The sequence below is a fragment of the Vanellus vanellus genome (genome assembly GCF_965231255.1).
Source record: "Vanellus vanellus genome assembly, chromosome: 7".
NCBI classification, from domain to species: Eukaryota; Metazoa; Chordata; class Aves; order Charadriiformes; family Charadriidae; genus Vanellus; species Vanellus vanellus.
Window position 1 is genome coordinate 14272003 of NC_138912.1, and position 266346 is coordinate 14538348.

The following is a 266346-nucleotide window of genomic DNA, read 5'->3' on the forward strand; positions in this document are numbered from 1 at the left end:
TTGTAGACATGAGTGAGTAGTGTCCATCATCACTTCAGCAGAGCCACCAGTTACTGTTTTGTTTTAGAACAAATAACCATTCTACTGAGCACACCTCCTTCCCTGCCAAACTGCAGCATCAGCAAGCAGGATTTAAAAAATACTCTTCCTCCCTGTTATTAAGAAACAAATCAGGTCATTTAACTGAGACTAGAGAAAGCCTTATTAAGTAAAAATTTAGAGGTCTTTTCCTAAAGATGAAAGATGAATCTGGTTTTCATGGGAGTTTTCCATCTCTGGTTACTGTTGACAATAAAGTCACCTATAGAGGGCTGAGATTTCAATGTGGCAATGTTGGCAGGCACTGACCACGCTTATGTTGCAGACCAGGCTCACAGGTTAATACGCTCATGTGAGAGCTGACTTAAAGCTCTCTCCTGTTTTCCTTCTCATACAGTTAGTAACTTATATAAAGTTTGAAGTGTGCATAATTGTTGTGATATGGGGCATATATCAGTGTATTATTTGTGCAAATAAAATCACATGTCTAAGGACAGCTGCCTCAGAATTGTGAGGCAGGCAATTCACCAAGAATTGTGAATAGGTATGAAACTCTCACATTTTAATAAAAAGGTTGAAGCAAATTATTTAAAAGTCAAAAAAAAGATGTAAGGTACTCACAGACAAGGGGAACTCCATAAATACTCGCTTATCACCCCTCCTCAAAATACTTGGCTATAGGGAGGGCAACAAGAATGTCTTCTGTGCCATTTCAGTTAGCAAGTAAAATGTGCTGTGAAGCTTTTTGACTTCTCCTCATTTCTTGAGTAAAATATGCTGTTTATGCCAGTTATAGCTCATTTCAAAATGGATATTAAATGGATATTCAGTGTTTGTGAGCTGTATTGCTTTTGTTCCAGTCATTTCCAAAGTAATTTCAGTGCAAATATTCTATTCATATTCATATCTGAAATAACTGTATTTTGAGTCCCTTTCTTTACATAGGCATACGGAAAGAGCTTTACTGATGAGTGTGTAATACTTTCTTACAACCTCAATGGGTTGAAGTGATTATTGTTATGTTATTTTACTGTTGTCATGTTGCCTTACTGCAGAAGGGCAGCTTAGCCCTTGTGACATTTGAAGTCATTGAGAAAGTTCCTACTGAACTGAAGGGAAGCTGAACTATGCTATCTTGATGGAAGTTATTAGAAGTGTGGCATATGGAGTGGGCTAATTGTGTGATTTCATGTGGTGCAGAGATACTGGAATTGCAGCTGACTGCATTAGCATAAGTGTTTCACATTGTGCTTGATGTGTGAGAAGGCAACCATTCTCCCTCTCAACACATTAAGGAAACTATTTTGGGTGAAGAACATTCGTCTTAAATGGAGCCTAGGAATGCTGAACTGATGCTATGTGAAGAAAGAAAATCCTTTGATGAGCCAAGTTAGCAAACGCTACCCACATTAACTAGGGACATTTTCCCATTGGTAGCCCACGTAGCTTTCAGGTTGTGTCCTGGCATCAGTGACCTCCATCGCATGTATCGATAGTCACTAAACAAGCTCTCTTTGTCATCAACCTCTTCGATGAGGTTGATGGGCTGCATAGGGAAGAGTGTGGCCAGTAGGTCGCGGGAGGTCATTCTCCCCCTCTACTCTGCACTGGTGAGGCCACAACTGGAATACTGTGTCCAGTTTTGGGCTCCCCAGTTCAAGAGGGACAGGGAACTGCTGGAGCGAGTCCAGCGAAGGGCAACTAAGATGATTAAGGGCTTGGAGCATCTGCCTTATGAGGAAAGGCTGAGAGAGCTGGGACTCTTTAGCCTGGAGAAGAGAAGGCTGAGGGGAGACCTTATTATGGCGTACAAGTATCTAAAGGGTGGGTTGAAGGAGGATGGAGCCAGGCTCTTTTCAATGGTTCCCAGTGACAGGACGAGGGGCAATGGGCACAAGTTAGAACACAGGAAGTTCCGTTCAAATACACAGAAAAACTTCTTTAGAGTGAGGGTGCCAGAGCACTGGCACAGGCTGCCCAGGGAGGTTGTGGAATCCCCTTCTCTGGAGATTTTCAAGACCCGCCTGGATGCAGTCCTGAGTAATGTGCTCTGGGCAATCCTGCTTTAGCAGGGGAGTTGGACTAGATGATCTCTAGAGGTCCCTTCCAACTCTGAAAATTCTGTGATTCTGTGATTCTGTGATGACAGCCATGCCATACCGTTTCAAGTAACACTCCTGCAACTGGATCTCCCAGTACCCTCACAGCTAAAGAAGAGTTATTCTGTTTTTGATGTCTTAAAGTTTAGTGCATTTTTTCCTGGAGTTAATTACAAGCGTTTTATGGGTAGCATATGCCAGAATAAGCTATTTCATCATTGTTAAATGCTTGGTGGTAACTCAACACATGGGTATGCATTGGCAAGTTTTCTCTTGAAAGACTCCACAGGAGTTAGATCAGCAGATAGATTACCCTGGAATTTTAGCTAGCATATACCCTGTCTTTTCTTGAGTCTGTGAAAACAGGCATGACTAACCTTAAAACTGTCCACATTGTTGTTCTGGATAGGAAGTCCTATGTGGGATTCATTATTCTGGGATCAATAGTGCACGTATGGGTGCACCCTACATAATCATGTGTACAAAGAGTAATCAAGAATATCATCATCTACTCCATACAGTTTATTTTGTTTGGTGACATCTTTCTTTTCCGTTTCAGTGAGGAATTCTGGCTCAGAATTTTTATTCCATAAAGCAGGATTCTCACTTTCTAAAATCAACCCTAGAAGCTGTTAAACTACCTCTGGTCTAACAGTTCCTTGTCCTAAGCTTTTCTCTCAAACCTAAAGAGATCTGTTTTCTCACAAATATCACTATAATGCAGGAGCTACTACTACTCAGCATTACCAGTTAATGTGTCGAGCTGTATCTGCTGATTTTCTAAAGAGGAGGATCTCCAGACAGAATGTTTGTGCCAGTACCTGTTACTGGAAGGTCTTGGTGTTTTGCAGTTGCCTTCTCAAGGAGTTTCAGGTTCCACTTAGAACAAATAAATAGCTCTACTCACTGATCTCCAGCTTCTCAGGTACACCATGGGTACATCTTGCAGGTGAGAAGTCCAAATATGTCTCAAAAGCCAACACTGGTGAGATGCTGAAAGTTGATGCTGGCCTGCAACATCAGATAGCATAGCATAGCATAGCATAACATAACGTAGCATGGCATAGCATAGTATAGCATAGCACAGCATAGACATCTGCATAGCACTGCTGGGAAAACTGCAAATGAAGATGCTGCCCTTTCTGCTCAGTGCTACTGGCAATGTCCCTCAGTTCTGCCAGTCTCATTATTCCAGATGTAGTATGGATTTTTAACAGTCAAGCCTGCAGTCTAATTTTGACGCCAGACAACCAGCCTGAGGTACAGCACTCAGGAGACTCTACCAGGCAGTGGAGAAGTTGAGAGGACCTCAGGAAACTAAAGAATTCATATGTTTTCCTATTATCGTGAACCTGAGTCCCCCAAAGAGACATTGCCATGCATATTGCCACATTTCAGAAGCAGGCCAGAGTAGTGAAGTCATTCTGTGATGCTCTCTTAAGACTTGGATGTGTCAGCAGAAGCATAGGAGCAATACCATTGAGGAAGAACAACACAGTAAGGAAGTGGCTCGTGTATATGTCTTACACAATTATATTTACTTTTCCTTTTCTAAGTAAACCTGTTTACCATCCTCACAGATACGATGGAGAAGTTGCAATCACTTATCATCCAAAATGTGGAGGATCAAACCCCACAGCCCGAAGTCACCATGATAAATTCTATTGCTGCTATTAATTATTGCTGCACTTATTTTTGAAACAACAAAACCACACGGGCCAATTTCATCTTCAGCTGCAGTGATTTCATGGGAATTGATGATTTTATATCAACAACTGATTTCATTGAATTAATTTGTAAGAATTTTCTTCATCTGCATAGTTTGGGTAGAAGGAAGGTAGGAAAAATAGGATAAGATTAAATGCTCTTCAAGTGTTTTCTTTGTGGGAAGCAGCTAAGCAGGAGATGCAGCCATCTTCAGTGTTTTGGCCTATTAAACCCATTACTAGAATGAATGCAACTGCAGCCTAAGATTCCCTTTACAATTATGCCCTACAGATGCAGCCATGTTCGAACTGATGCTGTGATTAAACTGTGACTTAATGTTCATCGGAGGAATCACAAGAGGTGGTCACGAAATCAGGAAGCTCTTTCATGAAGAGATGGGTATGTGTTCAAATCAGAGCATCTTTAGAATATATTCCACAAATGAATGTTGACTGTGTTTTCCCACTGATGTTTTAAAAATGCAGATCCTAGGTAAAGTATTAAAAAATGCATTGAAGGGACACTTTTAGCATATGTTATCTAATTCTTTAAAATACTGTTCACAGTTTTCCCTAACGGTTCCTGAATACTTGACACAGAAATATTCTGTGAATATTTCACATGCACACAAGTACATAACAAACAATTCTCTTGTATTTGATCATATGCTTGTTTATTGCTAAGTTGTTTATATGTTAGGAACTGTACATCCTGATCTTTTATTGTACACTTACTTGTATTGCTTCTAGATACAGATCTTTTTTCACTAGTTTGTTATTGTTCAGTTGTGCAGACACTGTGCGTTTGTTTTAGGAAAAGCTGAAGGATTCCACTGACACTGCAAATAGCTACAGCAAAGTAAACAAAACAGAAATAGGAGCATGTAATCCTAATAGTCCCTGTAACACCAACCCAACCATAGTTCACTCCCCTCCCTCCTGTAAGCTCTTGACTCTGGCAATTGCTTAGTCTCTGTTTCCATTCCATCTTCTTCCCACTTGGTCTCTATCTTCCTAAGTTTTCATTATAATATTTTATGTGCGTGTATTGGCTTGTTGATTTCTTTATGTTTTGCTTGATTGCATATCCTTGGCATGCATTAGCTACCACAGATGCTAATCTGTCTGCCACATTTTCTGTACTCAAATGGAGGGGATCGAACCTCTTTATTGATGAGGATGGGGATATGTGTGTGCATCAGTGTCTCAGTAAGCATTAGGTATTGGACATAGCTTTTTATTGGCAAAATAATTTGCTTCTAGGCATATTAAGAGTACCAGTTTCCAATACACACTGTTCATGCCTGCACTGTTAATGAAATACTTTACGAAACTGTAATTTAAACACTGCCTGCTGGTTGGGTAGACGACATTCACAACAATTTGTTATTGGTTGTCCTTCACCAGCAAAATATGGTAGTTTTTACCTGCAGTTACAAGTTTAAAGACATTTGCAAAACTGGCAGATTGTTATTATCAAAGCAGTCATTAACTGAAGTGTCATGCAATTAAACTAGACCAGCATATATTTGACAGCCTTGGGCAACACTAGGAATGGAGTCCCTGGTTCAGCATAGTACTTAAATACACATGTAGCTTTAAGCATGTGGGTAGTCCCCACGAAGACTAGCGGTAGTTCTCAGTGATCAGAGGTCTAGGAAACTGCGTCAGAGGAAAGCAACAGGAAAAGCTTAGTCTGCTGTTGAAAACCATAATGGCATATATGACAACAGCATTCAAATACATAAAAGGTGGTGGCAAGAAAGAAAGTAAGTTACACTGGGAATGGAAGAGAGGAAGTGATCCTCAGCTGAAGCAGGAGGTACTTTGGGACATTTTCTAACAGAAAGTGTGGTGAGATATGGACCAGATCACCTCGGGAGGCTCTGAAACCTCATGGAAATTTTAAAAAGTCTTTCAAAGAAAAGTCTATCAAGAACACTTAAGATTGAATGAGTCTTGGGGCAGAGAGATGGACAAGATAGCTAATTGAAGGCCTTTTCAGCCTTATTTTCTACAGTTGTATAAATGTGCTTAATATCACACATCTACATCAAAATAAATGTATACTCACAGAGTTCGTCCTTATAGGCTTAGGCGAATGTTATCCTGTCAGAAGGGGGAGCAGTGGGTCAGTGTTACTGGGCTTCCTGTCGATACACACGCTTGCTAGTGAGAATTTTTCACTTCAGATCACCACCTATACAATGTTTTATCCAGTATTTTTATCTTGCCCTTGTACTTGACAGAATGATTTTCTTAGTATAGATTTCTAATATTTGGGGTGTGTGTGTGTGTGTGTGTTAAATATTTTGTTCTGAGCACTTTAATTTATGCTGGAATCTAAAAACTTTTTTAGTTATTGTGGTTACAAAGCCTTCAGCTGACAACTTTAGTCATGGATGTTATTAAAGCAGAGGACATTAAAGTAGAAGAGCAGTTGCTTTACAGGCACTGGGTAAGGAATGCAGCCACCATAACACGCATCTGGCAAACCTGTGATAACAATAAATATACCCAGAAAGATCCATCCCAGCAGGAACATCTGAATTACATAACATATGGAGTGAGGATGAGCCCAGGGTGCCTTGATTTTGATAAGAGAAGGCTGTGTGTTATCACAGGTCTCACAAGCTGAATTTCTGATGGAAGCAAATTAATAAGAATCTGAACTTCTCTGAAATGAAAAGTTTGAATAACAACTAAGTTTACAACCAGTCATCTTGCTGAGAAGAAGTGACACACTACAGAACTGGCTTTTTGGGAAAGGCAGTACTTTTGTGCTTTGGATAAGAAACAGGATTTTTCAAGCAGAGACATGAAAATAGAGATGGGCGCAGTCATAGGGATCAGAGCCAAGTCAGAAAAACTGCCAGAAACTGGAAGTAGAGACTACTTAAATAGCTTGGATCCAAGTTTTGAGTGTTCATTTACAAATGTCTTACTCAGAACTATTTAAAATATAACCTTCTAGTCTGAAGTCAGTATTTAAGCCCTGGTACAAGCAACCCACTGAAAATAAAAGCTTCCTTTTCCCCCAAGGTTCTGCCCTGCCAGCTGAGCAGCTGGAGTGCAGTGTACTTGCCATCATGCCACTATTTCTCCCTTTACTTTTGATTTTAAATACCTTCTTGGCACTGGAGAAAAGCTGGTTTGTAAAATGAGATCCGCTTGCAGGCAACATTATGTGAAGGAGTGATCAAATCACTGATGGCCATTACTGGGGAGAGCAAGGAGTAAAAGAGTCGCTCTGAGTCTGGGAGCCAGATTATGTAGAGGCTTTTCCAGTAAAGCCAGTTACTGCTCATTATCGTGGTCTGAATATGCCTTGTTTATGTTTTTGTTCCTTTGCTCATTGCAACCGAAATTGTAATACTCACCTTTTGCAAAAACGGTGAGCTATTCCAAGAGAAACCCCATTGTGCAAGTCAGTGTGACCCCAGCCATTTTAGCATCATCTTTTCATTGTAACCATCAGGAGAAATGTGTGAAAGAAGTCAGCAGTTAAAATGAAGAAGCATTCCTGCCTAGCTCCATAGAAATATGAGTCCTGCTGAAAATACAAACTTCCTAATCAGGTCTGACATATTGGAGAGCTGTCCCTACAGTTGTCACCTTAACATTGTCATTTTAATTGTAACAATGAGTTAACAACGAGTTAACAGGTGAATTGTGGTAGATGCAGCAACTTGGGTCATCAGCATTCTGATTGTGCATGAACTAACTGTAAGACTGTAATACATGCAAGAGCTGCATGATTTCTATAGAAATAATAATTGTTATTATTACTATTTTTACTACTACTACACCATGGACATGGGTAGATATTCCACAGATTGTACTTCTGTGTTCTTATGAAGCAGAAATAAATAATATCAAAGGACCACAGACCAGCACTGATCTATTCTCTTCTGAGTCACAAATCTCTTTGTTTGTCTTTCAACAAACAGTTTTTGGTTGTAATTAGCATATCACTTGTGGTTTTGTGTGGCAAAGGTGTGTCTGGCTAAAGATTTGCTTGCAGAAGCATAATCTCTAATGAAAAGCAAGAAATTTGGAGAGATGTGAGGGAATGGGAGCATAAGGAAAGTAATGAATGATGCTGAATATTGCTTCTAACCCGCAGAAGAAGAAAGCTACAAACTAAAAGATGTTCTAGATTAAAGAACAGTGAGGGCTTGAAAAACACCTGTTAATGAGCTGCCAGCTCAGACTTTTGACTTCTATAATATTGCGTAAATATTTACTCTCATTCTAACTATTGATAAATGGTGTGTCTCTTAAGTACTCTGTAACTCCAGCCACAGTTTCCAGCTTTTACACATGTCTGTTCATAATTAACTCAGAGACAAGGCGAAAAAGAGTGTGTGGGAACTGGCTTATTTTAACCCTTGCATCTGTTTTTTCTGAATGATTTCTGAAGAGAAGCATTGAGTCTATGTTGTGACTGTTCCTTGTGGGTCTGTTCTGTTGTTCTGTCTTGGTGGGAACATTTGTATGGTCAGGACAGCTGTGCTAGGGTGTCTGATGTAGATGTGAAACTTGATCAAGATTACTGAAGCGATGGCATATCAAAATAGAAGGAAGTCCACAAATGCTGTAATTAATTTCAACACAAGAAGATACAGATGAAAGGCACTGTGAAAGAGATAAATAATGAATATTTATAAAAATCCATATATAACAGCAGAATTTGAGAAAGATAGACCTTGTATCTTTTGGCCAAGATCTTAAAAAAAAATCAGTGTGGAACAAAGTTGGATCCCAGTTTCAGTCTGTGCCAGCTTCATCATGAACAGAGCAAAGATCTGTGTTACCTTCAGGATGAGCAAAGATCTGTTTTACCTCCAGGATAACCACCATGGAGTGGAGAGCATACTGTAGACATTTTACTCTCTCCAAACCTTTTCAATGACCAGGTTTAACAAAGAAAGACCACTATGCTTTCTGCAAAGCTGATAGAAAGGTGTGTTTTTCTAAACAACCAATTCACCTTGAAAGTCAGGATAAAAGTATGTTCTAGACAAAGACACAACTTCCCTATTGAAAGAGATCTTAGCAAGCTCTGACTCAGCTTCAGATCTGCTGAACGGTATGACTCCTTTAAAGCCTGTTTTTGATGTGTTCTTTTGGAGTCAAGCATTGCTTATCATGCCCAGCAATGGCATATGCAGGTCTTATTAGTCATGGCAGATAGTTTAAAACTTGTTGACTTTGGTTGTTCTATACAGTGCATCTGTCATTACCCTTGTTCAAGATTGAAGGTCTGACATGTAGTCATTCAGTCCATCTGCCTTATTCCATCTCCTAAGAAGTTGGTTGATGAATTTGAAATGGCTTAAGGTTCTCATCATATGGATTAAAGATGAGTAATTAGGAGGGGAAGGATACTGTACTGTACACAAGTGATTTAGAACCTGTGAAAATCTATCACATCCTAATCTGATGTTTTCCACCATGAGCCTCCCATGCCTGTGTTGAAGACAAAAGCCTTTTCCCTGCTTCAGATCTGCAGATCAAAGCTTCTATGGATGCAGTATTGCAATTGGGATATGAGCTTCTGAGTTTTATCACTTTAAAGAACTACAGTCAGAGATCTCTTTTCATTCAAGGTGCAATAAAAATGAAGTATTTGTCTTAACCTCTCACATATTCTCCCTGCATCCTTGCCATAGGCCCTGTGTGCAGTATAGAATATAGCAGCTTTGGCTTTTATAGCATCTTTGCTTACTGAAAACAGCAATAAAAAACACACACACACAAAAAAAAACTCACAACCAAAAACCTTTAGAGCTGTTGTATCAGTCTTTGATTCTGGGCCCAGGTTTTTATTGGTGCTATAAACTGCATACTTCTTATCTGCAATAATCCAGTTCTGAGTTTAAGAGATTTGGGTGGGGCCAGGGGGTTAGAAAAGGCATACATAATAGCCAACAAACCACATATTTAAATCGATACTGTAACCAGAGTCTCTCTGTGTAACACTGACATTTGTGGATAAATGAATATTACTTCTATCATGAATAAATGCTTATCAAAACAGGTATTATGCACAACTTACCCCCTCAGTATAGATCTTATGGTGCGTTTACTTGCCTCAGGGGAGTGAATGTCCTTCCAGAAGAGCTCAGTTTTTTTTTAAAAAAGCAGTCAGGAAAGCTAAAAATCAGCACTTGTAAATTAAAGCTTCAGGTATTAAATCAAGGAGTAGAGGTAATGCACTTTAAGTTAAATGAGCGGTTCCATTTTGTAAATAAAGAATAGTTCAAGATAAAGCTGAAGTGAATAGACCAGGGAAAGCTACTAAATTTGAAAACTTCAATACAACAGCTCACACAATTCTGCTGCCAGTCACGTGAATTGAAATAACACCTTCCCTCTATGACCACAAAACTTAGGAACTAAAAAACTTCCATAGCTCCTTGCTAAAAAGAGAAGCTGAGGAAAATTTGTGAAAGGAGTAGAGAGAGGACAGTTAATATCTATGTCTTGAAGCGGATACTTAGCAGTTCTTGAAGAAGAGAAGAGAGAAAAAAGTGATGGGGGCATAATTTCGGTAACATAGGAGAATGTTTCCAAAGAAGAGGCAACTCTAAAGGAGTGTTATTAGCTCTGCATAAGATTTAACTCATTCTTTACTTCAGTAATTTTTACAGTGTGAGAAAGAAGGGTCTCCAAAGCAGTCTCCAACCTCAGTACTGAGAACATGTACAAAGCTTCCAGCTGCCACATGAGGTGCATTCTGGGGAACAATTTTACGAAGAGTCTCATGTCCCATCTTGTACTTGCAGTCCTGCAGCAGATCAGCAGTCCTCTAACCATGTGTATCGGATAATAATATTCTATGCCTCTGGAATGTATCTTCTAATAAAGGCGTGCCATTTAAATTGGGGCTTTGCAAGCCTGCACATGACATGGGAGGCTGTGTGCCCCAGGAAAAGCAGGTGCAGCAAGACAGCAGGCAGGAAGAAGGATTCAAGCCTTTCTGAGGACGAGTTCAGCAAATAAATAGAAGTAGAAATAGGAATAAAACCAGTTTCACATGCCTTCTTGCCACAAGCCGTTATAGCGAGTGATACCATGTTGCCTTCAGAACCAAAATAAGATCCAGATTACTCCATTATAGTGCATGGTGTTAATCCAGATCTAAACAAATGCAACAGAAACAAACACAGTCCAGTTTTACACTAATGGAAACCAGTCTCTTGATTTAAAACTTTTTTTGCAATACTCAGCTAAGCATATGCTTGCAAATTGATTTATGATTGTGGAGCACCCAGAAGAACAAAAAGCTGATGTAAACTGAAATGCCCATCCCTGATTAATAACACCGATCTTTACCGTGATAAATGTCTATCCATGATAAATCCGTAATAATCAGTGGCAATAAACAGGGCTCACAGCAGAGCATGTTCCCTCAGAGGGAACGCCTTAGTAGCCCCAGCAGGGAATTTTATTCTGTTTACTTTGGCAGTGAAAAGTGAGCACCACCCTGAAATGCTTGAGAGCCTAATCACAGCAAGTACCTTCCTAATGGAGAAGGATCATGTGTACAGGGACCATCTCTGGAACAGAAATCTTGTAGAACTCTGTAGTCTTCCATTCGAAGTCTGACTCAGGAAATTTGCTGAATGGCCTCAGTCTTCATCGTGCATGGGCCCAGGGGATAGTCAAAACTTCCCAGGATATACAGAGTACAGCTGTTCTAACATGTTTGTACGAAACCTCGTTTTCCCCCCTCAGAAACATTGCAACCTAAACTTGACAGTTGCCCCAGAAATCTGATTTTAAAGGAGACATTTTCTCAAAGCCCCTTCAGCCCAGGACAGGATTAGAGAGAACAATGTAAAAATCACAGGTTTAAATGACTATACAGGTGTTTGCGTACTCCAAGAGAATATATTCGCCACTTGGCTAGCGTACTTTTGCTTCTCCACGAAAAATCAAAATGCCTTGATTTCAGTTTGACATGGGGGGACTCTTACCCCACCAGTACTAATGTAGTGCCAGACAGTATCTGCTACATAATTTGGTCTCAGGAAAGTTCAAATATGACAATAGAAACTCAGAGAGACGTGTTACTACTCTTGAATCTTAGCTATGTAAACCTGGTAGAACTGAGTGAAAAATCAAGCCTAACAAATGTACATGAAATGTGTGTTTTTAAAGTGTTTTTATTTGCCTGCTAAAGGAGTGGAAATATGGTTTTGTACTTTCACTCCCCCTTTACTATAGAGAGTGATCCCAGAAAAATGTTATGTGGGAACAATATCCAAGTGTTACACTCTATTCAGATCTGGAAAATCAGTTGTCTTATGCTTATCTTATAATTTCTGGGTTTAGATTGTACCAGCCTCATTGAGCAGTGACTTTCTTCAAGTTCTGCATAGAACCAGACTACAACTTGAAAAAGTTAGCAAAGAGGGTTCACAAATAGGATCTGTTTAACCAAACATTTTTGAAAGAAATGCATGGGCTTTTTTGTTTAATTCTTAGTGGGAGGGATTTTCATTTTAAATTATAAAAATAAAAAAGAAATGTTGAAAAATGTTCTAAAAAGCTTTGAATATTTTTTTTTATTTTACTTCTGTAAAACCTGTATTCCCGATTATTACTCTTACTGCCCTGGATAAAAAGAGGAAAGGAATAAAAAGGAATTTTCCACTTTTTGTCGTTTTCAAACTCTGTTGGAAATAAAAATAATTTTTTCTTATAAACTTTTCTGTAGAAGTGGTGTGAAAAACAAAATCATTGGAAAATTTTCAGCCACCTAATGATATTACTCCATCATTTATTTTGTCTAATGGAAACAATGGAGAGATTATCTTGGTTCTGGATATGTCTTTTCCCCTTCTCCTAACTGCTGTATACTCTTGAGGAAAAACCCATCCCTCTTCAAGCCACACAAAATCTGCAATAATGTTGCTGGTGTACAAAACCAGGTTTGGTCCATTGTGTTCTGTGTCCTTTTGTTTTCTAATTGAAACTTACAACACAGGCAGTTTCATGATCAACACACACATGTGCACAGACACGCCATCAAATGCAGACATACCATCCAGGGACTGCAAAAAGTTTATTGTGTGCAAACATAAAAACCGAAAAGCTCAAAAACTTGATTTGGCTATTTTTGGGTTTTTTTAATGCTTTTATGTTTCCTAAAGTGGCAGACTGGCATGCCATATAGATGGGGCACAGTAAAGATCTGTGTTAATAAAATAGACTCAGTTTGAATCATCGTTTGCTTTCTACCCTGAATCCAAAATCACTGGGTACTTTCCATGTGCTAGGAAAGATCCCTGCAGAAGGGATCAAACCATACATAGTATACTTGCTGTACTGCATGTTCTGTGCTTTTAACATGTTTTCTTCGATCTATACAATAGTTTCCAGCCTTTTTCAACTTGCAGACTTCTAAAGATTTTCAAAGGGAGAGGAAAATCCCTCCATTGTAGACTAGAATCATTTGACAATATGCTGTTTTTACTTACTGCAGGTTCCTCAGAAAATCTGTGGTTGAAAATGGTGGGTGAAATGTACTTTATCCACAACGGGCCCCAAATTATCAGGTTACAAAACAGAAAAATGAACATATTGAATACACATTTTAAAACTCCTTATACCTCAGTTCTTTTTTTTCCCTGGGTGATCATTTGCTTCCATGCTAAACAATCCCTGATGTTGAAGCATCTTCTCTTGATGGCTTGCAAAGCTATGTCATTGATAAATTTGTTAAAAAACATGCTCATTGTGCTTGCTTCTGTTGCTGGGGATCCCCCACCCAGAATCAGGGGATTTCTGGGATGGTGATGGGAGAAGCTGTGCATGGCACTCTACACTTTATTGATGTGAGTCTCTCAGGAAACTCGCTTTTTCTCTTGCACCTGGCAGTGCCATAGAGAGTCTATGTACACTGCAAGGACCACCTCAAGAGTGAGTATAAACCTTCCACTAAGTCATTGACTTCTGCTCCATGTACTTGATTTTGTCTTGGTGTAGAAAACTGGTAGTTTGAGTTCATTGTGTCAACACAGCATTTAGGACAAGCCAAGTTCTGGTGAAGATACCCTGCAAAATCAGTCCAGACTGCATCAGCAATGGAGTGTTGGCCCCTGATGATGCTCTGGACTTTCCCTCGAGCTACTCAGGAGCTCAGACTAATGCTCTCTCTTAGCACAAGTTTGTGAGTGAACAATGTGGATAATGAGGAAATCTATTCTTGAAAGCAAATTTCAATCTTGACAATACAGATATGGCTAGAGAGCTTGGGAGTGGGATACAGAAGATGTACCACGAACAGTATAGACTCAATTGCAGTTCAGCTGTCCCTGTAGCACCACTTTTGGTGCTTTCTTCACTTACCACCCCTGCGGTGATCCCCAGTGCCTGGCCAGGTTCCTTGGACTGCGTATGAATTATGGGCTTTATGCCCAGTCTTGAGTACGTCCTTTGCACAGTGTTTAATTTCATCCTCTGTGTCCTGGTAATTTCAAGAGATGTTCTTGCACTATTTACAAACTCATCTGAGTGACAGAGCATCAGCAGCACTTCTGTTCCTAGAGTTCCCTGAAAATCATCTCTGGGCTGTGAAATAATCCTTGATCCAAAAATGACCCCTTGAAACTTAGCAGGGAAAGGAATGTATAGAACTGGGGAGGGTAGAGCAAAAGAAAACTGCTCTGGGAGACCCTTCAGTCACCCTCCCATGCATTTCCCATCCTGCTAATGAGAATCCCTCTCTCTGTGTAGAGGGTGAGTTGCTGCAAGCTGTAGTTGAGGCCAGCAGAGATTTTCTGTCAGGATTTTTTTGCCAACATGTGTTTTGCATTTTCTGTCAAGATGGCAGACAGAAATTAGGCTTATTTGCCAGTACTCAACATTTTCTGAGGCAGATCTCTAACATAAGTGTTGCCTCCAGCTTTTTTCCCTGTATGTACTGTTGCACTGCAATTCTCCCTGTGTTGCTTTTTGTTGTGGTGCTTAAACTTTCAGGCTTTGGGCTGGCAGCAGGTAGAACTGGTTGAATTGTTTGTTTGAAATACTAATTGCTTGGAATTTTCACCATGGGTATGGCTGGTGAGCAATTCACAAATTAAATCGTGTTTTCTTTGGGGCTGCCAGAAAGGATCTTTTTCTGGATGCTGACAGTTCTTTGTGAACAGTTTGCTTTAACTTTTCTCTGTTATTTATATTGGCAGCACCACGGCCAGGTCATCTGGCCTTGGTTGTGTCCCTTTGCTGCCTGGCTGACTGAAACATTTGATGTGTGAGATTAGCAAATAATGCATTTTCTGGTGCATATTTTTTGTCTAAAAGGCACTGGTGCTAAAACTGCTATAAGGGTTCACAGGTTCAGTAGTTTTCTAAAAGCTAGGGGATAGGAAATTATTTGATCTGATGAATCAGACTTTGCATTCTCTTACATAAAATACGCAAGGACCGATTTCCTTTGTCTTTGTCCAAGCAGGTTGGGGAGTGGGCTGATTGTGAGTAACTAGTGGCATCAAACAAGAGACTCAGTCCAGCTCATAGCTGTGCTGCTGTACGCAGCGTGTGTTACGGGCAACTCTTACCTACAGGATGAAGTGAAAGGGATTATTCATCATGCCAGCACTGGGAAGGAGAGGAGTCTTATGAATGAAAGCTACTTAGCTTAAACTCACAGCAATACCCCTCAGAGCAGCAGTGATCAGGACCATCTGCTTCACAGCTGTGTTCCCTGGCAGATGCTGTGGTTTGTTGGACAGCTGGGGTAGCTCCCTAATTGCCGTGGGTGAGGGAGGAGGTGGGGGGAGAGAGGGAGGAAGAGGGAGAGATGACAGAAGGTCACCTTTGCAAGGTCACCTCAGACTGGGCTGCTTGCTTGTAACTATTAGGCAGCTGTATTGCAGAGCACCAAAACAGCATGTGGGCCCTAGTGTCTGTACAGGTTTCTGTCTGAGCAGAGGGAGACAGCTGTCTACAGCTGCTGAAGAGTCCCACTCCTCCTGTCTACATGGTAACAGCAGCAAGCTCAAGTCTTCAGCCACCTCATCCCAGTCTTTGTGCCTCACCAGAACAGCCCAGGCTGGTCCTCTCTGGACTAGTACAATTTAATTTGTCCTGCGCTGTTAAGGATTGGTGTTTTATAATGCTCCATATGCATATATAGCTTTATTATAATTACTGCTATTTATTATTTGCACTGTGATAAACCTTAGAAGCTGTAGCAAACCTCTCATTGTGTGGAATACTATATAAAGGCAGAAGGAGAGAGGAAAGGCAGTCCTTAGCTGTACAGCTTTTATATTAATGAGTACAAACATCTGAGACATCTTTGCTTCTTCTCACTGAAGTCTCCTGGGACCTGGGAGATTGAGTTAGCAATATTTTTCTGTATCCTGACATTACTCACCTCCAAGCACCCCAAAAGTAATGATCAGTTCCCCACAAAGCTTTTATTCATGCCCGAGGTTGCTCACAGTGAGTTTCTCAAGTGATGTGCAAACCATGGACTCAGGGCATTGAGTCAAGGGAGTGACTCAGGAGGCTCTGGTTGGTTCAGTAGCTGCCTGGCTCCGTTGTGTAAAACCAAGGGACAGAGAGGACTACAGTTGCTACCCAGAAATAGGTGTGGTTTCTTCTTCCCTGTGTGAACCTTTCTTGTGTGAGCCTGCACTATTCCAGTCAGCTTCTTGGCTGATTCACTAACCATGTAATTTATGTGTTAATTGAGACAGAATTATCAGACCAATGTACACTTTATCCTGTACTCCACAGCTCCCTTTGAAGTTGAAGATAACAAGTTATCATCGCTTGGCTGTTTCTAAACCATGAACACAACTTAAGCTGCTAGAGGATGGCCATGACAAAACCAGCTGGTTCAGCTTTGAGACTCTTTATCTTTGGGCTCCCCTTGCAGAGTGAGAAGTGATTCAGATGTGCTGTAGCATAGCCCCTTTGCAGGTGCAGTGAACGTGCAGTGTAGAGTTCTGTCTCATCTTCTCAACTTTTTCAGTGCCAGCATCAACTGCTGTAAACTTTTGGAGTGTCTTTCACCAGAGAAAACAGTGCTGTGTTCAACTATGATTTGATCTCTATAGCTGCCAGACTGAGGCATCAATTGAAAGCTCAAAGTCTGTGCAGCTTCTTCATGCGCTGGGAAGAGGGAAAGCAGCAAACTCTTCATCTGGTAGAACATTGCCAGGTACACCTAGCAGCAGTGTGACTCCATCTCTGCAGAATTCACCTTCTACAAGCAAAATTGAGCAGGACAGATGGGGTAATGGGAGGATGGTGATCGTTACCTCCAAGAGGAGTTCAAGCTGCCTCCCCTGCTCTAACCACCAGTCCACACACCACCACTGTTACTGTGGAAGTGGCAGCTGACAACCTGAAGCTGGGTCTGCTGCAGTTCGACTGATCAGTGTGTTTTATCAGGCAGCATCCTCAATTTCATCTTCACATAAATTTCTTCTTTTAAATGCAGAGTCAGTGGCTCTCAAGACGTGATTTATTTACAGTTACCTTTTAAGGCACCTCTATGTCATACCCTACCGCCACCTTCTTTTTCTTTCCAGTAAGAAATTCGCAAAATGACTCATGAAGAGACACACCATAAACACTTTGTTCTCAAGAAACATCAAACTAGTATCTTGGTTACTGACAACACTGCAGGGATTAAAATACTGTAACTTTCTTATTTTATCAAAATTGTGATGGCTACCTTTTGTTTATACATATATATTAAAAAAAACTGGTAGACAAAGGTAAAGGAGGGATAAAATTCCTCAAGTCCTGAGGACATTATCTTAAGATGTGAGGTCCCATCTCTTGCTCCAGTGAAGTCTGTGTGCAATTCCAGTGAGTCTCCCTCATGCTGGTGGGTCTTACAGAACTGGAATAGCCCAGTGCATTCAGTGCTGTCTTTTCTTGAACAACTTCTGTCTGTGAGTAGCCAGACTATGTCTGAAGCATACAGTTGTGGATTATGCTGGAAACAGACGTAAAATGAGATGACCAAAGTGCAGGTTTAAGGTGCAGTTGATGATAAGAGGAACAGTAACGTGTCATGTTCAAAGGGTGTGAAGTTCAAAAAGCTAAAGCCACTTTTCTCCTTTTGGTCAAGCCTTAAGCCAAATGCAGTTTGGCCAGGTCCCAGGCAGAGCTCTACAACTCTTAATGGTTTAATTACCACATGCAGCTTGTTTAGACAATTAAATGTCCTTTGATTAATGTTCAGAAGGTAGAGTCATGGATGCTTCCTCCATGCAGGGAAGAAATTATGCTTCATAAGTATCTGCCTGGCTAAAGATAAATATAAATACAAGTTCTGGGATTTAGGAGATGCATCGATGAATTCTGAAGAAGTCTTGTGCCCCATCAATAAACATGGGGCGTAGTCTTTGGAGTGGCAGTGTAGTCCTGTATAGCAGCCATGTCCCTACATACCTTTAGAAATTTCCAGTATGGAACTTAAAAGAACATAGTGTGGTCTTGGCAGTACGCAGTTACAGTCCCTTGAAATTTCTGTGCAAAAATACACATAAAGCATCAAGTTCTTTCCCATGCAGTGGTACAAAACTGTCAAAATCTGTGTAGGGTGAGAGAAGCCAAGGTGAGTTCTGATTCTTATAAAGAAGCACAGGGTACCAAATGACGCTGTCATGTTCAGTAGGAGGAAAAATCTTTACACAAGGTATAGTTAAGGTGTAGAAATATTTGCTGTAGGACACTGTACACACTAAAATGCTATACAGATTCAAAACCTAATTGGACAAATTAATGGAAAATATCCATCAAGGAATGATTGCTGTGCTGCTTAGGACTTAGGAAGTGTCCTGTGTACACTAGGAAAATATCTGCATATGCTTGTCTTGCCAGGGCTGTTAAAATGGGCCATGGTGGAAGACAGGGTCAGGAGCTAGATGGAGTTTTGCTTTGGCCCATCATGGCTGCTCTTCTGCTCCAGTTCCTATTCAGTGAGAAGTTTGTAGGTGGTATACATGGAAGAAATTTTGTTCTTTACTCATTTTGGTGTATTTTTATTTACTAATAGTGCTGCCTTCTGAATAGAGCATAAATATCTATGGGGTTGGCAAGATAGTTCAGACCACTGACTTCAGCGGTTTTCGGCCAGTTTGTACTAGCTGAGAGTTTAGCCCCTTGTATTGCAAGCAGCAGAATATGCTTAGCTTGCAGCCAACTTTGCAGAGCCATCAATAGGTGCTGTGTAACTTTCTGTAAGAAAATGCCAAAACAGATCTCAGATCATGTATCAGAAAGCACTTCCATAACAGTTAATTTTCCTGGATATAAGCCATCACACCTTTGTCTGTCTGGCATCTAAATAGTTAATATACCTGAGCAAACAGGTAGGAGCGTTTTTTCTTTCAATAAAGTTTGATTCCTGGAGGCAGATCTTTTTTTCCAGTGAGTGTCAGATAATTGGAAGGGTAGGGTGAGGCAGGAAACCGTGACACGCCTTTGTTGGGACTTGTTTAAGAGCACGGGAATAGAAAAGCAGAAGAAGGGCGAGAATGAAACAGGTTAAATAAAGAAGAGGTGAACATTTTTGGATGATCACTCAGATTCCACACACCTTTGGAAGGACATGATATAAAGTGTAGGTGGCAAATTTTGGTAGAAAGGAAACGGTTGAGGAGGAAAAACAGATTTTCAATTCAGTAACCAAAGCACTCCAGGTAAGTTACATTACTAAAAAAAAAAGAGAAGAAAAAAGTATCCTGTATTTTCTCTCTGTCAGATTTCTTGCAGAACAAGGCTGTATTGTTATGCAGAATAGAGGAGGTGTTACATTTTTCTGTGGGGAATACAAAGTAAAAATAGATTGTGTAAGAGCTGGGTCATTTTGGTTTTGTGTTTGTCAGTGAATATAGCTCTTTTAAAACGAATATCAAGTGAAAGGAGTGTACCTGCTGGGAGATAAGAAATGTAAAGCCAAGCTCTGGTTTTTTTTAATGCATTTTGTGAAACTACCGTGCAAATAGATAAAGTTTTGCTGAATATTCTCTGTTCCATAAGAATACCAGCATGGTGAAATGCAGATCATCTGTTGGCTGTTTTTAAAACTGAGCAGATATGAGATGTGCTGGAGGAATAATGATTGTAAATTGAAGCTTCAGATAGTGGGTGCAGGGAGTAACATTAAGGAATTGATCTCTAGACCTGAGAATACCTGGAACTGGAGTGAAAGTTTGTATTGCCATGGTCAAGCTTTGCTTTGTGCCTGACAGGTGGGTTTATTTATCAGCAGTGACTCATTGATTATGGACTTTGGGCCACATTTTTGTCATAGAAAATTAGGAGGCATTGTAAGGTGTTTTGCAAGCTTTGTCACAATAAGTCAGAAAAATCTGTTTTGAGAATCAGTTCGAATCCTTTCTGCAGCAAGTCTAACAATTTGATCATAGTGGCGGTAAGGTAAAAGACCTGTCTCCTTTTCCTGTCTTTGAACTGACTTGTAGAGTGACATTGGGGAAGTTACTTGTCTTTTTGTGACTAGTTTATTCATCTGTGAAATGGTGACAGCAGCACTTTCCTGTTCTGCAAACTTTTTTTGTATAAACCCAGATTGTTTGTCTCCCTTTCTGTACCAGAGGCAAGAAGCTTGTGCAGGTCAGAATGGCCTTGCTTTGGCACGTTTCTCTTTGGGTAGCACAATTAAGTAGGCATGGTGAGGACACATTTTTGAAAGGAAGGCACCTGGCAGTGCGGACTGAAGTCTGGGCAGTGGCCCTGCTTGTGCTCTGGGAACTGAACAGACATCGGTGTCAAGAAGCCAGGACAGGTTGTGAGCAGAGCTGAATTTTATTCCTACAGCACGCCCAAGCTTTGGTTGGGCATCTAACCTGCTTCCCTGACATTAGCATCATTTCAATGAGTCTACACAATGAGCAGATTTGGAAGCATGATCTTGTTGTTTTGATTCTGACAGTGTTGGTTTTGGTAGAATAATTGGAAATGAACAGCTTTTAAAGCAGAATGAGAAGGTCAGATTCCTAGACTGTGGGGTGAAAGAAAGATAACAGGCCATTTTTTAACCAGTTCTATTAGTCCCAGGACAGTGGCACCTGAAAGGATTCATTAAGAGGAAGGGGCACCCTAAGAGACTTTGATATGATGGGAGCGATGGCATTTGCTTTTAACATAGTGACATGGTTTGGAGGCATCTACTGAGTCTTAGATTGTTCATCATCAAAGGGTTCTACTGACATTAAAAATTATTAATCTCAGCACCTGCTGATACTTCTTTCTCCTAATGGAGTGTCTCACAGCAGGAGCCTTGTTAATGGAGGGAAGAGAGAACTGAAAGGATGTGCTGAGAGAGTGTAAAGGCATTCTGACGTGAAGACTGGAAGTACATTGTGGAGGAATAAAAGAATCTGAAACATGCCTCCTTTCATTTTTCCATTAAAATATATCTTTGTGGCTATTCCCCTCCTCTTTGAAAAATGTCTATAATAAAGTTTATTAGCATTGCACACAATACCTAACTTCTAAAATAAGAGGGGTTTGAATGTCCCATCTCAGACTGGCTTATATCCTTGCCAGTGTGCTGCACTGCAGTCAGGTGGAACAGGGGGTGCAGGAGGCACCCTGCAGTGTCATTTTTATGTGAAAAGCACAGATCTAAGCAAGCCTTGCAAAGCTGGGCAGCTTTTCAGTGCTATACAGAGAGGAAACAGTGTGCACCAGTATGGCAGTGCTAGACCTCTCCTGGTTCCTAGTGCCATTAAGGTTTGCAAGTTACCTGGTTTTGTGGGTGCCACAAGCTCAGTACAACCCCTGAGCTTATGTTAAAATCATAGGGTTGCCCTGTCTTATGCTGCCTGCACTGTTTGAGAATAATCCCACTTCACAAGTTCCTGCTTGTTGCTCAGAAATGATTGCAGGTTGCTTCTCTGATTCAACAGCGCTATTGCTTTGCCACAGACATAGCCCACAGCTATGTCTTTGTGAATCCAGATAGGAGCTGGTGAAATGAGTCAGTCCTGGCAGATAATGGAAATCCAGCTCAGTCAGCCTGCTGGAGCCTGGGGTGGCTTTTGCATTCACATGGCAAAAGCACATGCGACATCATAGATCAAAATGCACCATGTGCTGGGGCTGGGCTGCAGCATGTGTGGCACCAAAGATGTGGTTTAACCTCTTGTTATTTTTTCTCGAATTGGTATCAGAGGAATATATTCCCCTTTCTCAAGGGACGGCAAAGATGCAGAAGATGCATTCACTCGGTGGTGGTGCTGGCCTCTTCCAGCATCCATAATCAGCACCGCTTCCCAGTAGCAGAAAGGAAGTGGAGTTCTGGGGCTACAAAGCTGTAGGAAAGCCGTTTCCGCGTATAAAGCTGTGTTCCCTGCCAAAAACACTGGCAAAGCCAACAGTGTTGACATCTTGGCAACAGCTTCCAACATCTGTTTTCAAGGAAGAAGCTTGAAAGATGCTTCCACTGTTGATGCAATAAGGAAGAACAGCAGAGGTATTGCCTTTCCTTAGAGTGAATGACCAGGAACCCTTCCATTGCAGGGGACTGTCACTGTCTCTCTAGGAACTCTCCTAATGCGAATAGCTCTGGTCTTGCATATGCTTTGGAATCAACGCCCTGCATAATCCCTTGGAAATCCCCAGTGTTAGCAAGCACTGTAAAGGTTGGATAGTATCCTGCCGCTAAGGTTGTGTAGGGACTTGGATGTGGCCTCAGGAGCCCCATTTACAGGGCTGCTTAGCCAAGCTCAGGGTTTGAGGTGCAGAGAATTAGGGCTGCGGGCACTGTAAGTGTTCTCTGCAAAGTTCAGCTGAGTTTGTGATAGAAGGCTAAAGCGGCTTGACTAATAGCATGCCTTCTACACCTAAATTGTTCTTGTCCAGCTCTGGTAATAGAGGGAGCTGCTCAAAGACAGAACTGAATCTGATCTTCAGGTATTCCTGCAGATTCTCTGCTGCATACTGCCTTGTGTCATTATTTGTGTGCGGATACTACAAGTGTAACATCAGGGGGCTACTTGGTAGGCACTTTGCAGAAGAATAAGTGGAATCATGAGGATCAAACTCAAATGGTAGCTGAATTGGAGGGCACGGTCTTGGGTTCTGCCTCTAAAACTTGGATGTTCTAAAACTTGGAATTAATTTTGCCCAAAGCTTTTCTTTAGACTTGTCCTGTTAAGTGTGTAGGTTTTGGTACAGCTGGGCCTTCACTTTTAAGGAGGAGTCTTCCAGTGCAGTGGAGAGTTTTGGCCTATTATCACCTCATGTGTAAATTAAAACCTCTTCCTTCTAATTGTTTGCGGCTGCATAAGATGAAATGTTATCTTAAAGAGACTAGGAGTGAGCAACTGTATATTTCCTTCTGACAGAAGTGTTTTCTCTTCTAGCTGCAGTTTCTTTTTCACAGTCACAACATTTCTTTGGAGTATTCCTGCCTTGGCAGACAGTCATGCTTCTGCAAGAGATTGTAATTTTGACTAGAGAGGGATCCAAGCCATGAAGAACAGTATAAACAGCATTCACAGCAGTGATTCCAATACTGTGTAGACTGGCCTAAGCTGGCATTAAATTAAATCAGATTCCAAAGCTGTAGACAGGGCCTTCAAATGGTCTCTGCTCTGCCTGTAAAGCCAGATAAAGGATTTCCTACCTTAAGTTCCTTGCTGGTGAAAATAGCTAGTTTAAGGGTATCTCCAGTGTTTTTCTGCTTCACTAAAGTCAGTGCTATGGCTTTAGCATTAATGTACCCTGAGAATGCGCAGTATTACTGTCAACAGTGCAATAGTATCTCTGCTTAAGTTTTTCTGGCAGCACTGGCATGGTGTAGGTAACTTTGTCCCGCAACTGCCTGCATTTCTAATCCTGCACTGTTGAGTCCTGCCCAGAGCAGATGTGTGGGAGTGGCATTTGGATCCTGTGGTTTTGATCAAGCCTTTACAGGGATACAGCTGAAGACCATAGTCTAGTGCCACAAAGTCTAGATATAAATCCAGGTTTAAACTTCTCCAGCACTGGGTGGATTTGCTTCAGTTACCCCTTTCTCACCTGTTGTTGACTATACAACCTCTCCTGTGTTTCAGCTCTGCTGCATAGTGCAGCATCCAGTTTTGTAGGCAAGTGGTGCTAGTCTGTTAGTAACACTTGCATGACTCTGGAAAGGCACTGTAAACTCCCTGACGCGGATGTTTTCCAGGCAGTCTAGACCCCAACTGAAAGGAGAAAACTGGTGGGACTTGTGGAGAGCTGTTGTCATCTCCTACTATTCACAGAGCTCTGAGTGCAGTCTCTCTGCTTTCCCTGCAGGTGGCAATGATATGGATTCTGTAACAAAGAAAACACGGCAAGATGGATCAGAAGTTACTGAAAGACGTAAGGAGGACATTTTTTATTTTTACATCACCAGTTTAGGTGACACACCACAAATCCCAGAAGCAGATGCCCAGTTTTGTAAGGGATTGAATGCTAACCAGAGGTCCAGAACTAAATTATGCACCTGTCCCTGGTCTCTGTTGAAGTCAGAGTAAGGAATAGAATGGGCCAACATCAAACATTTAGAGACATGTAGCGTGACCTGATTGTTAAACCACAGATGATTGCCCTGTGGTAACATTTCTAGCCAGTAGTGCAGACATTTGGATTCTTCTCCTACCTCTGATATGAATGCCCTGCGTGGCCTAGAAAATGTTCATTAGATATCTGTTTTGGCTGTGTGTAAAACAGAGGATAAGTTTCCAGCTGGCATTATGGGAATTAGCAAGTAGGAAGCTAGTAAGTGGTCCGACTACTGGCTTTGCTGTTACCGCAATGGCTGTGGTTCAGAAGTGCCCAGAAATAATAATACTTCCAGGTTTTACAGGAATATTGTAAAGAAAAAAAGTCTTTCATGGAAGTGATGTTTTTAGTTGCTGTAGAGTTAGAAATGCCTGCAAACAAACACACAGCATTGTGTGCTAACGAGACTAGACTTCCATCCCAGAAAGTGTGGTCTTAAGGGACTTTTCTTTAAATAAGTCAATCTTCTTTGGATGAGTCATGCTCTGGAAATTAAGTAGAACATTGATCTTATTTGGCTATATTAACATGCCATTACTTCTGCATCCTTTTCTTTCCTCAGTTATTACAGAGACTGTAACCACAAGACTGACGTCCTTACCACCCAGTAAGTAATTGTCAGTCATTACATTACTTTTGCTCAGTGTCCTGTGCCCCTTCATGCTATTTGACTGTATTATTTCCATAAATCCCTGGGTGCACCAGGTCTTGGTGCAGAAAGACTTGCACCCAAAGAGAAGCTATTTTCAGAAATGCCTCTTGCAAAATACTGGTTAGTGAAGAGAAGGATCAGTATGTAGGGAGCCATCTGGGTATTGTCAGAAACAGTTGCACAGTCCACTAAGACTGGTAGACCAGACCCTCCAGGGGCTTAAGCTGAGATATAGGGTCTCCAGTGGCGACTGTCTCTTGGGGATAAAGGTCAAAAGTGATGGGTCTGCAGCCTCCACTGCTGAGGCTGCAGTGTATTCCCCTGTCACCTTATCCAGTTGACAATAGTGAGTGAATCTTTTTGGGTAATGTCAGATGACATAGGTGATTTCTACCTCTGTAGGGAAGTACAAGTACCAAGTAGGGAAGAATCCTCCATGCTCTTTATACCACCATATTCTTGATTAGGTTGCTGCAGCTGGGTTGGAAAGGAATTGCGCTATCACGTTATTTATGATGAGGGTTACCAGGAGTATCCTTCAGTCCATGTATGGAGCAAAACTTGAATACAAACCTGCTGGGTTTGCAGTGTGAATGCTTGTCTGCTTGGCCAAGGCACTTCTCTGCAGTTCTGATATCTTGCCAGACGTGAAGCTGTACTTGTAATTGAGTGTGAGGACAGTCTTGCAGTGTCGTTGCTCTTCTTATCTTTTACCCTGAGAGAATGTCTTCTTTTGTGCTCATCTCTTCCAGAAGGAGGCAGCAGCAGTGGGCTCAAAACATCATCCCACACTGGAGGGAGCGGAGTGGAAAAGAGGTCTTACACCCATGGCAGCAGCTATATGACTTCAAGTAAGGAATGAAGACATTGCACAGGGAGGAAACAGGGAGCAAAGGCAGCATGAATGGTCTGAGCAGAGATTCAGGGCAGGGAAGTAGAATGAGCCAGAGGTAAGGAAAACAGGGTTTATGAAAGTAGAAGTGGCAAATACTCAAAGCAGAGGTATTCCTTCCCTAAAGCTGGGTGTGAGGATGGGTGAGTAAATGGCAAAATTCCCATTTTCCACAGGGAAAAACTGATTTCAGGAGGAGAACAACATAAAATGCCATTCCCACTGTTGTTAAGAAGTCATTTGGAAACCAAATTTCCCTTCTTTCAGGATTTCCAAATCACAATTTTTCTGACCACTTTTGTTCAAAAGACAGTTTTGATTGATCTTTTTGTTGATCTTACCGAGGATAGAATACTATTAAACAATTTCCTAGAAAATATTTTTTTGTGTGTGCGTGTCCATGACTTTAGCACTTTGGACAGTCTGTCAGATTTTCTGGACATGCTAAATCAGTGTGTGCTGTCTAATCTGTAAAAACAGGGTTCTTCTCTAACAGTATTCTTTGCCCGGCTGTTAGATTGCCATAGCAAAGCTTTCTGAAGAATAAGCTTCCTAGCCAGGTTTCTGGCACACACCTCTCTCTGTCCCCAGTGGGACCAACTGTATAACTATCCCTGTAGAAAACATTCTCCATGCTCCAAAAGAGCTCACAAACCAAAGGGAGTGAAGTGCAGTTTTGAAGCTCAACAGGAGGATTAGACATGCCCAATAGACCTGACAGACACCACCATACCAATTAAAGGCCAGAGTGTGGAATCACTTTGCCTCAGGGCAGATGTGAAGTAACGCTAGTGAAGATGTCAGTCTAATTGTCTGGACTGGCACGAGTCTGAGAACTGAACCAAGCCCTGTAAACTCAGACAACTCTGCAGGATTGCCATCTTCCTTGTTATTTCTTTTCAGTGTGTGGAGGAAGAAAAGAGAATCTGAACTTCAGAGATAATGAGTTCTTGAAGTTTCACAGGGCATTTTCTAATCTCTGCTTTCCCACTCTGCTTGCAGAATGCCTCCAACAGAGGCCTACTTATCACAGTAGTTCTTTCTGCTGAATTAAGTGGAAAAATTATAGAACAAAACAGGTCCTTGTAGAGGTGAACATCAGCAAGAAAACACTCTTGAGATCACAAGGGCACGCTCTGTGCAGCAATGGGAAAACAATATCCAGTCTGATCCTGCTGATCAGCATGGATATGTTGCACTTAATCACAGGGCTCCCTTTTTGCTGCGCTTTGACCATACTCCAGCATTAGATTTCACACAAGAGTATGAACACATTAGTTATGGGTGTTCAGTTCTCCACAGCACTGATGTGGATTAGGAAGGGAAATTCTTTCCTCTGTCTAAATATAACAGCCACTAATAATCTCCAGGCTGCCTTGGGCCTAACGCACACCTCGATCACTTCTCCAGAAAATGGACTGACAGAGGCATGACTAAGTGAGATTGTAGATAACTGCTTTGGAAGGGAAATGGACTCATCTTTGCTTTCCCTTATCTCATGAACTCCATTCTTCAGCACTTTGAGTTTGGCTTAACAATGTCCCAGGTTTTGTGGCCTGTGTCATATAACACTTGAAATTACAGGTGGCTCTGTATCCAAAACAAAACCCAGCACCATCCGGAGCTGTATTTATTCCTGCTCAGGGGGGATGGCTCATTCATCCCCCTAGGCCAAAACCTGCTGTGATATATATCATTGACAAGATTCGTCTTGAAACCACAAAGATAACCAATACTCCTGTCTGCACTGAATGCTGAGGACAGTAAAAGTGAGACCCAAATGTTGTTCTTGCCCATTTCTAGTTGTGAGGTATCAATGCAAATTTGTCCAGCTTGGAAGACAGTAGCATAAATCACCCAGGGCATCCAGGGTATACATCCAGGACATATCTTTAATTTGTTGAGGGCGTTTTGTTTTACCTGTAGGCGGAAGCGGTAGATTGAATTCATCATCATCCTCCGGCTACAGACAAACCCAGTCTCCCAGCTCTACTCTCACCAAATCACCTGGCTCAACATTTGAAAGAAAAACCTATGTCAACCGCCATGCAACATACGAAGGTATCACAGAATATGCCATAAAAAGGAGGCAATGTGTAGTGTGCACTCTGAGATCACATTAATGCAGGATTGTCCCAAATAGCACAAAAATCCCATTGTTGTTTTGCTAGGAGATAAGCCATCAGGGACGCATTTTAATAATTAAGTTGTATTTATACTAATGCTTGTTCCTAGAAGGAGTTGTCGCATATTTTTGTTGGAAGACATTAGCCACTCTTCCATGTAATCCTGAATAGCTTTTTTTTTTTAATGGAAATGTTTGTTACCCAATGGGGTTAGACAGTTACCAGGAAGACATGTTTTGAAACCTTTTAATGATCTTGTGCAAAGTATTAATGAATACCTTTTTGTTCTTTTCAGGGAGCTCCAGTGCCAACTCTTCTCCTGAGTTCCCCAGAAAAGAGCTTGGTATGTTCTTTTTAGAGCCATTCCTCTGAACATTATGGCAAGGTCATGTGAGTTGGTGACTACGGTGGATTTTTGCACATTGCTGTGTCTTGCTCTATCTATGCTGCCCCTATATTGGGCAGCCAGTGCAGCTCCATGGCTGTGGAGGAGTTACTTGGGATTTACATTTACAGCTGACAGCAGGGTGTCTAGCTGATACATACTCAAACAGAGGGTGCATACTGTGTACCTGCTACCCTCAGCTGCTTTTGTGATGTTTCCCATATGGCATAGGACATGGACAGGAGAACATGGTCATGGGATGCTTCATAACATTTCCTCCCCCCACCCCAGCCATAGCTGGGAGAACAGTTTCAAGCAAGAAAGCCCAGGCTGTTAGGATCTTGACTGATTGCTGATAGCTCTTTTCTAGGCTTCAACATATTTATATGGAAGATGAACTGGCTATCAAGTGGTACATTTAAACTGAACATTGTCAGTAGGTATGAGGTTACCCTTTCCAAACTCTGAGCTGCTGATTTTACTCAGTGCAGATAGTGAAACAATATAATCAGGCTGTCTTTCTGGCTCAGAGAGAAGGCACGGTTTCACAGTGTCCAACTTTGGTCAGTGGGGTAAACAGGCCTATTAGCTTCCTTTTGGCCTGTTGAAACGGAAGATCACCATCTATGAACAACATTTATGTGTACAAAAAGAAACAGCAGTTAGTCCAGAGATGCTAAAGATGCTACTTATTCTTTAAAATACTTTATGGTCTAAAGAGGGCCTGGTAAAACCTCTAAGGGTTCAATTCCCCCAGCTTTGCCCCAAGTAAAGAAGGTTATTGTCTGAATCTGAGCACTCTGAGCAAGATCCATGTGTTCATTTTCAGAGATGTCACAGGCAGTAAAGCCTAATATTGCTTTTCTCTCATTGCTGTTCATAGCATCTACCTCCACGAGAGGGAGAAGCCAAAGTCGAGGTGAGTGATACTGTTCTTTTAGAAGCCTCCTTTGTTTTCTTCAGTGTGATTCAGTGTGTTAAATGGACCTATTCCTTAGCTGGAATCAACCGGTTTAAGTGTAGAGCAGTCAGATGAGGTACGTGGATTTACACCACTGCAGATGTGAATCATTTATCTATAAGCAATTGCTTAAACAAACTCAGTGTAAAAATTGACCTTAGTGAAGATCACCGTGGTTTGGACTGTGTCAGAAAGGAAGATCTGCTTGGGCATCTGGACATCTAGGGGCATAGGACATAGTCTTCCGTCTTATCTGTTCACTACCAGAAACTCAGTCCACCCATGCTCTGTGACCCACCTCTGACATGTTTACAGTAATCGTATTCATGTTCCTCCTACTGCTATGTATCTTACAAACCATAAGGCCATACCCTGAAATTATCTCATGCTGGTAGTAAGGAGATGGTGAGGAAATTATGGACTTGCTGTGGTCTGCTTAGCCAGATCACTGTAGAGCTCTGCATTGTTTAAATCATTCAGGTCTTCTAATAATTTATTAGCAGCATTGGAGAAAGCAGGATTATATTGCTCTGTAAGAGTGTAATATCTATTCGCAGTTGCTTGAAGAGGAAACTATAATGTCTCTTTATCCAAGTTAATTTTAGCAGTGGATATGAATCAAAGTGTGCTCTTGTACACTCCTCCTGGAGAGTGTCACAGTTACCAATTATTCTACCCCAGATCTTCAGTATCCTCTAGCACACTACATACCTGAGCTCCCAGCAGAACTAGGCCATACATAATAAAACAGACACCAGAGAATCAGCTCCAGCTTCTCATATTACTTCAGAAAATAATTCCAATCCATCAGCTTCTCCACATGAATGCCAAAGCTAATGTTTCTTTCATAGTGCATGCACTGTCAGATTTTATCTTGAGGAGCATGTATCACATGTCCTGGCTGGCCAGTTTGCTTTTAGGTAGCAAGCTTAAAGGCTTGCCTCAACCAAAATCATGTTAACCTACAGTCTCTTGACAGTAGAAGTCAGTAATAAAATCGGGTACCCGGTGAGAATGTTAGCTTAAAATTGGCCTATTTACATTCAGTGAGCCAAAAGAGAAGTCAGCAGGTTGTAAGAGACTAAATAGTACAGCCCATTGTAGAGATGACAGTGTGAATTTTACCAAAGAAATAGTACGGAATTTGTGTATTTTGTAAGCTTCTGTTTGGCTCTCTAGGTTTTTTGTCTAGAAGGACAATAATAATAGTAATTGTTATGAGGGGGAATATCAATGTGACTGAGGACTGCATAATTAGTCCTTCTGTATGTCTGCAGTAATAATGCTATTGACTACAACAGAGGCCCTCAATGAGTAAAATATAGCTCTCTGGAATTAAAAGTAGCAAGATGTGACCCCAAAACAAGAAGTCATGCAAACCAATTTACAACCAATTCACACAGGCCATGAGTGCTGCTCAGATCAAGCAGCAAGACAGCAAGATGGAACACTGACAACAAGAAGGAAGGAATTCACTGCAGCCTAAAGATTCATTCCCAGCCCAGGGCACAAACACATCTCACTCCATATTCATGATCTGCTTTTTCTCTTCCCAGAGAGTGAAATACGAGTCCGACTGCAGAGCGCATCTCCTTCTGGCAGATGTAAGTCCCATGGCTTTTATTCCAGGGGGATCAGGTGTAAGACAGAGGGTGTTGCTGCTCTGGGTATGTCTGCAGTATCTCTGGGACCCAATCTTCATTATGACAGATAGCAGTATGTCATTCTTTTTTTTCCTGTTAAGAACATTTTCTCCCCTTTCTAAACAAGGAAGCATACTGTGGGTTAGATGGTGGTCTTACAAGGATGTAGTTGTACTTAGTCCCAGAAATGAGGCCCTGAGCTTTGTTATTAAGTGGCACCCCCAGAAAGCACCTCGAGAAAGTACAACTTCATAGACAGTCACAGGTAAATTCCACTGAACGTTTTAGCCAGGGCAAGGTTACAGATCAATGAAACAATGGCTTTTGGGTGAGTCTGGACACTTGCTTTTCCTGCCAGGGACAGAGTTGGATGATGTGAAACGTTTGCTGAAAGGAAGTCGATCAGCCAGCTGCAGCCCTACTCGATCACCATCAAGTACACTCCCGATACCGAAAAAGGCTGTGGTGGAGACGAAGATGGTAACTGAGAGCTCTCAGTCAGGTACTTGGCAGAGGATGCTTAGTAATGCTGGAGCCGTTCCAAACATTATTTGTCATAAAAATACCCAGTTGATAAGAACATCTGAGTAAGAATACGTAGTCTTTGTCCCAGACAGTGGTGGCAACACAGAAAAAGGGTCAGAATGCTGGAGGGCTGTCCAGATGTTGCCCTAACAAGAGCCATCTTGGGTAGCTTTCTAGTGACTTGTCTAATTTCCATAAAAATATGCCAGTCCCTGCTGCACCAGCTTTAGTTCAGAGATGCTTCTGGCAGAGACAAGAGCTCTGAGCAAACATGTCTTAAAAGGGGTTTGATCTCTTATCTCCAAGCAAGATGGTGACAGCTCTGAAGACAACATTTGGGTCAGTGTTTGATTTATTGGCCACACCACATCGTTCAGAGATCACTAGAACTTGATAATAATAGAAGTGGTACTTAAAATACTATAACCAGCCTTTATTATTTATAAGCCTCACCACAGTGATTGAGGCAGTGGTAATCACATTCACTCCACTGTCCTCCACCAGTATCTAGGAACAAGCAATACCTTTTTCCTGTGCATGGCTCAAATCCTATCTAAAACTGGGAATTTTAGTCCAATCCAGTAGTGAACCGATCAGAGCCATATGTGGAAAGCAAAAGTCATACGTCCCATGGCCCAGGATGATTTATTAACAGAATGGCAGTCCAAAGTGTTTTATTCTGGTATCATAGCATCTACAACCAATGAGATCTCTTCAAGGTATTTTGTGAATAATCATGCTATCAGGACAATCTTTATTCCATTGGTTAAAATTCAGATGGGCTGTAATCAGCTGGCATTTGAGATCAGTTACACCATGTTGACCTGGAGCCATTGTGTTGACTCCACAAGGGTAATGGAAATTTAAGGCAGATGAAGTTGTTTGCCATGTAAACCTGCAATGCATGCTAAGACACAAGTCTGGTCTCATTGAAAACAACTTGTGTTTGTTTGGGTTTTTTTACAGTGTCAGGGACATATGATACAACTATACTGAATACCGCCCTTCCTTCATACATGTGGTCCTCCACTCTGCCTGCTGCGTCTTCCCTTGGTGGATACCATAACAGCTCTTCCTTGATCAATGCTATGTCTCACTCTACAGGATCAGGTATGCTTCCTGGACCATCCAGTCTTGAACGATGTAACTCCATACTGAAACTGGGTCAATGGCAGTGCTTTTTTTTGCATGGCAAGAAAAAATAAAATGATGGAAGAATCGAGATGGCAGGGGATATGCTTGAATTTTCTCTGGTTTTCTGTAACTGGGTACTCTCTGCTTCTACACACTGCCTGTATTTGAAAATCTGACTGCTTGATCTGTCACTAAATGTTGATGATAGCTTTATCAATGAGATCAGGCTCACATTCCCTATCAAAACTAGTTTTAGACTCTAGTTAACATTGGATTATCCTGGCCCATTGTAAGAGTGACTGGGCCTAACCCTTCAGTCCTCATACACTAAAGATGTAATCAATAAGAGTTGAGTGTGCTTATACCTTGTAAGGCACACTTCTAATTGCTGGGAATGCTGCATTTCCCAGCTGCAGAGAAAAATCACAGGAAGTTTTCTGATAGCATACTATTAAAAGCTTTGCTTTCTCACACTGTGTCATGATTGCAACTTGTCTGATGTAGGATTTTCTCCCCTTTGTCAGTTCAGTAAAAGAGTTGTTTGGTGTCACAATTTTCAAGATTTTTCCTCTGTACAATTATTGTGCATTTTCACTAACTGCATTTCCAAGTGACTCTGACTTTTGTTTTCTGTGACTGTGCCACTGAACTTTGGGTGCTGGATTTCCGATTCCATAGAAGTCACAACATTTCATTTCCTCTTTTTGCAGTTTTTGGTGTTCCAAATAACCTGGCTCCCAGCAATCATACTCTGAACGCAGGCCTGAGCACTTCTTCTACAGGTCAGATTTTTCTCTCTTCCCTTCGCACTTTCGCAACACCACAGTCCTGGCAGACATGTAAAATGAAATAATACATATATCACTGTTTGTCTTCTGTTCCTCACCTCAGTGTCAGCAGCTTGTGCGCACCCCAGTTATTCTTTGGTTACAGTGGATTTATTCTGAGTCAGCCCTGCATAGCTGGTGTTAGCTCCTGACTTTTTTGTCTGGGAGGCAGGGAAAACTACAGATTTTCCAAGGATAATAATTTGTCTTTTGAAAGATACATGTTAGGCCAGCCTGTTTCTTCCCTAGAACAACTCATAGTAATGCCTTAAAAAATAAACTCATGTGTCCTAATCCGTAAAGACCCACTGCTCCTCTGTCAGTTTTCCCTGTAATTTCCCTGGTTCATGACTTCTAGCAGACTGTCAATGTCACTAAACCACTTCTCTTCCTTTCTCAGTCACACACAATATGCCTACACAGCACAGTGCTGTCATGCAGTGTCTCTGACTGAGCCTGCAGCCAGAGCACAATGTATGAGAGCAGTCTGTACGCTGCCCTAATATTGCCACACTGATTCTTGCACCAAAGGTGCCACCTTCCAAGCTGTTTGCTTGTCTCTGGACAGTATTTTGACACATTCTGTGTGCAGTTATCTCCTTAAATTTCTCTTAGTCATACCAAGCCAGTTTTCTGAATTTACCTTTTATCCAAGTGCCTCACCTGCAGAAATGTCCATCCAGCCATGAGAGTGTCATCACAGTCTAGTTTGAGATAATGTTTTAAAATGGTCACCATTATTGTCCTGGGCCACCAGTAACTTATACAGCTTATACACTTTTCTAGGAAAAAAAAAACAAACACAACATTTTATAAGGAAGATCTTTGAACAGAAATGCTTGGGCCTGTGATGCCTCCAGCTAGCTGGAGAAATTTCTTGGGAGAGGTCATCATTATCATCACTGGTTTGGTTTTGTTTTTAGCTAGAATACCACCTGCACTGCAGGACTCCTATAACCCCCCATTGAAATCTTTTTCTTTGCAGTGTTTGGAGTTCAAAACAACCTGTCTCCAAGCTCTTCATCCCTGACTCAGAATGCTACTGCAGCCTCCGCAGGTCAGTAACAATTTAAGCCCAGAGAAAGTGTGAGGGTCACCAATGAGTGCTGCCTTCTGTCACCTTTTCTGTAGTGACTAGAAAGTTCATATTGCCAGAGGCTCCTTCGTTACCATCTTGGTGGAACAGTGTGGTATGAGGGAATATAGAGGAACATTTTCTCTGCTTTGCATGTGCAGGAACAGCTTCCAGTACCAATGTAAGCCCTAGAGATTTGCTCGCTGGGGAAGCCCTTGCTTGTTTGAGTTGTCCTAGGTACCCTGAATGAGAAAACATTTTTTAAATGGTGTGCAGCCCAAGGTTGGTGTGTGTAGGTACCTTTGTTATCCTTCATCTCTTTCATTCTCAAATTTCTTCATTGCAGCATATGGGATGAAGAACACTTCTCAGAGCAACACTACGGCAAGTACTGGTGTGTCTGCCTCCGCAGGTGAGTTTGTCATTCACAGTTGTTTAGGCATGGCCTTGTACAAGCTTATCATGGTAAAAATGAGTTAGAGATTCAGCGAACAGAGTGACATTAACACCTGGCTCCTCAGGAGCATGACTTGTCACTAGCCAAGTCTTCCACCAGTACTCTTCTGAAAAGAAAGCAAATGAGGCAGAAGCTAAGAATGAGCAAATGAGCTGGTTTGATTCAGATCTCCCCCACTTTGTGGTAACTCAGATGATTTAATTGCAGCTATTTCTGCTCAACAGGCAGGTAACTGATTAGAAGATCACACATGTGAAATTGTGCTTCATTTGAAGCCAAAACATTTGCAAGGTTGCTCTTAAACATCATTTTGCAGTAGTACCAGCCTCAACCCCTCAAAAATCCAGGAATTAATTTATACATGATCAGTTTTTTTTTTAAATGAGAGGTCTTTCTACTGGCCTTTCATCCTTGAATGGTTTGGATTCATCTTCTCCATCTTTTTTTTGCAACTCTGAGAGCTATAAATTAGTCCTTTATTTTTTTTGTGTAAGGGAAGCCAAGTTACTTTTGTAATCCAAGGACTACCAAAGATGAGACTTAAAAATAGACAACAGAAGTTGTAGGTAAATACCACAGAAGTTATGATAACATTTCTAATAAAGTTTTACTCCAGGTTTGTGCTAGAATAATGGAATAATACCATTATGTTTGTATTGATCTTCAATGTTGTGTCAATTCATATGCAAATTCAGGCTTGTACACCATTCCAAGCATACTTGATACTGCCTGATGGCAGAAGAGTGACCACACCAATGTTTTTGAGCCTTATTTGGCCTGTGCCAAACCTCAGTAAGCTACAGTTCAATGCCTCATAACCATGCCTGGCTCCCAAGGATATGGAGTGCGAACTATGCAAGCGGCTGCGTGGTCCTAGCTGCCAGCTGGGGTAAACCACGACAAGGTCATTAAGCAAGTAATTTCTATATGTGATTGAATTCCAGATGCTCTGCATTTTTGGTAGCAGTTGCTCCCCTCCTAGTGAAATGTGCATCTCTAAAGAAATCTAATGACATCCACAGCTGTCCTCTCAGCTTCAGTTACTGGCTGTTTATAGTACTGGCAGCCCCAGTCACAAAGGGACTACCTATTTTAATAAACAAAAGTGTTGTGGCTTGTAGTTATGACTTAGTGGCCCACACTCATCTCCTCCTCTTTCCCACACTTTACCAATATTCCAGGGGGAACGGTTTTGAGCTCCCAGGGAGATGACGTTCTGCGCAAAGACTGCAAGTTCTTGCTGCTGGAGAAGGAGAATGCCCCAGCAAAGAAGGAGATGGAACTCTTGATCATGACAAAGGACAGTGGCAAAGTCTTTAGTGCCTCCACGACTGGGCTTAATGGAGGTAACGTCTCTTCTTCGGGACATGGATATGCTGAGGACAGAGAAATGGAGACTGGTGTTAGGGGGAGTTCAGGACACTACACCTGACTCATACCCCTGCAAGCCAAACAAGAAGCTCTGGCAGGCAGTTAGCCTTTAACCATGCCAGCTGCAATCTAGGTCTAGCTTTTGCATTTGAAGCTCCAGAGTGTGCCATGGAATATTTCACAGAGCTCAGGAGCTTTGAAAGCAGAAACCTAGATCTGGTTTAAACAGGCAGAGCTATTGTGTCTTCCCAATAAAAAATATGCCTTTTGCCAATGAAAGAAGGTAGGCCTGGTTGAAATTCTGGTGTAATGTTTGTAATTATATTCGGTTCCTGTTCAGGGTCCTTTGTAGAAGATACCTTGAAGAAAGAGAAGCAGGGATTTTCCTCCTCTTATGCTACAGATACTGGCCTAAAATCAGATGCAAATGGTAAGAGTTTGTCCCCGTGGAAATGCAATAGAACTTTCTCCTTCAGTCTCCATTACTGCCTTCCCCTTTCAAGCCCATGCTCTAAGCTTAATCATGCATAGAAAGACTGTTGAAACCTCTTTTACTGCTGTTAAAACAGGAGCACTGAAATCTGTGCCAACAAGGGACAAAGCAACTTATGCAGGTAAGTGATGCAATTCAGACTTTCATTGGAAAAAGTACCACAGCACAATATACAAAAAAGTAATCATTCTTGAGTGACATGAGTGATCTCTGTGCAATGACTTCAGAGGCAGGGAATGTTCAGGATACTACTCTGTCTGTAATGAGCAGAGCATATGCCAGAGAAATTGGTACCAGTGATTTGATTATGGATGAGTGGGCAGTTTGGGGTTTTATTATTGCTGGAGAAAATCAGGTAGCTGACAGTACAGCCGCCTCCTGCTACCAGTAGAGATTTATGGGGAGAAGAGGGCTCAGACAGACCATGCTGGCTATTGCTGTCATTTGTGGCTCAAAACTGTACAAAAAATTGACCCCAAGGGGATCACGTTTTTCAGCTGTTATTTTAAAATGCACTGAGTGTTGTCCCCTGCTGGAATTCCCATTGGGAATGCTGTTCCCAGCTTCTGTAGGGACTAGAATTACACCTACTGTGTGCAGAGTGCGGTGTAAAGATTTTTCTCCATAGCACTTTTTATAATGGATCAGACTTTGGTGTCCTTATTCTAAGAGATTCTTGACTCTGAAGTTGAGGAACTCTTCATTAACCAGGAGATTGCCCCTTCCCTCTTCCAGAAATACGAAACGGTGATGCGGGGGGTGCAATTGGATCAACACCATCCTGGTGTCCCTGTGGTTCCTGCTGCAGCTGGTGGAAGTGGCTCTTGGGTTTGCTTCTGGCCTGGTTGCTTCTCCTTGGATTGCTTTTTGGACTCATTGCTCTGGGTAAGAAATAACTGAGGAACAACATGTTGAATGGGATAGAAAGACAAGCAGAGGGTGTCAGCTGGTGAAGAGGGCAAGTACCAGAGATATTAAGCCAGAGAACTGAGGAGGTGCACATTCAGCTTGGTGGTGACTGCCACTGAGATATTACAAATGGACAGAAAGAACAGATATGGAATATAAATTTTTGATGAGGGGTGATATAGTCTCGGGGTGCAGAGAACAGGAAAACTCCTGAGATCTGAGATCTTACTTCTCAGAGACTAACAGATTCCAAAGTCATCATTTAAATTCCAGATATCCCTGCTAGAAAAAAGATGCAAAGAATAATCGTGCAAAACCCAGTGGCCGTAGCTATCTGAAACAGTGTTGTCTTGTCCCTGCTATTAGAAGTAGGTATTTCAGGCATGTATCTGTGGCAGCATGTTCCCTAGCGTTTTACTTTAACCTTTCAGCGGAAGAAGTGAGAAAGCTGAAATCTCGTGTGGAAAACCTGGAAAAAATCAATGGTGGTCTCCTGGCAATGAACCAAGGGAATTCAAAAATAGAAAAGGATGTTTCAAGAGTAGACTTTCTTCATGGTATTTCACCCTCCTCAACCTTCCCTTATGAAAATGAAGAGTCAGTTTGGTTGATGGTGAAGAACAGACTGAACAAGGAAGTAGAACGAGGTGAGCAGAGTCATTGTCTGTTATGCTTTGTGAGACCAATTTTTTTTAAGGCGAGTGGGAGGATTTGATTGCCCAAGGACCTGAAGACCCAGACTTTTAGAGTGCAGTGAAGCCTGTCAAAAATAGTGCCCTCACCTGTCCTCACAGACAGGCTGTGCTGGAGCTGAGTGCTGCCACTAACACTGGTTGTGCATAACTTAAAGCCAGCAGAAAAGGGAGAAGAAAGGAGGTTGTGGACATGCCATCCTGTGCCAGGAGGTATTGTGTTTGCTGTAGCAAGTGAGTTTTCCATTTTGAAAGAACTACACAGAAAAATGAACCGACACCTTATTTCTCATGCTACTTTTGTTAGCAAGGGAAAGATGATTTGCTTCTGTTTAGCAGATGATGGAAATAGGTTAAGAACAGAGAAGACTACATTATCCCTGCTTCAGAAGTTTCATAGATTTGCAAAAGTAAATTTGCTGAGGAAACTCTACTTACAAAGCCATGCTGTGCTTGATAGCCTGTGCTGCCTGCAGCCGCAAAATCCAAATAGAAGGATCCTTGTATGTGAAGCTAGTAGCTATTCTGTTGTGTAATGCACTCTAACAGCCCCTTCACTTCCTGTTACAGGCTACTTCCGAGGGGAGAGAGGAGAACCTGGTGAGAAAGGTACAGCCATATAGTTCTTCTCTTCCTCTGTCCTATTCCTTGGCTCTGGCAATGCACAAGTTTGAGGTGGATGTTGCCACAAGGGGCAGTTGGCAGTGAGAAAGATGAAGCTGGTTTATACTTGAACAAAAGGAGTGTAAAGCTAGTTGGCCACTTAAACTGTAGAGGGCCTGATCCCATGCAGAACTAATACAGGAGACCCAATCTTGCATTGTGCCAGCGTGAAAGGCCAGATCCTGTTTGCCACTGGTGGGATGGGTCAAGTGTGACGTGTCCCTGTTCACACGTAACTCCTTCATATTTCATTGAAGGTGGGAAACCAACCAGAAAAACAAATGAATGAATAATCATTGGAAATATCTCCAGGATCTCTCCTGATTTTATTTGTTTTAATTTTTTTTTCTCAGGTGACATGGGAATGCAAGGTCCCAGAGGTGAGTCTGGAGTTACCTACTTCCTCAGGTAGATTGGCAGCCTACTATAGGGCCTTGGTAGCAAAAGGATTTTGGTTAACCCAAAAGTTAGAAAAGCTGATGCATTCTGTAGTTCAGAGATTGTTGTGATGGTTGGGTTTCTTTGCTGGGCAAAAACGATCTTAGAGTTCACAGTAGAAGAGAAAACAGATCTCACTTTGAATCTAGAAGCTTCTTTCACCTGGATGAAAGTCATTCCTGAAGCCAAGCTCTACCTGGTTTAATCACAGAGTGGTTCACAGGATTTTGTGTGGTGTGAATGATTCAATCCATTGCATAAGTACAAGGGGCTCAATGTGGCATTGCTGGAGATGGTAGAACTTGTAAACATGCCAGGAACATAAATTCCTTTTTATGGGGGGTGAAGGTCAGCCAAAGTGACAAACAGGGAAGACCTATTCCCCACTGACTGCGTATTTCTTTCTCCCTACAGGAGAGCGAGGACTTCCTGGTGTCCCAGGTGGGCAGTAGTACAATTCCCCTTTGAGGGAGGACATTTAGTGACATTACTGTAGGCAAGAGCAAATTTTGCACTGCAAACATAGCTCAGGGTGGTTTTCTAAAGAGATATTTAGCATAGACTAAGTCACTTGATTAAAACCTTGATGCTGAGCTACAGACACAGCTCAGGGACTTGGTTACAAGCAAGGCCTCAGCCTGACTTCCACTTAGTTGAACATCTCTAATTTGGGGGTGTGAAGATCCCAGTCTACCTCTGAAAGAGTCCCAGAGCTGCATGAGTACTTGACCTAACTACCTTGTGCTCTTATATGTACTGTGTTCTTCTAAAGAGATCCCTGTTCAAGTACCCACCTTCCAAGTAACATATTCTTTACCCCAGCTGATGAATCTTTCCAGGCTTCAGGTTCCCCTAATTTGCATGTTATTCTTTCATGGTACGCAGACAAGGACTCTGAACATTTGATGTGTTTTTCTTTCCAGGCATTCCTGGTCCAATTGGGCACCAAGGACCAGAAGGACCAAAAGGACAGAAAGGCAGCATGGGTAAGCATCTCTATCAATGCTGTGAGTCTCTCGCAACTGATTGACACATGGCATGGGAATACAGACACCAGGTTGGTGTGATTATTAACTTTCCTCATGGAGGTGGCCATGGATCCCCTTGCCCAAGGCCTCCTATAAAGCCAGCTTTTTCTACAAGGCATTTGTTTCCTATAGGTGATCCTGGCATGGAAGGTCCCATGGGACAAAGAGGTCGAGAAGGACTACCAGGGCCTCGAGGGGAGCCTGGACCCCCTGGATTTGGAGAAAAAGGAGACAGAGGTAGGAACTAGGTGTCCCGTTCTTGGATAAAGCAGAGATGGACAAAAGCTAGAGTTTGGTCCCAATTTATAAAACACCTCAGTGATAGAATTTGATTTCATTATTTAAATCCAGACTTCATTTTAGACATTTCCCAGCACAGACAAATCTGGCCTATTTTTTTTTGCCAAAATTACAAGGGTTGTTTTGTTTTGTCAGGTCTCACAGTCAAGTTTGAATTCGGCAGAACCAAAAGCATTTAGTATCAAGGTCATCTTTTTCCTTGTGAGATGGGATTATTTTCTTGGACAATGCATGCTTATTTTGGGTGTTTTGAACTGAGCAGCAGATTATTCGTGACACTTGGCAGAGAAAGAATAACAGAAGATGGGATAATGGAAAAATGGGATCACAACTGTATTCTACAGTATCTATTCATACTCTTATTTTACAGGTGTTGTTGGTGAGCCAGGTCCTCCAGGGCCACCCGGTCCCCCAGGTTCTGCTGGCCTTAAAGGTAAATAAGAAGAAGGACGGAGAGAGCCTAGCAGACTGGTTAGGAGTAAATGAGCACTCCAGCCTTCCTGTTTCACTTGTGTTGCACTGCAGTAATCAGAAAAGTGAACTAATGATCCTCATTTTAGATAAAATTTATTTTGGTGGGCACACATAACATTTAGAGCAATAAATTCTTGGAGATTTTTGGTGAGAGTGGGGATTGGCAGGGAGGTATCTCAAAACACCAATCTTTAAGATGTGTGATATTTCCAGCTGTTTTTTCTCTGCTTTCAGAAATAATAAAGTAAACTCCATATCCCTAACAGGCTTCTAAGAGAGTTACAGCTCTACAGTCCATGTAACTGGGATAAAAATGGCACTATAAAAAATGGGTCCCACCTAAAGCACAGATCCCAGTGTCTCAACCAAGATGGAAGGCTTGAGTCTCTTTACCTTACTTGAGGGAAAACCAATTCCTCTATGTCACAAGAACTAAGTTGTGTAGATTTGTTGTCCTGGTTTTCTGGATGCCAGTGATGCAAATTCTTCTAGTGGCTGGGGGAATTCCAATCTGCTAAACACCTATTGGGTTGTGGATGCTGTTGGACAAACCGAAAGATTTGTTCATTTTCTAATTGTGCTGTTAATGAAAGAAAATCTATGTTCGTTATTCACAGGTCTAATGGGTTCTCCAGGCCCACAAGGTCCTCCAGGTGAGTGCTACGTTCCTTTGCTATGGCATCTAGAGACTAGAGAAAACATAAACAGAGTGACAATTTCTCATAGTTTTTCTTCTTCAGTGATGCATAATGCCAAGTGGGATGAGTTAAACCCCCCATCTAATTTTTCTGCAGGTCTTCCCGGCCTACAAGGATTTAGAGGAGAAGCAGGTCTCCCAGGTGCTAAAGGTAGGCTTCTCTTCCCCTCGGCAATTACAGCAGCACTGGCTGATGTGCTTTTCTAGCACTGCTCTGAGTTGCAGACTTGGTCTGATCATGTAGCATTTTGATGCTAGGGGCAAAGAAAAGCATAAGAATGAGGAAAGGGGAGGAAGAACTAGACTTAGTTGGTAATTGCAAGCAAATATTGAGAAATACAAAAGACAAAGGTAATAGAGCAATCTAGGTAAGGAAACATGGTTGGATGGATGGAGCTGTATTGAAGGAAATTAATTTCTAGTTTGAGTTTGTCTGATATCAGAGTACCCTTATTTCCCCTATGATTTTTCATGAGGTATGAAGACTTGTTATTACTATTCTTCAATCATCCATATATTTTTCAGGTGAGAAAGGAGCTACTGGAGCCCCTGGACCCAAAGGTATGTTGATCAGTTAAATATCTTTTCTAGATATCTTCTTTAGATTCCTTTAGATATGGATACTCACCATGGGTATTAACCCTATCCTTCTTTGGCTTTTTCTTCTGTGCTCTTGTCAGAAAGCAGACTTTACTTTCCCTGATGGAAACATTTTACAATGAAACAATCTCACAGAGTCCTTCTCTTTTTTGTACACAGGTGATCAGGGTGAGAAGGGTTCTCGTGGAATGACAGGTCAGTGGATTGTTTTCCTGGAGTAACAGTTTATCTAATATACACGTGCATTATTTGAGTTTTCAAATAACAGTATAGCCTAGCCAATCCTAGTTAGCTTTCTGAAAAAAAATATAATGATGTTATTGGTTATAGGAGTTTTATTTTTGCACCCATGTTTAATCAAAAAGATCTCATTCTTGATTCCAGTAATCTTGGTAGCAATCTTTGTGTTTAGCTTTAGGGAAATTCTCCCTCACATACCCTGTATTTGTTTCACTTGGGCTTTTCTAATGCCCAGAGACAGTCACGAATCATGAGGCCTGAACAGTCACGAATCGTGAGGCCTGAACATCCCGTCAGTGCTCTTTTTCAATTGCAAATCAGGGGGCCTACTGGAGAGCTGGGGAAGGACTTTTTACTAGGGCATGTAGTGATAGAACGAGGGGGAAAGGCTTTAAAACAGAAGAGGGCGGGTTCAGATTAAACATTAGGAAGAAGTTTTTCACTTTGAGGGTTGTAAGGCACTGGAACAGGTTGCCCAGAGAGGTTGTTGAGGCCCCATCCCTGGAGGTGTTCAAGGCCTTGGGCAACTTGGTCTAGTGGGAGATATCCCTGCCTATGGCAGAGGGGTTGGAACTCTATGATCTTCAAGGTCCTTTCCAACCTAAACCATTCTATGATTCTATGAAATTTTGCTGACAGTCATAAATTATATCATCACCAAGTTTTTTTGATTCATTTTCATACCATTTCACTACAGGTGAACAAGGTTCAAGAGGAATGCCTGGTCCTCCAGGAGAGCCAGGGGCTAAAGGACCTGCAGGTGGGTAACAGAAAACAGCTGTGTTTGTATGTGGGGTAATGTCATTTCCACCCAGAGTGTGTTTCTATGAGCACAGACAAGGAAACAACATGGGAGTGGAATCATACTGGTTGTGGTCCTAGATCTTTTCTCTAGATAGCTAAGATTAGTTTGTATACTCAGAAAAGATGTCTTACAGTTAAGTTTCAAGCGAACTTTTTCTGGATCTTCAGTAACTGCAGCCAAGGTTTCTTTCAGATGCAATATGATCAAAAGACCCTCTCATGTTTAGGGATGTGCTCCACTTAGTAGGAGGACAGGGCAACTGTGCTGCTATTTCAGCAGTCCCTGACAATCTCTTTTCTTTGGACAGGACAAGCTGGCCGCGATGGACAGCCGGGTGATAAAGGTAAGGATTCATTTGAGGTAGAAGTGTAGGTACTTTCTGATTTGGCAGGAGGTTGATTTGTAAAAGGGGTGGGAAAAGATGGCAGCAGATTCATGGTGCTGTCTCGGAAGAACTGTAGAGTCAAACATGTAAGCGTGGAAACGAGACATATAATGGAGCTGCCTGTAAACTTGTAACAGAGTACTTCTCACTACAGAATTCTTTGGTCATTGATGTTTACCTCCCAGACACTGATGCTGAAAAAGGCCAGTTATCTATGAAGATGCAATAGGTAGAAAGTGCTGCAGGACAGCTGGTGGCCAAGCTTGAATGGATTGGTAGATTGCAAATCAGTGACTTCTGGCTTGTTAATGGTGATTATATCCGTAGGTGAACCAGGTCTTATGGGAATGCCAGGAGCCCGAGGCCCTCCGGGACCCTCTGGAGATGCAGGACAGCCAGGTAAAAGCATGCAGAGAACAAAAATACTTTTTGTTCAGTCAGAAACACAGGTGTCTTTGTCAACAGTTTCCAGTCTTAATTTGAAGTTAAGGATCTCTATACTGCAAGATGGTGATGAAAGAAGAACATACAGGAAATCTAGACCCTTTGTGATCTCAGGGTTGCACACACTGTAAACAAGAACATCAGCTGCTATGAGCCAACGTTCAGTTTACATACCAGTTGCTAGGCCAGTTTACACCACCTGTGGGCCATGTGGTATAATTTTAAGTAAATGTAATCTCTTTCTCCCTGTCTATCCTTTCCCCACCCAAAGTTTGTTTAGACATCTTAGAAATTTTGTCATTTTCTTCCAGGTCTCACTGGACCTCAAGGACCGCCAGGTAGGTTTTTACACTGTGTTCCAATTTATCAATGACAGACTTTGGTATGGGCTCAGAAACCCCACTGTAATTTTCCCTCTGTGGTGTTCCTGGCTTCCAAAGTGATATCCCAAGGTTTCTGCACCTCCCTTGGCTTTTGAGACAGGTTTTGTGGTCGGTATGTAATTTTGGAGGAATGGAGAGCCTTGGAGTGTCTGAAAATTTGCCTCTCCCAAAAACATAGTTTGCAACAAATAACATGTTTCAGTTCCCTGTGCATCACCAAAAAGTCCTAATAAGCAGCAGAAACAGAGGGGAGAGGATGTAGCAATAGAGGTGGAAACAGGGCATGTGACATCTGCAAGCAGAGGTGGTTTGGGGGGCAAGTCACCAGGGAATTTATGCAGGAGCCTCAGGACAGGGAGCAGTACCTGGAAGAGGCTACAGGTAAATCTAGGGATCAGTGCCATCATCCAGGGAGCAGCTGGAGAAGGGAAGCCCTTAACTATGCACAGGGACACAATCAGCTTAGTCTACAGACCATCATGAATTCCTCCGCTTGCTGTCAGGGACCTGCTTATAAGTGCTGCAAGCCAGGGCCTTGAGTAGGGAGTTCTTTCTATAAACCCACAAGTGAAACTCAACTGGGGTACCTGGAAAAAATAGAAGAAACAATATTTGCACTAACCATTTTAAATTGTTCATCTACCTCATTTCAGGACTTCCAGGCAACCCAGGCCGACCAGGGGCTAAAGGTGAGTTTTGTTTCTTCCCTAATACTCATTTTCTCTCTAAGCACATAATTTTAGGGAGGATTAGCTGCTTTGCTGACCAGTCCCTGAATCAACAGTGGCATCTAGTGGCTTTAGGAAGAGAAGTTTTGAGAAACAGACGGTAGGCAAAGCCTCCTTGAGCATGCACGGAAGGCTGGGCATCGGCTGAGGCACTCAGCATGACAGTTCACTGAGAAGATCTTAGCAAACCTGATTTTTTCCCTGAGCATATGAGTATGATGCCTGGTAACTGCAATGGATGCTGTGTGCCTGCCTCGAATAAATCAAGGCCTATTGCCTATTCAGGCAGACATAGTGCTTGGAAAGCTGATAAGAGGGTATCTCTGGGTTAACTGAGCTCTGTTGCTTCCCCCATGACCTTCTCAGACAAGAGATCAAGGGCAAAGAGAACAGAAATCACATGTTTAATAAGACAGTGTCATTGAGCTCGTCACAAATCTTCCCCGAAAAAGAAGTTCATCTTTTGTCTCTTTCTTTTCATAGGAGAACCTGGAGCTCCAGGAAAAGTCGTAAGTGCTGGTATGTAGTGCTATGAGAGTTCAAACACTTCTGCTTTTGGAGGATTTTCTCTGTTTTTGGTTATGCTTTCTAAATTCATCTCAGCTGTGTGTCAGACCTGTACTGGGACTCCCTGTGTTGGGAGAATATATATGCGATAGAAGTGGGATTCCTTAAGGATAGGTTGGTTACACGATCGCTGGATGTGTGTATATATGTGTATGTGTGCAAGTGTATGCGTTTGTGTTTCAGAGGGTTCGTCAACTATTGCTCTGCCAGGCCCACCAGGTCCCCCAGGCCCAGCCGGCCCCACTGGACCCCCAGGTGTTCCAGGTGAGGAAGCTGCTCCTCTGTTGTGTTTTTTGCAGGCAGCTTACATTGCTGTGCGTCCAGTTCATAATTTAATGTGTGATGTTTATTGTCTCTGCCAGGCTGCCCTGTCTGGGAAGCAAGATTGCTCAGGCAGTCTAGATACTCATGGTCCTCACCTTCCCCTGCAGAAAGACCAAGATGTCAGGCTGAGTTAGGGAGGCATCAGCCTCAAGGGAGAAGTGGGATATGATCACAGGAGGGCAGAACAGGACAGGAAGATGAAGAAACTGGAAATGCTGTTCTTTCCCTTTGGTCTGATGAGTACAAAGTAGCGATAGGTCAAATGCAGTGAGTAGAATCAAGCTCTTTGGTGTCTCGGGAAAGCCGGCTTGTGTCTAATCCCTCTTCTGGCACTGTTACTGAAATCAGGAAGTGCTTGTTTTCCAGTCTTAGCTTTGAACTCAAAACAGCAGAAATCTCTCACACAAACACACACACACACACAAACTCTGGCTATGCATGACCTTCGTCCTCAGACTTCTCTGTCCCCGGTCAGACACCACCCCCCAGCACGCTGGTGTCAGGCAGCAGAATTCCTGAGCCCTGGTTCTCATGGCACTTCTGTGCTTCTGCCAGCTGTACAGCTGGAGCTAATCCTGGAGCTGGTTTGGTAGAGCTAGCCTCAATTTGTGGCAGGGAATGCGAGAGGAAGGTTAGGCCTATTGCATTTCTGTTGTGGTCAGTGATATTCTGGTTGTTTCCCCAGTCTAAGAGGCACCAAGCACTTTAATTGCCACATGGTGGAAAATAAGCTTCTCCAGAGCTTCAAGTAATACGTGGGACATTGATGAATTCATACCCGATAGCAATTCCATTTACTTGTGTAGACAAATACATTATTTGATAATCTCAGTTCTTATAAAAGACCTATTGATTCTTTCCTGCTACTGTAAAATACAACCAGGAAAATCTAATGCAATCTTGTTTTTTTTCCTTTGAAACCAGGTCCTGTTGGACCAGCTGGTCTCCCTGGACAGCAAGGTACCGTTCTCCATCAGTTTTGATCCTGCTTCTTAAGAGAACTGAATTCATTAGTTTTCTTTTGTTTCTAATTTTCTCAGCCCTTGGCACAATCTCTCTCCCTTTTGTTTGCAGATTTCTTCCTTTCAGTTCATTTTGCGGCATTATTTGGCGTAATTAATCTTGTAAAGGATTTCTATTCTTTTATTCTTTCCCAGAGGAAGAAGGGAGTGATAAAAGCCAGTGTGATGTGGAGGCTGCAAATGTCTTTTCTTATGTTATTTTTTCAGGAGGCTGGTATTTCTAAGGCATCTCTCAAGTGCAGTTGCCTTTCTGTGGTAGGGAATATAGCCCAGCTGGATACCTCCTGCCATTTTGAAAGATGGGAGGACAAACTAGAGCCAAATTGGGAATAATGTCACTGTGAAACCACTGCCAATTGGACAGACATCTGTTTGGAAGGGCCTGAACAGAGCTGACTCCTAAGAACTTTCCATAGCCAGTTTTCTAGGATCCTGTTAGGGCAAATTGTGCATTAATTTCCACATATAAATACGGTGTGCCTCAGAGCCAGGAACTGAGTTCATGTTCCCAGTTCACATAAGGTCTGAACCTGTCATCAAGGAGTTGAGGACTGGGTACAAAATGTCGCCCTCTCTCAATTATAATAATTCACTTTCTCTTTTTTTTTTTTCCTGAAAAAGGTCCACGGGGTGAGAAGGGATCCCCAGGTGAAGCTGTGATAGAAACTATCAAAACAGAAGTCTCATCATTAGCGTCTCAAAGTAAGTGGGCTTGCCTTTCCACTCCTTTGCTTGAAGAGGTGCCAGACACCTCAAGGTCTGCTTACAGCTAACAGGACATGACTTTACCTCTTTCCCCTCAATGTGACATAGGGCAAGTGTGTGTGTGTGTTTGGTGGTGGGACAGCAATACCAGCTACTTCTTCTGCCCTCCTCACCCATGCATCCCGAAGTGCTTTCAAAAGGAGGTAGATGGCATGAGGCCCAAGTCACAGAGAGGAAAGCTAAGGAATGGTGACTGGTGAACAGTCCCTAACAGCAGAGATCGTCACAGAGCTGAGAGGTTTTGGCCTGGCCTTTTAGCCATTGTGTTCGCACAGGGAAGTCCCCTATGTAATGTAACACAGAGCCATCCATAAGAAGAGAACCAGTTTGAAAAGGCACATTAATCTGAGCAACAGAAATAAAAATCTCTCACAGGAGAGCAAATGCTATTTTAAGATGAAAATAAGCGAAGCAGAGCAGAATGGTTTAGCAGCATCCCAAGAAAAACGCCTGCTTGCTCTGTGCCACACTACATGTGTGGTGTGCTTACAGTTGGTATTCCTAGGGTCTGGGACCTCTGCAAGTGTGCAGGAGATGCAAGGTAGAGGAGGGCATAAAAATCATAAATGGTCCTTGCCTGATCACCAGCTGAATGGGGTCATGTAGATTCAGACCATGCTTCAGTACTGTCCCATCCCCTATTCAGGCATCTTGGATCTTGGCATCACTGAACTTTGAGTTTGTGCCTCAGCTTGGAGGTGAGAATACATCTCCAATCAAAATAACAGAGTGCAGCTACTTGTTAAATAAAGGCTGCGTAATGTTCTCCTACCAAAACTTGCCCATCTTTGAAAGAATCTTTCATCTCCTTGGAAGTTCGCTCCCTCCTTCTCTAGCCTTTGAGTCCTTTGCTCTTTCCCTCAGCAACCATTACTCTCCGGAGAGGTCTCCTCCCTGTTTCTAATATGCTGCCAGCCTGCTCAGCACTGTATTTTGCTTCATGTCCTAACCTGCATGCTGGCAACCAAGCACTTCTTTCCTCCCCTGCCTCTGCCTCAACTTTGGCTTAGGTCATCCAGGTCCTGCCTTAGTCCACCTTTGACTGTAAGAGCTTCTAACAGCAATGTAATAACAGTGTTTCCATAGCAGCCGTAACTCCATAGCAACAATTTTCCTTTTTTTTATATGTGTTTCATTTGCACAGTGATGGCAGATTTACAAGGGCGAGCAGGACCACCGGGTCCCCCTGGACCACCAGGTATGTAATACAGCAGATGTTGGTATGTAATACAGCAGATGTCAGTATGTAAGTAGGGGGACGTTAACACACATGGCATGTTTCTGGGTTGTACAGTTTGCTGAGTAAATATTCTACAATACCCTTTTCTTTTGTCATCAGGTGAATCTGTGCAGGGACCCCCTGGACCTCGTGGCCCTCCAGGTAAGAGCTTGTTTCTCTGAAACAAACCTGGAAAGTGGGAGCTTTTTCTGGTGCCTCTATTCTGTGCCTTGCGCAACCTTGGACCTGGTGGAAGTTAGTAGGGCTGACTTTATTGGAGAAGCAGAATTTCACATAGTGGGTTCCTACTAACACAATTTCACCGCAATATAGTTTTGCAGGAGCAAGACACTGCCCAAGAGAGGAAATCTGCTTTGGCAGAGGTTTGCTAGCCAGAGTAGTAATTCATAAAAGCCATACTTTTTGGAAAGACACTCAACGTTCTCAAGTCTCCAAAGGAAGTAACTGCAATCAATTCCATCTTTACTTCTTGTGCAGCCTTAACTTCCAGCTGGGGACAGATGGAGAAGTTCTTATCATGAGGAACATATCCCCACTCCACTTCCTGTAGCACAGATTTCTCATTCACAGCCAGAAGAGGAGAGGTGCAGGAGGACATGGGACAGGAGCATAACCCCATTCCTTGCTCTCTGCTCAGTAGCCAAGGGGCGTAGGTCAGGTGTGTGATGAAATGAACCTTCCCTCACAACGCAGTGAAGGCCAGCTGGGCCTGTACCACAAAGAAGGGAGTTTCTCTGTCCTCCGTCTGCTATGGTAGCAAATGATAATGAAAAATAAGAGGGATAGATGTGTGTGGAGAAAACAATGTTACTAGCCTACACTTGGAAATATTTGAGCTATGGCCGTGTCTGGAGATGTAACAGCTCTGACATGCATTTGCTTACATTGTTGAGGCTCATCCTTCCTGAAGCCTTTTTGTGTCCCTTTTGCCTAGGAGAAGGATTGCCAGGACCTCCAGGCCCACCAGGAAGACCAGCATCTTCCATGTCCACCTCAGGTATGTTCTTCCCACTCATTTCCTCACCTGTGCCCTGGGAATGTCCTGACTGTTGGGATTCCAGAGAGCACTTCCTTGGCTAGGACCAGGTGGAGCCAGAGGAAACCTATGTCATTTTCTGTTGGATGTCATGAAGAAACCTTTTTGTTTTAATTACAGAAGCATTCTTCACAGGCCCACCAGGTCCACCAGGCCCGCCAGGCCCAAAAGGAGACCAAGGTGGGTATATGCTACTGCCTCACCAAGACACTAGATGGATCTCAGCACCTCAGACTGAAAAGAAGGAAGGAAGGGCTTAGAAGCAGAAAGTGTCCTGCCTTTCTGTGGCTGTAAGAAAGCTAGCACAGTAGTCACTAAATAGGGCTCCTGTCTGCTGCCATAAACCAAGTCAGTCTTTGTCAGAGTAACTTATTAGCCTCTAGTACTGGTGTCAAGGCAATCGCTGTATTCAGATCCCAATTTTTCAAGCCCATTAGATTCAGGAGCATTCAGAGCTTCAGATTTGCCATTAACAGAGAACAATCTTTTTGCAAAACGCAGTGTGGACTTGGCTCAGTCAGTGCAAGGAGGTGGCCCTGTGAAGTGTAGCTCAGCTCTCAACTGGCAGGCAAAGATGGAACCTACTCCCTTTACCCATTTCTGCCCTGCAAACTGAAGGCCATGATAATATTCTGCAGTGGGGGCCAGGATGTTGCAGATCAGAACAAGAGAAATGCTAACACTGTTTCTCTGCTCCCCTGTTCACAGGCGAACGAGGTCCACGAGGATTGACAGGTAAGGAGGCTTTCAGAAGATATCAGTAGGGTGCAGGGTAGCTTGCCTGTGTATATGACTGCTCCTCCATTTCTGTGTCCCTTGCAGGAGAACCAGGTGATCCCGGCCTTTCAGCATTCTCCTCCCATGGTCAGTCTGTGCCCTCTTTCCTCCTTTGAATTCATTGTCCCTAGGCTGAAACTGGGGGGCAAAATCCTGCTCTGTTGATTCTATCTTAGTTTTAGTGGAGCCAGGATTTTGTCCACACAATTTATTCCTGTGAATCTCTGACTCTTCTTCTGCAATTGGCAGGTGACAGAGTCACCATTCAGGGACCTCCAGGAGTTCCAGGCCCACCAGGCCCACCTGGACCCAAAGGTAAAGTTAAAAATCTTATTTCTTTCTTTGCTGGTGGCCTCGCACATCCAGGAGTGGTTGAGACCAAAGGATGGAGCAATCTGGTCCTTTAAGAACTACAGCTGTGCCCACCCCTGCCTTTTCAGGCGGTGCAGGACCATGGCAATAGAATTGCTCTGAGCACAAGGCACCTGGGCAGATCAAAGAAGGCTCAGAAAAGTTGCTGCGGCCTTTCCTCTGCTCTTCCCCAACAAGCTGCTAATTCAAGACAGTCATTACAAGGGCTGCTGGGTAGTTGCTTCTCTGACAACATGTAGCTCAACTGTTTTATGCGACCAAGTATGCAATGTGCAATGACACCCATTACAATTGTCTGTCTCCCTCGTTCTATTTTCCAGGTGATGCAGGTGTCCCAGGCGCTCCTGGCATCCCAGGAGCATCTCGAGGTAAGAAGCCATCATTGCTCTGACATTGTCAAGAAATGCTGACATCCTGGTGGAGACTTTGAAAAAGCTCCTCTGGGTTTTACGAGTGTGGGTGCCAACCTAACGCTGATGGAATTTGTGTTCAAAGCCTCTTTTTTCACAGCATGCCTTAAATCAGACAATTTTAAAATTGCAAATTTTCTGTTTCTGGCTTATTGGGAATCCTTTGAGCTACAGCTTGTCCTCATGGGACATGAAAGAAAGGGCTTCCAGGTCAGGTAACCGTGTTCCACAAGGGATTAGGGAAGCTGCATTGAACCCTCTTGTGGAAACACTTCTGATCAGAACAAAAGTGCCATTTGTTCAGTTTTACTTACCCTCTGGTGGATTCATGTGAATGAATCTGCTTTCATTCTGAATAAGAGCATCTCTGTATGCAGGATATTAATGCAGTTTCACAAAAAAAATTGCATATGGATTAACTTACATGTCCCTCCATGTGAACAAGCCCTCTGCTTCTCTACATCGTGGCCTAGGAATACTACCTCAGGGTGCTGGGAAGATAGACACCTTAAGGAGTGTGAGGTGTCACTTGACACCATGGTGACAGGAGTCACACAGGGCCCACACGTAACCTGCAATGGAGACCAGTGAGGAGGTTCTTGAGCTGGTGCTGCCCAGGCTGGCTGGGATTGGGAGCATCAAGGCAGTGAGCTTAGCTTAATGAGCTTTATTGCTTTATGGATCTTCATCTATATGGTCTGTCAGTACGAAGCCAGGGTGGTCTCTGGACTCAGCTGTGCAGAGCTGCGTGGGCTGAACTAAAAGATGCCAATTTAATTGAAGACCTTATACTGCCTAATTGTCCATGCTCAGACAATGTTTAGAGATGAAGGGGGAACTCCTTCACAGTCCACTCCCAAAGCTCTTTCCAGATACGTGGGAAGGGCTCAATGCAAGCACACTTTAGCATTGCTTGGTCTAATGCAACCATGCCAAAAACATTCCTTTTCCTTACAATGCTTTCTGTAGGTGGATCCAGACAAATTCAGGGACCCCCAGGACCTCCTGGGCCACCCGGTCCTCCTGGCCCAGGTGGAAGTTCATCTCAAGAGATTCAGCAGTATGTCACTGACTACCTGAAGAGTGAGTATAATGAGATTTTGCCATGGGTCATCAGATGCATGCCTATCTCTCTTTTGCTCCCTGAGCTCTGTGTCACTCTCCCTTTAGAAGCAGCAGCCCTACTGCTCTGGCCTTATTTTTGTTGAATACTATGAAGTGCTGTTGCCCACTGTGGCCTCTGCAGAACCGTCCTTCTATCAGCCTGCTTTTTGCCAGGGAAAGAGAGTCCAGTAATTGTGTATATGGCTATTGTTTTCCCTCTAGTGATGTGGGCATATCTTGTGCTTCTTGCCTAGGTGACAACATAAGACATTATTTGACTGGTGCCCAAGGCCCACCAGGCCCTCCAGGCCCACCTGGAGTCATCACCACTGCGGATGGGATGAACTTGGACTATGCGGAGCTGGCTACCCGTGTTATGAGCTATATGACAAGTAAGCACCATGTTGGTAAGGTCTGTACAGAGTCATGCTCTCACCTGAGCTTGTGCAACACATAGTAGGTGAGAACCGGAGGAGAAACAACAGTCTTTAAATAGCAGCACCCCAACCCAGTTATTCATCTTCTGTGGTCTTAGCCCAGGACTGCACACAGCTAAGGTGGCCTCTGAGCTTTGTCCCATTTTGATGGTTAGATTAGCTAACAGTTGCTGCTGTTTAAAAAGTGTCATATTAAACATAGCTGTTAGACCCTGTAATGTCCCCAAGACCCAAACAGAGGTGGCTGTATTTGGTATACGTGGTCTCAGATATTCTGGGGCTGTGTTGTATACTTGGGCCTGTCCTGACGTAGATGAAACTTGCCAGAGCTTTTGGAGGCAGCCTGGAATCTCAGTCAGAAGAGCACAGACCACACTGCTGTGGAGACAACCAGGCTGTGTGAGACAGTATCTGATTCATGGCTGGTGGGATGGGAAGCCCATTCCACCAGTTAAACTGGATTAATTCAGCTTTTCTTTGTCCCTGTCTGACCCCTCTTCACCTTCTGTCTCCTCTTAACCTTGCCTGACATAAAACCTTTTCATTCTCACAGGCTCTTCAGATCGCTATCAGTCATTCGCCAGTTCAGTGTCAACTACATCCTTTTTGTACCAAGAACTTCTGGACTTGCTGCAGAGTAAGCAATCCTCAAGGGAAACATGGGGGTTAGGAGTAAAGCATCCCAGCAGCCTGGTGATCTGCCCTTCCCTTTCAGTCTCCTGTCTCCAACTGGAGTTACCAGTAGCTGCTTTGGAGGGCAAAGGCCTGCCAGAGGTGCTGCTGAGTGACCTGCAATGTCTCCATCCAAATCCTTTGGGGACAGATTTATGTGTCTTGTACTGGAGAGTTTGCATGCTTTCCAGAAGCTATACTTTCTTGCCTGTTTGGTTCTCATACCCACTGTTGTAACTCTGCAGTTTCGCACTCTCTTGCCTCCCTCTCCCTCTTTGGCTCTCTAGGGGGCATCTACCTATGTCCCTCCTTTTCAGGCATTCCCCACAATTTCCCGCAATCTCCCACTAAACCTTGGGTTTCTACTTTCCAGCTCCTTCCCTCTCTTAGGGTTCCCCATTCCTTCTTGCCCACTCCAAAGCCTTCCTATGTCTTAGTTCTTAAAGTTAGGAGGATACTCAGCTCTGTATTCTTTTTGACACACATTGTTACTGTGGGCTGATAGATAAATCACCAGGATGTCATTTTGCTGTGCCTGAAGGTATTGATGATGCTGGTGAACACTGCACTTCTGTGTGATACAGCCAATCAAGATTCCACGTTTCAAACAGACAGATGGCTACTGAAATGCCACAGAGCTCAGCATGGTCTTTTCCCTTTACCCGAGATGTTGTCCAGGCTGTCCTGAAGAAACAGCACAAGGAGGTCCCTTTAGCAATCCAAATTCTCATCCTCCTCAAACCCTGGGTTGTAGGAGGTTCTCAGCCCTGTCACAAGTGTTTCTGACACCATACACAGCGCAATTCACACTCAGAAAAGGAGGAGAGAGGGTAAAGGAGCTTTGCATCAATAGATTTTGATGGTCGTCCTAGTGTTGCAGGGGGATTCAGCTCAGAGGCTGGGAACTCCTCATGCCTGGCATCTTTGCAGCAGCTAGACAGTCTTAAAAGATACATTTTTCATTTGCAGGAGAAGAAATTCGTCAGTATCTGATTGGACCTCAGGGCCCACCGGGACCTCCTGGACCAGGGGGAGATGGCATGTCTCTGTCACTGGATTATGATGAGCTGACCAGACGGTTTATCAGCTACTTGACAAGTAATGGTCTTTCTTAGCGTGCATGTCCCTCTGTTCCTTTGGGAGCTGAGCAAAAAGCTCATGCTGTCAGTGAAAACTCTTCCAGTGTCAATTGTGTGAATCCCTATGTACAGAGACCTCCTCACAGGGATTGCGAGAAACTTGGAAGAGAACAAAGATACCCTGTAGCTAAGATACTATCCACAGACTCTAGTAATGATTTCTTGCTTTGCTTAAAACTGGGGTTAGGAACATCATTTCATCTTAGCCAACTTAGAATTCCCATCAACACCTTCAAGTGCATTTATAACACTTTTCTCACTGGCTCTGTGGCCAGGATACGTCTTTCCGTGGAAGAGTTGATCTATGCCCACTTTGTGTCGAGGCAGCCCAGGTAACAAACTCTTAGAAGTTTAAAATTAGTTGAAACAGATTCCACCACTCTGCTTCATTTTCCCATCTGTAAAGGGGTGATGTGGCATGCAAGAACTATCAGACAGAGAGGGTTCTGAAGCATCCCAAACAGCAGCACTAAAATGCCTAATCCTGGAAGCTGCAACGATCTGCTTAAAAGCAGTGTCGTCTGTGCTCACTCTCTTTGAACTGCCCTTGGAGACCAGATCTCACAAATGGGCTGCTCCAAAGATAGTGAGAATTTCTTCCTTGGCTCTAGAAGCAGGAAACTGCTGTTTAACAGTGACACCCCAACAGCTCAAGTAGGACAGCTGCATTTTGTCGGCAAGGACGTTTCATTGAAGAAAATCACAAAGGTGCAAAGTTTGGCACCGGAGCTGCTTGCAGATAGGCAGGCACAGGGAAAACAGCACGTGCACCAGCCAGTGCGTCACAGCTGAGCTGCATGTCCTGGGGTCCTCCTTCGCCCCCGTGTCAGGGGTTCATGAGACATGCAGAACTTTTGCCAAGAATAGTGTCCTGCCTGTCTGCAGGTGCCCTTGTGTTGGGATTAACAGGGCAAGTTTTAACTCCAGTCCAGAACAAGGCTTGAGCCCTGCTTCTCAGCACAATCTGCTGATGGGAACTCTTCACACTGCAGGAGTCCCTCCTGCATTGCCTGTGAACAAGCCTGCAGCCTGTCTGCTCACACTGTAACAGCCTGTTCTGATAATGTGCTAATCCGGTCTGTTTGATTTTGCAGGTTCTGGGATGAGCATTGGGCTCCCTGGACCACCTGGGCCTCCAGGGACACCTGGTATATCTTACAGTGACCTGACAGCATACCTGCGAAGTAAGCCAACTTCTTTACTCCCCTGCTATATGTCCCTATGCACACCCAGGATCTTTTTTTTCAGGCTGGGTGACAGAATTTCCCCTTTTACCCATCAACCACAAATAACCCTCTATGAGACTCTGATGGTCTGTCTACCTCAGTTAGCAGCACTGCAGGCCTCCTGGGCTCCGCCAGGACCTGCACAGACTGCAAGGGGCTGGGGACAGACCACCGTGCTCCTGTGGAGAGCAGCAGCAGCAGCAGCAAGGTGCTGTCTTGAGAAGCCCTTTGTCTTCTCCAAACTCTGTGGCATAAAGGAATTTCTTATGCCACTTTTTAGAAGTATGTTTAAAAATAGGGCCTTGTACCCTCTTTGGGATCTCCTGACTTCCTGATGTGGTGTCTACACGCAGAGAAGCGAGGTGCACCAGGAAGCCTGCGCCAGAAGGTGCTGGGGAGAAAAAAGTGCCTTATACTTGGTTGTAGTTGGCATTACCTGTATTGTCAGGGAAGGTTCATCAGGGTTACAGTGGTTTGGGTGACTCCTTTTCTTCCCTTGTGTCTTACAGACTCTGAATTCAGTGGTCTTGTTGGGCCCCCTGGTCCTGCAGGGCCCCCAGGACCTCCAGGAATCCCCGGGTCACCTGGCACCTCTCTGGAGGACGTCTCTGCTTACCTACAAAGTAAAGCACTTTTGTTTTTCTCACAGCTGGCAGGGAGATTCTGGGAGGACTGAGGCTGAGATTTAGCTTACCGGGGGCTGTGACTGTCCACTGAGAACGAGGTCACTTTAAAAAAAATCTCATCAAGATCAGCTGGAAAAGGATGGAAGTTGGGGTTGGAGCCTTTAAACTTTCAAGATCCGCAGACATGTGTGATTTCCTTGTCCTCCTATTGACAGAAAATAATTCTTCCTCTCTCTCAAGGTGTGGGATACTCCTCCTTCTCCGGAGCCCGGGGTCCACCTGGCCCTCCTGGCCCTCCAGGACCACCAGGCTTCTCAGGAACTGGCCTCCTGTCCTACGCCGACATCACCCACAGTGATGAGTTCAGGAGCGAGCTGATCCAGTACCTGAAAAGTAAGGGGATGCCATCCATCCTCCCTGCACACACCCTGAGCCATGCTTTGCCTTGTGTAGGCTGCTGGCTCTGCCACAGCTGAGGCTGTCCTGTAGAAGTCTTCTCTGAATTGGGGCTGCAGCAACACCTTATCTCTACAGTCAGATCTATGCAGGACTACACTGCTTGTCTCCTCACAGTCTGACTGCAAGGCAAAAGTCAAAGCCAAAAGGGACAGGCGCTGGACAGTTACAATTGGCCTGTACTGAACAGCGAGTCCTGAGTAAGGTCACCTGCAGAGTTTTGCTGTGGGAAAAGCATTTTCTTTGACAAACACCTGCGTACAGAACAATGCATGATGTAGGAACTGGAGAGCAGCACTGAGCCAGCTGTGAAGCAGCATTGGTCTGAGGCCTCGTGCTGGCAAGTCATCTAGGGCAGCCTTTCAAAAACACGGAGATCCCTTCACTTGTGGGAAACTGGTCACAGAACAGCCGTTTTGGCAGAGGTGCTGAAATTGGCTTGAGAGGAGTACAGCCTTCTGCAAAATCACTGGGCATGTTTCCAAGGTGGGACACCAAAAACTGGGAGAGGTGGGAAGGAGGAGGGTGTCACGCCATCTGTAGAGATCAAGGTTAACATACATGCCTGTTGCCTGAGAAATGGCACTGGATGAGGGTTTCTGTGATGATTGGTGGGACAGAATTTCATACTCCAGTCTTCGTTCAGGGGTTAGCACAGGACCTCTGCCCAACCCGGGGGCCTCAGGTACCCCAGGGTCCCTGAAGTGTCCCCCTCTTGTATTTTGCAGGTGATGAAGTTCGAAGCTATATCTCAGGGCCCCCTGGGCCCCCTGGGCCCCGGGGACCACCAGGACCCAAAGGAGATAGTGGCTTGGTGGCTGGGGCTATGTCTTCATCATACGAAGGGTTACGGACTTCTGAACGGATGCATGGAGGATCCCTTGGTGCCGAGGGATCCCATGGGGGATCACTGGGCACAGGGAGCTCATATGGTGGCTCCATGAGCAGCATGTCATCTTACAGTGCCTCAAGGGGCAGTGATGCCTCCATGGGCAGTGATGGGTCTTTCGATGGGTTGCTGACAGAGGAGGAATCACACAGGAGATCATCTGGTTCAAGTAGATCCTACAGTAACTCCTTCACTGGTTCCCTGGATTACAACGAGCTGGCACTCCGTGTGTCAGAGAGCCTACAGAGTGAGTGGAATGCTTTTCTATCCTGACCCTCTCTGTCCCAGCCCACAGCTCCTAAACACCTGTGCCTGGTGTCATGCTGTTCACTTCCCTCATCCTTCCTGCTCCCTTACACCCTCCTGCCTCAGCATCCAGCCAGTTTTCCTAGAGCTCCTTTCAAATGACATCTTTAATTCCTCAGGCCAAGGCATTCTCCAGGACCTGATGTCTTACACTGCACAGGGACCCGCAGGTCCCCCAGGCCCTCCTGGTCCCCCTGGCATCAGCAGGGTCTTTGCAGCCTATGGCAATGTCACTGCGGACCTCATGGACTTCTTTAGAAGTAAGTGACATATTGGTGTGGTGTTTCTGGCTCATGCATATGAGATATCTCTGATCTTTCACAGACATCTTTTCACCTTTGCGTGCTGCAAAAATACAGTCAAGATATACAAAAGCTGCAGCCAGATAGTCTTTCCATCCCCTTCCTTCTTGGCTGGAGAAGTGCAGTCTCATCATTAGGAAGGACATCAGTTTTTCCTACTTGTAGGAAATTCATCCCAAACCCTGAAGGACACTATGCTTGTGACCCCTGTGGCCCATTTTAACATGGCTGGGATGGCACGTGTAGAGCAACATGAGACAGCTGCTCACTCTGTTCTTAATTTCCCCTCCCTGAGCATGGGCCAGTGCAAGACCTGGTGAAGCCAGGACTCCCAGAGAGGGTGACAGAGTAGTGATGGTGAAATGAGATCACAGCCTGCCCCTGGGACTTGGCTGGGACCAAAACCATTTTTTAAAAACCTGCTCTCAGTCTAATCCCATCTAACCTAGAAAAATGTCCTTCCAGCATGACTCACTGCTTCTCTCAGTCAACACAGAGCCTTTTGCAAGCGCTTTGTCCCACTCATTCATCCTCTTCTTCATTTCCCTCTCCAGCATATGGTACCATCCAGGGGCCACCCGGTGAAAAGGGAGAGAGGGGTTATCCTGGACCCAAAGGTAGGACTTACTATTCTTTCTCTCTCAAGCCCTGTAATGCTCAGGAAGCAGCACTGTGTCCATAGGGACAGAGAGCACTGGGCTGCTCAAGGTCACAGCCTCTGCACAGTGGAGGTGGCACCTTCAAGATCTTAGCACACGCATCATCCTAAATTGGTCTTCTTTACTCTGGCTTGTCCCTGTTTGTGGGCCAGTCATGCTCAAAGGAAAACTTGGTCATCTCATTCCTTCAGGTGACCCTGGACCGATGGGCCCACCAGGACGCCATGGGCACAGGGGACCAAAAGGAGAGAAAGGAGAGAAAGGTAAGATCATCTGCCATCCCCAGGAGAGCAGGGTTTGCCTGTCAGGGAAAGCCTGTGAGGCTTCCTCAGGCACCAGCCCATCTGTGGGAACCCCTGGAAAACCCAAACAGCCCCCTTTTTTTGTTTGTTTTGGTTCTTTTATCTTTTTTTTTTTTTTTCCCCCACATGAACTTTTCAAATAACCCTCTTTCTGACTTTCTTGCCCCCAGGTGAACAAGTGTATGTTGGCAGAAGAAAAAGAAGAAGTGTTGGGGTTTAAGGAAAGAGCCAGCTCAGTTCTGCACTGGGCAGCATTCCCAGCAGCCCATAGACAATTAGCCTGAATCTTCACTGCCTTTATGCTAAAACAGCCCTGCTGATCAGCTAACCGTTTAGCCTTGATAGTTCAGTGTTGCTGCTGAGATTTGAATGGCTCTTTTACGTGTCCAGTTTGGCCCTAGCGTGAGTATTTGTTCCTGTTGCTGATATTTGGCTTAGCTTCTCCGAGTTCCCAGGCTTCTATGTCTTTGGGTTGACAAGGGCTTCCTGTCTCACCCCGTCCAGGCTTCTTGTCTTACTCCCAGCTATATAAAAACCTGTGGGTTTTTTTTTTAACAACTAGCCATCTATCAAGCAAAAAGAAAAAAAGAAACCAATCCCTCCCCCACCAAATGCATGATTTTTCAGAGATCAGATTCAGCCCACAAGACAAAAGGCCCTATAAGAAACCCTGGGACTAAGCTTGCTCACTGTGCTGGGATTTCCTTTCTGCATGGTCTCTGTGCCGGCTGCAGGCAGGAGGACCTGATGAAGCAGGTGCTGGTGGTACTGGGTGGGGCTGTGGCTCAGGGGTCTCTAAGAAGGGGCACGCTGCACTGAGGTACCCCAAACAGTGACCAGCATGAGACACTGAGCGCAGCCCTGCCAATGCCCAGCTGCTGCAGCGCAGGGGGGGGACAGGGAGAAATAGTTGGGCTCTGCCTTCCCCACCCAGCTGCGTGGCGGTGCTGCTGCCTGCCCCACAGTCCCCACTGTAGAGCTTTCAGACTCCTGGGGTCAGCACCCACTATGACCCTGGCCCATGACTTGCTTTGGAAAGTGATGCCCTCCCAGCTTGGCAGTTTTGCGATGCTCTAGCGCTCCGTGTGCATTAACCCCACTCCCGAGCCCAGCGCCCTGGACAGACTATTACTGGAGGGGCTTAGACTCACGCAAGTACTTTGCAGGTAGCCTGGGTTGGCAAGTGCTTTGCGCTGCCTGTTTATAGCTGCACAGTGAGACGTGACATGCACAGGGACTGAACTGAAGCACTTTTAAACATAATTTGTTGACCTTTTAAAAAAATATTTTTGTAATTTTTTCTGTTTTTTAAACATTGGGGAAAAATAATTTTTAATGTAAACAGCCCAATTAAAGTGTGTTTTTCACCCCAAGCTTGCCTGATCTGTGGTACATTAGGCAGCCAGTACCAGCTTCACTGTGACCATGGGCAGACACACCTTGTGGTTCTGGTGACTGGTTTGTTTCTCGTCACTTGTACGTGACCCAAGCAGACACCGAGCTGCTTCTCAGGTGTTGGTGGTTTCCAGTTGCATTAGCAGGACCCTCTGCATGTTGTCCTAAGGTGCCACAGCCATCAGCTTCTTCCTTGCAGTTGGGCAATAGTCATAGAGCTTAAGTATTTTAGTTTTGGGGGTGGGGGCAGCCTGGTGGCAGGGTGATGGCTGAGCTGCGATGAAGTACCGCCTGGCAGATGCCAGTGTTTCAGCGCAGGTGTGCAGCCAGGGTGGCTGGCAGCCCCTCGTACAGTGCCTGGTCACCACATGTGTGACAACACATCAGCTTTATGGTGTTCCTGGGGCCATGCACGCACATGTACACACACACACACTGAAGTGCTGCTTTACTTTCAGATATTAACCGAAGCAGATCAGTACCTCATTTTTATAGCAAAAAGAGCTTGCTTGAATTGCTTGTTTTCAGTCCAGGTTTAAACACCCGTTGTCTATTTTTATTTCCCGCATTAGTGTTGTCAAGTTTTGGTGTTCTTCCCACATTATTGCTTAGGAGAGTTTGGACCAAAGGCCTGTGTGACCCAGGTCAGCTTTCCCAGTACAGCACCTTGCAGCATTTGCCAATAAAACCTACATCCCTCTGGGTGATTCTTACCCCGCTGCCTGGCTCTGTGGAGACAAGACATTTCCTTTTCATTCTCCCTTAAAAACAACAACAACAAAATGCACGTGTTGTTACGTTTCAGTACAGCAGCTGCGTTTCCCTGTCTGAAGCCATCCCTGAACCACTCAGGACCGCCACACTGTGCTTGCAGATTGTGGTGTGGGGCCGGATTAGGCAGCTGAGAGCGGTCTGAGGCACTGCAGCCCTACAACCTCTCACTTGCTTCGTAATGCCAAACAGCAGCGCCTCATTCCTTCGCCTGTACCTGAGTGGGAAGGGTGGCTGTCACCGGGGGGAGGACCCAAGGACTCGGGGGCAGAAACTGGAGCTCCTACAACTCCAGTTGAATTCCCACAGACAGGGCAGAGCAGTCACTGAAAACAGCATCCTTTTAGGTTTGTGCTAAATCTGCACTCCCACCCTGGGCTATCCCAGTCAGGAGCCACACATTGCACAATGTTAAGTACTTTTTACACTCAAGTTATTTTAAAAATTCTAAATCGTTTCATTCACTCACAGTCCACTTGTACTTCATACAAGTTTTCCATGAACAAAACAGAGGCCATCTCAGCAAACTGTCATTTTATTGTATTTACAGCAGAATTATTACAATATTCTACAGAAAGCCATGAAATCAAATTACTTTTAAAAACAAGACAAAAAACCCCCAACTGTTGTATGGCTGCTACTGCAAGTTCACTTCCATGAACTGTACATACAGAGACCCTTTGCCAATTACTCATCCATCCCATTTTGGTTGCTTTCTGTAAGGCAAAAATAACTTGGTTTGCAGTTAACACAGAACATTCAACAAACTGCTGGGACAACGCGAGGCTGGAGATGCCTCAGATGCATGTGCTTGACCACTCTGCTTGGGCTCCTGACAGAAAACAGGGGTACGACAGTCCAATATTACAGTTCACTCAGTGTCCCTTTCTAGTTTCTGTTCTTTCCACCATTTTTGGATTGATCATCAGTAAGAAAGAGGCTTTGCCGCCAGGCTTGATAATTGTGGAATATTTTTGAAAATTAGAGCATCTATGGGCTCAGAGACTCCCTTCTGCTTTCTGCACAGTGGAAGCACACAAGCCCTTATTCATGGGCTGATTTTGAGCATGTTCTTATTTAAGAGGTTGTCTTTCTCTGGCACCACTGACTGCCCTAATCCCAGAATCCCAAAAGTAGCTACAGAAATGAAGTATGAGGACTGAGGCAAGAGAAAGGGAATGGAGAACAACTAAAAGCTCTGCAAGTAATACAGAGAAACACTATAAAGTTTATTTTGTCTTCTCCTTCCCTTTATCTGTTCTCATCTTTTGTAAGACTGAGAGACAACAGGGCATCCCAGCCTTGGCTTGCCTGTGAATGAGGAAGGTTCATTCTCTCTGACTATGTTTTGTATCATCTTGCTGTGAAGATGGCAGAAGTCATCAGGGAATGGGAAATGTGTGTGGAAGCATCAATATAAGTTTCCGAGATCCAGAAGCAGAGATTTTGAAGTAAAATGACCAGATTGTAAATGCGAATATAAAAGCAGAAAGTTATCTACATAGTGACCATCCTCAATACTCCTCCCTGCCCTTTCCTCCCATGACCACATAGTCAATGTCCTCAAGAACTTGCTTCACTTCCCTACAGCAGGTTAACCAAAAAGCAGTAGTTCAGTGGAAGCAACTAGCACTGAGCTTTTTTGCACATTTAAGTCTGTTCCCTGGTTTTCAGCAAAGGTGAGAGTTTCTGAGGCCCCAGGAGCTGCAGCTACCCAGCAGCTCTGAAAAACAGGCTACCTAAAAGTGGATTTAAGTGCCTGAGTTTAAAAAACCTTATTCAAGTCTTTCCTATACCAAAGCATCCTCAAAATACTTGCAAGACAGCTACTGTTTCAGGTGGAGAATCAACTTAAACTTCCTATGCGATACTGCCATCACAAAAGACATTGTGATGAAAGCAATTACACTACTGCTTGGCGCTGTCTTAGTTCAGGTGCTAAGTTTCCTATGTATTAAGAAAAAAAAAAAATCAGTAGCATGAAGTTATAACAGAGAAAGTCCTCTGGGACAGAAGTATAATTTGGTAAACAGTGTGATTAATTAGATGTTGAATACCCATGAATGTAATTTTAAAAGGACATTAGCTTAAAACATTGTCTGAAAAAAAAGGATGCAGCTCAGAGTGAAAATCAGTATTTTAAAAGCAATGTGAAAAATCACTTTGAGTGAATACCACTGGTCAGGAGAGTACAGTACTGCCACCTCTGAGTTTGAATTCAGGTGTCAATTCAATTAAAGGTTTTCCTTTAGAAGATGTTAATCAATCAGGATCTATCTAATCAATCATAAGAATAACAACTTCAATATCATATCTTTTCGTGCTGTACATGCTTCTCACGTATTCAGCAGAGACAGCAGAGTGCTTGGAAAAAGAAACAAATGTTTTATGGAAATTGGAGAGGAGCAAACACTGGACTATTTCCCTTTCCCCCTTTTCCACCAAAGGAAACAGCAAAGTCCCCCTGGCCTTCAGGAGACGAGGGGCTGAGACACAGCCCCTTTCCTCCACGGTTGGAAGCCCCTCCTCAGCCAGCCCCACTCGGGTGAGATGCAGAATCTCATACCAACAGGGGCAGCAAGACCACCTGAGCTTCAGCTAGCAAAGATCTCCCTGGGCTACTGGCAGCCTTGCATTAGCAGAGGACTACAAGACCCTGCAAATAGCCAAGTCCTAGTAACTGGATGCGAGTAGAGCCGCCAGCTCCTGCACTTACACACCCTGTCCCAAGACAGCTGACTTAGCAGCTGCCAAAATCTGCTTTCAGAGCTCAGCAAGAACAAGTTCCGAGGTCTCAATCCATCAGAGGCCATGGGCCTGCAGCAGGGTTTTTTTTTTTTTTGTGAGAATCAGTTGTAAATATGAGAGGACAACACAATATATTGCCCTGCAATTCATGCATGTTATTGCCTTTCTTCATTTTCCTATGGACAGTATTTATGATGTAGTAAAACACAAAGGTGAGGAAATAGTGATTTATGGTTGCCTTTTGAAGGGCACATGGGGAAAATGAGATCTACCAAACACTCAGTAAGAAAGAACATTGTTTTGGCTAAGGAGAATACACCCAACTACCTTGGAGATGGAGCTTCTAATGTTGATTAAAGGGAGGTGACATGATAGTAGAGATTGGATTTTGTGTCTCAGGAGATCTCTTCCAGGCCTACGTGTGACTGAATTTACTTGAACTGAATTTTCCAACAATGATATAATATTGTGCACCTCTTTCATGTTCTGCAATACTTAAACCCAATTTTATCAGTCCAAATGTGTAAGTACCCCTGCTAGTTCCTGTTACCCCCGAGAAACAAACATATTTTCACCCTTGATTGCAATTTTCAGCACCATTCACAAGGCTGCAACTGCTTAACACTGCTCCACACCTGCTAAGGCTTCAATCGCTACATTCCACCTCTCCCTCCATCACAGAACCCTGTTTCTTACTTGTACAATTTACAGTGAGATCAGATTGCAGGGGCTTGTGCAAAAAGGATCTTCAAATAAAAGATTTAGGCAGAGGTAACCAGCATGCCAGTATATTTTAGCAAGTTATCACTGAAACTGCCGAAAATGGAAGGCGAAGATTAACATTTCCCTCCGAGGACTTAAGGTGGATGAAGGCAGAGATAATCCAGAAGGAGAAATCTGCCGGGCCCGTCTACTCCCCGAGTAAAGCACTGACCCTACTTCATATGAAACTGCAAACAAATTCTGTTAAATACAGAGATGAAGATTATTTAATGTTATTGTAGTAACAGTGAATGTATGATGGTGGAGCTTAAAAAGTAAAAGGCCTTCAAAGACATTTTTCACCCTACTGAAAAAAACAGTTTAAAGAACTTTGCATTTAGCAACAGATAACATTCTAGAGATATGGTATGTGAATTTACAACAGTACACAATACACATTTATATAATAAAATGCCAGAAATTAAGGCTAGCTATTAAAGTAATTATGCTATCAAAAAGTTACAAAATTTAAATTAAAACATGCATTTTCCAATTATATTTTTACTGTGCTGTAAATTAAGTGTCTTCATTGAGAAGGTATCGGTTCAACGTCCAAGGATTTCAGCATCCAAGATTTCAACCGCATCTGATTAAAGTCCTGTGTTAATTTATGAGTTCGTTCACATGCATCAAGACTGTTCCCATGAAATGAACATCAGGTGATGTTCACCAGTCGCACATTTAACGCAAGCCAGCAAAACAAAACGTTTACAGTTGATACCCAGAGACTAGAAAGTCAGGCCTCAAATGAGAGAAAGCAAATTCTATTTTACAAATTGAACTCCAGCATACCAAAGTACAGCTTATAATACTGTCTTGATATGACTCAAATTCTAACCACCAAAAGGAGTGCAGTAAGTGACCTAATACGGCTGTATTTCCCTACCAGCTATATGAGAAACATTTCAGATTTTTTTCCACTGCAGATCAGTCAGGTAAATAACTTATTGTACATCTACAAACTTGAAAAATAAAAACCGCCTATGTTAGTACGTGGCAACACAAAAGCAAAAAACCCAGCTGCATTAAGTAGTTTGTCTATATATTTAACTTAAATCTTTCTATAAAATAAAATGCCTAAAATAAAAAAAAAAAAATCAGATCGAACACTTCTAATCAAATCAGACTTTAGCCATGGTTACTTATAAATATGACCATGCACCTCCACTCTTCTGATGGAGTTTAAGTGAACAGCTTTGGTAAGAACAGAAAAAATGGCTCTACCCATTCCAGGTACAGTTAGAGAAACCTCGTGCATTTTGCACACCGCTTTCTAAAAAATACATTCTACAGTTTTTCAATTTGTAGAACTAACCACCTGTAATAGCTAAGGAAAATAAGAAACTGTGCATTTTAAAGTTAGCATTTCTTTCACCTTTACATATTTTAGTGCAAAATATTTTAGGGTGAGGATTTACAACAAAAATGGCAGTAGCAGCAAGAAATCTTCTGTTTTGTACAGTAACAACAATGCTAAGGAGTGTTGTTTTTTTTTTAAATGACAAAACACTATCCTGTCGCCAGGATTAGCATATCTATGTGTTTCAGGCACTGTATTAATTAAACTAGCACCCCATTTCATTATGGAACTAATGGACAAAATATGTCATGGAGATCAGCTCAGTTTAATTTATGCCAGAGGCTTCTTTTTAAAGAACTTGCAAAGGCTTTTGCTTTTACCAATCGTGTTTCAACATAAGGGTTTATTTTTCTGATTATTGGCATGTTCTGAGTAATTAGTTTCCGTCTTTGCTGTGAAGACACTGCTCAACATTATAACATTTTAAACCTCTCATGGCAGTTTCAGTTCTGGAATTCTCTCATGGAGAAATCAGACACTTAAAACCACAGTAGCAGAACTAATATTACACCATTTAAATGTTCTTGTGGGAAACCGTGTTTTTGTGATCAGAAAGGAGTGTAATCAATATTTTAGGCTTAAAGTCAAAACCATAGCTAACATACTTTTTGAGGCTGAAATAAACCCCCCACTTATTCTTGAAACATCTGAAGGACATAACATTACCATTATACACCAACACCTTTTCTCTTTTCTTCCATTTGAGAAGTAAAGAAACTGATGGTGACACTGATTGTCTCCACTGAAAACAAAAGGCGCTGGGTCCCTTGACGTACGCCGCAGATTAAGTCAGGTTAGATGATGAGGATGGAGAATTCCAAATACTAAAAAACCTACAGCAGTTCCCAGAGTTACGACCCAGTGGAATGAAGGCTGGGGATTGGATAGAATTTGGAAATCCGGCTTTGTGTTGAAGGGTTAAGGCATTCAGATTCTCCAGTCATTTTAAAGAAAACTTCCTGTTCCTGCAGTTTTCTGGCAAATTCTTCTTCCAGCGTCTAAAACCCAAAGCAGATTGTCACAGGATTACAAAGCAAAGTACAAGAAACCTCTTATACCGGTGACAAATTGTCTGATACAACATTGGAACTTCACACACACCATCACAAAAAAAATAAAAATCACCTAGTGACTATGAAATTGCAAGACAACCAAGACACAGCAAGCTAAAAACATCATCTGCCTATAGGATACTCTCTGAACTGTGTGAAAATCTAGTACTTCCCATTTGAAAATAAAATACAAACAGCAAAACCAACCTCCACCACCCTCTATCTGTTATTCAGCACTCAATTTTTGCAGTAACCTACCGGCTTCTGAAATATTCCTAGAACCAGATTTACCTCCAGCCAAAAAATTTTATATGCGAATATGCCCACAAGCACAGCAAGAGGGAACGCAGCGAGAGGCTGGCAACACACAAGCCTTTTTTGCAGCACATGCCCTTTGCTCAGCTTTTGCACATTTTTTTAACACCTTTTATTATTCAGTGAACTATAGCAGTTTTGTAGAGTAGCTTGATTCTCCTCCTCTGTGGTACTTTTTGTGTTGTCTGTATTTGCTAGATCCAATGCTTGATTATTTTCTGATTCAAACTGCTCCGATTTACCTTTTTTCTTGGTCTCAATTTCTCTCTCCACTCCTTCAGTTCTTGGCTGTGCTCTTCATCTAGCTCTTTCAGCTTCTGAGTCTCATGCTCGACCAGTAGATGGCATTTTTCATTCTTGAAACAAGATAAAGATAATCCTTATGTAAAACTAATTCAGATTAGGCAACTCAACGTTTGTACAGTGACATATGTTGTCCTAATTCTTTTTAATTAGCTTATTTCGTGTAAATAGTGACGTGAATAATTACAAGATAAAAGTAAGTTACGAGGCTGCATTATCAAAGGCTGATCTTTCCATCAGAACCAATTGAGGTAAGAAATACTTGTAAATCCAAATATACTGATGAGTACCATTAAGGCAGCAGCTGACAGTGTTACTCAAAATTGGGTTTCACTGCCTAATAATGCTTTTCAAGGTCATAGAGCATTTCTGCTTTGCTTTCTAAAGACAGTTTGTATAATTTATTGAAATCAATTACATTAAAAAGGAGGTCATTTTTTGGAAATATTTCAACTCCTGGTGCCAAGGAGCTGAGACTAACAAATGGGGCTTAGAGAGAAATGTGTTTGCCGAAGCAGCCTCAGAATCGTCCTGTAAAAAGGAAAAGGATAATCAAACCACACATCAGCCTCATATTCCTCTCAGTAAGGTACACATGCATCTGCCCAACTTTCAGAGGACTTTTGAAGCACGGTAAGAAAAAAAATTAAGTATTTGGCTACATCAAATCCTGGATTTTTAAGAGCAGTTGGCAATGGCAATCTCTAACCCTCGTGTTCTTGTTTCTAAGGTTCCAGTCCCAGCTGGGTCTGATGCGGAGTACAAAAACGCAGGAACAAAAATGACAAGCGCTTGGCCAGACCCGAGTGCAGCTAGAGGCCAATTTTTCTCGGTGAAGCTCAGAGTAGCCCTAATCTGCTCAATTTTACTTGAGCGGAAACTCACACAAGACTCCCACGGTACTTGGGGATTTACTGAGGCGTATTAGTGGCACAGTCAGCGACTGTTTTCACAGGATGTAAGAATGCGAATAGAGCAGAACTAGCTTCACTGGTTGTTGGAAGATTTCTCTATGCAAAGGTTATCAGCAGGTGATCATTTAATGCTTTACAATTGCCTTGTGTCCCTGAAACAGGGAAAAGCTGATTTAACGGAAAAGAAGATCTGGCCTCTGGTATACAGCAGCAACTTTTACAAAATGTGTACCACAAAGACAAAATAGAGTTCCTTATCGCAAGAAGAGAATTCCTTCCAAGTACCTTCCAGAAGCTCAAGTACAAACAGCAGCCCGCACTTTGTAAAAACCATCTCATTCCATGTATTGCCACAAACATCTCCTGGGTAACACCCAGGGCTGCCTGTTCTGATTAATGACATTTCAGCAAAATCAGGTTAAAAGGAAACGTTGCCTACAGAAAACAGCACTGGGAACTCGACAGACATTCTAGAAGTGATGGTCCACTTCTGGTTCTTGCTCTTCTTGCATTTAACGTGATTTCTCCTCAACTGATGTGAGTATACGAATGTGGTTAAGCAGCGTGCTGCAGGACTTTGAAAGCAAAGTTGAAGAAAACCCTACACCAATCAGTAAAAATGAAGGAAAAGACGTTTCTGCTTTGCCTGCATCTGTCATTAACCTGAGCCTTCTCACTGAAGATTCATTTAATATCATCTATTTTTAACCTGTAACTGATGCAGTTCTCTGATGTTTGCTTCACACTGTAACTGAAGGTCCCGCATCTGGTTTTCATGTTTCTGGTGCTGAGCCAGTCTCTCATTCTTCTGTCTCTTTTCTTCTTGAATGGCAAACTAAAATTAAAAATAAAAAGACGGTTCATATTGTGCCTCTAGATGCAACAGTTTACATGAGTCAAACAACTGTATGTAACAGAACGAATACATACAGCATAACTGAAAAGAATGGTTTTAAAAGATTTAAAGAACTGCATTTTTTTTATTCTCTCTTTTAAAATTCTTACAAAGGGAACGCCCTCACAGTTTTGTCTATCACTCCATTTCTCTCTCTGCACTCTAATTTTTCCTTAAAATGCAGCACATTTCACTTCCAGACTCCTAAAACTATCTCCCTCTGAAGCTAAATGACACAGCAGTGTTCCTACAAGTGTTGGTTGAGACTTGGGGAGACTGCATTTTCCAGATTTTTTTCATCCTTCCAGCGCTCACCACATGAAACTATGACTTGGGACTTTTGTGCATCAGTAGAAAGCAAACCTCTCAACCTCTTCACAACATTACCTTTTAAAGAATGAGTAAACACCTACAGTTTTAATTCAAAAGCTCACAAAAATCCAGTACTTTTAAAAATATTTCACAGAATCACAGAACAGTTGAGGTTGGAAGGGACCTGTGAAGACCAACCCCTCTGCTCAAAGCAGGGTCAACTAGAGCAGGTTGCGCAGGACTGTGTCCAGTTGGTTCTGAGTACCTCCACCTCCAGGACTGCACCCAGCACCCCAGATGAGTCTCACCAGTACATCCACCCAGTTTTGTACCATCTGTGAACTTGCCAAGAGTGCACTCTGTCCCATCCTCACATTTACATTACATTAAGCATTTACACTATTAAACCTGTTTTTATTAATTACCTGCTTAATTTTTTCACGATCTTGGTCGGGGGAGGCTAATGAATTGATTCTTAAACTTTTCTTAAACATGGCCATTCGAGTCTTTGCTTCACTTCGTTGGATTTTAGGCAGTCTCGCTCTTTCCTGAGTATGCTTGTTCTTTAACTCCTCGATGAGGCGTTGATTATATCTTTGCATTTGTTCTGTTTCCTAAAATGTTAACCATATGGAAATGTTACAGAGTAACTATTATGGTAGCATATTTGCATCTCATGTCATCAATAAGCATGCTGTTTGAGTCAGCTTCTTTCAACAGAAACCAGACCCAGCCCTCGTGATATCAATGGGAAGGAGGGGGTCTTCAACTTATTCCAGAGAGCTCTGGATCACGCCCAACCCAGATGAAATTCTCTAATGCTCTAATGAATATGACCACACATATATTTTACCTGTGGTTGTTCAACTCCTGAACTGCATTTTAAAAAGTTTATGTTATTCAAAAGGAGAAACTTCAGTTGTGAAGTGTCACAGTTTGCTGCAAGAGCTGCTGCAAGCAACAGCCATTATGGGGATCAACCAAACCCTACCGAAACAAGCCTTCAGTGGAAGCTGGTCCTGATCCAGTCACTGCCGTGGTTTCGACTGGGATGCAGTTGACTTTCTTACTAGCAGCTGGTGTAGTGTTATGTTTTGGGTTCAGGACAGGCATACCGGTGACGGCACACTGGTGGTTTTGGTAGTTGCCAAGCCACCACGGCCTTTTCTGCTCCTCACCCCACTCCACCAGTGAGCAGGCTGGGAGGGCACAAAAAGTTGGGAGGGGACACAGCCGGGCCAGCTGACCCCAACTGACCAAAAGGACTGACCACACCATACGACGTCATGCTCAGCACATAAAGCTCGGGGAAGAAGGAGGAAGGGGAGAATGTTCAGAGTTATGGTGTTTGTCTTCCCAAGTAACCATTACGTGTGACGGAGCCCTGCGTTCCTGGGGATGGCTGAACACCTGCCTGCCCACGAAAACTGGTAAACTAATTTCTTGTTTTGCTTTGCTTGCATGCGTGGCTTTTGCTTTACCTATTAAACTGTCTTTATCTCAACCCATGAGTTCTCTCACTTTTACTCTTCCGATTTTCTTCCCCATCCCACCAGGGAGGAGTGAGCAAGCAGCTGCATGGTGCTTGGCTGCTGACTAGGATTAAACCATGACAATCACCAAGGAGATCCTATAACATCTGTCTATTGGGTTTACATTTTCAAAAATTGAACTACTCTGTTTAGTGTATTCTATAATATCAATTAAAACCCCAGCTATTATAATACACAAAAGAAAGTGTCAAAGTCAACACTAACTTTTTCATGCCTCTTAAGCAGTTGGTGTCTCTGCATGAAGTACTGATCTTTGAGTTGCTGTTTGAGGAGCTGGTGTTTCTCTTGTAGATGTCTCTCTTCCAGCTCCCAGATTGCAGCTTCGCGAGCTGGAAAAAAGAGGAAGGCTGGTTCAGAAAGTTCAATACAATACTTTCTGATCTACCCGCTAGTGTATGTTTAGGAGTGGCCTAGAAGTGCACTTTAAGAACAATGCTATTCCATAGCAAATGTTTTTATTACATGTTCTAGATTAGTCATGAAGGCCTATCATTTCATAAATTTAAGATGGACTATTGCTTTATTAAAATACAACTCAAATGTCTGTTTTTAAAGAGCGAGTCTGCTGCTGGATACCTCTCATGAGCTGCTGTTTGTTGTTGAGGCAATCTCGTTCAATAGTGGCTAGTTCTGTCTTCTGCTGCTGAATAATTTTCTTCAGAGATGCATCCAGTTCTTGTTGCTGCTTCTGCACAAATTCCTGCTCCTGGTAAAAACCAATAGAAGTAAATTAAATTGTGTTCTTCTAACCACATTACATTTTAATGAAACTCCCAGTTCTCTCAGCATTAGCTATATATGAAAACAAATACATCTATGAAAATGTGAGCTAACATGACTCAGCTATAAAATTATGCACCTCTTGTATCTTCTATGTAGAGAGTAGGTAGGAGTATATTTAGTGTTTAAACAATACCTTCCAAAATAAGACCAAAGGCAACAACCTAGCCAGCAATCTGCAGTTCATTCCGTCTCTTGTCTCTCCTCAAAACAAGCTGCAGGTTCAAAGCTAGCAAAGACCAGTACTCAATATAAAGTTGATCTCATCGTATCAAGGGTTAGTTATTCATGGATGTAAGAAAAGTATGTATGTTTATTTTTCTTTTATTTATTTATTATATATTATATTATTTATTATATATTTATTTACACAATTGAGTTTCAGATTTGTGTCTCAATCTTGAGTGGTTTATCTCGTAATGAATGCAAAGACATTGAGGTTGGGAGCTCTGCAAGACTCTATGTCTCTATATGTCTCTATGAAGACACCCCATGGCTTTTGCAGGAACCGCATTAAGCTTGTCACACCAGAGCCGAGCTGGCTCCTTGCAAAGCGATTTGCCATCTGCCTGATGCAGTCCCCGTATCACCTCCATCCCCACGATCTAGGGGGCACCAGTCTGTTGCACCACCCCGTGAAAAGGAGGCAGTAGTAAGAATCCCACGCCCCCAGACCATACTGTTGCCTTTCTTCTTTGCAACTATCAAACAAACAAACAAACAAAAGGCGCACATCTACAAGCATGCAAGCATGCACACACACACTTTTAAGAACAAGAAATTAATGCACACGTTTCTACCATGATATAAAGGTCAAAAGAAAAGATGATGGCAGTGTCCTACCAGAGCCGAGGTGGGCAGCTGAAGTGTTTGCCGTTATACATAACAAAGCACTGTTAACGATGGTCTATTGGAAGGGAGATGGGATGAGGCAGGAAAACAGTACCGGCCCACAGATGATCAGTGGAAGGGTCTCCTGAGCTATGTATTTTTATTTTATTACTGAACCTATACTACTGGCTAAAAGAGTTGTCAGCGACATATGGAATTAAATGTTTATTAAGAGCACAGGTTTTAATGCTTTTAAATGCTGGTCATTTTTATTATGACCAGGAGAATCTTGGTTTTCATCTTCACAGAAAGTTAGTAATAGATGAGGCTTCCATCTCTCCCAGTAGACAGCAGGGTTACACTTAGACAGATAACAGAAACCAGAGGTGGAGTAAGTTGGTGAAAAGTTCTAATGGTGGCAGACCAGAGGGTACAAACACAACTGGAAAGGCCGCGTCTGTAAATTAAGTCAGATATACCTAATCAAATATATGGACTGATGAAGAATACTGTTCTGTTTCCCTTTCTAAATGAAAAGGATAAGAAAACTAAAAGTTCATTGTTCTGAGGGTGCAGACAAATAATTAACACTGTGTTTAATTTGCCAGGAAATTTTTGATTTGGAGGGAGCGGGGGGGAAAGCTGTTCTAGCGTAGTCATGGTCAAAAAGCAATTATGCTTGAGCTTTACTCAAGCATTTAAATATTGTTGCTGCTCTCTCTACATGGCAAATCTTCAGAAGTTTTGGATTTTCTAGCACTGTAAGACAAACCAGGCAATCTCAGGAAACACTCTGGCCTTTCTGCTTCCACACATCTACTGAAGTATCACATAAAATAAAGGTCACAGACTTCACTAACGAACATGCTGGATGGTGAAAAAGGCAGTCCACCTTTTTAAAATTACCACTTGGTTTTGCCCAATAAGTATCTTAACGTAAACTCAGGTATTTTTAAAATACATGGTTCCACTGCACACACAGCATAGAAGTCACACATTGCTTCTCACATGTGCTGAACAAATAAAAACACCGGAGAACAGTATTATATTGTGTTTCTGTGAAACTTCAGTGTCTTGTCCAGAGTTAATAGCTATTGTAATTTTAATCTTTTTACTATGAATAGTGCATAATTACATAAATTTGTGCTAACTAGTTTAATTTGGATACAGCAGTGACGTTGATCAGCACGTATGAGCAGAAGAAGAAGAGAAAACACACATCTGAAAAATTAGGGAAATAAAACTTTTTTTGCTTTGCTTTTGTGCACTTACATCCTGCATTTGTGCGTTGAAAAGTGTACATGAAGACAACTGAAAAGACTGAATCATAACCTGAGCAACGCCCTGTGGGACACAATGTACTTCCTATGTCAGAATATAATGAAATATATTTCTGTTCTTAAAAAAAAGAAGAAACGAGATCTGCTGTATGTTAGTAATATACATTTAAAACGTCAAGGCTAATCACACAAAAGTAGGCGCTGACAGAAATTCTAGAGATTCTAAAACTAAACGTCTGCACCTTGTCTAGTACTACTTTATCGTTCCAAGTAAAGACATTTCACCTTGAAAATTGTCTCTTTCATCTCTCTTACTTCAACAAATTGAAACCACCAAAGGGAACAAACTAAGTCACTACAAACACTATGAAAATGTAGGTTTTTAATTGTTTCCTTAAAAAGTCCAGAGACACATATCCTCGGTGTGGGGAGAGCGCTGTAATTCAATCACATTCTATCCTGGGAAATCCCCTCTTGAATTAAACACGTAATCGAATAAAGTTGCTATTATTTTCTACTAGGTTGCTCACAAAACCCTTTAATCTTTAAGTTACTCAATCCAAACCTGCTCTGTTGTGCTGCAAGCACACCCTGTACAAGCTGTGACCATCATAAAGACAATATTTTTCAAAATACAGGCCCCCTTTCTAGCTGGGTCATATACAAGCAGCAAGTCTGAAGGCGTGAAATTACAGATGATGTCTTGTAAAGTTCCCATACACCTACACTTTGACATTTAAAGAACTTCGTTTTACCTGCTTCTGTGAACAAGATGCCTCATGCTTACACATTACATTGATTTTCCTCCCCTGCGCTTACATTGCTCAAAACTAACTTCTGACAGTAACCTTTATAATTTGGTGGACCTATGGGATACTTACCACTCATAAAAGCACTTTAAATAAACTTGCCGTAGAAAGCCACTGTTCTTTTTCAGTACAGCATACAACATATTACGCTTAACAGCACAAACCTGGAAATCACTGCTCCTACATTTCTACACGGTATACTCTATAGGGTATGATATGGGAGTACTTGAAGAGAGAGAGCAGAACGTAGGGTTAGTTTGAGTTAAGTTCCATATTCACTCAACAACAACAAGAAGTGAAATCATCAAGCTGTGTGAATACTGCTGCCTTTTGTATTTTAGTAGCTTGAAGCTGCCGTTGTTACCTGAGCATGCTGGCTTTGTGCAAGCTCCTCTTTCTTGCGTTTCATGAGCTCTTTTCTCAGCTCTTTTGGTGCTTTCTCCACTTCACATAAAACCTACAGTGTATATAAGCATGCAGAAGGTGGCGAAAAGAACACTTTTTCTCCACAGCAAGCATTACCGTGAACATAGGACATGCAGGTCAAGCACTAGAGGTATCGGGAAGCGTGCATTACTTCAGTAGCAGGGATGTTAGTTTAGTGAAAAGAGCTTAATGAAAAGAGAGTGAACAATACGTGCTTTATGTATGCCAGCGCAGCGTAGAAAGGAGGTATATGCCAGCCTTGTTTTGCATGCAAATGCTGCCCAGTGCTCTCAGAAACAGCAGTCTCTCGCTTGCGTTTCCATGCAGCGGCTAGAACAGTTGATAGTTAAGAAAACCACCACCTGCAAAAGTGGTATTTTCTTGAAGCACTATGGCAAAAGGACTACAGAAGATGTTTACCTCATGGTAAAGCTGTGAAAAATGGTCGGAAGTTTAGAATAACTTCCACTGAAAACCAGCTATATCTGACGCTGTCTCAAACTTGAATTTATAAGATGCCATTATTAGTGTCTCCAACCATAAATGACATCTACACAGGATATGTCTTTAAAATAATCATACAAGCAACTAAAATATTAATTGGTTCTAAGTGTTTGGTTCCGAAGAATTTAAAAGCAAAACCCACAAATAACTAAGTATGTTTTCAAGAAACTTTTCATGACACGTATGCTGGAATGGAACGTGTTTCAGTCCAAGGTGAATTAGATGAAATTAGAAGAAAGACTCTAAATATAACCTGGCTAAATCAACTGACTGTTAATCTGTTAATTTGCTCATGTGCTTTATTTATTTTTAAGAATCATAAAGATGTAACAATGCACACTCCAATATAGCATGGGTAGTTTTAGAGCACCAGCTGCATTTTCCTTTAAACTGTAAATCGCCTTCTTAAGCTTTAAATACAAAACCTATGCACTCAAAAACAAATGCCTGTTTGTTTACTAGTGGAAGCATCATCAGAAAACAGAGTCCAAATCACCACATGCTATTCCTGTTTCCATGAAAGAACTGCTTTTAGCTCAGAGCAATACATTAAAGTCTTCCCGCTTTCCCATGTAGGACCCAATCACCAGTAAATAGAGAGAGACTCAAAAATGCAAGAGGTACCGCAAAAGAAGAAAAAATGTTATTCACATATCAGCATATGGTTCAAACTGAATACAACTTACATTATTTTTTTTATGCACTTTCGTACTACAGGACCATTCTACGCAAAAGCATGGACAGTACAGATTTCTAAAGAAATCTCTGTGAGTCTAGAAACTATTACAGCAAAGACTAGAGCCATTTATATACAAACGAGCACTACACAATTGATCTGAAAATGAAATAAAACAGCTTTTAAGATGCAAAATCCATATGGAAACACATCACCTTCTCTTACTCTAATGCAAGCAAATCAATAGCATTAAAGTGTCAGCATCAAATGTCATTCATTTTGCCTTAACGGTATGACATGTATGAAATGAACTGTAAAAGATTTTAAGTTATCCACACTTTTCTCTCCTGGCTTTGCTTTTTGAGTTAAAAAAACTAAATCCATATAGCTGCTGTCACTTCATATAAAGGAATTCTAATCAATAACAGCACACATTCAATAAAAATCTAACAAATTAACAGAAAAAAAAAATCTCTGAAATTTACGTGGTTCTCAGTAGTAATTAAGACCATATTCTTTTCTTTGAAATTCTAATTTGGTATTTACTAAGTAGCTATAGCTGGATTTGTTTAAAGTAGAAACCTCAAATATTTTTCACAATCTTTAAGAAAATACTTTTTCTTGATTTAATATTGGAGAAAAAAATATGTTTTCTAGATTAAGTCAATATCTAAATCTTCCTGTTAGCTGTTTGTATTTCACTTTAGGCAGTAAACCAAAAGAAGTAATGCTGACTGCCAGGAACCCTTCCACAACTCAGTATACCACATGAGGTTGACGTGGCTTCTGGGAGACCTAATCTCAAGCATTTGCTATACTCATACTCCTTATCTTCTGTATTATCATCATTGTCTCTTACCTCCTTTTTTTTGTTCTTCAGCATGTTCTGGAATTTGGACAATTCCTTCTCCTGTTCTGCTTTGATGCGTTTTGCTTCATCTCGTAAACGATTTGTGTGTTCCTGTTCCAAGCGCTCTATTGTCTGTTTCTGCTGCTTTTCTAGATTTTCTATTTCTTGATCATACTGTCGCTTTTTACTCTGTAAAAATAATTTGGCGTTTAGAAAAGTAGATTCTGTTCAGTGAAGTGCTGTACCTCAGCAGAGGACAGCCATGATGAACTGTTCTGGCAGGTGAGTTCTAGCACACAAGCTGGGCACCCCACAATTGAAAATATTGCCATTTATTAACAAGAACAAAAACTAAGCTATAGCCATCACAAAAGGAAACACGTGACTGCTGCTAGTAGTATTCTGCCTACTCCATCAAAATGCTATGTTTGAAGAGCACCAAAATCCAGAAACTCACTGTCATTTCCTGTTCAAAACGTCTGTACATCTGTTCTCGCTGTTGCAAAAGCTTGTTACTGAGTTGCTGCTGGGCTCTCTGCTCCTCTTTCTGAAGAAGCCGTAACTCTCTTAGCTCTTGACGTCTAATAACAAAAAAGAACACTTAATATTGATGGGAAAACAAAGGAAGTGGAAAGTTACCAAAGATGAAAAAAGCATCTAGAACTTTGGTCCAGTAAAACTAATTTTGAATTGATTGTCTTATTAAGAAACACTTTGCATTCCTTTCTACTAACAAAATAACTGAAATTAATCCCCAAATATTACAGAAATAAGATCATTAGCCCCCTTCTTTTATTCAAAGAGAAAAAAAATTAGCTGCTAAGCCCTTGTAAATTGTACTTTTAAAAACACTTACCGTAGAAATCGCATTTCTTCACTTTTTGAGTCATTTTCAGTAACTATTTTTGATGTGGTTACACTCACTTCTACTCCATCAACAACGAACTTCCGAGTTTTCTTTAATGTTTTCTTCTGTCTTCTAGTTTCCTGAATAAAGCATTGGTAAGTTATTCTGTACTTGCTCGAAGTAATATTAAGAAAAAGGGGAAAAAGGATATAAAATTACTTCAAATATTTCTGCAAAGGCCTACAATATAATCATCAGGAGTTCTTCTCACTTATCAGGTACCTCATTAATCAGGTGAAAACTTGAAAAATTCTAAAGTACTCAACCTTTCTCTAGTCAGCAAAGGAAAAGTGTAATTATTGATCATCTAAATTCCCAGAAGAAAAAAAAAATATCTAGATAAACCCTGAACAGAACTGACGCAGTTTTATTTTCAAGAGCTGAAGGCAGTTGCAACAACTGTTTGCTTTTGACCATAATTTTCCATGTCATCAAAAAAGATATTTAATTTTGAAAACCAGTACTTAAACAGAATAGCAATCTACTCACCTACTTACTTCTGCTTTGGAAATAAATTAAATGAGCAAGTTTATTTTTTTAATTCACATATATTAGTCAAAAAAATCATGTGGTGATCTTGACAACAGAAAAGAAGAAATCTCACTTCTCAGAGCTGCTGCTGTTTCATTACGAGAGAAGAGAGCCCATATGTGTCTCCATTGCGTTAGGGCTACTGCAAACACTTCGAAGTCATGCTTAGCACAACTATACCAAGTTATGACTTTTGTTTGGGGATTTTGGGGGGGTTTCTGGGCTTGTTTTTTTTTCTTCAAGCCCGTGGTTACACAGTTACTATCCTAGTATGGTTATAATCGTATTAGTATAAAGATATAAATAAAGTTCCTAATCTGCAATGTGCTTCCTCCAATTAAGCTCATTCATACTGGCATAATTGCATCGATACAGTACATCTATAGGAGTACAGTGTTCAGAAGAAACCTGAGGTTTGCTGTAGATCTTCAAAATCTAAATAGAGAGAATGAAGATGGAAGCGGCAGGAATTCAATATAAGATTAGATGTTATAAGAGATTTCTCCTGTTAAACAGGGATTCTGTGCAGAGTAAGGCATTGAACTAGGCTTCCTGAGTATCAGCCCCGAACTACCACTATTCACAAAGCTTCACCTTTGATGTTGTTAGACTTCCTGTTATATACTAAGCTACAATTTTTAAAATACAATTATGCAACAAAGTAAGAAAATAATTAGCATCTCTCTAGCTTCTAGCTTTGCTGCACAACTGCACAAAATCCAGACACTGTTAGAGCATGCAATTTAGAATACTTCTGTTTCTACAAATTCTTGTATTCCACACTGTCATACCAGTTTCTCACTCAATAATTTTCTCTGTTGCAAAGGTCAAACTTGGAGATAATTTTAAGGTCACATTTACATAGGATTTTATATAAGAATATATGATTACTTATACTTACCTGTAAAGATATTGATCCTGTCTCTTTGTTTTTACTAAGGAAACTAGAAATTGACAAGTTCAAATCAATGCTGCTATTATCAGCCGTGGAACCAGTGCCCGAGTCGGCATCATTTTCCTTCAAATTCTCTGATTCTAGCTGCTGTACAGTTTCAGTGTTGTCTTGATTATCTACTTTGACTTTCTCCTCATTTCCTTCAGTGCTAATACTTATACTGGGGACAGGAGTGACTTCTGAGTCATCAGCTTGTTCGCTGGCAGTATCTTGGAGCTTATTCTTCATTATTTCATCAGAAGAAACTTCTGAATCTTCTTTGCCTATCTGAACATTGTTTTCCTGGACATTCTCTGGTCTGCGCTCCTCTGAATTTTGGTCCATATCAGTCAGTTTATCCACCACTTTATTAGAAGTGTCCTCCGGCTTGCTCTGTATTGCCTTCTGATCCACGTCGTCTTTTTCAGAGTCTTTGATCTTTGTTTCCTCCATGCTGCTTATAATACAAATATCCTCATTTTCACTTTCTGCCAGTTTCTCGTCTACTTTGATCGCTTTATCTTGGCTTTCCGATGGAGTTTCTTCAGAGCTGATTATCTCATGGACCTGCTTAGCTTGACTTTCCACTGGCTTATCCTCCGTCTCAGGTACTTTATCCCCATCACCGATCTGTGTTTCAACGATACCACCTATCTCCTTAATGTTGTCAATTCCATGTTTTTTTAGTTCCTTTTCTTCATCAGCCACTTTATCTGCAGCATTAGGTGGAGTTTCTGTACTGGTGTCCATTATGGCCTCTTTCTGACCTTCATTTTTTTCTTTCTCTTGCTCTGTAGCATTTTCTGCAGGGACCTTTTCTTCCTCACTTTCTAAGAGATCTGTTCTGTTTTCCTTCTCTTCTTTTTCACCAGTTTCCTTAGAAATAGCTTCTTCAGTTTCTACACTATTTTCAGCTGTAGGTACTATTTTATTATTTTCTGTCTGTTCACTTCCCATGTCATTTTCTTTCTCTATTTTTAAGTTGGGTTCATCCTTTATTTCTGTTTTTGTTAAAGCATCAAGTTCTTTCCCTCCTTTCTGGGGTTCTGTACCTTCTTGTGCTTTTTCCAGGCTTTCTCTCATCTTTTCAGCTGACAATATTTTGCCCTGCTCGTCTTCACCAGTCGGCACAGAACCATTCTGCACTTTCATATCACCAACAGTAGTATCGCGTATGTTATTGGCAGTTTTCCTAAATTTGATGTCCTCAGATTCATCTCCAGTTGTTTTGTCATCTGGAAATATAGTGCTGGCTTTGTCCTCAATTGCATTACTTTCTGTTTTCTCAGAAAGAGATTCCAGAACAGAGGCATTCTGCGAAAGTTTATCCTCTTCAGAGCTGGCAATACTAAGGTCAGAGGATGCACGCTTGTCCGCAGGTAACTGCTAAAAAATTAAAGGAAAAAAAATATTTAACCATTTTTCTAACTTAATTAAAGCACAGTTCTATTGAAAAATACCTGAATAGGGATGATTGTTGTATTTACAGGCAGAGTCATATGATTTTTATAATCTCAGAGTACTTCACTAGGTATTACCACAGAACAAGTACACGAACTGCAGACAAGCTCTGAACAGTTTCATAAGAACCCTCTCTAATCTCTCCTAATTTAATTAAATATACTGTGATTGAAAGAAAGGGATCATGGTCAGCCCTCTGCCTCATGCTTAACAGTATCTTCAAGAGTCTTTTTCCAATCACATTGCTTTTTCTTTTTATTAGTTCAGTTCGCCGGTAGTCCCCTCTACAGTTGGATTTGAAAGACACATGTCTTTGTGCCAGTTTGGCCAGGAAGAAGCCTCGTAGCTTTTGTTGGTGCAGCACCAAAAAAATGCAATATTAAGACCTCCTTCTGCTTCATCAAAAAGAATCTCATTCTTTGTTAAAAATGCCTGAAAACCTGTTGGTCTGGTTTTTAATCACTGCGAAACTCCAGTAAAATGGTGAAAACCTCCAGCAGATCTGAATAAGTGGCAATATAGAACTAGAATAGAAACAGTTACATAACTGTAGAAATTGCTGCTGCCGGAATATGAATGAATGTTATCAGATTACATACAGACATACAAAAGAATATACTAATAAAGTATCATTTTAACCATAATTGCCCTTTCACTCTTCAAAGTGATTGCGATATCTCTCTGTCTATATTTACGGTTAGAAGCCTGTAATTTGCAGATCAGGCTTCTGATCTGCCATTGGGAACACACCAGGTTACCTATTGTAACACGCACCGGTTTGATCGCGCATTTCCTACCTTAAGATTTTCCTAAGCATATGGAAAACAATTCCTTTTCAGTCAAAAGTGCATTTAAAAGATTTCTTCATGTAATTGTTCTAGAAGCTTAGTGTTGATCTCCAAGCAGTTTTTAAAACTACCACAAGTAAATAATGTAAATGCCTCTCGGTTTCCTAACCTGCTGCTTGGGTCGAGACACTTAATTGAGTCACAGGGCGGACTTCCCCCCATCCGTCCTGGGGACTGATGGCTTAGCCGCTCATCAGCAGAGGGAGGTGGCAGGTGATGACTTAGGAGATAGACAGTAAGTCCTGGAGGAAGTTGGTGGGAATGCACACTTGGAGATCTACTGGGACGGACAGGGGAAAAAAAGTACGAAGGGCAAGGGATGTGACTAGCTTGGCGAGGGGTGGGGAGGGAATGGAGGTGTGCCTCTTGTGCACATGCATTTGGCTTTGTTACCATTGCCGGCAATGGCAGCTACTGGTGGTACTGGTCACTGTCCACGTTTATATAGCGCTTGAGACGGTTAAGTCACAGAGCACAGTACCGGTACACTCTGCAACCTACGACCATATCACTGAACTTCATGGCTTTGCCCTTTGAGGAACTGAATTTGCGTTGTATGATTCCAAAGCATCTTTAGAAATACACTCATAAATGCAACGTTGTCTTGATAAAATATAGGGGGTTTTGGTTTGGGTTTTTTTTTCTTTGACAACCACGCTGTAAAATCACAAACGTAGTTTATAGTATAACGGCCATATACCTTAATGTTTTAAGCATCTTATGGAATACAAATATACATTTACTCATTCATCTAGTCATTTTGACTTAAGACTATTTGTATAAAAATTGGTATCTGATTTTTAAAATTCTACATGACATATACATGTAAAAATAAATGAAGATAATATTCTTTATAAGTTAATATTCTTTATTATTAGCTCTTAAGGAGTTTAAGAATACGCTAATTTTGAAAATGCTGACTACATATTTTGTAATGCGGTTACAGTATGTTTATGCTGTTATTCTTAGAAGACCTGATGCAAAAGTTGAGTAGTAGATCAGAAACTGAGTTCTCTACAGGAAACTGCCAATTGAAACTAGCTGCATATTTAAAAAAGTAAGTTTTAAACTGACCAGAGAATTTTCTGTTTCTTCTTCTTCATCCTCATCTTTACCATCTTCAACTTCCTCTGTAACTTCAGCCTTAGCTTCTGCAATCAGTTCTCTTATTGGTTTATTGGAAGTAACAGTAACAAATGGATGCTTGTGAAAATAAAAAAAAATAAGCACAACATTAAGCATTCAATTCATTGTACATGGTGGGAAAACCATAACTTGAAAGAAATACAACTTCAGAGAAATGTTACTTTGGTTCTCTCAAACTTGAAGATTCACGGTTAACATTAATCATAACTGTCTTAATGTATGTTTTTCTGAAGAAGTTTTAAAATCTAAACATTTTATTCAAATATACTGTGTAAGTAGTCTAACAAACTTGCTAAAAATACAAATAATTCATTTATACTGACCTGTTTCACAGTCCAAAGAATAAAAGTAGAAAGATTTTTTAAAAGGTTATTTTTCCTGGAACCGGGTTTCATTTCTTATCAGCTCCACCATTAAATTATTTTCTGATAAGCTTTATCTAGAAATATTCTTTCTAGAAAAAATCTGCTTTGTCTTTAAAACAATTTTTCCTAACAAGAACATAGAGTTCTACATTTTTCGTTAAGAAGAAACAGCTACCTGCTCTTCTCCTACCATCTGAATCTTCTTTCTCTGCTTGGCCCTGCTGCTTAAATCTATTCAACATATGCCGGATGTATTCTGGATAAAGTAAATGCGTGCTGACGTTAAACAGAATCAAATGTACCTAGTCACATCTACTCTTGTTTAGCCATTCTGCAGTGACAGCATTAGAGAGGAAGGCTGAGCACTAAAGCTTTTAAAACACCTGTCAGCAATTGACTACTTATGTAAATATCTCCTTCATCCATTATAAGTATCAAAGTATAATTTAAATACTTATGCAAAGTAATTAGTTAAAGTACCTCAAAATATGTAAACAAAGACTTTGATCTGCACTGGGTATTATTTAATCAGATTTTACCAAATTAGGATCAATGCAACAATGTTAAAAACAGATTCGTGTGCAAACACTTAATTTGAAATTATTTAAATAGTTACTATAATACTGATCTGTTTTCAAAAAATGGAAAATATGCTTGCCTTTAAACAATAGTTCTGAACAATTAACTCTTCCTACCTGTAGAAGTTGAGTTGAGCTCCACCTTGCATCTACATTCTTTTCCAAACATTTCTTCAGAAAGTCTTTAAAATCCGATGACCTACACAAAAATCAAACAGGTAGTGGTTTTTCTTGTCTTGACATCAGATCAGTGCATAGCGAAATATTCTTTTGCTTTCACATGCATCTACATGTCAACTCCAAGTCCCGCTATTGATTTAGAAACACACAGAGACAGTACGGGAATGCAAAGACCAATGTGGCACAAATACGATCTTTAAAGCGTTCTTCCATTTATAGAAGAGTTTACATTTGGCTCTGGATTTATAATAAACCATATCCCCTAAATCACATAAAGATATTAAAATGACCAAATAGATAATGGCTTTTTAAAGTATTTTCTTAGTATAAAAATACTTTAAGTCCCGTTTCACCTGATTTTCTTTTTCAGATGGTCTTCAGAACATTTACTGCACTTGTAAAAAGCTATTTTGCATATATTTTAATGAAAAATGTGCAAAATATTTCAGTATAAAGGCTTCTACACAGAACTACAACAAAAATAGCCATAGTCTCAACTGTATAAGGAGATATATATATATACGTGTGTATACATGTAAAACATACATAGTGTGTACCTGACTTTATGCATAAAGCTAGTCCCAAAAAATTCAACATCAATGTAAGTCACATATATGACTTGGCATGCCTTGTACTCAAAATCTACAAATTGGGTTGGGAAAGTTGTAAATAAAATACTAACCATTTTGAAGGCTGTGCTAATGTAGGTGGATCAGACTTTGCTATTTTCAGAAGCACTCGCATTGGATTTAATTCATGATGAGGTGGCTCTATTTGAGCCATTTCTATTAAAGTGATGCCAAGAGACCAAATATCAGCCTTGTAATCATACGGTCTGTCTTTAGAGGTCTCACACATTACTACTTCTGGAGCCATCCTGCAAAGAGAACAATGAAGTACCAGATTGGAAAATGCACTTTTTATGTGTTCTGAAAAAGGTTCTAAATAGATACATTCACTGAAGCAGTTTAATAAGCATGTTCTACTCACTTACTATTTTTAGACGATATCGTATTAAGCTTGTAATGTTAACAAAGGTAATATTAACATATTAGTACATACAAAAAAGTCAGCAAAACGGTGAACTTACCAATATGGTGTACCAATAAAAGAATCTCTTCTTTGTATTGTTCTTGTGTTTTTCGCTGATACTCCAAAATCCGCTTAAAGCAAACAGTAAAATGCTATTAACTGGGTGGTAGAAAACACACTATATTTTTATATTTTACAACTGTCTTTAAAAATTTTCTATGTTCCAGAACAAACATTCTGTGGTATTAAAACTTCAAAGCAAGATAAAAATATTTGTGTTTTGATAACTGAGTGCCAAGGTTCTATAGCATTTCTAATAAAACATACTGAATAAATGTTATTCTCCATTGCTAAAAAAAGAAATGCTACTGTTGAGTTGTGTGGGACAAGACCGATGCATGTATTTACTGCAGGAATAAGCGGGTTAAAATTGTTTTAATTAGAAAATAATTTCTTTAGCCTATGAAGGCTGTATTCCTCAGACATGCATATTAGCTTTCTCATTAATTCAACAACTCATTCAATTTTTAATTCCCTGATTCAAATTCTCATAAAGCTAGATTTTCCCTTTATCTTACGGCTTTCTTTCCACACGACTTTTCACTTTATATTTAATATCTGAAAGCTCACATACACATCTTTGATGTAACATCTAACCAAAAATCAACTTTATCTTTGCAATTAATATTGCTCGTCTATAAAGCACTACATTTCTCACTTAAATAAAAAAGATGACATTTAAATAAGTGTTATATGCTTATTATAGATATAACTTTCTTAATGAAGATCTAGATATTAAAGGGACAAAATAGCCATATGTTGCCATCTTTACTCTGTACAAAATTACTTGATGGGCTCAGCACTTCAGAAGACTAATTTTGTTCCGTGGCAAAAAGAAAAAAAGGATTAAGAGAGCTATTTGTTCAAATGCAAAATCTGAAATCTTGAGGGACTACAGATACTGAAATAATAAAACTCAAATTCCTATAAAAAAAAGAAATGCAATGAAGGAAATTTATTTGCCATTCACACATTTGTAAAATATGAATCCTACTGCGGCTGATTTTGAAGTCTGAAATACGTGCCAAGCACAGTTAGGACGTTTACTCAAGCTTTTTTATTTATTTATTTATTTAATTTCTTCATAGTAGCAAATCACTTGTAACCAACAAAACTCTCATTGTTAGATTAGCATTTAAATCAATAAATACTGAACTCCGCCAAATTACAGACAAAGGAAAACACAATTATAAAACCACGCAAAGTTCTGGGAAAGACTTTTATATGCAACGTGCTTACCTAGTTTAATGTCTCCATCTAATGTGAAAAGAATATTGCCAGCTTTTAGATCTCTGTGGATGATCTTATTTTCATGCAAGTAGTTCAATGCTTCCAGTGTCTGCCTGCACACCACTTTGATCTGCGGCTCTGTTAATGGCCTTTCAAGCTCTACAAGAGAAAGAGACAGAAATAAACACAACATTTTTGCATTTTATTTTGTTATGTGTTCACTGCAATCAGTATAGAAGTATATGTGAAAATTAATTAATCTGACAGATTCTGAACATCATATGTCAGAAAAACTTCTATCTTAAAAAATTTGCTCCTTTCAGTAAAAGTTTCATACCTTGTACCCAAAACCCTTCTCATTTTGAACTATGTATGCCTCCCTATCTGAACTGTGAAAAAGCTATACAGAGATTGGTTCTTTTGTGTGCTGCACCAAGATGTTAAAGACTAGATCCTTTACTTAGTGGTATTAGCATTCACCTAACTTAAGGAATAACCACAGAAAAATCTAACTTTAAGGTTGATAAAAAATTATCACAAGTAATTTGGAAGATGGAAGGGGAAGAATGGGATCCTGACAACAGCTCATATGGATTATGTTATAACAACAGAGAGCTCCACAAGCATGTGAGAACAACTCATCACATTCACTTAAAGGATCAAGACAGAAAATGTGTTTTGACAAGTAAACAAACACTTCAAATATGAGAGAAAATTAATCTAATTTAAGAGGTCATAATGTCCGTAGATATAGGTGAAAATGCTAAATTAAAAACCCCAACATTCAACACATATAACACACCAATTACATAAATATTTGCATTTCAAAACAACATGCTTGTGAAATAAGTCTTAAAATACATATATTATAATTTTAAGATGTTAAGTTTATTATTTGAAACGATTTATTTACCCAACATTACTGCATCTACTGCTCCACCTGCACAAAATTCGATCAGGATCTAGATATAAAAAAAAAAAGAATACACAAATTACAAATTAAATAGTTCCACTGAACTGAAGCATTGATTAAGGGAGCTTTATTGGGAGACCGGAGTTTCAGACTACTTGGCCTTGAGAAATTATTTCACTAACTTCTGCAAAATATTGGTACTGTTACCCAGCTAAAAGTAAGGCCATGATGCTCAAGCAAATTATTTGAAAAATGCTTGGAGATCCTCAGACAAGAGTTTTAATCCAAAGATAAAATTGCATAATAAAACTTATACAACATAATAAAACGGTCAGCTTGAATCTGACTCATTGTAATGTGATTTACATAATCCCTGCAAACTCATTTCTCAATTATTAAACTGTACTTCTATAGTATAATCTCTCTGACTGAAAAATCCAAGAGCTACATGATTTTCCAGCATCAGATGTTATCTCCTCTATTGTTTCAGACGAGATGAAAATATGGAAAAATACTCTTAAAAGTTACAGAAAATTAGTAAATTCAGACGTTCACATTCATTTTCTTCCATTTTCATTGATGCTTACAACACATCAAGGCTTTTATCCCAGAACCTAGTAATACTAGAACAACTCCATCTCCAGTTCTCAGTTTCCATTTGAAACAAAAATAAACTGCAACTATTTTGGGGCACAAACTATGCTGACATGTAGGACAGAAAGAACATACACAAAGGAGAAAGAGGGTAGACAAAGGGAATGAGGAGGGCAAGAAAGACAAAAGGTCATCCAAGACTGACACCCACCCTTCCTTATGTGGTTTTCTTCTTTAATTTGAACTTTAACCATTAAAGTATAATTTTTAGTCTGACAGCTAACAAGTATTTCTTGTCAGAATCCTAACCATCAATATTCTGGGAAATAATATCTTAATTTTTTTCCTTTAGAGTACTTTTAAAATCAGAGTATAATTGTCCATAAAAGACAAAACCTCAAATTATACCTTACACCGTAACACTTACATATAGACCACTGTCCTGGCTTGAGTGGCACAGGACTAATTTCTCTTCTAATATTTGGGAAGACTGCACTTTTAGAAGACTCTAGTGTCCGAATTTGTGAAAATATTTACTTTATAGCCAGCTATGGTGTGTGGGTTTCAAGGTTCCAGTGTTTTCGACCTTGCCAGGTGCAGGGATGAGGAGGAGCAAGACCCGGGCACTTGACCCAAGCTGCCCAACAGGATTATTTTATACCATGAAAGTCACATTCAATATAAATTAGGAAGTTTGCTGCGAAGTCTTCTCTCTCCCTTGATGGTTGCCAGCCCAAGAACTTCTTGCCCCGGTGCCAGACCCCTGAGCCCTTCCCTTCCTCCCGAAGCTGCAGCGCTCGCAGTGTCCAACACTTGCTGTCACTGCTGGGAGTGCACAGCTTCCTATGGATAGAACTGCCTGAGTATAATCTTTGCATATTCTGTATTGGTATTGGGATTAATAGCACTAAAGAATCAATATTGATGTTAATTATCTAATCTTATTATATTAAATCTGTTTATATTTCAACTCTCAGGTTTCCTTGTTTTTTCCCCCCGATTCCCCTTCCCAGGTGGGGAGGGGTCACCGGGTGATAGAATGATTGTCTAAGCAACGATAAACTGTTACGGGTCTCTCAAACCATAACAAATATTTATGTTACATATTACTTCAAATGACTATTATAATTCATCCTCACAACAATAGTACTAACAAATGTATTAAATAATGCAACTCTTCATAAATCCTTTAAACCATTATTCCATTTACATGCTTCTGGATACCTACTGCCAAGTAAGTTAAGCATGGGAAATTGTAAATAAAGAACTTCTTTCTCTAAAATTTGCTGTTTGATCTGCCAATCTGACAAAGGTCTCTTTGGTAGAGAAATTGCGTTTCTAAAACCGGAAAGCAAAAACATATTTTATGTCCAACTATCATTCTTTTCTTTTTTTCCTCCACTAAATTCTGTTTACTTACCACATCATTATGGCCTTCCCTTTGCCGCTTTCATGCCTCTGCATTTCACTGTAACTACAGAGCTACAATTTTCTTTTCAAACTATTTACTCCTCTTCTGTCTTTATTCTGCTATTGAAACCTATCAACTCAGTTTCATATTCTGCCTTTATGCATACTTGCCTTCATGCTGACCTTTATGCATGGAAATTCTTTCCCTATTCTGCTGTTTTATACAATATCATTTCACTCTGCATTCAGATCACACAACGTTTTCAGAAAACTTACAAAAATGAATCTACATGAGGAAACATGTTATTCCACTTCCATTGTTTTCGTGCTTAAAGGATAAAGCATATTTGTAAGAATCCAAGGAAATTTTCTTTTACTTATTTTAGGCACCTTTTTAAATTATAAACACTTTTTAAAAAAACATGTATTCTTCATACAATTCCAAAAGCTCTTATAAATATTGCATTGGATCACATAAAAGAAAAAATTGCATTTTAATAGCTAAAGCTATTCAGTGCAAAGTATATAGCAGAAAAGTGACATACAGTCCTATTTATGCCCACTATACATCTATGTACAAATATCTAGATTTTAAGTAAATTAATTATGGTAAAAGTCCTGCTAAACTGTCTTTCCTGGAAGTATCAGTGAATTCACTTGTATCTAAAATACATATGTAACAGGCTGACCTTTTCAGCACATGATTTATTTTTCAGCTTTGGATTCTGAATCTCACTCTAAATTGTGCTAATGTAATTAAAGTCTGAGTCCTGCTGTTACAAATTAGCAATTCATTTTGGTGTATGGAGAGAGTTCTTAGTGCTAATTTCCAAATTTTAGATTCATACTCCTGACCAAATGACTCAGTGTAGCTCAATTTTACAGTGACAATTTCCTAAAAGTCACACTCACAATTTACAAATTACTTTTGAAACCGAATAGTTATTACAATAGTGACAACCCAGAAGAAATGTGATTGACATACGATCTTTTCAAAAAGCCAAGAAAAAAAAGTAATTGCAATAACTTTTTGAAACAAGTAAAAGCATTTAAAGAAGAAAAAATACCTACCCACAGATTGTTTTCATAGTAGAAAGCATCTAGGAGCTTAACAATATTAGGATGATCACAGGATGCTAAAATATCAATCTCAACCATGTAATCTTCAAGTTCTTCTTCTGATTTAGTATCAATCACTTTTGCAGCAGCCAGTACTTTCGTTTCTTTGTTCTGAGCCTATAAAAGTCACAGCAAACATATATATGTGAATTTCACCACCAGACAACTGTCACCAGCAAAAAAAAAACCAACAAAACAACAAACCCCCCTGTCTTGACATTTCTGTACTACTTTCCTTCTCTCTACAAAAAGAGAATCCCTGCATAGTAAAGGCTAGATACGTTCTAGCAGAATGTAGGTTTAATAACTTTTATGGAGGTCAAGAAACAGTGAAAGACAAATATAAAAATACTTAATTCTCATCACATTCTTTAAACCATCATGCAGTCAATAGCTTAGGGTCGTTACTATTTTGTACTCCTAAGATGAAGTTCTGTGCTGCTCCTCAAAAAACTACCTATGAACCCTTGGCCAGGAGTATGAAGTAGCCTCCAGCCTCTCTGACTGCACGTTCTTGCCCTTCTGACACTCCCCGCGTTGCGGCAGCACAGCTGTTTGCAAAGCCACGGAGAAAAGCAGATCCTCTCCCAGGTATCAGTAGGTTATGCTCTTCTCCAGCCAGAGGCTGTATTCAAGCTCCCACGCTAAAAAAAGCTGCCAAGCCATCATTAAGTTGTCTGGGCATTTTACTCTCTTTGCGTGAGAAGTCTCGGAGCAATTCCACAGATGGCTACTCATTGAAGTAGGCCACGCTGAAAATGCTGCCAGCCCCTACTTTATTACTCCACACCTTAAGACTAGGGAGCTAGAACCACTGCAGTGATAAGGGCAACTGGAGAACAAGCAAGATTTTTACTCGAAAAGCAAAAGGAAAACAAGACCTTGGGCACCCAAGGAAAAAAAAAAAAAAGGCATTTCTGCTATGCATTTAAATATTCTTTGGGGTTTTTAAACATGACATAATAATAACATAACAATTACAAACAATTAGGATGAGTGTTAAATAGCAAAAAAGTTCAGAAACCAGTTGCTGTAAATGCTTATTCACAGAATATTGCTGAGAAACTAATCCAGCAAAACTAGGCAAGGTGAGATTATTATTTCTCTTAATATGTGGGGGATAAAGCAAATATTAAACACACAGCCTATATGTGTGTGTACATATATGTGCACACACAAAATGATACACACTTTCTAATGCTTCTCTTGTAATTTAGTAAACTTTAACCAAGAAGGTATATTTTCTCAAGCCATCATAAAAACAGTAATTTGTCAAGGCATTTCCTGTGATTACCTTTTGCTTCTGAATAAATGAAGTTGTAGGACTAAAGTCTACTTCACCAATTATATGTAAAGACCATGAAGAGAAGGTCTAGATTTACCCCACCTAGCTTCTGACATTCAAATGAAACTAAGCGAGAAGTAGGGACATCTTCTCTCTCCAAAGCGGCAGAAGACAAGAGCCTGCAGGGGCAATTCTGACTCCTGATGTGAAGCATCACCAGGTGGTTTGTCCTGTCCCTCTGCTGCTGCGGCTGCTGCATGGGGCATCTTGGCCCCAAACCTAGGTGAGATGGACCCAGGACACAGCAAGAATCCCCAAACCTGACTTTTGTCACCTAATCTTGTTATACTAATATCAGACAAAAGCTGATATGAGACAGCAAGTAAGAATTCTTAAGAATGATTTCCAAGGTCTAAATATTATTATGCTCACAGCCATAAATAATTCTCTCAGTGGAGCAAAAGAGAATAAAAGATTTAAATACAAAGGTTTATGATAACATTCAGTAAAACAGCAGTAACAGGAAGGCACACTCATGAGGATAGTCCTAGCTGATTCACCTTATGTTGAGGGTAAAGGTTTTCTGTAACGTTTATTTTTATCTCAATATTCTTTCCAAAACAAAAAACAACCAATCTTCCCAACCTCAATATTTGGCCTCCATTTCTTAACAACAAACATAAGTGATTTGTACAACATTATTTGAAAACAAACTACTGAGAAGTTTTCCAACACACATTCTAATAATAATAATAAAAAAAGGTCTGCTTAACAAAAACATCGTTTGTTTTGGTTTCATGTTTTGTAGCAAGAAAGACCAACCTTCCCATTCTACAGCTACACTGTAAATTAAACATGAAAGGTGAAACAGATGTCTGACTCCACAAGAGAATGAGATTTACATGTGTAGAAAAATGGTTATTAAAGCACCTTTCTAAAGAATTCCAATATTAACTGTAACTTTATTTTTTTGAAACATGCATGGCCACACACTCTCCACTGTACCTTACAAGAAGGACACTTAAAAAAAAATCTGAAATTCATTTTTACACAAATTTGCATGTAAACTATAAAACTGTAATAATATTTTGTTTAATTAAAACTATTTTAAACTTCTACATCAAGGAACAATAACAGATGTTACTGTTTTCAGATTCAGTTTCACCTGAGAGAGAAATAGAGGCGCACTGGTAAATTATCATGCATGATTACATGCTAGGGATTTTGCTGCATTTATAGCATATATTGCTTTTCTTCTATTGACAGAGTACTTTGTATTTTGATTTTTCCCAGACCCTTTTGCTTGAAGTAACTAGAAATCTGCTTTGAATAAGTTTCTTTTATTTCCTCCTTGTGGTAACTCTATTAAAACACCTCATTAAAAAACAGACGTGATTATAGAGACAGTATGATTATCTTTATGAGTATCTTAACAATCATAAACAAAACTAATGTTCACCTTTGTTCTGACTTGAGATAGTAAAATTTTGTAGGTCTAGATCCAGGCTTTTTTCCAGTTTTCAAAAAAAAAACAACCCAGCTTTAGAACGAGCATATTTCTACTGGATATTTCTGAGGACTGATGAAACTTTTAAAGTATACATCAAGTTACACTTGAAAATTAAAAAAATCTTTATCTAGTTTAAACATGATTTTAAAAGTACTTTTTGAATAAGATATTTTTCATCTCCAACCCACAATTTACTCTATAATAAATACCCATCTATGTGACTTGTTGCAAGCAGCACATAAAAAAACATGTTCTTTTGAACTGCGTAGGAAAGAATTTTACTGTTCATGCATAAGATTTATGTAGCACTGTATTGTATGGGGGAAAAAAAACCTCTGGATTAAGAGGAACAAGAAGCATTTACAGCTTTGTGTGGGCATGTTTGTTTTTTCCAGACTTTGGCCGAAATCTTTCTTCTACCACATAACATTCTCCAAAGGTCACAGCAGGAGCAAAAATGTTTGTGTAGATACACTCTTGATTTGCATATACTCATTCTGCATTTGGGTACGCGAACGTTTAAAGTCAAATAACCATTCATACTGCTCAGAGGATCCGCCCTTTCAAAATATCTCCTGTATCAGTAGCCCAGCAGTTTCTTCTTATATTTTAGCTCTCAATTACCAATTCAAGTTATTCCAAACGCTCTGCTTAAATACATTTGATCCTGCTCCCATGACAGGTGATCTAAGCTTCAGTCCTACACTAAGAAATCCAAACTGGCATCTTCAATGGTTATGGTTCAACCCTGCCTTATGTGGAGACAAGGAAGAAAGGGGGGAGAAAGATTTTTTCTTTCCATTAACAAAATTTGATCTGTTACAAAGATACATCCCCAATGGTTGAAACCTGAATTGGAATAACTCATTCCCCCAAGATCTGGTTAATGCAATATGACACAGACATTATTAACTAATATATGCAACAATAAATAAATACTGCAATCCCTCCACCAAATCTTCCATTTGGATTATACAAGGTTACTGCAGCAAACATTAACTTACAGAGAAACAGTATGCACAAGGGAATAGCAAATTGTACGCTACAGCAAGGTTCTTGCAATGGATGGCACAGTCTCATTACCAGAAAACACACAGAAAAAATATTCTTATTCTCCTGATTCTAAGATAAAGTACTTCTAGAAAGACGGATTACAGGTTTGCATAGAATAAATACGATCTTGTCAATTAGAACTTGAAATTACTTTCTGAACCTAAGTCCCTCACAAACAGCAATGACATCTAATGCACAAAAGTGTTGTATACATTTGAAAGCGTACCAGTACAAGAAAAAAGAACAACCATTTCACACAAAACTAGGATCTGGGAGTATGTGAAATTAGCGACTCCTCCCTATCAATCCTGCGTTTTTATACAGTATCATATATCCAAATATGAGTTCCAGCGCCAGAAGCTTTGTGAAGAGACTGCTAGCAGAATATTAAAAGGCAGGTTTACTGTCTGGGCACTCAGCCAAGAAGCTGCGTATTCCCAGCCATGGACAGCAGGGAGAGCAGAGCCACCGTTCCGGAGTAATAGGATTACAGCTCAGAGATAACTCATAGTCTTTCATCTTTACATGACCAATATGAAGTTTCAGCCTTGGTTGTGAGGAGCTGTTTCGGTTTCCTATCACCAGCACATGTTTCCTTCCCAACCGCGCGGCTCCCCTCCTGCGACGTGGCATGTAGACATCTAAAAATTAAGCACTATTTACAACTGAAAACTATTTACACCATTCAGCCAACTGGAAACAAAGCTGAGATACGAGATAGAAAATTGTTCATCACCTTTCTTCCCGATGCCTGATCTCTTTTGAGGTGTTATACAACCACGCTGCATGTTTTGCAGGCAGCAAACCAAATCAATTAAGAAGCTTTTCCTTTCTGACTCATTCTTGTCAACAAAACTATAGTCATAATCATAGATCATCAAGGTTTAATCATAGATCATCAAGGTTGCCAAAAAAGTGAAAAATACGCACATCCCTATTCAGCAAAAGGTGTTTTTGCACGTAGAAAGCTACACTTTTTTGTAAACCCGCGCTTGCCAGATCTAGTTCCATACGTGCTTTCTGATGACGTCCGAGTAATCAGTACAGAAAAACTACCCTTGTACAACACAAAGGCAAGAGCTGTTTCTCAGAGGTCCCAGAAAGCAGTGCATCTCAAGCTTTATTAAACATATGAACCAAGGAAAAAAATTGCTTTAATTTCAGATTTTAACAGCCTGATCAAATAAATCTGTAGGAAGTTGTGTGGCCTGATGGAAAAACTACACTGGACTTTGTTTTGCATAAATTTACTAGACCAGACTAGAACGTTGTCCTGTGAATTTTGAAACTAAAACTGCATGATTGACTAGTATCAAGTGTTCAAACTTCTTTTCAAAACATGGAAAGGTGTTCCTTGTTAGTGAATTTTAGAAAAAAATCTATTTAATCAGATAAAAGGAAGCATGAATTCTAACATCGAATGCTGAGAACTGTAATTAAAAGTACCAGTTTGAATTCAAGAGCAAATAGCTACCTCTGCAATACTAAACCACAGTTTTTATAATAAATCACAAGTTGAGCCAATGAAGTAGATGGCAACCTCCACAGTTATCTGGAAATTAAGATGAGTCAGCCATTTCAAAGAAAGCGACATTATTTTGTACCAGTCTTCACTGCACAATCTTTGCAAATGTAGTAGTAATAAAAAAACAAACAAACAAAAAAAAAACCAACAAACTATAGAGAATTTCAATTTTTTGTTTAATTGCACATAAGGTTGGTCCAAGGAATTAAAGGCCAGCTAACTTCAGTTATACCAGCTAAAACTTGTTGAAATGACTGTTACAAATACTATTCAGAAGATAATGAAAGAAGATGATATAACCTCAAACTACAGCTGATCAGCCAAAATTTTTCCCAGACTGCACAGTGTATCCTAATTACCACTATACAGTTTCTTCTACATACAAATTGTTTAATGCCAGGGAAAAAAACACTGAAATAAGAGTGTAGATAAAAGCATCTCCAATTCCTACAAGCAAACAGTATTACCAACAAAGTGGAGCCCAGGGTTCAATCCAGACTACTGCAGTACATCTTTATGATACTGTGGTCTGGTGCCGCCTTTGTGGCTACACTAGTTTTGGATCAGTTTCCATGACGACTTCACTCTTTTAACATTATCCTTGTACTTTGTACTTACTGTGGTTCTTCTGCTTCCTCCATAGTTGGTTTTGGAGAATTCCACAAGTTATTTTGGGGAGTGGTATGGAATATAATTTTCATGTTTAACCTCATAATTCCCTTTACGTATTTTCATTAATTCTGTGGTGTTTTGCATACTAGCTAAGCAGAGTTCCCATCCTGATTCATGCACTGTGTCACTGAAATCAGAAGGAATATTTATACGCATATTTGAAAAATGCCAGGGCTGAACTGGCAAGTATGTGCAAGATAACTGACACAGTCCTTTAGAGAAAACTTAACAGAGGAGATTATATCAGATTTCAGCACCACTCTTATTTAATCAAATCCATTTAAAAAACAGAATAAAAATAAGTAAAGATTGCTAAACATTGGCAAGGAAAATCTCCAAAATATGCTATGCTGTTTTATAATAACACATTCTTATTTTCCCTTCTCTTGCTCCGTGATAGCTCACATAAAAGAACAAGGAAAGCCAGCTGACAAAATTGGGAAAACATTTGTAACTAAAGCATTAAGTGGTGTCAGGGGTATAAGTGCAAAGGACTGTTTTTTTCCTAAATTCAGTTATAATAACTGCACATAGTGCTTGCAAAAGCACCACTAAAATACACAATTCTGCATTAAAATTAACTCCTATACTTGAGAAGGGGGAGGCGTGACAAATTAAGATTTATCCCTGCAGTGCTAAGCTGCTTTGCCAGTATCTTTCATCTGCAGAGGACACTAACAGTTGCCAGTAGAGGTTTTCTCCATTTTATCCAGCACCAGACAATGTCAGCCCCAAACTGACATACACTTTATCAGGAAAGACAGTAACCCAGTATATCTTCAGCTTGGATTACATATATCCTACAGTTATTTATTCAGTCTGGTGTCATTAGAAAAAAGAATAACCAAACAAACATAACGCTTACTGCTTATTAATTTACAAGATTATTTTAGTCACTACAGCTTAAAAATAAGTCTTTATTCCAGCAATAAATACACCTTTACTCCAGATGACATAAATTAATAATGGTGCAAGAAACATGAGATCAAGAAATAATTGTAATCTAACAATTGCTAATTCTAGCTGTTCACTAGAATTAGTTTTAAGACAACCTGAAGCTGTCTCCAGGCTGGTTTGTTTTGTTTTCGTTTGGTTTTTTTCAGAATATTATCATGCTGCCAGGTTGAGAGTTAAGAATTTTATTATTTGCTCTCAATAATGTTATGATTTGTTTGAACACAGGACTTAAGAAGCTTGTGATTCCTTTACCTGCGAGGATTCTGTGTTTTAATCTTGCTTCTAGTTATTTATCATCTGTAACAATGCTTTAGTTCACTTGAGATGAGACTTCTTTTGATATCACTGGACCTCAGAGAGCCAGCATCACTCTTGCTCACATCTTTTCCCAGAGAGACTTTTGGAGTTAAAGCTAACTCTGTTGCTTTCTGCAAACAGATATACCACAAAGCGTTTTGGCTTCATGAAGCACTAAGTCATTTTGTTTACTAGCACTTTACAGACTACATAGTGTATATTCACAGATGTACATATATCAACCTAGAATACTTTTTTTTTTTTTAGTTAAAAAAAAAAAAAAGCACCTAGGCCAACCCACAGGTCCTCCTTACCCTGTTCTTGGAGTTAGATTACAAAACAAAATTGGGATCTCCTCTGCCCAGAGCCTTTAGCCAGATCAGATGTAAGATGGCTACAGCTGTTTGCTATTTGTGTATAACAAATCAACAACCAAACACAAAAAAAGCCCATCTGACTTGGGCATAGAAAATTCTGTCTTTCCAAACTGGAAATGAACAAGTCAACAAAATAATAAATAAAGAAAAATGACAATTTCTTTGGACTTTAAGAACCCTTCAACAAATACCTTCTGACACGTTACTAGGGAAACTACATAATCATATAATTGAAATGTGGCACGGTCATTAAGTTAAAAAAACTTGCTGTCACAAAAGTAAAGAATATTATTAAAAGCTCGACATTTCATACAGCAGAATGAGGGCATTTAAGGACCTGTGCTAAGACAATTTATTTTATGTATTTATTTTAGAAGATGATAGGATAGAACAGATGTAACTTAACTGTCATTTAGAGTGTATACATCTTACTCTCTCAGAAATATGGGCAGTTTGGGAAAAGGTTCTGTATAATTTGATAGTGCCACGTGAACCATATTCAAGACTTGCAATGAGCACAGCTAAATAGCCAGAGAGGAAAAATTAAATAAAACAAGATGAAGCATTATCACCTCATTTAATTTTTTTCTTGCTAAAATGAACAATAAATAAAGTATACTTCATACACTTTAAGGGAAAAATATAAACTATACAAGCAATTTAAGATTCAGTATTTTACAAAAAGACACAGTTGTAAGTGGGAAATGAAACGTGACTACATCAAAACCACATTAAAACTGACAACAGCTCTTGCAAAACTATTAAAGCATATATTCTGTTGCTCCACGCATGCTGTCTGTTGAGATGAAACTTCCCCTATTTCTGAAGTAAGAAAAAAGGAAGTAGAGTAGCTTTTGACAGCTTTCATAAAAAAGCTGTACAACATACTCCCTGTTTTTAAGTAAAATTGTTATAGAAACCAATACATATTCTCTTTATGGTATGAATGTATTTTAAAAAGAAAGTGAAATTTAGAATTTTAGAGGGAAGTTATTGATTCCTTATGTACATATCTTTAAAACAATTTAACAAAAACCAACTGCAGACAGCAGTGACAAAAAAAAATAATCAATATAGTTAAGCCAGTGTCTTTCCACTCTCTTTAATGTCAACAAATTATTTAAGTCAGTTCTACAGTGAACTTTATTAATTACAAAATTCACTATGATGGTGTAGGCTATTTAATGCTTATACAGTCTGTGACTTGCCAGTAGTTTTCTTGTGAGTCTTAAGTAATGACCCTAAAGCTACATACCATCTCACTAAAACAAAGTGAAATCTTCTGACATGCAAGATAGTTAGGTTTATAATGACCTCGCTATCTTTGTGCTGCAAGTATGACATCTCAGGAGATGAGAAAGAGCCATCTGAATAAACATTTGGTATTCCTTGAAAATTGGCTATTCAAGTGCCACAAAAATAGCATCTTGCGTTCTGTCAGTAAACTTCATTCATATTCAGCACAGTAGTGGAACGTGTTGCTTCTGATGTTGCCTTTCAGATTAACTGTTTGGTGATTTTTTGTTTTTGTTTTTGTTTTTTTAATTGGTGAATTTAAACAAGGAAACAATTAAGAAAACTGACTACTATGAGAAACTATATGAATGCCAACCCTATCAGCCGATTTCAAAAGACATTTTAATTTAGAAGCATGCTGCTGATGCTGATGATAATTTTTTTCCAATTCTGGTATGTTTTTTCCACTTGCTGCTTGCCATTTTACTGATTAGTGTAATTCATTCAGAATTTACCTAATATACTAGTGATAAATACAAATGGCCCTAGGAATTACTGCATTACTTGATAAAATTATTAAAAAAAAAATCCAGATAAATGAATCAAAATACTTCAACTCTCTTTGCAGAGCTTGATGGACCAAATATGCAGAGGGAGAACAGTTGCTTTACTCAGACTTTCACAACTAATGAACTTGTGAGCTTCTATCAGTAAAAGATTTCCATCCAATGTAGGAACAATGTTCCTCCTCCAACAGAACTGCTGAGTATCAAGATAAAGTTAAACACTGCAAACAGATAAACACACAAGACATTCAAGAGGAAGTACTGTTCTTATCTCTTAATAGTGGGGCAATGTTACTTTTAATGGAATTATGAAAACTTTATTTTGCCCATGTCCCCAAGAACGTCATGACAGCGATGAGAATGCACCAGCATAGCTTCATCATAGAGATGAAGCAGCTTTCTCTTTGACAAGATTTCTCCCTTTCTCCTACTCTTCCTTTCATCTCATGTTTATTTTCTCATTCTTTTATTAGGCTGAAGGCTTTTTGAAGCAGAGGGCTATCTTTTGTTGTGTATTTTTACAGTGAGAGGGAATGCAGAATTCCATTCCTTTTGGAAAATTATCTAAGCCATTTCTTGCTTCACAACACTCTGCTCACTCTGAAATTCAGTTCAGTTTCTGGATTTGCCTCATACAGGCGAACTTGGTGCCACATAAGTCTCATGAAATTTTCATTCTTGTCTAGCAGTTATGTAGCATATCTAAAGTAAAGAAAAGAATCACCATCTGAAACAAAACTGGGAACACAGGCTTTTAGTAAATTTCCAGTTAGAGATATGTCTATGTAACAAAATTCTTCTAGCATCTATGTCAGTGATGCAAAGAGACAGAACTACTAGCTGATAACAATACCAACAGCAGCATTTAGCAAAACTGCTTTTTATCAGTACTGTTGCTAACAGCAGATGATTTATACAACAGAAGTGAGTCTATTCTTTCTTTTGTCTTGACAAAAATCATTCATCTGACATACCTTAACAACTTCAGAATATTGATATGCCACCTTAATGCTTCCCTTTTATAGCTATTTAAGCCAATGCTGACACTGTCCTGTCATTTTTCCCTTACATCAGCACTGTCACTTGTCTGGCCCTCCCGTGAGCTGGTCTGGGGAGCCAAGAAGATTACATGTACAATCAGCTTTTGGGTGGTTTAGTTCCTTGAACCAGATCATCATAGGGTTGGCAAGCACCAGACCTGTCACAAGGAAGGAGGTGGGAGTGGGAATACAGTGCCAGAAAGCTGGCTGCATTGACTTGCATCGTTGGAAACTGTTGTGAAAATTAGTCATGGTAAAGACCCAGCCACTCATTATTCAAAAGTCACTTCTGTACTTAGAGCTATTGAAATGCACCACTTTGAGAAGAAGTGTTATTGACTGTTTCACTTAGTATCACAGTTCTATACTGCTTTAGTGCTTTTCAGAGATTCAAAAGAATCCTCTTCATATTGCACTGGCTCAAAGGTGAGGTCCCATGATGGGTCACTAAAGACTAAGATGCTACGACAGCATCAATAAACATGGAAACAGACATCACAAATAGGAGAGTGAAGTCTGTACACTAGCTTATTTTTATATTTCACTTTTAAATACTAGAGGAGGTGTGTGGTTTTTTGTTTTAGTTAACTGTAACACAGTAAATTAACATACATCTTCTAGGGTTATTAAGCTGACCAGAACATCTAAGTTTGCTACGAAGAGACAGCTTAAAGTTCTTGCTACAGCCAAAAGCAAATGAGGTATTTTCAGGTATGCCAGCTACCCCTGTCAATCAATAGGAAACACTCAACAATATTCTTGTCTATACTGTGATCTTTAAGCTTTCAGACTTCCCACCCCACAGAGATGAAAAATAGCAGACAGTGCTTCCTTCTTTCAGTTTACTTATAAACTCGGTTAGTGCACCTTTGCTAGTAGTAAAAAGTAGTTGGAAAGGGTGAAAGGGTAAAAACAAGCTTCGCTTAACTCTAAGAGTACCCATGTTAGTGGAACGATTCAAGTTTGTTTTGGGGATAATTCCTGTTCAAATTCATCTGACCATATTTCCCAGTGATGATCACAGCTTTCAGAGTGAAACATAGTGGCACAGACCTATGGTTCTTACCCACAACTATCCAGCACTGAAAAACAGAACAGTTTGCCTGAACAGTGAACGGAAAGATTTGTGTCATCCGCAGAAGTTGAGCAAGTAAGAGAATGAGAGAAGGACAATTAAAATCATTAAAGGGTCAAGCAGTTGTCTTATAAAAAGCAGACAGACTAAAAAGGTTGGGCCTCTTCAATTCAAACAGGAAAAGCTGAAGGTGGGGCAGGAACATGACTGAACTTTACAAAATAAAAAAAGGCAGAATATGAACTGAACCAAGCCTGATGGAGACAAAGGCTGTGAAGGAGTCCAGGGTTTACTGCAACATGCTAATTCTTGCTGAAGCACTCAATTGACACTTCTCCAGTAAGGTTTTACTGCCTGCTGATTACAAAGTGTTAACGCTTTTCCTGCTTAGAAATACAAGTGAAAAGTCATCTTCTGTAATGTGAAATCTAGACACATGCTAGCAAAAAGCTTTCATTTTACAGCATAAATCTCTGGCAGGAGAACCATTACCTACAAGATAAAGAAAGAATAAATTCCTGCGCAAAAATTCGTGCCGAGTTATTACTGTATCATTAACAAAGTTACACTAACTTCCCTCAGAACTGTTTTCTGAATCATGGTTATGACTAAACATTTCTAGAGACAAAACCCAGCTCCTTAAAGTTCTCCTTAAACAAGAAAATCTGAGACAGATCTAAACTGCTGTTTAGTGAGATATGTAGAGAGTAAAAGGACAATTCACTATCAAGCTAGATGAATTCAAAACCAATTCTGCCTTAGCATGGGGATACACCGTTGCTTTCATACTAAGTAAAACAATTTTGATGTAGGCACAACTTAAGTTGTAGGGTAATGGTTGCCCCTTCAGCAGGCTGTACAGTTGCCCTTCCACTCTCTGCTCACCCACTCATTTTCAACTACTGCATTAATGCAACTTTAGAATAATTCTTCCTGAAAATAATAAAGTCACTTTATTTGTCATGGCTTCCTCCAGTTTCAGCTTTTCTGAAACAATAACCAACAGATTAATTATTAAGATTGACAGCACGTTTTTTAGCTCTTATATCAGAATTATTTAATTAAATAGACTGCATCTAACTTCGATATGAAGAATTATTTCACCAAGTTAGTACAGCTTAAAGAATCTTCATTAAGCCATCCAGAGGGACCTGGACAGGCTGGAGAGGTGGGCCCAAGCCAACATCACGCAGTTCAACAACGCCAAGTGCAAGGTCTTACATCTGGGTCGGGGCAATCCCAAGCACAAATACATGCTTGGTGGGGAATGGCTGGAGAGCAGCCCTGAGGAGAGGACCTGGGGGTGCTGATCGACGAGAAGCTCAACACGAGCCAGCAATGTGCGATCACAGCCCAGAAGGCCAACCGTATCCTGGGCTGCATCAAAAGAAGTGTGGACAGCAGGTCAAAGGAGGTGATTCTGCCCCTCCACTCTGCTCTGGTGAGACCCCACCTGGAGTACTGCATCCAGTTCTGGAGTCCCCAACATAAGAAGGACATGGACCTGCTGGAGCGTGTCCGGAGGAGAGCCACAAGGATGATCCGAGGGCTGGAGCACCTCTCCTATGAGGAGAGGCTGAAAGAGTTGGGGCTCTTCAGTCTGGAGAATAGAAGGCTCCGGGGAGATCGTATTGCAGCCTTCCAGTACCTAAAGGGGACCTACAGGAGAGCTGGGGAAGGACTTTTTACTAGGGCATGTAGCGATAGGAAGAGGGGGAAAGGCTTTAAACTGGAAGAGGGCAGGTTCAGATTAAACATTAGGAAGAAGTTTTTCACTCTGAGGGTTGTAAGGCACTGGAACAGGTTGCCCCAAGAGGTTGTTGAGGCCCCATCCCTGGAGGTGTTCAAGGCCAGGCTGGATGTGGCCTTGGGCAACCTGGTCTGGTGGGAGGAGTCCCTGCCTATGGCAGGGGGGTTGGAACTCTATGATCTTCAAGGTCCTTTCCAACCTAAACCATTCTATGATTCTGCAGTCTATTTGACATTAGTCACATTTAGCTTATGCCTGAAATCCAAAGTTTTACTCTCCAGACAAGAAACCTGTAGTTCAAAGCACTTGCACAAATAGTTAGCTAAGAAATATAAAATATTAGATGACATGAAAAAAATAGGAACTTCTATAAACATAGATAAATAGAATCAAATAATAATTTCCTATTTACTTAGGGTTTTAAACAGTTTATATAACTGTGCTCACACCTTGGAAAAGATTACTGCCTTACCAAGGAGTCATCATAAGCATTCTATATTTATCCTCCACAAACTTGTCTGCAGTTTTAATTCTGAATGCAACAGACAGACAATACATTACTCATAAGTCAATTACTGTGATGCTGATTTTAAGCCAAGTGACTTAAAGATGTCCAAAAAGTGAGATGCGAAACACGTGCTATACTTCTTACTTCTTTAGAATATTTCCTTTCTACAGACAAAATAGAACGGAGGTATTACCTTCTGCAAATAGCCATTTAAAACTAGAAAATTATCTCGGTTTACGATCTACAGATGACTTTCTTGCACTACCCACTTCCTCAGAAAACTTAGCTAGAGTGACAATAGGTGTGAAGAGCTCTGTAAAGACTTCCCCTTGACACACTTCCCAGGGTTTAAACAGTGATACTGCCTTTTCATTATCTGGTATCTTCAACTTGCTAAAACTGCAAGTGTGAAAATAAAGATAACATTATAGAGCAACTCACGAAGCTGATCAGCAAGACTAAAATCGTTTGTCTTTATGAACAGTCATGCATCTTTTTTTCATCTAAACCATACACAGTAGCCCTAAAATACTCAGGACACTCTTACAGAAATTACTGTTCTTAAGAAGCTTTAGGTAAAGTTTTAGTTCTATTTTACTTAGACTAAATATTTAAAATTGAACATTGCCATCTTGTACATTAGTCTCTTGAGAGTAAATCAACTCTCTTCTCTTCTATCTACTAATGCCTCTATGGCTAAACAAAGCAACATGGCATTTAAGTGAATATTATTAATTCAGATCTCCTGAGGAGAACTGCACCATTTTACTGCTCCAGTTTAATCAGAGGTCAACTTATATAGTCAATTATGAATGAAAATAGATTAGAACTAAATATATTTAGTATAGCAAACAATTTTAATCAAAATTGCCAAAAGTTCTGCACTTACTCATTCTTATGTATTAAAATTCAATTTAGGACATTTTCACCTGCTTTTTCTTTCCAGGTCTAGGCATATGGCAGAGTCACACATGAAACTTCAGGTTCATGAAACAGTATTTGACTGGGAATTTTCAAAAGTTAATTTATTTTCCAAGTAGTACCAAACACAGGATTTCAGACAAACTCAAGCAATATCCTTCCACAGGTAACTGTATCTTTCATACTTTTATATAGGAATGTACATGATTTCCAACAGTTCTAACAAATTCTTCTAAAGAATCAGCAGAGCTAATGACACCAGGGTAAAAAGAGCAGACAACCCCCGGCCTATCATTGCTTCAGCTTAGATATTAAGTAAGTGGTCAAAATGTATTCCTGTGAGTGTTAAATTACAGATGTAAAAGATATCTGCTCTAGCAAGCTGCACGATACATTAGTATCATTACGATAACTTCAAGTTGCAATATCCAACTGCTGGCATTACTTAGAACAATGTGCTGTAAGGCCACAGAAACTAGGAAATATAAATTCTCCTTGCTCTGCCCTGATTTTGTTTTCAGGTCAGACTAATTAAAGTTTTTTCCAGGATTAGAAAATAAGTTATTATGTTAGTGGTACAAAAAAAGTGCTTCTAAATGGCAACCGATTGTCAGTTCGTATTTTATCATTAAAAGGAGTTAAGGCTGTACTATCATTAAATGATGTAATTGGTTCAGTCTTATTAAATCACTCTTTTAAAATCATATTTGTTTCTACATTAAGGCAAAAACAAGCTCTCCTGTAAAACATATAGATTCATTAGAAGTAAGATTCTTTTAAATCCAGAAACAAAAGCTTAACTTAAATGAAGCAACATCATTAGTTTATTGGACTTGAAGAAACACTGTTATCGAAAGTCCACTATCATTAGTCAGAGATGAGTTTGTATTGGCCAATATTGCAAATATAAGTATATATGAATAATTAATGTAGTTGTAATTTTCAGAAGATAATGCATTTGGGTAATGCTGTTCACCATGATTATGGCTAGCAGCATCCACAACATTTCTTCTCTGAACCTAAAGAGGAAGCACAATAGGCTTTTTAACCAGGCACCATTTAATTGCTGAGTTGGGAAACTTGTCTTCAAACTTTAGATGAAATACAAATATTTGGTTTTCCAAATTCCTCTAAGAATCTTCTATACACAATGCTTCCAACATCTTAGATGTTGGTATTAAATGAGGTATTACAAATGAGCAGAATATTAGAATTCAAACTAAGACATGAATGCAATTCACAACCAGACAAGTACAAAGGATTCTCTAATAAAAATCTGCCAATTTCTCTTAAAATATATATACACTATATTTTATATATACATATACCATACATAGATGCCCTATATCTTATATAGTATACCACCACATATATCCTATTGCTATAGAATCTGTTCTTGCAAAAGTCTTAAATTAATATATTTGTACAGATGGTACCCCTAATTATCATAATGATGTCCAAAAGGTCATGAATTTCTTGGATGAGTATCATCTAGTGAAGGGCTCAGAGATGACACCAACTCAACACTAGGAAAATGTCTTTCTGCAACATAAGTGTTCTTATATTAGTGTACAATGTTCTTACTAGCAGAAAGCTGGCAAATTTTACTGAAAGAGAGTCCCAGCACTTTATTTCATTTGGTTAACTTTAGAAGATATCTGCATTTTAATTAGTTACGTGCATTTGTATGACAAAGATTCTCAATCGGGAACTTTAGCAAGAAAGAGCCACAGAATACATTAGACATTTTAAAGGTCTGTTTTCACACCATCTGAACACTAACTTCTGGGAATTTAGAAAGCAGCTTAAAGCTGATGAAAGTCTTCACATGGGTACTGAAAATGACTACAGTTTAACACTTACTTATACTGATTTACCTCAAAGCAATGTTTACCATGTGCACTGAACTGACATTTGATACAACAGGGCAATATAACACACAATAGAGTAACATGATATAATAACGTAATTCATTTCTAAAGCAAAATGATTACAATTAACACCAGGAGCCTAAGATTTTTCAGGGGACTGAACCTTATCAAATCAAGAACAGTTTCAACCTCTCAATCTCTTTCTCAGGAAGAAAGAAAGAGTAGTTTGAGACCTAACTGCCAAATTTTCAAAGTTGAAACCAGCCCCTAACACTAAAATTATGCTGCTTCAGTGGCTTTTCAGCCACTGAAGCCCATTAAGTAATTCTAAATAACCCATGAGAGGCAATTAAAAAAAGTTTGGGAAAAAAGTCTATCATCAGCAACCTTGAAATTCTCTTTACAAGGGCCATCACCTGATACTGAAGTACTGCAAGGGTCTATAAGTTGAAAAAGGATGGAAAACTACACCATTATTCATTAGCCAAGAGCAAAAAGAAAACAAAAAAGCCTAAAAGTGGCCTCTTGGAAGAGGCTGAAAAGGGCTAGAATAAAAAGTCCTATACAGCCATAAACCTTTGCCATCAACAGTAGGCGGTTACATAGCTCCTCTGATCACAAGAGAGACTCGCAACAGCAGTAGAAACACTCAGAGTACTTCTAAATATTACCTAGAAATCAGTGAACGCAAAGGTATGAATTGTCAGAGCTTGTACTTGCTTGGGAAGAAGGGGAATGGATCACAAGTTTGAATCACATAACTAGTTTTGTATCACTAGACATAGCATTTTTTTATGTAAATAATTTAATCAGCTAGGCTTCATAATATTGTCACAATCATTCAAGAGTTGATTTTGAGGTTTTATTTATATATTTGATACTTTCTCCAGAAGATAAATTACACAACTAAACCAAATACTTCTCTACGTGAAATCACATGGGTCCAATCTAACCTATGTTTTATTAGAAGTCCAAAGTATACAAAGACTCGTTTATCTGGCAATTCCATTTTATCATATATCTGCCAAAACCCTGTCACACACTGACTCCTAGGATCTTAACCAAAGGCAAATGTTGTTTTGGCAAATGTAACTGACACGTTTTGTTGTTTTGTTTTGTTTTGTTTTTTTTTTTTAAAACAAAACAAAAACAAACAAAAAACAAACAAAAAAAAACAAGAACCCCACCACACAAAAAAATTAAAACCCTCAAACTCCCCACACTTAAATTACTTAAAGACAGAGTCTTCAAAAGTTGACAGCTCTGTTCTAGCTTATAGTTTTGATTCCAAAATTTGAGAAGGTATTGAATGGATCTTCACGCAGTTTCTCATTAGAAGTGTACATCCAAGAAAGAACAACTGAACACACCCTTGCTTTCAAAACAGTTTCTTGCCAAGCATGCTCAGATGCAGGAAGACAAGTACAGTTGGTATCTGTGTGCAATCCTTGTTCTCAAAATAGATGGAAACAAAACAAATGCTGATTAATACATGCAGTAGAGACCTTTTTTTAAAAATGGGATTTTTTTTTTTCCAGGAATACTAGTACCTGTTAATTTTCACATGTGCTACATTCACCGAGTTTACTAGTGTAACTGCATGTGTAATTCTGACTACTACAATTTTTTTAATAAGGTTTAATTTTGAAAAATTCAGTTTCAACAGTTAACACTGTCATTTCATATTCAGAAATAAATCTCAAAGTGAAAAATCATATCCAAATGGAAAAAACTCTCTTCTTGTACACAAAGTACACCGAAACGCAGAATTTACCAGTTGTCTGGCTCAGACACCTTCCTCTGTGGACTACTGCTAATACAGACATGCTTACAGATAAATAAGAAGTGAGAAGAGGTTTGAGAACAGGAGGGGAAATGCGTGTGGGGGAGGAGGAGAACACATGCGGTATTGTGTCTTTGAGGTTTCCCCAGTCGTATCTATGGGACACAGCATTATATTCACAAAAAGGGAATCAAAACTCCACTATGAAGTCTAAAGCAAAACTTCAACTGCAAATTCTGTTAGAGACAACATTATGTTTTTATAGCCACCAAGCTTTATGATACAGCAACTGCAGACACATTTCCAAGTCATCTTCATAAAAAAAAAACCAAACCCAAAAACAAACCAAAAAACAAAACCACCTCTCTCATCTTCCCCACTGACATACATGAGAACCACCATCTAGACTATGTATGAAACCAAAATCAAAATAAACTAGATGCTGTTAAAATAGAACACTGAAATTCCTAGGGGGGGATAAAAAAAACCCATCTAGCATTCTGAACTAACTGGGGCACTTTTGCTCAAATTTACAAAGAGGTAACATCACATCACAGCACAATAATATCTAAAATAGTTTCTGCCAAAAATAGTGCAGGTTTCATGTGCACCCAGATTCATAAACTCTCAAATGCAGTACTCTAAATATAAATGTTTCTTAACCAAATCAGCTTTCAGAAATTCTATAAATGCTATTCTTGCACATACTACTTTTCTAGTCTCAAGACCCTGCTCCAGAGTCTCAATTCATGTCAGTTCCCCAATTCTCTCACGTTTACCCTCCATGGTGTTTTTTCCACAGTATCCCTAAACGAGATGTGGAGCATTAATGTCCTTGTAGAAAGAGGAAAAGTAGCTAAAGATTTGCCTGAAAGATACAGTCTTGTCAAAAGCCAGCAGCATTATATATCTATGTCATTGTACTCTGCTTGATAAATTCTAGATATGCATCCTTAAAAACATTACCTGGACTAGTACACTTAAAGATTTAAAGATCAAACAACTGAGAGAAGTTAGGAGACCCAACAGAGGAATTCTGCCACGTAAAGACAGATCTATTTAATTCAACTCCACATGGAACAAGATAGGAGAATGCCCATTAAAGGCGATGTGAGCTTGGCCCTATAAACTTCACATGAGGCACACAAACCAATTTTACTGTTCATGGGCTTCCTTCCGTACAGAAACTTAAAAAAAAAAAAATCCAAGTACGAACATCGCATCTAAGAAAACAGGTTTTTGTAAGACCAGAAGCCATACTGTTCACGAGTTCAAAAAAACAAAATACAGGAGAAGCGAGCGATTCAGCAACGGGCAGGGTGGAGCAGAAGGCGGGACAATGACCTAATAGGTCTTTTCTATCTTTAGTTTCATGAGTCTCTGTGGCCAAGAGGCGCCCGGATCACACGCTCAGCTCCCCAGCCGGCACACCGCGGGGACTGGGGACAGGTCCCTTCTGGCAGGGGACCAGGCGGGCGCAGCGCTTACCTGCCCGACGAAGTTCTCCGGAAACTCCCTGCTCACCACACGTATCCCAAGGTGACAGAGCTTTGGAGAGCACCGAACTCAGGAGCAATCCTACAAGCCATTTTTTAGCTACGGGCAATACTACAAGTGCTGTGAGTTGCCCGCTTGCCCTTACCTTGAACACTTTTCCGAAAGCCCCATCTCCCAGCTCTCCTATAATTTCCCAGAACTCCTCAGGGTTCAAATCCCTCTTGACGTGCTCGTATTGTTTCTTCTTCTTCTCACCACCCAGCTTGAAGATCTTACGAAAGTTGAAGAAGGACATTTTTCCTCCTGCCGAGGGAGGCCACCCTCCAGGCGACCGGGCGGCGGGCGGCGTCCGGCGGTGCCCCCCTCAGCCCGCTGTGACCATCCGGGGCGGGCGGTGCTGCCGGGCGCGATCCCCACGAGGGCCGAGAAGTCCTCACGCCGCCTGTGGAACCGTCACCGCCGGGTGCTGAGGGGAAACAACACCCCGAGATCCACCCCCGGAGGTCCGTCCCCGCCCCCCCTCAAGAGGGGCCGGGCCCTCGACGCCAACCGCAGCGGTCCCCTCCCGCGACGGGCTCGGCGGTTTCTGCCTACTCGGCCGGGCCGGTGACCATCGCGTCAGCAACAAGTGCCGGGCTCCCTCCTCGGGACGGGCGGTGCGGCAGCGGACGGAGCCTGAGGAGAAGAGGGGCGGCGAAGGGATCCCGGCTGCCGCTGCAAGGAGGCGGGGGAAGGGGGGTGTAGCGGCTGCGCGCCGGGCAGGGGGGAGCAGCCACCCCGCCGCCCACCCCGGAGCACGGAGCGGATGTAGGGAGGAGAAGGGGGCTGCCCCACTCCTGACTCCCGGCCGGTGCCCTCACGGAGCGGGGACTCGCGGCGTCCCAGGGTGACAGAGCGGAGGAAGAAGACGACGCTCCCCTTGCCGGTCTCTCTGCCGCGCGCTCCCCCCGCCCTCTCGCGGAGCGGGGCCCGGGCGGCACCGTTTCCTGCGGGGCGGAGCGGGGTGGCACCTCCTCCTCCTCCTCCGCCCGCCGCCGGCGCGTGCGCGCGCCCCGTGACCCCGCCCCTCTTCCCGCGCTCCCGGAACCGCCTCGCGCCCCGGCCGCCGCCACCGCCTCCGGCGCATGCGCACGCGCCATACCGACAACCCCACTACCACCACCGGTTCGTCGCCGGCAAAGGTGGGGGGAAGAGGCGGGGCTTTCCCCAACCCACGTGACGCGGTGGCGGCGGCGGGAGCCAATAGGAGCGCGCCGAGGCCTCCGGCGGGTAAGTTGGTGTCTGGCCCCAAGATGGAGGGGGGGGGCATTCCCTTCCCCCTCACCCTTCCTTTCCTCAGGGCCTGGGAGGCAGCGTTTGGGATGGGCGAGTTCCCGTCCTTTCCTCTTGTTTTTCCTTGGAGATAGGCTGCGTACTCGCAGCTGGGGGGAGAGGGGAGTGACTTTTCCCTTTCGTCCTCTGGTAGCCGTTATGGGCGGAGCTGTGAGGAAAAGGGATCCTTTACCTTCTGCTCCGTTCCTTATGCTGAAGGGTGCTCTGCTCCTCTCTTATTTCTTCTCAACTGCCCCGTGTAGGGAAGGTCTCCCCAGCCCTGTGGCAGAGGGTGATGTTTCCTAGGTAGGGGCACAGCTTCCTGTCAGGCCTGGCTGGGCACCTTGGGTTCCACTTTTCAGCACAAGCAGAATCCCTCCACATTGCTCCCAGGTCTGATTGTGGGAGCTGAAAGGGGTTCGAGGCCTTCCTTGTCTGCCAGGAGCGCTGTGATGGCAGGTGGTGCCTCCTGGAGGGTTTGAGCTTGGGAGTGGTTCTTTGAGGAAGGTGTTGGTAGGAAAAGACTTTCTTTAGTTTGTGGGCCAGTGTTGTTCCTAGACCTGCTACTAGTTTGTCACAGCATTCACTCATAGCAGGATGTGATGTTAATGTGCTGTGTGTTTTTGATGTCATATGAGAGATTTAATCAATCAGTGGGATAGCCTTGAATTTCCTTATCTTACAGCCTTCTCTTCCCACAAGTGATCCCTTCCTCAGCCTGAAGTATGATTGTATTTCAATAGTTGTGTTGTTTATATGCCACCAAATGTGTGGTATTTCTTCACATGTACTTTCGTGAACATTGCCTGTATAAGGAGCAATTAGCAGACATCTTGGAGACTTTAGGCTCCAAGTTTTAGGCTGTGATAGGAGGCAGGAAGTTGATCTTGCGGTTAAAGCAACGATGTGAGACCTAAGAGATCTGACAATGAGACAAACACCCAGTGAAAATCATGTAACGCCTTATCCTCGTGTGAACCTGTGTACCTGGCGTTACCGTTCATTTAATCTGCATTGTAAGCTTCTAAACATCAAGCCTCTGGTGCGTATCATTCCTCAGACTATTTTATTAGCATGACAGTAGTTCGCTATCTAAGGAAGGTAGTCCCTGTGTAAACTCAGTAATAATAATGAGGCATTGAGATGCAGCGGTATGGGGATCATATGGCAACCTTGACAGTCTCCTTGAAAGAAGCATGACTTTAAAGAATTGAAAGTGCTGGGCTGAATCAAGAAAGGGATTTTGGTAAAGGAGTTTTCTAATAATACTGATGCTTGTAGTAATAAAGATTAGAAAGGTGGTTCAGAAGGAAGTAAGGGCACAGAAGTAGCGTAGAACTGAACTTTGCATCATGTGTTAATGACGTTCTATTAGCTGAAGCATGCTGGGGTAGAAGCCTTTTAAGAATACGTTGGCATTGTATGTTGAGTAATTAGTGGTGCTAATAGTATTTATAGTGTACAGGGACATGCTGTGCTAGACACTGTCCTGCCACAGAACAAAGAGATGGCCCCTGCCACAGAGTTTATGCATCAAACAACAATGTTGTGTCATGAGTTAATTTCTTCAGTCTGTATAAAATCAGTTTCAAGGCTAGCACTATTCTATGAATAGAGAGCCTTTCATATACTCTTGCTAACCTGATAGCAGTCCTGATTTGTTGTACTAATCAGCATTTGTTGTTAAAAATTATCTTGGGCTTTGTGGTTCCTTTGTACTAACAGCTTGGCCACAAAATGTAAAAATGTTGAGGAGGGTGTTAAAGCTGAGACTATTTATGTGTGTAAGGATAATACCAAGAAACAACTGCAATCCAAATAAACTGTTTTCCTTTCGTTGTGGTCTGGCTGACAGGCTGCACCTATTAACTTAATCTGCAAGATTCATGCAGACGGTTTGGATTAAATACAATAACAAAGGAAGTGATTGATAAGGTTTCTCCAGTGTTACCAGCAGCAATTTAGCTTCAGGAATCTTAATTTTTAAAATTCAATTTCTTTTTCTTCTCTGTAATACCTTTTTTTTGTGCCCCTTCAGGTGGGATGATAGCTTTGATTTCTTTGTTAAAATACAATGATGGCTTTAATAATAATTTTCTTTTTTTAATTTAATATTTTGATTTTAACTTGCTTTCTCTTGGATAAAAAGTGCTTTGGGACTAATTTCCATCTGTTTCTTTGAACTGACTAATTGATAGAGGATGGGGAAAAAAACAAATCCAAAGCCATAGCACGAAATTGTTGTATCTAGGCAGAATTAGCTTTTTTTTTGCCTCAGGGTTAATGTCATAGGGCAGCGGGGGGCAGGGAGGTGTATGTGTGTACGTCAGCGTTTGTAATAATAACTGGAAATCAATGCAAAACTAAAAGAAAATTTCTTGAGCTATATGTAAATAAATGTCATTGAGTTGGCTGCCTTAATAAGGCTGGCAGTTATGGGACTGGGATACCAGGGCCCAGCTCTTTGTCAGCTCTACTGATAAACGGACTTTTGACTGTAAGTAGTTCACATACAGCATCTATATAATGTATCAGTTTGTTTTGAACGTGTGTTTGATAAAACAGGTTCACTCAGAACAGGGACAGTAGTGTTGTCCTGCCAATGACTAAATGTTAGTAGGTACTACAGGTGTGTTGCTTTAGACTTTTATAAAGATAGTCTTCCTGTTGCAGAGAGCTTTTAATTAATATAATGTTGAAAATATAAGATGAAAGGCTGGCACAAGAAACAAGCAGTTAATCTAGTGATAAAGTTTTGCTTTTAACTTCTATTGTTTTTGCTTACTCTTTAACAAGTAATTCAGATAAAAACCATTATATCTGAAAACGAAAACTGTGGCTCAGTCTCAATTTTTCTTTTGAGTTACGGATTGTCACTCAATCCTAAAAATAAACTCTGTAAGGTGAAGGTTAAGTGCTAGTAGCAAATCCTTCCCAATTTGCAGTGACTTCCTGGTATGGAGGAGGCTGTATGCAGCCTATTTTTTTGTGTGTGTGGCTCCTCCCCCTCCCGGTAGCAGAAGTTTTTAGCAACTGTAAATGTTTCCAGATGGTAAGGATAAAAAGGTAAAAGTGAGTTATAAGTATATCAAAATTTCTTCTTCAGGAATTTAATGCAATGCTTTTTGAAAATTCAATGCTTCCTTAAAATATCAGAGTGAAGATGTTAAAGAACTACCTTGGCTGTGCATCAAATATACTGTCTTAAAAATAGCTGTAACTTTTTACTGCAATCCTTTTAATCTCTTTGAGAATTAGAAGTCTCCTTTATACTTTCTGCTGCTTAATACTACCGTCCTTTCCCATTGACTTCTTCACTTGCACTTGCTACTGTTCCTAACTCCCTCTTTAAGTTCTACTTCTGTTTTATTTAAACTGCTCTGCTTCAGTTTCTCTTCATTGAAAATAAACACTTGCTTCAGAAATTTGAAATGTGTTCTTCACAGCATATATTACCCTTTCACTGCAGTCCTTCATCCCATCTTCGGTTCTTTCAAAATACTTAATGGTATATTTTTATATTGTCTTGACTTTCTGTCCACCTACGCTTTCACTGATCTCCTCCAATCTTCTTTCTGATGTTTGAGTTCATTGAACTGCTGTAAGGTCACAGGTGGCTTGTTCGTGGTTAAATCTGGGGCATAATTCTTGTTTCATCCGTTTTAATCTGTCTGTCACCTTTGGCACTCAACACTGTCCTGTCTGTTTTCTTTACTTGATGTATGTGGTGTTTTCATTAACATTTTCCAAATATATGGCGATGTTTTTCCATAGTATCATTTCTACTCTATTCTGTTCCCAAAGTTAATGTTTTCTGCTGTGTTGGACTCACTTCAGTTCTAAGCATCACTGTAACTTCTAGACCCTTCTTGTTAACCCACTACCTTCCTTTTTAACCTCCTCCTTTTTGCATTCTTGGCTTTTGCCAAGACCTCGTATGTCCAGCCTCTGTATCTGAGGTTATTTCCAAAAGGTGCCTTGCTTCCCTCTGAATCTGAATCCTTTTTTCTTGGAGTTCAGAACTCTATGGAATTAAGTTCTTATACTTCACCTTGTACCACCATAGCTGTACTAACTTTTCTCAGTCTTTCAGGCTTTATGAGAAATTTTTGGTGACTCTCCAGTACCTGACCTTTTTCTGCCTTCTCTTGTCCAGCATCAGTCATTTTTCCTTTCCTACAGTTCTGAATGTGTTGCCTTCTCATAGGAGCACCTCAGTTCAGCGGATTTTAAATACCATGTTTTCAGTCTCTTCCCATCTTGTATATTGACCTCAAAGATAATTCTTCTTCTTCCCTCTGTGACATTTCCATTTTCTTTGTGTACATGCCAAGTTTTTAATTTTTTGTCCTTTTTCTGTGACCTCTCTACACTTGCTGTGCTGTACCTGCCCCCTGTATCCTAATGCTCTAATTAATGACTACAGAGGAGCTAGTAGTATCATTAGTTAATAACCCATGTTTATGACAAGTTTAAAAAGGAAATACGAAAGAGGGCTAAAAAATTTTTTTATTTCTTTATGATGCAAGAGGATGGTCTAAAAGGCTGTACTTTTTCCTCCGAGACACATCAAGTCATGTTAACTGTTTATTAGAAGCCTTGAGAGGGGAGACCGTATTGTATATAGCGCTCTTAAAGCCCTTCTATTAAATGTACAGTTTATAGATCTGTAGCTTAGAGACTTGTATTTCTGTTCTGCATTTGGAATTTAAATCTGCCTTCATAAAGGAACAAACAAGAGACTCAGTTTTGTACTCAGTATTTTATGAACCTTTCTGATGTGCGTAACAGTAATAGTTCATTTATGATACAAACAGGAAAAAAATTATAATACCAGAGGTTAGATGCTCAAGAGCTTATCCATATGTCATTAGCCAGAATCAGTGCTCAGGCTTCTATCAGTAATCTGGAAACTATACATTTCATGAATTTCATTAATATCATGAATTTTATTTTGTTTATGCATTACTGTAGGACCAGTTAATCTAAGAATTGCCATAGAAACATGTGGCATGTGGAAGCTTCAACATATAAGGGTATTACTTGATGTTTGCAGTAAAAAAATTGAGTGTTAAAATGTTTAGGAATAGTATTGGTCTAATTTTGGCTTCATAAAAATCTGTGTGTTTAGTATAAATTGGCCTAGCTTATTTAGTAGTCAATGGGGAAAGATATCTTTAGATGACAATTCACCCTTTCCCGTGTTAGATACTTACCTGTATCACACAGTATTTAACTGTGTGAGGTGAGTTGTCCTGGAAATGTGCGATGGGGGTTCTTCTTCCTACCTATGGAGATACCACTGCCAGCAGAACTCTTCGAGTGCAGTTCTCTTGATATCAGGCAACACCTCTGGGAATGGTGACAGAGCAAATATAAAAGTTGCCAAATTACCTGAATGTTTCCAAGTAAACCAATAATGTTTATTGGCTAGACTTTATTTGAAATCAAACGTCAGAAGAAAAAGCAGTAATATAAACATAGAAATCCTGAATAAGGAGCAGATATTTCAACAAACAGTGCAAGAATATTTCTTGGAAACATGTAACGTCAAAGATGTTCAAGTTTTAATGTGTGAACGTAATTGAAATTATTGCAAAAAATAAGTATGTTTTTCTTATTGCTCCTAGTTGGTCTACAAGAAAACCACCTTCAAGACTGATATTTAGAAACATAGTCATATATAATTGGAGGGGTAAGTTGGGCTTTTATACTTATTTGAGTGAGAAGCAAACCTCAGATTTAACAGAAAATGTCAATAACTTGAAACATACATAGCTGATTCTCTTTATTGATTAACTGACTAGTCCAATTAAAAACTTTAGGTCCTCTTTCATGATAAAATTTTTCAAGAAGACTGAACACTTTTTTGTTTGTATTTAACCAAGAAAACTTTTTCTATAGGAATTTTCAGGTAATATTAAAATACTGAGCTGTGTTGGTGGATAGCTGCATTTTTTAATACAGTAGTTAGTCTAATAAAAATTATTTCCCTCCATGTCTTGATGACTATAACAATCTTTCACTGAACCTCATGTGAATAAGTCTATCTAGAGTATTGATTTTTAAAAAATAATATACAACTGAAATACTACTACTCTTGGCTATGATGCTGTATTCTTTCTAACCATTTTAAATAATTTGAGGTTATATTTCATTTAAAGCAAAATCTATTTGATCAAAACTGTACATGAACACAAAGCAAAGTATTTCAAACTTGCAGAGCCCCCTCCAGCTGATGGATATTAGAAGCTTTAGTTAAGTCACATGAAAGCATGTATTACAAATGCTTCACCATGTTTGTCTTTCCTCCAGATGGTAATTAGACCTTTTTCTCTTGCATAGGAGTCACAAGCTGATTTGCTCTTTTTGTTTGTGGCTTTCAAATTTGCATTAGTTCACATAGCAGCTAGGATTAGAAATTTATTAAGGGATAAAGATAGCTTTGCATCTCAGTATTGCTTTCAGTCAATAATGGCACAAAAAATGTCTGAACAAAAACTCCACATGTATTGCTGCTTTTCTTTCTGCGAATCCTGAATTTCTTCCTCTGTTTCCCAGGAATCTTTTTTTCCAGAATGGACATTGTGTTCTCTTGTGATCCTGATCAGCTCTGGAATCTTGGGACTGAATAACTTGTTCTGTAATATGAAAATGAGTTATTTTTAAGTCTGCTTTTTATTATGGCTGGCCAGCCAGCCTGCAAACCCAGTCCTAGTTATGTGGTAAACATAAGCGGGAAGCTTATGCCTTCTACAACTATTATTAAAAATACACCATACTGGAAGGTAGGGAACATTTCACACACACACAAAAAAAGACAATCTGACCAAAAGATAGCACTGAAAACTACTGATTCATTAGTAATATCCTAAAGAGAGACACTGCAGTGGGATAATATTGGAGACGTGTCTATTAGCAAAAAGGAGAAATAATATTTAGAATGTGAGATACTAACTGTTTATTAATGCAGAGCTAGACTTTAAAATATAATCTGATTTTAATGAGAAAACAGCATAGTTTTTCATTGAAAAATGTTATTTTTATATTGCAGCCATGTTTAAAATAGTTTCCTTATGTGTAGTGTTCTTCTCTTTTTACCTAGATTTTCATAAGCTATTGCATAATTCTAATTTTTGAGGCAAAAAAATAGTTTATCATGTGTTGTAAAGTAGAATTTGGTTTTCTGTAGGATCTCTTCTTGGTACAGCAGCAATGTGTGGAGCTGTAATAATGTATCAATTGTTAAGGCAAACAGCAGCTGTTGTGTGTTCAACAATAGTATATGCAAACTTTGGGCACTAGGACCTGCTTATGAGAAAACTGTATTGTGATGAGATGCACTTTTTGTCTCGAGTGCACCGGAATCTTTATTTTTTTGACAGAAGGAACATTTAATCTAATATCTAATCCACAAAATTGTGTTTTATAGTACAACACATGATATTTATGGATTAAGCCAAAAAAGCCCATTACATTAAGTGGACTGAATTTTCTGTAGCTGAAAATAAAATTACATATAGGAAAAATAATTCCTGTGGCTTCTGGCTGAATGCTAATATATTGTTCTGGATGCAGTATACAGGAGTGACTTACTTTCAGAAGCATGAGGTAGGGAGTGGCATCTATTCAAATTCAAATGCATTTGAGGAGACACTTATATCTGTTTATAAATGGTTGTTTGTTTTTTTTACATACCAAGAAGTCAGAAATAGTAGTGACTTTATCGTGTTAGCTGTGACAGTGATTCATGTAGGGAATGTAAGACGTTGCAGCCATAGTCGTTGGTGAGGTATTTTCTTTCAAGAATCTTAATAGTGTCATGTTGATTTGGTGCCTTCCTATTGGATTTGGAAAAAAAAATTAAAGATGGGCAAAAATCATCACTAGCGAAGTCTAACTTCTTTGCTCCATAGGGAGGAAAGCTATTAAGAAGATACTCATGTTGCAGAAAAGGTGTTCCTGAACAGTTTTTGTTCTGTACGAGTCCTATATCAGCCCTCAGTGATGAGATTTGGACAGACCTCAGAGGGAGCATCTGTAAGACATTCATTATTTCAGAACATCCTCAGAGAATTACAAAAATCGCTGACCCCAAAGTTATAATAGAGGACAAAGTCTCTGGATTTTTAATGGGTTCTAATAGAGTTTAGCAGCTGAAGATAAGGGATGATGAGCCAGCTTTCCTTAGCTGAGAAGAAACTACTCTTCAGATCATTCAAAGTTCATAGAATGCAGTGTCAGAGATTGTGCAGAACAATTTGTCTTAAGGAATCAAGAAGTATCTACACACCTTTGGCATTTCTCAAACTTTTGGCTTTGCAGGTCAGAGCAGCTTGGGTGTGACTAAGAAATCCTGTGCTTGATTTCAGGTATAAAAGTTCCAGTCCTCTGAAAGAAGGTACAGTTACAAAAGAAATTCAGAGAATAGCAGGCTGGGAGTTGTACCATTTTTGATACAAAAGCCCACACTTTTCATACTTTCCCTAGATGTTGGCTGAGAGGACCTGTGTGAGGAGCACTAGAAAAGGATGACAAAAGCTTTGTTGTTATGTGGGACGATAGTTCAAACTTCCCACAGTAAAAGAGAGAATACTGTAATAATATGTATAGTCTCAATGCTTTTTTGTCCTGCTGCCTTTCATTTTGTGCAGTTTTTTTTCTTTTGGGATGTCTAAACATTTTTTTACAAGAAGTGCCTTCAGACAGGAAAAATTATGAGTCTTTAGTTGGAGGAGAAAAAGAATAATTTTGTGGAATACCATAAAAAAATGAAAGAACAAATGCAGCTGTCTAGAAACAGAGATCAGTGTCTAGCTAACTGTATTATTTTTTATAAAAAGAGTAGCTCTCAATCTTTCAAAAGAGCTCCAAATGAGTAATCTCAGTCTCTAATTACACTCACAAAATAAATGATGGTCCCAGTTAAATCTGAGACTTCAGAATTATTCTGATTTTAATTATTTTGTATATACCAACAGCAGTGCTATTCAGACACTATGATTCAAGCACAGCCTCACGGTGTTCTGGTATAGTTAAAAGATTCACATGTATAGCAAAGAAAAACTTAAATAGTTTTCAGAACATTAAGCAGGTCTGTTATAATCTAATGCTTCAGTATGTGCTGGGAATATTTTGGAAACTTGATCACAACTGTGCACCTAGACCAAATGGTAGGTTAATTATTTTGAAGTCTCTGGTTGTAATGGAGGGCTCTGTTGTGCTATATATGTTCCTATAAATTCTGATCTTATTCCAGAGGTTGTTTTAATTTACACCAGATGCCTAAACGAATTTAAAGGGCAGGGAAGGAAATGGGCAGGAAAACTTGCCTCTAGAAATCGAGTCAATCTTGTCACGGAGTTCACAGGCCCAATAGCTTCAGAAAGCTATTAACCAATGCTTGCTACTTCTACCCAAATTTCTGAAATTTGAAAATGTTTATTCAAGAAGTGGCACTACACTAGATCTATTTTACACTGCTATACCAAAGTAGGAAAGCTAACTATGTTGCCTTAAGCTGTGGTGAATATAGTTTTATTCTCTTTGCTCTGTTAGTTAACTTGAATGAGTTAATATTCCTTTATGTTGGATCAGTAAATTGCATGCATCTGTCAAAAGCCTGTTTGGAATCCTCTTGCTATCAAAACTGCCATACTGCTGTTTTTCCAAGCAGCAAACTTATGATTTTTAAGTAGTAATTTATTTTTAGTTTTGTTTGTTTTTATTTCACACTAATAACTGAGAACCTTTCTATCCTGGTGAAAGAATGTTTCTTCAGTAGCTCAGCTCATTCTGCCAGCACTGTGGGTGATTAAGAGCTTTCAGAGAGAATTCATCATCTTCATAGATTTCCTCCTGCCCTCACTTGAGACAGGTTAGAGAATTAGTTGAAGAAGGCGCTTCAGTGTGGTTAGTGTGGGTCCAATAGCTTTAAAATACTAATAGCAAGTGAAGCTTTCTGACTATCAGTAGTGCCTACTACTACCTTATTTATGGTAAGCTTACAGCTGTCCATGACAAATAAACATATAGAGCTAGTTTACTGGTCTGTTGAGTGGTTTGCTGATTTCTAGATACATAGGAAAATATCTTGTGACTAACGCATGGGACAAGGATCAGAAGGAGCTACTTCTACTGTTTATTTTATTGCACACTTCCTTCTTAGTTTTCCAGAATCATGCTTTTGAAAAACTGGGTGCCAAAACCTTGTTACAAGGTTTAACTTGCATATAAAGCAAGTTCTAATGCCAAAGAAGGCAATCTAGAACTGCAAGCTTTGTCCCCTTTCCTTCCAAGACTGTTGTTGTTGGAGGAGCCAGTCTGTCTGGTCTTATGGAGCCACATGTGCCTGTCCAGAAGGATTTCTAGGCAGGGCTGTGGAAAGGAAAAAACAGAGAAAGGGAAATGCATTACAGGTTACAACATGGAGACTGGAAGACTATTACACAGTAGCAGTGTCAGTTTATTGATAAAACAAGGCTTTTTTTTTTTTTTTGCTCCTGTCTATACCCTAATTATTGCAGGTACTGTGGGCAATACCTCCTATGCTGTTCATAGACTCCCTACTGGCTAAAGTTTGTGGTGATGGGTCTTTTGTCTTGCACCATCTTCCCTTGCCAGGGAAGTGTATTGTAATATAATCTAATGTAATTGAAAGACATACGATGTTTAAAATTTCAAGCAGTATCTTTAAGAAAAATTCTGTAATTTTTTCTTTTTGGTAAATCTGTTATCTCAGGAGGTTAGGCAGATGTTAACACTTGTACAGTAACGTTTCAGGAAGTGCTAAACTTGTGGAAGTTCAGAGGAGTTCTAGCACTCTTAATTTTGTTTCGAAAACATTTTTTAATATTGGAATTGTACTTGCCTTGTATATAAGACCTACAGGATATGTAGTGCTCTTAACTGATGTTTGTTGCAGCATGTAGCATCTAATCTTACAGGACTTCACAGGAGCAGTGGCAGAAAGTAGTTCGTTAGGAAAGACTGAAAGTACTTATCCTACTTTGATTTTTCATAGAAATGCCGGGTAGGAAGTGGATCCAAACTGACCTTATCTTACTGTTCAATACTTTTCTAACAGCTGTAAAGTTGATATCAATATACACTTTTTCAGGAGCACTTTTTGTCTTTCAGTGATGCATTTTGGTCTTGGTGATGTTTTTTGTCTTGTTACTGGTGTTGAAAACTTTCTTTTAATTATGTATTTTTAAAATATCTATGGGTGAGTTTCATTTTTAGGATCTTTACTCCATATTATCTGTAACCATTGTTATCTGTAACTATTAACTCCATATTATCTGTAAGGGCTTTACTTTCCAGTTCACTAAGATCTAGTTTTATAAGAGGTTGTGTTTGTTTTTAATTTAAAATGTTGTATGTGGCCTTGGGTAATTAAAAACATTTCTTGAAATATGCTGTTTTTAACTGTATCCTGCTAGAATTGCTTCTGCTGATCAGGAAGAATTGAATAATGCTCATTTGTCATGTAGTGTGTTGACTCAAACACAGATGAGTTCAATTCAGATGACAGAGGTTGTTACAAAACCCAGCTGTTGACTCTGGTCCTCTTTCCACAAGTTGCTTTTTCTGACCCAGGGATGGCTGACCCATGAAGCAGTTCTTTAACAGCCACAGTTTGTAGCCCGATTTATTCAAGTAAACCAGTGGTGACTAAGTTGTTTTAATGCACTGGGTTGGCAACTCTAACAGCTTAGGTGCTGCTTCCTGTGTAAATCAGCAGTGCTAGTATAGTAGTGGTAATCTTTGGAGAAGAATGCTTGGTAGGATGTTTAAGCTGCCTGTATTGATGGGTAAATATTCTCTGCTTCTGATTCACAGCTAATTGAGAAAGAATCTTTGCAGCAGTCTGCCAGTAGTTGCAGGCAACTGCTGGCAAGATACCTTTTCTATGGCTCCAAACAATTCATCTCAAACTAATGCAATTTTCTCCAAGAGCTTTTGTTGTTAATCACATCTGGAGAAAAGACAAGAAACATTAAAATGGATACTCTTCTTTGGGGTTTCCATTTCATTGGGATTGGAAGAAGACCAATTCTTAATAATTTACTATTTTTGCAAAAGGTACATGGTGAACACAGGAATAGGAGCCAAGAAACTTACTGGCCAGGGCTGATTCTGTTGAACAAATCAGTTGAGTGTTAACTGGGGAGCTATTCTAACAAGGCTACCAGGTAGGCTGCTTGGGAGGGAAGAAAGGAAATGGGCTTGGTTTTGGGTGGTGACGTTGTTGGGAAGGCTGCCAGTTTTCCTCAGTTTCCCTTCTTTCCTTTTTAGGATAATACCTTGCTGAGCTCACAGGATAACTCTGAGGATTATGGACTTGGTTTAATTCTCACTACAGTCAGGAAAGCTAACATTGTTAGCAGTAGGTGAAAGAGACAGCCTTATTTTAATAGGTTAGTGTTTAGAATAATATCAAATTGAGGCTTTTTGTTTATTTGTATTTAGATAACTACTGTGTAAACTTTAGATTTTTGCCTTTGAAACAGAATTTTTTTCCCAAGAAGTGGTCCAAATAGCAGAACTTAATTCTATTTTTGGTTTTGATTATGTCTTTATAGCCTTTCTTTGGAGTTATTTTATAGAGAGGTACAAACAGAATACAGGTATCTTGTACCTAATAAGCTTGCGGACCAGATGCTTCTCTTGCCTTTTTTTCTTCTTTAGCAGGATTGAATTCCTTGCACTACAGCAACTGTAAAGTCATTACACTGCACTTAAAACAAAATGCAGAAAGGGATGACCTTTTGCTCAGACTTTGTATTGTTTGTATTGCTAAGCCTTATCCCTGTCTTTCAGCAAAAGCCAGTTTAATCCTTAAACATTTGTATGTATAGTATCTGTTCAGAATTGTCTATTGTTAGCTATCTGTGTTGTCATTGATTATAATGCTGTGCATCTCCACAATGCCTGCTATTTGCCTCTTGGATCTTCATTGTACAGGGTAGCGGTTATCTTCCTTGCTGATAGCATATCACCAATGGTACCGGTTAAGAGCTGAAAACACTTCCAGCATAATGGAAAATTCCACTTTCGCCAGGATGACTCACTAATTAATTAACCCCTGGGATGTTCTGCCTGGGATGGAGAAGCTTCCTGTGCCAACTTAAGAAAAAGTTCCGGGAAGATACTATTATATAACAAAAGAGAAATTTATTGGAATAATTTTATCTGCCTTGTAAGAATTATGTTTTCTTATACTATCAATCTACCGGAAACAAGCTTGGAAACTAACTGAAAAATAGATACTTTGGAAAGGGTTGCTTCTCTGACATAACATCTTCCTTTGCCATAGAAGCAAAAAGACAACTGCTGTTAACACCATGAGAAGAATGGCCTTGTAATAGGAGTGTGTGGAGGCAAGCAGTACAGGAGGTAGTAAATATCTTTTCCTCCCAGCAGGCCACAAGCTTTTGGCTTTAAGTAGGTCACACTTAAAATGTGGCAACCAAGAGGCCATTTGGCAGGGAAGAAAGAAAATGGGCTTGGTTTTGGGTACTGGCAGGGGATGGGAGGGCTGTTGGGACCACGAAGAGGCAAGGGGAAACTGCCCTGCAGAATGCTCTGCATGTGCCTGTCGGATGTTGCTGAAAGTGAGTGGATGGAGTATGGTTTCACTGTCCCAGCCTGGTGTGGATGGAGCGTGTAACACATGACTTCAGCATATTTGTCCTGTAGGCTTCAAGATACCTTTTGATGCCTTCATAGTGCCAGGGGCCTGATTTACTTTTTAGCAAGGAAACTTTGGCAGATCTGTAACATTAAACTCGGTGTGTCTGTAGCAGACTTGAACCAAGCAGAGTGGTTCTGTACATGAAGATAGATGTGATGGGTGTAAATTTCTCCAGTGAAGAGCTGTAGCAAGGCCTGGGAGCTAGAAGGAAGCTCCAGAATTTGAGGTTTAACTCCCAGTAGTTTCTGAGAGAGAGAGAGAGAAGGAGCTTCTGCTGCAGAAATCCTTCTTCCTTCAGGACAGGGAAGCAGTAAAAGATTTGGAGATGCTTCATTTAAGCTAGAAGTGTTGTTCGGACTTACGGCTACTGATCAGTTAACATTTGGGTATTTCAGACTTGACAACTGTTTACTGACATACCAAAATGCAGATATTTTTAATCTCTGGTGGTGCTGCTTCATTGATTTCCCCTCAGATGCACACATATGCAGGGGTGATTTCTGCTTTTTACTCCGATGAGTGGCTATTCACGCAAAATACAAAAAGTTAGATAGGCTTGTTACCCAAGTCTCTCCTTTTGGCTTGTTAGCTCAGTCTGCCATCTGTCTAGGAGAAAAAATGGGTGCTGAGCTATGACAGACTTTGTAACCACACAGAGTAAGTTGGGGGGCATGGTGCAGAAAGGAATATTACTTTGTATAAAATATGATCTTAGAGAACAAGACTGTGATTGTATCCATATTTCTTGTCAGGGGAAAAGTGCCACTAAAAGTGAATAGTTGGGGGTCTGTAGCACTGTTAAGGACAAAATTGTATCTTAAAAGTTCCTGTTTGCAGGTGGGAGGCAGGATGATGCTGACCACTAGTGCTTCTCTTTATTCCAACTCATTATGTGTTAACCTTGATTGGTTGTAGTGTGTAGGTTTATTGATTGATGTGTGAACTCTTCTCATTCACCATGACCTTTTGTTGGGCTAATTTTCTTTTTATCCCCCCCCCCTCCTTTTTTTTTTATAGAAGCTATAAAAGCACAGTAGCATGGGGACAATGCAGGCAACTTTGTACTAGAGACTCCAAGCAAAAAGAGAAGGATGGGGAAAACTAATTTTGTTGTGAAAATGAGGACACTAAGTAAAATACAGGTTCAAACCATGTGTTTGCTTGGGGAAAGTTTATGGTCTAAATTTGACATAGACTATAGCAAGCAACCAGAGAACTGCCATATGGAGGAACAGCAGCTTTGCATTATTAAGATCATACGGTTAACAGCTTAGTTTATAAATTTCTACTGAGCAGTATCTGCAATTCAGCAACAGAAAAAGGGTGCTTCATGGGGAGGCTTGAGTGAGACGGTGAGACATTTTTGAGTAGACATTACATGTGCAAAAGGGATAGATTGGGAAAAGCTGCCTGTAGTGTGGAGAGAGACATAAATCCAGGTGTAAACAAAACTAGTTTGTTACTTGAATGTTGAAGTGACTGGTGGAACTGACTAAACCAAATACTTTCAACATTTCACAAAACAAATGACTGCCTAAGGAAGGTCAAAGTATTACTAACCTTTTGTTGGTTTAAAAAAAAAAATTAAAAAAAAGGGAAATTAATGTAATTGTCATCTGCAGTTCTTTTCACAGTGTAGAGTAGATGTCAGTAATGCTTTAACATGTTGTGCTACACTCTGCTTTTCTGCCCCAAATTAAAGTTTAAATGTGAAAAGAGAAATCACACAGAATCCAAGCTCTGTTGTTTCTCAAAGAAGCAAGATGCTATCGTGATATTCATGGCGTGTTGCCTTTACATCAGTAACTAGAAGTGTCTCCTGCAGACTACAGAGATCACTGGCATCCTGTAGCAGGGAGTTGCTCCCTCTCAGGTGACTGTAGCAGCCAAATCTCAGCCCTGTTACACACTATTCAAAATCAGTCCGCTTACCACCTTTGCCTTGCAGCTCTAAGTGGCTGACACCCATTCGACGGTGACCTGCAAAGCTTGCAGGAACAATTTAGCTATCCATACAGGAGAAGCTAATAAAAAGTATATTCAGCTTCCAAATCTCTACAAGGATCCTTCCTAAATTGAGTGCTGGGTTTTTTGACATCAACTCTGTGATAAGCAGAGAAGTGGCTCTGGTAATGGCAGAAGATAGCAGGCAAATCTGAAGAGGTAAAAGGGGAAAGTAATAATTACACAGTTATTGGAGACTGTATGCCCAAAAATAAAAAAGAGCTGGCTGCTTTTGTTTTATATAAAGTAAGCCTTCCGCACCACTGCAATACAGCACAGGATGAACAATGAGGAAAATATGGAAGGAAAAGAGAAGGGGGTGAGGGGAATAATCAAGTGTACAGAAACCAATCAGCGAGTATCCCACAATCCTGTTCTTTTAAAGAAGCGTTGTATTTGGTTCTCTGTTTATGGGTCCATAGAGGAGAAATCCCTGAAATTTTATTTCATTTGAAGAAGCCTGGTGAAATGCTGTTGCTCTTGAGTCTCAGTACTTCAAGTAAATCATCAGTATTTGATACTTTGAATATTTCATGTAGTGACACAAAGATAACATTGTATTAGAGAAGTTCCTGTGTCTCTTCATCAACTCTGCTATGTTATTGTGTGTAAAATCACAAGGTATTTTTTCATTCAGTTGGAACATATGTGAACAGCTCTTTACCTGTGTGGAAAATAATTTCAAGTTCTTCTGTCTTTTGAATGCAGTCTGAGTTTGAATGCAGTCTGAGTCCAAGAGGCGTGAAGAAGAGATGCCTTCTCTGCACTGGGGGCTGGATCCTGTATTTTCTGCATTTGCAAGACTCTATATTAAAGATATAAAAGAAATGAGAGAATCTAAACAAGTGCCAGGTATGCAGAATGCTTCGTGACCACCAGTAAAGTAATTTTCCAAGCCCCTAAGCTAAGTGATGTTAGTATCTTTAACAGTTCTAAGAACAACAGGTTATATGAGAAATCTATGTGAAAAATAAAATGTGTTCATTCTAATGGCTTTTCTTCCTCTTGTGTATATATATATATAGGTACAGAAACTCTTTTGCATTAAGGTAATGTTATATTTCCTCTGTGTGGCAATGCATGTTATATTCTGATAAAGTTAACTCTAAAAATGCTGGGCCTTTCTGGCCTTAGGTGTTTTATCTTTTTACTGTCTCTACAACACTTGAGAAGGATTTTATGCCTCTTCTCTTTGTTGCAAAGTTTTGCAAAGTTGATGACATTGCTGTTTGTACATCTTTTGCTTTTTCCTCTGGATATTAGTACATTATAAAACAGGTACAGGTGTTGAGGTTTTGTCTGCTTAATTTCTAGATATGATAGATACATGACATTCTTCATACGTTTGAACAATGTTCTTGAGAATTCTGGCATCTGTGCTGAATCTTATACCACACCTTTTATTTCCTAACCATTGTTGGAAACTGTATGCTTTGCAGTCTGTTTCCTGCTGGTCTTCAGCCAATATCACCCACATGTGTACACTTTCTAAAGCAACATGGGTCTGACCTTGAATTTCTGTTTTCACTACAAATACTTTAAATAGACTACAGTGTGTTTTCTGCTGTAGAAGCATTCATTACTCCAAAGTGAAGCTTGACAAGGTGCGAGATTACCAGGGGGGAACCCAAGGAACTTAGAATTAATGAGGAAAATCAGTAAACCTGATAAAAAAGATAAACCTGATAAAAGTATAAAAGTGTGTGGTTTTGGTTTGGTTTTAGTGTTTTGTTTGGGTTTTTTCCTTTTTTTTTTTTTTTTTTTTTTTTTTTCCTCCACAGAGACAAGGTACAGCTGTTTGGCTCTTTGAATAAGCTCGGCCTTGTAGGTTTTGTTATTCTTATTTATCTATCTTTAACAGCAAGGATAACAGCAGTCCTATTCTTGCAGAAATTAAGGACTAGTGATTTTTCTGCACTTCTCACAACAATTTTTATGTATGTAGGGACTTCACAAACTGTGAAGCTCAGTATATATACCTCTGTTATTTAATATGATGGGAGACCTTTGTCTTAAATCCATTGCAAGAATCAGGCTAGTCTGTTGTTGATGTTTACACTAGCGCGAGTAGTACTTAGAGGCCTTTTTAAAGTGTGCAGTCTTATAGTTGTACTGGTGTAGCAAATGTAGGTAAAAACTGTTCCTGCTTCAATTAGAGACATTTTAATTGTTTTCAAACAAAATACAAAACAATTCAGTGTCAGCAGAATAGGATTGTAGTTTGGACTTGGACATTAGTACATACACACTCAAAAATACATTCAGAAGAACTAAACTTCTCAACATCAACAAACATTTCACAAGAGCAGGAACAGTCCTAGAAAGTACAATCCTGCTCGCTTTTCTTCACCTCTAAATTACATGAATTTCCCTTCTCACCTCCCTTCCTGTTCTTTTATTTAAGTGAGTTGTCTTTTGCTTCAGGAACACTTTCAGTTTTGTTATTACTTTTTTGTTTGTTTGTTTTTTTTTTCTGAGATGATCCTAAGGAAGTGGTATCTGTCATGTCAAGATATCAGCCTTTAAAATTGGTGCATGCGAGCTTTCTCCACTTCCTGTGCATCTGGCTTTTTGCACAATTAAGCTTGCTTGCAATCCTGTATCATTTTCAAAACCAAACTTTAAAGAATAAAATGAAATTTCATAGAACAAACATCCTGAATTTTGTTCATTCTCCTGGTGCTGTGTATATACTAAACCAGACATCTTTCAGCATATCTTATTTATTGGCAACAAAGGATAGCACAACAGAAACACTAAAAAAAACTCTTTTGGGGAAGGAAGAAGGTAGGTGTTTGCTGTCAATGTTTCCTGCCTTTAATGGGTCTGTTAAAGACCGGCTGAAGCTAACTATAGTCATTGGCTATAAATCAGTCATTGAGTAATGGTAATTAAGAATGAATGAGTGCAAAACAAAGAGTTGTAACTAGGAGGAATGGAAAGAAATACAGACTGAATGTCAGGAAAAACATCCTTAGAATGACATCTGCTAAACTGTGGAGCAGGCTTCCTACGTAAAAGATTGCATCCCCTTCACTGGGATTGTTTATACCCTGACTGTACAGATTGCCAGGAATTTACTGTATGGAATGGTCTTGCATTGGACCTGAGGAAATGGACTGAATGACCTAATAAGTTTTTTCTTTCCATTTTTAAGCATTAGGATTTGATGCCACAATGACTAATCCCTTAAAACAACACAGAGGAAACCAGTAAACCTGGCCAATTACTCTCCTGCTATAAATGGTGACAAGAAGGCTGGAAAACCTCCCAGATAAAAACAGCAATTGTGTTGTCTTAGAAGCCTCTAAATAAGAGTGGGTGTCAAACTCGGTTGTAACACATAATCACATCATGGAAATGAGCTTTTCTCAGAGTTATCATGCACCACTGGATTGTGACAGCTTATCAACAAGCGAGGGAAGCTACAAATAGCATAAAAGGAGGTAATAATAATTAAAGCAGTGGCAAACATCTCAGTGCTCAGAAATGCTGGTAAAGACATGACCAGAACTTGCCCTAGAGAGCTCTGTACCTATAGCCCCCTATACCACTGCTGTGGCTTCCTGTTGTGGTAACAACATATTAATGTATGTGATATTTACTGAGTTACTGGGAGCTTGACTGAATGTTCTTGCACATAGGTTCAAATGTTTAGTATATTTTTATTGCTACCAATAAGAACATAATTTGAACAAATAAGCTGAGAGGAGAAACAATTTACACCTTGAAGTCATCAAGTTCAACAACTTGTAAATATAATTTCATCTTTCAGATTAATTCAGGTAGTTTCTTGTAGAGTAAAGGTGGAGTTCTATGTGAGTTTATGGGGATGGAGAGAACCGGTTTTATCTGGTCTCTATCATTGGCCAAAACTCGGCTTACTAACTGGGAAATGAACATAATAATACATGGCTTGTTTGCACAGTCAAGAGCTTGGAGTCTCTGGTCAACAGACTTACCCTGAAACTGACCCAGACCTTCTTTTATAGAGATTTGTGAGGTTTAGTGAATAATCATATACACTGGGAGCATCTCCATTGAGGGTTTCTACAGCAGTGTTTATTTGTGTCCTGGTAAATGGAATGAGAGAAGAGTGGACAGACCTGCTAAACATTCTCTACTGACCAGTGACTGCAGGATTAGTATAGTCAGCTCTAAGATGACAGCCATAGATGCATCCTCAAAACATTGTGGTGGATTTTTCTAAGCAAAACTTGCGTTTATGAGCTGCTTGGCTGATCACCAGTGATTTCTTCTGAAACTTTGGGGATTTTGTCTTTCTTACATGAAGAAAGTTAATTCCAGGCTCATTTAAGGCTGCCAGCTATGTAGGACAAGTTATTTTGGGGTTTGATTTATTTTTTTTTATACAGAATGCTCTTCTGACTCCCTTGCTGCAGTGTTTCTTTTTCGCTTTGTAAGAATAAGACTTGCCACAGTGTATGGAGCCAAATGTTCCCTTCTTAGTCCCTTGAGTTATCTAGTTTCTAGAAGACAGTTATTGAACATCCCAGATGGCATATCTGAGTGAAGCAGCAGTATTCGAAATCTGAAGAAAACACATTGACTGAAAATTAGCCAGCCCAGGATCTATCTGGAGCTTATTGCCTTATTATCCTCCTGTTAGTGGACTGTGAAGCTTCAATGTATCATGTTTACATCAGTGTTTGTTAACAACATTTGTTACTCTTATGAAAGGGGTTATAGCATGTGACAACCTCAGTGCTGTCAAAGTCCACTGTGCTGTGACTCCTCACTGTTTCCTGGACATGTTTTTACATGTTATTCTTATTCAAGTCATCTTTATAGATGGACAAAAATAGCTTTGAAGGGATGTTTTTAGAACATTTTATTTCAGAAATTGAAGTTCAGGATGCTGTCCACGATGACTGCATAGCGTACTCTGCAATCTAAGAGGGTTGTTTCTCTCCCCCTGCCCCCCATGGTTCCTGTTCTTTGAGAAATCAAAGACAGAATTATGTTAGTTTTCCTTTTGGAGGCTCTGCCTTAATCAGGAACAGCTGCATTGTGAGAAGCTCAAACTGCTTCCATTGTCTTCTATTTTTTGTTCTGAAGCCTGGTGAAGAAGTTTAAAAAAAAAAAAACAACAAAACCAAAACCAAACCCAAAAAACCCAAACCTAAACCAAAATTAAACAACAGAACAAAAAAGCTTAAACCCCCCCTAATGCCTGCAGCAAGCAATCTGTTTTTCAGATCCAGGTGTGCAAGAAAACAAGAGGTTAATAAAGTTCTGACACTCTACAAAAGCAAACTTTTGGAATCCTAAATAGAGCTGTTATTTCTTCCTTCTAGTGTTCCTAGTCCTCAGTGATCCAGGGGATTTTTCAAATGACTAGGCATTGTGTAATTTAAGATATATTAAATGTGTAAGAAAATAAGTTTTTACTGACAAATGTGACTATGTAGGGTAGGATGTTGAAAGAAATAGTTATACTTACCTAGAATGTTCTATGTCTAGGTATATTCTTTTATAATGGACATCCAGTAAGACAGGTGGATGTTGTCGGGATAGTGGTCCAACTGAAAGAGCGAGATGCCTTTTATAATTATGGAGGTAAGAAAAGTTTCTTTCTTTCTTCTTGTACTTACAAGCCTTCTAATCGTAGTTACCGTTAGAACTTAAAGGTTGCCTTATTTGATCATTGCTCTTGAAACAACTGAGCTCTTCTCCTAGTACAATGTGTATCTGCAGCGCAGATTACTTAGAAAACTTTTACTACTTTTTATCTCCACTTTAAAAGCAGAGAAACAAATAGTTAAAACACAGTAACTGATTTGTTTGGGGTCATCTAGCAAATCTGAATTTGGGTTACTGCTTTGCCACTGTACTCCACCATCTTCCTCTCATATATATATATATATATATATATATATATATATGCAGTTCCTTTGGTCAGATACAAATGGATTTAGCAGTGCCTGCAAATGGGAAGTCACTTCTTCCTTTTTTGAACCTTAGAAATCATTTCTGACTTCTTGTATGTTTTGTCATATGTTGGAGCCCGCTTTTAATAGCAGTCAGGAGTTTGTTTATATTTAGGTGCATAAGAGTCTTAGCAAATCTAACCAAGGCATCATCGTACCAGTCCTTGCCAACACCAGCTGGGACTTGTCTCCTCCTTATTGCTTTTCCCAATATTTAGACTATTTTATTAACATGGAAACATCTGATTGTCATTGTGTTCAGCTGTCTTTTTCGTCTGGAGAAAAAGCAGAGCAGAGTAGTGGCGATGTGGCAAGTTTCAAAAAGTGGGGGAGGTCATTTTACGGTAGAAAAGGGGAGCCAAATGTGTAGATGCTATCGAAGCACTTGAAGGACTCATGTCCAGTGTCTTCCTCTGCCATGGGTTTCCATCTGATGGAGGTAATCATAAGGCGCCTCTTCTTATCCAATTCCCTCACTTAAAAAATTGAGTCAGCAGCAATTCCCTGACTCACAGGAGTATTGTGAAGATACAGTTGACAACTTAACCAGGTCCCAGCTTCCACACCACCTGCAGTTGCATCATACTGCTGCAGAGTAGCATTAACTGCTAGGGCATACAGCATACCCTGCACTGGGTGTGGCTGCTTAGAGGTAACTCTGTGCTCTATAGAAATGTCCCTGCAAGTTTATTAGAGTGGATGTTTTCTAGATTTTTCTTTAAGTCTAATTTCTGGATGTTTGTTATTACTCTGCCATTATGCTAAATAATGAGTTGACAGTAAATATTTTGAAGCACAAGTTTCTCTGGCAGTTGAAGTAGCACAGGCTAAACAAGCACCTAAGTTAAGAGGCAAAGATGTGATTGATGATGTAATGAAGTGTTGACACATAAATTGCAAATTCAGTTATCACTTCATGAGAATAGAGAAAGACAGACTTAAAATGACCAAGGCAAAACCAATTCTACGAGCAAGGGTTTCCCACGCTGCGCTCGGCATTAGTTCTGATGTAAACTTGTTGGAAATGTTTGATTGGGGCAGAAAATGGAAGAATAGAAATAAAAAGAAACTGCAGAGCAGTGGAATTAAGGCCTTAGTGTTAGATCAGCTGATCTTTAAGTACAGCCTCAGTGATCCTGGCTTGCTGCTGTCCTTTCACATCCAGCTCCACTCTTTGTTCCAATAGTTCCTGGTCTGAGCTTTCAGGCTACCTGCCAGGGTGCCCCTCCCCAGCCTGCCCTCCCTTTCAGGCAGTCTGACTCCGCCAGTGTAAAATTGTAACTTCTTAGACAGTTTCCTGCATGTAACTTCTTGTATCTCTCAGTTCAACAGACTGGTTGGTGAGTCACAGAGCAGGCATTACATCAGTTGGAGTGCTGCACGCTGCTCAGTACTTGCTCACTTTCCATCTGCTTAAAAGTGACTTACAAAGCAATTCCGCCTTTGTACTTTTTCTCTGATAGAGAACTGAAATGTCTTTGTGTCACTGCCACAATTGGGGGGACCCCATTTCCTATCTGTCTACTTCAGAATACACACCGCTCATTTTAAGAGACTCTTAGGTCCTCTCTGTGCTGAAATCCATACAGCTAGAACTGGTGACAAAATAATAATTGTAAAAGAAAGTGAATTGACTCTTTCCTGGCTTAAAAAAAAATATTACATGCTGTGTAAAACCTGGTTTTGACATTTTGATTTGATTATTTATTGCTATTATTATGATCAATTCAGAGAAGGATATCTAATTAAAGTATAGCTTTGAACAAGCTCATGCTTTAGCTAATGCACCTTTCGAACCTCTTTTTTTTTCCTTTCCTTTTTAACAAACCCAAACATCACATGTGGTTTTCCTTATACTCCAGAACTGCTTTGAAAGGCTGAAAGGCACTTGCCTTAAAAACAAATGAAAAAAATCTCAGCAGGATCTCAGTAGGCTCACACAGGCCCTACAAGAGCCATACCCTTTTTGTTATAAAGAAATAAAAATGAATGTAATTACCTCATTTACCCAAGTAGCTTTGAGAGTGCTACCCCTCAAATAGTTAACGTAAGAGTCAAAAAAACCCAAACAAACAAAACAAAACAGACCCCCCCCCCCAACAACAACAACAAAAAAAGTTTAAACCCGAAGAGATGAGGAAGGGTGGTGCAGGGAGCACAGGAAGTTTTCAAAACCTTGTAGACCCCTTGAGTGCTTTTAAAATAGATTAACATTCTCCTGTCTAATTAGAATACAATTGCAAGAGTTCTCAGTCATCTGTGCTTCAGGAGTTATTTGTCTTTTTGTGCAAAGCTTTTATTTGTGAACTGTGAGTCTTGCTCTGCTACCAGATTCCCTGTGTGGTCAAGAACAGGTCAATCTCTCCAGGACTCCCATTTTCATCTGTTACATTGAGGAGGAGGAGTCTGGCCTCCTAATCCTTCAGTCTTGTTTGTTTTGCTTCTAAGCCTTTCTTAATAAGCGTATCTGTTGCAGCTGGTGCAACAGCCAGTTGTGAGCTGGAACATCTAGAAGCTGCAGTAATGCAATAAGTGAAATGTCATCTGCCCTGTTTCTTATTGCCATTGCTGGCTTACATGAATGGCTTGGCATGGTATATGGGGGCTCTGAGTGTACTAAAATAGTTGCTTTTTGTCTCTACCAAGGAGAGGAAATCCTACCAGCTAGATCATTATCTATGCTCTGGTACAAAATTAAAGCTACTGAAATAGCTGCAGACGCAGCAACTCAAAAAGGGGATAGCAATGAGATGAGCATACTTTTGTGATGGAATTTGGAATCGCCTGCATCTTATAAATGCTGTATATTTGTTATTAGGAATGTGCAGCAGGAAACAGGAAGGCAAGACAATGATTTGCAATTGGACCCCCCAAACAGGGAGATTGTTTCAAAACATGTGAAACAATGCAAAGGCATTTTGCTTTGATGATATGGTTCCCAGAGGAAGAGACTGCAGGTACCAATCAGTACTTTTCTGGTAAACATTGCTGTTACTTTTGTAGTCATGGGTCAGATTTAAGGAGCAGAAGAAAATTGCAGATTCCAATTTGTGAAGAGGGGAAGCTCAGTCTTGCAGATGGCCACATTGAAGGAGGAAGGTGCTTGGAGCATTAGCTGGACTGGAAACATGACCCTTGCTGTGATTTGACAGGCATTTGGTGCATTTTTATTTAGAGTGTTTGTTGGACGTGCCATCTATGTACAGTCTCTTTATATGTAGAAAAATTGATTCTTCTGATAGGTTTTTAGTTTTCATTGGATTTTGTCTTTTTCTGCTGTCCTTGGCAATGCAGTGCCCAGGGCAGAAATTGCAAAACTTATTTTGATTAGGTACTAACAAAACAGGAAAAGCTAGACCGCTCCTGTGTTCAGGAGAAGGTGTTAAGCTTTTTCAGCAACGGAAGTGGCTTGCATGCCACCAGTACATGTACTTTAAGTTGGGAATTCCTGGCCTAGAGCAGAACCACAAGCATGTGCTGTCCTCTGTCCTTCCTAGAGGAGCTGCCTTTCTGCTCTCTCAAACATCCTCTTGCACAGGAAACACCAGCAGACTTTGTGCGCAGTATTAGCATGGAAATCAATGTGGCTGGAGGTAGCAGCGCTCCTAGTCTATTCACGTGACTGTACCACCCAATGTTGAAGTGCTGTTTTCTCACTGTTACAGTAATGCTTCTGTGTTTTGTGCCTGGTTTCCTATTTTAATTTGTCTGGCTTCAGCTTTCAACACTGACTCTTTTTCTGACCTTGTCAATGAGATTAAAACCCCATAGTATCCAATATGTACTGAAGCCTTATAATTTAAATTAGCGCTTGATCTTTTTTTTGAGAATATACCTGTCACTTTGCTGAGTATGCATATAAGCATGGTATATGGGGCTGAGTTACTTCCACAACTGAAATGGCTCTGGAGATTAATTCAGAGGTATTAGTAGAGGTTGAGAACACAATTTCCCTTTCAGACTGGTTGGAATGAGCTATCCTTGGCAGTCCTCTCCCTACATATCTGTGTACCTTCACTTCTTGAAACGTCACTACCTGCTTTCTTACTCTGTAATTCCTGCAATTTTTTTACAGTGGATGATAGTACTGGAGTTATAAATTGTGTCTGCTGGAAAAATCCCATGGTAGCAGAAACATCTTTATCAGGTAATTTATCAAATAAATAATTCCTCTTTTGCCTGTACATTTGTGCTTATGCCTGTCTTACATAATTCAGTAAATGATCAAACTTGCAGAAGAGCAAATTCATCTTTCTTTTTTTTTTTCCTTTTTTTTTTTTATAATTTTTAATCATCACATCCTACAGCCTGGGTTATTTTTGGAGTTTCATATTACCTTTTGTGTTGTGTCCAATGGTGATGCCAGTAAAACCACTACAAAACCCTTCCTGTCGTGCCTTTTTCCTTATCTGAGTAATAGGGTATTTCAATTCTATGTTGTGACATTGCTCAGAGAATCCTCTTCTTATGGGTCATTTTGTGACTTCGTCTAGTGAGGAACTAGGCTGGAAATCTGCCGCATGCCACAGCTTCTGTTTCCAAAGCCAATCCATTGACCAGCAACCTGGTCTTCGTTCCCCACCCTTGTGATACAGTGGTTTCAGGGTGCACCTCCTCTTCTTTGTTTTGCATTCATGTTCTCCTGCTCCTGTATATACTGTCAATGGTGAACTTGAAAGTAGCTTAAAACACAGTGCAGGGATGCCAGCAGTCTTTTATGATTTGGGAAAGTTCTAAATCTGCAGAAATTGTGCATTTTAAATGAAACTATTATTGCACTGAATAACAGAAGAACTCATGAGTGTCTGGGTTTCTCTTTGATTTTTCCTCCCACCATTTCTCATAGGTCAAAGTATGGAATACTTTCTACTTTGGACTTTCTTGAAATCTCCTGTAGTAGACTGACAACCTGGATGTGGAGCTGGTCAAATCCTACTGAAATAAAAGTTACTAATGTCATCTGCCAGTGTTAGGGTTACATACACATAGAATGGGGAAAGGAAAGCTTGATGTAAAAATTAAAAACTCTGATGTCTGTGGAACAAGCCCATTTATACAGACAGATAATTCATGCTTACATTTAATAATGTTCCCAACTGGAACTGGAATCTAGAAGACAGCTTTCACTTTTAGAAAAGTGATGATGTGGCACACCATTTTTTAATGAGGAACTTAAATTCATTAAAGGAATTGCATGAAATACCACTTGAAACAGAATGAGCACCCAGAATGCTTGTTTCAGCCTGGTGTTCTTGTTTACATGTACAACAGTAGTGCTTGAATGTACGCTATATTATTAATGGAAATTAATTCACCTGCTTTGGCATGGGGGTTGGACTAGATGATCTCCAGAGGTCCCTTCCAACCCCTACAATTCTGTGATTAATTCATTTGTACCTGCTAAAGAAAACAGCTCCTAGGGGGCACAGGAAACTTTCTTCCAGCCTTTTGTAATTGTGATCAGGGATACTTGGAGGACTAATTAGGCTTTAAGTTATGAAGAATTTACTCTGCTGCAAAGGTGTGTTATGTAAATGCGAAGTTCTGTCAAGTTGCATTTACTTCAGTGTAGACATCAAATTGCATCATATGAATACTTTGGGCCCACCTCAGATGACTCATTTTTCTTTTATGTAAAAAGTTCAGCTGACCTTTTCTATTCTCATCCATCTTAGCATGACAAAATCAAAAAATTATAAAACCCATTTCAAATTACTGTTTCAATTTTGCAACCCACCTATGATATTTTCAGTGGTAAATCAGTATCTCCTCCCTTTTACGCTTTCCCCAGGTGAAAAATTTAAATAAATATAATACTGTAAACTAACTTTGTCACCCAAAAGTTTTGCTACCCAGGACACATAGTTCCTAGGACCTTACCCCTTTTTCAGTAACATGACTCCTGTGATGCTTAGATGTTTGGATGAATGCAAAAGGACAGTCCTCTTGGCCTTAATGCCTGATCTCCTTTCCCCCACTTCTTATAGGTCGTCCAAGCACACCCAGCAGTCTTACTGTGCTTGAACAGATGAAGAAACTCCAAGAAATGGTGAGCCAGAAAACCAAGCTGGAGATCGGGGATGTTGTCAGGGTCAGAGGTCACATCCGAACCTACAGGCAACAAAGAGAAATCCAGGCTTCATGTTTTTGTGAGTGTTATGGATCTGTGACATATGTAACTTGGTAGTCTGAATTTGTGAGAAGACCTAAGCTGCATGCAATTCATTGAATAATTTCCAGTTTATTTTCTGGCATCTCATTTTTCTAAAGAGATTTTAATCTGTACGTGTTTATTTTGATTTTAGCAGAGTAAGGTTAGAAAACACAGTACTTAATGTGTGGGATTAGATTGCCTGTAAATGAGGCATTCCTGGAAAATCTATAAAAGATGACCAGCATGCATACAAAAATGCTATGCAGATACTGTGGTTGGGTATCTGTGAGATTGACTTGCTCTTCAATTTTATTGCAGTAGAACAGCCAAAGCCCATGGGAATAGAGTTGATGACCTTTTTATGTCACACTCCATCAAGAGCGTTAGCTGCTTTGGAGAAACGGTTGCTGTTTGTCTCAGCCTGTATAATCCATTCCATAGGCAGACAGCAGCATATGGGCGCATTGTACCACTGAAACCCAAGTTCTCCTAAACTCTCTGGCTCTGCAGAATGTCTGGGAAGTGTTTGTCATCCTCAGTCACTCAGGCATGGATCTGCAGGTGCTGCCTGTGTATCTGAGAGCTCTTTGGGCAGCAGGGTTCTGCAGTCCACTGTTTACACCCTAAGAGTTTCCAGTTACATAACTTCTTCTCTCCTCCGTGTCTGTGCTACTGTGCAAAAGTTGGGTTTCCCCAGTCAAATCTTTGAGACAATACTGAAATTATTTCTTTGGTGGGGGGAAGCCTGTCTTCTAAAAACCCCGCGTAGCTCAGATAAAAAGTCTCTAGATTTTTCAGCCCTAGCTAAAATCTGAGAGGGAATTCAACCCTCCTTTCCAGACAGAAGATTTATGAATGCATAACCCATTCAAGGGCTGTTAATAATACCATTGTTTCATTAAAGGACAGCCATGCAATTCAAATAGCCTCTAAATTGCTTTCACTTTGGCACAAATAAAGCTACTTACTATGTGTTAGCTTCATCTAATGGATAAAGACTGCTGAAAGGTAAAATATGTCATAAATTCCAGTTAAATAAGTTGTCAGATCAAAGCATAATCTGCAATGCACCACAACAGGTCATTTACCTCCTTGTAAACTGTAAAAGCAGGAGTGGCCTCTGTGGTTTTGTTTTTATAAAAGCAACAGCAAACAAAATTAGCCAATTTAATACTGGCATGTGAAGCTCTGTTGTGCTGCCTCAGGTATGCTTGCTTAAAAGATTGGTATGATAGTTCTGGCCAAGTGTGTGTTCTTTTTTCCGCTCCAGATAAAGTGGATGATCCTGTGTGCGATGTTCAGATTTCAAGAATGCTGGAGCTCCCCTGTCTGTATAGAGAAGTTTATGATAAACCTTTCCAAGGCCCCGAGGAGGGACAGAGGTAAATGCGGTATCCATATTGGTCTTGCGGCAAAGTGTGGGATTTTATTATTGTTTATTTATTATTGTAATAACTGGAGATAGAACAGGGCCCAACTGTGATTTAGACTCTGCACGAGCATACAGTAGCAGCCTGCTGTTCTCCCAAATAATTGATGATCCGTGCAGATGAGATACCTGTCCATAATATGAGAAAAGAAACATAATGCTGAACCAAAGTGAGTATTAGGAAGGTAGTAAAATACTGTATAGAGACCTCTCGTCTCTAGTAAAGAAAGCTGGGGTTTGGAGCAAGATTTGGGGATGAGGTCAACAGATTAGATGGAGGAGTGTCCTCGTCTGATTTTGTTTTATGCGGAAGGATAAGGAGCTATTCCATTGAAATGCTCTCAACTTCTGCTGCCTGTAAAATCACAAATATATAACCTCAATAAACTGAGTCGAACACCCATTCTTGTATTCAGTTTAAAGGTAGCTGGATGCTAATTGGCAGGTCTGATGCGTATAGTGTGGTTTCAGAGACTGCAGATCTTAAAATCACAACACTGTTACAGCAAATGATTGAAGAGGAACAGTTGGATGTTTATTGCTTATAAAAATGGTCTGTTTTAATGAAGGGTTTAAATTCAGATTCTTTAAGGACAGTAAAATACCTTTTGACCTTTGAAAACCAGCCTAGCAGGCTAACTTTAGCTAATTGTTCTAAAAAATGTTATTAGTATATTTCTTGTCTTTTGACGTGTTCTATGTATCCTTGTAGTGGTCTGGAGGGTCAGAATTTCTCAATCAATATGCTGCATGAGAAAGTGAAAGGCTTTCTATTAGAAAACAAAATTCAGACCTTTTACCAACAGGAGTTGGAAACGATTGATACTCTGGTGTCACTGACTGGTGTGCATCTACCCAGTCCCAGCTGTCAGGAGGTGAGTGAATGTAACTGTTTCAAGTTTTTAGTGGAGGGGAAATAATACTATGTACTATTTTTTAAGCATAAACAACCAGATAAGAAGCTGGGGCCTTCAGAGGATTCAGGAACTGCAAGCACTTTAGCTTTATGCAGGAATTATTTACAGAGCTTGAGGAAACCTTGTCATTTGAGATAAAACTGGATTGAAGAAAGCCATATGAGAAAATTCTGTTGTTAAGGGTAATTGTGTATTAGGGCTGAGTAACCTTACAGTCTGCTACAGGTACTAACTTATCTAGATCTGTAAATAGTGGCAGTATCAGAAAAGGAGATCCCTTTAAGGTGCTCGAGATGTTTGGGACAGATGTTTGAGGTCCCAAATTTAATCGGGAGAAAGGAGCACAAAGTCTTGGTATTGTTTCTCATTTGAAGCTCAGCATATTAATAGAGATGTAGTTTTCAAACAGAGATTATAATGCGTGGATGAACAGCACTCCCTACTACATGTCTCTCTTGTTGGAAATCCCTACTTGTGAAAGGCCATGATTGAAAGGATCAGAAGGTGGCATTTAACTGAAATCAGTTTATATGCAGTTGTGTGTAACCAAACTGTTAAGACCCTTTCCAGTGAGATAGTATGTTTGTTCTTGGTCAACTGCAGAACGGGAAATAGAACAAAAAGCATTTTGTAAAATGGCTTTATATTACTTTGTGTTATTTGGATAAATTACAGACCAGATTCTTAACTGGTGTGAAGTGGTAAATTTATGCAAAAGTAATAGAGTTACAGCTTTTACCATGTTACTAATGGCAACTGAAACTAGTGTTGTGTGGCTCACTTGTTTACTTTTTTGGTTTTCTGTAGAGAAATAAATCTCTGGCAGGCATTTTCACTGCCTCATTCTGATGTGCACTGTAAAGTTAAGTGCTATGTTATGTTAATATCTGATGTTTGTTTAATTTAAAAAAAAAAAAAAAACAAACAACAAAACCAAACCACACACAAAACCCATTGCCTTGTGGATGGGGTCAAATAATAATGAAAAGTAGCTCTATTCTTGTTGTCCTGAACTGCTTTTGATAGCAGCTTCTTGATAGTTGTTTCTTTTATTTTTATTAAAGGAACTTTTGTTGTTTTCTTTTAAGCAAGTGTGGATATAAACAATTACAGGAATAAAAGTTTGATACTAGAATATCCAACCTGGGACAGCAGGGTACTTTTTCTAAACTAGCTGGAACAATATTAAACATTCCCAAACATTCTACATTAAAGGAAGTAGTGTTCATTGAGACTAATACTGGAAACTTCCATCTTTGAAGTTTCAGCATTTATAGAAAGATTAAGATGAATAACTTGCAAAGCCATTTGAAGTGGGAATTCATGCAGAACAAATGTAGAAAGGCACAAAAAAAAAAAGAAAAAAAAAGCAAATCAACAAAAACAATGTAGCATCAGCATTGTTAGCAGTCATGAGGAGCTATCATAATAATTAATAGTTGCTCCCGACCCTGATGTAAGGGTGTGAGTATATGTCCCAGGAATTTGGGCACAGAGATGCTTATTTAGAAATTGCAGTTCTCCCTGTTGCCCTTTGGTATTAATTCCTTGCAGGGAGGCTTATATATCTTTACACAAGAAAGAACCTGCAGTCGTCAAGTGACCTGAATGCCTTAAGAGGAGCACCTAGTAAAGCTCTGGAAATGCATTTTGTTGTTCCTCTGCTCTGTCTCTTGAAGGTGTCACTTCTCATAATTGGCAAAGGGTCATGTACACAGTTTGAGCCACAAAAATAAGTATAATAGATATGATTTCTGTCTTCTTCCTTTCTTTTCCTCTCCATAGTCTTCTGTTTTGCATCGCCCTCAAACCAAAAGGATAAATGGTGCTGCTAATGTGGAATGATATTATTTCATGCCTATTTGGCAAGTCAGGAGCTGAGTGAGGAGTGGACCAAACTAATTAGGCCACACCACAATATACACACTTGTTCACTTCTTGCACTTTTCCTGGATGTGAAAGGATGGGTTATTTGGATGTATAACTTTATTTTTCTACCCCGATTCCAGTGTTCTAGAGCATAGTTACTGTTAAACTCTTTTCTTGCCTCTGTCTTCCTTTTGTGGTGATCCTAGGAGATGTGGTGCACCCCCTTCATCTCTTTACCAGCTTCTAAAGTACTTGCACATTGTTCATCGTAGTGAGAGGGTATCTCCCCATGAAATATTTTCTCCAGGGAGGTGGTGAGCTGCTGTGGAGTCACTGGCAGTGGAGTGGAGCAGGGGGTGAAGATGGAAGGAGGTAGCTGGGATAGCTTGAGGTAGGCAGCACCTTTCTGTTCCTTTTCAGCATAACTGTACCTGACCCCTGTCCACATCCTGTACATGTCTTATAATACCTAGTTCCAGGCCTAATGGCTCCCCAGCAGTGCAGTCTTCTGGTTCTCCAGAATAAATTTCCCTCTAGCAGATGCACATGGCAGAACTCAACTTATGTCCTCTGCTCAGACATATACTAGGGAACATCCAATTTTATAGTCTACAGAGGATGGGTAAGAGAAATGGAAGGCTTGGTGTTTTTAAAAATAGTTAAAAATTAACAAATCTGTTACCATTTTTAAAACCAGTGGAACTTTATTTCACATAACTATGCCTGCCTTTATCCCTAAGCTGTTGTCTTTCCCTTATCCCTTAAAACAAATTACTTTTGAGACTGGAGGGGTGGGTACCACAAGGAAGACTACAAGTGAGAAAACAGAAAAAGTAATCTTATGCTTAGATAACCTAAAGACTGTACTTGCTGTACTTAGGCAATTATGTTTGGCAAATGGACAAGCCTTTGGTTCCTTTTTTAAAAGAAAATTACATGTGAACTTGATCTATCCATTTTCTCAACTGGATTAAATACAACTTGCAACCAGCCAGTCTTGCTTAACCATTTTTATGCACTTCTTCCATGCATGAGCTCTAGTGTGTGCTATTTTAGTATTACCATTCCAGTTTGCGTGTGTCACTAGCTTGGACACATAATTTGGGTTGTGCTTTCCAGACTCTGCTGTTTGTACTTCTCTTGATTTGAATATTATCTCAAGACCAGCAATGACAAGTAGTTAAAGCAGGGAGTTTTACAGTGTTGTTCATACTTACTGTATATACCCTGTATATTGTATTGTAGGTATAACATAGTGCATTATATGCACCTCTGTGCCTGGCAAGATCATGGAGCAGATCCTTCTGGAAACTCTGCTGAGGCACATAGAAAACAAGGAGGTGATTGGTGACAGCCAGCATGGCTTCACCAAGGGCAAGTCATGCCTGACAAATTTGGTTGCCTTCTACGAAGGGGTTACAGTGGCAGTGGACAAGGGAAGACCAACTGATGTCATCTACTTGGACTTGTGCAAAGCATTTGACACTGTCCCACACCATATCCTGGTCTCTAAATTGAAGAGACATGGATTCGACAAATGGACCACTCGGTGGATAAAGAACTGGCTAGACAGTCGCACTCCAAGAGTTGCGGTCAACGGCTCGATGTCCAAGTGGAGAGCAGTGACGAGTGGTATTCCTCAGGGGTTGGTACTGGGGCCTGCACTGTTCAACATCTTTGTCAGCAACATGGACAGGGATTCAACGAGTGCACCCTCAGCAACTTTGCCGATGATACCAAGCTGTTTGGTGAGGTAGACACGCAGGAGGGGAGGGATGCCATCCAGAGGGACCTGGACAGGCTGGAGAGGTGGGCCCAAGCCAACCTCATGCAGTTCAACAACGCCAAGTGCAAGGTCTTACATCTGGGTCGGGCAGTCCCAAGCACAAATACAGGCTCGGCAGGGAATGGCTGGAGAGCAGCCCTGAGGAGAAGGACCTGGGGGTGCTGATTGACAAGAAGCTCAACATGAGCCAGCAATGTGTGATCACAGCCCAGAAGGCCAACTGTATCCTGGGCTGCATCAGAAGAAGTGTGGCCAGCAGGTCAAAGGAGGTGATTCTGCCCCTCTACTCCACTCTGGTGAGACCCCACCTGGAGTACTGCATCCAGTTCTGGAGTCCCCAACATAAGAAGGACATGGACGTGCTGGAGCATGTTCGGAAGAGAGCCACGAGGATGATCGGAGGGCTGGAGCACCTCTCCTATGAGGAGAGGCTGAAAGAGTTGGGGCTCTTCAGTCTGGAGAAGAGAAGGCTCCGGGGAGATTGTATTGCAGCCTTCCAGTACCTAAAGGGGACCTACAGGAGAGCTGGGGAAGGACTTTTTACTAGGGCATGTAGCGATAGGAAGAGGGGGAAAGGCTTTAAACTGGAAGAGGGCAGGTTCAGATTAAACATTAGGAAGAAGTTTTTCACTCTGAGGGTTGTAAGGCACTGGAACAGGTTGCCCCAAGAGGTTGTTGAGGCCCCACCCCTGGAGGTGTTCAAGGCCAGGCTGGACGTGGCCTTGGGCAACCTGGTCTGGTGGGAGGTGTCCCTGCCTATGGCAGGGGGGTTGGAACTCAATGATCTTCAAGGTCCTTTCCAACCTAAACCATTCTATGATTCTATGTTCCCAATGCTATGTGCTTGTCTTCCTGCCTCTTGAGGAAGCTTCATTGCTACTTTAAATATGTATATTGCAAAGCTTATTATAGGACTTCAGGACTGACATGTCCAGAATCACTATTACTAAAATTGTCACCTGTCTAAGCCAATGATTAAACATTGCATGAGAAATTACAAAGGGCAATTCCATGAGTAGAATCACGTGTATGGTTATACCAGGAAACTTTAACAGCATCAGGGTGTGTTGTGATTCATAATGAGCCAAAGGTTACATACTTTCAGTGTTTTGAACAGACTGACTAATTCCAGTACCACTTCATTCTTTGACCTATAATCGATTGTACAGAGAGTTTGTTTTAAAGATCTGAGCATAACTGGTTGCATAGCACCAGCCCACTAAGCTGTGTGAGACTCATCAGATGGAATATATTGATTCAAATACCAACTTAATTCTGGAGACATGGATTCTTCTGTTGGCTTTGCTACAGAGTTCTTGGCTGGTCTTGGGAGGCAGGGTAGTGATGATAAAATTGTTATTTAATAGCTGCTTCTCTCTTGGGGTGGGGGGGACGTGTTTTGCAAAAGTAATGATTTCTTCTCTGTGTATAGCCCCCTGTTCAGTCTCCTGTAGATTTCTGCTCAGTAGACTAAATCACAAGTTTCAATATACATTGGCTCTAAGGGGAGATCCATATCCAGAGGAAATGAGGGCCTGGTTTGACATAAAAGAAAGCAATAAGGTATTGGGAGTAAGTACTGTTGACTTACGAATTTGCAGGATGAGATGCTGGAGATATTTTGGGTGGACCAAAAGAACAGATTTAGTAATTTTAGATTGTGTTCACAAAGAAACTCAATTGTTGCTTTACTCAGAGGCATGGAGAGGAGGAAGCATGTTCTAGAGCACACTAGGGAAAAAACCCAAACTTTTTGTGTCATTTCAGGGTAATATTAAAGCCCCTGAAGAGCACAGAAGCCCTCATTTGTTCTTCAGGAGGAGTCCTTCTGCCATGGGGCCCTTTGCCTTGGACTCTGCAGCATGTATGAGAGGGTGCTGATATGTAGCAGCTGCTTACTTATTTTCTCATTCCCAAGCCTGCCTCTCTGCCTTCGTTCTGTCAAATCCCTTGCATTCTTAGTGATTCTGTTTCAGTATCCATCCAGGCTGAGCTGTGTGTCAGTTCACACAGAGTCTGTTTTTAATTATCTCCCTTTTCTGACGGGATTTCAGTGTTAAGCCAAACTGAATAATTATCGTGCTTCTTTGGAGATATTTTTATCTTTTTTCCTCCCCAAATGTTTGCTTTCACATTAAAAATTGATCAGAGTCTTGAGGTGGTTGCTTTGCTAGCAGTTTCTTAGATTCTTGACGATTTATTACTGGCTTTGAGTGAGAAGCAAAGTCTCTTCATTTTACATATGGCTATGAGAATGTGATTTTCCATGAGAAAATATTCACTCTTCACTTAACCCTTCCTGCTACCTTTTATGTTTATTTCTTCAGTTCATCAGAAAAGGCACTATGAAAAGAAATATGATAGTATTAATGCTGTGACTGGAATGGTGTCCAGATGTATGGTAAGGTTTGTAGCTAGAAGCAGTGTCTGTTGTTACCCAAACTGATATAGCTGTGGTGGACAGGGGGATGGACAAACATCCAGACAGTGAAGTCCTTCAGTCTGGAACAGAAGGAAAAAACTGAACTGAGAATAACAACCATCATTCTATGTTAATTATCTTGAACTATTAGGCAATTATTTTTGATTGCTGGTTTGAGAAGAAAAAGATAGTTAGCTGTTAGACAGAGGGAGAGATGTGATTATGGCCTGTTGAAATATTGAGGATTAACTGGAGAAAGGGGATGGAGAAACTTGTGATGCATGCTGACACTAATGTCCCTATTGGATCTCTGAACTATTCCCAATTAGGTACATCAGCTTCTAGGCTTGGAAGCAGATGGAGTTTCACTTGAGACTTCCAAGTGGATCGAATGAATGTTTTGTGAAAATATATTCTTCCATTGCTAATGTGGTGTCTGTTTCACATATTTATTTATTTAAATATTCTGGTTTATGGCGGTTGCCTGTTTCACTCCCAAGGCTTCTGTTGAGTCTGGTGAGTGAAGTAGCATATATGAAGCCTGATACTTTTGTTCAGGACAGGATGGGAGCATTTACAGTGATAGTTGAACAAATGGCTTCGCAAATTTTACTTTTGTTGCTCTGGTGTGGTTCTAGTTATCACACGTTGGTTTGTGGGAATCAGTTTAGCTCTGTGCTTTAGAAAACCACAGGGAGCACAGTGTGCTCCCCACAGATGGGGAAACAGCAACTGAGGAGTTGAAGCAGTCTGTAGATACATGGGAGGTTGAAGGACATAGTAGGACAGATAGAGATGAAGAAGAGTAAGTCATAGTCTTGCTCTTATCTACCCATACTTTCTCCTCTCCACAATTGATTCTTTATTTCCTTCCGCTTTCCTAGTTGTCATTCCACTGTCTTAGCTCTTCCCTCCTTCTGAACAAACCCTGCTTTTCCCTGATTTTTTTTCCCTCTTCCTTCCATCCTACTGTTAGATGTGTCCCAAACACAAAATTCTTTTGTCTAAATAACCTCTTCAGTTATGGAATTCCAGGCACATTGTTCTCCTTTCACAAGAGACTTGTTTTCCACCTGCCCTCAAAACTGAATCCTTTTTTCCCTTATCTTGGATATCTATCTTAATTTCTTGCATGCTCTTTATTCTTTCAATTCATTAGACTGTGTAGAAACTCTTGAGAGCATAACCAGAATATGTGTAAAAATTTGGAAACTAAGGGGACAAGAAACAAATACTGTTCTTGCCAGTTTCTTCCTTTTGCTTGGACACTGCCTCAGTTTCAAATCAGGAGATGGGAATCCAATCCCCAGCACTTGGATTCTTCCTAAATATCACCTTAGAAAGCACTGATCTCTCTATCTTCCTACCCTTATTACCAGGAAGACTCTGAATATGAGCAAAGCTTGATTAGCTAAATAGTCAAATGCTCTGTTAACATCACAAGCCTATTTCAAAAAAAGAGTTCTCAGCACCTAATCAAATAGCTGCTAAATACAAAGAAGGCAGTTAGGAGATATTCGTTCCTTAAGAATGGGACAAGCTTCTGGTGTTTGTTTTGTTGTTGTTTTTTTAAAACTTAGCTGTGTTGTTAGTTCATACATAACAGATATGAGTTGTGAATTACTAAATGAAGAAAAACGTGTAACAAAATCACCTGAAGTCCTCTTGCTCTTGAAAGCATATGAAGCTTTTGCTGGTAACTTTAGTTGAGCTGAGATTTCTCACCATCTGCTTTATTTCTTTCTTCCCATCCAGGTTAAGTCAAAAAATGACTCCAGTTCCAAAAGGATTCACAGTGTGTTTAAGGAAGCAATAAGGATGCTACAAGAAAAAGGGGTGGTTTTCCAGAAACCTAGTAGCTCCAGGGACTTATACCATGTAAGGAACTGAGCTGTGGTTGCAAACAAGTTCAGGGGTATGACTTCCATAGTCAGTAGAAAAAGTAGAAATGTTTCAGAAATAGGAATGTTTCAGAAATAGAAGCTGGACATCCAAGTGCTGTGTGTTTACTCAAAAGTCTTATCTGCAGCTTACTTCACTGTTGCTTTTACCTTTGTATCATCCACTGACTTGTTCTTTTTGTAACTCAGCAGCAGACTTAAGCACTGCTTCTGTTCCACGCACAGCCTGTGTTCACTGGGTCGCCAAACTGTGCGCTGACGCAGCTGAGCAAACTGAAGGCTGGGACCTGGGACAGTTCTCTTAATCGAAGCGGATTGAAACTTGGTGTTCCACTGAGTCAGTTGCTCTCCTTTGGGTTGAATTCTGGTATATCATGTTCTTCGCCTAACTCATGGATGCTGCTAACAGTACTAAAAATAATAACTGAAGATTTAACATTCATCATTAACCTTGGAGACAGTTTATAATGCAGACTGTAGTTATGATAGTGTTAGTTTAGAATATGTCATGGCCTTGGATTGCTTTTCAATAGTCATGCCATCTACTGTGAAATAGACTGCTGTAAATTGCCGATTTCTTCTCTTTTCTTCAGGTGACTGACCATGATAAGGGGCTGCTTAAAGTGACCCTTGATGTGATTAAAGAAGACTGTCGAAAACCCAGGCGTAAGTAGCAGTGTGATCAGGGCTCTGATGAGCTGGTGCTGATATATTGATGACAATATCTCCTGCTGCTGCTGCATTAGATATGCTTCTTGTCCTTACCCTTGAACGCAGAGCTAAGTTGCTAGTGTAGCTAATCAGTATAGCTAAAAGCGGGAGTGCAAGAGCAGCTTCCTGTGAGCATGGAGAGAGAAAGAGCAGGTGCGCCCTGCAGGAAGCAAACCTCTCAAACCTGAAATAAGCAGCCATTATCTTAGATCTATATCTTTTGAGAATACTTAGATTTTGGGAGGAACCAAATGTATTGAAGTTAGGTCAGCACCTAGCAGCTGTTGTTTTGCACTCTGGATAAGTAGGCAAATCTTGCTAGTTCAGTTTCTACAGGGGAGTTGACACAAAAGTGACCATACAGAAAGGTGAAATCCCCACCTCCATTAAGTCAACAGTGAAACTTCCTTAAGTCAGTAGGATATTCTCTGTGAAGTTTAAGATCAGGTAGAGCTCAGTTTGATTGTTCTGTGCGGATAGGGACTTCAGTCTAACAAAATCCACTTCTTTTCAGATAATATACCTTGTGTGGCTTCAGAGTTATCCCTGTCCCTCAAGCCTATTGTGTCTTATTGCCATAGTGATAGCTTGTGCTTGACTTGAATATCTGCTAATTACACACGTACATTGTGGCAGAGTTGCTTTCAATTCATTGGGCAGAATGTGTCAGCAGGGATCACTTGATGCTGGAGTGCAGCTATTTGTGGGGTAGAATGCACTTTAGTATAAAATAAATGACTGACTAGAACATAAGGCATATAATCTTAAATTGCTCATATCCTTATGCTATCATAACTACAATAGGGCTTGTAGGACCTGGTATATGGCAGTTAACCTGCAGTGAAAAAAGGCTAAGTGAAGTGGTATTATTTTTGCGTTTTCAACTGGCTACCTTAAGCAGTGGTACAATTGTAGGCAAGGTTTATAGGTAGAGGTAAAAGTTCTGTAACTTTGGGGGATAGAGGGAGTAGATTTTACTGGGCACGCAGGTGAAAATGAGCTCATTTGCCTGAAGTTGTTTCAGTGCAACAAGTTACCATATCACATTGTTTTATTGTCTTTTATCCAATTAACAAATACAAACATCTTCACTGCAAAAGACAAATCATTCCCCTGCCTATTTTATGCATCAGCTAATTCTCCTGGTAACCTGTTGGTTTTTGGTTTGGGTATTGTTTTGGTTTTTATAATTGTGCTATTATAAAGGCCAGAACACGTATACAGTTGACACAGGATGCTGAGTGACTGCCTGGTGTTTAACTCCCCTCTTGTGCATTATCGCACTAGTTAAGTACTCTCAGTGCTCCATGAGAGGTTGGGAGATTTTTTTTAATCTTAGTCAGGAGGAGTCAATAGCAGACAGAAACTCGTAGATCAGTCACAGAAAAACCTTTGAAGAGTCCTGAGTCCTCAAACCCATGTTTTCCGTACTGAGCAGGTTAAAAATAGTAACTGCTTTACAAAGCCTCTTGTTCTCCTTGAGCTTTCCACCTGCTTGGTTTCCTGTAGTAAAGAGGACAATTTCCAGGTCAGTGTCTCTTTCTCTGCTAGTTTTCAGAAGGACTGTTTCACTGTCCTGGTCACTGGTAATAGAAGATTTTGAGAAGAAAAGCCAAGAAGCTTCAATCAAAACCAACAGGGTACTGCAGATATTTTATTGTCACTGCATGATGCAAGAGTGCAGAGCTCAGTGTAACTGTCGGACCCCCTCTGCTGGTGGGATGGCAGTCTTAGCCACCCGCTTGGCCTTGACTAGTGAGCAGGCTTGTAGTGAGATCAGAACATAGTAATACCTCAAGGGCTTTTGCTTGTTTATTGCAAGAAATTCCTACCCATTTTCCTTCTAGGGTAATATTAATCTTCCATGACAGAAAGACTGATTTATGATAAACCAAACTCTTCTCTCCAATGAGTTACTTCTCTGCCAGTTTTCAAGGCAATGCCTCACCCAATTGCTTTTGTTGTGACGCATTCTCAGGCCCAGCCCAGCTGCCTGGAATTGTTGTACAAATAAAAAAAATCCTCAGCGTGCCTAGTCAGAGCTCCACAAACCCTGATCTTTAATATGCCTACATGGCAACCCTAGTCCTTGGCTCCAATTGTAATTCTAAACAGCCTGATCTTAAATTCCCTCATGTGAGGCCACTGTGGGTCTGTCTAGAGGCTTAAGACAGTCAGAAAAGGATGACAGTACATTTTGACTCCAGACTGAACTGCAAAATGGTAGACTTAGTCCAGATTTGTTTGTTTGTTTGTTTGTTTTTTCACACATTTGCTCTGGTTTTAGGCTTAGATGAGGCTAGTAGTAAAGAGGAAAAAACCAGAACCTCTTGAAGTTAAATTTAATATGTCAAAATGGACTCTGTGTGACAAGTTCAAAGTGGACAAATGGTAGCTTTTTCTATAACTCTGTCCTCTCTGATATTGGTAGTCAGGCAAGACACTGAATCATACCCTGGCTTACCTCAGCTGGTAGACAAAAGCTAGAACCCAGTATGTCAATGAAAGAGGGACAGCATCACTCCACTGCAAGGACTGTATTCCCTCAAAGTTGGGTTGTAGACTAGGAGTGTTTCTGGGTTACTTAATGCACACACCTGCAGCTACCCCAAAATGCAATTTTCTACCAGCATCCAGGAGGAAAGTATGTATTGTACTGTTGAGTAACACTAATCTAATTCATCGAGACTTAAGCTAAGGTACTGTAGATCAGGGATGGGCACATTGACCTTCTTATGACAAACCTATGACTCATGCAAAATGCAGCTACCCACTTTGTTTGCAACAACAGTCACTATGACCAGGTAGAGGCACTGTTCTGTTCTCTGCACTTATCCGTCCTAGGGCGGTGGATGCATTTTTGGCTACCAAAGGTCTTTCATCACACTGGATCACTGACTTCTAAAGAAATATCTTTGCTTGAATCACAGCCTAATAAGCTGAACTGTTTATTTATCAGCATTCAGCATTGCCTCCTATCTACCAGTGACTTTTCTCAGCAGCTTCTAAGGCAGTTCTGGGGTTCAGCCGATTCTAGAGCAGAGATTGGCAAAAATAAAACCAAAGGCCGCAACAACGCAATACAGGGATCTTCCTGGGCCATGGAAATTTCTAAGTACCCTTATCAAACATACCTTACATCATGTGAGCTGCAGGCTGAGGAGGAAGAAAGTAGTTTGTGCTGATGTGTCTCCTTTATGCTAGTTTTCCATTGTTAGCCATAGAGGAGAGAGAGAAATCTGTTGTGGAGTTCAGTACTCGGGGAGAGTAGGAGCCTGCATTATGATTAGTGGGTTTGCAGGGTCTGTTGGGGTAAATGTTGAGTGGGACAGCTGAGCATCAAATGATGGCTACACCAGGCACACAGTAGCTGCAGCCATTAAGGACCTTTGTCTCTGGCTTGCCCTCTAGGAAAGGGGATTATTTTTACATTTTTGTTCTCTTGTACATTTTCAGGGTTCACTCCTTATAAGAGGAGATAAAATTTGATACTGAAGTTGTGTGACTTTCTACTCCTGTAATTGTCTGAGTAGTCTGAAGTGCTCAGAATAGGATTGCACTGCTAGGTTTCCAAGTCTCTGAAAGTTGCACTGTAGCAGTTTTTCCACAAGGTGCCAGCATTGGGCAAGCAGTTACAGGTCCTGGCTACAGACCTGTTCTGGACGGTTTTGAAGTTGGGTATGAGCAAAAGGATTTTCATTTGGTTTCTTCTGCAGTTGCAGAAACTGGATGGCTTTCATAGGTGGACAGTGGAGGTACCCTTAAGTTATTAACCTCATCATCACGTTGTACTGAATAAGCCCTGTATATTAGAGTTTGCAAGACTAATTATCTTTCGCCCTCATTACTAGTGTTACAGCCCTGACACTTCCCAGCAAAGTCAGTGGGAACAGTTGATAATTGGAGAACTGTAAGCACAGACTGGATCTCTTTCCTCTGCACAGACTGTATCCCTTTCCTCTGAATACATGCATCTCTGCTTCAGTACATACATACTCTGCTTCCTCTCCAACAGCTGTATTTTTTTTTTCTTGACTAATCTGGATTACAATCGTTAAAAAGAGGCAGTTAGACTAAGCCTTACCTCCATGCCTGGCTGCATTTTCCTTTTTTTCTGCAGATGCTGAAAAAGGCTGCCATTTCCTTCATGTCCTGAGCTGTGTTCGGCAGAGCTACAACCCCTCTTTGGCTGAAGTGGTGATCCACCGTGTCTTGGAACTGCTGGAGAGTAACAGTGATGTTGTCAGCACTATGGAAGGATATTATATGGCATTTTAAAGAGAGAAGATTGTTCTGGTGCGTTCAGAATAAAGAAGGAAAGGAGAGATTGAGTGACCCTGAAAAGCTGCTATTACCTGGTATGATCTAGATGGGGAGAAAAGAACATTCTGATTCTCCAAATGCTGTTTTTGACCAGCTCCAGAGAAATTGTCCAAATACTTGTTTTAATATTCTTGCTGACTTCCTTGCTGTTCCTCTTGAAAGTTGTATCAAACTGACTCTGGACATCCTAATACAGCAGGGGAGCTGGAAAAGAAGCTGGGCTCTTTCCTTACAGTAAGATGTGACATCCTCACATTTACATCCAGTGAGCCCTAAAGGAAAGTCACTGCTAAAGAGCTCTGTTTACAGCAGTGGTAACATCAGGACTTGTTTTTCTGGCTTAAAGACTATTACCATATGGTAATATCTGTGGATCTTTCTTTATATATATACTTTATAATAGGTAGGGGAAGGAACATGCAAGCAAACAGTCAAAAGTCGAAAGACTCACAGTGTTGGCGTACACACGTCTGTAAATATGTGCACAGCTTTCTCACTACTAAAACAGTCCTCACCTTTCTCTGAAAAGTAATATTCAGGAATGGGGTGCTGCATCCCTTCCCCATCCTGCAGCCTTGCCCACTGCTTGTCAAGCATGTCTGGCTTCCCCTGGCTATTGTGTGCGCTACTAATGCGTTCTGATGTGGATTCTGTTCAGACTAGGATTCTCAAAATCAGCTGCTGTTTTGCTGTTTATTTTTAGGTTGCTTCCAACATCACAAATGGTAAACCATAAATCAGATGTTTTGTAAAAGAAAATATGAAAATCAGGAAGACCCATTCTAATCTCCATGCTCCCTGTTGCCTTTTGTGTCTTCTATTCCTTTTCGACTTTGGGGAAAGATACTATCCATGCCTCTGCTTGCAGAGGAACACAAGACTGATGAAATAACATTGGCCTAAAGAAGGTTACTGTGCAAGACGTTTGATCTGGAATAATCAGAACTCTGTTATGTGCCACAGTTCAAAGCCCGGAGCTGTTCAGTATTTATCCTTAGATAGGGCTTGGTGCTGCAGGGGCTTGTCTGTTTAATTAATCTGTTTAATTAATGGTGTGGAGGTGAGACATTTAGCTTGAAAAGAGTAGAAAGGATTGAGTGTATCCTTCCTCTTTCCTCTGCACCGTCCCTGTAACAGTTGAAATAGCAGACTCCCGGGAGGCAGATGTAGTGGTAAAGCCCTATAAGGATTGACATAGCAGGTAAAAATAAACCATATGCATGAGGAAAGCCAGTGAGTAGCCCCATGCGTGCCAGGTCTCTGGTTTGTTGTTATATTATACGCCTCATTCCAAGCCCTGGCTGCAGTGAGATATAGGCTAAGAGAAAAGCATGACAAAATATTTGGCATTTGCATTCAGAGGCCTGTGGAAAACTCTGGCCTTAAAGAGAGGGTATGTTTGTCCATAGTGGAAAACTATGTATGAATCATTCTTTTGCTGTAAATTCCCTACTTTCTGTAGGGCTCAATAGTTGGTTTTCCTGTAGGCTGCCCTACTCCTAGTGTTGCTGCTCTGTTTTGAGTTGGGTACCTTCTAGTCAGATCTTAATATGGGCCTGAACATGTGCTGAAAGGATGTACCTGTGCAGAAGGAAATAAAAAGAGAAGAGGATTAAGAAAGAATTGTAGAAGTCTTCCCCTGTTCCCCCCCCTACCCCCCAGCCCCAGCATCTCTAGAAAACAGGGAAAGAAGTCCAGATTCTGAGTAAAGTGGTACTGAGGGGAATTGCAACTTTACTTTATGCTTACAAAATGGTCTGGTTGGCCACAGGGGAGATTTGCTTCTCAGATTCCTGCTCTGATTACTGATAAGTTTGAAGTGATGCTTAAAAACAAAGGCTCTCTGTGGGAGAAGTAGTTTGGAATATCGATTCCTAAATTCAGACTCATATCAGAAGTTAACCATATATTACTGCTTGATTATGGACAAGTCACCTACTTGGCATGAATTTGAGGATATTTTAAAGCAAAGTATGTGGTATCTTGGACCATATGGAAAAGCATGGCATCTAATTTAAGAGACTGACTTGGCCATTTTCTTGAAAAGTCTTATATTAGCAGAATTTGATTTTGCTGGGAAAGGGTTAAAAGAACACTGCTAGCTGACTGGGAAAGGTGCTTTCCTCTCTTAGGTTAGAAAAGAGAAAGGCTGTGGTTCTCCTGAGGGTGTCAGCCAAGTGTGTGGGCTGGATGAGTTTTGTAAGGAGCTCTGCACAGCTGAATCTTGGAGGAAAAGATAGTCTGGAGATCGTATAACTCTTTAGGGTCTCTTTAAAATAAATTCATACCAAAATAGGATTACAGCTTTGTCCTTTGCAGCTTGGGTAGTCATAGACGCAGCGTCTGATGTGTTCTGTTGCCTCCAACTTTGATCCTGTGTTTTAGATGTGTTTCTGTGTGTAAAGTCTGCCTAAAACCCCTGGCCACCTACTTTCTATGCATTGGAGGTTGATGCAGACACAAAGTGTCTTCCCTCTATGTTCTGCCCCTGTTGCAATTTAAAAGCACTGATGAACTGCAAACAGAGATGAGGTAGGAAGAATTAATCTTGGGAAAGATGGATAACTGACTCTGGAAAAAAAACGTGTCCTTGGAAGTTTTTAAGCTGGTCCTTGCTGGCGATGCAGGACTCTTGTCATTGAGGGTGCATTCTGTTGGAGATTGCTCCCCAAGAACACAAAAAAGGGATTTTTTTCACTTGAGTTAACTCAGGGAAATATGAATGAACATAAAGGAACCTATGGTTTTTAGACGAGTGAAAGGTTAAAGTAAAATTAATGGAGGAGCCTAGATTTAAGCTACACAGATTCTTATTCTGAAAAACTGTACGGAATAGTTGTGCCTTAAGCTTGCATGCTTTATTTTTTCCATGGTAGCCACCCAACATGGACTAACACTTAGTCTGGTTGAGTGCATTCCCTCTCTTGTACCTACAGGGAATACCATATGTGTATGCCTGCACAGAAGTACCCCAGCTAGCTGTGGGAGCACAGAGCTCACTGTAGGTTGATTTACCCATTTCCTCAGTATCTCTACAGTATGCTTCTGTGACAGCAGTCTAGACATACCCATATTGGTATAAGTCACCTTTATGTAAGTCTAACTACACACACTAGGGCTTTTACTACTAATAAACTGTCTCTCTGTTTAAAGATCATATCCTTAACCAAGAGAGTCATATCATGCACACTGTTAAAATTCTTAGACTTAGACCACACCTACAAAATATTGTGCGGAACACTCAGTGAAAGCGCGCTTTCTTGTTTTGTTTAATCTGAAATCTCATTAGGCAACACAATTATTACTGGTTTATTAAAGGACTTTGAACGTGGCACTTTAATGTAAAACTGACAAGTAAGAATTCATGTTGTAGGACTGCTTCATGGCCGCCAGTTCCAGTTTCCATAGAAACAGTTATGGCAGTAAAAGGTGGGTAAGTAAAATGGAGTTTTTAAAAGCAGTCAGCATTTTTATGTTACCTTAAAAAGGTATGTTTCCATAGAAATGCAGTGCCTGAGAACAAAAATTAACAAAGAATCTTAATATTCTATTCTAGCAAAATGTAAGGTGATTTCTTTTCTGGTGAGAAAATGAGGGAGCAACTCTACCTTAAGTCCCCGCCATCACCTTGGGTGAGAGAAGAGATGAGGTTGCTTCAGTTTCTCTCTTTTGTAAACTGGGGATAATACAACTTCCTGTGTAGGGCATAAACCTCAATTTTTCTTAGTGTTAGTCATTAAAAGCTCTAGAGATCTGTTGGTGAGAGCTGTTAGAGAAAAATTCTGTGGGAGTGGATGAATGGATAGATGCTGGAGTGGGACTTTAGTTCTACTCCAAGTCCCACTTTTGCTAATAGCTTCATCTTTCTCTGCCTGTCTTTCCAGGTATATTGCTTTGCCTGCCTTCTATTTTTGCTGTCCAGGTCTTATGAGGCAACGATGGTCTCTCTGTTTTAATTTGTACCAAGTATTTTTCCTGGAATCCTGTTTCCTCTTATGACTTCTTAAAAACAGAAATCTAGATAAATGAGTTCTGAGTGTTCTTGTTCTCATATCTTTGGATTGTAAATTTGTACCCATGAGGGTACGTATTTTACACAAGCTATCTGGGAAATGAAGCTTTTTTTTCAAAGTAATAAATGAAAAATTTAAACATTGGCTACATGACTGAAAGCTGTTACTTTTGTGGATCTGCCCATACTTGCGTATTCCAATGATGAACAACATAAATAGGAGGAGTTGCTCATTCATTATGCAGAATGAGAATTCATCAGTAAGGAGCCAGTGAGGCATGGAGCGACATGGAGAATTATGAGACAAAGTACTGAAAATCTGCTTGTCAAAGAAATGCAGTTTGGTTTACTTTGGGAGTAAGCCGATCCTGTGGGGAAAAGATGTGCGTAGCAAAGATTTGTATCTTTATACTTACCTCTAAATGGGAAGGGAGCAGGTTCAGATCCCATGGGCAACCTGAATTCTGAAACTTCCTGTCAGTGCGGAGCTTCATTCTTTATTGCAGTCTCCAGCCCTCCTGTCCCAACCTGACATGCTAGTGAGCAAACAAAAGTTCAGCCGCAGAGATAAAAGAATAGTTACAATATTTGGTTCCCATCTTCTAGGAGCCCCACCATTACAGAAACATTTCTCTGGATGTTTGTTGGCAGCAGGGAAATGCTGAGTCAGGGATCTTGGGTTTCATTCCCAGCAATATGCCCTGTCAGGCACAGAGGCTTTACCCCAATTTCTTTCACCCATTTGTGCTCTCCACTCTCTCCTCTAACTGTCGTTTCTCAGGCCCTTCATGTCATTCACAGTCTCACGGTTCATCTCTGCACCATGGATGCCAGTAAACCTTCCTTCGTCTCTACTTTGTTCCCTTTTATTTTCCTAATTCAAATATCCTTGTCAGCATCTGGCAATTGAAAGTTTCAGTATAATCCCCCTGCCTAACTGGCCTGGTACTGTTCACAGCCCATTCGATTCCAGCAGGCTGTGCTTCGCTTCTTGTCTAGGCACCAGAAGAGGCAGATATCCTCCACTTCAGTCTTGAGTTTTCTTCACCATGTAGTTTGCAGCAGGAAAGAGCTGCATTTCAGAAGAACACTGCTTTTTCCACCCCACCCTCCCAAAGACCCAGTAGCATCCTTAAAGATTCTAGTTGTGGTTTTCTTGCAGGTATCCAAATGCAAAATAAATATAATTTAAAAATAAAACACTTGTGTCTTGCCCAAGCCTGAGCAAGCTCAAATGGCAAGCCATATGCTTCTCCCTGCCACTTTCATGTCCTTGCTTAGACTTCATTGCAGACATGATCTGTAAAGTTGATATGGACTCTTAGTTTGTGTGTCTACTAGTTAGTGTGTCTCCTTTTAGCCTGTTTTTTTTTTTTTTTCTGACAAAGTGTGATTATACTGTGTGTCTGGGCATTTGTCAACCTCTTCCATCTCACCATCCCAAGTGACTTTGTAATCTGTTGGCTAGTTAAGAGGGGTGAAGGACCCTGAGCTGTTATGGTCTTGCACATTTTTAGAAAACGGATGCACTGATAGAAGAGGGAAGCCCAAACGGATGCCTCCGCTAAGGGGAAGGAAGAAACTCAGTCACAGAACACTAGGGAAACCACATGAGACAGTTCCAAGGAACCCGTTTTTGTAACTTCAGCTGCCGCAAGAAGTACTCATTCTGCAGTGCTCTTAAGAAATGGCTGGACTGTTTTTCGTGAAGTTTGTTCACAGAGATCACCCCAAGGCCGACATTCTTCATGGGAAACTGCAAATCAAGCTGTTAAAATCTGGTAAAGTTACAGCATCTACATGAGGGTACAAAGTTGAGTAACTGATTGTTAGGGATGCCACCAGCCCATTCCCACTAATACCTTTTAATTGTGCGATGGAGGCTATACTAATCTAGTCACAGTAATTTACAAGCTGAAACCAGCCCAGATTAACAAGATTGCCTGAATGTAATATAACCAGGAATTTGCTAGTGAAAGAAATAACCTAAAGGAATGATTTTCAGCAAGTGTTGAACCACTGAACAGTGTGGTGCCAATTAACCTGGCACAACATGTCCTACAGCTCTTGTTTTAGCTTGCTTTATGTTATTGATTGGAAGAATGAACACTCCTTCCCTACCAGCTGGAACTGGAGCTCTCTGCCACCTTAGCCTGGGATGAACAAGCTGTGAACTTCCAATCATGTAAAGGCCAAAACATCTGCTCATCTTGCTTGAAAACTGGAGGAGTGGCTGCAGCTAAGCCACTGCTTCCATAGGAGATTTAGGCTGAGACATCTAGTTCGTTGTTCTTATTTTTAATTTCCCCAAGTTAAAAGTAAAGTAGAAATGAGAAAGTCGTCCTACCTCTGCTGGGAACAAGGTAAGATAAACGGCAAGTATATGTCACTGCTTAACAGCCAGTGTGATTAAATGAAGCATGTGCCGAGTCTGTTACTGGTCTGAGAAGCTCATGGGTCCTTGCAGGAGTGGAGACCTCATCCAAATATTACAGTGATCTTGAGAGTGTACGAGTTGATCTTGCTTGCATTTAACTCTACTTTGCTGTAATGTCCACAAAACCCCAGAGCTGTAACAAGGCAGCTGGTGGTGCTCTGAAACTAGCGCCTCCACTGCTGACTAATACTCTCTCATTGTTTTCTCCCCTCACCTTGTCTTCTTTTCCCCAGTAAAGTATCTTGAACTTAATTCCTGGTTCAAAGTAGTTATAGTCTCTCTCTTTGTCCTTCTGTGAGTACAGTGATCCAGGGCAAACATAACGGGAGCAAACTGATACAGAGAGGAGTTTTTGTTGGAACTCTGAATGTAGGAAAGGATGAGAAATACAGAGGAAGCGGAGGGAGGAGGATTTAGCACTAAGATGTTTGAAATTAGTCCCATTGAAAAAGGCTAAGAAGTAATTGCCTAATGATGCTTTAGACATCTGTTTCAGAACAGGCAGCAGGTGTTGCGTGTAATGAAAGCAAGGACTTGTACTGTTTTATTTTGTGCAATTAGAAAGCAGGGGAGGAAATGAGGGCAGGAAAAAATGGAGTAAGAGAACATTTATCATGAACAGCTGGACACATTTATATAGAGCACAGTAATATTTATATGCTCTTCCTCTGCCTTCCTTGTGCTATCCTTTAACAGTTCCTCTGTTCTGCAGGCTATTTTGTCCTTTCTAAAAGACCAAACTTAGATGCTAAAGTAAGAGTTGGTCAACAAAATGCCTTTGAGGATCAAAAAGTTCAGGACAATGTAATTAGCACCCAGATGCTGTTGTGAACTGATGGTGGTTTGGGGTGATCTCTACTGCCTCATAGGTGGTTTCTGTGTGCCTCAGTCACTAGACCAGTGGCTGAGAAGGACTTTTATTAATGGAGTGGTCTGTAGGGTTGCATCCCTGGTGCTGCATGGCCATAGATTAACACATGCCTGGATCCAAATAAATGCCTGGAATTATGTGGGTGGTGTGTCCACTGCTCCAAGCTGAGAAGCACACCTGCACCAGGCCCTGCTAGAGAAACCATAGCTCCCCTTTCCACAAGAAATTAGCTGGTTTGAGATGATATCATTCCTTTTTCCAAGCAATAAACATCCTACAGGGCATTTGGTTTTCCAAGCATCTCCGCTACTGCCCTACAAAGTGTAACCTGGGGAAAAAAATACCATTTGTATCTACCCATGGGATGGTGCGGCTGCAGAGGAGGTCCAGAAGTGCTCCTCCTAAAGAAGTCTCTCTTCTGGGAAAACCACTTTGCTTTTGCATGAAGTTAAATTAAAAAATTAAATAAATAAAATCAGTGCAGTCCACTACTGAGTGGTAGGTGCTGCATGCTACAGATTTCTCCTTACAGTGTCCAGCTTGTGCTTTTTTCATCTATGGTCTAACTGCAGTTCCATGAATAACTTTTCATAAGATTTTATTCATGCATTTTTACAATTCACAGCTCATCCATCAAATGTTTTCTGGTTTGGATATTGGCAGTTAAACTTTCTACTTTCTCTAAGGGATGTGCACCCAAATAAAATTAGTTTGATTTCAGAAGGGATTGAATGAGCAAAAATGGCAAACAAGGAAATTCAAATTTAAAAAGGACTTGGAAATGAGATCTGTTAATACAGAGGACTTAGTGTCCGTGTACATGCTTAGAGGTAACATGGGAGGAAAATGCGAAGAAAGACTAGATTGACTTTATTTGTAACAAGCCTGCATTTTCAATAATGGATTGCCAAGTTATTTGCAGAGGATGAGGCAGAAGCCAGTCTCAAAATTTTGAGAACAGCGAGAGTGACTGAAGTCAGGGATAGCAGCCAGGAAGAAACCTGGGGAATCCCAATCCGAACCTGTCATCAGTTCAATAAACCTCAGCTCTCTCAAATGTAATCCTGGCATTTATATAATACATAAAAAAAGTGTAGTTTGGACTTGCTTTGTTTATTTTTTTAGCGATGTCAACAGATATCTACAAAGCCTTCGTAACAATGGAAAAGTACAAAGTGTACGTGGAAGAAAAGCAGTTTGCAATTTGGTGCAACTACCCTAAACAGATCACGCAGTGCACACACTGCCATTGGAAATCCTTCATCCATAACTCCAGTAAGAGAGCACTGAAAAATAACATTAGTCATGAAAGGGTTAAATTGTAAGATAGCTGCTTCAAGGAAAGGATAATCTATAATTTAAGTCACAAGGGTGAAGCAGCTCTTTCATAATGTAAGTAAAAGCTGTTGTGCCATTGGGAAAGCATGTACGCTGCTAGCCGGGGGAATGATTATTTTGTTTTTTCCATTATACGAGATTGCACAGAGGGGCTGATAAAGCAGCCCTCGCTGGTGAGGCAGCTGGGGGGGGGAAGGGGCACGCTCCTGTGCTCAGGGGGGCTGCTCTGCCAGGACTGCAGCTGGTTTCTTCGTCTCCCTTCTGCCATATTTTCTGGGCCTATTTATCTCCAGAATGAATTTTATGTGAAGAGCAGTAATTTCCCAAGAAGACAAAATGCAATTGGTTTTTAAAAAATAGAGAAAAAAAAAAGATCGCATCTTGCTTTGTGTTACAGAGTTCAAGGTTTGAATGCCAGACAGGCTCTACTATTCTCGTTGCTCCTATCAAAAGACGTGTATATGGAAGGGCTGCATGGAAAGCAGCCTTTTTAAGAAGCTGAGGGTTTTTAAGTACAGAAGCTGAGATGGGAGTGTAACAAAGGCTCTGTGTTGTGCTGTTACACATCAGAGCCAAAAAACCCCTAAGGGGCACATCTCTAGTACCATGTCTAGCAGATTATGCATGCAACTCTAGTTGCCGGTAATGAGTTGTGTAGCTAATCTGTCATGCAGAGCACTGAAACGCTCCCCTTTCCCCAAGGAAAGCTCACTGGGCACTTTGCTTCCCCCTGGGGTACTGAGTACCTTTAGACCCTCTCCTTGCCAGTGGGACAGGAAAATGCTGTGTTCGACCTGGCTGCCCAGCCCTAGCAAACACAATGGCAAAAACAAGAAAGAAAAGTGGTCTTTAACAACTCCAGCCACAGCAGACAGGGCTGTCAGACTATAGTATGGTTAATATTCAGGGGGGTTTACTTATCTACCGTGATATGCCATGAATTAATAAGAGGCATTAGAAATAGCACTAATGGAGCACAGAAAACCCTGTCCCTTGTTTTATTTTCTCACTGATTTCACGATCCAAGTGTTTTCAATTTACAACTTAAATGCTTATTTACAAAAAACTTGCCAGCATGACAAAGTCCTCTTGAAATACGAAAACACAAGTCATGGTCCAGCTCTGAGACTGTCACACATTCTGTCACGCATCAGCTTTTGCTGTAACTGGAGCAGACTTTAGGTTGCCGAGCTGTAGCTCTATTAGGTCTGTGAGGCTAATGTGGTTTTCTGTTTGGTCACAAAAAAGAAAAAAAAATTCTTTGCCCAAATACCCACCTAGCAAATCGGTAAGCAAAAAAGCTTTTAAAATAGCTGGTTAATCTCAGTCTTCAGCAGTCTGAATTTCCCTGGGTTTTCCTTAGGTGAATTGTATTGGAAGCATAAGTCTGTAACAGTGAATTATTAAATCAACTGTTAATATTGATATTAATATATGTATTAAAATTGTTAATAATAGCAGTGGTATCGCCATGTCATGATAGGACTTCAGTAATGAAGACTTTAAGAAAAAAACATAAATACTAGGAGATTTAGGATTAAAATCCCTAGAGTAAGTTATTTTCCTACAACTTTGCAGTTCCTCGGCTTGTCTGTTCATGGTCCTAATCGGGTACAGGCTCTTTGGCACGTGGGGTCAGTCATCCAACAAGCCTGCCATGCTCTTCGTCGCACTGTCAGTCTTTCTCTCGCTCAGTCCCAGCAGCCGGAGCCTGACTCTCCAGCACAAGGCTGAGAAGCACCGTCAGCTTCATTTTCCCAGCTGCTGCCTAGGAGAGAAGCAGATTTTCCCAAGCCTGCAGCATAATAAAGGGTTTCAGTTATTTTTCTGCCAGCCTTGCAATAGGCTGCTATCGGGCTCCCACTAGACTGGGTGTTGTACGTATTTTAAAAGAACAATCCATGCCCCTAGCAACATACATTTTTCCTATGTAGATGGAGGGATGCAGCAAACAAACAAGGAGAGCGGGAGGTGGCGGTGAGCACAAAACCAGCAGAGGATGGAGGAGGAGGGGAGCCAGAGCTGTACAAGGGCTGGGCAAGCTTCGCTGCTGGAGAATATTGGCTGCAGAGGTAGAGAATCAAGTTGTCTTGAATAGAGGAAAGGTGAAGGGTGGACCAGAGGCTGTGACATTAGAGGGTAGACATCAAGTGAGCAAACACCCCAAAGCACCAGCCTCAGGTTGGACTGAAAATTGCAGCTCGTTCCTTACAAGAGCAGAGGAGTATAAAACCAGTGACAAGATGCCCGTTAATAAGAATGTCAGGAAGGATGGAGCAGAGTGTTTGGAGAATGATATATTTTGTCTCTTTCCCTCACAATGACATGTTTTGAAAGCTGATTTAAAACGAACCCTGAGTGTTTTTAATGACTGGGGGGACCTTTTCTTTGGAGGGGTTTGGACAGGGTGATGGGAGAAGCGGACAGAATGTGTGATATATAATGATAGTGGCTCACGGGAAAGAGGCATCCAAGACCTAAAAGACTGGCCACACCAGGCACATTTTTATCAATGGGTTATTTGAATATTTACGTTTTCAGGGAAGATTTTTCTTTGCTCTGCACACCAGGGACTTCTTGGCCAGTCTAAACAGTAAAGGTTTCTAATGTAAATAATTGCTCTGCTGCCTTCTGTCATGCATGAGGATTAGAGGTGGGAAGTCCCTCAAACAAGAGGAGGGAAGAGGGTGCACTGAAGGAGAAAGGACAAGCCTGAAAACTGACAACAGAGGTGGCCCCGTCCACTTTTCCCTGCTGTCACCCTCCCTGTTTCCAAAAGTTGGTCTCACGTATGCCTGCACACATCCTAGGTGGGACGCTGGGATTTTAGCATTTTATGTCGATTCACGAGTTGTGGTAAACTGTGTGTAGGAGCTGAGGAGGAAGGAGAAGGCTGGCTCAGACCGTCTTTCCCTGGCATTGTGTAGCAGGTACCTGGTTCCCACCTGGCAGCAGGAGGTAGCAGTGTGCTGATGGTGCTGCTCCTGGTTTTCCTTCCTTTTTTTTAAGCTGCTTGTGGAAACCAGCTATGGTTGAAACCCACTGCTTTCAAAAATCAGCCTTCAGGCTCAACTATCTATGGCTTTGTGACTCTGGTATCTCACGATTGTTGTTGCAGGGCTAATAACCCTCGTAAAAGTTGTGATTCAGAAACTGTGCCTAAAGCATGGATAATGAAATCACATTCAGGTCGACTGTTCTCACTGTAAATATGGGGCTTTTTTTTTTTTTTTTCCAGGAGCTGGGACCTGTCTGTGCTCTAAGGCTGGCAGGTCTGGAGCTGTCAATGGCACTTTGGAAGCTTACTGGAAAATCTCCGTGCGCTGCTGTTGAAGAGGTTTCAGAAGAATGAGAGATCTTAGTGACTTCAGTTAATTTGGTGAACAGCTAATGAATGTTATGAAATGAGCGAAGGCTGGAAGATGACATGTAAATTCCCATTTCTGATTTAATAAGCATATACAAAGTAATAATGCGTTACTGAAAAACAAAACAAAACAAAACAAAACCAAAAACCAACGTGAAATGTCTAGGGCAACCTCTTCTTGAAGCGCAGCTGGGGAAGACGATGCTCATTTATCTATGTATGTATATACAAAGAGCTGAAATGGGTTTATGGCTCTAAAAGCCCACATGGCAAAGAATCTGTGTGACCTTCCTCCAGCTTTGATCCTCCTGCGGCCCGGTGGGCCGGGGCAGCGTGGACCTCCCCGAGCAGTGGTCGGCCTTGAGCTCCCAGCTGGAGCCCGGTGGGCTGCGGGCTCGGCCCCGCTCCCTCCGGGGTCTCCGGCCTGACCTTGGCCGGCCGCTCGGTAAGGGTATTCCAGACACTTTCTGCAGGGACGGAGGGTCCCGGGGGCATCCCGCCCTTCCTCGGCCCCGGGCGGTCCCTTCCCGCGGGGTCTCAGCAGCCCCGGGCCGAGGCGGAGGGTGGGGGCCCGGCCGGGGTTGGGGGCGACTACGCCACCGCCCCGCGCGGTGTGAGGGTACAGCCGAAGGGAGGCCGCGGGCGGCCGCCATCTCAGGGCAGGCCGCGTCCCACCCCACCCGCCCCCCCGTCCCCGCCACACGGGGGCGGCGGCTCCCGTTCCCCTCCCGTCCCCTCCCGTCCTGCCGGCGCCCCCCGGGGCCGCCCGGAGGCGGGGCGGGCGGCGGGGCCCTGCCTCTCCCGCCGCTGCCGCCGCACTGGCCGCGCAGCCTGGGGCAGCGGGCAGGGCGCGGAGCCGGGTGGCCGCCGCCGCCGGGAGGGGGGAGCCGCGGCACGGGGCGGAGCCGGCACCGGGGCATCCTCCCTCCCTCCATCCCTCCCTCCTGCCCGCCCGCCGCGCCGGCCGGCATCGCCGCGGCGGGCAGCGCGGCGGAGGGTGCTGCCAGCGCCGGGAGGGAGCGGCAGAGCGGAGCGGCGCCGCGGGGTGCACGAAGATGCTGTCCTACAGCGTGCTGGACGCCAACGTGGTGGACGTGGAGAAGCGGAGGAACCCCTCGAAGCACTACGTGAGTGGCGGCGGGGCCCGCACCGAGCCCCCGGGTCCGCCGCCGGGCGGGCTGCCCGCCTGCGGGGGGCGGGACGGGACGGGACGGGGCCGGTGGCGGTGCGGAGCGTGTCCCGGCGGGCGCTGCCGCGGGGAGCCGTCCCCTGCCCGACCTTGGGCATGGCCCCCGCCGCCGGGCAGCCCCGGCTACCGGCGCCCTCGCCCCGGTTGCCCCCGCGGGGACGCAGGTGAGGCGCCCGCGGGGCTGCAGGGTCCCGCAGGGCGTGCGGAAAGGCGGCTGCTATGGAAATGCAGCTCTCTTTTCTCACCCTTCTTCATGCCCTGCTTGGCTGTTGCCTTTCCTTTTTTTTTTTTTTTCTTTTCTTTTTTTTTTTTTTTGTTATAACTTTGAAGTTTCCTTCCCTCCTGAAGGTGGATCTTCCCTTCTTTGCCCAGCAAGGTTCAGCACAGGATGGGACAGGTCTCTTGGCTCTCCGGCTTGTCCCCATCCTGGCCACGGCAGCATAGAGTGCCTGGTGGGGAGCGGAGCGAGGCTCTCCTGCCGTAGGGTCAGTGATCCGGGGGTGCTGAATGCATCTTTACTCATTTTCTCCCATAAGTTACATTAAGACTTTTTTTGAGGGGGGAGCCGGTTTGCACGGTTATCAAGGCACACTCGGCGTTTGGGATCTCTTTCATCTCTCTTTTGCCTTCCTCCTTTCACACCTTGCTGCCAATAGCACAGCATCAGAGGAGGATTTTTAACAACCTTCCCAGACTCCAGTATTGCAGGGTGTCACGTGCAAGTGTCTTTGCTTGCAGGAGTTTGCAGCATACAGTGGAGTAGCTTTTGCCCATCCACATAAGGAGAGAAGGCATCTTTTCTTCCCTCTCTGGCTGTTTCTGGGTTTTAGTTGCACTAAATCCGTTAACCCTTTCCTCAAAATACAATCTGTATTTTAATACACAGAAGGTTGGATTTAGTGTATAGCAAAGGTAAATCATGCAGCTTTGGCAAGGAAAAGCTTGAGGGGGTGTTGCATCTGGTGTGAAATCGCTCCGAGTATACTGTATTTCCTGGCATTGCATGTCTGCCAGAGTTCTTCAGAGCTGGTCAGCATTTGAATGGGTTGCCTGAAAGATAAGGCCAAAGATCAGACATAAAGCTTTGTATTAACATAAAGCTTTGTATTGCTATTTCCTATCACTGAGCTTTTTCCTCCAAGGCTTAAACCATAACCCAACTTAAGGCTAGAGGGCACTATGTTGCTGAGAGATGCTGATTTGTAGATGTAAAGCTGAAGCTCTCATCTACTGTGGAATTGAGCGTCTTGTGCCCAATTCATAGGAGTGGAAGTTTTAGGTCTCGTGTCCTCACAGGTTGCCAGCTGGACTTGTGCGTTCAGTCTGTTGCTCATTCACCGCTTCCAGGTGGGAAACACTTCTTTAGCTTTTGCGCTGCTGCTGTGAATTGTGGCTGACACCACTGCAGGCTGTTATCTCACCTGAAAGGTGGCAGCAATTCAGCATCAGAGAAGTAAGTCTGCCAAGCACAAAGATATACAAAAGAACTGGTAACAATACCTTTCCAATCGCTAAGAGAAATTGACGTTGTTAATTTCGTATGTGTTGGAAAATAACGAGAAAACAAGGATTTAAATCCTGTATTTACAGTTTTGAAATAAAATATTTCCCATGTTTTCCTGCAGAAACATGTCTGTATTTCCCTGATGATTGTTGTCCTTGCATTTTCATAGCAGTAACCTAAACTGTTTTAAGAATCTCTAATGCTTTTAGTGGCAAATCTATTTCTTCCCTTTCACCCTTCTCTCTGTATACCTTTTCTAATATTATTTTCTGCACAACAGTTCTATGTCCCTGTGTGTCCAGTTCTTGGCCAAAAAATCACAAACTAAATGGTTTGTTGGGTGACTAGTGTTGCGTCTGCCTTTTGTCCCATTTAGTCTCAATATCTGGCTGCACAGTATTCAACACAATAGGGTCTTGGTTCACAAAAAAGCACTGGAGTAATTCAGTTAAAAATAATAGTCATCCATGTCCTTGTGAATCTCTTTCTTTTAGATAAGCGAATTAGACCACAGGTCCAAAAATCTCAGGCTCTTCTTTATTTCCTACGTGGTAGTTTGCTGCAGAGGCATGTGCTGCAGCCCTTCATCTGGCTTTGGCTGGAGTAACTCACTGAGGGTGAACCTGCACCGTCAAAGAATTTAATTCCGTGGGTCTGATTCACTGAGCGATGTTAGTCTGGTTCTGTACTCATTTTTAACATGAAACAAGTATTTTCTTCTGAAATGAATGTAAATGTGACTTGGGATTTAGTTCTCTCCATTCATTGCCTGTGGATAGTTTGGAGAGCGCAAAGCTTAGTGCTCTCTGTCTTATGTGGCTCTGTAATATCAAAAATCCTTTCTACCTCCAACATCCGTAAACACCTTCGTGCTGTGCCTTAAGGCCATGTGACACGTACTTTGGCATCAGATTAACGATGTGTTTCTCTGGTGGATGGTGACATGGGTATTGCAGGCATTTTAACCTGAACCCCTTTCCTTTTAATTGTGGTCTTTCAGGGCCATGGCGGAGCCTGGAGAGATGAAGGCAAATCTTAGGCATTGTGGGCACAGGCAGAGGGCTTAACGTGAGTAGCACATAAGCCCTTGCACTGCTTGGCTTAGATGCCAGGAATCATTCCTTGGAGCAGATGTCTTTCATGATATGAGCATAGCTTTTGTGGCCTTGACTCATGCAAAGCCACCTTCTTTCTTTTACTTTCTTATCTTCTGCTGTGATCCTTGTAAGTGAAACTTCTAAAGAGATCAATATCTCACTGGAAGACTTGTAGGGCTCTGCGCATGCAAAGAGATTAAAATCTTAGAGCCAGTGCTATTTGATATGAACCCAGCCAGCTCTCCCCCCTCCTAGGAAGTCACTCCTAGGGAAGGAGGCTGCAATGCCTCCCTCTGTGTCTCTGTCAGCAACTGGGTAGCACACACCACCCAGTTGGCTGGGGGCCCTGGATGGCAGCATATGAAAGCATAAACGGAAGGTAGGATCAATAACCACATGCCACTTGTATAGTATATCCCCAATATAAGATACTGCTGCTTTTACAGCTTTTGACTTTCCAAATTAATTTTCTATTCTTTCCCCATACTGATGGTCTTTTAAAAATTGATTTGCGCTTGATAATGCTTCAGAAATGTTAAATGCCTCTGCTTTCCCCCTTCCCTTTTCTTTTAACAAGAACAATGTCAGGAAGGTCAAGTCTGGGTTTGTTGGAAAGACCCTTGGTGCAACAGGGGTCATACATTGGCTGAGCAATGCTGTGGTGGAGCTGGGTGGATTAGGATGTTGCAGTTAATGGTTGAAGGTGTCAGTTAATCATTCTGAAGAGAAAAAGCTGGTAACAAAATCCAAATCCCTTTTCCGGCCCCTGCCAAGTTCTAAACAGTCTGAAAGTCTCTTCTCTCAGTTGTTGAAGTCAGATCTGTTTATGAAGCTTCTCTGGCTTTTAGTCAGAAATTGTGATTGTCTGATTTAAACATGAAATGATCCCAAACCAGAAATGCATTCGCTATTTAAGAAGATTCACTGTTGGTGCTTGCCTCCTTTAACCATCCATCAAGGAGCTTAAACAAGACATCCTCCCCTCCCCTCTCTCTCTTTCCAGGTTATCTTTAGGCAGATAGTGTACCCTTTACCCAAATGTCTGGCTCCTTTAGAAGCCCTACAGGAAGCCACTGCCCTACCAGATGTGCTTGATCCTGTTCTCAGGGAGATGAGAGGGGGTTAGCACCTTCACCTGTTCACAGTTTTGCAGGACCTGGGTGGTGACGATCATTCATTAGAAGCCAAGTGAATGGGGTCCCCCACGCCCCTCCCTGACCACTTGCTCTTCTGCAGAAGACTGAGTAATTATTGATGTGCATTATCTCACTAGACGTTTATATGCTTGAGGTCATTTCTGAAGTCTCTAAGTGTGCCTGGGTTATCCCAGGGGCAGGGATGGATACATCAATACAGATTTCCTCTTCCAGCACTACTCTACTTCTGTTGCAGTTGGGCTTTGTGTGTTTTTCTGCTTTGTGCAGCATGGAGGGAAGGTAGAATGCTTTTGCGTTACAAGTGGCTGTTATGTCTCTTTGCAGTTAGAGTGAGGTGCGTTGCCGATTTTAGTCATTTGATGCCTGCATACTGTCCTGGTTCCAACTACCCTAGGGCAGTTGTTTTCTAATGCATCTTTGAATGAATCTTGAGATCACTCTTGTAGAAGTCAATCTGCTGCATGGATGTGGTTGCTACCCTTCTCAGGGCTCTGGCCTTGCTGAATTGTGAGGGATTGATTCCTGCTGTGTTGGGTTTCAGCGCTGCTCCCAGATCGTGACTGTGCTCGTCACAAGCGACCTATTGTAGAATCACAGAATGGTCAGGGTTGGAAGTGACCTCTAGAGATCATCTAGTGCAACCCCCCTCCCAAAGCAGGTTCACCTAGAGCAGGTTGGACAGGATTGCGTCCAGGCGGGTTTTGAATATCTCCAGAGAAGGAGACTCCACAACCTATCTGGGCAGCCCGTGCCAGTGCTCTGTCACCCTCAAAGTAAAGAAGTTTTTACTCATGTTCAGATGGAATTTTCTGTGTTCCAATTTGTGCCTGTTGCTCCTTGTCCTGTCGTTGGGCACCACTGAAAAGAGCCTGGCCCCATCCTCTTGACACCCGTCCTTTAGGTATTTATAAGCATTCATGCGATCCCCTCGCAGTTCAGAGATCACGTCAGTGTGCTTTGAAGAAAAAAACTTGTACTGCTAGGGTCAAGCTCTGTTCCTTGTGTCTTAGCTGCTGCTGCTTAGGCGCAAGGGCGACTCAGATGTGATCAGACATCTTTGGGGCTTTATTTCTCTTTGTTACAAGCTGCTGGTGATACAAAGGCCAGCACTGATGAGGAGGGTCTGGACATATCATGGGTTTAGGGGCAAGGATCTTTCTTCCTGTGTTGATCCCTCATTGCTACCATGGGAGGACGAGCTGGATTCCCGCTGCTTGGGTCATCAAATGGGTTGTCCAGTGTGGCCCTGCCCCCAGGTCTGAGTTGAGGAGCTCCATGAGCTACCTGTGGTAGGAGTGCTAGCAGCTCATGGGTAAGAAAGGCTCAGCCTGGATTTTTTTTTTTACCCTTTTAATTAGCACAGCTGGAGAGTGTAAGCCAGATCTCTTCCAGAGTGAACAAGATGTGACACACCTGGAGCTCACATGGCTGGTGGCCTGTGGGTAGAGCGCAGCGAGGGACCTGATGTGAACCAAAAGGCAGTGTTAGATGAGTAGATGGAGTACCTATTTAGGACTTATGATCCATTTTCTGCTTCTCCCTTCCCTCCATCAAGATACCCTGTGTGGCTTTCCTTCCGGGGCCACGATCCAGCTTGATTCACTGGTCTGAATTATTATAATTATTACTATTATCTTTGCCTGGGGTACTGGGAAAGAGCCAGAAAATTAACAGGCTGCTCTATGACTTCATCATTCCTCAGAACAGAACTTCTGTGCGTTGGCAAGGGTTATGTCAAAGGTGGCTGTGATCCCCTGTGCGCATAGCAGAGGAGAGCTCAGGAGAAAGCAGGTTGGGGTAAAACCTTCCCTCTCCCTTGCGGTGGCTTTTTCTGTATGTAGACCACCACCCTGCTGGGGTAGACATACGTCTTTAAGGACAATTTCCACCACTCTGCCTGTTTTAGATGCAAAACTTATGATTTTGTAGACCACGAAATTTTCATTGTTTTTTAATGTCTGATGAAACATGTCAGGAAGAAAAGAAGTCAGTATTTCTGAAATATCTGGGAGCTGCGGATAGACAGTTCTCTGCAGATTGGTTGAACTCTTTGCCCCTGCTCCCAGAGGAGCAGGGATAGCAGGAGGAAGAGAGAAAACCTTGCTAGTCCACAGCTGCCTGCACCCACTAGTGCTAAGAGGACTTCTCTCTTCCTTATCATTACAACTGGTTCTTGATGGAATTGTTGCTTGTTGAAGTGAAATTCTTCCCTAACAGCATAGGTTTTAGTTTCCGTGTGCTGTTGTGTTTTTTACTTTTTGGGCACTATTGTTTTATGAGGCCAACATAACATATGGATTTTTCCTATTCACTGCATTGAAAGACTCACTTTCTTCCCTTTCTCAGCATCCCCTTAGCTTTCCAGTGCCATGCCTGCATGTGATTCTCTCTCTTGGAGGTCTTTTCCATGTTACCTTATTTTAGGAAGTGCTCAAGAGAGCACAGTCCTTTGAGCTTGTTCAAGGCAGGTTTGCAAAGTAGCTCAGATACTTTAGGCATCTACCTGCTTTTCATCATGCACTGTCTGGCAGTTATGACCTCTATAATTCAAGGTTTCTTCAGTGGCCAGTGGGGTAACCCAGCAGATTAAGGAACGCTCACAGTCCTTTCTTCCAGCAGAGCTGTGAGTTGGTAACATTCAGCCAAGAAGACGGGAGTATCTAAATCCAACAGTTTGCAAAGTAAATAACTGTCCCCGGCCTTAGGAATAGATTAAAAACCAATACAGAGGCAAGGTAGTTGTCCTGATTTGTTGCGGTCAGGGCAGAATGAAATAACACAGGAGGCTTTAAATGGCAGCAGGCTGCCTGCGCTGGCGCTCCGGCGGCTGAGCCGGCAGCGTGCTGGGAGGGCAGCCAAAAGGAAGCTCAGAGAAAAGCTTTTAGCAAGCCCATGAGCTGGGGGCAACAGCTCCAAAAGCCTCCAAGTTCCATTCTAAAAGTGATGAGGATGCCACTATTGACTCTAACTGTGACTTGGTTACCGGGGAGATGTTGACCTAAGAGACAGCACAAATGCTTTCAGCTACTGCAACTGCAGGTGACCAGTGGCTTCCTAAGGGCCCTGAGTGGGGTGGGTGGATGGGTCCCAGGATCCACCTGTGCAACACAGCTTGATGGGCTGTAGTCAAAATTACACCAGTCGCACTGCTTTGAGCTAAAAGGGAGAGGAATGGAGAGAACTTTTTCCTGGAAAGGGTGACTGGAGAGAGATGAACGGACATCCTAAAGAAGCAAGTGCTGGATTAGGAAATGGAGCCCAGACTTCCTGGATCCCAGAGCAGCTCGTCTGTTCATCCCAACCACGCACGTAGCCCTTAGAGACAGGCACTTCAGAGGTATTGCCCTCCCCCCATCCCTGTGAGGCAGGTTATGTGCCGGTACCCTCATTTGGCAGATGAGGCATGGAGAGGTTAAGTGGTTGGCCCAAGGCTACCCATGAAGCATGTGGCAGCATTTTCTGTTCTTTTCTTTGGCTTTGAAAGCAGTCTTGCAATTTATCTGATAAAAGTACACAGCCTGAAAAAATACTACTCTCGTATTCTGTCATTGTCTTTCTCAAAACCCATTTCCCATTTTATATGGATTAAACAGGAAGAGGGATTCAATATGACCCTACCTGCGGCAGGAGGTGACGTACGAGCTCTCTAATTTAGTCATTTGGGAGGAAACAGCTGGACCTTCTAATGTGAGATGGTTTTCTTTTTTTTTGATCTTCCTTTTTCATGCTGTATCCTCTTAATCTGTGCCTGCTCCCGCAAAGGGAATTGGTCCCCAGTAACCACGGAGAAGAGCGGGATCATTAGAGGGGGCTGACAGCACCGTGCGTTGTTTGGCATTGTGAAGCTGAATGCTTTCTTGTAGCTAGAACTGACACCTTCTCGGCTGGAGCGTGCTGTGTAAATATTACATGAAGAAGGCAGAGAGCTGCACAGTAGCATACTGTTGAAATTGGTGGTGTCTGCTGCTTAATCAGGTAGTGTCAAAACCAAATACTGTCAAGTCAGTGGAAAAAAACACTCCCAGTAGCTTCCCTGGGCCTTGGCTCGCACCTTTAGAGAAAGGCTTTATTGAAAGTTTTACTGAGAAGTTTGTAATTACTATGTTTTTTAATATAGTGTATCTCCCTTTGTCTTTACTATAAAGGCAAAAATATATTCTCCAGGATCTCATCTCTTTGTTATGCTTTTCTAGGCAGGGATACCATCACATTTGGGATGGGAGGGAAGGCAAAAGGAAACCAGGTGGATTTCTTCACCTGAAAAGATTTTAAAGTGGAAAATCTGGCAACCTAGTTAGAACCTTCCCACTTTAGCCTGGTCACTTATTCTTTGCACCACCTTCTAAGTGAATGTAATAACAATCTAGTCAGTCTTTCAGACATACACTCACTAAATGTCGGTAAGATGGTATAGTCATAAGAGCCTTTATTACAAAGCAAGGATGTCTTTGCAGTAAAACGTGTGCAGACAGACCTGAAAGATGGTCTCTGCGCTGAGCTGTTAAGACAAGCGATGACACATGGATACAGGCAGGTGGGGGCAGTGAGACAGTATCAACTAGCTGAATAGGTGATGGTCTCAACACAATGGTAACCCAAGCTACTGTCTGGTGGTCATTTAGGCATCATTGCCAAGAGCGGGCATGAAGAAGGATAATGTAGTGACACTTTAAATTGCCTTGGGGTGAAGGTAGAGCAGAGAGATACTCTGTGGTAGTACCTGTAAATGCTTGAATGTGGTGGTGTTAATTGGTGCTGTCATACTTAGGGTGACCTTTGTGACAGTCATAAAGATTCCTCTCTTGATTTTATTGAGCTATCGATTTTGGCAAAGCTACTCCTTATTCCAGTTTTTGGAAGAGGAGCTCAATCTGTAGGTAACTAACCAAGTCCTTAGACTGGGGGAATTCTACTTCTGCGGGCAGAATACATATCCCCAAATCTGTGTCTTCATCGCAGTTTCACATATTGCACTAGTATGCTGCAGTGTATTCTTAATTGGTCTTAATAGTCACTGACTAGCACAGGCTCTGGGTGTACCATGGCTTCACAATGAGGCTGTAATGCTGTATAGTAACATTCATTATTATAATGCAACTTCTTTAGTTTGTGATGGTTGACTCGTTAGATGGAATAAAATATTCATAGACTTTAAGTGTCCATAAATACGTGTGTGGTCCCATACATACTGTGTTTGAAACCTAGCTAGCAATAATTATGTTTTGATGTGTTGCTGGCACTGTTTCTCTGACCAATGGGGTGTGTTTTATTTTTCCTATAAACCACGCTACCTAAACACAGTGATGCACGAGGCTCTTACACTCTCAGCAGTCAGCAGCATGATTTTATAGGCTTGATGCAAACTTGTTTGCAAGGAAAACATCCCTATCTATGTTCATAGGGAGAAACATGTCAAACCTCTACTAACCATAGCTGTGTTTAAACAGGAGCTCCACACTGCCATTCTGTCTCCTTTACAGAAGTCTTCCGTAGCTGCCCCTGAAATACTAGAAGTGTGGTTCTCCACCATCCAGGACATGCCTATAAAGGCAAACTTTAATGTAGAAAGTTCATAAATCATCCAGAAACTTTTGAACTAATGTCCAGTATGATACACACAAGACATTGTGCAGTGTTTTAGAAGAGCTCACACATCCTCTTTACTGGTGGTGTGGCCCTGGATCGTTTGTTTGACCTCTCTGGATCTCAGTGTGCTCTGCTGCAAAGCCAACAGGATTTACTTACCTTTTGTGGAGCGTAAAGGTGCCTGTGTTACCTAAGGGCTGACTGCTAGCATAGGCTTTGAAAGCCCCGAGTTTGGGTCATATTCCTCTACTAGTAGGTCCGCCCCTGGGAGCAGCGGTTGCAGAATGGCGAGGTCATGTTGTTATCCGGAAATGGGAGTCAGACCGTTGCTTCCCTAATAGCGTTCAGCAGACACGGTAATGAATAGGATGATATAAAAGCTGTGTACTCCTCTGAGGAAATGTACATTTAGGGTGCCAGCCATGCTTGCCAGCTGTAAGCCTGTTCCTCTAGGGCATTCCTTCCTGTTTTGGAGTCCCCAGGTCTGTGGAGGTATTCAAGGTGAAGTGTGGAATATGGTCTTTGTGATAGCAAAGACCTTGGCTGTAGGCTACTAGCTGCTGCTGTCTGATCCCTCTCTGGTGTCTCTGTATTCCCTGTCAGGAAAGCTTAGGTGAAATCTTCTTGCCAGGCATTCTTGCACCCTTGGGGGTTTCATGCAACAGAACTTTTTCTAATTCTGTGAAGATGAGATTTCTAATTGCTCCCTCAGCATGCCCAGAGATTTTCCTGCTCTGGCTCAGGATGTTCTGTTATTATTTCTAAATATTATTTCTAAATTAACCCACACACGTATTTTTTGTGGTTAGAAGGTTATTCCTGATTTTCCCCTCTCCAGCAGGTGCAAGCCCACAGTAGACACCTGTGACCCTGAGCAAAATACTCTGAAAATAAGTTTTAAATATTTTGCCATTCCCCTGCCCTGCAAGTGCTTTGCTGTGCTGTCTCTGAGCTCAGTATCCTTTGCCTGAAAATTTAGTGCACTCTGACACTTGCCTCATCTCGAGTAGCCTGAGCTGAGGGACAGTTATTCGTGGGATAGATGCATCAAGATGCAGCTGAGCTCCTGGTCTTCAGCAGAAGCAGGGCAGCTGGCACAGCCCCTGCTAGTGTGTAAGCGGGAGGTTTGCAGTTTCCCAGGGCTGTCACTCCAGCAACTTTCATCGGCATTAAAATCACTTAGAATTTAAAAACAAACAAACAAGGATATGTGAAGTATTTTCCTGGAAGAAAGCCATGGGGAGCAGATTAAGTGCATCTCCCCACTCTCATCTCCCAAACATGTCACAGGAAGAAAGACTGGAGTTTAGCATTTTCCGAAGTGGCGTTAAAACAGGCTCTGGAGCTGGCTTTGGGACGGGACAGAGGAAAAGCAGGAGTAGGAGGGAAGCTCGGTGTGCGTGTTTTAAATATCGGGTGAAACTGTTAGAATCCCTGAGCCAGCATTGGTGGAAATAACCCTTTTTATTAACAAAAGGGCTGCTTATTTTCTGTTAGTAACAAGAGATTAGAGCTGTTGGCTGAAGTAGAGAAGAATAAAAAGTGACTGATTCTAGAGGAACATCCATGCTGGGTTTCCACATACCAAGGGGTAGCAATCCTGTATCTTCTGCATTTTTACAAGCCCTGGCCATCCTTAACAAGTTCTTTCCTTTCTCTCAATCCAGGTAAGTTTTCCTCTAATGCTTCAGTAGAAGGTATTTTATAAAGACAACACAGGATGCTTTACTCAAAGGGAATCTAGCGCAGTAGCTGGCCTCCGAAATACTCTCACTTGAGGCGTAGGGAAGAGTCTCCCGGCTGTTATTGCTCAAGAAGAGATTTTTTGTTTAATCTTTTTCTGCTGTCTTTGTGATTGTAGCAGTCTGTGTCAAAACTCTGGACTGTTTTGGGGAAGCAGCTTTCCACCTGTTTCTGAGCTGGGCAGCTGTAGCTTGCATTTCATCCTTTAATACAGACATCCCTGATTTGTACAGATAAGTATAAATAGTTCAGTTTAAACTAAAAATATTTTGAGTGAATTTGTCATGGGTGACAACCCTTAGAGACTGCAGTAGTCATGATTTGGATAGGAGAGTCTATCAGTCTGTCTTTAAACTTCCCTCTGTCCTCTTGGCATGAGGACCACTGGTTTTTTGTATAGCAATGGCAATTTGCTAGTGGCGCTGGAGCATGCCAGTGTGTACTGGTGTGCGAGAGGCACTGCCATCTGGGAGGGAGTCTCCTTTTTTGAAAGAATTGAGGCTTTGGCCCAAGTGAGCAGGATCTGAGGACGTACAGCCTGGGGATGGGAGCAAGGCATTGCCGCTCAGACCCTTGGCCTCACTGCTGAAGGTGTTGGTCAAATTGCTTGGCTGTGGCAGTGTTGGGTTTTCTACCGGTCCTTTCAGCTGTGAGTAATGCTGTGTGTCTCTGTGCCTTGGTGTTGGCCAGGATGAACATTGGGATTACTATTTCACTGTTTCTCTTCTTGTACTGGGGGAGTATGCAGATGTTTGGTAGGAGCTGGGGTTTTGATGTGAGGCTTTGTCTGTGTGTGCATGCATGTGGTTTGCTTCTGTTTCAACTTCTGTGTTGCTCTGCATTTGAACAAGAGGGCATAGTCAAAGAAATGGGGTGGAATGCAGAGTATTGCAAAGGATCTTTAGGTCCCATTGGAGCTGATGCCACAGTCCTGGCCAGACCCTAAGAATGCTCTTTTATTCTTTCTTTCCCCCTGCTTCTTCTGAAAAGCTCTAGTCTTGTCCACAGCATGGGGTTACTTCCCATTGTCTTAATTCTGGAGTTCCAGGTGACCTTCCAAATATAGTAGGGCTGGACTGAAAAGTATCTGGTGAAGAAGCACCAGGGTCTTCCACTAGGTTTTGAGGGTCTGTAGAAGGACTGAGAGTATAGCACTGATGTGCTTACTGCAGCCTTTGCACCTGAGGAGAGGTGACACAAAGCTTTCTCTGTGTGCTGAAGGCTTTGCGGGGCTCTGCCCACTGTGTTATCATATAGTGATGCTAAGCCATCAGGGCTCTAACTTATCTGGTGAGTAGAGTGAGATCATTCTCTACCAGGCACTGGCATTTATGGGAGTCCAGGTGTCTTTGGGTTGGGATCCTGTTGGTGAGGAGCTGAAACCTTTTGGCTGTCGTCTTGCTGTGTGTGAGAGGTGTTGGCTGGGTTATGATAAAGACCTTGACTTGGACCAAGTCAAGGGCGCAACTAGCCATATGATTTGGATCACAGGGGACTTGAAAACATCCTAAGGAGTCCAATGAGGAAATGATGCCCACTGTTTCTATTTGTAGAAGGGTAGACACTGTAGTCAGTACTAACACAGGACTGACAGTCCAAACATGATTGAACACGTGTTTTATCTGCCAGCACCCTGTTCTGCCTGGTCCTGTATCAGTCTTCTGCGTCTGGTTAATGTGAGCTGTAGCAGACCTGGGTCAAACCCCTATTGCCAAAAGGCTAACATGTTGTCTTTAAGGCATGTTGTGACAGAAAGGGTTAAACAGAAGATGATGGTGGCTAATAGCTTGCTTTAGGCAGTAACACAGCAGTGAATGCTGAAATGACATGGGAACACTCTTTAGCTGACGTCCTTGTGAGCCTCTCGGTGACATCAAACTCCTGGACCTTTTCCAGCCGAGTTTGGCCTTGCCCCAGTGACAATAGATGTTAATCTGTTGGCTTGTCAAAAAAACGTGTTAGTGGTTTTTTTACAGACCCATTTCCAACCCTCAGATTTCCCTGCTAGTAAACACAGCATTATGTCATTGTTTTGCCAGGAGCCAGGCACCAAAGCCAACTTTACAGCACTGTCGTCAGCAAACGTCCATTCACTTTGGGGTTTTATCTGAGTTCCCAGGCTCTTTCTTCCCAGTGTTGCCTGTGTTCTGGTCTCTGTGTCCGTCAAAAGCCTGTGGATGCTTTATGGGAAACGTGTAGGGACTAGCAGTTGCAGCTAACACTTTCCAACCTAATTTGTCTTAGATGGGGCTCCTGCACCTGTTGAGCAAAGATGCCTTGGTTTGCAAAGCTTCGTCTTCTGGTGACTTCAGCCAAGGCAAACTCTTGGATTCATGAGTTCCCACATGCAAAACAAGGTGAAGGGATTTGCAGCCCAGCCTTGCTCCTAATTGATAAAATAATAGCCAAGTCATCGCCGGGGCAATACCCCGCCCATGCCAGCTCCTGTTTGTTTCAAAACACAATAGCTGAGTTCCTATTAAAAAGACTGGTTGTCAAATTGCTAACACTATAAATTAACTTGCTTTAGCTTTCAGAAACAACACTCACCACAGATGAAATAAAGCCATTTATAACATTCTTGTAACTATTGTTCCTTGTTTTGTTCCTAGACTTATTTCCAGCTGTCTCTGCAAAGGATAGGAAAGTAAAGATTTATAAAGTTACCTTTGGTGGTTGGGAGCTAATCTGCTTAAAACAAACAAGCCTCCCATCCATAGCTCTAGTCTGTCTTTCTGGGGCTGGCAACAGTCCCATTCTTCTGGTACCAAGACCTGTCTGAAATGATACCCCAGATCAGCTGAAGTAGTCTAGAAGCAGAGGAAAGAGGAGAGAGAGATGCTTGTTTGAATGCAGGTCCTGAATTCTTCTGATACAGGCACAGATAGATGATGGAGAGGAACAGGTTCAACCTCTTGGCAATGGTGCAGGAATTATGACATTCTTGGGTACGAGGTGGAATAAAATTAAATGTTTTTTCTCCACTATGTAATTAAACTGTGCAATACCTTGCTGAAAGGTGATACGAAGGCTGAAAGTACAAATGGTTCAAAAAAAGAACTGACGGATTTCTGGGAGCAAGGCTGACTGCTGTAAAACACAGAATGCAAGATAGGTGATCGGGTCAGAAAGTCTGTAATCTACCGATTGCTAAAGACTAAGCACACTGTGTTCTCTCTGTTGCTATTAAGCAGTTACCATCTAGCTTCATTAAAAACAGGCTGCTGAGCTTAGATGAAACTTCACCTTGGCCCATCCTGGATCTTCTGATGCTTTCCCATGTGCCACTTAACTGAATGGCACCGATGCAGGCTTCTGATGCTTGCTGTGTATTGCTAATATTAGTGAGAGTTGTTGAGTCTTGACCAGATGAAGTTAGGAAGAACAGTGCACGCAGTGAGGAAGTGAGCCTCCCATCATCAATTTCAGCTCCCTCCTCTGCTCCATATGCTTTTTTTTGGATCCCATCACGTGTTTATGAGCTAGTGTCACACATCTGGGCCTTGGCAGATCACTTTCTGCTTCCCAGCCTTGGGTCAAGTGGCAATTTATTTTTGTAGAGGTATTGTGTCTGGTATTACTATTAATATATATTGAGGCTTTGAACTTATCTAATGCCTTTCATCCAAGGATCCCCCAACACTCTGTGCGTCGTCACCTCTTTGCAAGGTAGGCAGATCAGACAGGGAAAGCCGTGTGTATGCAGCAATATATCTCCTGGCAGAATTGTCCTCTCGGAGCCCTCACAAGACTAGTCGATAACTTGGGCAGATACAAGTTGTTTTCTTTTATGGCTGAAAGTATTGCGTATATGTCATGGGATTGTAGAATGTAGGCCTGGGACAGATCTAGGTCATTAGTGGTGTGCAAGCATCTTGCATTCCCACATATGAACCTTCAAGGTGGTTGGGTTGGATTGATTGGAAGCCTCAGACTTCTTCTGATGGTTAATAACTTACAGCATAGACATTTTTATTCACAGCCACTCCATTTGGTCTCATGCCAGTATCGTCCTTTTGCATAAAAAGGTCTCATCACTCTCAGTTTGGTTTGACCTCCTGTCCCTCTTCTCTCCTCTGTTTTGTAGGGAGGAATTTTGTCTCTTAGCCTTCATTCTGCTGAGCTGCTCTAGCCTCCTCTTGTAGAAGAGGCCACCCTTGATGATGCATACCAAGCAGGTTTCCCTGCCCCACACTTCTCACAGTCATTGCAGACTGAATTCAAGTGAACTGTTTAGCCCAGGCAATGACAACAGTTCAGTCTGGGCAACCTCAACCATGTAGTGGGTTAATTCGCACTGCCAAGAACAGCCTTGCTCTTGTTGGTAGTGGCCAGATGCAGCCACCTCGGAGAAGGGTTGAACTCAGTGAGGTGCTTTGCCAGATGTAGTCAGGTGTGATTTGGAGGAGACTGGTTCCTGGGTTTGTCCTGTCCCTGAGCTGTGCGCTGTGTCAGCATGAAGGAATGTGCTTGTTGGATAGTAACTTGTGGTGCTTTCACAGTTTCATTTTTTTCCCTTCAGGGAGTTTCAGAGCTAGTCCCAAAGCCTTGCAAGCGACACTGCGCTTACAAAAGCTGAGAAAAGAAAATGTGGCTGATTTTTTTTTAGCTTCAATGAGGGTAATCTTAAGCAGATGGTGCCTATTTAATGTTCTGAAAGCACAGATAAAGTAGTTTTCAGCAGGTCTTGGGAATGGAGCGGGAGAGATGAAGGGCATCATTTTAGCAGGCAGCCACTTGCCTGATGAGATGCTTGGCAGGGTTGCTAGAGCGCTTGGGTGAAGCCTTCCCGTTTGGGCAACCTTTGCTCCTGGGGGGAATGTGCAGTGAGCACATCCCGCTGGGGTGAGAGGAGGGGTGGCCTGCCGTTTCTGTCTGAGCTTCAACAACAGTAAATAATTCCAGATTGACGTTGTAGAAGCGTGCTGTTTTTGTGAAGGGAGGACAGGAGGGGAGCCAAACATAACAAGACTTTCTCAGTGTTTGGGGAAGAGAGTCAGGGTCACATTCGGAGCTTGTCGTGTTGGCAGGCAAAGAAATGACGTGCCGCATCACATGTGTATCGGTGGAGATAGCCGGGGTGATTATCAGCAAGCTTCTTTGTCGGTTGGTTTGCGATGCCGATGATCCAAAACTGATGCTGGGGTGTTTCAGACAAAGATTCTCTCTTTTCAGCTTCCATATCTGCTCTTTTTTAATGTTTTTGGCATTTGCCTTTGGGGTAAGGGAGAGGCCATCGCAACCCCTGGGATTTCAATCCCCGTGAGTCCAAGTTATGTGGTTATAGATCTGCTGCCATTAAAATCAGCATCGCTTGAAGTTGTCCCCTTTACAAAGCTGGGTGCTGACTTTGCTCCAAAGTACTGAGTTCCTTGTCCAAAGCCGTCCTTCATCCTGGCTATTTGGCCAGCTATCCTCCTGGCTGGTGTGTCTCCATCCTTCTTTGCTGGGCAACATTCCCAGGACCTGACATGGGTGTTTTTCAGTGTCTTCACTGTCACGCTCGGTGCCAGTTTTTACACATCTCGCAGGACTAATTTGTTATTAGTGAACTAAGAAGGCTTTGGGATGGCTGCAGATTACTTCGTCAAAGCAGCCTGAAACTTGTTTGTCCTTCAGATGTTTAACTCTGTCTTAGAGGCTGATTTCTTTGGGAGACCCAAGAGGGGAACACAGCGCCTTATATTTTAAGGCAGTAGTTTTCACGCTGAGACTTGTGGCCTGTTTCAGAAGTGCTGGTAAAAGAACAATTGGCAGTAGGTTTGCTTTTCTTAGACTTAAATTCACTGTTCAGTGGATGAAAAATGTGCGGAGACCACTTGTTAAATTATATTTGGTGTCTTTGCTATGTCTTTTATTTGCACTTCAGCACAAGTTTCACAAGTTGGAGCACGGGCTTACCATGGAAGTGTTGGGAATAGGTAACAATGTGTGGGATCATGAGGGAAACCCTTCAAAGTCTTTAATGTAATTTGCTAAAGGTAAAACCAGAAGGTTACAAGCCATCTTTCCGGATGGAGCGAGATGTTTGTGGTGGGATAGCAATCATTGTGCAGTGGCAGCTCCTTTGTAACTCTTCTGTGTAGAGGACTCGTGTAGAGAAGCTAAAAAATGCATGGTGGGGAGGAACCAGGGGTAACTACTAGCAAGAGCACAGGGATGCTTTGCACTTCCAGTGAACTGCTTATCCGAGACTCGTGAAAACCTCATACACAGCTGGTGAAACCTCTCTGCAGCCCTGTGAGGAAAATGGTACAGATCTGTCTTACGGGTTTTTTTTGCCTGCAAGATGGAAGACCTGTCATGGCTTGCCTGTTTTGCTGAGCAGATCAGTGGTGAAATTAGGAAAGAGTGGCCCTGAGAGAGAATGGATTTGGGTTTTGAGAAGCCTGTCCTAGACTGTTTTCTCAGGAGGTGCTGAGTGCCTGTGTGCTGGAAACTGGACTGTTTCTGGGAGTTCTTGAGCTTCCCACTTCAACATTCCTTCTGCTAATCTTGGCCCGTATCAGGTGACCCTGGTTGTCCGTCCCCTGCTCTAACTGCCAGGATATGATCTGGAGTGTGGACAAGGGTTATCCTTAGTGCTCTCTTAGGTTATTGCTGAGCACTTTAAGGATCACATCATTTTAGCTACTAGCCTGAGGGACTGGAGTCAGTGCTCCCAACTCATCGGGCAGGAGACAAGACATCTCCTGGGCCGTCGCACAGTTAGGACCTTTCGGTGTAAAATGAGCCACATTCTATCAGATGTGATTACAAGCATGTGGGTCAGACAGCTGGTGCCCAGCTCCCTCCCCAGCCACCCCAGAGATGTTCTGCCCACCAAGGCATGGAAACAAAGCATAAAGTAGTAAGGCAGGACAACATTAAGCATACTGTACCCAAGATGCTGGGCCCATTTCTTGAGGACATGTTACCTCGTTGGCAGATGGGGATTAGCAGGAGGAGTTGAGTTGGGGGGACTGCCAATAGTTGTCACTTATTTTAGGAAAAGAGAGGCTAACTTTCAGCAGTGTAAGTCTGGCTATAAAATACTTAACTAGGCTTGTTGTTACTGTAATGCTTAAATATTATATAAAGGGGGTTGCAATTAGAACATTTATTGCAAAACTGTTCCCTCTGCAGTCTTTTCTCCCAGGTGATTTTTCAATAATTGCTTAGCTCTCTTGCACCCTGAGCGTGCAGCTGAGGAAAACCCCAATTGACTCTTGCCAATTAACTCTGCTGCAGCTGGATTCCTGCTTATGTCCATGGGGGTTTGCTGGGCAGAGGAATTGAGGTTCCTCATGCTTGAGCAGTGAGCTGTAATAGTGATTTTGACTTCACACGCTCAACACTGATCTTGCAAAGAGATGCTGTTGCCAAAATTACAGGGGTGGGTTTTGGTCTTCCTTTGATCTCTGTTTAAATGGCATGGGCAATTTACTGCAACTTAATAAGTAACAGTGCACGAGTAGTGGGGTGCTCACTCTGTCCACAAACTCACAATCTGCTCAAATACGCGGTAGAGCAAACTTGCTTTTTTTGCAGCTGAACTGAGTCAAATTGTCTTGCAGTGCAAGTCAAGGTTTGTGCAAAGTTGCCGTGAATTAGCGAATGCATGTAATAAGGAAAATCATGGCACTTTGGTGATGTATCTGATCAATCTTTGCATGATTTAGTGAGCTGTCTGAAATGGCTTTGGGGATTGGGAGCTTTTGGTTGAGTCTCTTCAGTGTTTCAGTGTGGTTTGGTGTTTGTTCAACATGAAATTATTTGTTGGGTGAATCAAAGGTCTCTTTTGCAATTCCCACTGCTTCACTGGGTTTCCTTGGGAAGGTCTTTTAATTTCTGCCCTGATTTAATTGATCTTTGTGAAGATCAATGCTAATGATGATTCTGGCCACAGAGTGCTATGGATTTGCCAGCAGAGTCTGTTACCACAACTTGAGATACCTCCCTCTCTCAAATTACAACTCCTAATTTGATTTGAGTGTTTATATTTCAACAATCTGTGGTTTTATTATCCTGTTTGTTGCTGTGTTCTTAGACTATGTGTAAGAGCTTTCCTTCATACTGGAAGAAGGAGGAACAGGATATAAATACTATTATCATTACTGTTGCTGAACACTGGCCAAATTTCCAACACACCAAGTGTCTCTTTCTTTCAGTCTTATTTAGAGGTATAGTAATATTCCAAAGGATGCTCTAAAACTCATCTTCTCTAGTGAAATATATGGTTAGCTCACTAGAAATGTAATTTTCTAATAAACAAGAATTTTAAAATCAGAATTCAGCTGCATGCTTAGCATTCCCCCCCAGGTAGCACAAACTGCTGCGGATTAAAAATGACATGGGCTGTCTGGTGCTGGGGAAGAGGTGTGCATGCAGGGGGCAAGAAACTACAGTCACTGGAGCAACTGTTCCACAAAATTTTGCAGAATGCACCAGCTCGGTTTCTCCTGGGCTCTCAGCTGGCCCTGCAGCTGTGATGGCTCCTTCGGCACATCCCAGCTCCGTGGCAGCTCAGCTGTCAGGGGACAGCACCGAGGCAGAGAAGAGCCGCTAGCTGGCTCTGTGACTGTGGGGGGCTGTCCCAGCAACAAAGTCAGTCTATTTTTATTTTTGGTGGCTGGCTGGATAGAGTTCTCCTCCGTGCGGTGCTAAATAGAGGATGAAACTGTGGCCAGGGGTGTGTGTATGTCTCTTCTGCTCCCTGCGAGGAAGACTATGGACTGTAGTGGCCTTTCCTTCCCACCCTTCCTCTAAGGGCAAGGATAAGCGTGGCTCACACCCAGGAAGTGCCTTCCCCTGCCTCCCACTGGCACAGCTGGTGTCTGTTAATACTGGTCTCAGCCTTTATCCACTCTTTGGAGCTCACTGGAGAAGGCACAAGTAGAGCGTGGGAGGCTGGTGTCACCGGGACAGGAACCTGGGCTGGTTTTTGGGCTGGCCCCAGTCTGGTTCTGTCTCTGCAGCATCCTGAAGTGGGATAGAAAGTTGATTTTCTTTGAAGATGAAAGCAAGGAAGTTTTGGAAGCTGCTCTGCAGTGAGGCAAATACAAGGCATAGAAGAAGGTATCAAATGAATTTTGGTAGAAACGGGTCCAAAATTCTGCTAGGGCAGCTAAAGACAGCTACAGTCTTAGCTGCATGTCTAAAGCTTGCTGGTTGCTAATAGAGCTCAGGCGGGCTGGTGAACAGAGTACAGGAGAGAGGATCTTGGTCTAAGCCACAAATCCATGTCAGCCCTACCCCTCTGTAGGGCAGTAACGCACCCAGCAAGGGCCCCTGGCACTGCCGCACCGAAGCGATGGCTGTGATGGACCGCCTGTGAAGTTTTGTGGGCATTTGGGGGCTGTTTCCTCTGTCCCCCTCCTCCCAGACTTGTTCCAGGCACATCTCTGACCTGGGCTGGGGAGAATTGCTCCAAGGGTCTTGTTTCCAGCTGCAGTGCTGCTGCTGAACTTTAACCCTTTAATTTCGTTGGTTTCTTTTCAATCTCAAACTTGCATCTCTTGAGAGCAGAGGGTGCTTGGGAAGGTGTGTCCCCCCGTCCTTTCACACGTGTTGCTGGTATGAGTGACTGCAGCTTGTTGCTGCCTGTCCAAGAGCATGGTATATGTCCCTTCTGTAATACCCCATGCAGCTTCTGCTGGAAGACCAGATGTGTCTGGGTCCCAGAGCCAGTCAGGCTCCTGCTGTGCAGGGTGACAGTGCTGCTGATACAGGGGCAGCTGCCACTGAAAGAGGCCCTGGTCCTCTTCCTTGCACTCACTTTGTCTTGGCACTTCTCTGAGGCTGTGGTTAGCCAATTCAGGGAGCAAAAAAAGTCCCAAATTATTTCCTTTTTTGGAAGAGAAGCTTTTCTGTCTGTCAGTGGAAGTCTGGGGCTGTGCTCAGGGATGCTATCCTGTGCTGGGGTAAAGTGTCATCACTTCCAGCTACTCCTGGCCAGAGGTCACATCCTCCCGCAAATCTGATCCCTGGCACCCTCCCTTCTCCCAGAACAACAGGGATTACTAGAGCCCATTTCCTCACAGGGTTTTTCTCATCTGGATTTTCAAGGGATGGCACACCTGGTCCTTCTGGCAGATGTGAGGTGGTGGTAACCACTGAAGGGAAGGGGCAGCGACGGGTGATGGTGAGCGGTGTCCAGCTGCCTCCTACATCTGCTCAGCTGCACCTCAAAGCATGTCTGACCTCAGCCAGGCAGTGGTTGCACCTCCGACTCGCCAGTCTCCGTGACACACACGATGTTCAAAGTGCCTTTGCATATAGGAAGTAGTTTAATCATGGTTTTGTTCCCTGTTTCAGCAAATCCAACCAGAGTCTGCATTGTTAAGTGTAAATGTCACACACACAAATATGAAAACATCTGGTTTAAAGTGAAAAGATTGAGGAAATGAATGTTATGGTTAAAATAAAGTCAGCATCCTGAAGTCACTCCTCCGCAGCTAGGTTTTATTTAGATAGATTGAATGTAACCTGTAATATCAAGACTCAGCTTGTATGTGGAGAATTAGAGCAAAGGCTGTGTTTGCCATAGCCCTAAACTTTCTGCCCAGGTCATAAACATTTTGGAGACTTTTTTTTCCTGTGTCTGAACATCCTTTTAGCCAGTTCTCCTCCACGATTCACTCCCCCTTACTCTGGTGTGTAGCCCGATAGAGATATCCTCATTGACTTCGGATTACAGTTTACGCTGTTAGGATCAATTGAATTGCAGCCCATCTTGAATGGAGCCCATTTATCAAGAAAAGAGCTCCAAATGCTGCCGTCCCAGGGCATGGGGCTGCCTCTCGAGGAATTTGGTGCTGTGTACATGTAGCTGAGTTGTCCTCCTGCTTTTGTGTTGCTGTAGTGCAATGCAAAGGAACGTACAAACATATTTTCTACAGATCTCTGCAACTCTTGCAAAACCCCAGCCTGTTATTAGCAGCTTTCAAAACTGTGTCCTTGCTCCAGATTTTTGGCTGTTTCTGGCGTCTGTGGGAAGTGGAGAGAGTTTTTTGGTTTTGTGTGTTCTACAACAGTAGATATGTTGTCACGCTGTGCAAAGGCTTAACATCATTTTCATATGGCCTAGAAATTTTAACTTTTAAAACTAAAACGGGAAACAAGCGAACTTCCTTTTTTATGCCTTAGGAGAAGAAAGTTTTGGGTGCTTGTATCTTTCTTATTAGAAACCATTTCGTATCACTTTAAAGGATGCTAGACACGTACACCGATTACATATTTATCATTTACATAGATGTCTTGCACTACCCTGCAGGCCTCTTTTAAACTCAGCGTTAGTTTGGAAACACAATATATGCAGCCCTATCAATGCAGCCTATCGGGATAACTAAATATTATGCATGGAGCAAAATATTTCCTTTTCATTATGAAAATAAGTGTTCTCTGCAGTGTTAAGCTTGAAGCGTGTTGTTCAAAAGATGTGATCAAGACATCAAAGGGAGGAAAATTATTAAGATAGCAGGAACTGAACCAGCTGCCTTTCCTTTGGTAATTAAGAGACAATCTCATGCGTTGCCCTGCTGAAATTGCAAACTTTCTTTTTTCCCCCCCGAGAGCTGTGTTCTGAAGTGGGAGTCGTTTTACCACTTTTAACGTGAACTGTTTAATTTTACAGTCACAATAAGGCTTAGCAAGAGGCAACAGTCAGCTTCAGCACTGCACTATAACGTGGCTCATTAGTGCTCAGAACAATTTAAAGGGTCAATACTATTTTCTCCTCTGTTTTGGATGGGAGGAGGCAACAAGTTGATGGGTGTCCTCAGACCATCTGACCTAGCCGTGTGTGTGTACATCGGACGGTCTGAGGGAAGGCTTCCCTAGTGCCAAAAATATGATTGCACATCTTATGTGGGCATCCTCACAAGCTCCCTGTACAGGAGGGGTGACAGCAGTCAGGGGCTCTGCCCCACTCTGTAGTGGTGCTCAGCATAGATGGAGAGCAAAGGTGTCTGTTTTGGAGCTACTTCTTTATAAATTGGCATCTTCTGAGTTGTTCCTGTTACACGCTCCAGAGCTGCGGCCCAAAAGACGAGATAAGAAAGTAGATGCAAGCCCTGCATGGGCAGTAGTTCAGTGCATCTCTTGAATTTGAGGGTCCTTGCCTCTGGGGTGACCTGAAGCAATTCTTTGGGCTCTCACTTATCTGACTTCATGAATGCTGAGCGTTAAAAATCATAGGCAACTTCTGAGAAAATCTGACTGCTTTAATCTTTGTTCTCAACAAAGAAAGTGGGTCTTGGCTATGACAGCGCTTTGTGTAGGTGTGTCTGAGCTGGCTGCGGCCCTGGGTTTGTGTAGCTGGGACAGCACAGAGCTCGGTGTATTTATTCAACTTCTCACCTGGATGTTGTGGTTTGTGCTGCCGTATCTACCCTGCCCCTTTGAGGCCAACTTGGGCGTGCTTCTCTGAGCTGTGTCGGGGCTGCCTGTGCCCATGCCATGTCATTAAGGTGTCATGGTCCTCCTGTCTCCGGGATTCACAAGCTAGTCCACAGAAGCAAACTTAGGTGCTCAAAGCCTGCAGTTGGACAGGCAACCCAAAATACTTTGGCTTTTCCTTCTCCAGTGTTTGGTCTGCCACGGGCACGTGTAACTGGCTCAAAACCAGTCTCTTTGGTTTGTTAATGTCCACCTTTAGGACAGAAGCAGCAGCATCTCCTCCAGGAAACAAGAACAGCAACCTGAGGATGAGTTTGCATGGAAGGGCTCATCTTCTTTGAAATTTCAGCCCTTTGAAGTGAGGGATATTTGAACTGAGGCTTCCGTGAGAGCAGTTTCTGAGGGGAAAAAGCTATGGTGAAACATCTCTCATAGCAACTCAAGTGTCAGGAGGCATGGCTTCTGTCCTCATCCTTGCCGCAGACTGTCGTGTGACTGTTGGCAAATCACTTGAGGTCTGATTTTTTTTTTTCTTTTTTAATTCTTTCTTTTTTTCAATCAGAGTTGCAAAATTACTTTCATGAATGCCATGGGTGGCCACTGGTGTTTATTAGCTTGATGCAAGCTACTGCCTTTTCCTTGTGTTTTTCCCATTTCAGTTTTGGTGGATATGATGGTGGTTTTCCATCTTTGTCAGATGCTTTCAGCTTAGTGAACGAAAGGTGCCTTCATGGGGTTGTACAAGTGATGTCTGCGGTCACAAGGAGACAGTACTTGCAGCTTTAGATTTGATCCCTGCCCAGCTGTCCTTGCCCGGGAATGTAAGAGCCGTGACACCAGGTTTCTGGAGCCACATGTAAATCCCAAGGGTGCTGTAACTAGGTGCAAAGTATATCCTGGGGTAAGTCTACGTCTCCTTTTTGCAGCATGGTCAGGCCTGCGCTCTTCCCACTGGTACCAGCTGAAGTTTTAGATAAGGGACAAAGCCAAAACCACCCTGTAAAAACTACTTTATCTGATCACTCCATCAGACAAGCTATAGCTGGAAATAGAGAAACTATTGCATATGCTGTTTGTGGCAGGTTGTTAATTTATTCCTGGAAAAGTTCCTCTTCGTGTTTTCTTCCCCAAAATTACTTTCCGCTTTTGTGCAAAGGCACGGTCTAACCCCATCATCTGTCACAGAGACACATTGCATCAGAGGTGGCATAATATTGTATGATGTGCTTTGAGTCTAGCCCCAGCCAAGCCCTGTGGATCAGATGATGTCAGGAAGGAGAGAAGATGACACCATGAGCTGTTTAAAAAATCTGATTAAGGGGGCAGATGGATCAAAAGAAAAATGCGAGTGGGAGCTGAGGCTGCTTGAGAGAGCTAGGAATTTTGCTCCTTTAATCAAAATTACAGCTTGCCTGTGGCAGAGTCTAGAGGTGATATTTGTTGCCATTTCGCTGTGTTTTGGGGGCTGAGTTGCAGCCCCAAATCCACTGAGCCTTGGTGATGGAGAGAGGTGCGTGGGAGCAGAGTGTGCTCAGCACTTTGCAGGATGAGAGCTTTTTGGCAGCTTATGTTGAAGGAAGGTCAGAGCTTAGGCACACGAGTGATGGGTGGTGGACACCTTGAACTAGGGGGAGCAGGCTTTTCTCTTTTTATTCCCAGTCGTTCCCTCCCTCAGTACTTTTTCCCAGTTTTAATTTTGTCGTTATGTGCAAATTGGTCACTGTAACATCTACTTACCTAAAACCCTCATTGCGCATAATGCAGTCCCCAAATTGTACTTAATTCCTGTTGTGGGAGAGCTCCTGTCTGCAGTTAAAACCATTGTGGCTAAAAAAAATGTGCATTTTTAACTTTTGTTTTCGTGAAATAACACAAACTGAAGGACTGTCATTGCAGTTTATGTTCAATCATCGCTAATACCTTAAAAAAGGATGTTTTTTCATGCTGAAAGACAGGTAGAAAAAGGCTTTTATTTGAATCTATGTCCTTTGGAATAAAATGCTGCATCTTGTGCAGAAACTAAAAGCACTGTTGAAAAATACTGAATGCAACAAATAAGTCATTTATTTAAAAAAAATATTTTGGAAGGAAATCACTCCCAGTTCTGATCAGCCTTGCCATGGAAAAGAAGAAATTATCTCTATGTGTAACATAAAAGGGAGCTTAACCAAAGGCCAAAATAACCAAGCCAAGGGAACATCCAGTGTTTAAAACAAACAACCCGAGCTTTAAGCTTCTCTCTGATCTCTTCCATTAAAATTCACTCTTGGAGACTATTCGATAGGGAAGCCTCCTGTCTTCTTGGATAAAAGAGAAATTTAGCTGCAAGTAAGGTCTGCGTTGGATGCCCTGGCTCTGCGGCTGTGCAGAAGGGGACTGCAATGGCAGGAGGTGGCACTGTGTCCTGCCAGAGCCATTCAGCTCCTGCCAGGCAGCAGGGCACATGCCACCACTCGCCAGTGCCCCCATCCCTCTCCCTGTCTCACGTGCCCGTCATTGCTGCCTCCTGCCTTGTCAGGACAAAGGTGACAGAGGCACAGAGTGCTGATATCCACAGGGCGAGAAGGTGTCTCTGATGGTTTCTAACTCCAGGCATTTCAGCTTGGAGCTACTGCAAACCCTTTGTGCTCTGGGCTGCAACAGTGGCAGCAAGCAGCATCCCAGCTCTGCAACCATCTTGTAACCCTGTGCTGACTGCGGTGGCTTTTGGGAAACCAGCCACAGTCAGGGCACAGCTCCCAAGCGGCTCGCTGAGGGTGTCTCAGTTTCCGTGGGCAATGCTGGGGTCGGGATCTCCTGCTCTGCGATGGGTGCCCTTTCTCAACAGTTTCTGAAGTAGCATGAAAGGACCCCTTGGTCTCAATCTCTGCTGCTTCTGCTAAATCCCTCAGCAGAAGTTGACTGATTCCTTATACTTAATGAATTAAAAATATCTGTCTTTAGCCCTCTTGGTAAGAACCTGAAGCCTACCCAGAAAGGAACCCTTCTCTTCTCCTGGTGCTTGCAGGCTCCATCCTGCGAATGTGTCATAACCTGGATAGCGCCTAATGCAGGGATGCTCGGGAATACTCCGCTGCTGTGGGGAGCAGCCCGGGCAGGGGTAGTGTCTGCAGCAGGGGACTGAAGTAGCGACAAGAGACAGTGCGGCTTGGACGGTGTGCTCCTCTGGGTGATGTATGTGACTCAAGACAGCTGCAGACTCTGTTGGTACTTGTTGGTGGAGAGGGTTTAGAGATTTTGCACAAAGCCCTCCCCACCTGAACAGGCTGAAGGAGGAATCTGGCACATGGGTTTCAGGTATGACTGCTGTCTGTCTAAAAAACAAACGCGTTTTAAGTGCCTGTGATCAGAGGATCCTGTTTAGACCAAATATCACGCTATTCACTTCAGCCTGGTTACTAATCCTGTCCCTGAGTTTGACCCTTAAGCTTTTTGGTTTTATCATGTGCTTTGATATGATCGTAAAAATACTGACTGGCTGGCAGAGCTCCAGGGCTTGGCTTTATATTCAAGCGACTGTGAAACGAATGTGCTTAGAGTGGTTTTATGCTTCAGGATATTGTCCCTTTTTTTCCCCATAAGATTATTTTAAAGCTCATGTTCCCTGTTCTGGGGACATCTCTGTTGCCCTCTTCACATTGTGCAGAGCAGGTTCGTCTCAGGATTGCCTTTGCCCTGGGCATATGGAAACACAAGACTTTAGTGGAAATACTATCTCAGGCTCCATGGGAGAGGAGGCAGAGTATGAGGTGGATTTGGGACCTAGGAAGCCTTCCTTCCCCTGGGATGCTGAAGCCTGTGCTGCTCTCCCCGTCAGACGTGACTAGCGTTTGAAGTTTCTGAAGCATTTGATACTGGAATATCCCATCGCCGCTGGGCTGGGAGACCGTGTGTGTCTGTATGCCTGGGCACCAAGGGAGACAAGAAGTGTTTTAAGAGAAAATCCCTGTGCGTGACTGAGCTGCTGTCCCCCCATGCCAGGCGAGTCAACGGGCTTTTTATATCCCGGAGAATTTGAGTGTGCTACAAAGAGGCTCCAGTGAGTTGATTCCGCTGCTTGGAAGGGCAGCTTTGGTTGAGTGGGGTGCACTGCTATGCTATTGTGTTTCAGCAATGTGCCTTCTTAATATTGGTCTGTATTAGTTTTATTTCTGTGTTATCTGAAAGGTTGCTAATTTAAGTATAAATGTGCCCTTGATACTTGCTTCACAAACCTGTTTGCCCTTCATTTCTGTGAATAACTGTACTCTGACTCCTGAATTTTAGTCTCTCCTCTAAGGCACACCCAGAATGGGTTTTATCTGGGTTTAACTAGACCTGCCCTTTCGGTGCTGCTTCCGTATTGGCTGGAGAGCAGTTCAGTCTCCAGGATACTGCATCCAGATTACGCCTCCAGTTGCTGCAAGAGAAACGCAGGGAACATACTTTCTGTTTGTATAGGGAAATTTTAGCTACTGCTCTGCCTCATCCCTGCCAAAGGGCAACTTCTTCATTGCAGAGGGACATTGCACCCCGTAAGAGCGTACCTTACTATGTCAAAGTGGTAGACAGGACTCACTAGTCCTTGAAGGCAAGTACCCAAAGAGAGCTTCTTTTCTAGGCCAAGGTAGGACACAGAAGTTGAGTCAGATGTTATTAACCTTGGGAACACATCATGCCCTATGGTAGGCAGCTCCCCAGCACGCTCCTGGTAGCCTTCTGCTTGTCCTGCTGCTGAGCTTCAGCACGAGGAGCTGAGCTGGAGACCTCAGCCCTGGTCCTTCATAGCACAGTGTATAAACAGCTGCTGGGCAGGGACCAAACCCTGTTGGATTCTGCCTGTGGTGTCTAATTTGTTCCAAGTGCTGCTAATAATTAGGCAAATAAAATGATTAGTTAGAGAAGGAATTTGGTTTATTGGGAGCATGTTCCAGGAGGGTTTTATAGCTCTGAAATAGTATGTTGCCAATCAAATAAGTATTGCAGAGTGAAGAGGAACACAGTAGCCAGCTTGGCAGTCGGTAGGAGAGTGCTGCCTCCAGCCCAAGGCTCAAAATAAACTTGGTATGAAAATGCACTATTTTATAGACATTTTGCTCCTTTTTCCTTGAGAAAAATCTGGCCTCAAAAACATTTTTTCTTCTGTCTTTTGTCTGGCAATATCGAATTTGCCTGTCCCAACTGAGTGTGCCGATGCCAGCGTTCCCGAGAGATGTTTCCTTGTGACTTCCCTCTGCATTTGACCTCCTTATTTCATTAAGACCTAAGCACAAGCTTTTCCTGGAGTGTTTTTCTTCCCTTCTTGGAAAAGCCTCTCCCACCTCCATCACCTCCAGGTGCTCTGCCCTCGGCTTTGAGCCAGTGACATGGTTGCATTGGTTCTTGGAGTGGAGCTTCCAAACATGTTTGGAGCAGTGACTCCATTTCAGTGGTGTAGCTTCAATTCAGTTTTCCTCTGGAAATGCTATTGTTCTCTTTAAGGCCATGTTCTCGTATTTAGGAATTAACTCTGATCCATCGCATGGACACAGAAGAAGCTCTGCTTGAGCTGCATTTAGAAACTACAGACTGTTTCCATAGCTAGATGTGTCCAGACTGAGATACTTGTTCTTGGAGGGTTTTTGTACGTGAGGTGGAAGAGATGCCTTCACCTCTCTAAAGGAGGTCATAGGTGCATTGCAGTCTGCCACTGTCAGCTGCTGATTTTGGAGCAGCAGCAACAGCAATCGAGTTTCCTTCCCTCCCCAGCTACAAGCTGGTTGTAGCAACTGTGTTTCTCCATGGGAGAGGGGAGAAGGGGGATAAGAGTCCAGCTGGTTGGGAAAATGTTAGGAGCCATGCATGAACTAACTGCATCCCTTCCACTCCCTGATTAGGGAACAGAGACCCACGGAAAATGCTGTTGCTGGTTTCCCTGGGATGAGGGAAAACCCAAGCATTGCATGCCAGATGTCCTTTAAAGGGGAAAAAGAATAAAGTGACATGGCTGGGATATTATTTGGATTGTTATTTAATGTCACACCTCGATGGAGTCTGAGGTTATTAACGGGGGGATTGACTCTCAATATTGTGGCCAGATGCAGCAGTTGGCTGAGCTCCCTAGCTTCAGAGCTCACTTTTAAATCATGCTTCGATAATTTACCCTGCCAAGGAGATTTGCAGTTCAGTGTTGTTTTGGAGTCAGTTTTTGAGCTGAGGAGGGTTCCCATGTCAGCGAGAAGGCAGTTTGGTCTCCAGTCTGCCTGGCAGGTGCTTCCAAGCGGAGCAGTGGACCTTGAGTGGCCAGGTCTGCAGATGGGAGTTGATATCCCTCTCCCATAGATGGGATTTCTCAGAACTCCTGAAAAAACCTTCAGCCTCTTTTTCCTGTCCCTCTCCTTAAATCCGTGGGACAGAAATGAGGCTAGTCAGCTAGAAGAGGTGTGACATTTTGCTGTTTTCTGTATTTTTGCAAGCAAGATTTCTCACTGTGATAGTGATTTACTGACTTGGAGAGTTGGTGACATGCTCGCTGGCTGTGGCTCTCTGGTTGCAAGTTAAGAGGCAGTGCAGTTGACAGATCAAAGCCACGTGGCAGCCTCTCCAAGGAGTCCTGGCTGCTGAGTGACTGCAGTCATGACCTGGCTTTTTTGCCACTGTGGAGGGGCTGCTTCAGAGCCCTCCCTGGGCTGCACGACTGGCAATGTGGTATCCACAGCTAGGGTGGTTTGACGAGGGTTGGAAATGTGTGTAGACTGCTGCAGCTGTGGCAAGTGAGCCAATCTGGAGAGGATTCAGTCATCCCCAGCTGAAAGTTGGCAGGATGTAACTGATGTGTGAAATGAGGGTATTGGAGCAATTCATGTGTGCTGGAGTTGGGGAGATGTCGGACTGCAGGGTTCCTGCTCATCTGTGCGAGGCTGGAAGAGCATCTTCATTCTTAATCTGGTTTGTAGACTGACTGCATGCACCTGGTTTTGGGAAAGCCCGAAATTATGGTGGGAGAATGATAGTCACCAAGAGTTAGTATTTTCAACAGTGCCCGAAAATCAACAGTTATACAAGTCCAGGGGCTGTAATTTGTCGCTTCTTTGAACAAAGTGACAAAGTGGAAGACCTTGGTGGTCACAGGCTGCAAGTCAGCAACAGAGTTAAGTGTAGGCTTAAATCCCATTGAAATCTCTGGAATTTAGCCCCTTTCTTGAAGCATAGCATGTCCTTCCATGCCTTGGCAGTCTGAGTCTCCGAGGGATTGCTGTTGTGATCTCTGCAGACTGTTCAGTCCCTGCCCTACACTTTCTAGGAAGATTTCCTCTCCTGAGGAGATGACATTTATCCACAGGACCAAAGCGAAACACTCATCATCACAGTGTTCCTAAAAGGGATGGTTGCTGGGGAGATCTTTTTTGTGACTGTGAAGAACTAGAAACATCAGGCCACCGTCTCACCATCAGGTGAGACTTGCCTCTGTGTTTACAAGCCATGAGGAACTTTTTGGCTGTCTTTGTGTTGCTGGTGGAGAAGCCTCGCAGGCAGCTTGGGGAAGCAGAAATCTCCTTCTCTGGAGCACAGACAACGTGGGTCCCAGGCATGCAGGCCCAGGTTTTGCTCTTGCTTATCCCATCCAGGGCGGTCCTGGGCTTGCTGAGACACTCCTGGAGAATGCTGATGGGAGCAGTGGTTTTGCCCTGTGGTCAACTATGTCTCAGAGCTGGTGGTTATCCTCCACTAAAACTACCGGTCAGTTCTCCAAGTGGCCTCTTTCGCTTACCCTCAAGAGCAATTTGGGTGGTTAACAGAGAGGAGAGACTGTGGGAACCTAATGGTGTGTCTCTGGCACCCGAGCCTGTGGCTTTCTCATCTGGAAGAGCTCCAACCTTCACTTTGTCTGATTTTTGTCTCTTCCCTCAAATGAGAGCAGGCATGGTGGCTGTGTCAGACAGGGTTTGATGTGTCTTGTGGGAGACTTCCTCCATGCTTGCTGCTTCCAGTGGGATTTGGTTGACCTGGGAGCAGATCCCTGCCTCAGATTTTATTTCTTTTTTTTTTTTTTTTTTCTTTTTTAACCTTGGAAACTATCCCACTGGCCTCCAGAGCGATGAATCGCCCTGTCACTGTGCCCAGGGGACGTCCAGGATGTCCATTCCTTCTGCCTGAGGCAGACCAGGGCAAATCCTGGAGCAAGTAGCCTGGTGGCATTGCTGAGGGCAGCCCCTCTCATTTAACAGTCTGCATCTGCTGGTGTGTGGGCAAGGGTTTATTTTTCCCTGGGGACCTCCCGGTGGAGGGCCAGCTCACAGCAGCTGGCTGCAAACAGAATTGGGCCCATGGAGATCATGGGGCTTGAACCTGGAGACCTTCCTTTGCACCTCGCTTCGATTTGCATGGCAGCCCGTCTGCTCCTGGTGCAGAGCGATGCACGGGGGCGAGTGGAAAGGGAAGCACTCTGCTAGAGCATGGGTTGCTGTGGCTCTTACCAGAGCCCGCTGACAGCGCCTGTCCATAAATCACGAGATTTTGCGTCCGTCTTCGTGTTGTTCCAAGTCAACGAGTGGTTTATATTTGAAGAATATTAATTTAATGTTATTGAACCCTTAAGAAAAGGCACAGTGGGCCAAGCCCTGCTGGTTTTGCTCACGTTTCATGGGGCTGAGGAGGGTGAGATTTGATCCTTTTGGATGTATCTCTACTCAACGGATGGTTGTGGGGGAGAGAAGAGAGGAGAAGCAGGGGAATTACAACACTGAAAAAAAATCCTAGCTCTGCCCTGAGCCGTTTTGCAATGAGACACTTCAGGCTGTGAGTTATAATGCTGTAATTCACACCTCATGCGTTTCATGGCATTCAGCCGACAGCTTCATGCCCTGCACACGTAGTGTGAATGATTTCAGCTCAGCTTGCCCCCTGGCCAGCTTAGCCCTCGAGTGGAGATGGCTGCGGGGCTTGGCTCTCCCTCCGCTGCTTTTTATTTCATCTTTCCCTTTGGCAGCCAAAGCTGTGGCCGTTTTGGGCAGGCCTTGCATCTCCCTAACCCAAGCTGGCTTTAGTGTATCCTTACCTGTAAGCAGATCCCTGGTCCTAGCAAAAAAAAAAAAGTGTTAGGTACTTCGGCAGTTGTCTGCACTGCTCCTGTTGCCTGCTGGAAACATTTGGGGCAGGAAGGGTTGGTGCCTGGGAGCAGCAAGCAAGGTTTGAAGCCTGAAATGGGTCAAGAAGCTGTTAAGCACATCCATCTTTTGTCTCAGTCATCTTTAAATCTGGTCCGTAAGAGCAAATGCTTAGGGAAAGGATTTTCAAATCAGGCCATTATTAACGAAGTGCTTGGCAGGAGACGCATTCATCCTGCGGCTCGCTTCAGGGATGAAGTAACCCATTTGCTGCCCTTGGGTGGGACAAAAGTTGCTGCTTGCCTGTCTGTCTCCCGGGACACCTACAGGATGGCAAACGTTTCTGTGCCCTTTGGCCAAACTGACTCTCCAACCCATCAGCCCCATCATATGCTTGTGCCTGGGGGTGTGTTGGCAAAGCAGCTGCATGTCGGGAGCGCCGCTCTAAAGCCGGCAGCCGAGCCAAGTCAAAGAGGAAGTACCTCTTAAAAAACGCCTGTCCTCTTCCTGGGCTCCATGAGCACAAGTTGCTGCTTGTCCAAGGTCACTAAATGCAGGAGCTCACTTTGATCCATGCTGTGCCCGTGCCGTTGGTGCACTGGCAGTCAGGCCTGGCCTGCTGTCAGGGTTATTATCTTTGCATATCTGCTTCATGGTAAATTATAGTGGTGCCTCCAGCTCCTTCCTGTGTTAGCACTGCATAAATTGGAATTTTAAATCGCTCTGGGGACCCAGGTTAAAAACTTTGAATCCTCTGAATGAGGATTGGAGTCAAATCCTCGTTTTTTAAAAGGGTCTGGCACTTAGAAGCGTTACATTACTCTCTGTTGGACCCAGTGGCACTGACAGAGACGTATGGTGTTCAGAAGTCCCATCAGAGCAGCTGCATCCAAAAGATGGTGTGCCAGTGCTAACGTGCCCTGCAAAGATGTGGATGTGGGGCTGACCCGGCAAAGCTGCTTTGTGGACCACTATGGACTGGTGGTACTGCATCATGGAGGAGACACAGGTCAGCGTCAATTTGGGCATCTCGGCACCATGTAGTCCTTTCCTTACTGTACATCTACCTTAACTTCAGCCTTGTAGACATTAGGTGTCTGTCTAGTATAGGATCCTCCTGCAGACAGAGGAAAAGGCACCTCCAGAGATGGATGTCTACCCTAGTCATTACTTAGGGATCTGAAATGAGTAGTTTTCACCAGTTTGAGATCCTGACGTTGGGATGCATTAACTAGGACTTTTTCCTGAAATCCTGCCTAGCAAATTCCTGCTGTCTCCAGATGCTGTATATGTCGAGTGCAGCTGTATTAGTTCTTGAAAGCCTGCTGTTACAGACAGTAATTTTGCTGGGCTTTGGGTGGTCACTTAAGCAGTTTTAATAGGGTTTCTCTCCATGGAACATTAATAATTCCCTTAAGTGGCTAAAAGTGGGAGAATATTCAGGCCTGAGGATTGAAAGGAAGAGGTTTGTTTATTGTTCCAAGGTACTGTAAACCTTGAATTTGACAGCAATGTAAACGCATACAGTCATTTTGCTGATTCATATTTTATTACTGGTTTTGATAGAACATATAATATAGGCATGACCCTAAAAGGCTTATTTCTAAGGTGACACATGCTGACTTGCAGCCGCACAGTCTCCTTCCAAAAATGAGTAACTCTCAGGGTATGTGTGGCTTGTGGCTGGGTTGTGATAGGTAAACGGGAAGGAATTAGTGTGGTTGCCATCACTGCCACCCCTGACAGCCTTGACAGAAAGTCCATTACCAAACGACAGTGTATGTCTCCAGAGGAGATGTGGAATTTGCTGGGGGCGAGGCTGTGCAAATGACAAAGCCCAGCCCAGGGTGATTAAAAATCCCTGGGGATGTTCTTCATCCCAACCACCGAAAGGATCCAGGCTTCTGGCAGAGCTAAGGCGACGGCTTGTGCCAGTGCATGAGCCAGGCTTAAGGGCCGATTTGATGATTGTGTCCTTTGGCAGTACACTTACAGCTACTGATGACAGCTGCATCCCCAAATTTTACATCCTTTCAGGGGCCCATCTCCTTTCTCTCTCTGTAGAGTCTGGGGAGAAGCGGGCTGGTTCGCTGGGCAGCGCAGGTCAGGAGCACGGCTTGGGGACTTTCTCCTCTGGCTGCAGTACAGCCTGGAGACTCACCTCCCAACTCCTCAGCTGGGGACACAAAGTCAGACATTGCAACTGTTCTGTCCAGCAGCTATCCCTGTGCCCAGCAGTTAAATATATTTTCCTACTGTACGATCCTTACATTTGCAGGTTTTAAAGGGGGAGCGATGTTTTGAGCAGAAATGCCCAAAGCAGAGTATCGCTCCAGGCTGAAAAAGCCTTCGTATCCCTGTAACCCAGCAAGGCAGAGGAAAGCTCACCCCTCCGCAGAACCTGCAGCCCGGTATGCCGAATAAACGCCATCTGGAAACTGGTGAAGATGGCTGCGTGTGTTTCTGCCTGTGTGTGGCCCAGGCTGCAAATTGCGGAGTTGGAGAGGGATGGGTTTACGCTGTCCGTGATAGTCCTGTGCGTCTGGGGCGGGAGAGGGTGTTCCTGCAAGTGGAAAGGCAGGAAGCCAAGCGTGGGAAAAGGAGGGAAAAGGAGGATGATTGTGAGAAGAGTAGGAGGGAAGGAAAGAGCAGAGACAATAGTTCAACTTAGCAAAGAGGCAGTGATTGAGGGTGCAAGGATTTGGCCGAGTATCTTCCTGAAAACCCTGAAGTTCCACAGGAAGAAGGTAATTTTGTGTTTAATTCAGTGCTGTGCCCTGACAGGGGGGATCTGTCCTGCACTGGACTCATGCATCAGTTTTCCTGCCTTGGCCAGAAGCACTGAGGGGAATAAGGAGGGCTCTCCATGTTTGCCTCCTTTTTGGCATTTTGCAGAGAAATTTGGGTGTTCTTTGCAAGACAATAATTTTCTTCTTTCACTCTTCTCCCCACAAGAAATTTGGATTTCTCCTCAACCTGAAATCAAAGGTCGCTGCAATGAAAGACATTTTTCCCAGTGACCTCAGCATTGCATCTTTCTGGGGTTGGGGAAATTTGTTCCGTTCTTTCCAAGAGTTGGTTTCACATTGCCAGGGTTGTCCTGTAGAGAACAAGTACATTCAGTCTTACGTATATATGGTCATGCAGTATAATCAAAGATCTACATGCATTGCATGTTTGTTTGAGTGGTATTTAGATTTTAGGATACGTCCATTTTTCTGTCACTCTTCTAGCATTTTGCAGTTAAAATGCAAATAGTCATCTGTCAGCATATTATATGGGCAGTTTTGTGATGCTTTGCTGGTTGATCGAATGGATTTCACCTCAAGTTTTATCCTTCAGTCGTGCATGAAAAATGTAGTTGCACAAACTGTATAGAAATTAGAAAAGTTTTTCAGAGTTTCTTTTTGTCAGGGATTGTAGATCACACTCAAAGTACCTCTCAGGTCTGTCTTTGTGAATCTGAGGGTCTCGTGGTTTACATGAACTTTTTGTTTCCCTCTACTAAAAATGAGAAAAAAAAAATAATCCCACTATTCTATGGCGAAAATCCCAGGAGAATTTCCATTATTTGGACTAAGAATGTCCCAGAGCTTTGTCATTGTTCTGGAAGGGCCTGGAGGAGTTTTGCTCCCTTTCCCAGGCCCTTGCTTTGCTTTTCCAACATTGCATCTGGGGGTCATATGTAAGGTTACAAATCAAAGCCGGAAGATTTGCATGCTAATATAAACTACATGGAAGTGTTGGTGCAGAGCAGGAATCCCGAACGTGAGAAGCCAAAAGGGAGGTTGGTTTTAGCAATGCCTCTTTGCAGTTGTGAGGCTGACTGCGCAGGGAGTTGTTGTCATTTGTGTGAGTAAAGCTACACACAGTGTGCAATAATAATCTTCTCTGTGCCTGTACGTCAAACAGGGTCAGCAATATCATGGTGTGCTGTGTCTTTGCGTGGCCACAGGCTCTGTATGCTCTAAGCACCGTATGCGTGCTCCATAGCTGGGAAAACACATCAGTACAACCCTGCTGATACAACATAGATGGGCCCTAATTCTTGGAGCAGAAAGAAGGGTACTTGGAGGGATCTCCCACAGGTATAAATAACTGTGCAAAGATGTGTGAGAGCTGGTGTTAATAGGAAAACGGTGATTTCCGGATCATATTTTCTTTCTCTGTCTTGTCAATCTTGATGCATTTAACACAGTGGCAAGCAGGTTCTTGTTAGTTCTCATTTAACCAAGCTATTCCTGTATCCCTGGCCTCAGGGCACTCAGTGACAAAAATCCAGTTGCCTGAAATATGAGCAGAGCTCTACTCATCCTATTTTGAACATCCCCCAGGTCAATTCTTCTTGTGTCAGAATCAGTTCGGCTGCTTCTCTCTTGAGTCTCTCTGATTTGGCAGCATCCTTCTGATGTTTTAGCAATCCCGCTTTCATGTGAGGTTTGATTCAGCACTGTGAAGGGAATGAAACTCTTCCTATTGGCTTCCATGGGTCTGATGACCCTGTAACGGCAGTCAAAAACATATGCAGGTTTTCCCCGTTTGGGACCAGGGCTGGATTTAATTCACAGACATTGCCTTCATCTGAACGGTGCCATCACCAACTACTGCACAGCAGAGTGATCTCCTATAGCTGAAGCTAGAAGGATGTGTTATAAACTGAGCAGGGATTTTAAAGTAGCTCATAGCTAGCCTCAACGCTTGTTAAAATTAATTGCAGTGGAAGCAGGAAGAAGCCAGTTTTGATTCAGCAAAGATCTGGATCGAGAGCAACCCTGAGGAGAAGGACCTGGGTGTGCAGATTGACGAGGAGCTCAACATGAGCCAGCAATGTGCGATCGCAGCCCAGAAGGCCAACCTAATATTCTGGTCACACACCCCTAAGAATGAAGTTAAATGAAGTAATCAAACAAGCCTGGCAAGAGGGTTGGAGGCGGTTTGTAACCGACCTGCGGGGCCCTTGGCTGGTCCATTCCTGCAGCTCTCTGGTCAAGTTATGGGTGCAAATTTCACTTTTTACCTTTTTATGCCTCTTATGGCCATGCAAAGAAGTCCAGTGGGGAAGTTTTTCCCCTTTTGGCTTATTTTATGTGATTGTGTGGGACTTGTTAGCATCTTCTTAGCAGGAAGGTGCTGTGAAGGCCTGAAGTCAGTGCTTAAAAACTGAAGTTGGCAAACGCCAAAAAACTTGAGGGGCGAAGATGAGACTAAATAGCAATGGAAGCATGGACTTTAAAACCTCATCATGTATGAGAAAAAATATGGGAGGCTAAGTATTGTCTTACTCTGCCTGTTTAAACACGATGAGCTGGATTCGTCATTCAGACACTGCCCTGTTCCTTGTCTGGTCCATACCCCTGAAGCTAGGAAACCAGCAAAAACATCTAGCCAGGTGCCTCCATACTCAAATGAGCTCCTCTTCCTGTGTTCCCAGGGACGTCTGCTGGCTGGCTTGAGGCAGTTGTTTGCCATTCTCATTTGTGTTTAAGTACCAGGATTAGGCAAAGAGAAATGGATTTCATCCCGGTTAATTCTCCACCAGGAGGAAGTTCTGTGCCCATTTAGGATGTAGTGGTGGTGGATTTTCCTAAACTAGAAAGGACCCAGTTTGAGTCTGAGGATATGGCTGGATTCAGAGCTAGAAATGAGTTTATTTTTCTTGCACGCAGAACAGATTTGATGTGATATGCCTGAAAAGAGAAGCAGCATTAATCCTCTTGCATAGCTGTTCAGAGCTGAAACAAGATCCACAAAAGAAAACAGTGAAGGAAGGAAAACTCTCCCACCCCTGTTTCCCCCCCCCCCCCCCTCTTTGCATGTTTAGTTAGACTGTAAGTTATCTTGCAAATTGTGATGCAAACTGGAATTGATGTGTCCTGCTTAAATTGCCTGTGTGGTGGCTGCTCACAGATGAGAACTGGCGAATGCTGGGGCTGTTCACTTTGTTCTGTCCCACCATACTGTAACTCTGCTTTGCTTCTGAAACTTGGGTACGTGCAACATTTGTCCGTGAGACCCATAGGTCGTTTCGGCTTTTTCTCAGTTACATTTCCCCCATTGGTAATGGAAACACGAGCTGGGTAGAGGGATGTTCGTGAAACCACATCTGCCTCATGAAAAAGCCAGACGCCCTGCACCTGCATCCAGCCTGCGTCAGCCCCCGTGCTCGGCACTGCTCTAAGGCACACTGCCACGGCAGCAACCACCCTGCGAGCAGCTTTCCTGTTTGGGGCTGCTTGGGTTTCAAGTTTCTTCTGAGCCTCACGTCTATTTCTTAGCTCAGTCTTCAAATTCTTGGGGCGAGAACAGCTCCGGACCAAGGTTGAAAATAGCTCTTCCTTGGCTCTGCCCTGGCTGAGTTGTGGTCCCTTGGAGACTGTTGTGCTGAAAGGTGACATCATTGCGTGGCACCGGTGGTGGACTCGCCGTGGGCTTGGGGCTGAGGGTCTGACTTCATCTCTGTGGGAATTTCCCAGGTCTCACAGTGCTTTTCAGGGCCTTTTGGATGCTGGTGAGCTGGGCAAGGAGCCCATGCTGCGCTCACTGGATCAAGAGTCAAATGCGATCCAAGTCAAGGGAAGGCACAGGTGATGTATGCAGGAGGAGGGCTTACATTCTCCATGCTTTTTTCCTGGGGCATTTTGCTCTCCCTGCTGCCATGCTGGCTCTTGTATAGGGCAGGAATTGACAACAGTGTGGGCCCTGACCCTGGGGAAACCCTGGCTACTGGTGCCAGTGTCTTGTGGAGTGGAAGAAGGTACCTAAAATCAACCACGCTACTTCTGGACGGTGAGCGGCTTTGCTGCTTTGGCCTTGTGGGCACCAAAAGTGCTGTCTCTAGGTTGTTATCACTCCAAATCTGGGTCTGGGCCAGCACCAATTTGTGCTCGTCAGAGCATCTTTGACATTAAAATGGTTATGCAAACAGTTAAGCTGGTAGAGTGCCCGTACTCTGGTAGTTTAGGGCACAGGTGTATGTTGGCTTTGTGGAGGGCTGCTGCAGTCTGAGCTGTTTTAATGTAAACTCCACCAGCTAAATGAACCAGCTGGAATGGCTGCACAGCTTGTGGGAGCTGGGCTGACCTTGCGCAGAAGCAGACCAGGGAGCGTTCAGGTGCCGGTGGAGAGTTTCCAGCTCACAGGCAGTGACACCACCTCAATATGGGGGAAAAGGAGTGTCTTTTCCAACTCAATCGTGATTCACTGGAGGACAAACATCCAACACTTTAATATGAGATTTTGAAGAAGCTGACATTCTCCAGGATAAAAGGGGCTATCGTGATGGTATTTGCATACAAATTGCACCATAGCGTTGTTTTTTTTGCATTCATAAAACTTCCTTAATCGCTGGCATTTACTGTAATTACTTATTAAAGGTTAGCAGCACCCACTCTTATGCGTGCAGGTATATTTCTAGTCTCTGCTCTGCAATCTTGTCTTTGCCAATAGCTCGTGTATTTGTGGATGTCCTTATCTTGGTTTCATCAGACTGCTCATTTCAGGCATTTATCTTCTTCTCTAGCTCATCTGGCTGTAGAAAACAAAACATTAGCCTCTTAAAAGCCAATTGAAAAATCAGTCACATGAAAATAACCTGAATTCTTTATCTCTGGGTTTTGTGCCAGCTGGAACTGGATGTTTTCCATTGAAAACAAGACATTCAATGATAAAGTCATGCCCAATGACATTTGAGTGTATGCTTTTTGTAGTAGGAAGTCATCTCTCCTCATCACTTGGTGTAGGCAGTAAGGGGAGAGCAATAACTTCAGTTTGCAATAAATTTTATGCTCCGTGGTGGGTAAAATGGAAGTTTCCCAGAGCTAGAATTAAACAATAATTAGCAGCTGATAAAACCCCCCTGACATCCTGCACCTTCTTTCATGCAGCATGAATATTAAGAGCTGCTTATCAAGCTTAGTTTCTGATTAATATTCTGCAGTTTGTACAGGCCCGCTTCTTGTTTCTCTGAAGAAGGGTTTATTTTAAAATACATAGTAGAGTAAAAAAAGGCCGGATTTATGAAATTAAAAATTGAACATACTTAGTGGCTGGGGCATGCAGTGGTTGTGCAGTAAGTTGTTTGTAATTTGTACTTCAATTATTATTTATTGCCAAGAACTTTCTTTTTGTTAAGGATTTTTGAGGTGAAGCATTTGCGGCTGCATTTTGACTTCTTCAAGGTCATGAACATGACAGATACGTACAGCAGGTCTTTTAACCTTAAGTAATTAGTTATTGTAGTCATTCATAATTTGCAATCATGATTACAGTTTAGTTCTGTGCATGTAGGGACTGTAGGAAAACACTGTACTTATAAGGAAGAGCTTGCTCCAAGACATGTAAGATGCTTTGATTTTATCTTCTTTTATCAAGAAGCAATGTGCCGAGGGCCCGGTACTCTCCTGTGGACAGGACCAGCTGTGTGCTGGAGCGATGGCTCGTGTGGCTCAGTTTTGGGGAGCTGTTGAAAGCCACAGAAAGCCCTCCCTTGGCTCTGCAAGCAGCTGGCGAGGGCGATGCTGGGTCTGACGGGCGCTCGAGCGTGGGACGGCTCTCTGTATTTATCTGATATTTCCTGCTGCCTCCTTGTCCCGTTGCGTTTGCATGACCTCGGGCTCCCCTGGGACTGCTTTCCTCGTTCTCCCCAGGGATATCATTGATCGCTTTCACAGCGACCCGTTTTAAGATCTGAGCGAAAAAATGTCGAGGTAAGCTGATGTAATGTTTGCTGCTCATGAAAAGGTTATGGGTCTGGCTAAGGCAGCAGAGGCGGATAATCACCAAACTCTGATCTCTGAGGGAGAGAAATGTGATATCTAAGGCTTTTGAAACCTCTAGACCTTGCTTTTAAAATCTGGCATTTTACAGATCTTTTCCGAGTTCTAGCGAACAGTGATTCCCCATTATTTTAAATGGCGGCTTTCAAGAAGCAATTTGATTTATGCAAACAAGCAAAGAAAATCAATACCCATTTCAGATTTTGCACCTGCGTCCCACCATGCAGATTTTGAGTCCTTTCGTTTCTCGCTTCACAGAGCTTCGGGTTATGATTAAAGGCTTTTCTTGCTCCTGCTATGATCTTCCTGTGAAATAGAAGTCAGTGCATCTGCATGCTGCCCAATTCATCACTTGCTGAGCTTGAAGAGACCTAAGGCTCAAAAAGATTTAATTGCTACTTTAAAAGTGCAGCAAATTCCTGGCTTGACTGAAGTCAGTAGCAGTTTCATTCCCGCAGAGTCTGGATTTCAGACCTGCGACTGTATCTGCACCGTGCAGTGGGGTCCTTCTCCTACACCCGCTCCCTGCACCAAACACATCCAACCTCTTGCCCAGAATATCCCTTCGCACCTCGCTCTGCCCCCTCTCCTGTCATGGGGCTGTTGTGCCACTTACCGCACCACTGAACGATTCTGGACTCTTAAAACAGGATTAACTCCTGCCTGGGCTAGGTCTTGATCAAGCAGACTTGTAGGCTATTAAAGAATTTTGGGGACACAGTTTTTGCAGGTTCTGAATAGTAGCATGGGGAAGCCTGAAGTGCCATAAAATTCAAAAAGCCTGAATGTCTGTGGCATATGTGTTTTTTTTCTAGCTTCTGGAGAAAAGGTGCATAATTAAAGAAAAAAATATAATCTTTACTTGCATGTACAATATGTTTCTTCTATCCATGTCTTGTCCCCTTTGTGAGAACCCAGGGCCAGAATTACAGTATCTGAAGTTGCTTTTGGATCCCAGTCAGCTCCCATCTGTCACGATCTGTTTTTAATCAAATGGGTTTTCCATCTGAAAGTAGCTGTTGGATAGAGAATGAGTAGAAATATTTGTGTTGTGAATTAACTCAGAGTGAAGCTACAAACTTTTTTTTTTTTTTTCCTCCACAACAAACACATGGAAAAATATTCTTCAGTGTAGTGTGGCTGGCCTGAAAATTGGCAACAGCAGCTTCCTTCCCAGGCTCTGATTCCTCTGGCTTGTCTGTGCGGGTATGATCTTTAAAGGGGACCTGAAATCTTTGTGTTACACAGTCTTATCTCCCCTTCATGAAGTAGGGCAGTGCTGGTGGCACTCTAGTGTACTGTGGGAGGGAGGTTGCATGGCTTGGTTTTCCAGGAGAAATATGAGACTCAGCAGAGGAATAACCTGGGTTTGCTGGGAGTTGTGCTATTGCCCCGGGACAGTCTTTCCTTTGCCAACTTCAATGTTCTCTGCTCTGGTGGGAACAGCAGATAGGTTTGATACCATAACTGAGTCAAATTAGTCTTAGTCCTTACCCTCAGTGCTCTGTAAGAGGCCCCAGGACTCCTGAACAGCCAGTGCTCAGCGTATCCAGTTCTCAAATACCATGAAACTGGGCTGCAGCAGAAGGGGAGCAAATTGCCTTGGGGACTGAACATGGTCATAACAAGCAGAGAGGAAAGTGAGGCTGCAGGACTTGCACTCAAAGAGTTGCGGTCAACGGCTCGATGTCCAAGTGGAGAGCAGTGACGAGTGGCGTTCCTCAGGGGTCGGTATGGGACCTGTACTGTTCAACATCTTTGTCAGCGACATGGACGTGGGGTCGAGCGCACCCTCAGCAAGTTTGCCGACGACACCAAGCTGTTTGGTGAGGTAGGCACGCAGGAAGGGAGGGATGACATCCAGAGGGACCTGGACAGGCTGGAGAGGTGGGCCCAAGCCAACCTCATGCAGTTCAACAAGGCCAAGTGCAAGGTCTTACATCTGGGTCAGGGCAATCCCAAGCACAAATACAGGCTTGGCGGGGAATGGCTGGAGAGCAGCCCTGAGGAGAAGGACCTGGGGATGCTGATTGACGAGAAGCTCAACATGAGCCAGCAATGTGAGATCACAGCCCAGAAGGCCAACCGTATCCTGGGCTGCATCAAAAGAAGTGTGGACAGCAGGTCAAAGGAGGTGATTCTGCCCTTCTACTCCACTCTGGTGACACCCCACCTGGAGTACTGCATCCAGCTCCGGAGTCCCCAACATAAGAAGGACATGGACCTGCTGGAGCGGGTTCGGAGGAGAGCCACGAGGATGATCGGAGGGCTGGAGCACCTCTCCTATGAGGAGAGGCTGAAAGAGTTGGGGCTCTTCAGTCTGGAGAAGAGAAGGCTCCAGGGAGATCGTATTGCAGCCTTCCAGTACCTAAAGGGTGCCTACAGGAGATCTGGGAAAGGACTTTTTACTAGGGCATGTAGCGATAGGATGAGGGGGTAAGGCTTTAAACTAGAAGAGGGCAGGTTCAGATTAAACATTAGGAAGAAGTTTTTCACTCTGAGGGTTGTAAGGCACTGGAACAGGTTGCCCCAAGAGGTTGTTGAGGCCCCACCCCTGGAGGTGTTCAAGGCCAGGCTGGAGGTGGCCTTGGGCAACCTGGTCTGGTGGGAGGTGCCCCTGCCTATGGCAGGGGGGTTGGAACTCAATGATCTTCAAGGTCCTTTCCAACCTAAACCATTCTATGATTCTATGACCTCCATGGTTTCCAGGACATCAGATAACACCTGTCTCCTACTGGGAAAGAAGAAGGGAAAAATCCTTCTGTGGTCCTTGGAAAAGCATTGTTAATACTGTTCTTCAACATCCCTCCAGGGATTTCCATGCAGTACGTTTTACTGTTAAAAGCACAGAAGCAATTACCCTGCATCAGCACCTTGGAAGGTGGGCTAATGTCCTGTGGGAGATGGAGAAGAGGGTGATGCTTATCCATCCCCCATCACTGGAGGCAGGGAGCTTCACTTCTGCATCCATGGCAAAAGGGAGAGCTCCTGCTGCAGCACTGGGGCTGAGGGAGGAGGGATGCTTTCCTGTTTCCTCTGCCAGATCCTTATCTCACTCCATATGTAAAACCTGGAAATTGTTTGAAAGACCCAGGAGCAGGCCTAGCTGTGATTTCCATTACATTGGCGTTGTGTAGTCACCCTCAGCGGTCATCCTCGATGGCTTCATCCTGTGTTTGCTGAAATCTTGTCATGTATCTGTCATCAAAGCAGCAGAAATGGCATTTGGCGTGAAGGCTAGTGCATGAGAGAGCAGAATCTGGCTCCTTTTTTCCTTTTTTTTTAAAATGTTTTTGAGGTACTAGGGTCAAAAGGAAACATTTGTGGTTTTTTTTATTTTTATATATATACGTTTGTGTGTGTATGTGTGTGCATGCATGTGTGAATAATTTTTTATCACATCTTCCAGCAAAACAGTGTTTCTGTTAGATGACTGTTTTGAGGTTGGACTAGGGCTGGACAAGGAAAATCCTGGTCCTGTTCTGGGCTTGTGTTGCTGTAAGAAAACAGTGTCACTCTCACTGATCTGCTTTATATCACCTTTGAATCAGTCTGATAGGTGCCAGAGGTGCTGAGTGGTACGATGTGACTCAGCAAGGGCTGTGTGCTGTAGGGTTGAGCTGTTGTCATGTGTGTGCGGGTGTGCATAAGCAGTTGGGTTGCACAGCTGTAATCCCACAAGCCCCCTGGAGCTGAGTTCCCTTTGAATTTCTTCGTAGAACTAGAGGCATGTCTTGCCTGAGAAGGGCCATGATCGCGTCTCCGTATACAAGGAAGACATGGAGCATGGAGCTGCACATCAGCAGTCCATGATGGGCTGTTACTTCAGGAGTAGAGTAGCTCTCCTGACTGTGCCTGCAGCGTGCTCTGGGGCCCTCCATCCAGACAGGGGCAGAGGGCAGGGTGTGCTGCCAGGGACCAGAAATTGTGCTGGTACTCAACTAAAGCTTTCATCCCAGGGAGATCAAAATTAGTGGGAGCTGGTGAAGTGATGGGGATCGGTGGGAGAACACTGGGTGCTCCCCTGAGACCTTTGCTAAAGGCTGCAACAGGGCAATGGCTTTAATTTAGGCTAGTCCTGCACGCAGGGTTATATTCCTCATCGTGAGCAGGAGCAGCCAGTGAGATGCAGAATTTACCTGTACTGACTGTTCAGCCTTTGGAGGTACCCTGTGCTTCACAGCCCACCTTAACTTGTATTTTCTTTTCCCTGAACAGGTCTATATCATCAACGTAACATGGTCTGACCTGACTTCCCAGATCATCTACCGGAGATACAGCAAGTTCTTTGACCTGCAGGTAAGTCTGTCTTGTCTAACATAAAATATTATTTGTACTCACACTTCTAGTCATGTTTCCAGCTGGGTTAATAGCGCCTTTAAATAAGGCTTTGTGCTTGTTTGGTCTGTTACATGTCATGATCTTGAAACTTTTCAGACTCTGTCCTTGTAGGGTATAAGATAAGTGGGTGGTATGCTCACAGTGAGTAGCTTGCACTGTAAAGACTTTTAAAGCTGACATTTTCATGAATGGTTCCTATTGAAGAGGGAATCTAATTTTAAATACTTGAGATGCACTTAGAACAGAAAGGGAGCTACAATTTGGGCCCCCAGAAACTACTTACCCAAATTGCTGAAAACAACAGAGCTTTTGCACACTCCCACAGCAGTTCAGTAATAGAGATGGTAGTGGAAACCTTCCAGACCCTCCTCCTAACCATGTGCCCAGCCAGCTGGTGTCCTGGCTCCTGCTGTTTCGTACAGCTCCTTTGCTGTATTCCATGCCTGTGTATTTAGGTTTCTTCGAAAGCTTTCTTGCCGAATAGCTGCTGGCTGAAGTCTGAAGCCAGGAAACTGGAAAAGTCCAAATTACAAAGTTCCAGCATGGCATCAGCTACTTCATTTCTGGTGCTGCTCCATGGCACCTGTACTAGTAAGGAGAGCTTTCTGGCTGGTGTCCTGTTTAGCGATAATCCAGATCCATTGATACCTTTGTATGAGTATACCTTTGTAGGAAACAAAAATCCAATTGCCTGAGGTTATGAAACCTCTGTTTGGAGGTAGGTGAAAACAAAAGCTGTGGTTTGACAGACTCCTAAACTTTGGGGGAAATGTCTATTTTGGACTGGAGCCTGTGGTTGGAGCTGGGCTGTGCTTAGACTGTCAAGTGAGTCCTCACAGCCAGTCTTAAGGATGTACACAGCTGGCTGGGTTGTGTCCTGGGAAATAACATTGAGCAGGTTTGCCATGATAAATTAGGAAAAAAAAAGGTTTCTCCCTTGCGTGCTTGATCTGAGATACCTTGAAGAGTCCTAGTTTCATCATTGCTCCCCCTTTATGTGTCACTTATGGTACTTGGACATCTGAAATCTCTAGCCTGTTTTGCAAGCTATATCAGTTATGGCCTCCTGACTTTTCTGGTGGAAAACTGGACCATTTCTGTAGCCAGTCCTGATTTTGTGTTTGCTGTGTGACTGGAAGACAAAAGATGAAGGTTCTTAAGCTTCCTCTTGCGCCCCTCTCCACTTCTTACTGGCCTGAAGCACCAGACCTACTAGTCCCACTGCTGTGAAGAGTATGTCAGTGGCTTCTCTGTGTCTGATGTACCTGCTAAAGATGCACAGCTCCGTAATCACAAACATTTGTTGTCACTGTGCAGATTGTGGCCAAAACTGTTTCTTTCTCGCTCTTCTTTTTCTTTTTGCCCCAGTTCTGTTTTCATGTATATGTTCTTCTGGGTCTCCTGGCCTTTCCTGGTAGGTTTGAAAAGTTCCCATCAAGCGTGGAGTTATCAATGGGGTTAGTGTGTTGGACAGGAAATGATGTCTCAATCAGGGAGTGAGTCCTGAAAGGTCCCATTGATAAGTGCAAGGGGGCCTAGCGCCAGTGGAAAACTCCTGCTTGCACAACGCTTCTCCCCCCACGAGAAAATACGACAAGAAAGTAACAGAATTCCCTTCCTTAACCCTTTTCCCTCCCAGGGTTCTCTGTTGGGGCCACCGCTGCGTGAGCAGTGACAGCTCTCTGCAACAGCCTCTTTAGCTCGTGCAGCGTGAGGTGCACAGTTACCAAAACTGAGGTCTTCACCTGGGGTTTTCATGGTCTTGTCATGTCTCTGTAAGCATGTCACTGTGGTGATCTGGTGATCTGTGCCTCAGTTTCGCAGCTGTAAGATGGGGACAAGGCCCTGTGTGCTCAGGCTTGCTGTAAGGTGCTTTTAGACTCTGAGATGATTAATTTTTTTTGCTATTATTTTTTCTGGGCTCTTGTTGCTGCCAGAGCATCTCCAAGGTGAGACAAGTGAAATGGACTTTGGGTCTTGAATTGCAACTTGTATTTACAATTCTGATGAAGCCTGCAAAGGGAGTTGGAAAAGCAAATTAAATGTTCGGGTGCTTTGGGAAACCTTTGCATTTTGGGAATCTTGTGGCTTCACGTGCAGTGATTCTGGCTCAACGGCAGATGCTGCGTTACCACAGCTCATGGATAAGCAGGCATGGAAAGCTTCATGTAGCAGCTCTGCAGCCCCTTTCCCAGCTGCTTGCAATTGCTCAGGCTTAATGCTTGGTTCGTGGCTCCCTGTACCTGGTGGACCTACTTCTCCTGTCTCTAGCTTCAGGCAACTGCAACAGGGAGACCTTAATATTTATAGGAAAATCCTCCTGGTATTGTAAAGCAGCTGTTTCAGGGTTTAGCAGTGGAGGATTCCCTGTGTTTGCTGTCTGAACCATGATTGGCCTGTAGCGGGGCTTTAGGCTGCACTGCATCTTGCCTTGCAGATGGTGATTTCTAGTCACAGTAAGATTTCCTGAATGGAGGAACGATGTTTCCAATGGAAAGCCCAGAGTAGAGACTTTCACGATGAAAGTTGGAGAGCAACATGGAGGTACCAGCCCACATTCCCCAAACCCTTTAGGGCCTGAACCTGGCTCTTGATCGTGGACCACATGGTAGGTGTTGGGGTGCCATCTGCTTGTTGAGGATCAAGGTAGTCTCCTTAGATCCCCCTCACTTTGCACCAGATAAGGAGATGCCTGTGATTTCCAGATTTCTGGTGGAAGCTTGAACATCTGTCCTAGCACTGGTTGGCCCTGTGTTTTGTGACCTAATACCAGTCATATTATGCTAAGGCCACATTACTCAATTGACTTTGGTAACGTCCCTGCTTATCCTCACGTGGGCCTTCCAGCAGAAAATCAGGCAAATGCTCCGTAACGCTCAGCCAATCCACGGGCACCACTCGTGTCCAAAACAGCTGGAGCCTGCAGGTCTCTGCCAGCTCCTCTCGTCCCACTGTGTCCACGACAGCCATACTTCAGGGCTTCCTAGACCTGCATGCGTCTCGTTTGTGTTTGACTGGAAGTGGAGGAACAAGGGCTGATTTGTAATGACTTAATCAGGGCTGCAGTGCCTGGTGTTGACAGTGACACCGGATAGGACCCATGGGGAAACCTGGGGGGCTGCCCGGGGGCAAGGAGGGAGGAATACAGATAATTAATTTCTCTACTGCAATTCCATGTTTCCCTAAAAAAGAGCCCGCCCTACCCTGAATGGCTGCGTGTGGGAAGTGGCTCAGTGATTTTGAGAGCCCTTGCATTACTAGATACTGGGGTTTTTGAAACACTTCTTAGCAAATCCTCTTAGGCACTGCAGGCAGTAAGAGTCCCAAGGATACAAACCCCAGAAGTGTTTGGTCATGCTATTTCAGCAGCGCATATACTTGAGTTGGGAGTCAGGCTGTTTTCAAGATGAGTAATACAGCAGTGAGACTGGACTTACCATGGGATGTGGAAGCTGGAGTTTGCCCTGTGAAGGTGAGAGAAGTACAACAAACAGAACCCAATGCAACAAGCCAAGTGTCAGCCCTGCGCTGCTTCAGTGAGGACTAGAGATCTATAAATACAGGCTTAAATTAAATCAGGGCGTTGCTGCACCATTTAATTGTGCAACCAAGTCACATCTGCTGCTGAGCGTGGGTCAAATGATGGCAGCAGACTACATGTGGGTGCCAACGTTTCAGTAAATAGGATTAAAAGTATTGAATTAACTCTGCAGAGATGAAAGCATTACGATAAATTGCTTGTCAAGTCCAATTATTTGTTGTCTTTCACCCTGGGGAGGCATTTGCACCTGAGCACCACGTGGGGTCAAAGCCACCTCCTAATGTAATATTTTAAGCGCCGCTTCCTCCTGCGCTTGGCTCTTGTCTGTGATGCGGAACGGGGGAGCACAAGGTGCCCATCACTGGGGCAGATGGTGATGTGAACATTGCCTGTAGCTAGTGCTGACCCTCACGGCAGGCTGGTGGCTTATTCGGGCACGTTTCCTGGATGCCATCTGATGTCTCCCACCATTGCTGATGGATTTAGTGGTGGTGGTAGCAGAATCCTCTTCTGAGTTGGTAGTTCAGGTCGGCAATGTTCCTGTTGTCCCCAAAGATGCTAGGCAAGGGCCCTGTTTTATTGGCTAACAGGGATAACTCCTGGCATTTCCACTCTGCAGTAAAAGACATCTATAGATGTAAGGCTCATGTTTTTCTTGTCAGGAAGTGCTTTTGGAGGCAGTTAGCAGGAGGGGGATTTGCAGTTGAGTGTGTGCATAAATAATTACCCAAAGCATAAGATGGAGAAGTGTGGGGGATGCAGCCCGCTCACCCTCCCATCCACCATGCTGGACTGGGAAGCAACAACAGTGTTTGCAGCTGGCAAGTCTGAGGGGTGGCTCTTACCCCACTCCCCACCTCACCCTGCCAGTCCCTCAGTGCCACCTTGGGCTTTTTATAGATACGATGACCCCAGTTGGGTGCTGCTCCTCGGTGCCGAGAAAACCTCTCCACAGCAAAGCGAGCAGGAAAATGTGCTTCAGTGCCTGCTGTCTTTGCTTGAATCGCCACTGGCTCATCTTCTGCACTTTATTCAGCGACTCTGAATGTTCTGCTCTGATTTCATGCCTGTCTTACTCAGTGCCTGGAGTCAGAGTATGAACAGGACCAGAGCCTCGGCAGAGAGACCAAACTCTAAGTTCAGATACTGGCCTCTCTGTTGCTCTCGTGAGGACAGCTGGATCTCTGCTTGTGGAAGATTCTTTCTCACAATAGCGAAATGCAGCTTTCTCCAAGGCAAAACACAGCAGCTGGCTTCAACGGTGTGCCATAATCCCACATTGTGTTTCTGGCTGTGAGAGAGGCAAACGACATCCCTGCTAGAGCTGCAGCAGGAATGTTAGGTAGGCAGATCGCCGTCTCTCTGTACAATGACCCACACAGACATTTTGGCTGCAAGGAGACATCTGAAATGTCACAATTTTGAAAAGGGAAATAAACAAGGCTCTGTTCAAGCATTTGCTTTGTGTATCAGTTAGCAAAAAATTATCTGCCTGATGCGGTCTGCTGATCTAAGCAGGTTTTCTTCAAAGTGGTGCAGAAAGAGGAGCTCACTAGCAGCCAATTAGAACATTAAAAAAATAAAGAATATCAAGAATTTTATTAGGGAGCGGAAAGAGATGTAAGTTGTTTCCAGGCTGACAATAAAACATCAAGAGCTTCATTTGTTATTGCTAGGGTCATCCTGATTGTTTATAGTGCTATAATGGAGTAACTGAGCATTGAAGAGGACATTAAACAAAAATGGTGCTATAAAAAACAGTAATTACAGTCTGCACCCCTGCTTTTCTTGCTCAGACTAGAGTTCATCTGAATGCTGCTGCTATTGATCATTCTTCCATTACGTGCTCTTCTGTACAAACATCCCTTTCTCTGTTACCCCAAGCTGGATCAAATACTGTACCGTCCACTCTTACTTCCAGTTAGGTGGTTGTAACTGTGCCCTATGCCGGAGCACTCTGCGTTCCACCCGGTCACTATGACTCCAAACAGGACCTGGTGGCTTTGGGGTGCAGGCTTTCTGGGGCAGAGCAAAGGGGGAATTGGCGCAGGGTGCTTGCGGGGTAGGAGCCTGACTGGACTCTGATGGAATTGCATATATTCACTTCATTAGTTAATTTGGGTTAATTGCCAAAATGGGGACCCACAGTCCCGAAATCTGGTCGCCCAGTGCAGTCTAACCCAGTAATGACTGGTTTTGTAACGTTCATGCTTTTAGCTCTGCAGGAGTGGTGAATGGACAAGCTCAAGCATGCACTAACTTTATCAGTGGTGAAGCGTATAGGTAAGAATGCGATGGGGCAAGCGTGCTCCCGCGTTTGCAAATGCTATCTCCTAACCTTCAACCCACCAGGCCTTTTTAGAAGGATGAGTTGAGTCACTGCCTACCACTTCTCAGCCATCCACAGCAGCAGGGTCACTCTGCCATGAGTGATGCTCGTTTCCATAGGTACCACCCTGCACGTAGCTCCTGGCACTGTGGGAAGAGAAGGAGGGCTGTTGATGTGGCTCTGTGCGTGATGCAGCTTGCTCCTCTCGCAGCGTGGGAGGTTTGCGTTAAAAAGATTCCCAGCCTCTGACAAGCTCAGGGAGTGTTTCTGTTGGGCTACGTGTGTGTGTACGGAAACAGGCAGGAAAGCTGGAGGAGAAGATGGGGCCGAATAAGGCAGGGGAGGAGATGGGGAGGAACAGCATGGCAGAGGGTTGTTTCATCAAGCTGTGGTGCAAGTGCACAGCGAGACATAAGGCAAAGGGGGAGAAAGGGAAGATTTTACTTACTGTAAAAACACAGCTCTCTTGCTGGGCTGTGTTGACAGCAGGGGGTCTGGGCTCTGCAGTCAGAGCATGCGGCTCCCTCTGCTCTGGGCTGTGCTGGCCTTGGCCATGATGGTCTGGGCTGCAAGGATCGCATTTCTCCTGCTCCCATTCCCGCAGTGTGGCGTGCTGGGCCTCAGCATCCTGGCCCTGCTGTAGGCATTGAGAGCTGCTGTGAAATCCTCATCCAGACCAGGGGCCTGGCTCCATCCCTGACCCGTGCAGTTCAGACCCAGGGCTTAGCTTCAGGGCCATCCCTCTTAGTCACGGGGCTGTGAGGATGGTGTTACTCCAGCAGTCGGGATGCAGGGTTTGGTTTGAAAACAGCTTCCTTAAGAGCAGGATTGAAACTGAAACAAGCCTGAGAAAATTCAGAGGAAATCTGAATGTGGCTCTGTCAACATGTCTGTTCCCAAAGGTCAGCGCTGGCTCCTTGGGGAGAAATGGCATGTCCTTTCTTCCGAGTAAACATGGGCCAGTTGTCTGCTGCTGCTATCCTGGACAGTGTGTGGAGAGGCCAGCAGTGGCATGGCGCGCAGGTGACACAGAAAAACAGACTTCCAGGAGGAGCAGAGCTGCCGGCTGCGAGTGCTGACTGTGCCTGCCACGTTTTGGCAGCTGTGCTGGAGCTCCCGGTGCAGCCGCGCTTGCAAGGTTTGGCTTTTAATAGCAGAAGCCCCCGTGCCCTCCGAAAAACAGCCCAGCAGCAAGCTTGCCAGTAACAGGGCTTGCTGGAGGAATTGAGATGCCCCTGGAAAAAAAAAAATGAATAGCTGATATGGGAATGGTTGTCTCAGCTGATTTAAAGGCTATTTAAATACCCTTTTCCCTTCTAGCACTCACTCAGTGCCTTAGGATACCAGCTGGCTTGGGGCAGCATATTTGTCTTCAATGAATAAATGGAGTTGTTTATAATTATTATTTCCATCATTATTTAAATGTTTGCTTGGCAAAACAATCTGTTCAGCTTCCAGTATTTGTTTCTAAAGAGACTTTACACGTCAGACAAAGACGAGGGCCGTGATGTGGAAATGACAAAGTGCCTGCCAAGCTACAATAGAGGCCGCGTTCAATATAACACAGCAAATAACGTGCAGTTGAGAAAGCAACCCAGCCTACGGGAACGCTCCCCTTCCTACTTCTGCACTTGGGTGCTGTTGAGGCATAAAGCTGACACTTGAATATTGCCCGTACACTGCAGGGTGGGAATCTTCTGCATGGTGGCTACGGGGTGATATTTGCTGCTCAGCACCAATTTAATGTATTCCCCTGCCTGCCCCAGTGAGGTTTTGGGGCTCTGGTGGGTGGTTTTCCTGACCCCACTGTGGGATGGGAATCTCTGGAAGCTGCGTCTCTGAGGTTTGTGTCCTTCTCCATTCCCTTGCTGCACAGCACCAGGATCCTGGACCCCACCATGGCATCAGTGACTGTGGTGGATGCTGTTTGGGGTCCTTGCACCACATGGGCATTGTTCCATACAATGCTGATATTCTCCTGGATGTTGACAAGTCCTTATTTCCCTGGTGTTCATGTCCTGTGGGGGGGATCAGTAGTATTGCAACATTTCATCACATCATCAAGAAGCTTTTGCCTTATCCGACCCAGATTAAAAGCTAAGTCATCTCTAAGGTCTTATAGGAGCATAACAACGAGTGGCAAGCTGCTCTGAAGATGAATTTTTTCCCTCCACCCTTGTGATCCCCCTATACGCTGTGCTGTGACAATCTGAGCCTTTCCAGAGGGGCTGCGCAATTGGTGATCTGCTCTGGTTGCTGAAAGGAATTCTCTGTCGCTGTGATCTCCTGTCTTTTGCAGCCTCTGAGCAGAAGTTCAGCACTGGCAGATCTTTGTTAACTTTCAATTTGTATCTCTTCTTTAGGCGGGCTCCCGATCCTAGAAGTAAAACAAAGTTTAATTAAGCTACAGGTTCTTTATGTAGTTAGACAAACAAGTGGGGGCTTTCTTTTTGTAGAAAGATTGGGAGCATCACAAAGAGGCTGTTGACTTCTCTACTGCATCCTTTTAACTATACATGGTCTCCTACTGCTGTTCCACAACCTTCTTAGAAAGCATCTTCCATCATCACTCTAGCGAGAGCATGTGAGTGGATAGACGCAGACCATATCCTTGATCCCTGCTGGAATATATCAGAATTGCTCAACTGTGTGCTTTTGGACAGCAGATAAATTTTATTTCGCAAGAGAAGAGCCTGTGCCACTGGGGTCAAGGGGACTGTGAGTTTTCTGTCTGCTGCTTCCCCAAAATGCCATGCAGCCTGGATGCTGTGTGATCCGAGGTGGGCAATGCTTTGGAAATTGCTGCCTCTGATGAGGTTTGGGGTTTGCTCTGCATGATTTCACAAGGCCTGAATCCCACACTGAATGCCCTGTTAATCTCATCAACCAAGGGAGAGGGTGAAGTCCGTCTCTGAAGTGTGTAATCATGCTGGGATGGCGATGAGTGCCAGCTCCGCTTCATGGAGGAAGGCCTTGGGGGGTTCAGAGAGGAGTGTGGAGTTACTAAGTGGCTCCAATTTCAGGTGGAAAGTGAGCTCATAAAACAGAGTTCCCCCAGGAGACCTGACCTCTGAAATAGCAGCTATGGGAAGTGTCCTGGTTAGGAGCCCTCCGCAAGTGCTCTGAGCCCGGGCACTGGACCAGAGCTTCCCCTGGCTGCAGAGTTACAGGTACCGTCAGGGAAGTCTTCGAAACTGAGTGTCAGAACTCAGCAGTGATGAACACTCAGTGCTTATTAAGAGCCCAGTGGGGTGGGCTTTTTAGAGGGTGTGTGGACTATGAGAGAGTATGAGAGAGAAGCCTGCACTGAGGGCTCTTGACCTAAAGCTGTGTAAGATTTGGGAAAGGTCAGCTGTGATGCCAGTTTCTGGTTCAGCTTCTCTCTCGGGTTCCGATCTGATGGCTGTGAATCTGATGCCACGTTACCAGATGCTCACGTATTCACGGGATAGTATTTTTAGAACAGGACAAAGACTGGAAAAGTCTTTGTGGATATTATTTGGAACCTATAAACAAATTACTTTACCTGCTTTTTGCATGCATGCGTTTCTTATGAATTATCTAGAAAGAGTTTTAACTTGAGCAGGTTTGTCCAACCCAAGAATCTCAAGGGAGCACTGCAGAACTGTAATGGATATCAGATTTCCCAGCGGATGAATTCATGTTGTCTGGAGTGGGAACCTGACTTATAAAGGATTAAAGCTGCTCTGCTGGGGAACGGGAAGGTTAGCTTATATCCTACTGTCAGATACTCTGCATTCACCATTTGAACTACACAAGCTTGTTACCTGCAAAGATCCTTCAAGGAATACCTGAAGAATATCAAACTCCACTTACGGGCCTCTAGCAAGCACAGAAAGCAGTGAAATTAGTCAAAACAGTTATTTGATGGGAATTATTCCCTTGCGGTCTAAAAGTTTGGTTTGTGTAAGTTGTTCTTGTTATCAGAACCTACATCCCACGCCTATCACTGGCCCGAAGGCTTTGAGGATGGTGGGGACCCTGCAATGTGGGAAGGGCTCTCCTGGATACAGCTACAGAGAGGAAAAGCAGCAAGTTTTCCCAAACTAACTGAGTTGATTTACATCAGGTGAGGAGGATTCAGACGTATTTTGTAGCTGTTGGTTGCTTTTCATGTTAAAAATCAATTCCATCAGGATGCATGAGTCCCTGCAAGGCTGTGGTGCTAATGGAAAGCACATGTTTAGAAAAACACGCCTGAAATTGCCGAAAATTCTGAACCAAGATGGAAAATTTTGGTATTGGGCCTATGCCTCCTGGTTTTGTTCCTGGGTGATATGTCATACAAGGGGTTATGCAGAATTGGGGTAAAACTGAGCTGAAAGTCTTTCCTCAGCAGAGCTTGTCAAGACTCAACGTATACCTCCCATGTTATCCCACCTCCATCTCCATTATTCTGGTGTTGGAAGGTCTCGTGATAGCCTATTAGGTCTCCCCAGCAGGACTTAAAGCTCAGCCTTGGGAGGAGCCCACTTGTTTTTTAACCTTGTTCCAGGTTTTGTTTGCTGGAACAATGAAACACAGGAGAGCAGTTCGGCTGTGGAACCGGCCTCAGCCAAAGCTACGGCTCTGGGGCTGCTCTCACACAGGCAGTGAATTCTCCAAGTGCGGCTTTATTAGCGTATTTCCTCTTTTACCACAGCTCAAGATCAGCCTTTTTATTTTTTTCTGGAATCTCTGTGTGAAAATTAAATTCCTCGGTGGGATTTTTCCATGGCCTTTCTTCCCTGAAGCATCCAAGCCCAAAAAGTTCAGGCATGACAATTCCACCCCCTCCACTGCTTCGCCACTCTCCCCTAATCATACTCAGCTTTCAATTATTTATACTGCCGGAAAATCGCGCTGAGTTCACACCCCCAGCCCTGAAACACAATTCCGCTTTTGTGCAGGGAATACAATCCTTCACTTTCATTAAGTGTGTGGAGACCGAGATGAGAAGTGCCTGTTGTGTTCGCATCCCTTGGCTCGCGATGAGAGGAGCTGGTTGTTTTTGCAAACGTCCTAAATAGCCCTTCAAGGGTTACGTGGAGTTTATTTACATTATTGCATTTAAGTGCAAATAGAAAATTGCCCAGCCATAATGGAAAGGTTATGCAGGGCTCTGTCAGGACTCTTTTCCCTGCCACCTCGCCCCTCCCAGCTTTCTGCTCTCACAGGCTCAGATGTGGGAAGGCTGTGTCTGGAAGGAGCCGTAGCTCTTGGTCCTGTTACGCCAGGGTTTGCTTACAGGACAAACAAAAGCATCCACTGGCGTCTCTTCCACTGTGGGCTGTGCGTAGTCGGGCCTGCCATAGGAAAGGCTCCCGATCAGGCTCACCCCAGCCTGATTTATGAGCGCTGGGTGCTATTTGCTTCTTCCCTGTAGCACCTGAATAACTAACCTTTTCTGCAGAAGCAGTGTACGGAGTGTGAAGTTGGGAGTTTGTTTTCCACCTTACTCCCTTCCTGCTTGCCTAGAGTCGTGGCACGCTTCTCCTTTTCTGCAGCCAGAGTGGTTTCACGTCTCGTGCAAACACAAGTATTCCCACTGCAGAACTGGCTTTTGCAATTTCCCCTTTCCCTCCTTCAGGGGAAGCATCGATGAGCACCCAGTGGAGCGGTCAGGGCAGCAGAACCCACAGAGGAGCCACGCTGCTGCGCAGATGAGTGGTGAAGTCATGCAGAAAGCAAGCGTAGCGATGCTGTGGGGAAGCACGGCTTTGTGCACCCTCCTTCCTGCGTGCCCGTGTTGAATGACACCGGGCCAAGCTGGCGGCTTTGCTCTCCGCCTTTTGCTTTTCATTTAGAAGGAGAGATCGGGTCTCTAGTATCCATGCAGGAAAGGGAGGACTTGAACTCTTACAGTATGTCAGATGCTTTACCAGCGCCCTGGCTGGCATCCCGCTGTCTGCACACCCTTCATTGAGCATTTACCTGTACAAGTGCGCGTAACCGTGGTTTTCTGAAGCTGCCCCATTTAACTGTTGGGTTAGCCCACCCTTGCCCAGGGGAAGCGTGGCAGGGTTGATGGTCCCTCGGCACGTGTGTGAGAGGAGGGTGTCCTGGGTGCATGCCCCGACCATGTTTCTGACCCACAGCGTTCCCAGATCCAAACCCTGGGAGATTCCCTCTGGGTAGGAGCCGCAGGTACGCAGCAGCGGGTCACAGGGTTCAGGTCTGCAGCTGCAGCAGGGCTGGTGTGAGCTGCAGCTGTCCTGAAATTGTCCTGCAAGTGAGTCCGTGCACGTGGGACACCTTCGAGTACAGCTGGGACCCTGTGAGGGTGCAAAGCCAGCAGAGCAGAGTGGGGAGTTGCAATCCGGTGAGGACATTCGTGCTTTGGAGCGGAGCGAGCTGCTGACAAATTCTTGATTGACAGAAGCTGTGGGCAAGCTCGCAAAGGGCTAAGCAGAGACTCAGAAAAGCATTGCTAGGATGAGGGGGAATGGCTTCAAACTGGAAGAAGGTAGATTTAGGTTAGATATTAGGAAGAAATTTTTCACTTTGACAGTGGTAAGGCACTGGAACAGGTTGCCCAGAGAAGGTGTGGATGCCCCATCCCTGGAGGTGTTCAAGGCCAGGCTGGATGGGGCTTTGAGCAACCTGCTCTAGTGGGAGGTGTCCCTGCCCGTGACAGGGGGGTTGGACCTAGATGATCTTTAAGGTCCTTTCCAACCTAAACCATTCTATGGTTCTATGATCTTGGTGTTTAAGATAATTTCTGTAAACCTGCAGTGCAAGCAGAGCTCTGTACCGGAGCTGTTCTTGAGGCATCAGTGTCAATACAGAGATGTCTCTCATTCACCAGGTGCAGTCAAGGGCAGATCCTCATCGATTTAGCGGTGGTTTTGCAAACTGAGTTAACATCAGAGCCATGCACCTGGGCCTCAGTGCATTTGGTTTTTTTAAGGGTGTGTTAAGAAAACCAGTGGGACTTGCTGAGTTGCTATCTTCAGCCAGGTGTTTTGAGAGAGGTGAAGGACAAACCATGAAAACACTGTGTGAGAGAGAGGAAAATGCCAAATGGGAAGGAATTAGTATGCAAAGCAGAAAAGGACTAAGTAAAGTGATAACAGGGAAAAAATTATTTTGAAGGACTAAGGTTAGTTTAATGATCGAAGTTTTGTCTTACAGGGAGTGTATCTTATCCACCTGGAGCAAAAATTATTTCACAGGCTTTTTGTTTTATCTGGCTCATCTCTGGCTTTTGACAACCCAGTGAGTTGGGATGTTTTGGCCTCTCTGTGGACTGGGGAGCTTTGAAGTCCAAGTCCGGGCTTGTCCTGGTCAATGCAGTGATGTGCAGCTGCTGCTGCCTTAGCAAAACTGGTGCATGTGTCTTCCTGGTTAGGAAAATATGTTTTGGGGTAGTACATGGTGAACACTTGCGTCCTTGTAAGAAGCCCCGGTTGTCTTGTCATTTTTGGTGTGTTGGTGGCTGTTAGTTCAGCTTTGCAATAACCTATGTAGCCATCTGCAGTGCGCGTTGTGTTAAGGTGCTGATGGGGAGAGGATGCCGGTCTCTGACGCATCTCGCTTGCATGCAAGGGTAGGATTTAGTATGTGATGTTTCAGGAGGTGGCAGAGATTTGTTCGCCATTGGGATCTGGGAATAAGGCAGATGGAGCAATAAAGGGTGGTGTGCTCCATAAAGGTGGTCCCTGACTATCCTTATGCAAAGGGAGAAGTTTGCAAAAAGTGTTTCCAAGGTGGAGAGAAGTGCTACAAAGTTTCAGGTGCGTTCTGGGTGTGGGACAGCCCTGGATTATACCTCTGAGCAGGGCTGTGCTGTGGGTTGCAGGAGCAATAGGGCTGTAGGTTCCTGCTTGTTGCTGTTAAGAAACCTCATGTTGAATCCTGTTTCACTTTTAGATTAAAATATATTTCACCGTCTTAGTGTGGGGATGTTTTTTGTGTAGTTAGGAGCTGGGAGTCTGCGGTGTGGAACGAGGAGTGGGGAACTCCTGGTGTGGCAGGAAGGTTATCTGGAAATATCCACCCATAAAATGGGGGCTATAATTGGCCCTCCTGGAGAAAGTTGATTCATTAATGTTTGTAAAATGCTTTGAAGTCTTTGGCTGGGAGTGTTTCTAACAGAGCCAAATGTTAGTTGTATTACAGTAGCTAAGCCAGACCTTAATGACCACGTTCCCTGTCCTCCTCCCCGAGCCCCCAGCCATTTCTAATGGGGTTTGGTGCAGAAGTGAAACATCAGCAGAGTGACCAAAGAGAAGTGAACTGCTCAGCAGAAATACAAATAGTGCTTTTCCTTCTTGGGATTATGTCCTCGTCCCATGAACTTTTGCTGCCAGGAGTGGAATTTGTAGAAGGGATGAGGAGTTTATTTCCAGGCTTGTACCGCGTTATCCCAGTTGGTAACTGGTTTAGGGTCCCTCTTGCATTCGTACTCACTGGTGCCCTTTGGGTGATTAAAGTCATCCCAGCTTGTCTTGATGGGAAGTTGCCATAGTGAGACTGGCATGCTGGGATGGGAGGGAGCCGTGGCTGTCAACGGGGTGCATGGCAAGCAGGGAAAAGACTTTGCTGGGACGAAACAAAGAGGCCCCAGAGCATGATGCAGGGGAGAGCTTCTTTGATGGGGTGCTCAGCTCTGGCTGCCTGTAGGTGCCCCTTCCTCCACATCTATCTGCTTCCTACAGCATTGTCTATCGCCTGTTGATAACAGAATAGCATTTTCCTTTTGATTTGCTTGATTTCTGGTGTCAGGAGGTGAGGCTTGGTGATGGTGTTGGTGGCAGGAAGGATCATTTTCTTTCATATGAAGGAAATAAGGTGGGTTCAGTCCATGCTGTGTCCCCAGAGTACGTGTGGGTGGGATTGCAGCGTGGAGAGAAGCAGGTAACTGGGTGCACCAGGAGTCGTGGTGTGAGGACATGTCCCAAAGAGTGAGCTACTGTTACAAAATTGTTCTCCTGGCTTGCACCCATTTGCTCTGGGTGGCAACTAGGAATATCTCATTAGCATGGCCTGATGTGTCATGTGTTCAGACATGGCTGATAACCCTCCTGGCCAGCTCTGACGCCCTGGTTTGTTGCACATATGTTCCCCAGCCTCGCCCAGGGTTAGGCTGGGATGGCTCCTGCCGCAGGAACTGCATTGCTAATCATTGCCTGAAGATTTGAGCTGCCCGCACTTGCCTTGGTGTGGGGGAGGCTGCTCTGTGTTGGGATGATGGATCTCAACTGGGTGAGAAAGGAGATGTCTCCAGCCCAGAGGCAGAGCACGCTATGTTGCATGCACCCCGTAGCAAGGATGTTGGAAAGGTGCCTTGGCAAACCAGAGAGGAGCCAGCATCTTCCTCAGAAACCTGACTTTTCTAGTGACCCATCCTTCGAAAGTGCCCTCTGATCGTGAAGCTCGCAGCCAAAGACCAACCCAGCCCTCGCCTCTAATCTCATCTTTCCTCTTCGAGTCCAGTCCCTGGAAAGATGCAGCTCTCCAAGAAGACATTCCAGGGGGGTTTAATCACGGTGCTCGCTGCAGCCCTGCTGCGCTTGTGGTCTAAGCACCTGCTGTTTCATTTAATTAGCAACAAATGGGAGGCGTGGGTTGGGGGGAAGAGAGAGCAGCACCCTGGTGAAGTATTTGCTGCAGTGTGATGTATTTTATTTTGGGTTCGGAATGGAGGCCATGAGGAACATTTTCCAGAGGGCTCCATAAACCACCTCCGTTCACAGGGTGATTATTTGAGGAGGGAGGGGGGTGCGGATTTAAATCGGTGCCGCTAATTTCTGCAAACAACCACATTATTTTTAATTCATACTCCAGGCTCCCTCCACCCATGGCTTGATGTTAGGAGCTGTGAATTTTCCACATCATAACAAAGTCCCTCTATAAAAGAGACCCCTTTAAATATATTTTTAAACATTGATTTCAGATACGTCAGGCTCTCAAGTCAGTCAGTCTTCAGAGTGGAAAACTAACTCTTTCCTTCCCTCATGGTGACCTGTTAATTTATTTGTATTTCAGTAGCACATACCAGCTCTGAGCAGAGGTAGGTCTCTCTGGTGTTAGGGACTGGAAAATGCATGAGAAGCCAAAAGCCTTGATGAATATGTTGAAAGAAATAATCCCTTTGTTCACCGTGATTAGTTCAGCTCAGGAGCTCTCTGTTGAGATAAAAGCATTACATTGCTAGCAGCGTTTTACCGATGCAGGGAAGGGAGATGGGGACAACTAGGGTGAGGCTTCAGGCTCGAGCCACTTGCGCTGGACACTGGCTGTGCCCGTGCCCTTGGGAGGTCAGCAGCCAGAGCGTCGTACAGGGAAGGTTACAGTCGCAGCTTCCACGTGCTGCAGCCCACCAGTGTATTGGACTTCTGTCTTATTTTCCTAGGATGATTAAAGCACCACAAGGGCTGCAAGGAAGAACACTGCATTTTTTTTTTTTTTTTTGTGCTGCGCTGACTAAAGCGGAAAAGTTGGGGTTTAGAGATTTGGGGTTTGGTTTCCCCATTCTGTAAGAGCTTTCATCAATGCGAGTCAGCATTATGCCGAGAATCAACCCTCTAATCTCCCCCGGCAGTATCTCTTCCTCATCTTATTTTTTCCTCCTTTCTCCATATTCCTATCTAATGTTAGAAATAGGTTCTATCTGCGTGGATCAAATCTGGAAGTAATACCTCAAGAGACACATTCAGACTCAGGATATAAAGTGTGGAGTTCTTTTTCCACCACCTTCTTTGACATTTGAGAGATGCTTTTAAGTAGATGAGATACTATTACAGTGTCAGCCTGTCTGTCATTGGAAGCATTGATGTTTGAATCATATTATTCTGCTGGGTTGTAACAGAAAGGCAAGAGAAAGCGTCTGGTGGTTTTCCCTTGTTGCATGCCTCATTATGGCTAAGGAGGGAAATTTATTTTTGTTTTCAAGCCTCTGTTGTATTTGCACTGTTTGATGCTGTGCAGTCCCACATCCAGGCGAGGGGATCGCCTGCCCAGGCTGCTCCTCCTGCCTGTAATGGAGAACAGCCCCTTTGCTTGCCCCTTCACCTGCTGGTGCTTACTTTCGAAATATGAGCATCTTCCTCCAGCTTCAAATCCTTCTCCACGTTGATACTAATCTGCAAGGTTCAAAGCAGGGGTGAGATTTCAAAGCTTCCTTAACCATGTTAGATCTGCAGTGTGACACTCGGGCTGTGTTGAAAGCCCGTGTGTTGAAGCACGTATAATCACATCTCTGCACCTCTGCACCTGTTAGAGGGGGGAAAATTTCTTCTGAGTTTTGTTTCTGTTTTTCTTAAGCCACTCTCAGGTTTTCCTCCGTTCCTGGCCAGTGTGACGTTCTCCTGCATCTGACCTCATGGAGAGACGTGCACCAGCCCCAGATGAAGGGCTAGAAACAATCGTCTGCACCTGGCTGAGCAAAATAGGTTATTTGTGTGTATGCGTGTGTGTCTGGTAGTGTAATTTATTTGTTCAGTTACTTGAGCCAAGGTTTCCCCCCAAAGGAAGCCCTAATTAAGCGAGATAACTTTGCATCTGGGTTGCTGGCAAAGAGCAGCTCACTGTGCTTCCATGCGTGGTGGCCGCAGGTGTGTAGTTCCTGCCCTCCCATGCCCTTTTCTATCCCTGTTTGATGATGAAGGGCAGTTAGCAGGAGCTGGAAGTGGATGAGGCTGGTGTCTTGCTTTCTGATGGAAAACAGGCCATTCTTTGCTCAAAAATAGTGTATCTTGCCCTCAGCGGGGTATATAGTTGGAATCTAATTTTTGAAGTTGCTCGTGTCCTGGTAGAGAGCAGCTGGTGTGTCATTTCTTTTCCCACCTCCTCCCCACTCCACTTCATTTTTGGGATCCTTTTTTTAAAAAAAATTGAAGTTTTAGGGCTAGGTTCTGCAGATGCCTGAAGAGGCAGTTCCCTCGAGAAGCTATATCCTGATCCCTTACAGCCATAATGCTGAGGCACTAAAGGGCGATCAAATAAATAACCCTATGGAGCTATGAGCACGGGCTCACAAAACCAGCAGTCAAGTCTAGCTACCGCAGTGCCATCAGGCAGCTTGGCTGCTGCTGCTAAGGGAATTTGGCCATGGTAAGAATCTCATCAATGCAAGTTAATGTGTTCCTGGATGCTTTCTGTGACAAAGCATCATCAAGTAATTTCGGGGGGGGTGTGTGTCTGTGAAATGTTAATTACCTGCCCAAGCCAGGGGCTAGGGCAGCAGAGAGCTGTGTGGTACCTGCAGCTTGTTGCTTAGATTTAGACTTTCCAACACATCTGTGGGGATGTTTCCACAGTCTGGGCATCCTTCTGATGTCTCTTTATTGTGGATTTGTGTGATGCGGAGGAGGACAGAATAGATGAGTGCAAACCCACGGGGAGGATGAAAAATAGTCCTGGATGCCTGCACAGTGCCCAGCAGGGTCAGTGCGAGATGACTGTTAACGCTTGTCTGGCCTGCCTGTCTGCCCCATCCGGCTTCTAAAGCTGGTCACACCACATGGAAAGGCATAGAAATCTGCATCCTCACTGGTCTTGTCCTGGTTGGACATCATCCTGGCCACCAAAGCAACCTTTAGGTTTCCCCTCAGAAATGTTTGGGAAGGAGCTGCTGGATGGGATGAGTTGTGGCTGCCTGTTCACTGGAGCTTGCTCTCCCCAGGACCCTTTCCTTGCATCACCCAAGCATCATGTAATTAGCATATCCTTCACTTGGCCAGAGTGGATTGCATGTGCAGCCAGACAGGTGGAGAAAACTTGTGTTTTCATTTTACGACAGAGAACATCCCCAGTAATGTACAAGCAGTCCCTGCTGATGCACCTCCCCTTGTATCACTGGAAGAGCATCTGCCAGAGGAGAGCAGGCATGGCTGCTCACTGCCAAGGTGGACATGTAGCCAGCTGCCTACAAAGCAGGAGGTGCTGGTGTGCAGCCCATGTGGCTCTGTGGCCACTGTTGGCTTAAAGCTCAGGAAGCCGCTGTCCTGATAGGGATGGGAGAAGCATCTCCTGCATGGGCATAACAGCTCTGGCTTTCAAGGTGGCGCCGTGCTGCCCGTGGCAGGTAGCAGCATACGGGGTACCTGCTGCGCCTAGTCCTGCTGGCCACAGTCCCACCGTCAGGTCTCGAAAAAGCCACCAGGCAGGGATACAGGCTGGAAACGTCTTGATGGGAAGATGGAGCTGGAAGGAGTCTCTCTCCGCCCGGATGCAGGCATCGGCCTCCGTGTGCAGTTTGTCACTCACAACTTGTAGCAGTTTTATCATCTGCAAGTTTGGAAAAGTCACAGCCCCGACAGTATTTCTTGACAATATGCCTGCACCACTTAAAAGCTACTGAGATTAAAAAAGACCAAAAAAAACCCCACCGTTGTCAAAGACCTCCATCGATGCTTTTAATACCCTGCCAAATATTGCATGTGATTACTTGGTATAACACACAGAATACCATCTGGTCTGCGAGTGGCGTGTCCAGGGATGGATGATGATTATTATGTGAATGAAAATCCTGGAGCAACACATGAGCACACAGAGCATAACGTGGAGGCCCCGTAAACACTGGCTGTACCCACCCTGCTCTGAACAGCACACACGCGGCCGCCATGGCCGTTGTCCAAACCCATCTACTTTCCCAGGGTTTGCTTTCATTCTTGATTAAATTAACAAAGCTGCTCAGGCAGGCTTGTGCTTATAAAAATAAGGTTTTAGTCCCAGCCTCCCTTCTCAGAGGGCTGGGTCAGATTTATCCTGCGGGATGTGTTGTCCCTCTTTCCAGTGCAGTCTTGCATCACGATCTGGTCCATCTGCAAGGTCCTTTGGGATGGCTGTGTGGGTCCCCTGGGATCCCTCTTCTGGGCATGAGCTTTAAGGACTCAGATGTTACCCAAATCCCCATATTTTTTCAAAGGGAGAACAGTATCTATGCTGCTTTTCGGGGCAGCGATTGGAAGGAGCTGGTGTGGATTTGAGTGTCCAGCTAAGGTGCCCGTGTTGTGTGGTTGTGCTAGTGGTGGGAGGTCTCTTTGAAACAGATTTTCTGATACCCATAGACTTTGTCTCCCCTGCCCAGAAGCAAATCCGCAGAGAGAAACCCATCTGTGAGGTGCCATTGCTGTAGGCGCTGGTAAGAAGGACAGACTTGCAACCTGAGGTCTGTTCTTGTATTCCAGCCCTTAAATCCATCCTTCCCTCTATTGCAAACCCAAGTGGGCAACCCCAGCTTGGAGTCTGTCCTTCCTGCACACGGGACACCTTCGCCATCTCTACGTGCCAGATGAGCATCCTGGGGAGATGCCGGCACCCGGGGCCAGGCAGTGCCTGAGCCAAAGGGCCCAGGCTGGGGCTGGGAGCATGGAGGCTGGCAGCTGGCTTGGAACTGCTGGAAACAGTTCATGTCCTGCGGGGTGCTGGCTTACCTCCCTCGAGGCCCAGAGCAAGGTATCTGTTACACGTGCAGCTCCGTTTGCCTGCTCGGACGGTGGGATTTGTTGTCTGTGCTCCTTTCTAAATCCCCCCAAAGACAGGAGACACATGTGTTTGGAACCAGATACGCAGGCAAAACATCTCGGGGTTTGGAGGTGGGGAGAGAGGGAGAAATGAAGACAAAGAAGTCTCCTCCCAGCATGGAGCTAAAACGTGTGGTTGTGTTTTGCTTGGCATGGTTTCTTCATTGTACTGAGCTGGGCGGTCGCTCTCCCCTGTCTCCCCAGAGCTACAAGCAGTGTCCTACGGAGATGAGTAGATACCATTTCAAATGGAGTTTCTGAAGTAAAATGTGCCATTGTGTTCAGAGCTATTGTTTCTGTTTTCAATATTGAAGTTACTCGTGGTTTCCAGGGGACAATATATCAAGCAGAGCTAACAGGCTGTAGAGAAGATGTAGATTATGAAAACAGAGGGATTAAGTTTCATACATTTGGAGCTAAAGTCTCATCTCTCTCACAGTAGTGTAAGCAGAGGAGTAGTCTTGCGGGCTCATGAAACTCTACCAATTTAACCAAGGGTGTGTTTTTAAGCAGGTTTAGTTAAAACCGTGGTCACCACTGTGTGAGCAGCCGAAGTCTCTCTAAGGATGCGTTCTGTGGGTGCAAGATCAATGACGATCCAATGTATAAATCAGGTTTCAGAGCCTTCCCACACCAGCCTTTACACCGGTTCAAACAAAATCAGTTGGCGGAGATGGGATCTGGCTGGCTGGGTAGTCCCTGCCTAAAACATGGGTGAAATCAGCAGTTACATCTTTGTGAGAGAGGAGTAGGGAAGGGTAGAAGAGGGTGTTGCATGTTAGATGTGATTCTGCAGCCCTTGACACCCCTATTGCTTTGGGGGACCGGCTGGACCCAGGGGGAGTCGGGCTGGCACACAAGGGAACCCTTAAATGAAGAAACAGCCCCCACTGCAAGATGCCATCCTAAATCTGTGATGTTGTGGAGCAGGTCAGGAGTTTTGGATAATCTGACAGCACTGGACAAAACAGACCAGGGCAAAACCAAACCAGCCTGCAAATCACGCTGACTTTAATATTTGGTAACAATAATGCTTGATAAAAGAGAGCAAGAGTTAATGTTTGATAACAGCCAGTATGTAATAGCAACGTTCTGCTAATGGCTCTGTACTACTTTTAGGATGCACCCTCCAGCACCTTGCTTGCAGCTGCAATGCAGTGTCTGCCACTGCTCCCAGGGGTTTCCCAAGGACTGGAGGGTTGGAAGCCCTGCAGCCTCCCACTGACGGGTCCAGCTTTTTTGCTGGGCAGAGCTGCTCCTGCCTGCACAGCCTCTCCTGGGCAGGATTTAGGCACTTGCATTTTTTGCATTGTGAGGCTTTCAGAGTGGCTTGGTAAGGTTGATGGACCAATAAACCCAAAAACCTCAGTGGGGCTACACTGTATTTCAATGGTTGGCTTGAAAGGATTGAAATTTAAAGAAGGATGGAAGGTAAATATTTTTAAAAATTCCCAGGTGGTGTAGGAAGCAGTGATAAATAGAAGTGACCTTGGTGCTTTGCTCCCTTTCAGTGAAGCTCTTAGAGCTGCCATCGTATTTAAAAATGGAACCTTTGCTTTGACAGTGCCGTCACAGGTAGTTCTGCTGCTGCTCTCTGGAGGCCAGTGTTATGGGAGAGCTTGGTACTGCTCCCCTTAATGTCCAAGGACAATTGTCACCATTGCTGCAGTGTCTTTCACTGGAGCACATTGGTCTCTTGCCACTTATGTGCAGTCTGAAGGGATATTTCAGGCCTGTGATTTTTGTAAGGATAAAAATCGCAGGAGGTGAGGAAGGATGCTCTACAGCTGAGGTCAGCTCTTCTCCCCAGTCAGGATTTTCGCTGTGAGCTGTAGTGAGCCTTTTGGGATATACCTGGGTTGAACAGCCTGAGCACCTGGGCGGGCTCTGTATGTGCTAGCTCCGGAAAGAAGGCAAAACGCTTGCACCCCCCTCCCAACGTTATGAGCCTTTTTCAAACGCTTGGCTAATTGACCTGATGGGGCATGGCATCAGCGTGGCCCTGGTATCTCTGCACGACCCTGCTGTGCCACATAACTGCAGCATTCATCTCTCTGCGCCTCTCTAAAACAGGCACTACGGTATGGTCTTACTTCCCAGGGATGCTGTCGGGACAAATCCACTGTAGTTACTGGAGTAACAAGGGACATATAATCACCAAGGAGAGATGGAAAAGTATGAAGTAGCCTTTGTCCAAGCATCTTCCAGTGTGGTTAAGTTGGATGAGGCCAGTCTAATTTAGTACTGGGGAAAGAAAATGCTTCTGGCAAGAGACATCAATAGCTGCTCTGTGAAAGGACAGTGTGGGCTTTCTGAGAAGCTCTTCAGAGATGCACCAAGTGCCTCTGTTATCCCAAAACAGCACCACCAAATGTTTTGCCAGTCTGTGTTAGCCACAAACGCTGGGCTCATTTTGTGGAGCCTTTAGAGAAAGCTGCATTTCTGTATGAAAAATAGTGAATGTCTCGGCTGGGAAACAGCATTCCCTCTTTTGATGGATCATGCTGGGGAAAGACCCCCAGTCTCTGCTCCCCCCTTCTCCTCCCATGGCTGTTTTAGTTGGATACTGAGAGGTTTGTAAGATTTCCAGGATTTCTGGTGGAAATTTTCAGACCTGAGAGAGGCATTTTCCCTTTGGGGATTACACCATGCTGCAAATGTCTGTTCTCTTTATTTTATATGCGTTTTCCTGCTTTTGTTTGACTTTCTCATGGATTGCACTATATTTAATTCAGAACATATCCTATAATGCTGTAATTGTCAGGCATGTCAGCCTGTTATCCGGACGGTTTTTGCTTTAATTTTTTTTTATTTCAAAATAAAAGGAAAGCCAGTTGCTGCTGCTTCTCAGGGATTGAATTAACGCACTTCTCTTGCATACTGTGGCATCATGTAACACCAGGAGAGAGCCAGTGTCACTGGCTGCCTGATATGATTATTCCTGCTGCACTGTGGAACCGGTTACTGCTTTAGGAAGAGATGGAGTTTCACCTCCTTCTGCTGCATAAGATGTCAGTTATACGTGTGAGCAGCTAACAGATGGGCTGTGCTGTGCTCAGTCTGTTTCATGCCCTCACCCAAAGATCTCCAAGTCTTTTGCAAACTTTTCCTAGTTGATATTACGTTCAGGAACAGATCTGTTTTGGCTAATTTTGAAGGGGTGTGTGTTAGGCATACCTCCTGTTGTCTTGTGTCTGTGAGAACAAACTAATTTGTTATTCCTGTGAGAGGGTAAAGCAGAGGAGGAATAAAAAGAAACTCAATGTGACCCACATCCAGGGGAAATCCTCCAACAGCTGTATCCTGCAGAGGGATCTGCCCCAAGGGCAGCGTTTTTGTTCCCCATCGTGCATGAGCTTCTGTCACTGATCTCAGCAGGTAAGGTCCTGGACTGGAGTAAATCAGGTCCTTCCACTTATGTCATGGACACTCTTTGATTAGCCTTAGCAGAAAATCTGTCATGAAGTCAAACCATTGAGGAAGTGATCTTCTCTGAACAGGCATATAACAGGTTAATCTGTAGAGACGGGCTCTTATGTTTTCTACTCTTTTGCTTGTTCTCACCTGCTGCCATTTAAATGCTGATACCTTACCTAATAGCATGAGATCCATTTGCTGGAAATAGTAGCTAACCATCTTCCTTAAGTGAGAGACCCCCTTGGATGCTCCGTTACCTGGGACTGGGAATGTGCTACAGATGGACAAACCTACAAATAGGAGGATAAGCATACCGGCAAACCACCGACAATACTTCTTCCATTTGCTTCTGTCTTGCTGATTTGAGATGAGTACAGTTCCTCTGAATTCAGACCCTGACTCCTGCTGTGCAGCATAAGGCTCAGAGTGTTTGATGGCTCTTGGTTAAATCTCATGCCACCTTGTCTCACATTTTGCAAGTGCAAAAGCAGAGACAGGGCCAGAGAGGTTTATTTGTGGGAAAACTCTGGCAGACGACAGAATTCAACCCGATTCCGGCCTTTCCCTTTCTTGCAGATCACACCATTTATAACTCAAAATATGGCTGATGATGCTGTAACCATCAGTAATGTCAGCGAGCAGCACGGCTGGTTTTCCACTTCAAAAATGGAAGGAAATTGCTACTGCTCCTCAGGGTTTTAATTAATAACCTTCTTCTGTTCTGGTATCTTACCTCCCCTTCTCATCTAAGCTTTCATTATCTACATCAGGGACTTTCAGCCTTTTCTGATTTGCAGATGTGCTGAACCCCTCCTGTTGACAATGTGAGTTCCATCATCACCCGTTTCAGATCCCTGGTAGCACCTTTGCTTTTCTTCCAGTTTCTTTGGCAGCCTTGTCTTAAAAGTGCGCACACAATCCTATCTGTGTACAGACACCTCCTCCCCTCTGCCCCATCTCTCAGTTGGCTGTAGCCCCTCTTTCCTCCTTCCGACTCTGAGCTCAGATCAGTTTCATGAGAAGGGATCACTGAGAGCTGGGATCGCTGTGTGCCTGGTGCCTAACTGTCCTCGTGTACTTTACCTTTCAAGTCTAGCAGTGGCTAAATTAAAGTTATTGTCGGCTTGCCTCATTTTTAGTGAAAAATACATTTTCTAATGAGCACTTGGAAAACAGGAAGCTAATGCGTCTCTTGGCATTCAGTGTAGGAAGAGTTGTAGCCTTGGGACCACCTGGGTGACTGAGAGTAAGGTGGCAAACTTGTTGGGGTCTCTGGGGCCACTTTGCCAAAAATGTGCTGCTCTCTTGGTCATGGTTTGATTTTCATCCGCTGTTTCTCTGGGACAAAAGTAAATTAGACACCGCGGAAAGGGAGCGAGGTCCCATCTCTCTGCAAAAGGTCGGAGTCCTGTGTCCGTTTGCAGTGGTGGATGTTGTTTCGCTTGCCAAAGTAAGGGGTTTGAATGAAAGTCATCCTCAGGTTCTTTGTGTCTTAAAATAAAACTCCCATGATTGCAGTGCTGACCTCCTGTGGGGCTTTGATTCTTATCTGTGCACATGGCAAACCTACATCCATTTGAAAAGTAACCAGCAAGATATGCACGCAGATAAGAGATTGTGTGGGTGTCCTAATTTGCTTGTTTTAAGAGGCATGGAGAACTTCACTCTTCTGACTGGGGGAGAGTGAAAACCGCTGCAAGGAAGGAAGGGGAGGAATTAACAGCCCAGCAGGAAACTCCAGCTAGGGTCTGTGATGTAAAGCATAGGTGGAGGTCAGATAAACGTCTAAGTGGATTAATTTCAGGGAATTAGATTTGGTCACAAACTTCCAAAACCTCGAGACAAAATCGGGAACAAAGTTCCCACTGGCAATTGCCACAGGATCAGGCCTTTGAACCGTTAATGTGTTCGTGTCCCCTGCATTGGTTGGCTTACAGCAGAGTAAAAGCCTCTCTTGCAAAAGAGAAGACACCCCTTACTCTCAGGTGCTGTAAGTCCTTATATCTAAACCAGAAAGAAATGTTGTTTTATGAAACTCTAACCAAGATAAATAAAATGTAGTAAGTAAATAATTACCAGGAAGATGCTTAGCTTCTCATCCTCAGATATGCTACTTGTAGCATCTCCAGGGGTGCTTGTTTTTTTTTTTTTTAATTTTTAATTGTGGTACTATCACAGGGCAGATGGACTGAATCTTCTTTTCACAGCAGAACCGATGTGAAGTGACTGCCAATGCCATCAGCTGGCGATTGCTGAGCCCAAACGGTCCTTGTGTGCAGGAGCATCTCTTTCTTCATGGCATATTGGTGTTCTTAGGTAAAGGTGGCCTGAAGCAGAAGAGATGAGAAGGAAGTAACAGCTTAGCTGTAAGTGAGGACACTGGCTACGCCTTTTATTTGCTATTTACATGCATGAGGCAGCTTCCAGAGCTCCCTACAGTTGTATCAGAAGCATGGAGACTCTGTGTTATTTTTCTTTCATTTTCTGGACCTTGAAGGATGAATTTGGGTCATGTTTGCAAATTTATGCCTTGCACCATAAAAGCTAGAGTAGTTTTTGTTTGGTTGGTTTTTACAGTGAATGTTAATTCCCAAACAATTGCTCACCTCCAGGAGCTTGGTCTTCAACAAAAAGGCCACTTACTATGAGAGTTGATACCACTGAAATCTTCCTATTCCATTCTTGCAAGTCAAGTGATTTCATGGTTATATGCCAGTAGTAAGGAGGGGAGTGGGCCATTTCTCTGAGCCTGCTCTCATTTTACTGAGCAGCCACTCACAGCAGTAATTCCCTTGATTTTTCATGGGATTAATTGCATGATCATTTGCTGACCACTGTAAGAAAGCCATAATCTGGACCACAAGGTTTATAGCAGATCTTCTAAATCAGTTTAGCGCAGAAGCAAGGAAGCTGCTTGGAGCAGAAGGCGGGACTCCATGCGGGACTTCTGTAGCAAAGCTGTTGGCAAACCCAGAGCAGTTTGGAGAGACAAAGCCTGGGGAGGTGATTTTGGTGGCGAGTTATTTGTGGACGTGCATCTGTTGTGCCAGAAGTGGGATGTGTTTGTTCAGCCTGACTCCAGACGTGCTGCCCAAATGGGTGGAAAGCTCACTTCCCGGTTTCCATATACCCTCCCTGTTTCCAAACGGATCCCCCACCCTGTGACACAGTGACATGGTAACAGATTTCTTTCTGCTCATCACACTCGTCATATAATTGGAGGCTCCCCCATGGTGGGATTCACGTAGTAACACATGTAAGCAGATGAACTGAGTATGAGCTCCCCCAAAATGCATTGCCCACTTGTGTTTTCTTGCCTGCCCAAAGCCAACTACAGCCCTAACTTCATCCTTCAGGACTCCGCATCCAGACTTCCCTTCTTTCCCTTCATGCTGGGATGGTTTTACTGTAGATGACAGGAGGACTTTTTCATTCAGCAAATCTTGTCCCGGAGTTAAATGTCATATATCAAAGATGCGAGCAACAACTTGTGGAGACTGCCCACGTCTGAGCAGAATAACCTGGGGCATTAAGTGAAGGATTTTTTTCATCAATCATATGCATATTTGCTATATTAATTTCCTTTCGTCGAAAAACGTTTGTCACAGGCTAAAGAGTTTTCAACTTTCAGATGCTTTGCAGACATCCAATTAAGTGAACTGAAAATCTGTTTATTGGTCTTTGGCTGTTAATCATCCATGTGGGGAAAGTGCTGTGACTACCAGTTTCTCTGGTTCAGCCCTTAGCTCCCTCCATTCCAGGCTCCTCTATTTATCTCCATGGTTAGTGTCTTCTCTGATAAGAACTGGGCTGAGTGGGGCTGTTAGGCATTGGCTCAGGGTACCCCATCACCTCGGGGAGATTTGGGACGTTTCATTCAGGCCCATTGCTGTTTTTTTCAGCCCTACATCCATCCATCTCTTCCTTGTCTTCTGCTTCTCATCCTTCTCCATGGGTGGTAGGTTACAGAATCCCGCTTTTCTAGAATCTAACTTGCACTGGCTTTGAGTGGCAGAACTGGGTGCAGAGAAGGGCTGAGGAAGGCTAAGTGTTTCTGCTGCTCTTTGTTTGGCTTTAACATCCTGAAGGGTTTCCTTTGCTGCAGAGCTGAAAGACAGTCATTACCTTCCAGTCTGTGTTGCAGGTTCTCCATGCCACTATTACTCATCTGTACAGACATTGTTATGTTGGGAGTGCTTTTTTAGGCATCAGTGAGAACAGCTGGGTGTAGAGGCAGGGGCATAGTTTCTGGGTTGCAGTTATATCCTTGCTCAGATGCTTTTCAGGTCTGTTGGGTTTCCCATGACATACCTGAGATTCAGCCAGTAGTTTCCCCCTGAACCTCCTGCCCGGCTGCCCAGCACCAGCCCGTCCCTCTTGCTGGGGCAGCACAAAAGCCAGACCCAACTCATTGGTCCAGGGGCAGATCCACAAGCCAGCAGCAAGTGTCGTTGGGGGTCAGGGGCTTGGAGAGGGACTATCACACTCCTCCATGGGTGCCCAACCTTGTATGGCCTTTTAGAGGAGCAGCAACTTCACTCCTTGTCTTCAGTTTTGCACAAACATGTGCATGTTGCCCACTGGGATATTGTCTCGTATATCAAAGAAGATGAGAAATCTTCCATGCTTCCCAGGGACTTTGCCTTGGGACAGGCTGTGTCCCCATGAGTGGCATCGGTGGCCTCCCGAGCGCCTCTGCCTCCCCAGCTCCCTGCCATCCACACCCTCCCAGTGGAGGCAAGAGCCGGGTCAGAAAGCGTAGTCTAGGAAAGTTTAGCCAAACTCTTCCAGCTGCAGTTTATTGTATCTATTTTGCTGATATCCACCCTTTAGATAAATAGCGCTAAGTTATACACGTTGTGACTCTCTTGATGTGGTTAAAAAGGCTTGTATTAGCCAAGCTAATCTAACTCCAAGAATAACCATGGGAATTTGACTGTATCGGTTCCAGCTTGAATCAGTCACCGTGTAGTAAAGTAAGAATCGCCTTCCTGGCTGAAAGTGTAGCAACAGGGAAACTTCAAGTCAGTCAGTGGGGATTCCCTCCCCCTCTTTTTCTTTTTTTATTTTGAACAAAACTCGTGCCTGCCCATGCCTGACCTCAGACACCCGGAGCTCTACCTACAAGAAAACAAAATTTCCCATTTTCAATAAAAGCCATGTCTCTGTAGGCAGAAAAGTGAGTTAGCTAACAATCCGCAAAGCTATGGTCTATTTATTTACCGAGCTGACTCCCTGATGGGGAAACATGTGGGATCTTTTAACTTTTTCTCCTGCACAGATGTTCCTTCTACTCCCGAGTTTCCTCTTGATCTTTGGTTTGCTGTACCATATGGGGAAAATGCTGAAGATGTTGTGTGTGGTGGAAGAGGAGAAGGATTCTGTGTGCTTAAAACAAAAACAGTAAAAAACCTCCCAAACTGGCTGTTTTTTCCCCATGCTAGCAAAAAAATATTTTTTAAAGGAAATCTGTTGAGGTAGCAAAACTGCTGTTAACTCATACACCCTCACTGTTGTACATGTAGCATTGCTGAGATTAAATGCTGGTTGACGAGCGTCCCCCCCAAGCTTTTGCTGCCACTTCAGGTATTTGTATTGAGCTGTAGATGCAGTTCAGCATGCAAGGTCAAGTAACAGGACCACTTGCTTTTCTTCCTTACCTTCCTCAGGGGCCACAGGGCCTGTGGACTGTGGGTTGAAAGACATTTCTCCTGGTCTGTTGGAAACAAATCACTGGGCTAGCAGGAGCTTTGGTGTTCCCCCAGCCCAAGGGAGCCGGGACTTCTCTTAAGGATCAACAGTGACATAGAGCATTGCATTGTACATCCGAAACATGGGAGGAAATGAAATAGAATATGAAGATTTGGGTATTTTTCTTGGTAGCACCATGGGCTGAATGGCAACGAAAGGGTGCAGAGTTCGAATGCAAGGGGTGAGAGGCTCTGGCAGTTGTCAGGGCTGGGGACCCCTCTTTCTCTCTTGGTCAGGTCCACAAAGGTGCCTGTCCTGGTTTGAAGTAAAACAGAACCAATTTTGTTCAGTAGTTTCGCCTCTTAGCTAGGCCTCTCTAACTACTGAAATTAACTGCTCCAGTGGCACTGTCCTGCTGATGCTTCTTTCCTTTCTAGCTGAGGTTGTGCATGGCCTTTAGGCTGGTGTTCAGCCTCAGTGGCACTAGTCCATCCAGGCTTATCAGCCAAAGAGAAATTGTAGGGCTCATTTAAGAACATCAGGTCAGTGTACAGCTTTCTTAGGCTTGCTTCCATAGAAGATCACTGGTGGTCAGCAGTCTGCTCCACCGTGCAAGCTGGCCATAGCCATCAATACCCCTTTGAGCTTCTCAGGTTGAAGGCTGGTTGCAGCTCTGCGGTACAACAGGAGCCGACCAGCCCTTGGGGGCGTGTTAGAAACCGGTGGTTGTGGTGGGCAGGGTTTTGGAGCTGGTGGGGCAAGATCTTAGCTGATGTGGGTGAAACTCTGGCTCAGGTGGTCCATAACCTTGTGCTAAAGAGTACTTGCCACGGGCTGAGAGCACACCCACCGTGAGCTGCGCCTTCTGGCCATTCACGGTGGTGGTGTCATCCTCCGGGATGCTCTGTCTCCAAGGCCTCCCTCCCTGCTGCCCTTTCTCAGCTGCTGTCCTCCATGTGGGGACTGCAGTGGAAGATATTCCCCCCCAAACCCATCTCTCTCTCCCTGGGAAAGCAGGAATGCTCTTACTGCACCAGGGCAGTGGGCACTGCCGGGCCAGCAAGAAGGCAGAGCGGGTGTTTTATTAAATGCGCTTTAATCCTGTTGCTTGAACAGCATTTTTAGCCAGGCGGGTGGTCTGTTTCAGGGACAGGTAGAAACTGTGCCTCCACCAATGCGGGCAGGCTGTGGATTAGAGACAAGGCGTGTGTGTTGTAATGAAGAATGAGAGCCTAATTTTAGAACAGCGGCAAGGGCAGGCTCAGATGTCTGCCTGGGCCCTGTCCCAGCTCCTCTGTGCTGCCAGAAACTTGCCCTCCCTTTCTTGGAGTGAACTGTATCATACCTTTTTATGTACAGACTCCCCTGCAATGAAGCAGAGTAATTCCTGCAGTTGCTTTGCTTTGCTAATCCTCTTTTTAAACCACACGCAGACCAAGAGATCCCCTGGTCCCTATGCGGCCAGTCCATGTTTTTCCCCTAAAACATTTGTTTTGTTTCCTTTGCAGATGCAGCTTCTGGACAAGTTCCCCATTGAAGGAGGCCAGAAAGACCCCAAGCAAAGAATCATCCCTTTTCTACCAGGTAACACTGTGGGGGAAGTCCTAACTAAGATGGGCGAGAGCAGTCAGGAACTGCAGTTCTTCAGCCACCATCTCTAGTACTTTTTGTGGCCCCCTCTTACAAATGGCTTTTCCCTGGGAGCTCGTACATGCAGCCTCGTGACACCAGACCTCCGCCTCCTAAAATAACTGGCACGGTGTTTAGGGCTCCTAGGGGATCTTGAATCAGCTGTTCAGGTTCAGGTTGGCTCGTGCCCTGCCACACAAAGGGATTCGATGGCTTCGGGGGGGCTGTGCCTGTGGGGTGCAACCAGACAACCTGAGTTTGGGCCACCAGCTGGGAGGCCACTGGAGACCACAGACACCATCGTCTTCGTTTCTGGATGCCGTGGTTCTGCAGACACTGTTACTGTACAGTAAGGAATGAATAATTCAAGTTGCCACTGGGATATAAAGGAAACTGAAAGAAGGTTAAAGCAAACAGGAATTTCTGCAATGCTGGCCAAAAAGATAAGTAAATATCTCTTTGGCCTGAGCCACTGTCCCGTTAACAGCTTTCAGACAGGGCCTGGGCATGATGAATATCCTCTCCTCAGGGTAACGGCACACACTTCCACACAGCTTCATCCAGCAGTGACTGCAGGGATGGCACGGGGGACATGAGCCAGACCGCAGCGTGCTCTTGGAAATGCGCGCTCAGGCCAGCTTCCTATTGTCTGACTGCACGATTCTGGCTGTTGGATTAAAGTTTGGCTCATTGCACTGCCTGCCAGAATAAATGGAGTATTTTCAGCCTGTTAAAAGGTCCGTTCTGTCTTTAAGTATGAAAAGGAGATCCTAGCTCTTCCCCAAAGATCTGTAAAGAGAAGCTGGGATGGGAGGGCTTAGTCCTCTCCAGGAGCGTGCTGCGGTCCCCGACACTGTTTGCAGGCAGAGCAGCTGCTCCAGATGTGTGGTGAGCACAGCTCCAGGGCTAGCGGGGAAGCTGGGACTTGGAAACCCGCAGCACAAATACGTGATGCAAGCATTGGAACTGCAGTAGGGCAGCAAGGCAGCCTGGCAGCCTTCGCAGACCTTCTGGAAGGCAGCCCCAGGGTCAGGGTTCGCTTTTTGCAGTGCTCTGTGCTGTGTCCAGACCCTCTGCAGCCAGGGGGAGGTGATGTTGGCCCTCCCTTTCCAACCTGGGATGAGGAGAGGAGTCCAACTGTGGGCTTTCTTTCCAGCTGTGCCACCAACTCATAGACAAGTCACTTTGTGAAGCCTCTGTAGCATGAGGATGGATACTGCTGGCCTGCCTTTCTTGCTGGAAAGCATTTTTGATCCTTGAAAAGCACTGTACAGGAGGGCAAATGGCTTTGGCTGAGGTGCTGTAGGATCTCTTTCTGCAGGTAACAGTTGTTCCTCCTGTTTTGATCATCAGTGGCCCATTTCTTATACTTTGCCGTAGAAAAATGTTGGCTGTATGCAGATGACTGATGCTCAGCCTGTGTGCAATTCCTAGGGATGGATGTCTCGATATATGGGTGGGTGATATTTGCGGAGGATGAGTTATATCCCATACGCCCGTTGCAACACTTCCTACCCTTCCCACCCTCCAAGAACATGAGGGAGATGGTACTGCTGCATGTCCTTGAGGAGAAGAGTTATATCTGGAAAACATTTGAGTTGACTTAGTGTCCCAAAGAGAGAAGCTGCAAGAATAGAATAGACATCAGCTGTATTTTATTTAAAATTTCTGTGATAGACATTCTACTTTTGATATCGAATCTCTGCCTCTTTCTTGTTGAGCTGCTGAAAAGACCTTGTTGCTTTACCCGGGAACAAGGTGACTCAGCTAAATGTTAAACAATGTCAAACTCTGTTAAATAAACTAGCTGCCGTAATTAGAATACGCGTGGCATTTCTGCAGCCGAAGCTGTGGATTACTGAAACGAATACCTAGCTATAAACTGTCTTAAAAAACAGTAGGGCAGATGTTTTGTACTTAAATCCTAGTTTTATGAAGATGTTATGATCTTGCTTGCTTATTATAGGCCTGATTCAGCCAAGCTGGAGTGGCTCTGTGTGCGGGGTTCTGAGTGCCCGGGGTTTGCCCGCGCCGCTTGCAGGCTTGGGCGACTTCCCTTCATCACCTCTGGTTTAGAAAGTCAATGCATTCCAACCCATGACTCCTGCTTGTTAGCAGTGCCGTGGTGTTCTCCTGAAATAAAGGCATGATCTGAGAGTAGGCATTGAGGAGCCACCTTTGCAAGTCCCTTTGCCATGACAGAGGATGCGTATGGGACTCGTCAGCAGATCTGTAGCGTGGTGGAATCACAGGAGCAGCCAGTGCAGCCACTGCTCCATAAGCAGAAGTGGGTGGTGGTGGTATCCAAATCTCCTGCTGCAGTGAAGGGCTGGAAGGGAAGACCTGAGGGATGACCACAGCAAGTTGGGCGAAAGGGCAGGGCCACGCAGCCCTGGTGGTGGCCTGTTGTGGGTCCCGAAGGAGGAGTGTAATCTCTCCCTTCCTACACCTTGACTGTGAAGCAGTCACAGCAGGGATTGGGGAAAGGGAGAAGGGAAGATGACTAATCCAAGAGATAATGGCCTCTGGGACACCCTCCTGGTCTCTCCATGATCATCTGGGTGGCAGAGAGGGCATGCAGATAGTCTCATTGGATGAAAGCAAGTTCCCGCATCTGCTTCCCACAGGGAAAGGGCTAGCATGTGCTCTGCTCTCACCCCAGTAGGATCAGGAGCATCAGTTGGCTATGTGTCTGGAGCAAGAGGCTGCACAGTCCAGGTCCTGTTGCTTGGGCACAGTCATGCTATGACTGTGCATCCCTGCACAAAGCAGGGATGGTGATGCATGATCCTGATTTATGAGGAAAGCACAAGGCATCCCAGTGCCCTGTTCAACTCCCAGCTGTACATCTCTCTCCCTCCCACTGTCTGCACAGATTGTCGATTCCCTGGGTACCCCCCCCCCCCCTTCTCATTTGATCTTTTTCACTTGAGTTTTCCCTTTCGTCTCTCTGATTTCCCTTGTTACTGTTGGAAAAGTCTGCATCAGGGGAGGTGAGGCAAAAGAAAACCATACAAGAAAACCGGTTTGTGGGGTGGCCAGTGAGGATTTTTTTAGTTGGTGGTATGAAATTTTTGTTTGGGAGGATGGAGGGAGATTGTGAAAGAGTGAGAATAAAATATACTGCAAAAAACCTTTCTAGACCAAATACGGTTTGTCACTGTAAGAAAACACAGATAAAAAATGCTGTTTGGCTGTACCAGTGGGCCTGTTGGTTGAGCCCATTTGCAGCATGCTGATTTCTCCGTCACTTCTACTACTCCATATCTGAAGAGCAATCTTTGGAATGTGGACTCAAAGCTTTGCTACTTTTATATCTGCATCAGCGGAGAGAAGAGGTTATGGATCTGGGGTCCCTTATTTCAGGGATCTTGAGGTAATTAACGAAGGAACTTCAGCTCGAAGGAGAAGAGTGGTCTGTTGTGCTTCTGGAGAACACTGGCAAATATAAATGACAGAGATGGGGTGATGCAACCCTGGGATTAACAGCTTTGCAGTGGTTGACCCAAGACTCCAGGGTTTGCATTGTTTTTCGTTTCTGTTGGCACTCAGTGGAAGAGCCATCTGGAGACAAAGCTGAAGTTGGAAGGATGTCAGCTCCTCTTGCTCCACTGTGTCTTCCAAAGTGTTGCCTTGGGGAAGACGCACTGCACGGCATGAAATCATCCCATCACACTGGCTACTGGGCTGCAGATCCCTGCAGTGGAGAGAGCCTTTCCATGTCATGGAGGGCAGGGCATTGATGATGGCAGCCCCTTGCACTTTCTGCCCAGATTTCAGCTTGGTCCCTGCCTGGACTTCACACCAGTTATGAGCCCTGCTGAAAAAAAATTGAGATTTTTGCATAGGCTGTGCTGGAAGAGGAAGATCCTTGTGGAGTGCCTGTTCTGCAGCTTCCACGCTGCCTGGAGAGGGAGACATCTCGCTCCAGGAGACTGCTTTATGTGCTTGTTTTTTCTTGCCCTTGGGAAGCTGGGTGCTATCCCAGGGGACCAGGGGGTTCGGTGCAGGCTGCCCTACCAGCTGGGTCAGGCAGCTGCAGAAGCAGCGCTGGCCTGGCTCCAGTCCCTGCCTCCAGCACTTGGGAGCCTCTGCCAGAGAGACACCTTCTCCCCTTCTTTCCCACTTGGATTTTCCTTCTCCCTTGATTAAGCTCAGGAAAGAGGTAATCAGCCTTTTCAGGGCACATGCTGCCAGCGGAGCTTGGTGGCTGTATCCTGGGGCACCGGGAGGGATGCCGGTGTGGTGGATGAGATGTCACCGGCCGTTGTCTGGCCCTGCCATGCCCTGATGTCCTGCTTTCCCCCCTGAGAAGAGAAATGCCCCAGCACCGTCTCAGAGGGGTCTGTGGGATTTTCTCCTTCCTTGGCTCCGAGGCAGTGGGAACACGCGGTGTGCCTGCTGAGGCGTTTTAAGGACAGGCAGCAAATACAGGGTGGCAGGAAGATCCCTGCAGGTAATGGAGGTTTGGCCCCGTTTTTTGCTCTGAGCTGCGGCGTGTGGCTGGTGCCAGCAATAGTGGGTGGGAAGCAGGGTGAGCTGCTCCAAACTGGGAGGGCTTCGTCTGCCTCATTCATCCCTGGGAAAGGCTCCCGGTTCCCCAGATAAGTCCCAGCCTCTCCTCCTCCCCTGGCCCGAAGTTTGCTGGGGGCTGTTCCCCCAGCAAAGCGGGAGCCGGGGCTGCGAGCCCCAGCCCAGCCCAGCCACGCTGAGTCCCATGCGTGAGTCAGTAGGGCTGCGGGAAGGGAGAGGTGCAGTCGCGGAGGGCGCGGGAGGCCATCCCAGCACCGCCCAGATACCTGGGGCTGGCGAGGGGTGCCGGCAGGCGGGGAGCGCTGGCGGCAGCTGGGAGCCTCCCCATTTTGCACAATGCAGGAGGACGGGGAATAACCTCTCGCCAACACCGGCCAGCCAGGACCTTCCTCACCTCTGTTTCTGCCACTCGCAGGAAGGAGATCTCCTGCCCATGAACTGCATCCCAGGTGGATATGTCTGCTTTTCGGTTTCGGTTTGGTGTGTGGGTGTTTCTTTTTCTCCCCTGCCCTTTCCAGTGCTGTCTTTGGGGAAGACGAGGCTGAGGAGAAAGGCTCGAGCAGGTTTGCAGCAGGAGGATTTTGTCCATGGTGATGAGAGCAGCTCTTTTTCCTCTCGGTTGTGTATATTCCAGCTTTGCTCCTTTTGTTTTGCTCTCGGCTGGAGGAGAAACAGGGTTTTGTTCAGAGATCTTGGGCAGTTATTCTTGTGCTGAAGCAGAGATGATGGGCTCATCCTAACAACTAGCACTGCGGTGACCTTTGGATCCAGTGGTTGTTCATGTACCACCGGTGTAAATCTAGATTGGGATCAGCAAAATTAGGTTGTAGCCATGTGTAATTTTGTCAAAGGTGCTGCATTTCAGCAGTGGTCAGTGCATGTGCTGCATTTTCAGCATTTATTCTGCCCACGCCTGGAGGCAGAGGGCATGGGGACGGTAAGAAGCATGCTGGCCAAGGAGGACCCTTAGAAATCTCAGAGACTTTCTTATTGTAGTCTATTTTCTCCCTTGGAGAGGTGGTTGCTAGCTGGGCATTTAAAAGGAAATGCATTCCCTGTCCTAATTATTAGCTGTATTTCATGTGCAAAAATATATTTCATTTCAGACTTGTTTTCCATTTTTTATTATCCTCTTCTGCAACACTCTGAGCCAGGGCAGCAAGGTGTTAGTAAGTGATTTTTTAACTTTTCTTTGGAGTCATTTTGTATTCGTGACCTACACAGAAATGAACAGTGTTGCAGCAGTTCAGAGCCAGTCAAAAGGTAGCTTAAAGGTTAATAAAAAAAAAAAAAAAAGAGAGACCAGATAAAATTATCTTTATTTTAGACCCAGTCATATCTTACTTTTTAGATTAAAGTATGAAGTTAGTTATCCTAAATGGTGTTCCTTTAATATGCAGGGGTAGTCTTGTAGGCATGATAGGCGCACATACACATAGAGAGGAGAGTCTCAGCTGTCTGGTCTGCTGAGCTTTACCCATGTAACACAATTAACCGAGATATTCTGGTGTGCTTTCTCGAATATGAAGCAGCAAGCGTTCTCAGATGGAGAAAGAGGAGCTCTGCCCCCCATCCCCTTCCACCCACCTGCAGTAAATCGGCATTGCAGTCTCCTATTCCCACCTCAGAGGAGCTGCCAGGGGGTGGGGAGGTGACCCATGGCACCGCGGCATGGGATGCTGGGGGCTTGAACAGCTGTGGAGTGCTTTTTGGAGGCCACTCCATAATGCAATATAATTTCCTTTTAATATACATATTTTCAGTTTTTCTGCCTGTTCTTTGAGAGGGGAGAGTGACTCTGGATTTAAAATGAACTTATATTTGAGCCAGGGCAGTGTGTTAGCAAGACAGCTAACAGGTCCTTGGCTTGTTTCCACTCCAGCTTATTTAGGACTTGGGTGATGCCGAGCTTCTGCTGAGCTGCTCTTCTGGAGCCCCTATTGTTTGAGAAAGCAGTTTCTATTGTTTCTTTCTATTTTCTGCCTTGCTAGGAGAGGTGTTGCGGAAAATTCATCTCCTGTCTCTCACAAGAGGAGAATGGATTTCCTGTCGGCTCCCGGCTTGAAGGGAAAGCAAGGGCTGCCGGGAGGAAGCGGCTGTTCCTTGGCTGGGCAGCAGAAGGATTGATGATTTCGAGGGGGGCAGGCAGGCGTATTATTTTCTTGAGTCTCCATGGAGATATTTTTAGGGTTTAAGTCTTTTCTGGTTGAAAGACGAAGTCGTTAAGCGTGAGGTCATAGGATGCCCTTAGGCTGCTTCCTATTGAAGAAGCTGCGGAAAAGGCAGCCACCAGCGACCGACCGCCGGCTTTCAGAGCTGCTGCCGAGGAAGGGGCTGTGGCCAGCCCTGCATAATAGAGGGCAGGGGGGCTTTTGGCTTTGCATGCAGAGCCTGTTTCACAGGCGTCGTCAGGCCTTCTGGAGGTGTTTGGGCATTAATAGGGCACGAGCCAAAGGCCCGATTTCATTACAAAAGGAAGAAAAAGGAGAAAAAAGTAACGATGCTGTCATCTGCCCAAGTGCCTGGTCCTCGTCCCCCTCTTTCGGTCTCTTCCGAGTCCTTTCTCAGCATACAAATCCAAAATCCGCCAGCTGGCAGCTGAAATGAGGGGCTGGAATAGGAAAAACCTACAGACTGTTTTTCTGGGGCTATACCTGCTCCTCTCACACAGGTTAAGAGCTGGTATTTTGCTCAGCCAGAAACCACCTCTGGGCAGAACTCAGCATATGCAGAACATGATGTGCCTCTCATTAGACCATCTGAGTCTCCTGATGAGAGTTTTGTAATGATCAAGCCACCATTTCAAGGGAAAACAAAGGATGGAAAGGGGGTTTGGTTTGGGTTTGCTTAAAGCCAGAGCTAATGGGGATTATTTATTTTTCTTTCAGCACTGGATGCTAGACTGAAAAGGCCAGGGCAGGTTTTCAGTGCAGTATAGCTGCTTAGACTCCTTGGGGAAATATACAGACGTTTTTACTCAGAAATTAGTTGGATTTTGATTCTTGTTTTTAAAGGCAATAAATAAACACGATTATAGACTTGAAAAGTAGTTCGAGCTGCATTGGGCTCGTCGTTTCCTCAGGCAGCCGTTCCAGATGAGTGTGCCCTCTACTACTATAATTACTTTTTAAAAATAACTGTGCAAGTCTGTAATCTAAAGTGGGTGGTATGTAGCAAGTCTGAGAGCATTCTACATTCAACCCACAGGCTGGGGAGAGGGCGCCTTTATATAAGGGTTTGCTTGTCTTCTTCTCTGGGTTGAAATCTACTTTTTCCCACAATCCATCAACAAATGGCTCATATAATGAAAGTGCTTTTTAACACGGGAGTCAAGCTTGCCAGGGACTCGGATGGCTTTGCAGCCCCACAGGCTCTAGATACTCCCTCTGGATGTTGCTTCTCTGCCTGATCTTGTCTCTGTTGTATTCAGATTTAAGCTGCCTAAGCAATAGAGGAGAGCAGAGCACAGCTGAGATTCACAGCTAAGTAATAGTCTGTTTGAATCTGTTTTCAGCCCAGTTTGCCTTTTGGCTCGGCCAGCTGATTTATTTATATATTCACATGCTTAAAATAGGTTGTCATTATTTTTTTCCTGTGGATAGGAAACAATGAACCTGGGAATTTGCTGCTTGATAGCAAGTGATTTTTCCTACCTTATTTTCTCTATCTATTAAGCTTTTTGGGTGCTGATGTTCTTAAGCGTGGTGTGTTTGCAGACCTCCCTACTCCACAATGCAGCTATTTTCAGGCTCTCATGAACACATTTGTCCTTACTTATAAGGGGATCTTTATACTCAGGAGCAGAGTGAGGGGATACTGCGGGCAGGGATTTGCCAAACTGAATCTATTTCCACTATAATGAAATAACTCATGGCAGCATCTGCCCCCCTGTGATTTTTTTTTTTTTTTAGAGTTGTAGTCCTGTTTAATGGGAAAGCTGAGGTGGAGAGAGAGAAATAACGTGGGAATTAGAAAGAGGAAACCAAGGGTAGGTAAAGGAGGAAAAGAAAGTAAGTCCTAGAAGTGGGAAATTCAATCCTCTTGAGCTTCTCCCATTCAGAGAGGTGCTAATACAGGCCCCAGGCTTGTACTCAGGATGGAGGTAATTAATGTTTGCTCTCAAATTTCCTTGGGTCTGAAGTTAAGCACTTTCACCATGTCATTTTCTATCAGGGTTTTGCCACCTCTAAATAAAGAGCAGAAAATTACATTCCTTCTGCTTCTACATCCTAAGTATTGGCAAGTTCAGACTTGCAGGTTCCTTCTCATATCCTGGGCTCTGAACAGCACAGGGCTGACATGGAATAAGCAAAACATTTATTGTAGGTGTTTGGGCTGGTGGGCAGACTTCATTTTTTCATTGAGTGCACTGTTAGATGTGATTCCCACCAAATTCTTCCAACTTTTCTTCCATCTCTTCCCACCAAACACAGGATAGCTTGGTACCTTCTCAGGCAGGCAGTAAAACCATCAGACCAGAGTACAGGATAAAGGCATTTGTGCCTATTTTCACTAGGCAGTGTCGTCACCACCGGTCTATTTAAATCATTAGATGCGGAGAGCAGAAGGGAAAATATTCCTATCTTAATCCTGGCTCCTACAAAACAGAGCAAACGCGGAATTGTGTGTTTAGCAGATTTCCTCTTGGGAAGAGAAGTCTCCTATAGATAATAAGCCTTTTAGCAACATCTCCAGTGAACGAGGCTTTGTCCGAAGAACAAAGAAGTCGCAAGCTTGAAATATGCCTGAATTTCCTGAGTGCGCTCGCCACTGCGTGCAGGCAGGAAGCTGTGTTAGTCTGGTTTGGATGTTTGCTCTGAAGTGGCATAAACAGAGTGTCGGGTCTCCCGGGATCCTGATCTGACCCATGGACCAGGGGATGATAGGGGTTCCTCTAGAGCTGCAGCTATGAGAAGGACTACCATAGCCATGCGGCTCTGTGCCCATGTCCCTGACTGTCCCATCTCCCCTGTGGCCAAATCCATCCTCTGAAGATCTTGGGTGGATGCAGGAGCCAGCGGCAGAGATGAGCGGTGTATCCACAGTAGACCCAGCACACGCGGGTGTTAAGCTGCCAGCCAGCAGGGAACTCATTTCCTGCACAATTATGAAAACAGCTGATCTGTGACATTTTAAGAAGGGGGAGAAAATACAGGGCAGGGGAAGGAAGGCCCTGGCTACGTAAATATTTACTTTTGCACAATGTCTCAGCCACCCCCATCTCTTAGGGGCTGGGAGAAGAAGGGGTTGCTTGCTGCTGTTTCTGGTACATGGTGACAGGGAACAGGAGAGCCACCACAGTGGAAAGGAGAATGCTCTCTGCCAAGCAAAAGCTGCTGTGCTGGACTGTGATACTGCCCTGCTTGACCCCCCTGCTCCCTGCTGCATCCCGCGGCCAGGGATGTGCTGCTGGACCACCAAGCGCTTGCTTGAACCACCTGCCTGGGCCTCTCTTCCCACTCCTTGGTCTTGCTCTGACAAAGCCAAGCTAGTGAGCTGTATCCCTGCTCCTTCCCAGAGAGCAGCCTTGGGAAGGGGGTTGGGAAAATGAAGGCATGAAGCTTTCAGGATAGTGCTGCTGCAGGCAGACAAGGTGATCTGGGGACTGCAGCATCTCGTGTGATGCTACCACCACATCGGGTGCCCACCACCAGCCAAGTCTGGAGCAGATGTGAGTCACCTTTTGTGCAGAGGAGGCACTTGCTAGACCTGACTGAAAAAGACCCTCAGAGATGGGCAAAAGATTTTCTTTCAATCATGGCATTGTTCAACCTGATATAATCCCAGTTTTCAATTTCTTTCCCTCAATTGAGACAAAAATGTTGGTTTTTTCCAGCCCTGTCAAAGTGAGGGTGAATTGACACTCTCTGGTCTACAAATGCTGCCCAGTTGTCCTTTGGTTAGCCCTCCTGGGCCAGGGTGGCTGGTGCACTGCCACGCAGACACTGTGTACATTTGCCACAGTGTCTGACCACTGGGGCAGCTCCGAAGTCCTTCCCGTGTGTACTCAGTGGGTGGAGAGAAGGCTGTGGCGTGCTTTGCCTGAGGTCCAATTGGTCTGTGTTTGTAGCCAGGATTGCACCGTCTAAGCCATGTTTCTGCAGTATGGCAGTCTGTGACGGTTGTGTCAACATGGGGTGACTATGTAAGGAGATTCAGTGAGTCCCAGTAACAGCGACATTGATCCGCTGGTGGGTCTTGGCATATTCTGCTCTCCTGATGGTGTCTGTGAAACCAGAAGCGTTGGAATAGGTGGGATTCGGAGATTTGTTTCAAGCCAGTGGTTGGTGTGGTAACAGAGGTACCTCCAGCCTGTTCCTCTCCACCCCTTCGTCAAGGAAAGCTCGCTCCCCAGGGCATGCACCATCACTCAGTGAATAAACACAAGGGATTTGTGTTGTGGATTAATTCTGCTGCTGGAAATCAAACCCTATCCATGGTCAGATGACATCTTTTTTCTTGGTAAGGGACCAAGGTTAAGAAGACAAGGAAGGCAGGTTAGTTAAAATATGTCAAAGTCTCTTGGGTATAAAAGTAAAGACTATAAATAAAAGCCTTTTAGCTTGGAAAAGAATTTTAGAGTGATATGATCAGGTTCAATTTAGTCCAAAGATTGCTTTATGCCATTAAGCTGTTATCAAGTTTTGGTTCAATTGCAATAGTTTTATGGCTTCAGTGCAGTGGGAACAGTTGCAGCCTTTATGCAAGTAAAGCGTTTCCCCTGAAATGTGTGCAGTGAAGACTGCTGTATTGTGCAGGAACCTGGGAGTAAAACCTCCTGGAAACACATAGCTGGGGAGGTGGCCTTCTCTAGCTCTTTCCTTTCTCCATTCCAGAGTAACTACACAATCTAAGGATTTATATTATGAACAATGAGGGGATTTAAATGAGGTTTAGTTTTACATTCTCGTTAATTAATCCTCAAACTTAGTAATAAAAGCTGAACATTTTCACTTATTTCCTCTTAAGCTGCAAGGATGTCTGATTCAGCAGCGTCTTGAGATGATTTGTCAGGATGAGAAAATAAGTCACATCCCTCTTCCTCTTGGGATTAATAGGGAACTAGAATAATCCTGTACCCATAATATTATTTCAGTTGGGTTTGCATAATAGCCTGGAAATGGTTATACTCGATGCAATGCTTTGTAATGATGATGTTACATCCTTTGAAGTTAGGTTAATTCATGTCACAGTGTTAGATCTGCACAAATACTAAAACTCTTTCCCCCCTCAGTTTTTCTTAACTAACCCTCATTTTCTGATCCAAGTTTTGCTCTAGTCGATTAGAAGTGAGTGGATTTTAATTCTGTTTCTGCAAATATCCAGCACCATCACAGCCAGAAAAGTCTCTTTTCACATTTGGTGTATTTACATGTCAGTGTGACTGTGGGTTTAGAAAGATCCCGGTGTTTCTAAGGAGTCTTGCTGTGTGTGTGCCTGTGCTCATAAGCTCTGCCGAGCATGAGTAATTCCACCAAAATCTCTGTAGCTGACCCTTTCCATGAGCCAAGGTTTTCCACACGCATCTGGACCCTTATTCCTGGCTTACATTAGAGAAAGCGAGAGAAATCAGGCCCCCGTAATTACTTACAAGCTGTGAGCGAGGCACATATGTAAATATTTTCGGGGTCACAACTTAGCTCTTTATTTTTAATATACTTTGTTATTGGTAATTGTTTTTTAAGAGATTGAAAATCCCACCCATAAGTTTCTGTAGAGTCAAGCCTACTCAGCCTTGACCTCTGCTCCCGGTGGTATCATTGGATTTACTGTTGACTTCAGCAGGAGCAGTCACAGTGGGTCTGAGAGCTTTTGAAAACCCTTTCCCTGTGTTTTTCTGTATAAAGCCCATCACTGTAGCTGCCAGATTATATGACACTAGGGTTTAAAACGACTTAAGAATGAAATCAAACTGATAAGAAGGCTAAGATGTAATAAAGCTAAGCAAAGTAAATTTGCTTTCTTTCTAAGACAAAGCAACTTTCACAAGGTTTTAATTTTGTCTGGCCCAAGTGGAAAAACAATCGGGTTTGGTTCATTCTGGGTGTGCGTGCTGGGCATGTACCGATACTGCTCCTGTGAAGCCCCGGAGATGACATCCCACACCCACCACCACATGTGGGCATACCCTGGGCCTGTGGGAGCAGGTGAGAGGTGCTGGCAGGGGCTCAGGTTCAGTTTCTTTCTGTCCCCCCACCACAGGGTACAATCTTTGGAATCATCAGTTAAGGCCATATTTAGTCATTAATTCTACCCAAGACTCGCCCCTAGTTTTCCCCACTGCCAGAGGTGCTTTACAAATAAGAAACAGAAGATGCAGGGACTCAGGTGGGATACAGAGGGTCCAAATCTACCCCCAGACTATCTGCACTTCTTTTATTGGGGAAAAAGAGAGACAAACTAGAACCGCCGTATCTCCCCATGCCGTTAAAAGAATAAATCCACAAAACATTGTGTAGCACTCAAATACTGCAGCACTAAAGTCCTTCTGTAATTACCTATACCCGACTGGTGCCTTTTTTGCCATGCTTAAAGTCTCCACACTCACATCTGTTTGCAGATGTCCTCTGGAGCAGGGTGGTCTTTGCTGTAACAGTGATGATAAATACTTTGCTCTTATGGATTAGATTATTCCTCACCAAGTTGTTCTCTGTTTCACTGGAGGTCAGCTATACTCATCATCTCTTAGGATTTTCTTCCCCGGGCCCCTTTTTTTTTTTGCAATTAAACCAGATCCTTTGTTCCGCGGTGTCAGCAGATAAGAGTGTTCCTCCAAGCAGCCGTGAAGTCAAAAACGTGCAGGCAAGGGTGTTGCCTCTCTCTGCAACTTTCTGCTCCTCTTCTCCCATCGTCAGCTCCCCGCACATGATGCTCGCTCCAAGAGGTGCTTGCATCCTCTTCGTACCGTCCATTCCCCGGTTCGCGTCCCCTTGAAAAGAGAGTCCAGATGTTATAATCCTCTGGTAAGCCCTAAAACTGGCAGGATTTTTGTGTTTGTCTCCCTCCTCCTGTTTTATTTTCATAAGCCTATAGATTGACTTTATTTCTCTTAAAGGTTTCTAGGCTGGGAGACTGCTATTCATCCGCTTTTAATTAAAGCAATATAGGGAATTAGGTCTTTCACAGGGGTGGTTCTGGTGATGGCTATGAATGTTTTTGTTAGTTTTCCTCCCTTCTGAGCAAATGCTTGGAAGTGTGAGTTGGAGCTTAAGATTTTTAATTACCAGAGGGTAAAATTACTACATTATGGTCGAGTGATTTCTTTGCAAAGGAGAAACTGTTTCTTGGCTGCTGCCGTGTGCAATAGAGTAACTAAGGGAGGAAGGTTCACCGTTGCATCCTCAGAGGACAGGAGGGTGGTGGGTGCAAGGAGGGAATAAGAATTCGGGCACCAAAGGGCCGAGGCAGTTGTTGGGGCGGCACAGAGTGATCTGTGGCTTCTGCAGTACGGCGTGAAGGAGGGGAGGTGGCGGGAGCCCGGTCCGTCCTCCTGGCAGTGCCCGGCTGTTTCCCACAAGAATCTGGTTTAGATTAGGCTGCCCAAGGCACAGTTTCTCTTGATGTTGGTACCACACTGAAAGAATGTGGGTGTAGGGCTGAGAGCATCAGGGAGAGCAAAGTACCATCTTTCCCAGGCAATTTACAGTCTCTCACTCCTATTTCGTCCTCCTTCAAAGCAATGGTTTTGGGCTCATAAAACAGCCACATTCGAACAGAGACAGTGTGTAGGAACCTCCCATTGGCATATGGGGATCACAAAATGGGCTTTTTCTGGATCTTGGGGAAGGCAGTGAAAGCCTCCTTCCCAAGAAGGTGATTGTTTTGGGTGAGCAAGAGAAGGATCTCAAGAGCAGGTCTCAGGCTGACCTAGGGAAGCAGCTGGCTTTTCCGCCTGGAGCGTTCAGATTATTTCAGGATAGTTTTACAGCGTGAAAGGCTCCAGCAGGAAATTTTCAGAAGAGCCCAAGTGTCATCTGACCCCGGCTCCTGTTTTCTGAAGTGTCAGTGCATTTCCAGTGTGTTTGTATGCGTGTGTGTGTTTGGAAATTTGACTTCTGTTTTAAATTGGTTAGCTATTTTAGTACAATGGAAGGAAAGCTTTTACCCTGAGCGTCAAGAGCATCAGTATGATGCAGAGTGAATGCTTGCAGGAAAACCTGTATTTACCCGTGGGCCCTTGGGGAGAGGGGATAATCTCTTCAGTCTAATTAACTGCTGTCTCTTCCTTCTGTCCTTCTTGCATGTTGCTTGTTTCTGGCACAAGGACACAGCTTCTCTTGGTTTTCTTAGCTCCATGAGCCACACAGAGGTCCTTGGGGTGCTGCAGAGTAGCCAGCATGGGTGTTTGTGTCCCTTTCTGAAGCCCTTTGGGTCCATCTCAATGCCAACATGTGATAAAGGCACTGTCCCCCCAATGCTCCTCTCTTTTCTTCACTCATCTTTAGCCTGAAATGGTTTGCTGTCCCCCAGAGGCTCACTGATGCTGCATGTGTTTCTAATCTTGTGGCATAGCCAGGCTGGGTTCTCACTCGCAGGAATGAGACATCGGCTCCGATGTCTCTCAGTTTGGTTCTGATCTGTGCTAGTCCCAGGGCCAGACTCTGCTCTCGTTGATGGCTTTTTCGTTCGGAAAAGTGCGCTTCCCTTTCTGCAGTGTTTCCCTATTGCAATGCCTAGAAAGGGCCAAGAAAGAATTCTTCTTTTCACCGTTTGCGATGCCTGGGGTTCCTCGGGGGCTCTGGGTTTATTCTGTGGCTTGTTACTAACGCAGGTTTCCCGGGGGTTATAAGATGATCTAAAGCAACCTGACTTGTTGAGCTGACTCAGAAGTGACCCTCCTGAATCACTCCCAGGCAGCTAAGCTGTCTGAAGAGTTGACTGCAGGGGATTGATCTGCTTGTCATTAAAACCAAAATGTTCTGTATGCCTTCAAAAATATCAGAAATAAGTTAGATCCTTTGTTTTGTGAATATTTTCCAAAAGGTCATTTCAGCGCCCTCTTTTTCAAGTAATAGTTATTTCATTAAACTCCAATGCAATATCTGAAGTGCACCTGTCTTTCCTTCTTGGCACATGGACAAAAATTAATAAAATGTGAATTAAAATAAATAATGTGGAAACCAGTGTCATCCAAAGAAAAATTTAAAAAGCCTACCCACTGAACTACAAAAGAAACACCTGTGAAAAAGACTCATCCTGGGACTTTTTTGGGGTAAATAAAATGAAAAAGAAAGTCCCTGAAACAAGATTTGTGTAGTGACTCAGGGTGATTAAGGATCTGCTTGGGGTTCAGGTGGCTTTTCTTTCAGAGAAGGGAAAATAAGAAGGCTGGAAAGTGCCTACTTGTGAAACGCTCAAGATGTGTGTGTAAGCTAAGGCTTGACACAGCATCAGTGAGTGAATGCAAAAAGTCCTTTTAATTCCCCTGCACTCTGGATAAGGTCTTTAACAAGTGGTCAGGCTCACTGAGTGTAGTCCTTTGCCGCCTCTTGGTCTTCTCCTCACTGTATCCCTTCCTCATCATGTCAGATTCACCTTGGAGAGCAAAGTCGTTGGAAATGGTCATTACTTGATTACTTGAGTGTGTGCTATGGTAGATTTACTGAAACCATGGCCTTAGACCAAGTGAAAGGGGGAAACACAGTGGTGAATCAGACCTAAACTTTTCTTCGTGTCCTAAATATACTGAATGTGCATCCTCCTTACTTGTTGTAGTGCATTGGAGAGGTGATTTTGGATTTGGACTGTCTGAGGAGGTGAGGCGTCCCCATCTTTGGAGGGCTATAACTACAGGTTATACAGACTTCTTCAGTAGTGCCATAGGTAGAGTTGAGTATGCCATGGCTCAGGGTAATGGATTTGCTGGTCTCTTGAGCTCCTTTCTAGTACCGTATTTCTGTGATTTGTTTATTCAGAGCCATACTGTGAAAAGATTGTGATGAAGATTAATTCAGAGCATGTAGCAATTGGTCATGAAGGGTCAGTAGTTTGTGGTTGTAAGATCTTGGCCTCAAAAAGAAGAATTTTAGTCTACCCAGCAGTAGAAACTTCTCAAGCTCTGATGTTTTCCTAAACTACTCCAGGTTTTTAATCCAAACCCCATGATTTCTGGACAACACCCCTCTGATTTGTAAGTGGCACCAGTATAATTCTTGTCACCACAACACCAGTGCCTTAGTTGAGTGTGCTCTTTGAAGTGTGTGCATATGAATATTGCATTCAGCAGGTCTCATGCCACAGAGCAATCATTGTAGCAATTGCAAGAAATACTTTCTATTTCCTCCTCCTTCTCCGCTCTGTCTATAAGGAAAAGGGCCAATCTTTCAAATCCATAAGCAGCAACATAGGTTTATGTAACACAGCAGGTAATACTCTCTTGTGCATCTTGCAAATGAGTGCAGTGGAAGGCTCTGCTGCGTGGTGTGGGCTCTTGGGTGCCTGAGGAATTTCTCTGCTGGGCTCCTCTGGTCCCGCTTCCCTTCTCTCCCCATCTCTTCAGACACAGGACCTTACCAGTGGTTGAATCTTACCCAACGTTGCTGTGGCCAAGTGCAGCATCACCTAATGCTGAGTATTTCTTGCAGTTGGGTAGTTTTGAGGTATGACCTGGATTTTGTTTTGCACAGGTGCCCAGTGTTAATTCAGGTGCTCGGCACCTCTCTGCCGTGTATTAACTTGTTCAAAAGCCACAGTGAGCATTTTGATTGTGAACAAATTAATCTCAGGGACTGTCTTGTGTTCGTACAATGCTGGAACGGTGGGTTTCTGTTCTGGGAATAAAAATTTTGGAAAATATCTTCAGGTTCCTTGCAGAAGGACTGCTCCTCTCCAGCCATCTCCCCCTGCCCTCACACTGCTGGTTGGGAAGTGACATTTCCACTGTGCTGACCCTGAGCAGGGACCCACTCTTACCCTGCCCAGGGAAAAACTGAGGGCTCGTTCTGCTCAAATCAGCATGGAAATATATTACGTGGAGCGAGGCTGAATTCCGTCCAAACATAAATAGAGTAGCATGCCCCAGAATATCTTTTCAGTCTAAATCTTGCTCAGCAGTTGAAAGTCCCAAGTACCAATAAAGTCACTGACTAATGAACATTACTCAGTTCCTTTGGGTGCTTGGCTAGGGGCACTCATAGTTTCCAGTCATACGATTACTCCTTTTTACTTTAAGCCATCCTGTTTTCCTTTAGTCTCTCAGCCTTAAAGAAACATTGAGTAACTTTGTGTTCTGCTTCTTAATGGCAAAGTCAAGGGATCCCAGAGATGCGGATCTTTTTGGCTTTCTTTCCTGCTACCTGAAAACACCTTCTTTATCTCTGGTGCCAGCTGAAGTGTTAGTTTTCTGGTTTATTTTCCCTCACCCTTTCTGAATCTCTCTTTCTTGTCCCTTTTCCACTGGAATTGAAAACAAAATTGGGATTTTCCAAGCAGAAGTGTGTCTCTCAGATATGCAGTGGAGATGAATTGGCACCAGGACATTTGCTCTGCACACTGAGGATTTGATGAGGAGAGATAAAGGGATTAAAACCCGAACCTGAACTGAAATTTGGCAAATTATCTCAGCCAGCTTCAATTTCTGGACAGTTCATTCTTGAGTGCAGATGGACATATAAGGAACAGCTAGGCTCCAGATGAGTCATTAGCCTGGCACATGGGGAACCTTCAATTCCTTGTGGTCTCTTGCAGCAGTTTAACTGCAGGAATAAATGTCTGCATTGTACACCTGGATGAGACCTGTGAGTGCTTGAGCTGTCATTGATACCTTGTCTTCTGTCATTCAGAACATGGTCCCAGTGTTTAGTGACCTTCAGCATCCAGCTATGTCTACCGGGACCTTGTGCCTGGTGGTGCCTCTTTGGATGGGCAGTGACGTGGCTCTGCTGAGAGGTCTTGCACTCCTGTACCAAGTGGAGCTGCTGGTGGTGTGATTTCAAGTATGCAACCCGTTTCCTTAGCTAAATTCACTGCTGTTGTACCACCAGGATACAGGTACACATCAGAGGGAGGACCATGAATGTTTTAGGTAGTAGCACAACCCAGGCAACTTGTTTCACGCCTTCAAATCGTAACATGGTTCAGTGAAATGGTGGCTTGAGCTGCGTCGCCGAGTGCGGTCCTGAGCAAAGCCAGATCAGCTGTTTCATCCAGGCCAGGCTCCAGGTGATCTGTGAGGGTCCATTGGTGGGGAGAGATGCCTTGCCTGCTTCCTAAATCTGTCCTGAGTATTTCTTTTTCACAGAAGCAACACCGAAGTACACTTGGACTATACAGAAGCAGCAACTAAAATTTACTGGGAGGTGGTTTCTGCAATAATTATCTACAATACCTGACACATGCCGCAATCCAATTTTGTGGCTGTGTCATGCTGGTATATTTGACTTATTTCATTGTGGGCATTGGATAAAAGTATCACCTGTCAGTGAAATATCTCTGTCAGTGAAATAGCTTTGGAGTCTAACGCAGTGAATTTTGGACGGCAACACTACACCTCAGATTATGAGTAGGGATAAAGAAGAATCCCACGTCCAATTGACCATGGCAAATCCAATTCAAACTGCAAAGGGATATTTTTCCTCCCATTAGGCAGAATGTGATTAATTTCCCATGTGGAAAATTGTTCAAGACAGACGTGCTCGTAAATTATGGCTTAAGAGATCCTATTACTACAAGCTCCATCAAAACCTACTGTGCCTCCCAAAATAGCAATAAGAAGATAATTGTATTAACAGCCTTTCTTGTTACTTGATGTGTGACTGACATAGGCTGTAGGCTTATTTTCTGCCAGATTGGAACCCTCATTTAAGGATGGATGCTTTGGCATTTGTGGACATTAACAATAATCCTTGGTTTCTGTCATTTGAAATTAAAAATGTTACAGGAAAGTTTTTAAAATAGGGGATTGAAAGCCAGTAGGTGCAAATGAGCCCACAGTTTAAAACAACCTATCTTCTGGGGACGAAGACTTAAAAACTTCATATCCAAAAAGAAGCATGGTTTTACCAGCAAGGATTCTTGAAGGATCTGGCTAAGATCTGTGCTGTTCAACCCAGAATCTGCAATAGAGGGTGTTAGTGGTATAACTAACATAGCTGATCATGAAATTACTAAGGATATTCAAATTTGGAGCTGACTGCAAAAAGTTGGATCTCGTGGTATTGGTGGTAAAAAGGCAGTTCAGTGTTGGCAAGTACAAAGCAGTGCTATGGGGAGAAAAAAAAGGATCATTGCATTCCAGGAAGGAGATTTCGGTAGTTCTGAGGATGTTTCCACAAAAACTACAGCTCAACAGTCA

The 266346-nt window shown here is 43.1% G+C and overlaps 3 protein-coding genes across 5 annotated transcripts; 2 read left to right on the forward strand and 1 right to left on the reverse strand.

Moving 5' to 3' along the window:
• Positions 1-24144: 24144 nt before the first annotated feature.
• COL17A1 (collagen type XVII alpha 1 chain) lies at positions 24145-60803 on the forward strand (the record flags this gene model as incomplete). The annotated part of the gene is made up of 56 exons (XM_082486512.1): positions 24145-24199; positions 24945-24989; positions 25787-25885; positions 27853-27987; positions 28348-28395; positions 29321-29356; positions 30955-31002; positions 31400-31543; positions 32533-32676; positions 33411-33482; positions 34513-34584; positions 34949-35014; positions 36241-36405; positions 36771-36860; positions 37000-37044; positions 37659-37808; positions 38264-38479; positions 39095-39133; positions 39541-39567; positions 40040-40066; positions 40549-40611; positions 40786-40890; positions 41324-41386; positions 42045-42080; positions 42222-42275; positions 42650-42685; positions 42884-42919; positions 43662-43724; positions 44077-44112; positions 44482-44553; positions 44910-44936; positions 45635-45670; positions 46193-46228; positions 46460-46540; positions 47525-47560; positions 48244-48324; positions 49532-49585; positions 49727-49768; positions 50568-50624; positions 50784-50843; positions 51372-51398; positions 51486-51527; positions 51690-51755; positions 52133-52180; positions 53192-53305; positions 53581-53718; positions 54317-54400; positions 55405-55533; positions 56669-56758; positions 57310-57423; positions 57667-57819; positions 58611-59018; positions 59197-59337; positions 59934-59996; positions 60230-60301; positions 60511-60803. 56 exons carry the CDS (start codon positions 24145-24147, stop codon positions 60558-60560), a joined length of 4536 nt encoding a protein of 1511 aa, XP_082342638.1. The 3' UTR covers positions 60561-60803.
• Positions 60804-68149: 7346 nt separating this feature from the next.
• Positions 68150-112417, reverse strand: SLK (STE20 like kinase). Of its 3 annotated transcripts, none has more exons than XM_082486787.1 (18): positions 112253-112417; positions 92137-92301; positions 89062-89110; positions 88158-88307; positions 86917-86989; positions 86509-86703; positions 85764-85845; positions 84632-84760; positions 81216-82631; positions 79733-79863; positions 79334-79457; positions 78886-79065; positions 73297-73426; positions 72925-73049; positions 71593-71781; positions 70670-70795; positions 68986-69099; positions 68150-68374 (listed from the first exon to the last, which is right to left on the reverse strand). In XM_082486787.1, exons 1-18 carry the CDS (start codon positions 112400-112402, stop codon positions 68228-68230), a joined length of 3675 nt encoding a protein of 1224 aa, XP_082342913.1. In that variant the 5' UTR covers positions 112403-112417; the 3' UTR covers positions 68150-68227. The 3 variants fall into 3 exon arrangements, with proteins under 3 accessions (XP_082342913.1, XP_082342912.1, XP_082342914.1); XM_082486786.1 differs by having other exon boundaries at positions 68151-68374; positions 81216-82634; XM_082486788.1 differs by lacking the exons at positions 68150-68374; positions 68986-69099; positions 70670-70795; positions 72925-73049 and having other exon boundaries at positions 71624-71781; positions 81216-82634.
• Positions 112418-129840: 17423 nt separating this feature from the next.
• STN1 (STN1 subunit of CST complex) lies at positions 129841-168683 on the forward strand (the record flags this gene model as incomplete). The annotated part of the gene is made up of 10 exons (XM_082486700.1): positions 129841-129973; positions 134606-134701; positions 139148-139219; positions 141060-141221; positions 142497-142608; positions 143368-143530; positions 151405-151527; positions 152144-152216; positions 156382-156557; positions 168481-168683. 9 exons carry the CDS (start codon positions 129841-129843, stop codon positions 156537-156539), a joined length of 1092 nt encoding a protein of 363 aa, XP_082342826.1. The 3' UTR covers positions 156540-156557; positions 168481-168683.
• Between the last annotated feature and the right edge of the window lie 97663 nt (positions 168684-266346).

Coding starts and splice junctions, on each gene's coding strand:
- SLK (XM_082486786.1), bottom strand. CDS start 112,402: ATGTCCTTCTTCAACTTTCGTAAGATCTTCAAGCTGGGTGGTGAGAAG. Junction 92,302..112,252: donor CTTTCGGAAAAGTGTTCAAG/GTAAGGGCAAGC, acceptor TGACTTTTATAG/GCTCAGAACAAAGAAACGAA. Junction 88,308..89,061: donor AGTAGATGCAGTAATGTTGG/GTAAATAAATCG, acceptor TTTCTCTTGTAG/AGCTTGAAAGGCCATTAACA.